At 43.8% G+C, this 279,576-nt stretch overlaps 2 protein-coding genes across 3 annotated transcripts; one reads left to right on the forward strand and one right to left on the reverse strand.

Moving 5' to 3' along the window:
* Nucleotides 1–29,586: 29,586 nt before the first annotated feature.
* On the reverse strand, nucleotides 29,587–193,713 carry TTC7A (tetratricopeptide repeat domain 7A). Of its 2 annotated transcripts, XM_082756289.1 has the most exons (20): nucleotides 193,552–193,713; nucleotides 192,565–192,728; nucleotides 190,653–190,821; nucleotides 175,241–175,371; nucleotides 173,433–173,554; nucleotides 166,722–166,800; nucleotides 163,255–163,415; nucleotides 162,753–162,816; nucleotides 153,019–153,156; nucleotides 152,542–152,625; nucleotides 141,183–141,287; nucleotides 129,951–130,068; nucleotides 123,173–123,230; nucleotides 120,113–120,185; nucleotides 113,625–113,785; nucleotides 85,891–86,007; nucleotides 82,548–82,645; nucleotides 76,681–76,815; nucleotides 65,352–65,554; nucleotides 29,587–34,488 (listed from the first exon to the last, which is right to left on the reverse strand). In XM_082756289.1, the coding sequence occupies exons 1-20, from the start codon at nucleotides 193,700–193,702 to the stop codon at nucleotides 34,267–34,269; spliced, it is 2,553 nt and encodes an 850-aa protein (XP_082612415.1). In that variant the 5' UTR covers nucleotides 193,703–193,713; the 3' UTR covers nucleotides 29,587–34,266. The 2 variants fall into 2 exon arrangements, with proteins under 2 accessions (XP_082612415.1, XP_082612416.1); XM_082756290.1 differs by lacking the exons at nucleotides 190,653–190,821; nucleotides 192,565–192,728; nucleotides 193,552–193,713 and adding an exon at nucleotides 189,867–189,927.
* A 176-nt stretch (nucleotides 193,714–193,889) lies between these two features.
* Nucleotides 193,890–196,740, forward strand: MCFD2 (multiple coagulation factor deficiency 2, ER cargo receptor complex subunit). The gene is made up of 3 exons (XM_082758324.1): nucleotides 193,890–194,132; nucleotides 194,582–194,741; nucleotides 196,057–196,740. The coding sequence occupies exons 1-3, from the start codon at nucleotides 194,005–194,007 to the stop codon at nucleotides 196,186–196,188; spliced, it is 420 nt and encodes a 139-aa protein (XP_082614450.1). The 5' UTR covers nucleotides 193,890–194,004; the 3' UTR covers nucleotides 196,189–196,740.
* Nucleotides 196,741–279,576: the final 82,836 nt, after the last annotated feature.

The raw sequence follows: 279,576 nt of genomic DNA on the forward strand, positions 1-279,576 counted from the left end.
GAGGGCATCCTGAAAAATGGGGCTTCTGCGTCTGCAGGCACATAGCCTGGGCAGATATCACTGTGATTGCAGTACTTTCAGACCAGGACTGTCTAAAGTTCAGCTGTTTTGAAGGCAGGAAAAAAACACTCAGGCTTCTCTGTGCCCTGCCATGTGTACAGGTCCTTCATGTTATGGTAGGTTGTTATACTGCTTGATGGCATTCGTAATGGAAAACAGTTATTTTGAGGCAAAAACTAACAAACCATTGTGAGAGCTGGAACAGTAACAGTAGTGCCTCAACCGACCATGGTTTCTTTTCCAAAATCCAGGCAGTTTGTTTCATTCTGCTGTCCAGAGGCCCTCAGAAACTTACTTCGCTCCAGTATTATGCAAATGAATACTTCCACTAATAAAATGCACATGGATATCTGAAATGCAAAACGTCCATAAATTGCCATGCGTCAGCGGGGGCCTGGGAGCTCTGTGCATGCTCTGAGCCCATGCAAGTAATTCGAATCAGCTTAGCCTGCTAGATCATCACCTCAGCTCACTTCTTGGTTGTGGTGCTGCTTGGAGGCTGCCCCTTTCCACAGCAAAACCAGCTGAACAGAGTGTGTGCCTGCACCTCAGCTGCTAAGTGCAAGCCAAACTAACAGCCCTCACACTGGAGCCCTTGGGGCACCGACTGTGTTCTCCCCTTTGACTTCAGGGCGAGCATGGTAACCACAAATATGGGGTGGTAACTCCTTGGGTTATTGCTGAAAGACCAAAGCTCAGCTATTAATCCCCAACCATCACTGGTAACTTCATCTCAGCTGGTGCCTGATATCCTGTTACCCTCGTAATCCTTTATTTCTATGCCTGTGGCCTTTGTAGTATGTGAGGGCATCAATCTTTTAAGCACAGCTTGTGGAGAACTGGACTGCATAAATTGCCTTTGTAATGGCCACGAGGTTACTGCTGGAAGCCAGCTGACACATGGGCTTTGCAGGATTTTGGCCAAAGTGTCTTAGGAAGACTATGAAAACTCCTCAGCTTGTGCCATTTCACTCCTGAAGGCACTTGTGTGCATACTGAAAAGCAATATAGTTGTTGCTATTGTTAAGCATCCTATAAAAATAGAGAAGATAAACAATTTTTTCTTCCCTTGTAAGGGTTTAGAAGAACTCGGAGCATCTGCCAGATTCAGGAGGAGGTGTATTTTGGTGGTACAGCTATGCTGAGTTCAGATCAAAGATGAGCCAAAATATGACTCTTCCTTCAGCTGAAACAGGAGGGAGTGGATGGAGCGCGTATTGTGACATATTGTGTCTGTGGCACAAAAATGATGCATACAACTCCTTTCTTGCTTAAATTACACTTCCATATAATTTGAAAGGACTTCAAGCCCCTGCAGTACTGAGGCTGAGCCCAGTTGCTTCAGTATCAGCTCTCCTTCACCTGGCTTCTCTGGCTTCTGTAATACAATTCCTGATGTACTGCAAGAGATCAAAATCAAGGCCACTGAAGCTCCATTTTGGCACTTCACTCCCAACCTCCTCTATGTTGTTTACTAAATTGCCAGCTGCCCCTACAAAGGCAGTACCAACCTGTGCAGCCGAGCTGGCTGTGGCTTCTCTACAGTGCTGGGTAAGTTTACAGCCAAAAAAAAAAAAAAAAAAAGGGAAAGAAAAACCCAACACATTGATGTATGTTCACTTGAAGAACACTCAAGTTATTCTACCGCTGGAGTGTTACATAAGATAAAGCAGCTGGTGTCGAAGTTTACCTGCCTGAATTGGAAAGGAAAGTATTAATGCAGCCTCTTCCAGCAGAAATAAAGCCCTGCTGAGCAGCTGGGAGACAGTGCAGTCCCTAGTCAGTGCCATGCTTCACAAAAGGAAGCTTTCTCCTGGCACTGAAGGGGATGTCTGCATGACCTCCTGCAGCAGGGCTCGGGCTTTCTCTGCCCGTGGCCCAGGCAGGTGCAAGCTGCAGGCTGGAGAGGAGCCGGGCAGCCGTGTCGGGGTGGCAGCGAGCCCTGGTTAATGCTGTCGGCCTCCCGGCAGGATTACAAGCTCAGTCTTGGCACCCTGCTGACGAGGATGGCGCTCCTCGTGTCCAGGAGGCTCAGCTCAGCACCGCCAGCCCACACTGTAGCCAGGCGGCCATGCTGCTGCCTGGCCTGAGCATCTCCCTTCCCTTCCCCTGGCCTTTTGTAGGCTGTAATTCTGACTCCTAAGTGCTTTATTTGCCCCCTTTGTTTCACAGGGATCATGGGCGCCTAACTCAGTATTGTGAACAAGGGCGTTTCATTTTGCTTTTAGGTCTGACGTTATCTGGTGTTGCAATACCTGAGCCCCTTTTTGGAGATGGCACTGAATATCCCTGTGTTATTTTGCACCTTCCCCAAAGACCAGAATTTATTTTTTATTTATTTATTTTTTTAATTACATTTTGTTAGGAAGTGTTTATTCAGGGGTCTATGAATCTCTCTGCAGCTGACACTCAAGCCCTTCTGTGCGGCAATTAGTTACAGCGCCACTAAACCTGGCACCTTAATTATGGGGTGCCAGCTCCTGGTTTTCTGTTGTGAAGTGAGCGCAGTCATCGCTGCTTTCTATTTTTGCATGGAAATGATTCACAACGTAGAATGTACTGTACTACAAAGGGGACGGAGGAAAATAGTGCCATGATACATGTGAGGAGACAGAAGCAAGGGCTTGCTCTGATTCACGTGTACTGCCCAGGCAGGCCAAAAATGGCTTTCTTTGCAATTAGATACAAAAAAAAATCTGTAACCTATAAAAGGAAAGCCATTGGTCTAATGGCAAGTGATTCCGGCTGGCTGCTTGAACTCAAGGAAGGCGATAATTCAAAGAGGGGTGAAATGTCCAAACTTACTGGGCGCCTGCTTGTGACTGACTTCATTATCAGGCAGCCCAAGGTGCTGGTTTTTGCTCTTGAACAGCGCATGCATCTGTGCTTCAAAAATCAGTGCAGTCCGAGGAGGGCTGTTCTCTGCTGTTTGTTAATTTTGTTCGACTGTAGCATCGTCATTATCCTGCATGCAGCCCCTGGCCGAGCCCAGGGGCACGTAAAGGCTGGCTGAGCTGCAGCCCTGCTGCTCTGCAGCTCAGGGGCTGCTGCCCACGTATTCCCCCTGGAACACGCTTGGCAGAAAGGAGGCAGTGAGTGGGCTGAGCCCTGGCAGATCGCTCTTCCCCCAGCGCCACTGAGAAGCGAAAACAGCGCTGCTGAGAGCGCCCAGCTGGATGTCCTCTGAAATATGGAAATGTGGGTGGCGCTTCCCTCAGCACGGCTGCATTCCTGGGACCCCCTCACGCCTGCCAGAACCAGGTGCATCTCAAGGACAGTGTGCTCCTTGCAGGGCTCTTCCTGAGCTCTGAGGGTCCGTCGTCTTTGGCTAGGAGAAGTTTGTGGTAGCTGGAGAAGGGGCGCAGTGCAGCTAACGCTGGCGGCTCCCCTCTCATAAATCACAGGCAGAATATTTATTAACACATGCCTCCCAAGAGCCTTTGAGATACTCTTGTGAATGACTCTGGGAAAAAATATACGCAAATGTAAGTAGAGCAGCTGCTCCTGGAAAAGGCAATTCAATGCAGCTCCTAATTCACTATTATTATTATTATTATTTATAAACCCGAATCAGCAGCAATAATGTTTGTGTACATTTTGTCCTTTGCTGGTCAGGAATTCATGCTTAGTTCAGCCATGGTCTTGGCTGTAGTTCTCACAGCACAAAGGCCCTTTTCCCTGCTGGAGCTGAATCTATTTGCCAGTCAACAATCTCAAGGTGTCGTTCATTTCTAGATACTGGGATGGAAATGGAGAATATGAGAATAGGATTTTTATCCTGCAGTGCAGATTATCTGTGCTGTACCTGTCACATCCAGAGCTCTGGAAGGGATGGTATCTTTAAAGAATAAAATAAACATCAATAGACTTCCTCAGTGTTTATTTGAAACTATAGCAAAGGATTGTATTAACACAAATCATCACGGGACAGCCAGTCTCAGTTAAGTAAACGCTAAACTTTTATTTGAAAATCCTCAAGGATCTCATTAGAGCTCTGTGCCAGGTGGCTTGTTGTGGTAGGAGAGCTGTTCCGAGTAAACAGCAACCCCTTAAATGAGTTACAGGTACTGCTGTTATACAACGATTTGCAACAAGTGATCTGTGGCACTCCTTAAAATTGCACTTCCAGCCCTGGAATTTCAGCCCGAATGTGGTGCGCTTTGCTGACAGATGAGGTCTGTTTGGCTGCTGTTTTGGAGAACAGCTTCATGCTTTGTTTATTTTGCTGCCTGATTGTTCTGTGCCAGAAACCTTCTCAGCTGACCTCGCGCTAGCGACTACTTACAAACGGCATCCATATGGAGGCTGCTGACTACGTACCCGAAGTAATCTCGTAAGCAACTGCTCCCCTTCTAAATCTCATCATCACCCTAATGGCACAAAGCGATGCGCTCCTGCGGCCCCACGGCCTGGGGGGGCAGCTTTTCAATTCCATAAATGCGTATCAACATCCTGTGCATGGCTTAAAATATAGCTACGGCCAGGAAAAGGATTTTGCAAAAGCAACGGCTCTCTGTTCTATATTCATTCTGAATTATAAACACAACAATATACACAAGTCCTACTTTCCGGTTGTTATTTTTTTTTTTTTTTTATCCTGGTATTAGCTGTCAGAAGAAAGCTCTGTGCTATTAACAGTCTCATGTCTATTGCTGAATGTCAGCTTCTCCACGTATAACAACGCGTTTCTTGCCACTTTTGTATTTCCAACATTTATTCTATTTATAAAAAAAAAAAAGTCTTCTAACAGTCATGATCCCAATTGCTTGTGACGGTCAGGATTAAGGGCTCCTGTTTGCTTCTGGGGTCCGCACGCTAGGAAATGCCTTTGCTATTAATCATCTTTGCTTAATTAATCACCCCCAAGTCAAATTTGCTAATCTTACACGCGAAGGGCCCAACCTTTTAGTAGCTGTTGCTCAAGGAAGTTGCAACACTTTTGGTTGCAGCTGAGCGAGAAGGCTCGCAGCCCCCCACCAGCAGCTCGGTTATACTTCTCCCCTTCCCTGCTGCTCCTCGCCTGCCTGGCCTGGCCTCTGGAGCTGCGTTATAGCTGCAGGGAGGAGGAGCTGGCACGGCCCAGAGACACACGCTCTCCACCATCGCAGCAGGCTACAGACTTCACCTTGCATTTAGCACCCCTTCCTTTTCCCAACCAGTTGTGGTTGTCATCATTATGAGGCTTCTGTCTCGGGCACTCTCACCTACTGCAAAGCTCTGATGCTTGTTTTTTCTTGCAGTGCTCGGACACCAGTGTTTGTTTTACCACTTCAGTAACATGCTGGCTTGGTTTGGGTTACATCCACAGCTGTCTCCCCATAGCAGCTCAGCTGCTTGCATTCCCCAGCACGCTGGCAGCTTGTGTTTTGCAGGTGTCCTGGTACTTCCCCAAGGGTCCCTGCTAGGGGTGCTGGAAAACCTTTTTACTCTTCCTCAGTTGTTAAAGCAGAAAGTAATTCTCACCTCACACGTCCCAACAATGCTTGTCGGGTTGGTCTTGTCTTTGACAGAAGGGGAAAACATATCAATATTTATAGAACCATTCCCAGGTGGCATAACGACCTCCAGCTGAAAGGATTTGCTCGTATCTTCCTCTGACCAGGATATTCAGGTCAGAGATGCACATAGCAATGTCTGCAAGCACACAAGAGCCACAGCAAACCTTTCTGCTTCTCCGGGACAGATCTGTATCAGACAGTGGCTGTGGGGAGGGGTGTTCAGGTGCTTGTGCCTCGTTTCTTTTTTCTCTTTCAAAGCACACATGGTAGCTATTATTAATCACCTGCAATTGAATCCTTGTCCTGGAAGAATAACAAGCCTCTCAGTGAGGCAGTCGCAGAAGGAGAATGGCAGAATTGGTTATGTCAGGGTGTGCTGGCTGGTTTGTAGGCTGGCACATCCTCTACCTACTACCGCAGCCATCTGAGGTCAAAATTCTTGAAGAGCTAAGAGAAATCTATTAATATCATTCTAAGTACTGGGGAGACAATCTAGGTAAGAAGATCCTCAGGAAGGTATCTTTAGGGAAGCAAAATTGCTTATTTCCTATCCGTTCTATGAAAACTAATAAACCGCTTTTATGGGTAGTCTTTGAATGCTAACAGGCCGCTATCAGCGTGGTTTCTCTGCTGTGCAAGCAGCAGGAACTGTGCGTTCGTGGGATCTGCTGGAGCTGCTCTGTCTCATAGGCCTGGCTTTTCAGAACACATTTCATTCATAAACTCGCTGTCCTTTCTCATCTGCCACCTCTGCCATGCTTTTCCCATGCTGCTCTTTCATTTCAGCTCTTCTCTACCTTGACCATAGTGCTGTACTTAGCTTACCACTCATTTTTATTTCAAACATACCCACTCATCAATCTGATCTCTTAGTCTAAATCACTGGCATGAGGAAAACTGCAACATGAAAGCTAGGCAAAATGCTGCTGAAGTTTAAGAGGGCCAGTAAGCTGCCTTCTTTTGTAATAATTCATTGTAGTTTGTATTTATTATTTGCCATAAGATTTTAAAGCAGGCTTTAGGATACGGGAGTCTAAGCTTCCCATACTAGATGACAGGAGTATTTGATGGCACATTCAGACATCCAAGCTGATGAAGGCTAATCCTTTGTTATACCGCAAAGGAAAGGCATCATACAATTTTTTTGCAGTGCATCTTGTGACATTTTAGATTTAAATGGGGCTTATATGGTTCATGAATTGGCCTTAAATCATCTACATGCTGTCACTAAGCATTCTCTTAACAGCTGTTCTTTCCTTTAGTTAATTACTTATCAAATGTCAGAATGTGATGGCTGAGTGAAACGTCCTGTTATCTGAACAAACCCTAACTTCTCAATCCCTTCCCAGAGACAAACAAAATGAAGTGCTACATGAAAAATCATGAGATGTTCTGACTGCACAAAAGCTTCATTTTTATGCCTGACTAAGCCTGACAATCAAAAATAAGGGAGAGGGAAGGTGAGAATTAATAAATATACATTACCCTGCCTAATGATTATGAAGAGGCTTAGGCTGGACCACAGCTGTTTAAAGACCAAGGCTTTATTTCTGGAGACAAATTGGAGACTAATATGCAGTCCTTTTATGGAAGGCTATATTTCAAAATTAACTAGTGGAAGTTGGATTTGTTGTTATTGTTATTTTGGTTGGTTGTGTGTGTTTGTTTTTTTTTTTTTTTCTCGATATTTCAAAATCCACTTGGTTTGTATAGCAAAATGTACGTTTTCATTCAGGATGGCATTCATAACCTGCATCTTCTGGAGAAGCAGGCTTAGCTGTTATCATTGATCAACATTACCCACGTTTGCTATGGCTAGAAACTATTACTTGCTTTTCATGTGGAGCAGAACTGAGCATTGAATAATCTACTCAAAATCCTAGGCTCCCTCTCATTTCCCAGTAAAAAATCAAGTCTATTAGAAAGAAACATAAATACAAAGAAAATGCATTACATAATATGTTGGGGCTATTTTAATGTCTGTGTTTTTCCTCTCCACAGGGTTGCTATATATATATATATATATTTTTTTTTTTATTTATTTTTATTTTATTTTTTTTTTTTTAAATGGCTGAGATCAACTTCCACATATAACCAGGAGTGCCTTTTCTGGATTGCTTTTGATTGCAAAAAGTCTCATGTTTGGGCTGAAAATGAAGTGGGGATGTGTAGAGGAAAACTTGAGTTATGGAGTAGTTTAATGTGGCGTCCATGATTGCAGACAAGGGATATAGGTAGGACTTTGCTTTCATTTCAAGAGGAACTTTCCTAACCAGCGCTCCTGTTAGTTCTCCTTTCACTCTGAAATAACAGGAGATCCTGAAATGATGCATGAGAGTTTTATACTGGAGCATAACAAGTCTAATAAAATAAAGCCTTTAATGTGACATTGTAAAGGAAAAAAAAAAAAAGGAAAAAAAGGAAAAAAAAAAGTGCCAGAATCTGATATATATACAAAAGTATTTTAGCCCAGCAGTGTGAGCCTATATTTATTCTATATTTTGCATTAATTTGTGTGAATGGTGAGCAGGAATTGGAAAAGCTCGAGAGCTGTTTGTAGCTCTGCTCTGAAAGGTGTGTATCTCATTTGTGCAGCAAAAGCCTGCTGGTTAAAAGGCTACAAAGGAAGGAGCAGCAAAATCTTGCAGAGCCCCACAGCAGCTCTCTGCAGTCAGCAAACAAAGGCCGGAGGAGTACGTTCAAAAAAGGCAGGCAGGCAGTGCTCTGAGGAGCAGGACAGAGCGTGCCAGCGTGTGGTTCCTTACTCGGGGACTCTGGCAATGCACAAAACATGAGGATGATTCCTGTGAGGGAGGTCAGAAGGCAAGAAATATCAAAAGGTCTCTAGCTCTGCCATTCACAACGCCAGGGCAAAGGTTTGTTGTGCACAGTGCTGTGAGCAGCCACGTTTTACTTTGATCTGATATAAAACCATGAAGTTATTTGTCAGTCCTTTGTTATTCTTTTCCTCCAGCCAAACTTCTTTACTTGTTAGAAGGGAAGTATGGCCTGTCATGGGAGGCCAGGGAAGGTGCTTTGTTTTCCAGTATCCTGAGCAAGTGTTTAAAGGGGTAACAAAGGAAATCTTACTCCTTCTTGTTGCTAATTATACCTAAGAAAACAGTTGCATCTGCTTTTTATCGGTAGCGAGTTATTCTGTGCAATCTGAATGCAGCCTAGACAATGATGAAATATTTAGAAATGGCTTGATAGTGATGCACCGGCAGATAATGGAGTTCTCAGCTTCTTGTTTACATTGCAGCATCCATATGTAATGCTCGGTAATGTATTTATTTGCTGTGGCATTGGCATGATTACCTGCATCAGTTAAAATGAGTGTTAATTTATAATCAGCTGTGATTGGAATACTGTTCCAAGGCATTGAATTATTCACAACAAGAAATGTGCCATTAATCAATCCAAGTGACTAAAGGACAGGTTTAAAAAAAAATATTTAGCTGCCTAGAGATGTTAATGATGTATTTAGGCTTTTTTTTTTTTTTTTAAATCACAGCATACTGTGAGCAGCTACATTCCTTTAAAACCCCTGCTTATTCTGAAACTATTACTTAGAAGAAAATTTTTCTTACTTTAAAGTGCTTGCATCAATAAAAGTATGATAAGTAGTATGAAGTGGTATGGAGGGCTCAGAATTATTATTTTTTTTCCAGAGAGCTAATTGGAAATTAGAAAGACTAAGAATTATGAAATAATTATCTCCCTTTAATTCTAAAAATAATAATTTGGCATTTACATGTCAGAATATTTTTCCTGTGTTACATACTATTGGCTGAGCCAAGAAAGTGCTGCATGTGTGCACTGTAAAGCCAGGTTGCTGGAAGCTGAATGCATTAAGTAAAAAAAAAAAAAAAAAACATCTCTTAATCAACATCAATGCCCATTGCTTGGTTGGGGCCATTGTGTAGTTTCTAAGAGCTGTTAGGCATTCTGTTCGTGTAAAAACCCGACTATCACCAAGCAAAGTTTCAGTGCACTAAGATGATTCACATCACAGCTACTGATGCTCAAAATACTGTGAGCTACATGTGTTAAAGAACGCGTTTTAAGGGCATTTACCTAGCCTCCAATGGCCTTTGCTGTTGATGGGCTGCATAAGGTCCGTGAGTCACCCAGGACACGTAATCACTGTGCCTAATAACAGGAGAAAACATCTTCCCCCAGGAGCAGTTGGGTAATGTTGGTTTTAATAGGCCCTTACCAAGCCCATCCTTTTCCAGGATGTGAGGGCTGTGGCTGGTGTCTCTGCCTTGTGAATACCCCAGGTGATTTCACCGTGAATGGAATATGAGGCATTGTGAAACCCCGGCTCCACCAAAGACAGTGGTAAGACACCCGTTGTGCTCCGCCAGGACAAGAGTTCACCTGCAAAGCCCAGCTCTGCCGGATGGGAGATGAGAGGCGTGGGGTCACGACTTGTGTCTGGCCTCGCCAAGCGAACGGGGTGAAGTGTTGGCCAGCCAAGCTGGCATCAGCCTTCAACACTGAGTTTTTGGTCAACGTCTTTGAGTTTTGGGTATTTTGTATTGTCTAATGCACTCCCTCCAGCTTTTATACGCCGTAGGCTGATTCCTGCTTCCAGCCAAGTGTTTCCACAAAGCCGTGGGAGCTCCAATCCCTGCATCAGTTCAGGCAGGACGGGGTTAGGAGAGCAAAGCTCACAGCTGGCAGCCCGCTGCTCGGGGGTGTGCAGGAGCGCCAAGCTCTGCCGGGACTTCTCCGTGTATAGTAAGGGAGGCCGTGTGTGCTGAGGCACTGGGAGGGCTCGCAAAATTTGGCAGAGCAGCCCTGGGCAGGATCGCTTGCAAGAGCGGCCTTGCAGTGCTGAGGCGCAGCTGGTTTTATTCACAGCAGACGTGCACACGGCAGGGCAGCGAGGCAGCAGCCACAAGAGAAACTTGGAGTGCAACAGGCTGAGAAACCTGAAGCTACCGCAGCGTGTGGGCACGTAAATCCCTAGGTAAATTTCACTCCGATTTCACTCCTCGCTGGGGTTGTTCATCCCCCCTGCAGATGAAGCCATCTTATTCAGGTACCCAGCCTGGTTGTAGAAGACTAATATTGGATCCCCAGGCTTGAAAACTTCGACCTCACATTTTATTTAGGATGTTGGATTTTCATGCAAATTTCAGCACAGAGGGAAAAAATGTAACATCTGGTCTGTTTTTATGGCTTCCTCTCTAATCTAAGGTGGCAAATCCATTTAGCTAAGCTGTACAACATCATCACTTCTGCTTAATTATAAATCTGTTGCATATCATTTCGGTTTTCGAAAATGAATACGGATAAACAGACTTACCTCTAATCTATACTGATCTCTATCAAGAGATGAGCAGATGATAAACTTAAACCATCCAGTTCTATTCCAGTGCATTTCCCATCTGTACAGAAATGGAAAAATGTTTACTGTAATTAAGAACAAACACTTCAAGTAAATGATTATGGTAGTAAAAAAAAAAAAAAAGAAAAAGAAAAAAAAAAAAGAAAAAAAAGAAAAAAAGAAAAAGAAAGTAAAGAGCAAAATCACATGTGAGAAAATGTTGCTCCACATTGCCAAGGCCAGCTGACAGCAGGATACAGAGGGTGGGAAATACGCTCGTCAGTTTGAGTAATGGGCTCTGGTCTTCTCTTGGCAAAACACACGAGGTGAGCGTGTTGCTTAATATCTGTGCGCTTCAGTTTTGTCGCCTCTTAAATGGGGATAATAGCTCTCTAAAATGGGTCTGAGAACATTTTAAAGGCAACTGGTTTGTTTTTATCCTGGCACTGTATTAGTCAGAAAAAACAAAGCCACTCATCATCCAGGTCTACCGCTAAATTGGGAATGACACACAGCTAGAGTGCTGGGGGAGCGATGAAAGCGGAGCACACAGCAAGCTCTGAGGAGGGACAACGTGGCAAATGGCACCTAGCATGAGCTGCAGAGGCCAGGAGTGCACCAGCCTTCGCTCCCCATGGCACAGAGCTGTAAATATCACAACGTCTTGAAGTGGTACCTCGAAACTTCTGTCTGCCAGGCAAGCACTGGGTGCAGCCAGGGGACCAGAGCTCCCTGCCAGCTTCACGGAGTCTCGGCTGCAGAGCAGCGTGTGCCTCGGTTGGCACTTGTGGTTCCTGTAATCTGTCACTCCCATCTGCCTAGCTTTGGAGAAAAAAAGGTTTCTATTTCTTCTACTTCCTACTCAGCATCCCTTGCCTGATGCAATTTGTCTTCTACATAAGGTATCTTAAACGCATAAAAAATGGTTAGCACAGATCTATAAGGATATGCATATATCCAGAGATGACAAACCTTGGTGAGAATGGGATTAGGTCTGTTCAGAGAATGGTGAACAGGAAATAGAAATGAGGAGGGAAGCTTTTTTTCAGTTTAGCCAAGCATAAGCATTATAAAGACTTCCTTATCAACTCTTACCTAAATTCTCACAGGTGTCTGTATATTCAAGCTAGCTCTGGGGCCAGCTGGCACACATTGTACACTGAACATCTGAATATCCCTCCTGTTATTTAGAAAACCACAAAATGCAACCCAATGATTTTTTTCTCTGGAGACAAAAATGATCACAGTACATTTATTTCATCCTTGGAGAAGAAAATATATACACATTTTTGTTTTCTTCTTAATTTCCATAGCTGCAGAAGATGATTAGCTTATTTCAGTGCCCTATTGCAATGCCATTCTGTTTTACAATCCTATAAAATTCAAAATAACGTGAAAAATACTTATTTACCTGTATAGATGTAGAAGTGTGATATGTAAGACTTTGCATGTTTAAAACCAAGCAGATTAAAAAGAAATCCAGCATTGCTTATTTGTGCTTGCTTACTTGCATTACTTTTCAGCTTGGATAATACCAATTAGATGACTTGTGATTATTTCAGCTTGAATTTCACTCCAGGCTCCTTCTGCACTACCACAGCTCTTCAGTGGTTGAGTGGTTGTGAATCCTTTGGGGAAAAAGTTTATTTCTTTGTTGGAAGATGGAATTTCTTCTGGAATTTGTTTAAATCGCTGATGCCTGATGATGGATCCCAGTCTTTACCACGGACTCATTAGCATGTTAGTTGTACTGCTATTGTACTAACTGCCTTGGCAACCCCCTGCTCTGGCTTGGAGATCTTTTCAGTGCCAAAGAATTAAATCCTGGCCTCACCGAGAGCCAAGAGTGAGGAAGGCATGAAAGAAAAGTTACAAAATAGTAATTGATACGAGTCTGGCTTTAGTGAATTAGCCACGATGCTGGGGACCCCAGGCTGGTGCCTGGTTCCTTGCAAGGTGACCTCGAGTCCACATGGGGTTGACTCAGCACTAGCTCTATCACAGAATTACAAAATACCAGTTTGTGACTTTTTTTTCAAAGCAGCACTGGTCTGGCTGTGGGGCTGGATGTGAGAGGAGCCGGTCAGCGGGCGATGCAGCCCGGCTGATATGGGGGGATGGGAACCCCCCAGGATCTGTTGGTGCTGTGTGAGCATCACAGCCAAGGGGCACAGCAAGAATGCACTTTCAAACAAATTTACCCTTAGCTGCTGTTGTAGAAAGAAGACTGAGGACAGGGAGACTGTGAAATAAAGAACGAACCGTCTTGCGCCATGTACTCACCTTTCCTGTCCAAATCACCCAGGATGCTGCCCGTCTGAGTAATGTGAAATATCATCTGAGCAATGGTGTCTCAGCAGCCTGAGGTTAGTCACCCGGGGTCAGCTCTGAAAGAAATGATTGCAAAGTCTCAGTTTGGGAAACATTTGCTAAGACTCAGGAAGTTGAGACTTTGGCTGTAGAAAGGAAACGCTTTGGGGGAATGTTAGCTGGGAAGAAACACGGGGCTGCTGGCACGGGGTGCCTTGGGCACTGGTGCAAGCACCCTGGGCATCCACGTAAACCCAGCTGCGGCTGGCACCACTCGGCGATGCTGGTCACAGCTGCCAGACCAGTAGGCTGGCTGTGATGGTTATATCTGAGAGACTCTTTCGATTTGCACAGGTGTGGGAAGTGGGGACGAGATCGATGGACAGACAGGAACTCAACTTCTATTAAGGAAACTCAATTTCATTGTTTTTCAGGAAAGGGAGTCTGAGAAAAAAACACAACAGCCCATGGGAGACGGTGAAAGGGAGCAGATGCAGGCAAATGTGTAGAGCAACCATGGTTCAATGCAGTCTTTTATAACAAGACAGAAACTATGAAATGAAATTCTTGGACATATTTTGCACCTTTCCACCATTCCTCTTTTTGGGTTGACATGCGCGTAAGCAGCAGTGCTATGTGTTTTCAGTGACATGCATGCAGCAGTCTATGAAATGCCTGCAATAATGCCTGCACGAAGTGGTTCACCTCTCGTTTGGAGCTTTCCAGCATTTTTGCAACCCCACTTGTAAAGAAAGCCCTTTTCTAACAGCTCTAATCTGGGAGTTCTCTGTTTGCTCTTCCCTCCTTTCCCTGGTATTTCTTCTTTTCCATTTGTGCAGCCATAAACTGCTGCTAGCTTGGGTCTTGAGCACAGCACCTCCTTCAACACACAAACTATTGTAAGAAATACGAGGGGGAAGGCAACATCTCCTCCATCACCCTGCTGGATTTGCCGTTTACCTCCTCACTGTCTGTCCTACCCAACAGCGTTGGAGGGTCTGTGTGGGCGCAGCGTGGCTGGGTGGGCGCTCTCCCTAGCGGATAGGGGTCAGCAGCTGGTTTTGGGGTCTGGCTGGGGGGACAGCCCTGCCAAGACCTCTGCAATGGCATGGTGAGCTGTAGGGACATGGGAAACAGGACTGCAATGGGAGAAACCACGCTTAGGTAAATGCTAACCAGAAAAGAAGGCTCTAGGAGTAAGGGAGCATCCTTATTGATAGCAGTGAGAGAAGGCCCAAACTCTGGCAGTTTTATTTTCTGGCCCCAGTTCAGGACTGTACATAGGTCAGTGAATAATTTAAATTATTGGCTTCAGTGGGAATACTCGTGCTCTGAGGGCTGTGCATGAGTTAAATATCTTTGGAGCTGGGCTCTGGCAGGAGTGGTTAAGGTTGCTGAAGTGTTTTTCATTTTGTGTTTGCTCCATCCCTGGCACTTACAATTGCTTATAACTTGCTGAAACTTCATGCATTGAGCTGCGCTCTTCCAGATGGTTTCCTTTTGAAAGCAGCTTCATGCATGTGGGTTTGAGGAAAAGCAGTTCAGCCATTTTAAATGAGGAATGGCCTTTATTTCCAAGCTCTGGCTTTAAAGGTTCACAAATGCTTTCACATCCATACAGTTGTTCTCAATTAGAGGCCAGCCTTGTGTGGTGTGAGGACCCTCTATCTTGAGACCCTTAAGACTGAACACTTCATAGGGATGCAGAGTTTACTTGTTGTGTTTTTTTTGCAGTCATTTTATTGAAGTAGTCTTAAAAATACATTAAATGCTATCAGCGTGCTGTATTTCCAGAGTTTCATGTCTCTGCTCCAATGAATGAAATAAATAACTGGGCCTCAATACTACCAAGTGCGACATATTCAAAAGAAATTGTATAAAAATCTTCCTAAAATGAAATATATAAGCTTACAGTGCATTAAATTCACCACTGTTGCTTTTGTTGAAATTTAAGAATGTTACATCCATGTAATTTCTACCACACCTCTGGAAGTGGAAGTGTTAATGGGGTTTTCTTTAAACTCAGAGATCTGAAGCCTAGTGAAGTGTTGCTGGTCTGCGGCTTTGGCTCGTGGGGTCTGGTTTGGGTTGTCTTGTGCTGCTTCCTGCTGCTGGTGGTGGCGTCAGGAGCAGAGAAAGGGGAAGGACGGAGAGAGAAGCGAGAGCAAAGGAGTCTGGGTGCTCGGCACTGTGGGCAGGTCTGGCCCCTCTCAGGTGGAGGTGTGGTAGGAAAATAAGTGTCATAGACGGGGCATGTTTGGTGGCACCACATTTCTGGGAGCAATACGTCAGGAACTGTAAAGCTTGCTGCGGCTGTTTGTAGAAACTTGAAACTTTTTAGTGAGATCAAGGGCAGAAATGTGCTTGTTTTAATTTTGTTCTTCTCTGAGCAATGTCTCAGAAAAGTTTTGCTTTAGTGGAGGAGACTGGTAGGACAGAGTGTGGGTCATCGTCTGCAAAGACCTTCCTGGAGGTGTTTTATTCATAAGGCTCCCAGTGCTCCTCAGGCAAGAAAAGCTTTCCACTAAGTTGTGTGGCTGAGACTCACTCAGGAAACACTGAACTACTTTTGCAAGGCAGTAAGAATCCTGTTCTTTATTTGACAGCAGAATCTGTATGGTGGCTGTGGTGTCCTGCGTGCGGCCGTGGTGTCTGCTGCCCAGCTGCAGTGATGCGTGCCCAGGATGATGCACTGTGCTAGTGAGGGGTCCAGGTGCTGAGAGAGGGGAGATTCCTTCTTGTCTTGGCTGCTGCTTTGCATCCCTCTTCAATGGTACCATTTCCTTACAGTTGTGAGAAGGGAAAAGCTGAAAGAAAAGAAATTTGGAGGCTGTTGTGTCCTCTCAGAAAGAGCTGTCCCAATTCGCATCACCCCTTCAAATTTTTCCCAGCTCCTTTTCCCCAAGAAGCTCCTCTTGGTGATTTCCACCCAGCCAGGAGAGCAGGCGGGTTCCCCCAGCACACCCAAGAGAAAGCCGATGCTGTTGTGTCTTTGTGTCGTGGAGAGATGGGGCAGAAAGAGGGTGGAGAGGACGGGTGGGGCTGTAAAGGCAAATGGAGAAATGCAGGGGCGGGAAAGCCGCCCTGACCACGCTTGATAAATCTCCCTTTGACTGAGGCACATCAAAGCAGAAGGCAGTAATATCTTCTGGCATTTCCTACTTGGGACTATCACCACGGAGCTGGGCCAGCACAGAGCAGACTGGTGCCCTGTATCAAGTGGGACGGGGAAATGTTCCTCTCCCAGGAACGAGCATCTTCGCAGCCTGGGCGTTATCTGTGGCGGTGATATCGGCGCTGGTAATCAGTAACCAGCTAAGGATGTGAGGAGTGGTTTACTGCCCTGAAGCACATTGGGAACCATTTTAGATATTGGAAATAGTGTGGTCTGTTTGTGTGTCAACCAGCTTTGCCCGTGCCCTGCTTGCAGTTTTCACAGCACGATGTTGCTGAAGGGGTGAGGGCAGAGACTTGCTGTGGGGGTTTGCACGCTTCCTGCAGTTCCGTGCAGATATTAAGGAAACACAACTTGTTATTTAGCCCCTGCTTTGTGCTGAGCCCTGTTGCTTATCCATGCACAAACTGCACTCCCATTCCCTGTTAACGAGCCCAGGCACCTTCTACTAAGAACACAAAAAAATGGGAAAAAGTCCCCTGCAGTTTTACAGTGCCTAGCCCAGAGAGAATCCAGTCCCAGAGGAGACTTTGGACTTTCTTGAAGCTTGAATAGTTCTAAAGGTCGCTGCTCCTGTGGGAGCTGGGTGAAACTTGCACCCTAAGGTAGGGGAGAAAGTGGTGGTCATTGCTTCTGTGCTATGAGCACTCGGTACCATGCAGGTTGTGTGACAGCAGGTTTTGTGTCATTCCCTGTACGTAACGGATTGCTTTGTGCCCACCAAATGAGTGGGACAAGGTGTATGTAGAAGAGTCTGATTATACCTATGTGTCTTTCTGGACAGACAAAGTATATGTAACTCCTTAGTTTTGGGATGCACAAAGGTTTTTTTGTCTTTTACTGTACTATGTCAGATCTGAGTTGCTGGTAGGACAGGTGTGCCAGGAGACCATGTCTGTCCATGTCCTTCCAGCACCTGAAGGACCTGGGAGAGCTTTCAGGAGGCATTTGGAAATGTTGTTTGAGGAAAGGAACAACCTCTGAATGCTGCAGCCAACCTCATCCTTTGCTTGCTCGCAGCAGTGTTAGCTACGTGTGGCTTCACTGCGGTCAGAGGTGTGCCCTCCACAGAGTGGAGAGGAGCCCCGAGCACATGCTCCCTGCCTGCAGCTTGTTGGGCTGTCCGACAGATTTCACACTCGTGCCTTTGCTCTCACATCACCTCTGTGGTGAGTGGATCTGTAGTGCCTGAGTTAACGAGGTGCTCTGAGAAAGGGTTACGTTGTCCCCTGCTTCCCAAACGGAAGGAAAAGACTGATCAATAACTCAAGGCAACAACTCGATCCGTGGGGTAACTTTGCAACCAGTTATGCTTCTGCTGGTGTAGCCCTGGGGCTTCCCTTTGAGTAGGTGAGGTGGCTCAGCCATGCCCTCATCTCCCCTTTGAAAACAAACCTAATGATCTGTGACACTGATATCCCCACCTTGTAGTGAAAATGCCTCCTTTGATGGCTTTAAAATAAACAGCTATCTGTATAAAATAGCATTGCTCCATAAAAATCAATAGATCCCAGTGCCTGTGAACTTGGTGCCTTTGACCTCCTTGAGCTGCTGTGTGAGCGAGGCTCCCGCTGTACCAATGTGGCTCTGCCTTTAAGGCAGCAGGGGACGCATGGCTGAGTTTTCTTTATGGTTGCTTTCAAGTATTTATCTGCACGAGGATAATGCGAGAGCTGTTTCCTCTTGTCGTCAGAGATGCAGAAAGGATTTTATTCCCCTGTGCTCCTCGAGCTTGTTGAGCACCAACGAAAGTGGCTTGCTCTTGCTGGTGCAGGACCAGTGCTCCTTCTTCCCTTCTGCCCTAAGCAGGGAGCTATTCAGCCTGCCCAGACTAAGCAGCAAAATATCTGTGTTTTGGAAACTCAGCCAAATCTGTTTTTCTAGGATGTTTCTTGCCAATGCAGCCATTGATGAGAGCCTGTCTTAAGACAGCTTAGACCCCACTGAAACTTCTGTGCCCACAGCTTCCCAAGGGTCTCAGGTGGGTGATTTTAAACCTGGATGTCCTAAAGCTGCTGCAGGTCTTGTGTGCTCCTCATTTTTAAGTTGGCTCTGAGATGCTACCGTTTACAACAGGGCTGCCAATGGCTGACTGCCTTAATGTGTTCTCTGCTCATTACTGCACAGTGCATCAAATTTGCTCCAGTTTGAAGGGATTTTCATCCTTTGCTGTAGCTCTGAGCAGGTTTTATTGCATCTCTGGTGGTACTCTGGACCCCAAGCAACACGCTGCACTGCAGCAGGAGCACCAGTGTGCCTTGCCTTTGCTTTAATGACGGTGCTGCAGGCATGTGGTAACAATAGTAAGGGTCGTGTGGGGTTGCCTGCTGCCTCCTCATGCCCTCAGCACGACAATGTATGCACTCACAACATTGTAAAATGTACTCCAGCAACCCCTGTGAAACCAGGGGGAGAGCTCGGTGCCCAACAACCTGCTTCAGCATCCTAGAAATTTCTTCTCTGCTTCTGAAACATGCGCACGCAGCCGTAATGCTGATGCAGAGGGGACGGGGCATGCACCAAGCAGAGCCAAGTGCAGCCACGGGCAACGACAAGGTGGATTTCATTGCTTCTTCTCGTCTTGTGAAAGAAGCCATGCAAAGGACAGGGCCCATTAGCCCCTGTGAGCGCTCTGCAGGGCAGCCCTGGCTGAGCACTGCTGCCAGCCATGGGGATCAAGGGTGCAACGAGGTGAGAAGGGCCAAAGTGCTCGCTGGTCTTTCCAGGCCCAGTTAGCCTACAGATGTGTGTTACATTTACATTGTGGCTGATCGAGAGGGGGAAATTACAGCCCGGTAGCTGGAAGGGAAAAATTTCCATGCAGCACAACTGAGAGGAATAACCTTGGACTGTCAGATGCAATCGGGTTCAGGTATGATAATGGCGCTAAGCTTTGCCCTATTAACCGCACGATAGAGCAGCTGGGCTGGTAGATCCTGCAATGATATCTGAAGTCGTGTTTAAGATAATGTGGGCTTTTTGTCCAACACAGGGCTCTTCATCAGCCTGAGCATGCCCAGCGGTGTGTGAGGAAACACCCAGGGCCCGCTGGGCCCCGCCTGGGAGGAGCAGTCGCAGCGCCGCAGCGCGCCGAGCCCTGCTGGGTGCTCGTCCCTCGGCAGCCTGCTTGGCATGCAAAGATGCCTTTTCTGCAGTGAAAAGGGTTTGATTCACCCAGGCTGAGATCGCTTTTATTAGCATGGCTAAAACGCCAAGAGCATATACCGCTGATAACCTTCTGTTCAGTCGGATCATCTGCTACATATGTGATCCTAGCAGAGGTGATTTGGAGAGGTGTGTTTATTGCTTTGCACTTTAGCAGATACGGATGTTCCTGGCAGTTTCACAAACACGTCCTTGGTTAAAGTCTGTTGCTAGGCAATCGTTTCAGATAAGGAATACATACAAATCCCTGAATGCTCAATTTTTAGGGCTCTGGGCACTCAGAAGAGGTGTGTAGCAGGGTCCTGCGTTTGTCCAGAGCACTCAAAATGAATTTTAATCTTTGTTGGCCTGGGAACACCACCAAATTGTAAGAATCTGCGGGATATCCCCCTCCTGCATCCAGCCAGCTGCAGAATAGGCAGGTCAGGTGAGCAACCAGCCCCACTCCCTGCCTCAGGGGATAAGGTACAGAAAGGACAGCGCCCGCCCAGGACTGCTCAGGGCAGACTCTTGCACAGGGAGATGACAGGCAGGGATGACTCGCTACCCCTCTGTCTGATTCTGTGCATCTGATCCATGCAGCCCCTGCAGCTAGGGGCCACCTCAGGAGGTCACCTCATGCCTGTCACCCACATGCCTCATGACCACCAGTCACTGACACCCTTGGTAAGCCAAGCAGAGCCTTCCCACGGTGGTTCTGTTGCTTAAATCTCATGGATCACGTCTACAACTTGGGCGGATTTCATCTAAAACCAAACCTGCTTCTGCGTTCCCACCTGCCCCATAGCTTTAGGCCACCCAGTTTTCACTTGTGCAGACCTGAGCAGTTTTCTCCACCTTACAGTCTGTCTTTGGGGCTTCCAAGCAATGCTGCTGGGCAGGGGGCAAGCAGCACTGCTGCTTTCAGCAGCAGGCTCGCAGAAAACCGTCTGGTCATCTCCTCTCCTGGTTTCTCCTCCGTGCACAAGGCCGAAGCTACAAGCTGAGTGAGCTTGGCAGCAGCACTGGCTTTGCGCTGACTTGACACATAGGAAGCAAATAGAGTCATAAAGTATATGTGGCAGCGTGATGCGCACCGAAGTGATTCGGGGGGTAGTGTTTCCAGCGACTGTATTCTTAGTAACGGAGAGCAGCGGCCTGCCCACCTTCACTCCAGCAAGTTACAGCACCCACCAGGGAGCCTGACAGCAGCAGGGCCCAGTCCTGTCCCCACAGGGCCGGGGGCTGTGTGGGCAATGCCACGCGCCCCGACCCCGCTGATGGGGGCCCCACGCTGCAGGCTGCTTCACGGCAGCACGGAGGAAAGCATGCCCGAGAAATGACTGTGCTCCCCCGGGAGTTAGGAGGGACCGGCCCGGCTAAAATGAGAGGAGAAAGTTTTCTACCCGCATAGCTACTAACTCTTTATTTGGAAATACAGGCGCTGTTTGTCTGGCGCTTCTTGGAGCTTTGGCTTAATATTAAAATGACCTCCGCGCAAACCCCGGAGGAGAAGAGAGGAGCTGCAGCTTGCTTTCCATCAGCTCTCGCCTCACAGCAGAGGCTCCAAAACTGGGCCGCAGCTGCCCTCACTGGTGTGGCCCCAGCGGGAGCGGCCGCGTTTCCCTCCATGAGGCCGTAGCCCCGCGGCCTCCTGACCCACCCCGCTCCAGCCCCCTTCCAGCACAGGTTGCTCCGGGCACGGTCCCATGGGGTTTTGGCTGTTTCCAAGTGTGTAACCCCCCCCACAGCCTCTTGGAGAAAGCTGCTCCAGTGCCCGACCACCCCAAGTGAATGAAGTTTGGTTTTTAAAGGGAATTTCTCGTGTTTCGCTGCCGCCACCAGCAGAGCCGTCATCTGAGCCACGCTGGGAGCCCTTCGATCATGGATGTGCCCGGGGAGGGCAGGGCTCCTTCCTTCTCCTGCTGTTCCCTGGGTGCTGTGTTTGTCCCCACAAAGCCAGCTGCAGGCAGCAGGAAGTAGGGCTATCTGCTCGGCTCCCCGTGGGTTTCAACGTCTGCTCGCATACTTACGGGCATGAGAGTTTATATATGCAAAACCTAATTTGAAGCGCGGGCCCATCCACTTAGCGAGTGTTTTACAACCTCTGGTTGCAGGGTTCAGTCCTACCTTTGCACTTTGCTGCCTCTATCAAGATGCCCATGAAGGCACCTCAGTCGTGCCCTGCCTCTTCTCCAAGTTACTTTTTAACCTGATAAGAATACAATTATCATATGTCCTCTAACGCCCAAGAACATAAATGCTTGGGCTGCAAGAGCTTTCCTGTGTGTTCGCCGGGAAGGCTTTGATCATGGCAGTTACTTTTGGTGTACCCAACACCACTCAATACATCCCCAATTTTCCTGTCCCTGTATCAAACACTGCGTGTTAGGGAGCCTAGAATAACAGCTGCTGCCTCTCATGTCAACCGAGAGGAGCACAGGACGCTGAAGTGTCTGGTTTCTCATCACTTACGGGATGGATAAAAGTATCTCTTGTACTGACTAGTGCATCAAATATGAATGATGCAGATAGAGTGGCTGTTTACACACAGTGATCTATTTTAGTTAAATTGAAAACACACACAAGGGAGTGTTTCAGCTTTGTGGATAGAAAACAGTGGAAACCTTTTTTTTGTTTTGTCTTTTCTGCTTGCCAGTGACAACTGGTTCTCAGGGGTTCTCAGCCTGCAGCTGGGAGAGGATGAGCTCTGTTCTTTTAGGACAAAAATCCAGGTATCGATCGCTATCCAGCCAGATCTCATGAAACCGAGGAAGGGGTGCTTGCCTCCCTTTATCATGCTAATTTTACCTTAATACTCCAATCTTTTGTACAGTGTTCACATAAGCATTTACAAAGCTGGTCCCTCTGGAGGATGACAGCAATTGTTTTGCTTAATGTTTAATGGCTTCCTCTCCCTCTGGACTCTGTGGCAGTGCAGCTTGTAATGAACAAGCTCTGGAAGGATATTATAGCCTCACTTCATCTATTAGGACACTTTACATAGAAATGTATTTTGCACCACCATGAATTATACAAACACACAAATTAAAGATACATATGCAATAACTGCACACAGAGAGCATTGTCTGCAGCAAACTCATTAGCAGAATGAATTACTCGGCAGAAAATCACTTAACCTTTGTAGATTTCCTGGTACCATGTGTATTAATGCTGTTGCTTTGCTTTGAGGTAATGTCACTCTGTTATCTAAAAACATGCTCCAGATTTGAAAATTAATGTTACAACGTGGAGGTTTCCTCTGAACACACTAATTATATAGAAAGCAGGACGTGAGTTCTTGTTTGCTTTCCCCTATCTCCTGTGTGCAAAGACTTCTGAAACCAGAACCAAACGATGCAGGGCTAAATTCGTTTTGAGGAGGAAAAGATAAAAATGAAATAAAGGGCTTTGGTTTCCATGGGTAAATGTTGATCACAAGTGGAAAGCTTCACTGCATAATCCTCATCAGGATTTGCCTGCAGGGCTCAGTGGCTAATGTTTTGCTGTGGAAAATATTTCTCTAGCAGCAAAAAGAGATGGGGGAAAATAGCAGAATAACTGCTTTGGTTAGAAAAACAATGCTCAATGTGCACGTGGCTCTGTCAGGAAGGCTGCTAGCAGGAATATGGCAACTGGAGTGATTTTGCAAGTAGTCAAAAACAGGATGCATCAGGAATAGCACACTGAGGGCCGAGGAACCCACATGGAAACGCACTGCTGCAGGAAGCTCTGTGTGTGGGGAGACCTCAGCGGGTAGGTATTTTTGGTTGCAAAGCATCTCTGAAGCTTTGTGTGGGATTTTTGTGAGAATGGCTGTGCAGCTGGCGATTTAAAGAGGTGTTGGTGACCTGACTTCTGACTCGTTCAGAGGCAAGGCAATCTATGGCCCTCCTGTTTGGTGGGAGAAGAAACTGGGTTTTGTTGAAGAAATTGGGTTTTATTGGCCCCAGAAGCTGCAGGTGTCTGTTGGGGTGGGTAACCCACTTGGCAGCATGCTGCTGGCTGTCTTGCATGGGCACCGCGAAACAAAAGCAATGGGGAAAACAAAACAAAACAAAACCAAACAAAAACAAACAGGCTAAATAATAGGTGTTAAGTTTGCAGACTTATTTCAGGGCCATGCTGATGGAAACGAAAGTAGATGGTGATCCTGACAGGGACTAGACCAGATTGTTGTTCCCTGAAGCTGTTGCAGTTACTGTTTCCTGAAGCCGTTGTATGTGGGATTTGTGGGGTCTGATGTTGCTTCTGTGGCACAGAGTTGATTCTACTTTTGTTGGCAAAGCAACGTTGTTGTTTCCAGGTTGGATGCTGTATCACCCTTCTATCTTAGATAGCTGTAATTATAACCCTGCAGAGCATGTTAGTAGAGAGCGAAGGTTATTGATTCCCACTGATACATTCCAGGTGATATTGGTACAAATGGCACGAAACTTTGGCCTCGAGGGGAAAACTTCAGCAGAAGGCTACCTGGAATAATTAAACCAATCATACAAGCTGTGTCATCCTGAAATGAACCAACACGCAATATTAACCTGGCTGAAACTCCAGCCTCCTCATGGAACCAGTGCCCTGAGCTGCCTGAAAAGGCTGGCACCTGGCTCGTGTCGGTCCTGAATCCTGCTCTAGCTGTCAGCATCGCTGAGCTTTGCAACTGGGGAGTAAGTAGGGAAAACTCAGTATTCGCTGCGTCTGCACATCAGCATCACCTGCTGCTTTATCCTCTGTCCTTTACATCTAGATGTTGTGAATTCGGTGTGGTGTACTTGCTGGCAGGGGAAAGGAGCACTGGGTACAGGGGGCATCATGGACACTGGCAGTGAAGTAAGCAGAAGGTCTGGGAGGGGGCAGGGGAGGAACCAAGGTGATGAAGAAAGGACAGTCTGAATCCCCCAAATCTCTGTGCGCTGCTTTTCACTTGCTGCAAGAAAGCAGCTTCTAAGAAACTGCTAATTTAGCGAGGCCGTGGATCAACAGACTTCAGCCTCCTATGAATTATGTGAGTGCTCTTATTTATTGCTGGAGGTTATAACAGGTTAACTCTGCGTATCGGGATCATGAGATTTCTCAAGAGCAATATAAACTGCTTCACATATGGGCTGAGCAACTGAACTGTAGAGTCTGTAAAGGCTCCTGATCCAAAAGCTGTAATTTGCAGAGACAAATGAAGCAAGGTTATTTATTCCTGGTGGAGGCTTACAAGAACATACATTGTACCTACTTAGATTTATTTATTTTTTTTTTTCTATAAGAGGAATGGGAGAAGAAGATGATACTAAAGTAGATTAGCAGCATGTCATCCTTCCTATAAGAAAGAAAAAAACAACAAAACACAAATTTTCGAATTGCTCTCCTGGTGAAACCAGATCAGCTCTGATTTTTGAAACAGAGGCCACTGTCCCAGAGTTAGAGCACACTGCTTTGTAAGTTGAAGCTAAAACATAACTGTGTATCTTACCAGCATTATTGTAACTATACTCCTCAACTATAACAGCAGAATTCGAGATTTGGGCAAAAGCGCTTGCCAGCTACTGAGCAACTCTTTGTGTTTCAGTTTTTGCACAGTGAAGTTGCAGAACCCACTGTATGTTAATGAATATTTCTGTTTGCGTTGTAGGTTGGCAACAGTGCTTTTCCTTCACGTGGGATGATTGGACGCACGGCTGCTTAGTTAGCATTTTAGTTTTCCTTGCATAGTTATCAACACGAGTGAAAATATTCATATGCGGATTTGAGAAAGTGGAGCCACTGTCATATCAGTTGCTCAAATGTTCAGAGAGGTGTAAGTTGAAGACATTTTTCAGCTGTGTAAAAGAGCTTTTATTCCCAATTTCCATATTGAATGGTAAGTCCTATAAGATGAATCCTCTTTTGTAAACCACGTATGCTCCTCGTTTTTACAGATGCTTGGGTTTTCTGTTTTTATTTTTCATAACGCTCTTCCACATGCACACTTTCCCATCTCCCACCTCACCCTCCCAAATGCAATCATCTCTCTGCATGATTGACCTAAGTGATCACCATGGTTTCCAAGTCAATTCAGGTCCCTGAAGAGGACTTTTAATTAAGAAGCTCTAATAAGATCTAGGAGAAAACTTGTAAGTCACTGGTCTTCAGGCTGAGAGCTACAGATCCCGGGGGTGTCTGTGGCCAACCAGCAAGGCACCCTAAGCATGTCCTTTCCAGGAAGGTCGTATCCTACACGGAAATCTGCATACGTACATTTACAGATCTAGACATCTACTGGAAGATTCCTAGGGATCACAAAAAGTGGAAAAAGTCTTAAATAGGCTGCTTTTGAGAAATGGTAGTCACTGAGAAAGCAGTGAGGCGAGGGCTGGGCTGCACAGCAGTGGCTCTTTGTGTCCAGGCACGTGTTCGAGCCAGCCAGGCTTAAATCACCATCGCCTGAATTGCAGATGAGTACATGGATGAGATTTCCAAAAGCACTTGATATTGGTCTGTATTTACGTGGCGGGAACAACCCCACCTTGTGTGCATGGGCACGTATGAAGCAGTATGTGCTGATGTTTACTCAGCATCTCATTACCCTCCATAAAACAACCTGTGCTGGCTGATGTGGTGCTTGGTAATGCCATGCAGAAGCACTCCAGGATGCTTTCGCACTGGGAGCTCCAGCACTGGTCACAAAGGAGAACAAGAAGTGAGACTGGAGAACATTTTGGACCTTTTTCAAGTCTGGTATTTGCTGAAAAGCAAAGTTCCAGAAAACTGGAGGTGCATAAAAACTTGAGATAACTTTGGTGAATTGTTCTTGGCCGGAAGACAAAATGGAAAATTTAAATGTTCTGTGTAGATTGTTTTAGGACTAAACATCTTGAATTTCTCTTTCAAAATGCTCTCCCTTCTGGCAATTCTCTCAAAACTTCTGGTCATATAAATCCGAGTTATTGAAGATACTGCTTGAGGACTCCTGTCAGAACAATATTTTTTTAATTGGAATTTTTTTTAAGCTCTATTTAGTTGAAAATCTCCAAAGTTTTCCTTTGGAATGAAGCTCGAAACAAATTATTGTCTTTCAGCTTATTACTACTCGCTTAGCTGTCTGAACAAAAAGTGCTATGCGAGTTCCCAAGAGGGGATGATGGGAAGTTCAAAAAGAGAAGAAATTGTCAAATAAAAGATTCAGTCGTGGTAAGTGAGCCCCTCGACACGGCAGGGTCCAGGCCGGGACTGCTTGTGCCGAGGTGCCCGTGACTCCTGGCTGCAGCACTCCCCGTGCCTGACGTGTGCTGCCCTGGTGATTCACAGAGCAAGGAGCCTTAAATACCTCACTAATGCAACCTGTGGGCTGAGCCCTCCCTCAGCTCCCCTGCCAAACCCCAAAATCAGCAATTTGACCAGTTTTGCAGAGAGAAGCAGCCCTGGCTTGGCCGGGCTCGCAGCAGACCTCGTTTGTATCCGCTGCAAAGGGGGATGCGGCACCTCCCTGCTGCCCTCTGGAAAACCCTTCGTATCCTCCAAGGAGGAATAAGAGCGGCACTATTGTAACGGGGAAATGAATTGCTTACTTTCTGGATTTGGCAGCTTCCCGTTTCGGAAACCTGAGATACTGACTCCAATTTCTGCTTGCTGCCAGCCCAGGAGGAGGGGATCCGAGACTGCACATCCCCTGAGGCAGCGGTCCATTTGCTAACTGTGCCTGCCGGACAATGCCACTTACACCGGCCACAAAAACACCCCTAACCTGTGCTGCCCAGAAAATCACCACGGCCTTGAACTCCCGTCCTTCTGAAGCAGCTCCCGGCACTGCGCATTCAGACGGCGTACACTGGCCTCTCTCACAGGGCAGCGAAATACAGGACTGCTTGTTACTGATTAATTTATGAACATGCCAGTTTCCAGACCTAATTATGATATTGTGAGCAGCTGCATTATAAAAAAGATGTCTGACTTGCCATACATAATGTAATGGATCTTTTGCTTCAAGGACTCCGCTGCCCTTTGAAAGTCAATGAGGGCGGGACGCGGGCCTGGCATCGCCGCGGGCGTGCTGCGGCAGCGCGGTCCCGGGGCTGTCACGATGCATTTGGCTCCCCGGCCGTGGTGTGGGGTGGGGTGGGGGAAGAATTAAGGTTCAGAGCCACCTGTGCAGCCAGGAGGCTGTCAAGGGGCTGCTCCGCGGTCTGTTTTCACATGTTTCTGTCAGAAGTGCTGGTAAAGTTGGGCTTTGCCTCTGCAAGAGCTTTTTTGTAAGGAAAATGTCCTTTACTTTACAACATAGTGATTCCTCTTCTGCTGCTTCAGGACACGTTACTCTCTATAAAACCAACGTCTGTCCCATCTGCATGGTCAGGCCTGTCTGCCCAGCAGCTGCATCAGCTTTGAATGGGTTCCTAGCTGAGGCTGGCAGCTCGGCAGACTCAGGGGAATGACCTGCAGGGGTTTTCCCTCCGTGATTCAACACTTTCTTACCTTGGAGCACTGAGAAAGCCTTTGGATCTTGCCCTTCAGCCGGTGGACCTGTGGGGCCACTTTTGGCTGGGAGATGCAGCTCTTCGTTTTGGAGACAATGACTGCAGAGGAAATTGGTTTGACAGCCAGAGCTAAGTGAAATGCTTTCGTGGCTGCAGATGGCAACTGCATAAACCGGTGATACCTACTGCTACTTTCTCTAACACCAGTCTTTACAGATCAGTGGGTTATGTGCATTTTTTTGTGACACCTCCTGAGGGATGTGGCTGAAGACAGAGTCAACATTGCTGCTTTCCTGGCTCCACGAAAACCTGACAGCCAGAGACAGGAGTGCAAGACAGCATCTGGGCTGCGGGGACGCTTCCCATTTCTTCCCTCACCGCTCACGGGACTGCTAAACATCCAGGCTTCACACCAGGCAGGAATTTGGCACAGATATTGGAGTGAGTTCTTCCCCATTCAGCAGCAGAAAGACAGAAGCAGAGATGTGATTAGGTTATTAAAAGATATTCTTAAAAGATACTCTTTCAAGAGTACCATGTTAAATTACTACCGAAGTGCAACTGCCTTCTCCAACATGGGAAGGAGTCCACGCACATGGGAGTGCCCAAACCACCTGGAGCAAATCTGAGGGGGAAAATGCTTATTTCTTCCCATTTAAACAAAGGGAATATCAAGCACCTTTGTGATGCAGCAAGGCTAACTTGCCATGCACTCTAGTGAAGTTGAAATTGAAGAGGAGTGGCCAAGCCTATTTTCTTTTCGAGTTGCCCCTAAGTGGGAACTGAACAACCCAATTCTTCAGGTCCAGTTTGGGTTCGTCCCCCTGCCCCCACGGACACCCCAGCCATAGGTTTGCTTCCTTTCTCCATATGCGAAAGAGGGGAAAAAGCCAGAGCTGGTGTTTTTTTGCTTCCATTTCCAGCTTTTAAGGCTTTGCTGTAACCATTGAAGGACGTAGCTTAGAGGAACCCTGTCCTGCTCGAGCTGTGCTGAATGCAGGCATAACCCGAGCAGCCAGTTAGGAAGAACTGCTCTTCAAAAACCCTTCCCTTAATCTGAGCATGACACTAACGGTCTGGCTTTTTTTAAGGCCCTTTTGAAGCTCGCCCAGAAGATTAACATGTAAATGCAAAGAATGCTCTGGAAGCTCTTGAATGGAGATAGCTATTTCCAAATGGCCACGGGATTAAACTGAAAACAAAAAAAAAAAAAACAACAAAAAAAGACGTGATTAATGGCATCGTGGCCAAAATAAGGTGAGTCCCTAAACAAGATGACTTAGTATTTGCATATGACCTTGATGTTAGTTTCTCACACTACCTTTGTTTATTTTTACTGGAAGAAGCACAAGAAAAGCACGATGCTCGCTTAAATCTGCATGAACCCAAACATCTGAAGCTACGCTGCTCCTTTTTCCTGGCTCTCTTCCTCTCTGAGGGCACGCTGCTTGCATGCTCACTCCCGTTTTTCCCATGAACTACAGGGTGTAGGCCCAAATGCCCTTTGCAACTGGTAACTTGCTAGGCACACTAGGTTCCCGTTAGTTAGTTGTTTCATAATGCCTCAAGTATCTGTGGCATGAATATATTAAAAGCACTGAAAATGGCAGGAAATAACTATGCATGAGGAGCATTTTTTTTTTTCTTCCACAGGGTCAATTTTATTCATCTGCTGAAAACATCTCCCAACGAGAAGAAATGTTAAGTTACATGGAAAAACGACCGCAACAACCGCATTAACAGTGTCTGGGCGGCACTGCCGAGTGTGAAACGCGCCCCGGTGCCGAAGCTGGAGGTGCCTCTCCGTGCAGCGTGGCGGAGAGGCTCCTCCTTGCACCAGCACGCTCTGCTCTGCAGCGGTGTGGTGCCGTGGTCCCTTTCGGTGGTGTTAGCTACAGACTGGCACTTGTTTCTGCGGGGAGAACGAGCTGGGTCTCTTAAGACCCAGCGGCCAGGCCGGGGGAAGAGCTGGGAAGGGTGGGAGCAACGCCCAGGGCACCCAGCTGGCACTGCAGCTGTCCCTCTGGGCACGGAGCAGCTCTCCTCTGCCACACACAGGGCCTGTGGAGGGGAGAGGAGTCCCAGCCACACACACTCCTTGAATGACTGCCGAACGTGCCTGTAACACAGAGCAGTCCCAGGCAATTACCGCTGCGCCGAGACTGCTCTGGGGAGCCTTGCTTTCCTGGGCCGAATTGCAACTCTCGAATCTCAGTGGGTTTGGCTGAAAAAAGATCACGGCACTGATCTGTTTTCACTGACGGCTGTTTCCCGCTCCGTTGTCATTAAAGTGAAATATAAAGGAGCCAAACTCTGGCTTCACTGAGACTGGTAAAAAATGGGGCTTCGGGGGGATAACTGCAGTTCACACCGCAGCAGCCAGTGCTGTGCCTACCTTGGTTCTCAGCCAGTGAATTTTAAAGCAAACACCCTCCAGGACTGTTCTCCATTTGGATTTATTAGTCATTACCAAGAAAAGATAATTAGCACTTCTGAAACATTGTGATAATCAGTAGCATGAACTGTTACCAATAGAAACGGCTGGGCTGGGGTGCTGGTGCAGCGCAGGAACACGGCAGCTCTGCTCTGGGCACAGCGCCCCGCCTGTCCTCTGGACGGAGCGAGGACTCCGGTGGGCACAGCCTCAGCTGGAGGAAATGCTCATAAATACCAGCACGCTCATAAATACCAGCATCCGCGGAGGGGACGCCAGTTTACACGGGCTAAGGCAAGGAGTGGGGTCACCCCTTGGCTGCTGGGCTTCTCTGTTCACCGGCAGGCCGACTGACTGTTGGTACCACGTGCAAACCTGGCTGGTTAAAGGCAATGGCAAATATTGCTCTTTCACTGTGCAGCAGAAAAATAAGAGCTAGGTAGTTTCCTTTTGCTGTTTTTTATCTTTTCCCTGCTGACTCAAAGGAAAATAACCCTGTGGTGGAATGAAGGGAACCGGGCCGCACCTCGATCCTTCAGACAATGATGCTATTTTTTCCCCTTTTCTTTCTAAATTGATGAGAAAACTGTTGGACTCAAGTCAGCACTAAGACTCCAGAATCAGTACTTCCCTTATTATTCCCCAAACTTCCATTACTTATAATCATCTGTAATATTCATACGAGGGATGGGATATAAATCTCATGTGCTTAGTCTAAAACCCTAAGCATTAAGCATGCCGGGCTTCCTGCTATGCAAAGGAGTATTACTTAATCAGCTCAGAGGAGTGGGTCTATTAGATTTATCAGTGTTGGTATCTAAATAAATACTAGAATGCATAGGCATGTTTGTAGTCTTTGTTTTTGTTTATCTGTACCTGAAAGTAAAAAATCCATGCTTAAGAACAAGTGCGGATGGAGGATCTACCCCCGAAATACTTGCAAGTCTGTAAACACCACCTCTTTCCTGCCCTGTGCAGAGCATTTTAGGGCAGTATAACCTCAGTCTCTAAACCTCAAAGTATTAGGAAGAAAACACAGAAATGTACCGGCAACCTTACAGAAATGCACTGTTCCAGTGAACGTGCTTTGTGCCCAGCAAATCCTGGGGCTGAGTCCAAATCCATCGCTGAGGCAGAGCTGTGTCTGCAGCTGATGTCGGGGCTGTGGTGTGGAGATGCCTCACCTGTGTAACCCCTCTTGATGCTGACAGAAGCTGCATCTTCTGGCAGCAGAGCACCTCAGGGCTGCGATTCCAGTGCCAGTGCCACCCCCAGGGGCACAAAGCAGCTGCAGGGCCAGCACCTGGCTGGCTGATGCACACAAAGCACCCGCGCACCTCTGCACCTCTCCTGGGTGCAGTGGAGGGTGCTGTGGAGGTCCCGGTGCCACCGAGATGAAGCTCCCTCCCTCGATGTGCTGGTGGCAGCTCAGGAGCTACGCACACAGAAGTAACGAGGTCTGCGAGCAGCTGCTTGTCTGCTGTTACTGACCTCTTAGCACAGAGATTGCCAGAACAGTCACAGGAACTGAGGCACAGCTTGGACTCGAAGAGCTGTCTGGTTCACGGGGGTTACCATGGCAGTGCCCTGCAGACAGATGCTGCAGAGGAAGGCGGAGATGTCAGACCACAGGGACTCTTCTGTGTCTTAGACAGAAGGCTCGCTCCCATCCTGGGAACTGGTGGAAGGTAATCCCAATCTCTATGTGTCTGCCTGTTGTCAGATTGCTTCTAACAGTGGAACTGGCTTTAAAACACCTGGCTAACAATTTACAGACCATATCAACACTAATTTCCCTCCTCCCCATCCCCATTTCCCACCGGCAGCACAGAGCCGACCTCAGAGCACCCCACAGAGCAATGCGGCTCTCTGCTGAGACTTTCTGTCTCCACGAAAGTCATTTCATTCTGGTACTACTCTTTCCTCTGCTGCTGGTGCTACCGCAAACAAGTGCTGTGGCTGGGTAACACTGTCTTGGTGGAAACCTGCCTCTGGCCTGAGGAGCCTCGGCTGGGGCCTGTGTACCACGGAGAAGCTGGAGACCTGATGGGCTGAGCGCTTTCTGCGCTGCTTTCCCTCCCAGCACCTGGGTGAGCAGAGGAATATGCTGGGCTCTTGCACCAGTCTGGTGTCACCCCAAAAATCGGCTTGGGCGTGCAACAGGCTGCTTGGAGAGCTTGGTGTAGCCTGCTGCCTGGGCATGGGTGCCTCCAGAGGAGGCCAAGGCAGGAGCAAAAGCACAGGCATGGCCCAGGAGGTCTCTGCTAGCCTGCAGGTCTCCAACCAAGTGTAAACAATGCTGACTTCAAGACTGCTCCAGTGCCTCAGGGTCTTGCAGGAATAACCCCGACTTATTTACTGCCTGAGGATGTTAGGATTTCTGGAAGGAGCTAGCTGCAGACTGCAATACTGGGCACAGCCATTGTACACTGTGTGTTTCAGTGCAAACCCGCTTGTGGAGCAGGCACAAGCCTTCTTTGGTCAGGAACAGGCACGTGGCCCCAACTTTATGTGTAGGAAAGTGCCCACGGCTCATTTTTGCATCCCCTTTGCCTTGGGAGCGCCATGGCCGGGGCTGGCAGCTGGTTACAGCTCCAGCTGGCTGCAGGGGCCGCGGGCAGGTCATGCAGAGCCGGGTGAGGATTGGCTTAGCATGGGGTCCGGCAGCTGCCTCCCCGCCCCGGCCAGCCAGCGGGAGGGCAGGGGATTAGGAGCTCTTTGGACGGCTGCGGGGATCACGCTCGTATCTGATGTGATGCACAACATGCGCCTGCTTCGCTGCAGGCACAGCCCCTACCTCTGATGTGAGATGTCTGCAGAAAATCCCAGGATTTGGTTTTCAAAGAAAAGCGATTCTTATACATGTGTGCTGCCTTCAGCGCGCCTCCCCTTAGCAGAATGCTGCTGTCTTTTAGGCCACGACAGGACAGGCACGAACAGGTTTGGTGCCGGGAACAGCACCGCAGTCAAGCACAGAGCTCAGTCACTATCTGCTGGTAATCGCTTCGTTCCTCACTGGAAGTGAGGGAATGGGTGATTAACGAGAATGAAGCTCAGAGTTCATAATTAGCTACTTCAAGAAAGGCCTTTCAGTAATATGTAACTGGAGATACATAGATGCTTTTAATGCTAGGCCAAGTGTGAACTGATTGGGTCTTTGGTCTTTCTGCTTTTGTGAATCACACTACAATAGCAGCTTAAAAATAAAAAGTATTTTTAATTTAAACTGGTCTAGGCAAATGCCACACTAAATATAGTGTGTATATGCAGTATATAAGAGCAAGGCTAAGAAAAAGGATTATTAGAATAGCTGAAATTATTTTGTAAATGGCATATACTGCATATCTATACAGTATAATTGTCATTCCTATCCTGTCAGATCTGTGTGGAGGCAGCTAGGTGCTTAAATACAACTTGGTACATTAGCTGGGGCATTTACTCCTGTTTAGAGCTGGTCTGGGCTTTAACTCAGGGTTTGGGGGTTTTATCTTTGGATTTGGGGTTTTCATCCTTAATAAAAGCTGAAAGGTGCAAGTGCTTTGAACTAGATTTGAAATAGATTGTACTCCAGCACAATCTGTTCTACAGACAGTCACCTTGAACCAACACTTTGAAATAAGTCTTTCTATTAACTTGAACAGGGGGTTAACCAGGCATCTGTGAAGAAAAAAGGCATTCTCTTTCTCTGCCTGTTGCTAATTCCTCTACAGTTAGACTCGTCTCAGCTAAGCATGTAGACCTGAGCCCCATCCTGGAATTATTTTGCCCAATTCCAGGTTACAATGGCACTTTTGTGTTAAATCCAGTTTCTTTGCTGTATGTCTTTTTGTCTGTCTGTTGGTGGCTGTCCATGGAATGAAGAAGCCTCAGAGCTCCCTGGGTATGACAGTGAAGGGGATGACAGGACTGCTGGATTCGAGGTCCAGAGCGGTGAGGAAGCATTCGATGGCTGCTTCATTTTTCCCCTGAGCTTGCAGGACCTCCCCGAGGCTGTTCCAGGCCTGGTGGCTGGTGTTCTGGATCTGGATGGCGTCTCTGAGGACCTTCTGGGCCAGCTCCCTCCGCCCAAGCCTGTTGAGCACCAGGCCCTGCCAACAAACAAGGGAGGAGCAGTTAGCGGGGGCACCAGGCGGCAGAAAAAGGCGAGCCCAAGCTCCCAGCAGGCTGGGCAGACCTGAGCGTGCAGGCGCAGTAGCCTTATGCAGGGGATCCCTCCTCCCTGCTTCTGGAGAAGAGGAGTGATCAGCCTTTAATCTCTGCTTTTTCTGGTTGCGATCCTTTTGATTCTGTAATTTAAAACAACAGCTGTGAAGATTAAGCAGACCGAGTAGCTGAATTAACACCTGCATGTCTGCAAAACCCAGCTGAGGCTGAGGCGAAGTCCCTCAGCTCCAACATCCTCACCATATAGAAAGAAATGCCTTTCCTCTTGACAAACGGACTAGAGGGATGAGGCCCCTTTCCAGGGCCACGCTGGTCATAACAGCATTGGGGCCCCTCTGTCTGCTGTACAGCCTAAGGCAGTGTGGGGGAGAAGGATAGAGGAACCTTGTTAAAAAGCTGTCCTTAGGGTAAGAAAAGACACAAGTGGGTGTAACCATCTGGAAGGAACAGGAGGGGGAGGATGAAAGAAGCGCTAGGAAGAACATGTTTTCCTATAGGGCTGGCGTAGATGCCTCTGAACCCACAAAGCATCTAATGAGCCGGGCTCCCTTTTAATTATACAGCCCCCAACCTCGCTGAGCCCAGGTGGTCACGCTGGCTTTGGATACCACAGCGTATTAGTGGCATTTTCTTGCTTCCTCCTCACGGTGCTCACACCAGGATGAAGGCCTCGCCAGCTCCATCCAGATGTGGCCTGTGGGAGACGCTGCCAACACCTCCACGTTGCCTGCCAAGCGCTCAGTATGCTCGTATGCTGCTGCACCAAACCTCAGAGATGCCACCACCACTATGAGGTGGCCTCTCTGTGAGGACGAGCTTAAAGGCCTCGTCCTACAGCGTGAGGGATGGCCCGTGCTACCTTGCCAAAGCAACCACCACGGTGCAAGCAGCAGATGCCTCAAAATTTGTAAGGGTTATGCTCTTAGGGTCAAGTTCATACAAAGCAAGAGCTCACATCTAAGTTGTCCCTGTCTTCTGCAGAAAAAACAACAGTCCTTCCCCATGTTGGGTGAGGGACTGCGGTATATAGATGAGCTCCTGCCATCGATTCCTCAGCCAAGGAGTTCAGCGATTCAAAGGTTTCCACATCAGAACAGCCCCAGTGATGGAATTCAGTTTTACAGCGTCATGTGTAATAGCAGCCCAGTAATGAAATGCCATGGATTGGAAATATTTTACTAAGAAAATACCACAATTTGATTTGGTGGACATGTGGAAATGTTGTAAAGGGAGAGGACTGCCTGGCTTCATGCGTTTCCTGATAGGAGACAGTACGTGGAAGCAGTTGTATAGATGAAGGGAAGCATTACTTCTGCCTTCAGTGGGTCTAGTTGCCTTCAGCTGATATCAAAAGATGTAAGAAACCCAAAAACTCTTGCAACTAGAACCCAAATTAAATTTCTAATGAAAAAACGTTGATACTTTTGGAATTGATGAAGATTGTTCGTCTTGTTTTGTTTGCTCTTCCAAAAATACCAAGAGATGCAGGGTACATCAGCATGAGTAACGCATGCGAGACAGTGATATTACAAATACTGACAGAAAACCACTACTTCGCCAGAGAGAGGAATTAAGAAGCACACATTTAGTCAAATATAGGCAGTACCGTGTAAACTTTCGCTGCCTCTTGCACGTAACTTTGACCTGAATGGTCAACTGAGTATCAAATCTCATCATTCAGAGGTTCAGTGGGGATGTTTTTCCTTTAGGTTCCTCTCTCTGCTGGAAAATGGCAGGGCCCCAGGGCCGAATCCCCTTGCGAACAGACACAGGTGGAACAGAGGTGGTCTGGTGGGACAGCCCGGTTCCCTGGAGGTAGCTGCCTGGAAACGGCCGCCAGCACGTACTGACAGACTGGAAGGAATTTGTGCAATTATAATTTGAGTCACCCGCTTGACAAGGATAATGAGGTTCAGAAAGGGCAAGTAGCATGGCCATAGCAAGTCTGCTGCAGAGCCAAGAATAGATGACAGCGATCTCGGCTCGTGTTTGTCCTCGACCACAAAACCACTCTTCCTAAAAACTCTTCCTGTTGTGCTGACCCAGCGGAGCCACTTCTGCTCCCTGCTGGCCGGGGACCCAGCACCACCCTTGCCCTGCCACAGCCACCCCGTGCTCCCGGAGGGCCGCTGGCCCCAAGCGAGGCGCACCGGCCAGCGAGCCCGTGCAGCTGCTGCCTGTCATCCCTCTCCAAGCCGGAGGGGAATTCCCTTCCCGGCTGACATCTCGTGCCTTTCAACAATGTTGAAGTGAAATCCACCTCCTCGTAAAACCCTGGAGGCACTTGTGCGGCACAGAGCCCTGGTGTGCCCCAGCACCCTCGGCTGTGGTCAAGGAGCAGGGGCTGGTGTGGCTCCTTCCCTCTGTGGCTCCCCGGGTAAAGGAGCTCAATATCCACCCCCTCGCTGACACACTACTGGTTGTGCCAAAGGCTGCCCAGGTCCATGCCCTTGCCAGGTGTGCCCTCAGTCCTCCTCCCATCTTGTTCCCACCACAGACAGCCCCACGGCTGCCTTCTTGCCTCCATTTCCATTTGGGGTGGGCAACAGAAGCCGGGCATCAGGCCTCAGCCCAAGAAGCCAGGCTGTGGCCACCCAGCCCAGCCCACAAATGTTCCCAAACCCCAGGACTTCGATCCACTCCTTCGCCCACAGTAAGCCAACAGCAGATGGTGTCAGTCCTTCCAGTAAGGCCAAGCTGAACCGGCAGAAATATGCTGCTAGGTGTTTAAAGGGCAGGCTGAACATCATTAATTCTGGTTGCAGGAGAGTTTCTTCATTTGGGTTTCCTCTCTCCCCTTCCCTCCCTGCTGCTCCTTGCGAGCCACCAGCATTTTCTGAGAGCTGGAGGCTGCACAATCCCCAAGCCTCACTAACATGCAGCACTGAGCACTTCAGTTTTTTGTTTCCCTGAGGTATTTGCACTTGAGAGCTTCTCTTTGCTACTGAATTTCTCATTTCCCCATGGAGTCTGGCTTGCTATAAACAATGCCTGCATGTTGTTGCTATGTAGGTCCAGCTGGAATCTGCCTACAGTGCAAAAGAAAAAAATTATATATAAATTCAGAAAGCCACCCACTGACAGGCAATTTGCATTTTTATCTGGAAGATATTTTTTTAAAAGATTTTTCTAATGAAAGTTCAGTTCCTGAGTTTCTATGGAAACTCATCTGCTTGGTGTGCATGCATAATTTCATAAAGTCAGATCTCAGGAAGACGAGCAATTAGTATAAATACAAGCAGGAAAATGATTAAGGGTTTCATCCTCTTATTCTTGCAAAGGGAGGGTGGGGCTGGGCTTTGTTGTTTTGCTTTGGTTTGTATTTGCGTTTTTGCCAAATTAGCACAGAAACCAGTGCACAAGGTGGCCTGGCTCCTCTGCCACCTCCTGGCTAGCACTGGCACTTCTATTTTTGCCCAGTTATTTTCCTCCCAAAGATGGGGGTGGCCTCTAAGCAGGTTCTTCTCCATCAGTTTTGGTGGTACCCATGTCAGGGCAATAAGGACTGGCTTCTTTTTGACTCAAGCATAATATAAATAGTAAAAAAAAAAAAAAAAAAAAAAACACAAAGAAACAAACAAAACACCCAACCCCAAAGGTGTGTGGGAATCATTTTGCTTTGGAGCTCCCGTTAGGCAGCATGTCAGTAGGGCTTGCACCAGTCCCCTGCTAACCAGACGTAGCATTTCATGTGCTAAGTGCATTAATGTATCTGTACCGAGCTTGGATTGCAATTCACACAGTGATGTGATACTCAGCAATTGAGTGAGGCTGTTCTTGTTTTAGAACAGGAGACCCATGTTTCACTTTAAATGAGCAAAAAAAAAAGAGTTGTTTTCAATTTCTATTAATAAAGGAAGCGAGCAAAACCTCCCCCTTGAAGTCCTAATTCAGGAGGTCTTGGAATTCCTGAGCTGTGCCTTTATTTCTCTAGAGTTTGAAGAAACCTCCTTAAAAGCTGTTAGCTCATAAAACTCCCATAAAATAGTTCAGAAAAGACATTATGGAAGTCTACAAAATAAACCTCAAGCACAAGGAGGAATTTATTTTTAGTAAAGAAAGTCAAAACTTCCTTTGCAAATGTTTAGCTTGAACACCTGATGAGCAGCAGGGAGTTCTCTTGAGTCTTGGCATCCCTGCCTCCTTCCACTAAGGTGGCACAGATTTATTTGTTCTTTCCTTTCTGGCAAAAGATGTTCAGAAAAATATTTTATTTCATTCCAAGAAGGCTGCTTTTTGTTTTCTTGGCACGGTCATCTTCTGGGAGATCTGTACAGGTAGAGTAGCCTCTATTTTTTACATAGAGGTTTTCATAATTACTTTGCACACATTTTTCTTTTTCTTTTTTTTTTTTTTTCTTTTTCATGAGACTCTGACTCCAAAGTGGGGTGGTTTTTGCCACTTTTCCCAACTGAGCAGGGAATTTTGGCCCATTATTGTCAAAAAGAAGCTACCTGAATAAATTAGGGGTTGACCTAATTAGACCTGTTGCTGGGTACTGCTACTGCACTAGCTAATTGATTTCCAGGTAAATGGGGTATCCTTCCTCTCTACTCCAGCCTGCTATATGGCCATGTCACCAGCAGTTACGAGGAGGGTAATTAGCAGCTGGCAGCACACTGGCATACTGGAGCAAAGTGCGCATTCACGAGTGTGCCTATTCAGCAGAAGCCTGCAAAAAGCCTTTCAAGACACATTTGGCACTTGGTGAGAACGATCTCATGTACAGGGAAAATCTGCACTGCTACATACACTTCTGTAATTATTTAGCAATCGGAGTAAGTTGCAAGCAAAATCTGTTGCATAAACCATGATATATCAGAGTCCTTTCGGAAAATGGCATGAAAGATGAAGCCTGAAAATCTTAGGTCCCCCAGAATAAAGGCAGACCTGTAACTATCTGATGCCTCTGTGATTCTCCCCCCTGCATCCACGACCCTTGCATTTCTGAGGAAGCAGGAGTTTTTCTTAACCGTGAGCAGTAGGGTGAGTTTCTCTTGTGCTGTCACTTAGTCATGCAGAAGCTGTCAGTGTGCAGGGTAGCTAATCATCCATTCTGCTGATTCAGTGCAGGCTGTGGCAAATCTGCGCTATAAATCTGAGCTTTATTCTCTGAAAATTCACTGCAGGAATACCCGGAACGGGGGGAGCAGTCAGGGTTGCTCACCGAATGCACTGAATTAGAGACCATGTCTTAATTTGCTGCCATAATGAAGGGTGACAGGGATGCAGTTTTGGAGGAAAAATCCTTTCTTCCAGCACTTCTGCTGCCTCTTTAGTCGAGTGCAGCTTTTCCTTCGCTGCCTTCCCTCTCTCCAACTCCTGCGCTGAAGCTGCAGCATCCCCTGTCAGTCAGTGACGCCGAAGCGCCGCGTTTGACACAGCAAAGATGGGATGGAGGGAGGTGGGGAAGGCAGGCAGGCAGGGTCACAGCAAAATGCAGCATGTGGAAAGGGAAAAGAAGGAATGGCACCGGAGAGGGGGACTGCCCTGTGCTGGAAAAAGCAGACACCAGAGTTTCCATCTCGATTTGCAGCACTCCTGCAGTGCCCGTGGGCGAACCTCAGCAGGTTGGACCCTGAGGTTTCAGCTCTGCTACCTGAAGCACCAAAGGCAGCCGAGCAGCTCTGCTGCCTGAGCTTCCCTTCAGCCTTTTTGTGCGCTCTGAAGGGGCGTGGGCTAAGAGAAAAGATGAGACTGCAGGAGGCAGCGGGACAGACAGCCCAGCTGAGCGTCAGGACAGCGAGGTCTGTAGCCCACCACGGACCTGGGCACACCTCACCAGCCCCACAGAGGTAGCACTACCCTTTGACAGGGAAATGTCCCCTGGAAGGGAAGGAGAAGCAAAAGAAAGGCAAGCCCCCACCCCCATGCCTGCTCTACCTATTTCGGTTCATCAAATGTTAGCAGGGATTTTTGTGCCGCGTTCAGAGCTTAATGGTGATAAAACATTTATTGACATAAAAAGCAAACCCTAAGGCAGCGTTTCAAACCAGGAGGCTCTGATCTCTTCACAGGGAGGCTCACAGAAGCCTAGGGAGAATGAAGAGAGCAATGTTTTTCTGCCTTGTTGGACTGGCGTCACTTAAGCTTCATTCAAAGCAAAATCGCTCGCCGCATCTGAATATTCTCCAGATAATTCCTCCTTTGCAGAGACCTATGTGGAGATGAGGCAGCAAGCAGCGAAACCTAGCAAGCAAGGATGCCTCAGCCACATGCTTGAGATGAACAAAGTGCCGTGTTTGTTTCACACACTCTTTTCCTGGGGAAGGTGAGATTTCTCCAAGCCCTGATCTTAGCAGTTGTCATAGTAATGCTGCAGCAGAGCGCACAGCAGTTTCTAGCAGGACTCCAGGACTCAACCTCACCGTGCTGTCCGCACAAACACGTACAGAAGGTCCAAATCCAATAACTGATAGTAATTTATAACACAGAATGTATAATTTAAGGTGTGCGAGTACTTCACAACATGCAAACAGAGCCTGGTCAGCCTCGGCACTGAGAGGAAAGTGCAGTGCATGACCAGCACACTGACGAGCACCATGCCCACTGTCAGGTACCAGGCTAGAGCACCTGTCCAGAAATCGGTTGCTCTGTGCTTTGTTGGCTGCTAATGCATCTCATGCTGAATAATCTGCTGCTGTTCAGAGATGAGCCACAGCATGGATGGGATCCAAGGTCGAGCTTATGGAGGCAGAAGTCCCAGGTTTGACGTTCTCAGGCTACGGCGCAGGGAGAACTCACCTCCCCTGTGCTCAGGGTGTGCACACTTACTTCTAGCGAATATTTTCAAGAAATTAGGGCAGCATTTAAGCATCCCTTGCCCCAGGGGGGGAGCAACTCTCTGCCTCTATTTTACAGCAACCAAGTGCCTGTATTCTGTCACATGTAGCAAGACGTTGCTGCATACAGCTGGGGAATGTCCAGCCTTCAGACCTGTACACCTGATTGATGTGAGTGCCTGCAGCGTGCTGTGGCTGATGAACAGGGGGTTTCTGGCTGCTTAGGTTTCCTCCGGTGCCAATGCTGGATCTTGCCCCAGTCTTTAAAGCACTGGCTTGCATGAAAGCAGGGACTGGCGTGCACGTTTCATACGCAAGTTATCTGTGCCTCTCTGGACAGAACAAATCTTGTCCGAACGTATGAGTCACGAGCAGGTTCCCCTACACAGAAGGTTCAGCTCTGCTGAGGGTCTCTGTGCAGTTCAGTCCCCAGAAGGGTTCTCCTGAACTTACCACCAGAGCAGGCACCTTGGCTGTCTCATCCCCGTGCTAAGCCACTGAGCTGCTGGGGAACAGAGGGGGAGCTCTGAGGAACGTGCTGCTGTGTGCCAGCCTGTGCCTCCCTCTGCTGTGCCTCCACCCCACCAGCTGCACGTCCACGTACCGCCTCGACATAAGATGTCTCAGGAGAGCTGTGATGTTTTCGTGTTTCCCATTTGTCTGGCACGAAGGGACTTCTGCTTCCTTCTCGCCTGTGGTCAGCTCAGTGTATTGGGACAGTTTGCTCAAAACCTGGAATTCTTGCCAGTTCCTGCCCCAGCTTTGTGCAGCTGTGCCTTAGGTACCAGGAGGCAACGCATTCTGTTACTGTGCCACAGGCTACTTTACGAACTGCAGTACTACAGTCTCTCTCACTGCTCTGTCTTCAGTGTGATAACAGGCGGCTAAAACGCTCCGAATTTAAACTAATTATAACTGGTTTCCTTGTCTGTGAAGAAGTATCTGAAGGTTGCAGTATAATTCCATCCCTTCTCCCTTCTGACGATTCCCTGAGCACCTTCCAAAATATCATTTATGAGTTCATCTGTAGACAAGCAGACTTGACTACTACAATTTCTAGGCTTTAATTTGATCTCAGAGCAAAGCACCACGTGAGGACAATACTGATTAGCAGAGCTGCATGGGATCTAGAGGGCTGTGGATGGCAAACCACAACTAAAGCTAATAATCTTCTGGAAGATCAGGTTGGAGCTCAGTGGAGAGGCATCTGCTGCAGAGTTGGCTGCAGGAAGAGATCAGCCCAAGGACAGTGTCTGTAGGCCTGGATACAAGGCTCGTTCTCCAGAGGTGAACGAAGTACTCCGGGAACTCGAGGGGTTTAAGAAATATTCAGGTTCTTCTTTTGTAAAGGATTGCGCAGATTTTAGAGAAGGGATCAGAAAAGAACTGGCAAGTTTTGTCTTTCAGGAATTTATTTTGGTTTCCAAAGTTACGCAAACAGAGCCTGAATAATGTGGTAATGAGCACCTTAGGGACGTGGAGAATAACTTACCACAACAAAGGAGCACAAGTGATTGGCACGGATACAGATACAGATTCCCTGGAAACCAGGATAATCCACTTCTGGGAAGCAGAACACCAGCTCTCCTGCTAATGGACCTTCCCTGACATCTCTCTGCTCACACTGCGGATCAGTTTTGCTCCTTCCAAGCACGAGGGAAATGCGCAGTTCCCCCAGGAGAGGAAACGGCTACTCAAAGCGTCTAAGTGATGGCTTGGGCTTCAGAGAGTCTCTTATCACTTTGTTTGTGATGGCTCCACTATTGTTTGTGATGGCTCCACTATCTCCTCTGGATGGATGGAGGAAGGAAGCCTGGCAACTGCAGAGGAAGAGAGCAGGCAACAAACCTGCAAAACAATTCTGTCCAGCGCTGCTGGGGACTTGCTGCACAGCCAGGATTTGCTCCGATGGCTCAGCTACCGAAGCTGCCAGCAAACGAGTGGATTTGCAGGGAGGGCAGCAGTGGGGGAGGAAGGTTTCTTCTGCGGCAAACAGAAAGGAGGAGGACAAAGCGTTTCCAATTCCTTGGCCACTGAGTGATTTGACACACAAACTTTTTAATGTGAGCATCCAAAATGCTCATTTCTCCTGTGCAAGCCAGGGAGACCAGAGGCAGAGACAAGCTCTCTCCCTCAAGCTCAGCTGCTTCAACACAAAAATTTGAGTTAAGACGCCGCTCTAAGGATTGCTTTTCCCCAAGGAGAGCTTAGAGCAGTTATTTTGGGCTATCTGGAGCACAGGAACATTCCTGGGATTCTGCAAGAAGCCTCAGAGTTGGGAAAACAGAATCTGCTAATCAGCCGTGGCTTGGAAGGAGGCTACTGACCATCTCCGACAGCCAGGAGCTGTTGCTTTACCCTTGCCCTGCTTGGTGGAGCTACGAGAAGTGCGTGCCGGGCGGGCATCGTACCCACGGGCAGAGCTCCTCTCGGGGCCAGATCAGAAGTGCTTCTGGCCTGCTCCTGCTCCCTCCTCCCAGCCCAGGGACTCTCAGCTCACCTCTCTGGGACTCGCAGAGCGCCCCTGCTGCTGGGTAGGATGAGGATGGGCAGGAGGCAGCTGTCCCAGCACTCTCAGCACGCCTGGGGATGCTTCCCGGGACCACGGATCTGCGTGCCACGAGCGTGCCAGCGCCCGGTGGGGAATTCCAGCGGGGAGCAGCGGCCCACGGGAGACCCCGCGCTGAGGGTCCTCCAGCAAGTGTTGCACGGCCGACGTGCCATTTCTGGGAGGAGGTGTAACGAGCTATGTCACCCCGCAGAGCAGGCTGAAAATAGGATTGCACTCACTGTGCCATGTGGCTCGGCGGTATGTCAGGACATGTATTTTTAGGAAATTCCTCCTTTGGGCAGAAAGGGTGAAGTGCTTAGCCCGGTTTGCAGGCTGCTGGCCTTGCCCAGCTCCTTCAGGCTGAGTATGGGAGGACATTAGCCACTGGCTGGTCAGTGGATGCCCTCGCTGCTTGGATACACTGCTGCTCCTCGTCTGCTCTTCATCAGGGTGGTTGTGGAAGGGTAAAGGACAGCTGGTCTGCTGCTGCTTTGCTTTTGTTTCACTGCAAGCACGCGCTCTCAAGCATTTTTTAGAGAGGGAACTGCCCTCCAACAGAGCAAGGATGGAGAAAAAAGTAAGGCAGATCAACGTCTCGGGATGAGTATGGTCTCTGAGGAGCACGAGTAAAAATGCAGCTTGCAAAATGAGTGTGTGAGGTGAATGGGGAGCTGAGAGACAAGAGCTCAGGCAGAGAGAGGGAAAGGCAGGCAGTAGGGGATTTACACAAGTTTCTGGAGAGGTAAAAAAAGTAGCCTGACTTGGTAAGGTACTTTTTGGATGCACAATAGTGAAAAAATGCTGCACATCTCCATGTCCAGCCCACTCCATGTGCACAGAAGACACTGTGACTGGTCTGACCACAGGAGAAGGACGAGGTAAGACAGCACTGCCATCAGAACCAAATTCATCTCCCTGACAGACGCTTGCAGGCTTCCTGTTCTCCCCAGAACACCATTCGGATCAGGCAGTGTGTGCTCAGCTCCAGCATCTGGGTTGTGATTTTTTGGCAGCTGCACAGAATCTCTGCCATCAAGTCCCACCTGCCAGCCTCATGTCTGCTCCCACAGACCTTTGCCTGTTAGCAAATGTTTCAGACTCGCACTGCCAGCCACAGCAGCACCGTTCTGCTGTCCTACCTCGGGGCAAAAAGCCCTCACGCAAGGACTCCTAGCTCCAGCAGGCTGCACGATGGGAAGGCTAGAGGACAGGCTTCTGGATCACAGGCAGAGAAATTCATTTAGGTCACAGTTTGCACTGCACTCGTTTCAATACCAACGTAAAGCAGATATTTCCCCCCTGCATTAACTGCATAACACCACTATCTTGTCTGCGACGTTTTAAGAAGCTCGGAGACATGCTCCATGCTACAGCTGTGCAATACGAGAATTTGTGAACTTGGTTCACCATAATGTGGCCTTGGGGGGTTTTGCTCTGTCATTCTCCCCTCCTTTACAAACCTCTCCTTTCCCTTCTCTTGCGTGTCATCCAGTCCCAGAAGACCAATGCCACTGACGTGCATAGCCATACTGTGTATCGCTTCACTGTTGAAACAGTTCAGTAGTAAACAAAATGCTGAAATACGGCATGTTCATCTAGCCTGGCTAAGAGACCTATCCACAGAAAAAATAAAAAAGTGCAATTTTTAATTCTGTACTGGCAGAAAGGACTTAAACTTTCACATAAATTAGCTGCTATAATCGTTCACAATCTGATCTTTCCCATTGTGAACCTAGGCAACGATGATGTGCTTTTGGTGCAAAGGACAATGTCTCTTGGAAATGCTCTAAGCTACTTTATTACAGTATCTCTAGAATTGCTAACAAGAGACAATCAGTGCTTTTTGATGTGGGCATCTGTCAGCACAGAAACAACCGCTAATTGTCATGTAATAACCACACCAGACACTTCTATAGCAGTCATCTTTCTGGAAGTCAAGCATGAAAAAAATGTTACTCATCCAAGCCACAAGCATATTTTGTCCAGATCTCACTGTACTTCCGTAACTGTTTAGAAGACTGAAGTGATACAGTGCTCTTTTATAGACGGAAACTTGAGCTCACACTATTTAACTGAAATATAAGTGTAATAGTTTTTGTTGGAACATGATGAAAGCATCTAGCTTTATACTCTAATATTTGCATTTTAGTTTTATAAGCACTGGAGGTATACTGAGAAAAGATGCTGTTGTTCTTACGCAGCTACTTGTGCATGTGCCTTGTGCAGAAGTAGCCCAGCAGCAGAACTACCTTCACCACCTGGAGAAGTCCTCACTCCTACAGGAGCACCACAGGAGCTGCCACTTGGCAGGTACGTGGCCACGCATGAACTCTGAAAGATGCTGAAGGAGTACAACAGTATTGACTAAACCACGTGTGGCGAGGAATAGCTAATTCTATTTTTATTAAAGGGCTGACTCTAGACAGCCTACTACCTATAGAAACCTTGAACAGGATTTCCTACAGTGTCTGTGCACCTCCTTTGTAGGCATGGGTTCACCAGCGCATCACATAAATGGAGAGAATGGAGAAAATGGCTGCAACCTCTCAAGAACTAACAGGTGATTAGTAACCTGAATCAGATTTGAATTGACCGAACGTTTCTGTAGTGTATCTTTTCTTTAGATTGAACCACAGCTGCCTGCACTACAGACGAGTTATTTTACATTGCCCCATGGTTGCATCATTTGGCAGTACTCTAATGATAGCCATTGTATTTAGAGGGGGGAAGAATGAATTTTCTTGAGAACCACTCAAGTACAAATATTGGTTCATCAGGAAAGAGGGTAAAATCAATCCCTCATCATTTCAGCAGAACAGTGGAAAAACTCAAAAAGCTAAATATAACGAACTGGGTAGCTCCTGCAATCACACAGAGATGTACACGTAAGAGACATTTCAATGCTGCTCACAGACCGAAGCAAAAGAACCACCCAGCCACAAACACTGTGAGGTCTTTTCAAGCTGTATGGAGTGGAGGGGATATTTAGACAGCAGTTGATCTACCTTCGATGAGCCAGCCTGTGCATGTGTCTGAGATGCACAGGGAGGCAGCAAGGTGGCAAGGAGCTGCCATGCAGTGGCACAGCACCAGGCCAAGCACCCGTATGCCTGGGGAGTGCTGGAGCCAGAGCGAGGGAGGGGCATCACTAGTCATAATTGTGTCAAAGCCCCAGCAAAACACATGCTCCAGCAGCAGCCCCTGATAGGGATGATGTACTTGTGAAACATTTACATTTTCAGCAGGATGTTTCTAATTAAGCTCAATTGGCTTGCTCACCTGCTGGGAATCGCTGCTCTGCACCTCATCTTCCTCTCCTACTTGAGCACAAAGAGGATGCAACTGCCTAGGCTACCGTGTAGCACTGTGTGCATTGACAGTAATTGAGAAAATGGATGGCAACAGCCGTGTTTTGTGCTTGCTGCTCTTCTAGGAAGTAGGAAGATCCTTCTTTTCTCTTTTCTCTCTCTTTTTTATGTTACTGGGTTGCTTTTTTTTTTTTTTTGAGAGCATGACACTACTCAGGTTTTACAATCCTTTTGAGAGGGTGGGGGATTGGCAGGGCTTTGTGTATTTTCTTGACTGTAGGGCTTCATGATGGATAGTGGTAATAAACCCCTCAAAACTGAGGGAAGTACCTGTATGGACCTTAACTACGCTCAGATCGATGAGGAAAGGATGCTATTGAAGCACGCTACGGTTCGTAGTGCAAGGCACAACAACAGCTGTCTTTAAAAACCTTTAAGAAAGGGTTTTATTGATACTGTGTAATTTTGTCTGAGGTATTTATGGTTTTGCCAGAAAAGACTGAGGCAGCCAAACATTCAGAGAAAGCTGCTGAACTTTTGTGGACTGCCAGCAGAGCTTCTGGCTCCTGACTGCTGTCCTAGGCTCTCTTGCTACCTCTGCAGCGACCCAGCACTTGCCTCAAAGGGACACTGGACTGTATCGGCCTTGTTGTACTGCGGCGATGTCCCACTGTGAAATGAGAAAAATGCATTTACTGGGCCATGATAACGCTGTTTGGAGCGGCCCAGGGCAGGCGCCGGGGTAACGCGCCTCACAGCAGCACTCCCAGGGAATACGGCCCTGAATGCACGGCAGTCAATGAGATTTATAATTACTGGGTGTTATAACCTCACTCAGTCAGGCAGGAAGGATGCAAGAGACCTCAGATGAGGGAAACAATAGATTCGCAGCTACATGAATACTCGTAAATACTAACTGAAATCTGGGTGGCAGGAGGTGCTGTCGCCCACCGCGTTGTCCTGCGTGACACAACGAACGCACGGCCTGCTCTTAAACCCACTCCTCGGGCAGCAGCAGGGCAAGGGGAGCACAAAACTGAGACTCCAGCCACCCTCCCTCTGGAAAGGCGACCTAAAATCCACGCCATATCACCGAAATCTTGCGATAGCGTTGAGCCGGCCTTGGCTGGAGGCCAGGCCCAGCTGTCGCTGCACGGATGCTGCCCGCCCTCCGCCCCGGCTCTGAGCAGAGCCGAGCTGCCTTTCCACACCTGCACCCATGTAAATTGCCTCAGCGTGGAGGTGTCGGTGCTTGCAGGGTGACAAAACAAACCTATGGATGCCTTATCAACAGCGAGCTCCACGCAGAATAGGTTTTATTTTCAGAAAAGCCCTGAGGAAAAGAAAAAAGTATCAAAATCTCCCGGTACAGTTTATCTGATGCTTTGTTTCTGAATGTCCTTGATGCAAAACAGCATGCTATCATCTCTAAAGATTAAAAACAATCCCTTCTTATTGCTCTGCTGGGTATTTTCAAAGAAATTCATGCGCAGATGAAAACAAATAAACACAATGCCCAATGGCTCTGTGGAGATCCCAGGCCTCTGGTTTCAGGTAGTCTGGAGACGATTTCAAAGGAACAAAGATCTCCTAAATCCTTGTCTAGAGCTGCAGCGAGGACACGCTGGCAAAACTTCAGTAGCTTTAATGGGGTGAGGCTGGTTGAGGATTTTGCACATCTCCATTTTGTGGTTTTTAGGGTATAGCTTTAACTGTCTAGAGTTTATTGTGTGCGATACTGGATTTGTATTTGTTTCCGTACTGGAACTTCAAGTGAAATAACACGCTTATTCAGGCTTGGTTTAAAGGAGAATTCAGGGTGGCTAGGTTGGTTTTCATGATGTTAAGACCTGTTTTTTTTTTTCCTGGTGGACTAAGGTATGGGTGGAGAATGCCCTTCCTATCGTGGGTGTAGGATTAGGGTCCAAAATGACACAATTAAATGCAGTATAAAGCAAGCAAGCCTCCGGCACTGCTGAAGGAGCAGTTCAGCTCGCTTCAGTTAACATGTCTTTTGCTTTCAGCCACTGGCCCAGCAGGAGAATGAGATCCCTTCCCCAGCCTCCACTCTGCTCCCAGCTTTTGCTGCTGGGTGGCCACAGGAGCTATGTGACACTGAGGGGCTGGACACTTAGGAGAAGTCTGAAAACCAGCTTTTTTTTTCATTTTCTTCATTCCTGCATTGGCACTAGGCTGAAAACACTCTGCAAAGGTATACTTGAGGGTTTGGTTTGGTTTTGAAAGGCTGGGCAAACTCGTTCACAAGGTCACTGGCAAGCCAAAATAACTCCAGACAGCTCTAGCACAAGATGCCTGTGCCAAACACATGATGCGAATATTGATTTGGGTTGGTGGTGGTAGGGAGGATAACAGGGACAACGTCGAATACATAAACAGGCTCTGTTGCTCATAAACAGACTCATGATGCAGTATATCAAAATGCATACGAAGGAAGCCACAGCAGGTCATGCTCAGATTGAGCTACTGCACAGTTTCAATACTCTGGCTACTTTTTAACCAGCAATGTGCCAGAATCATTTTTTGCCACTTGCAGCTGTCTAAGGAGAGGAAAAAAATGGGAAAACAAGGTGACAATACTGTTACTAAGATAAATTTGTAGTAGAAAAGGCTGAAGATTGCAGGCTAGTGGGGTAGCAGATCCTAAAGCGAAAGCCAACAGGCATCAGCTTTTAACACAGCCCCTGCAGCTTGCACTGGCTGCCTTTCAGAAAAGAGTTGCTTGTTCCACACACACCAACTTGAATTTTGCAGGCACTTTTGTAAGATAAAAAGCATTCCATTAAAAAAAAAAAAAAAAATCTTTTATTTTCAAATTAACTTTACCCCTGCTATTGCACTGCCCGTCTGCTTTGCTGCAGTGGAAGCTTGTTTGCCCTGAAGTCTACCTGCCAGCTGGGTGTTCAAACTGCCTGCAAGTTTTTGAAGCAGTACCTAACAACCTCTCCCAGGGCCTCCCCTTGCGTTTGTTGAGGGGTTACACTTCCACACCTACACCACTGGTTTGCTAGCTCACTTCTTTGAGAACAAATCCTATCTAACATCTAAAGCCTGAGTACAGCTTTTTCTCACTTGCCCCAAGCACTGGAATGTGCTGCCATAGAAACCTAGGCCATCATAATTCCTTTTAATTTTAAAGATTTCTGAAAATTATTCACAGTATACGCTTCCTAGATAAAGACGTCCCTCATTAAAAATTTACTGAAATTATCACCGTCTCTCTTAACCAGACGTTCTGTAACAGAAAATTTTTTCCTCATCTCCATGGGCTTGAATTTCCCTCTCATTTTCTCCAGCCTTAAAGAGATTCCTGAAATGAGGATGTAGCCATTTTGGCCTCAATAAATCCTTGCTGGATGCAGGTCTGTAGCCTACACACATTATATGTTATCCTGCTGTTTTTGTTTTTTTTTTGGGCTGGATTTTGATCCCTTTCCTGCCTCAAATATTTTGATACTTTGGGCGCCTGCACCCAGCCTGTCTTGAAAGCTGGACAGTACTGAAGAGAAATGCTCAAACGAAACTTAAACGGACTGGAAACTCTCCCCCTATTCATCATCATCCCCGTGCTATTTGAGCGAGTCTCTTCTAAAGGGAGCTCTCTTCTAATGCGAGATGCAGAGGAGCAGTCCCTCTGGTTCTTCTCAAGCTGTGACAGGCTCTATGACCACTGAGATGGAAAAAGTTTGCAAGTCATCTAGTTCAAAGCACGCAAAAATAGCAGGGCTGTGCTTTCAACGAGGCTGCTCTTCTGTTCCAGTTTGATGCCAGCTTGTGAGAGCAAATTGAGTAGTGCAAGACAATCAAGATTTAATCCATTTACAGAATTTCATTTGCGTGAATTTTGATTTGAAAGGGTTTGTGCTACATGCATACGTCATGACTTGTCATAGCTGCCTGCACTGACACCACATTATGTGAACATTCTTATTCCAGAGACTGGCTACATTGATAAAATCACTTAGTACAGCTGACCAAGCTAAAAATACATATATATTTTAAAAGGGCTGTCTTTTGGCTCAAGGATCCTGCATACATGCCATTTTTACTTTGCAATGCTGCTGCTTCCAATGCTATTTTATAGCTGCTAGTTTGGGAAAGCCGATTTTAAACAATGGGTTACTTCCCAACAGTTTCCTTTGATTGTTCTTCATTCACTATTCAGAGTAAGAGATTAGTTAAAAATGCTGGATGTTTCCAGGCTGTCTGATCTGCTGTGTCAGCCAACAAATAATACATAACAGCGTATTTCTCAGAGCTGAGCTCTTCTAACCGATGGAGACTATGGTGATATCCAGAGAAAAATAATTTAAAATGGCAGATATTTGAAATTAACGGATATCATATTTGCACAGTCATTTATTATTAGTGACAAGCAGTTTTGAGCTTTCAACATTGCTTGCCTGACCTATTTGCAGTATTCTAGGAACAACAGCAAGGAATCCTAAAATGAGAGTGCCTGCTCCTTCTGATGTCTGGAAATCTCCAGGGCTTGTGGGTTTTATCACTCTCTTTGTACATTTACTTACGTTTCTTGCTCTCAAGGCAAGACACTTTTCAGGCAAACAGGATACTAAACGGTCTATGAACCTGGTGCCAAAGATACTGCAGGCAATTTTGCTCTTAATACGCATGAAATACGTGCAAAATCTCTTACTTTCACTGAAGCCCAAAGGAGACCCTGGTATCTGCTTGTACCTGCAGAAGCCTGTCCCATACTATCCTTATATGCATAAACTCAATTCAGAGAAGACTGAAATGATGTGGGGTCTGGCTGTATGTTAAGCCTATGTGATCTCTTTCAATGTCAAGCTTCGAGCCTCGTGATGCAGTATGGGATCATATATGATTTTGGGACTGCTTTTCTATGCCATGCGTTTAATTTGACCTAGCTTCATTTGCCTGTATTAGTCACTCCTGTGCTCTGCTGAGCTGAAAGTGACAGCCACAAAGAGAAAATACCACTGCCTGCCAATCTGGCACAAGAATTACTGTAACTGAAAGTTCAGAAATTCTGGAGGTTTGGTTTAGATGCAAGAGAGTAATACTGTTCTCTTATTAAAAACCATACAGTCACACGTTAGTGCCAAACCTGTTCACCATCATCATCTGCTTTGGGAAACCGCACAGGGGAATATTTACATAAGGATGAAGCTAACCTTTCTCCTCCTTGTTTAAAAAAATAATAATCACAATCTCAGCGCTGCTTGAGAATTTATTTGAAATGCAATTCATCGTTCATCCTTCGCTACCAATTAGGCCTGGCCTGCTTGGTATGTTTTGCGTGGATGTGCTGAACAAGTGCTATATTTCAGCCGCACACTGCCTCTTTAGTGCTGGTTCGTGTCATGTTCAATGCAGGTGTTTGGGCCTGCGGTACACAGATTGGCTTGACAGGTTGTGGAGAAGAAGGGGGAGCTGTTGCTTGTAATACAAGGAGAAACCAAAACCACAAGGCTAAGTTTGCAACGGCATCTGATGAGCTAATAAGCGGAGCAGTGGATTTTCATGATCCCCAGGCACACCAGAGGCGAGGCACGGGTAGTGGCTCCCCAGAGGATTTTCATTTCAGGTATCCCGCACTGCCCTCACTGGGCCTCCCGCCCCGCCAGCCTCAGCATCACCACCTGCTAACAAACTACGCTCCTCCTGCCCCTGCCTGGCTCATTCTGCACACAAAGTCCTCTGGAGAATGTGGCTCTCCCTTTTCTTATTCCACTTGAGCCTGGGGCACAGCCCACTTGGCAAATGGTGCTGGGGACCCAACCCCTCTGCAAAGCATCAGAGCCCCAAGCAGAAGAGGCGGCCCAAGGGAAGCAGGAGATGCTTGTTCCTGCTAAGGTTTCATAACCAAATCGTGGCCTGCTAACACCAGCTGGTGCCCTGTTTCTGGTAGCTGAGATACATCATTTACATGTATGTGTGTACACATACACGTGCATGCACCTCCCTGCTGCAGCTCACAGGATGCCAGACCTGTGTGTCTGCACCAAGGGCACTGTGGGCTACTGAAAAAAAAAAAAGATGTTGAAACCAAAATCTCAGAATAACTCAGAGATGGCGGCTCTGTGTTTTGTTTAAGCATTGACCAAACGGAGTGAGGATTTGCATTTGGTGAACAGTGACATCTTGCACCTGGGATGGAATAAACCCCATGCAACTGTGCAGGCTGGATGCCAGCTGGGGAGAAAGTTGCTCTGCAGAAAAGCCCTCGAGGAACACAAGCCAGCAGGGCACCCAAGCGGTGCTGAAGGCTAATGGCATCCTGGGCTGCATTAGGTAATGCATCACAGCAGACTGAAGTAATTATTTCCTTCCCTGTGGCATTTGTGAGATTGGATCAGAAGTGCTGCCTCCAGTTTTGGGCTCCCCAGTACCAGAAAGATGATGACAAACTGGTGAAGGGCAAGTGGAGGCCACTGAGACGGTGGGGGGGCATACTACTATGAAAAGTCAGAGACAGGGGCATTCATTCAGCCTTTTCCTCTCCAGGCTAAGGAGGGACCCGACTGCCATCTTCAGCTACCCAATGGGTAACTGGAAAAAAGATGGGACTGGGCTTTTCTCAGTTGCAATGGGCAGCAAGGGAAATTCTGATTGAACAGATATTGTGAAAAAAATCTTTATAAGCAGTGGTGCAGCACCAAAACATGGACCTGGGGAGTGGTGAAATATCCACCCTTGGAAATACTCAAAGCTCAGCTGGACACAGCCCTGAGCAACGTGCTCTATATCTGAAGCTGGCCCCGTGGTGAGCAGGAGGGGGGATGAGCTGACCTAGGAAGGCAAGGTCCTTTCTCACCTGAATTCTGTGATCCTAATGTGCCTCACGACATGTGCGCCAAGATCCGAGGAGCTCTTCACATCTCATCACTGGTGTCAGGTATCATTAACACTTTCATCAGCTGGAACGCTGCCGAGCTGACTCAAACACTGAACGCCTTGTCTAAACACAATTATAAAGGCACATGGCACTTTCTGTGTATCTCAATTAGCCTTGTGCCATGCGTGATGACATTCAAAATTAGCTGACTTGGAGGCCTGTTCCCTACTCAATTCAGAGTTTTTACTGAACTTGCCTGTCTGCTGTGAAGCCTACTGAGGCTTACAATGGGAGGCCCTCCCTCAGAGGCACATTAACCATCGTTAGGATTTTAGCAGAATCAAAGCAACGCTCACACAGTACAACCCTAATGAATCAAATCCTAAAAGATGAATGCCTTTTAGGAGCACACATCACAGAGAGCTCCACAGACCTCTCTCTTCTTTCATTGTTCTGCTCTTAGGACATAAGGGGAGCAGCAGGTAATGACATCTCTCCCACACTGGCATCTATTGCTGTAGTGCGAAGTGCAGGCTCCTATCACCCCTGTAATCCTGTTTGGGAAGCTCTGCCGCAGCATTTACGTTCTTATCTTTGTTTAGTCAATGCTGGCAAAAAAAGCGTCAACAAATAATCTCCACTGTACAGCTTGGCACTACTGAGATGCTGCCATTTGTGTTCCCGCTGATTTTTATTCGCAGCCTCTAATGCTGGAGACAATCTTAGAAAGCAGATACAGCCCGGTAAGTGATGCAACTGGCAAATGGATGTTTTTACGAGCCTACTCTTTGTGTTACAATGAATGCTGAACAGGCCAACACAAGCAATGAGAGAATCAGGCTAAATATGAAAACATCAATGCAGTAATTTCTCTGGAACTATTCAGGGTGATTTCTCCTCATTTCCTGCCTTAGACCTTGCATTAGGAGACACTCAACAGCCTCATGTGACTGATTTGGAGGTATGTGGTCTATACAAGCAGACACCCATCTTGATTACGTGGTCCCCTGACGCTCAGGGAAGGACAGCGACAGACTCTTCCACCAGGCACTGCAGAGCAGGAGCCCAACAAAAGGGGCTCCTTGGAGCAGTCCCTCTTCTCTGGGAACCAGGTGGGGAGAGTGACGGGCACATCTGCCTAAGCTAAAGGCAATGTGCATGTTCACCTACTGCTCAAAAGGAGTTAAAATAGAGCTGCCGCCCCAGACTCGCAGAAGGAAGGAGGGAGAATAAAAGCCCATTGTTTTGTTTATTCCTTACAAAGCTGATGGCTATTAAGCAAAGCATGACAGAGAAATTACTACCCACCCAACTTCCAAAAATACTAGGAACGAGAGCCGACTTGAAGCGAACATTATATTCGACAATGCCAGTGAGCTGCATGACTCCAGAGAGCAACCGCAAGCCCGAGCTGCTCGAGCCTGTTTCTGATTATGCAGCTGGGATGCTGCGCCCAGCGACTGTCTCCAGCCCATGCCCTTCCTGCCGGAGGAAAGGCTCAGCTAACTGCAGCAGTCATAAATCTCCCCACCGAAAGGTGATTAACTCGAAACCCCCTGTTGTTCTGTCAGGAAGCCATAGAAGGGCCGCAAATCCAGTCAGTCACATCTTGCAGATATGTATCTGAGGAGAATACATGGCAATTGCTGATATATGGAAACTGCTGCACTGTGTCTTCGGACAGCTTATGCAAGTATCACTTTCCAAATTAACATTCTTGCCATCTGATTCTCATTAGGCTCACTCAACTGTTCCGTTCATCTTCCATTTTCCTCCCAAGGGATTAACATTGATTTTTTATCTTGCGCACACACAGGAAGGTCACGATGATTCCTACGGGGTGGACTCATTCAATAAGGAACTACGCTATTAAACCCGACTTGACGTTATTGTCAATAGAGCTGAGCTGCCACAATGCTGGCTATTTTTTAAGAGAATTTCAGTGCAACTCTCCTGATTCCAGCGACATCCATCACACCACCCCGTGATACACACAAGTCACTTGACAACTCATTAAAATATATATAAGAAATGGAGGTCAGCCCTACTAACATTCAAACTGCACATCTAATTTAAAAAATAATACAACTCAATATAATTACAAAATGCTTCTGGGAATAGAGTATCTTCGACAGAAAAAGGAGACGGGAAGAAAGGACTGCAGGTGGGCCTGCAAGGCATTTTAGCTGGACGCTGAGTTTCAGGTCATGCAGGAGGAGAGCATGATTATTGTCACTAGTGGTCTGGGCATCCAGCCTGCGCACAAAAGAGGCAAGAACTGTTTTGGGTTAAAGTCCTATTTTCAGTGACTTTGGGGGCTGCTCCCTTCCTCCCGAGAGCCCTCTCCTAAACCCATCGCACTCCAGTGTAACGGGGTGAGGTGGTTCCTCCCACATCTCCTGCTGCTGGAAGGCTGCTCCAGAACCTCTCTGCTAGGATGGCTCTGATTTAACCCTCTTAAATCTCCAGCACCAACATACAGCAGGTAAATACAAGCATCACCCTTCACTCAATGCAGCTTTTCTCTCTCCACGTTTACTATTTGTTTCCACATGTAGCTGCAGACAGCAAATGTATCCCTTCCCAGACTTTGTTTTGCTACCCTGACAAGTCAGACTCTTCTAGTCTCTCCCTTCCCCGACCATCGTACACGTTAATTCCCCCACCTCTTTTTCCAGCCAGGGCTTCTCTCTTCAGCATTTTGGCAAAAATATAGGCAAAAGTCACAGGAGCAATATGACACAGCAGCTCGTTGATAGTCTGGAGCTTTACAGCAGCACAAGGAAGAGAAGAAAAATGCAAGAGGAGTCTTCTCAACACATAAAAAATGTCACAAACAGGAAACCTATACTAAGTCCCTGCCTAAGGAGTCGTATTTTCCAAACTGCTGAGGAGTTCCTCCTGATTTCTTGGGTCCTGGATGGTTTGAGTGTTTTCAGATCCTCTTTCAACACCACTGGAAAAAGCTTCTGACCTAAGTGCACTTTCAGATTCTTTGTAGTGAATTTTGCTTTTCTTGGATGAAACAGCAAATAAATAGCATTGAAAGAGCCGTCTGGTGCAAATCAGGGCTGGGCTCATCTGCAGAAATCTACGAGGCAGAGAAGGATGGAAAAGAAGAAACAATCTGTTGTGGCTTTGTGGCCAGCAAACAATGGCTGAGAAAAGTGATTTTGTCTGTGATCTATGCTTTACCTTAGTGTTTCAAAGTAAGCAGCTCCACGCTTTTTGCAGCCTCTTCTACACCCTTACATATTCTTCCCCTCCCCTTTCCTCTTACACACCTATGTGTCACCATTCACTTGTTCCCACATGCACTGGAGAACTACAGTGCTGAACAGAAAGAAGATTGTGAGAAAACTTGCTAACAGCATCCCCACCTCCCCTAGTATTTCTAGGGAATACTTATGGGGCGGGCTAAACTGCTTGAATGTTTTGTACTGGCAGAGTGGTCCAAAAATACCCTGCTGGAGAGTAGGTCTTAGCAAACAGTTTCTTAATGCATCCTTCCAGTGTTTTCTCGTACACTCCATATTAGGTAGACCTAAGAGAGTCCCAGACTGTAGCTCTCCAAGCTGCATCACCGAAGACGTCACTGGTCTTCCTTTGGGTTGCTAGAATCTCCCGTTGACTGTCACTATTACTTACTTAATTAAAAAGAAGAAGAAAAAAAAAGGCACTTTGTTCAAGGTTGCTCCATTTTTGGAAAGACTTGTAACGACTGTCTACTCTAATGCTTTTTCTACCTTTAGGTCTGTCATCTCTCTCCTTAAAAATCCAAAACGCGTCTCACCAGGGGAAACTGCAGAACTGTGCTGGCACAACGATGTTCTGCTTGCACTGAGTCTGCAGAGCAGAAGGATACACTCACTGTCAGAGCAGAAAGGAAGCACCCTCCCTCCCTCCCCCCGCAAAAAGCTATTTTTTGCAGGCGTTGTCATATCTTATCCCCAGGAAGAGAAGAGGGCTGTGCTAGAAAGTCTTCAGATTCACATTTGCTCCTGTTTACTCTGTCCTTCAGAGCACGGCTATAACAATTCATCAATACAACGGAGGGGAACTCACAACCTACAGGCAAGGCAGACTCCTCTAATGAAAACAAATCCTTGGGAGAGGAAGAAGTAGTTCACAGATCTGCCTTCTAAATCCCACTCCCACTGCAATAATGTTTTCATCACTACTTACATTTAGGGACATGAGGGTACTCAGAGCAGTAAAGCGCATCGTTTGGGCTGAACAGTCGCAGCACTGTGCCCAAAACAATTTGTGGTCTAAAAGCCCAAGTGAATAGAGCACCACAGGATTCAAGACGCATAATTAGAAAAAATAAGATCTTGTGCTTACAGAGCGCTTGTCATCTGAAAGTATGCACAGATATTAATTAAACTCCGCTAACCCCAGATGAAGTGGATTAGTAGTTTCATCCCTGTTTTACGGAGGTTTAGAGGGAAGCATGACACACAGCCACAGCTGACACTGCGGCGGGGCTGGAGCTGGCCGTGCAGGGGATGTGAGTGCCAGGGCTCCACCTCCTCCCCAGCCCTGCTCCGTGAATTGCCTTCAATGGGAAATGAAGGAGTTGCACTTCTCTGCTGTCTGGAAGAGGAAGGACCCACCCTGCCGCGTAACGGTAGCAAGGACCCAGCCTGAAGAGTTTTGATAGAAAAACATGACACACATAAGCAAGAAACACATTTAAAGTTAAGAAAAATGTCGCGATGTACTTACAGCTTGGAAATGCATTGCTCAAGAACATAAAATGAGTCCACGGATTGAAAGATTTAACAAAAAAATAATGTAACTAGGAAAGCTTCAACATTTTTGTATCTCAAAGAACAGTTTGACATTAATTTTGCAGTCATTATCTGCTGAAATTCAAGTTCTTATGACAGCAATTTCTCACAGATTCCCTCTGAATATTTGTAAATGCAGAAGCTGTGATAATGAAAACTCTTCTCAGAATTTATCACGAAAGTAGTACACCTGTCCACTTAATTGAAATTACCTGGGCTCTAACTCTGCTTATCATCTGTGCCAGAACAAAAGCAGGGTGGCATCAAATGCAGCTGGAAAGAACTGTCTCCAGAACACATTAAATGGGTCATTCATTCTGTCTCTAGACGCAATTATCCACCTAATTACAATTAGGACAAATGCAGAGTTTCCTAACTGCAGAGGGATGCGTTTTAATTGTGATGTTCAATTCTCTGTACACAAATACAAAAAACCTGAGCAAGAAATGTCACTAGAAAATGGGAACAGACCATGACATACTTATCTGCAAAACAGCAAACAAACTGGATAAACTGCGGACATAAAGCAGCTCCTTAGATGATAAGTAAATGCATTAATGTGAAAACTATGCTCTTTTGTTCCCACATTTAAGCACAGAAAGCATTTTAACTTCAGCTTTCAAGGTAAAAATGCTTTTAATTAGTGTCCTGGCTACCTTATGAGACATAGACCTTGGTATGATAAAGCTATGATAATTTAGCCTTGCCGAGAATCCTCCTCATGATTTATATGATTACTTCATGCCAGCATGAAACGAATCCCCAAGGAAGTAACGCATGTCATCCTTAAAAATATTAAGCAATCAAGCCATGTTTTTATTATGTGAATGGATGCCTTTGAAAACAAGGATGCATGCACCATACTGTGAGGTAAAATGAAATAAATGAACAGAAATAATTCATTTCCATGTTCTAATCAGTGCAAACTGTAGTCTTCAAATTATCCCGATGCTACCAAATGTGAGTCTGGAGACAATAGGTTGACTCGTCTACTAAAATGAACATGAAATTGCATCCTAAGTACACAATGAAGGCCAAATTAAACAGTCCAAGTCTCTTTGTAAAGATTTTTTTTTTTATTCTGCTCTTGCATCCAACTGAACAATTAAGAAGAGTAGAAGACTTAAACAAAGCACTGGATAATTTTTAGAAGGCTCAAATCTAACCAAAAGCAAGGTACTTATCTTATACAAAAGGACCATAATCTACACAAAAACTTGTTCTTAGTCAAACTCTTCAGGTTCTAGCATTACCAGCAGAGAGAAATTCGTGTTCCATCAGCTAAAAGGATGTCTCTGGCAAGCAGAATGAAAAATATATATCAAAGACTAGAACTGTGTGCTTGCTGTATTCAGACTGGGACGCCACTTCTGCAAGGACCCAAGATAACACTGTTACACTGCTCATTGCTATCATAAATCACAATCCATTCATTAGAGCTTCTGACCTTTCAGAAAAAAAAGCCTAACCCCTACAGGCACAAGAAGATGGAAAAAGAGCTGTGGTAACGAGACAGGGGTAATACAAAACATTTGGAATAGAGCATTGTATTTGTATAGGTAGTAATTTACATGAGAAGACCACCATAGAACAGCAAGGTGTTTTTTTAAACACTGATACTATAGCACTGTGTTTGAAGCTAAGCTAAATATTAAACCTAACCACATCATTTCCTTCAGGTTGCTCTTCTTAAAAAGAAGCATAAAAAGCTCAGAGAGAGGCAACAGCAATAACGGAAGTAATGAGATTGGTTCTATGTTAGTTACCTATCAAATCATTAATGGGAAGGGGGATGAATAACAAACAGCAGTGTGCTATGTCTTCCAAAAGAAGAACAGGGAACATGAAATGCACCTACGATGAGCAGCACTGGGAACATTCGGAATTTATATACGAAGCTATACAGCACAAAGCAGACCTGTGAGTTGCCTTGCTGAAGGATATGGTGAATCTGAAAGCTAACCCAGGCTCCAGAGAAGACAAGTTCAAGAAGGAGAAATGCACTGTGACTTACTAAACAAGTAAAACCTACATCCACCTCAGCAAGTCCCAAGTCATAACGTCAGGAAGTATACGCACTTGCCTTGCTCTCATTCTTTCCAAGGAGCTTCCTTTTGGCTGCTGTTGAAGAGGTGAGTTAGATGGACCTTTGGTCTGACCCAGTACAGCAATGTCACTATTACGTTTAGTATGTCCTTTGAGGACTTCTCCCTCGGACATACTTAAAACCCAGCTAGACGTGGTGCTGGCTGTGGACTGGAGGACCTCCAGAGGTCCCTTCCAACCTCAACAATTCCACAACACTGTTAGGTGGCTGGTATCTCCCCAAACTCCGTTCGCTATAGAACCTTCTCCAGAAGGAAACCTGGCCTGCCTGAGGAAAGGCCAAAATCTACATTCATCTCAGGAAACGAAGGTCCCAGAGCAGCCTACTGTCAATCTGTCAGCCTGTCTTAGCTGACCTGCATTCAGGTGAGTGGGAAGCATGTATTTCCAACTTCAGCTGGAAGGCAGTTTATGACTGTATAGCCCTTCTGTGTGGCTGCCAATCTTAAATTTCATGGTATAGTTGGAAGTCTCCTCAAGAACAAGCAGAACTCATGATTAGCACAACTGGTGTTACCTGAAAAGTCATGTTCTGTTTGACTTGACCGGGCAGAAAATTAAAATGTTCACTAGATTATATTTTCCACCTATTAATGTGGTCATAATAGAACACCAGAATACATTATAAAGACTGCTTTCCAGTTTAACCTTGACAAAAATTCACCAAATGAAAAACAGTATCTATTAAAAACCAATATATATTTCACTTTATTTCCCTATCAAGCATAGGGGTCAGGCAGTGAAGACAGCTGTATGGTGTTCTGATAACAACCTTATCATCCTTGCCCCAGCCTTCAAGAGAATTGAGGAATCATTACTATCTTTCACTGCAATCTATAAGACTCAAGTACGAGTCAAGAAAATTCCTTTTTTTCTTCGTTTCAGGGGTATTTTTTGTTGTTTTCATTAAATTTGACATAGTGATGGAGATGAGGGTGCCCATTTCCTTCCCTTTTAAATACGTGACTTTCTTCTTCCCTTAACTAAAACACGTCTTTGCAAGGAAGGCCCCAGGAAGAGCTTTATTTGGACAAGAATGGGACTGCTTTATCAAAGGGAGGGAAGATTGAAGTGTGTGAGACAGAACGAGGAAAAATGTGGAAAAAAAGAGCCCAGCAAGTCTTACTTCCTACAGAGAACTGCGGTCCTGTAGCATGTGCAGTTTCTAAGGGTCTAAGCAGTGAGCTTTATACAGAAAGCACACACATTTGACAGCTATTGTAAACACCCTCCAGCCACAGTAAAACACATCTGTTTTCAGCTGTGCAGAGGAAGAGCTCGTGTTTACTATGGTGGTGACCCTTCCCTGTGTAAAACTTATTGACACCCGCTGGACATGTTCATTGCTAGGTCCGTGCCCTTCATTTGGAGCCAGTAATGCTCCTCAAGTTGGAGCTTTCCAAATATAGCCCTGACAGCCTAGTTCTGAGAGCCCTGGGGAAGAGCCTTGACTACTTTGCTAATTGATGCTGCTACACCAGGGAGAGCCAGCACTGTCTACAGCAGAGTTTTCCCTTAAAGTGGACTAGGTCAGTTGGATGGTAATTGCACGAAGTCAGACAGTAGTTCTCATTACCAGACCCTCGTTCCCTAAATTATTACACGCCCACAACAGCGTTATTACAGAGGGAAAACTAAGTGCTCATATTTTGCGGGAGACCAGCACTGAAACCGCATGTGTGAATTTAATGTCTTGCATAGTTTCAAGATACTTGGAGCTAGCTGATAATCTAGTTTGGCTTCTTGCATAACACAAGATGTGTATTTCCATCAAGTAGGGGACAGAACAAACTGTGCTCAAGAACCTGTACTTTTATTAACAGTATGGCTAGCATTTTGATAATGCATACGAATCAGAAAGGATCCAGTCTCCTTTTGATGGCCTCAAAGAGATGCAGAATTTACCACTTGCTACACCGTGGCTTCAATTACCTAAACCCAGCCTAAGTTCTCCATGGGGACACCGTCTCATTCAGTACACAAGACAAATTCACTTCGCTAGCAGCCACTCAATATTTTATTTTTGCCCTTTCTATTTGATGCATAGCCATAAAAGCCTTGTTTACTGCACATTATTCAAGCTCTATTCTGAAGGCAGAATGATTAATTTCTTTACAGGCTTTTCTGTAGTGCTCATCAGATGCTTTGAACTTGCTATGTGCAATTTCCTAGCTTTTGGAAAAGCACAGAAAGGAATGCCATTATGTGGCATCCTAGAGCTACTGCCATGCTTCACATCAGCAGGGATAGACCAGACCTTTGCTATCTTAGCTAGCAGGTGTAAACCATTGGCTGCACGCCGAGCCAAGCTAAAGGAGATGAGGCACACACTTAAGCAAGTGATTTTCACTGATATTTGCCTGCACCAGAATGGAAAGATTTGGGATTTTAAGGAGATCAAAGGCTATGCAGTAGAAGTACTCTCACAGGTTCATGTTTCTATGTGCCTCTCATAACACCAACCCCTTCTAATCCATCCTTTCCAACATGCCCACCCTTTTAACTATACATCTCTGCCTCATTTATTAACCCAGTATCACTCTTCTCGCCAGTCCAGCCATAAACAGTGTTACTACCTCATTGTATCTAATTTGCTATCTTTATTTCTATTATTCTCTTTTGAGTACATTTTTTCATTAACTTGCTCACAGAATCAGTTGCTGTCCCCTGAAATCCTCATCTCACTGACTTCTCTGCCTCTTCCTTGATTTTACTCCTTGAGGCTTACAGGGGATTGAGGGGAATGAGCATTCACAGACTCTTTAGAGGTTTCAGAAATACATATCTAATAAGCATATACAGGATGTGGTTCTTGAGACTGTAACTTGGACAACCTCAGGGATTTTCTTAGGGATGGTAAAAAGCACATTAATATGTTATAAAAGCCATTCATTCCTGACAAAACCTGGGGACATTAAAGCACTATAAAGAAGGTGTCACGGAAACCTCTAAAGTATTTTCTCTAGCCTCATTTTCAGAAACAGTTAAGCCATGTTGGGTGACATTTTCCAAAGTAAACTGGGCCAGAGCAGATGTGCATCTCAGAAAATGTTATTCCAAATGACTACAGTTTCAGAAAATTGCAAACAAGTGAAATGGGAAGACACAGTATGTGGCTTTGCTCATAAAATAAGACAAAAATGAAAGCTATTTGTATCATGTTGGCATCTAACTTGATGGCTGCTTTGATACTGGTGACTTGTCTGAAGTCATGATACCATCTGAACAAAGCACATCTTCCTATCTTCACAGATTTTGTAAAGGCTGGATCACACCAAAGCAGTATTATTGCCCCATTAAGCATACAAGTCTGGTATATGCATAGCTGTTTTTTTGCTCAACTCCTGACATATGCATGAGCTATTCATCTGCTGGCTGTGCACTGAACTTTCATTATTACAACTCTCTCGTCTCTTGCCTGTAGGTTCTATGATTTGGTCTCAATCATCACTTCACTGTACATTTGTCCTCTTGTGCGTTGATACCCTGTCAGTTTTAGGGCCGCCTGCAATCCTAATCAGGCCCAGATTTATGCTAGGGAATACAGATCTGCTAGCAAAGACTTAAGGCAGTCACTGGGATATAGAATTCCTGTAAAAATTAAACTATTCAAGAAAGTCTTCTAAAAATCCCAGAGAGACCCAGTAAGGGCTATGATTAATAAGATACGTCATTGAAGAAGTATGATAAGAAGTTCTGATTTCATAAGAGAAGTGGGTTTTGGGCCTCCACAAAGCTCCTTGTGTAAAAATAATAAATAATAATAAAAAATGATAACAACAATTTGAAAGCTATCGGCCCTGAGTCTATAAAAAGGTTTGTTCTGGGGACGGTGCAATAGAAAGAATATTTGCCACAAAGGAATGTTATAAAAACAAAACAAACAAACAGAAACCACACAGAAATAAACAAATGTGGAGTCACTGTCCCTACAAAAAGGTTGGAGTTAAGTAGCGGCTTAAGACTATAGTTTTATCAGAAACTCATAGTTTGTCTTCGTTTGATTAGACACGAGATTTCAATGCAAGACTTGCAAACACTGTATTTATCTATATTCTATAGATACTTAGTTCAAATCTTCCAAACATCAGTGCGCTGCTTATTTAAAATGCATAACAGTTAGTAGGAAAAGCAGCAAAGACAATAAAGCAGAGAACTGACTTCCAAAACTATCAAGCATTTGTCAATTAAAATATTTACTTTTGACACAAGTCCTAATTAGTTAAAAACATTCAATCCAGTCTTAAAATAGAGGTTCGAGCTACCCAATTTATTCTTGGAACAGTCACTTGCTTGTAGGATTAGGAAGACAATGGCATCCAGAGCAAGCACGAACCCTCTCCCCTCTTATTACAGTTAATCAGCAACATAAATACTATAATGGAGCTGAGCCCCTGCAAACTCACCAGGCTGTGCATAATTTCGACTCCAGCTGGATTCACTGTGAGTGCCTCATCATACAATTGCTTAGCCTCCTCCAAATTGCCTTTCATCTCTGCAAGCCTCCCACGCATGTACAGTACAGCATGAGATGTGGGGAAAAGAGTAGCTGCCTCCTGGATACAAAAGCCGGCTTCTTTGAGATGGTGTTGTTCCATGAAGAGTTCAGCTGAAAAAAAAAGCACAAAAACACCCTACCATTAGCTGAAATAATTCAGGTACCTTTCTTCACACTAATTGCATATCATCTCCCCTAAACATTAAAACACGAGGCCGTGATCCTGCACAGTGCTTACTACTGTGGTTAACGTTTACTACCAGAAGCAAGTCATTGAATGGATATTCTGCTACATTAAAGGCTCTGTACAGACATAGATGGACCTCTTCAGGTGTTGACACAGGATAGCCTTAAGGATATACCAGAGTGCTTCCTCAATCAGGATGTAAACACGTACTCTACTGAGCCCTAAGGAAGCAGGGCTGGTAGCCACTTGGAGCCATTGTATGTGTTTCCAAATAATCTGGGAAAAAAAGAACAGAATAAGCCATCACTGTCTACCGATTAGTTTAAACATGTCAGAGTAATAGGATACATCTGACCAAGCTGGACATTAAATAACTTCTTTAAGAGAGTATTTCCATATTTTAAAAAATGATTAAAAGTGTTTTTCTCTGCTTACTTGTCTAGTTTATGAGATAGCTGTCTCTTAAGTTTTCGGAGTCTCCATTAAAATCAAAGGCTTATATCACAGAGACTTATTTATATTTTGTATTCACAAATTTATCTCCTCACACATACTCTACAGAAAAAGAAAACAGAGCTCTTGGAAGAGACTGCTCAGTCATCTGCTTCCTTCAACTCTCAGCAACCATCCCAGTGGTTTTCTTACAAAGAAAAAAAAAAAGTAGCAGGCATACTGATGTGCTTGACTGTCAATTTGTTTATCACATCATTTTTCACGCTAAACAAATTTCATAACGCATCTCATTGTTTAACATTTCTCAGTATTTATTATGCATTAAATCCTGGGAGAAGGCTTCAGAAGTGATGCTCAATTTTCACTGACACACATAACTGAAAAGGGAAATTGTATATATATATGTGTATACATGTATGTAGATAAAATAACTGTCTGCACAGCAGCCAGTGCTGTTAGGTTCTTAACCTGTTTGTGTTCTACACATTATCACTGCAAAAGCTCAGTGTTTGTCTCCATTTATTTTTATTTAAACTGATGTGGCAATGCAGCAAATATTGACAGTTCAATAGCCCAATTCAAAATGACAAGTTCAGGCTCCGGAGCCAGATAAACAATTCTGAATTTAGACCCAGTCTCGAGCGCCCTGACTTTTAAAGGTAGCGAAGTGTTCTCAGGAAGTCTCTGTGAGGGGGGGAAATCAGCCTGAAAAATTAGGCCTCTCGTATAGCTTTGAAACTCTGCCAGCCTCAAAATGCCAGGAGGGCCAGATGACTCTGGGGACTTGGCATGCCAACACGGAGCTTTCTGGGTGAGAGGGGAGCAGGAGAGCATCTCAGCGGCTGTCCTGCCATGCCATGGGAAGGCTCCTCCTTGGCCCATCCGACGTGAGACTGGGCCCACAGACAGCTCTTCTCTGGCACACGAAGGATGACTGTGCACTGACACGGCATCGTGGCCTTCCAGATCTGAAGTGCTCCTTCTGGAAGGAGGGTGAGACATCATCGATAATAAGCTCGGCTATTTCTTAGCCATGCCTGGTTGGTGCTACAGATAAATGTCATTCTCTACGGCTGCCAACTCGAGCAAAACAGTTCCTCAGTAAGAGCTATACCCTTTAAAAATGACTCATATACATTTCTGTCTGCTTAATCTTTACAAAATCTCAGCGTGCCTCCTTTCCCTCGACTCCAAGAGGGTGCAGCCATCTAATAACAGAAAGCAAGGCCGTGCAACTTGACAAGCTGAGTATGTGCACAGCCTTATTCCAAAGTTTGTGGGAGGACAGCATTTTTCTTGTGCTTCCCAGGGAACAGAGCATTTTTCCTGCCAAGTGCTGCGCAGCAGCTGATGTTGTGCATGTGGTAGCGATGAGGATGGGGATGTGCAAAGTGACGATTCACAGCCTGAGGACGCTTTGGTTTGCAAAGTTAGCACAACCCTAGCAGCACAAAAAGAAGGGGCGAAATCCCGGCGCTATTTGAAGTCAGCAGAAGTTCTGGATACTGCTGTATTAAAAACTAATAGCAACTAACAGCACAACGTGACCTGTTTCATTTCAAAAAAACCATCAGGAGCAAGGGGGTTTAGATGTGAAATCATGCACAGCCTGTGATTCAATGCATAGAAAATGGAGAGTACTTATTCTTTCTTTCAACGGTGCCTGTAAATCTTCTTCAGTAATAACAATTATTTAGAGGAAGTGCAGCAACACAGAATCTAAATAAGATCTACAAATTGTATTTTATGGTACGGTAATGTAGCATATTAAAGCTCAGTCCATTTCTTTGCAGGCTCAATAGTCAATAAAAAATGATTTAATGGTGTGGGAGGCCTAATTTGCATAAAAAGAGAATGAGAGAGGTGCCTTTGGGTTACAGGAGGGAAGGAGTGCACCCACCCAGCTAAAAATAGACATTTAGGGAAATCATTTAAGCCTGCATTAAAATGGGTTTTCTGTAAACTCATTTTTTACTTCTATTGCATACTCATTTTATTTACAGATGAACAAGATACACTTACGTAACGTGGAATAAAAACCAAGCTAGAGGCAGAAATCAAAGCCAAAAACCAAGGATTCATTAAATTTATCATGGTAATACTCCCACCTCCTCAACAGTACTGAAAGTACTGAAATGCCTGCCTCTGCATTACCTGGGTTAGCAGTTTCCGTTGGATTATTTAGGATCTCTCCTGGCATCACCTAATCATGCTGTACAGAAAAACCTGGCCAAGTTAGCAGCCCTCACAAGGAAGTTCTGTCACAGAGCCGTGGCACCCAGTGCCACTCCAAAGCAGACAGCAACTCCTCCAGGTGAATCAGGTACACAGCAGCATCTGTGATTCCCACTCTGTGAAAGGCTTGGTGCTTCAGGAAAACCATTTATGAACCTCCAGCTGGTGGACTACATCGTTCTTGGTGCTGGCATTCTCTGCAGCTTTGAATCCCAAGGCAATGTTTGCAGGCTTCCTTGCCATCTCTTGCTTAACACCATCTTTGTAAAAGCTTAAACGAGTTCCCATTCTGTTTTGAGCTAAGTATTACCAACAACTCTCTGAATGCTACACAGCTGAGAGATGATCATCCTGGACATACTACTTCCTCTATTAGCCTCTCTGGAGCAATGCTAGAAACTGAGTGCAGGTGATCAGGGAATATTTGATCATTTTTGCTTACACACATGGGCTAAGACAGATAACACTGCATGGATGTGCAGACACAGGATGCATCGTGAGCTGTCTCCTTTCCTTTTCTACTTGAACCTTGAGCCTACACCCACTGAGACCAAGAGCAGCTGTCCAACTGATTCCAAGGTCCAGCCTGGCTTGATTCATTTCTTTCCCAGATCCACCTTACGCTTCCATTTGTGCTCTCTCAGTACTGTCCACCCTTCTCTGCCATTCTTCCAAACAAGAAGAGTCTTCTCTTGTGGCTTCAGCCTCTTTTGTCTTGATTTGCAACTACACTTCCAACTGATACACCAGTCTTAATGCTGGTCCCAGTCCCTGCAAGCAGCCCACATCTCCACTCAGATGTATAATTAGCTCCTAACATGAGCTTCTAGTTCTTCCAGCTGTTTCTGCTAGCATTTTGGGCTCATCTACAGTGAAGATCCTTAATCAAGTGAGAATTGCCAGAAGCATATCATCTACTCACTCACCAAAGACCAGTAGCAAATGTACAGAGCAAGAGCACTTCCAGAAGGCTGACAAAAGCTGGGTCTCCTGTAGTCAGGCTCTTTTTTTTTTTTTTTTGTCTCCAGGATAAATTATTTGACAGAGCTCTGTAAAGGAGCCCATCTGAGAAGCAACAAGAGAGTAATCTACTCATGTCTGCATCACAACGCTAGTATAAGGAACAGAGTTGTCTGCCATCACCTTGAACGTCGACTATTCTCTTTTTCTTAAGTATTTCACAGCAGTGTCAAGAGTGATTGCACTTGTCACCACAGAGGCAGCACCAACTGTAATTCTAGCCCCAAAAAATAAATGGATTTGAAATGTCTTTCTGCAACGTGAAGCACCCAAGAGTTAAAATCTCATTCCTTGCAAATCAGCGTTATCCAAGGCGCAGCACTGAACTCCCACAAGCAGGCTGCTGCTCCACATTACTCTGCTCTGTGTCAGCCACATCACCTGCTCTTGCCCACCCCAGAAATGGGACTGTGTGGTGACACAGCCAGCGCCACGTAGCCAGCTGACCAGCAGGACGGCACGCTGGGAGGCAGCCCTTTACACTCAACGAAGGTGAGACTGCCTGAGAGGATGCCTGGAGAGGTGCTTTCTGCTGCACAGATCTCATCTGCTTTCAGAAGCTATTAATACTTGTTACTGCAGCAGCCCTCAGCCAGCTGGAAAGACCCACTCCTCCGAGACAGCTCTCTGATCAGCGAACACAGAGCTATTACCATGACAAAGGGTTCTCCCTCTGTCTTGCCTTTCTGTCAGATGACGTTTAGTCACCCTCCCTTATTATGACACAGCCGTGCATGCAGACGTTTGACAACTCGCCGGCAAATGGGATGGAAGATCGTTCAAGCTGTATCCCAACTGTTATCGCTTCACTTGATGCAAACCTTCGGCACAGAAATGAACAGAACCTGCTACGTGTTCCCGTCCACGTGAGCTCAACCACTTACCCTTCTGAATGAGGCAGTAGATGCATTCTTAAAGGCTGTCTTTGCGAGCAAACTGGTAGCTAGCTGGAGCCCAGGGACCCGCTTTCAATTTCCGAGCTTCGGGTCTCCCAAAGGCTGAAATGGCAACTGAGCTTCTTTATTTACAAATGCAGCAGTAGAGTGAACATCTCTGGAAGTGACACGGAACTACCACAAGCTATCCTCTATACTAAAATGTGCAGTCAAGAAGTTATCTGAAATACAATAAACCCTGGCACGAGATAGCTGGTTCCTTTACGTGAAGCAGGACCCCGCTCACTGGTGACAAAACAGCTCTGCTCCACCTGGGAGAGCTGGCAGGAGTGGCAGACCACTTTTTTTAGGCAATAAGGATGCCCCTGAGAAAGGTGTCATAAAAATGCTTCTTTTCGGAAAGTCAGCTTTTTTTTTTCACCCTCTCTTAGAACAATTATTACTGGCTAAAGTCAAAGAAAGGACTTCTAAGCCTTCATGTTCCAGCTTGGTCAAGCATAAATTCCTATATTCTGTCCCTTGTATAGATAAACACCCTGCTGCTTTTTTCAGGCCCAAGCATGCTCTATTACTTGCCCAAATGGTACCAGCAGCTGAGAAATGCTAGGGGTTGGTACCCTCTGTCATTCTCTGGGCATCACTGGCAGTGCAACAGGTTCCTCTCCATCCGCTGGCTAAGGAGCCAGAGAGTGCTCAGCAAAGAGCACTGCTAGCTGCTGCCTTAGAAGTGCCTGTTCACATTCACGTTTGCACGGCCCAGATTTTGAGAAACGACATGTGCTTTGAAGCCCACCCATGCCAATGGATTATCAGACCACAAAGCTTGACATCCTGCTCCAGCAGTGAGAAATATCCAGAAGCCTCAGGAATGGGGGAAGCAGTCCAAATGCCCAGTCTTGATAGGAAGCCAAGAATGCTTTTGACTTCTTGAATTCATTGTTAATAGTAAATAAATGAAACCAACCTGGATAGTGTAGATGAAAACCTAGAAGCCCCCTGAAGACATCTGATTCAGAAGAAATGGGGAATTTGGCCATCTTTAGGCTGCACCAGAAAAGACAAGGCCAGAGCTTGCTAAATGAAACCAGGAGGCTTAGCAGAACCCCGGCTGGCTTCTTAGCTGCACCAGTAACATTTTAGAGGGGACCAAACCAGCTCAGTTCATCATTTTGACCTCCAGCGTGAAGCATTCCTAATCCCTCCTAGCAAGCAAACGCTGCAGGACAGCCATCATTGCAGTACACCTTTATTCCCCTTGGTAACAGCTCTGGAATAAAACACTTCCTCCTGTTGCCCCTCGCCAGGCTCTGGTTTCTCGCACTGCTCTGTATCACCGTAAAAGCCACAAAAATCAGCAGTGCTTATGGAGCTCAAAAATAATAATAATAAAAAAAAATGCAGTAAATGGGGAGCTCTAAAATTTCAAAACACTTTTTTATTAAAAAAAAATATAATAATAATAAAAATAACACAAGGAAAATAAAACTAGAATTGCTTCAACAACCTGTGTTGCATCACAGGAGAGTATCTGACCCCAGCTATTCTGCAACGTCAGTAAAGATGTCTCCCCAGCCTGATGATAAACACCTTTAATATCAGAGCTAATAATTTGAGGGGGGCTTAGGACTGCTAAAAGCTGAGGGAGGGGTGAGCATTTCATTACGTACGTGCAAACAGTGCAAATGCAAGCTGTGCTGGTGAGCTGCTCCCTTTGCTGTCCCCGGGCTCCATCCCTGCCCGTGTGCGGCTGTGCGGCCGCGGGCCAGCCGGGGCTGCAGATCCCAGCCCACTGGCCCCTGCGACATTTTCTCGTGGAACAAAGCCCATCTCCTCTAACACAGCTTTTTTTTTTTTTTTTTTTTTTTTTTTTTTCCCAGGAATTGGCCCATACTGAATAAAATAAATAAATCACAAGCGTTTTGTGAAGGGAAAAAAAAAAAATGTTCCTGCTGTACATAACTCGGGGGAACAGATGTTTTTCCATTAGCTCACTGTTCCCTGCTACATTGGCTCTCTTTACATTTCTTGTTTAGGGCATGTTCATTACAATATTTTTTCCTAGCTTGTAGCATGTTCCTGAGGCAGCAGGTAGCCCTCTCCAGCCCCACTGTGAATACGTGGATAGTCATTCGAGTGATTTTTCTTTAAATGCTCCTTTAAATTAGCTTTAGGTCTACCTGGTGAGGTTTGCAGCCTGTGCTTAGCAGGCATTTAGCCAATCTTAGATCAAATTACCAGACCTACTTTGCTGTGAGTGGCCATATTTGGTAAAGTATTGGGCCAGTCAAGAAGCTAAATTGTCAGATATAAAGTACTAGTAAAGACAAACAAAGTGGACATTGTAGTTAAAAGTAAAGCTTAAAATAATAGAGCAACAGGAGCTGGAGTATTCAAACTCTTATTAAAACTGGCTTGCAGCATTCTAAAATACTCCACATAAATAGAGCACACAACAGTTATTACTGCCTGGAAACATACTCATGCATACTTCAGATAAGAAACCGCTCATTACCGAAAGAGCTTAAAACTACTTCTTTTCAGTACTGACACACTTTGCTCTCTAGGTCAAACGTGATTTTGTAAAAATGCAGAATGAAAGTAAGTTTTGGTCATAAATTTGAACCATTCCAAATATATTTTCCTTAGCCAAACATCATGATTGTGTTTTCTAAACAGAATGGAGGACTACTGGCATGATTCTGAAAAGAAAAAAGGGAGCAGGAACAGCTTCTAGGTCAGACATCTCTCTTGGTAGGAGAAGCTGGATAATCACCAGTAATCTCTAGGATTCTCCTTGCACTTCCTTCTGCAAGAAGAGGTAGGAGAAGAATGCCATTAAAGTTCCTTTTCTCCTCCCAAAGTTGACTCAAGTTCTCAGTCACTGGAAAGCAGAACAAAGAGAAAAAATGGACACAGGGATCGCATGAAGACCACACCTCTCCTGGAGCCGTGCACTGCAGCACCCTTCCCCAGCGCTCCTTGCAGCAGGACCCTGACAAACGGCTCTGTCTCAGATTTGGGGCCAAGAAGAATGTTTAGGTCTGTTAATGTAAAAACCCAATGAAATGACTCTCCTCTTAAGAAGCCATTACATTTCAAGAAGATGCAGAGGGCTGGGTTATTTTTAAGAGGGACCAGACAAGCTGTATTCATCACAGCCTTTGCTTGCAGAGCACTTGAATACAGCGTGCCTCCCAGTATTCCCCAAATCATGCCTGCTCCAGGGCAGGGACAACCTCTCTGGTCTTTGGAAACCACAGACCCCTTTCTCTTCCAAAGCTAACTGTGGCTACCTGCGGGGAACAGGAAGATCTGCAAGCCCACTGAAGAAACATGCTAAGTTCCCTGCTGCAGATGACTGTCCTCCCCACTGGGACTACAGAAGGGTGGCCACAGGAGAAAGTGACAATTCAGTTTTATGTAGGTATGTGAAAAAGGATAACGGGACTTATTCTAGAGACCACAGAGATGCATCAAGCAGCTCTTCGGCTGCTGACCAGAAGCTAGAAGAAGTTAGCTTGCCAGATCACCAAGACAAAGTTCACCAGACACTGCTGTACAGAAAACTGAGGAGCAGCAGCCATGTATGCAGCACATGTGGACTTTGCAGCTGCACTTCCAAAGCTGCTCCTTTATTAGCTTTCCTACATAACTGCACTGTTCATAAACCCAGAAGTTACAGCTGAGAAGTCTGTGCCCTCTTAGCGCAAGATAACTATCTTTAGCACAGCACAGAAGACTAAATATTTGGGGAGAGTTCACAGCCTTGCCTTCAGCCACTGTTAATGGAGTGCACGTGTTCTCGTGCACTAATTAAGGGATGCACTAACTAGGAGATGCATTAGGAGCAAGGAACTTGTGCACAAGGCAGGTTAGCCCTGGACTCCTGTTGCAGCTGTGTGTGGAGGGCGATGCTGTAACCATTCCCCCATCTGGCACCACCTGATGACTACCACACACGAACGGTCCCCTTGCAAGCCCACGTGCTGGCTGCCGGAGGGCTGTAAGACCAGCCCCATGTAGCTGTGGGATCACTTGCTTTGCATGCTTCTTTCCAACGTAAGCCCAGAGAGCTCTGCCCGATCAATCAGCTGGCACCATTAAGTTCTCACGCCCTGGGACATGACGAGGCATGGGATCTCTAATGGCTCTAATGGATCCCTGACAGGTTCACAGCCTGTGAACCTTCTACATCCATATCCACACACAGAGACATGGCCCGCTGCGTGCTTCTAGTGCCTGGGAAAGACGGATGCTTTGTTATAAATTTACTGCAGGACAAGGTTTAGAAATTATAATGGATTTATCTAAAGATTTATGAGTCAAGCAAAAAAAAGGTTAAAGTGTTAATAACAATAAAAGCAGCAGTATGTGAGTCTTTTCCCAAAGGCAGACAAACATTTTCCTCCATTAAGAGATAGGAACCTGAGGTATGAAAAAGTTAGGCAACTTGCCAAGAGTCACAGGATGAGTCATTGACTGAAAAAGGACAAGTCCCAGCTAAACCCAACTGAAATCTACAGCACATCGATGCGGCTCTTTCATGAATACGAAGTGACTCTGGGTGCAGGCAATGCTAATCGTCTGTTATTCCACAGCTGTTAACCTGGGGGTGAGCTGGAACCCAAAAGCACGTGACAACCTTGTCCGTTTCTAACCACATATTTCTGTATATTTGGTTATTTATGAAATATCTCTCTTTTGGAAGTTATAAGTTAATAACTACTTCTGCTTTCCCCTCCTTCTAGATAGGAAATTCTGGGACAGAGGGCCAGTGATGTAGGACTATTCAAGTCAATAAGGCCACTACTGAGACCATTAAGCTGCATCCATAACAATAACTGACTTCAGTAATGAAATCACGAAGCAGTCACAATACATATTTTCCGAACATCAATCCTGATTCGAGTCGAGTGAAAAGCAAACATGAAACAAAACAAAGACTAAAAAACAGATAGAATAGGACAGAGAAGTTACAGGTTATAAAAATAATTTCCGCCTAAAAGAATTAACACCTCTGAGAAAAGCACACTGAAAAATAATTGTAGCAATTCACAGCTAGGTCACAGCAAGCAGTAGGTCTTTATTGCTTTTGTCTTTTCACACAGCAGTAAAAATGTAAACTGCCTAGAGCTATCTCTAGGATGATGGACAACAGACACCTGACTTCTCATCACAATAAACTGTGGTTGTTTTTTTTTTTGTTGTTTTCCCAGCAGCTTCCTCTGCAATCTTAAATCAGAAGCATAAACTGCATAAAGCAAAACCCTTCAGGTGATTTTGAAGCCCACAGTACATTAATGAAATTTACATAAGCAAATAAATAAACTCGTGATTAAATTAAAGGATGATGCGTTCCAAAAGGTAACTTCTATACTAGTTAGGCAAATTGTAACAAGTAGAATGTCACAGATTTTGTACCAGAACTGAAGTCAAATTGGTAGAAAATGGCCCACAAAAACAGCTAAAAATATATATTTTCTGAGAAGTAGTGTGAGATTGCCAGATTTTATGTGAGAATTGTCAATTGTACAGATTAGGTAAATGAGAATTTGACAGGTTCTCCTGTGTACAGAACAGAAAATTATCAGCAAGGTTCTAGTGGGCTCTGCTTTTTTTTATTTTCTTTCTTCTTCTTGCAAATAGTAGCAGAGGCATCTAAGAAGCAATCACAGCATTCAAATGTAATTTCAGGTACACAACAGCGTGGACCAATTGTGGAAGAAAAGCTGTTTCTCTTAAGAGCAAAACTGCAGGGTCAGGATTCCTTTTGCCAGTCCCAAATTGCTGGAACGCAAACGGCAGAATGTGCTGTGCAACTTTGCTCCTCAACAAATGCCCTATATAAAAACCTTTCAGGAGTTTGGAGGTTGCCCCCGGGTAGAGTTCTTCTCACTGTTCTCTTTTCCCTTTAAAGAGTGCTCTGCCACACTCTTTGCATGAGTGTCTCAAACTGACATGCAAAACCTACAAGTCACTGGGAGATCCAAGCAGCCAAGGATGAAATGAGTGGAGAATTTTTTCTTGTTTAATAAATTTCACTGGAAACTCAGAAAAACTGGAACACTGTCAGTCTAAATACCATTTCATAGATTCTTTGCCTGTTCATTTTCCGCAAAATGTAAATAATTACTCCTATCAAATAACCTTCCTTAATGATGAACTGCTTACCCTGTTCATTTAAAAACACATTTTAATGATGACTGAAGTTTTCTGTGTTATGGGAAAACAGAGGTGAGCTGAAAAATTGCACTATTCCTATATTTTGTTAGATTTAATCAAGTGGTATTTCAAAAAAACAGGTGGGGTAGATGGGCAGATTTACTGATTGCTTAAGGTGTAGAGACAGCCCTGATCTCAGTTACTCCCTTAATACTTGTATCATCTCATTCACTACTGGGGGGAAAAAGGAATTCCAGGCCGTCTCCGTAAACATCAGGACTTACCAGCTTGAAGCCAGATTTGTTCAAGAGCTGTCCACAGCTGCATAGGTCCTTGCTTCATCGTGCTGCTCTGCATAGTTATTTCAGACATGGCCTGTTCCAGTCTTGATGCAGCAAGGGAAGAGGCTCGCTGTGATCCTGGGGACCAAACAAAGAAGAAGAAGAACACATTTTATACTTGCTTGGGATACTGGTTCATTAGATGGAAGGTCTGATTCTCCACTCTACTGCATCAGTTTTGTGCAGTAAGAGCCACACTGAAGCCTGGTGTGAGCAACTGGAGAAATATGTTTTATAAAAGGTTAATTCATTGAAAAAAGATGAAATTACCCATGTGCTGCAGCTCAAGCAAGTGAATTAAGAGACAGTAATTTTATAAAGGTCTGCTTAGCAGATTCATCAAGGAAGCAACTGTATTTTGCCCGTTGGAAAAGCAGAATTCGACCACCAAACATTTCCTAAGAATACTTATTAGCAGCCTGTTTTATGAGCCCATTGTCACCACGCAATTACAAAACATGGCCTGCTAATGTAAAACCTTCGCGCAGCATCGGCAGCATTCACAGAGCACACAGATTTCACGTGACATCAATGTTGTCCTGTTGGTTCAGAGACAGCACGGTTTTCCATTTAACCTTGGGGAGCAGAGAGCTCAGCGCCTCGACTGTATTAACCTTTAGCATGCGCCGTAACATTTACGCAAGAATAAAGTATTTGGCGCCCACATCTCGGGGAACAAAACATCACATCGAAAGCTGCCCCCAGGAGGCAGGCATGGCCAGAGGCCACATCCTCAAGTGCAGCGTGCAGGGTTACACAGGTGAGCCGGCCTCTCTGAGGGCAACCAAGGGGACCGCAACAAGGCAAGAAGCTACAAAATGAGATTTCAGAGATGGCTTTGTAAAGCTTTAGGAAATAAATATTTTAATATACATAGGTTTAATGGGACTTCAAGGCCAATAAGCTCTTTCTCTAGAGAGCTACTGTGACTGAGGCACTTGTGCTGATTAGCTTTACTCTTCTGCCAACCCTTGCAGGACGACCTTGCAGGCCACAGGATCCAGGGGTTAAAATCCCCCTTTCTCTCACGGCAGCCCCCTGAAGGAGCACCAGAGCCTAGGAACAGGCTCGGAGACGTATGGATGGCTCTGGGCAGGGGAAGAATCAGAAGGGCAGCAAACCTCTCACAGGACTTATGCACTAAGTGTTTTTTCTTCCAAAAGGGATGGCGTGCTTCTCCAGCTGGAGAGCCCGGCCTTCAGCCAGGCACCAGGAGCCCCCTGTCCCCCCCATGCCCCTCTGCAAAGACACCCGTGTGGCCTGGGCACAACACGGTTTTATGTAAACCCGAGGCCAGGCTGCCTGCCCCTGGGGCTGTCCTGCCTAGGGAGAGGCCGCAGCCGCAACCCAAAGCCCGAGACTGCCATGGAAATACTTGTGCCATCATCTCACTGCTAACTGATGGCATTCATTTTCAGTAGCACAACTTCAAAACAGCCCTGCAGTGCTCAGGGCAGGCGCCTCCCCCAGCTCCCTTGGAAAATGCAAATGCGCTCTTCCTAGATGCGGCTTTAAAATTCCTGCGTATTTTCAGAGACACTCCTCATCCGCTGCTCCAAGAGATGACAGTGCAGTAATGCAGCAATTACGGCTTTAACACTACGGCAAAAGCCATTCCGCTTTGTACGGAGGATTTATTACATTTAGCAGTTTATTTAGCATATCAATCTTCAGCCTCTTTCGCTGTTTGGGATTCCTCCCCCTGCCCTGCCCACTCCTGCCTCTCCCTCCCTCCAGTTAGGAGAAATCTCACTGAAACACAGCTCCCAGGCATCCTCAGTCAGACAGGGGTTGTTTAACACAGGAAAAACCATCAGGCACCCATCCCTAGCCCCCCCAAGCACTGGCACTTTCTGCATATTATGAAAATTACCACGTGAATAATTAGCGATGCTGCTTAGGAGCACTTCATAGTCAGAGCAGACCTACACTGGCAAACGCGAAAAAACTGCACGGGCTTTGGGGACTAACCAGATCCTTGAATTTGCGCTCCTGATCCCGTTAGTGGGCTTCGAAAGCAACTTTCAGCATTACATTTCTCTGCCAAGACTGCCCTCTTTCAGGAAGACTTTCCAGAGCTGTCTGTGGCAGTACCTGCATGCAGTGCTGCTCTGCGTGCATCGGGAAGAGGTTTCATTCACATCCCCAGTGCTTGGGGAAATCCTCTTCTCCTGGCAAGTCATTCCAAGGGGACGGTGTCACCGGAAAGCAACTTTGTGCCTTTGGAGACGTTCATGTGCTGCTGAGAGGCTGAAAAGCCACTTAGGATCTGATAAAGCATCCTTCCCTTGCAAAGAAGGCTTTAAAAGAGCACCACTGTGACCTAGTTGCACTCGAGGAAGCACAGGTTGGCTGCTCTGCTCTGTGTTAGTCAGGTAGCTGCCGGGGCAGAAAGCCTGCGATGTGCCATGGATCCTGCCCGCTGCTGTGTGCTTCAACCTGCACGGCCTTGGCAAGGGAACCCGAGTTACTTAGCGATTCACTGCCTCGGGCAGCTAAATGCAAACAGCCTCTGCTGTAAATTGCTAAGTAACTCGGGTTCCCTTTTCATGTAGCAGCCCTTTGATGCTTATTTTCTCTTCCATTCCAGCCTAAGCAAGGCAACAAAGCACCCCAGGCAGCCATCAGCTGATCCTTCCCCACCCCTGCATGGTCGCAGGCACAGACAAGCTCCTTGCTCCCACCACACACATCCAGACAAGGAGTCTCTCTCCATCCCAGCCCAAACCTGGATGCTCACAGAGAAGGTCAGCCTCGCCCTTTTGGACCGAAAGGAGCCCAGCCACAGACCTGAGCCCCAGGAGAGCAAAGCAGTGACCCTGGGGGTGGGCTGAGGGCAGCAGCTTCTTCCAGAAAGGCTACCAGAGCCAGCGTACATCTCCCGAGACGGGAGGTAGGCACGCATCACGCTGACACTGCTGACCTCAGGGTGGAGGGGTGAGCCGACAAAAAGCTGCCAGCGACATTAAAAAATGTCTCTGAATGCCTCATTACAAAGTACCTCTTTCTAAAGGACTGTAGATGTCTATATGCTAAAAAAAAAAAAAATCCACAAAACCTGTCTCACAGAACTTTAATGTCAAGCCTCAAAATACATGCAAATCTTGGCATATGAAGATATCACATCCATTTGTTATTTTAGTGTAGTCTCTTTCTCTTTTTAATAGCTCCACTAGATAGAATGTAAACTTTGCGTTTTACAGTAAAGCCCTCTACACATTTTGGAAAGAAATCATAAAAATAATAAAATGATTTTGTCATGATGAGCTCCACAGACAAACCGTACAAAAAGATATCTAAATAATTTTAAAGTATTGTGCTAGCAGTGTTATAAGACCAAGAAGGACCACGTTTAATATTTTACATCTATGAAAAATCTGCTATCAAAATAGAAATGCAACTCTGTAGATTTACTAGGCTTATAAGAAACACAGAATTCCCTAGCCTAAATCACTTCAGGCAAGAGCATTATAAGATAAGACTAAATCACAAAAAGAATGAAACAGCAAGGCAGCTGACTGATACCAGTGAATTTAGCTAGGAACACTGCTTCAGTTAGGAGAAGATGAAGAAAATAAAAAGGAATTAATCTTCCTGGCAGCAAACCTAAAATTCTAGCGCAGCAAATAATCTCATTGTGGTCTGACTGAGGGAGAGGCTAGCGTCGAACCCAGCCGCAGTAATTCCCCCTTCGCCGTCGAGCCCAGAGGTCGCAGAGCGCCTGTGCGCTACGGTGATGCTCCCTGGGGTCCTCACGATGGAAACTGGACCCAGCTTTGAGCCACAGGCCCTTGCTGGAAACTGCCAGCACCAAGTCATGCGCTAAGGTGGATGGTGTAATTCCAGTACGAGCCACATCCTTTCCTCCACGGCAGGTGTAACCGTGTCAGCATGCAAACCTAGATCCTTGAAACAGAGGAGGCATACGTTTCTTGGCTAAAACCAAACTCCCTTCAGTGTAAATCACTTTGGATGTGTGAAAAGACTGTTTAATACTTGTATTTCACACTAATTTTCTCCTTCTGGCAAGCAGCAGCACAGCATACTGCACTTTCTGCTGAACTACGCTCCACTGCATGCTGGCTGCTGAAACTGGGAGAAGAGCAAGCTGGGACTGGTACCCAACCCAGGTGCTTTTTAGGAAGACTCTAAACAGAGACCAAACGTGTCTGAGCTTTGCTGTGACTCCAGACGAGATGCTGCAGGTCTGTAGCAGAGGAGCAAGCAGAAAGCACAAGAGCTGGAAAAACCTCCAGGATTGTAGAGGAGACAACCCAGGGCATAAAAGCTGATTTTACTGCCCAGCATGAGGTATCATAGAGGGCACTTCTGCAAACCTTCACAAGTACCTCCAAGTGATGACTATCCCAAATGATTTTTCATCACCAGGAAGCTTTTGTATTTGCACCCTTTCCAGACCACTTTTAATATACTAAACAGCACATAGCTATTCATTTAGTATATTCTCTTCATCTATTATGAATTTAGGTTCCCTTTAAATAATCCAAGGACTACAGAATACAGATTCATACAAGCAATAAGAAAAAGGTCCTGTACAAAATAGAGAAACTTCTCTCAACAAAGAGTAATAAAAGGGAAATCGAATAAACAGATTAAGAATTACATAAATATATGCATATAGAATCAGTAAGATTATAATGTCATACATACAGATCCCGAGGGCTTAACAATGTGAACAAAAATAAGAGCAGACATGCTGAATAATGTTTTGATGCCTGAGTGTTTGTATGCTCAAAACCTAACCTTGCAGTGCTTTTTAACCACTGATGGGTGCAAATGGAGGTTAACGAATATAATTCAATACAAGTCACGTATTTAATACATACGAACTTGCCATTGTCTTCAGCTATATGTGCTGAGCATGTGACTTCAGTTTTACCAAGTCTATATGTTCAAGATTAAGACTTGGACAATGATTCGTTCCTTGTCCTGAAGGCATGAGACTTGTTTAAAATGTAATGTTTTTAAAAGTAAGCTTTTATACTGTTATATGCTTTTTTGTTTTTGTTTTCAGTTTCTGAGTCTGTGAAGTTCTTTTTTTTTCCCAAGTGTTCCTCTACATACACAAGGTTAGAAAGTTGTTCCCTAAAACATAAATAAAAAGGCAAGTTTCTCACATAATCATCTGATTTTGAGAGTTAGGGTTTTAAAGGAAACAGCAAGTATCATGAGACTTGTGATAAAATCACAAGTCAGCAGCACTCTCTGAAAGTCTTCTTTCTCCTTTTTGCCAAGATTAGCTTTGATGTCTCAGTTATTTCCATCTGACTATATCCATTACTGAGAGTGTGTATTAACCATTGAATAACGCATCACAAGGTTCACGTACAAATCCCAGACCAAATCACAGTCCGGTCACAACTGACACTAACAGTTTTCCCAGACCATAGTATTAGCTGGCTTGATCTAAAAGGATTAAATTTTGACCAAAAAGGATTAAAGTTTGGAGGAAAAAAAAAAAAAAAAGAGAGGGAAAAGGAAAAGAAGAAAAATAAACTGGACTGAACCAGACAGTTATTTCAGAAGTACGGTGAACTCCCACCTAATACCTTTCAGGCTTGCCTCAGAGTGCTCTGTAGAAGAAAGCAGGAACCCACCTCAGCTTTACACACAGGGAAGCTGAGGTACAGGCAAACCACAGCAGCACGCTCTGCAGCACAGAGAGGCCCCAGAGACAGATCTGAATCTCCTGACCCCCAGCCCAACAACATCTACACAAGACAATAAAACATTCCACTCTCATGAAAGCATGTATTTAGGATGGGAAAGCACAGATCTTGTTTCCTCACCAGAATCAGTATCATGAGCATCCGGGAGCGTGAGATGCAGTCCGTTATGCTTTTTGATCACTGGTGTTTCGGTCACACTACTTCCTTTCTCAGAGCCACTGTAAAGAAACAAAAACATGTTATCTAGCCACCTTTCAGCAGGGAGACAACGTTCTCCATGAAGCAGGCAATAATCTCATCTGACTGTCTCTGAAACTGAAAATTTTAGGTGCTTCTTGAAGGTGCCTTTGTTACACCTCCATCCAGCAGTGGATGACAAACCTGGGCACTCAGAGACACCGTGCCCAGCAAGAGCTCCAGTGTGCATGCCACTATCAGTTTATTTTATCTAAGTGCTGGGGTCTTTGTCAACCACTGGATGAGGAACATGTTGCCAGCTAGGATGCCAGATGATAGAAGGACAACCATTAACACCTTCCTCCTCAATCCCCCCCCCAAAAAAAGAACCAATGTCCCTTGCTTTTTTCTGTAGGATTTATTCACAGGTCTGCTGTGATAATCCTTTTGAAACAGACCAATTACCACCTTCCACACAGGTGCTAATTTCTTCATTTCAGAAAGATTATTATTTCCTCTTCCACCTTTGTTCTGTTTGAACAGAGAAGGAAGATAAAAGCTACCACACAGCACTGCTTTATGAAAGGGAGATTATCTGGTCTGCTCTGCTTCTAGACTTCAGTCCTCACAGCAGAGCTTTTCCAAAGGGAAACTCCAATAAAAATAAAATAAAATAAAATCCCGTGCCTAATGAAAATTACTTGCAGATCTCCTGAGCCTTCCTGTCACCACATAGACTGCCATCCCCCTAGGATCAGATGGTGATGATATCTGCTCTCACCATCCATTAAGGGACAAAATATCCAAAGGAAAAGTGACTGCCCTGGCTACTTCTTCTGGCACACTTCCAAGCTTGCAGCTCAGCCTTTGGATATTATTTCTCTCAGGAAACGAGATGTCACAGAACCATCATTGTGATAGATGCCCAGCCTTCCAGTTCAATCAGCCTTGTGGTACATACCGCATGGGATTCCCTTGAATTTGCATTGATCCAGCAGAAGAATTACCTTGGGACTGCCATTTGTTGTTTTTATAATTATTTTTTAAACATGATTATTCTGTTATCACAAAAAACAACAACAAGAGATAAACTAAGTCTTGTCCTTGCCAGTTAATATTCTTGGACTGAAAGCCACTTAATTCATCACACTGGTAATCGTATTTATGATAGCTAAGTAACCTCTTACTTGGGTTTTGGGATGAAATATTATAGGTTCTCTTAATGGACCCTGACTTCTTGGCCATTTGACTACTTGCCCAAATCTCTGGCCTTGACTCGGCCTCCCTGTTTTACACACTGCTTTCCATACTGCTGTCCCATTTGAAGTTATCGAGTGGTGACAGATACAGAGGAAATACCCATCTCAGTACAACCAGAGGGACAGCCTTTTAACTAGGGAAACAGACTGAAAACCACGAGGACTACATTCTGCAAACAAGCAGCTTCCAACAACTTTAAGCTTTATTCTGAAAAAGGCCTGAAAGTGAACCACACATTGAATACTGCAGTACAAGGCCTTCAACCCAGAGAGCCTTTCCAGGCACCGTTTTGGTGCACGTAGCACGGCCTTTCAGTGCATAGGGACAGCAGCCAGATGATTTCCCTTCCACAGATGGCACTGGAAGGCTGGCAGTGGGACACTGAATGTCACTCCACCACCCCTGTTTGTAAAGGTAGTTGAGACGGTAGATAAAATGCTCACAGAAATTGCTGAAGGAAGCGTTTGACCGTGAGAGGCTGCAGAGGCACCAGCAGTTTGGTTCACCAGGAAGAAGGTGAGAGGGCACTTGAGCAAGACACACGAATACCTGCCTGGGGAGAAAACACTGGGCCCTGAAACGCTCCCTAGTCTAGCAGAGTCACACTAAGTTTGCACAGCTGAGAAACCAAGGTCAGAGAAATGCAACCAACTATAAGTAAAGTGAGATTTAACTCTGTGGGTGATGAGCTATTGATTGAACTAATAGAGAGTTTGGGGTGTAACAGTTCTGAACTTCACAGAAGAACAGGCTTCTCTTTTCCAAGACGCCCTAAAAAAAGTATGCATCCACGTCCCACTGATAAGAAATCCCCTTCAGTTCCTTTTAAAGTCCAGCCTTGAATATTTTACATATTTGTTAGCTGATACTGCTGCAATTTGCTTAAAACAAGGGCCTTCCTGTGCCACTCTACACAGTCTAAAATTGCAGGTATCAAGTTCATTCTTGTTACCTTTCAAGCACTATTTCCTAATAAAAAGTGCTTTCTGAAGTATTTCTTGAGAAAGACAAAAAGTCCCACTGGGAATAGCAGAGAAATACACATTAGAGTTTCTAAAAGCAAAAGCAAAGCTATTTGTTTTGTTCAGGCTTCTATGGCTAAAGCTTATCAAAAACCTCTAAAGCTATCCTATCTTGTTTTTTTAAATGTAACAGCCAAAGCACAGCTTGAGATCCAAATGCAATCCAAATTCTTGAACTATTTATTTCTCTGTCCTCCAACTCAATCTCTTCAGTCTCAAGCTTGCACCCCCCTCCTTGCAACTGTAAGTTGCATCCAGTCCTGTATGTTCAGTGCAGATTTGATCAGCTTCATGAGGACTAATCACGGGTATAAAGATTATTCCTGTGAGAAATACAAGACTGAAGCCTTAGCCAAGGATATTAAAGCCTATGGAAATCAATGATTTCAGCAGGTAAGAGACTATTTCTCTAGCACTGTGCAAACACCTTGATTTTAGTGTTTGGTCTGCTGCTCACTAGCTAAACCAACAAGGAATTACCAAGAATCCCTCAGGAACACTTGTACATAGACATGCACCATTCTGCACATCCAGTTCTGGTGTTTATAAAACCTATGTAAGTGCATGCACAAACAGGGGATCAATAAAACCTTTGACACCTGACATGAGTGTTCCATTAAGCACGCTGTCCTCTCCATCAAACATAGTGTCTATGAACATTACAGGCAGAAGGTAAATATAGTGTTGGGATAACATTCCCAAGATAGTTGTACAGCGGTATCACTACTGGGACAATAACCAAAAGATATGGGAAAAAAGAAAATTCAAGCTGGTTGCTTTCATACTTTCTGAACTTTTATCTTTTGGAGGGGAAGCAGGTGAAGAAGATAACAAAAAAGGGAACATTGTTTAAACTTTTTTTTTTTTTTAAATCATGGATTGAAATATGACTTTTTTAAACAGTACTGTTTGTTACCCTTTTTGCAAAGTAACTGGACAATTAAAAAAGATAACTGTATTCCCATTATAAAATCTGAACTTGTTAGACTGTGAAGAAAACCTACCTGTGCTGTAAAACAGAATATACCATCTGCCACAACTGCAACATATGCCTGCATGTCACCAGAGCCTCCTCAGGTCCTTTATGCATCCATTCCAGTTTTACTTTGGTGAAGAGTAAGCTGCAAGATGAAAAAGAACAACTTCTGCTTTATTGGCACCTCAAATGTGGAGAATCAGTATCACTCTAGCGAGATCCTGGCAGCCAGCAATTTTTTTTTTACTTCCTTTGTATGTCCAGCTCCAAAAGAAAACACCAGAACACAAAACATTTCATTTGGCTCAAGTTTGATTCCCCACAAGGAGATGAGAGGATTAACAATATTCCTCAGCTGCAGTCAAATTTACGTCACAAAGCTGGCAGGACAGTGTTAAAAGCAATGCATTACAAAGCTAACAAGGTGAAATATACAGCGAATCTCATTTTATTGTGGACAGCATTAAAAACAAAATAAAAAGGAATCACCATAATACATAACCCAGATTGCTTTTTTAGTCTGGCATCCTCCTAGAGCAATGGCTTATATAATGAATTTCAGGCAAAATGTGAGAAAAAAAAAAAAAAAAAGAAAGAAACAAACAAACAAACAATACACTTAATATACCCAGACAACTATGTAATGCCCAACAGAAAGGAAATATTTCCTCTTCACCCCAGCTGACATCATCTTATGCCCCCTAGGTAAGACAACTAATAGCCCTTGTACATTTTTTTTTTTCTAGGTAGTATAAGTTTAGCTACTATTCTTATACCTAGAGACTATGTACCTGCACAGACTATGGGAGGTCAGCAGAATTAGGTCAAGCTTAGGTTAGAAGACAGATTCAGTAGTGACACAACCCCCACTTGCTGCTAGTATGGCTTTTAACATCATCCTTCAGGAAACTTCTACCTTTTTTAACTGCCAAGATCATTGATTTTATTTCTTATGTACTAAAGTAGATTTACATCTCAACTTTAAATGTTTTAACAAAGTCCTAGGTCTATATATTTTGATTTTGCTCAATATGGTTAGCAATCCATCCACTAGATGTACATACACACATACAACAGCTGAACGTCGAAAATCTTAAAAGTCAGTACTGTGAATGGGGGCTTGCAGACCCCTGGGGAACCCAAACAACTTCAGGAAGAGACAACAGCAGGTGCAATCTCTTATAAGAGAAGACTTTGCAGCTGAATAAGAGATTCTTCACTTGCAATGATTAGAAATCTGCAGCCAAGTCTCTGTAATTCTTAACTACGCTCGTGTGCTAAAGTAGCAGTCCCATTCTGTATGAATAAATCTTATTTTTTCAGGAGGAAAAAAGCCACCAAAACACAACCCAATCTTATCATCTGCTACAGCAAAGTCTGCTTGTGGACACTGCTGCAGTTTGATCACACAGCTCAGGCTATCAGCTAAATTCCCCAGGTACAAACTTAGGCTAAGAAAGGAAGATCAATATTCACAATCAAGGGAATTTCATTCTGTCCTTTACAATTTTACATCCCTACTCTGTGTTTACCTTTTATGTTCTTGTTACTGGCCTGAGCAAAAAAAATGCTAATTAAAACATCCCCTCTTCTTCAAGTCCCTAAATGAAAGCAAGTGCCCTCGTTATGATTCAGTTACTCACTTTGGGGCTAGATCCATGAACAAATCAAAAATCACATAACTTTAGCAACTAGCTCTGCAGTGGAACACTACCACCAGGTCTTGGAGATGCCAAGCGTGGTTAGCTGTTGTGGTAATTTGCCTCTGGCATAGTGCTGTTCATGTTATTGTGCAATAGTATAGCAAAACCAAAAGGCAAGCAGGAAGAACGTAAGTAGCAAAAGGAATTAAACTATACTGACAAGGGTAGCAAACAATGCAATTAAACATAATTGCATGCTGGAAATAAAATCAGTACATTAGGCTATACATGCTATATGCTGTTTGTATTTCTCAGCTCCTAGTAAGCTTGGCACCAGTAAAAACAAAAATACAGGGAAACCACTGAAGTGAAGTAGGTGACACAGTATCACTCTTATCTTAAGCTTATCGTTTTATTACTGAGATAGCACTCCTGCTACAAATAAATCTAATGGGTCTTGTGTCCTATCAGTGTCTGCACTGAACTCCCAGGGGCACAAATAAAAAATTACGTATGCACAGATCTCACTTTATTGTATTTTCTTAATATCATTCTAGTGTACTTTTGTATGAAGCTTGTAATGTTAAGCAGAGCAGACTCTTAAAGAGATTCAACATATAAAAATAGCCCTGAGATTATCAATACAGTCATTGGTAATTCTGTTAGCCTCTGAAAATGAAAACAGACTGATTTGGGCTAAAGCAAACATATAAATTACTGGTACATAAGCATAGGAAAAGAGAGCCAAAACCCTACAAATCATTCCTGTAATGTGTATCATTTCAGGGACAGGAACAATGGAAAATAACCAGTGCTTACTCTTGATACCGGACTCGAAGCTCCCTCTCAGAGCAGGTTTTCTTTTATCACGTACGTGGACAGTATCAAAAGCTTCTGTTCCCTGCAGTAAGGTCAGGTTACTTGCCACAAGCAAGCATCCCGATCTATCACAGCAACATTAACTGTCAAATTAAAATCTGTATACAGTTGACTTTGCTGAGATAAATTCATTTGTCTGAAGCTCTGAAAATTCAAAATTAGGTTTCACCATTTCAGTAGTATAAATGACAGAAATATCACTGTAATATGCCATGCATTGACAAAATTAGGGGCTGGAATACTGGGAGGCCTGAGACAATTTTCAGCAGAAAGAAAGCTGTTTTCTTTGACTTCAGCAGGCATTCAACATCTGTCTTCATAAAGGCCGATCTCAGCAGGTCTGAAGGTCTGGCCAAAAACTCCTACCTAGCCCTCCTGAGAACTTTTTAATGCCACACGGCTAAATGCTCAGCCTCTAAGGTCTCTTCATACTACCCACAAAGAAAACAGGCTGTTCTTGCTTATCTCTGAGAATTTAATTACTGAGATTTCATTTATTAATCATTGATTAACGAACAGTTAATACTTATTAGCAGAAGGTTTCACGTGTGCATACAGCATATTATCAATGGTTACAAGCACATCTGTGGAAGAAGTTGGGAGACGCTATGTTTAGTAATAACCCATTGACTTTCTGGAAGCTGTAAGAGTATATAAAGATTTATTAAGTAGTTAATTAAGAGTTTTTAAAGCTGCTTTAAAATGGAGTGTTTAGAATTAAATGTAGCCCTTTAGCCATACATTTTCACAGCATCACAATGGGATCTCTGTGCCCTACCATATGACAAGCAATAAATAATACTAACACTATAACAAACAACAACACATTCCACTGACTTCAAGTTTGAGAAACTAAATTAGGAATAATGAGCGTTATGTAGTTGTTTATCTATACATTTAGCCATCCCCTGGCTGCTTTTAACCCTTCCAGTTCACCAGAGCTGGATGGACAATTATGGATGTTAGAACAGAGATACCAAACCTCTGCAACTACTATTTGTACTTGGCGTGTCTTTCACTAAATGGCAGGATGCATGTGCGTGTTTGTTTGTGTGTGTTTACAGCCATCTGCCTGGAGAGAGAAACCAGAGTCCTAGGCAAGGCTCTGAGGACAGCAAAAGCAGTTTATCCAGTGACTGATTTATGGGGTGTTGGAGCAGCATGGCTTCGTGCAGGTGCTGCTGGGCAGCACGGTCCAGCTCACCCTCCCTAGCTCTTAGTATTACACGTGACCCTTTACTATAAAGGAGCACCGATAAATAATCCATGGCAGCTCCCTTGAAAAGCAGGGGAATGCCATGACCTGGATGGGCTGATGGCCCAGGGATGCTCCCTGGGGAACTGGGCAACATGGATTCAACACAGAACTCTTGAATTGCTTTCTTCCCCTCTAAGGTGGGGAATGCCAAGGAAGCTACAGGTGGATACAGGATAGAGACTGATTTAACAGAACTAGGAAGAGGATGGAGAAGACAAGAACAATCAAAGTTTTTTAATGCTTTTGATACATGGAGCTAGTAAATAGACTTCTCAGCCTGGAAAAGAGGCTGGGAGAAGAGATGACAGATTTATAAAGTCAGGAATAGCCTGAAGAAAATCAGGAAATCAAAGCAGTCGGTTGTTTTAATGCAAAAAGTAAGGAATATCCAATAAAGCAATGAAGCCCTGGATTTAAAGAGAGCAAATGAAGTGCATTTTCATGCAAAGCAAAAGTAAAGTGCAAAACCCGTTGCTACAGGATGTTCTGAGAGCAAATATGTAAACAGGTTCAAAAAGGGATTAGATGAATTCATGGATGACAGAGCCATCAGAGGCATTAAACACAGCCTAATGCAACCTCTGGCTCCGAAAGCCTCTGTACCAGTCAGCTGACAGACGCCGGGATGACATCGGAGGGGAAGGATCATCCTCCTGCCACGTTTCTACATGATTTTCCCTGTGCATTCACCAGACACCCTGCTGAAGACAGACAAACCCTTAGTTTGATCAAGAATGGCCATTCTTACATTTTGGGGTGGCCTAAATAAAACTGCAGCCTGCATTCTTTTTATAACCCAGATTGTCTGGTCTTGTTTTATCCGCCGGTACGAGAGGACAGCGTCTCTGGAACTGCAGTTACTTCACAGTGAATTAGCTGTTCAGTTTATCAGCTGCTGAACTTCGGTGGTGAGTCACCTATACAAGCCAATTAGTTCAAGTATACTCTTTCACCATGATCATTATGGTTTCATTAACCTTCCCAAAGCACCTGCTAAAGCCCTTGTCACGTTATCGATAAGAAAAAATTGGCAAGATTGGTGAGCTGCTTTTAATCTCCTGCATTTCTGTTGATAACATCAACATCAAAGTTGCTGTCTTCTCAAATAACTCGGTGCTTCTTGCAGTCTCCTGACATTTAAGGGTACATTCTCTAGTTAAATTAATGCCAGCAGCGCTGACTGCAACCTCCCTTTATAACTTCACGCAGTGCCATATTATCTATCACTTTCCCTACAAAAATAAATTGATCATATTCTTTTACAGACATAGTCTTTTTCTTTTTCTTTCCTTTTCTTTTTTTTTTTTTTAATGGCTCCCTGCCCATCTACCCCCCAATACAAACAAAAAAAAAATAAATAAAAACAAGAACAATAAACCTCAGCTGAGAAAAACAAGGAGGCTCAGAGCTGACATCTCCTTCAGAAGAATGTCCCATTCAGAGCCCAGGTCCTCCACAGCAGTAATTCAGCTAATTATGCTCCATCAACTACAACAGCACTGCACAGGATGAGCACAGCTTTCAGAGGCAGATTCTCACCTATTTACAAGTGTGCACGATGAGGATGATTTTCATGATACAAGGCACCCTGCAGGTTACTGCACATAGGGTAGGAAGGAAACTGCATGGCCACAAAGATCACTTCTCAAGGCAGACATGTCTGTGGCCAGTCCAGTAACCTCATGCACCTGTTTCGGCATTTGGCTCCTTGCTCGTGGTGCAGAGGGTAAATATCATTCAGCATTAATACTGCCCATCCATAAACGGCTCCTGACACTTGGAAGGAGGTCTTGTAACTAATCCTCTTTATCCACTAAACCCAGGCAGGTTGTCACTTAAAGAAAATAGAACAACTAACTAATAGTCTGCTGAAAGAAAAAGCACATTGATTTGCTGGAAAACAAAACACTGAAAGTCTCCTTTGTCTCCATCTTTCTTCAGAAGTGAACTGTATTTAGCCATACTCCCCCAAAATGAGGCACAAAGCCAGGTGATCAGCATTCTTCCTTTCATTTCCTTTCAATTATATCATTCATTTTGAATTCTAGATTTGCATTTTTTTTTTTTGTTAAGAATGTAAGAATCAAGGAGGAACACCAACCTTGCTCCCACCCACCTGCAATCATGCTTGGACTCCACAAACTCACAGCTTGATGCAGCTCACTGGGATTACTTGACCTGCCTGGGGCCATCAGGCCTCAACTGCTTGTTCTTTCCTTTGGCTTTCGTTACCACTAGGAGACACTGGAAGGAGGTTGTCGTCACACAGACACAGCAAGGCTTTACTCAACATTAACTGCTTGTACAGCCAAATTACTACCTTCACACTGAATAGAAAAAGAAGTTAACGCTCTTGCTATGCAGTGTTGACATTAACTTCTCCCCTCAGGACTGTACATTAGGCTTTCCTTTGCAACACTTCATAAGATTTTAAATGGAGGTTTAATATGTGAGTGGGTTTTATCGAATTGTGTTTTCCCTGACAGGGTCCAACTACATGCAGTATTTCCCATTGCACTGGACACTGCATGAGGACCTTTGAAAATTAAGGGACAATTCCCAAGCATCCAAAGGCCAGGAGCTTAGCGGTCTCCCTCCTATTTAATTTCAATCATGAATTAGGTAAGAGTTCATTGTATAGCTTCCCGAGTATGTGGAGTGGTGGCAGTGGGGCCAGTATCACACAGCCTGTGCTGGGGACATGGGAGAGCCACGCTCTGTTTCTTGCCACAGCACGGCCTCTTGGCCAAACCTGGGCAAGTCACTTCAGCCCCCCGTGCTTCTCACTGCAGAGCAGACAACGGGAATGACCTCTGCAAAGCACTGGAAGAGCTGGGTTCCTCCTCATCACCTTCCCCACATGTAATCTCTTCACACTGGTGCTCTTACCTTGAGAGTTATTTATTTGTGGACAGGAAGGCCAGCAGGTTGAGCCCCCCAGTAACTGACCTCACCTTTAAAACATTTCTCATCTCTTGGGCCTGATGCTTCAGAATTTCATCAGACATGCTCCTGGGTAAATCCAGCCCACCCTGACTAAAAGGAAATTAATCTGGAAGGGCAGAACTAAGAAATGACCATGCTGTCACAACCCCTGGAATAACTCTCAATTTGCAGAAACGGAAAAGGAAACCAGGCCTAGGGGCTCTAATTGCCGAGCTGAGATCCTGCCAGACAAGAAAAGAGCAGTAACAGGGCAAAGCTGAAGCACTCATTATAGCGCCAGGACTTCCTATCCCCCAAGACTGCAGAACTGGATGCTTCAGTCACACTTCTAAGCTGCTGTGTTTTTCAGAAAAGCTTCTAGGACAAGCAGTTGAGGCAGCTTGTAGAGGAAAGGATACCAGGACTCTGGCTATTAAAGTAGCACTCAACTTCAACCTCCAAGTCACCTTAATCTGCAACCAAGTACGTGCATTTTGTCTGGGAAGGTAAGTCTGAATCCTGTGTCACACAGCTGAAATAGAGTGAAGTGCCTTCCAATTAACCCAGCATCAAGGTAATAAAAAGTGATAGCATGCACATATTATAGTTGTATAAATTATGCAACAAAATACTGTAAAGCAGACCTCCCCCCGGATTAATAAGATTACATTAACACACTAATGAATTCTTGTACGTTATTGATGCTTGGAGCTAACAGTGAAACTGCATCACACACCCACTGCATTAGTAAATGAGAACCACACAAAACTTGGCTTTGCTATAAAAACCATAGGCTTCGCCTAAAAAAAGGCTTTTGTTTTTTGAAATGCATTCTACAGTGTTGTCAAACAGATCTCACTCTTTCTATCACCTTGTTTTGGGGTAATATGATTTACGCCACTTTGGCGCTGCTCCAGCAAAGCATTTACAAAAGACCTTCAACATGAAGCACATGAACAGACCTGCTGAAATCAACAAGTCCATTATTCTTCTCCTTGAAATGAAGCGTGTGCTTAAGAACCTTGGTAGATCGGGCTCTTTACCAGGAGAAAGATTAGGCGAGTCTCTCGCAGACGACAGAGCACAGATGTGAGTAACGCTAGAAGGGCCGCAGCCTGTCCGCTGGTATTTCGAGCTCACCGTCTGTGTATCTCAGCAGAGGTGAAGATGGAAATCAATCTGCCAAAAGCCAATGAATTACACTACAGGATACTGGCTGTGAGGTGCACATGGACATGTTTCATCCTCCATTCTGGCTGAGGCAACCCACCATATAGTTATGACAGTTCAGAGGCAGTGGTTTTTATGAGAAGGGCTTGTTCAGCGAGTTATGGAGGAGAAGATTTTTGTGCTAGCCTGAAGAAAGACAAAGAAAGCCATGCTAAAAAGTTAAAAGAAGTTACGAAGTGAAACAAGTAGACAAAAGCTCCTTCACTTCAGAGAAAACCCCGGCAGAGCAACCCCGAGTTGTCTAAGTAGACACAAAACCGCTGACTTCACCGAAGAAAATCCCAGAGAAAGAACTGGGTATTTTGCTACCAGTGGGAGTCATATTCATCTGCGTCTGCAAAGCAAAGCCATGATGTAAGTGCAGGCTGCACTAGCACCGGTGCCAGCTGAACAAGAGCAGCAGGAAGACACGGGAGCGTGACCTTTAAGGCAGAGCTGGCAGTCGGCGCACAGGCCCAGGGCTGGCCTTCAGCAGCTCGGTGTGCTGAAGATCGTGCTGCTGTACCTTCACTTGTTCCTTCACTGGTGAGACTCAGCGAAGCTGACAAACCTTGGTTTGTGCTACGCAGCACACCATCCTAAGGAAATGAGAGAACTGCATTCATGGCAGCACTGGGCTGCTTTCTCACCACAGCCTGTTTGTGCAGACTCGCTAAATTGGAGAATTACTTCAGTTCTTCTTCATCCCACACAGAGCTACAACTGCAGGGCCGGGTCTTGTAGCCCTTAAGCTCTGTCAGGTTTGAGACCACGCGGGCTGGCTTTGGTGATGATGGCATTTTTCATCATGTTGTTACCTTCGCGGTATGGCTGTCCATCAGCAGGCTGACCCAGTACCTCAGTATTACTGACCAAAATCAAAACCTAGCAGTGAATAGCTCTGCACGTTTCCAGTCATCCTGAAAGCGGTCACCATGATTTAAATACACGATGGGAACAGTCCAACTGACTGTATTTTTTTATTAAATAAATCCAGCTTCTTTAGTATATGTGCAGACACTCTGACTTAAGTTACGAGTAAAGCCCTTTAAGCTTTTCAGTTTAACTTAAATATTCTTTGTTTTCTTGGCACTAATATAATTAAACATAAAACAGTACTTTAGATTTTCTTCCTAAAAAAAATCCTGACTACATACACCAACCCAAGGATGCTGCCCACTTACAGAATACATTTCCCCAGCTTGTATCCTTCCCTACAACTTCAGTATGAGGTTTTCTTAGGAGAGAGCCGCGCACAGTCCTGCTGAACACAAACATCAGTTCAAAATCTTGCAGGCTGTGTTGTAGAGGTGAAGCTGCTTTTCTCAGCTTTGCTGGAAATGGTAACTTCACTGTGGTACACATGACTCCAGCAGGTGCACATTAAACTGTACAAATAAGCTGAGTCACTGCTCATGAGTAACAAAGAAACACCAGTATTGTCTCCTAACCTGTCAGAAATAGCTAACAAACTGCAGGAAGAACTGCCAACAAAAACTAAAAACCTCAAGTGGAAGGTGAGAAACGCATCCAGGGTTAAAAAGAAAAAATATATATATATAAAAGGAGAATCCATGGAAGATTTAGCCTAAAATCAGATTAACGGATTATTTTTCTACAGTATCTGTTGCACCTTTTCTCTTCCCAATATGACAGCTCTTCCAGATGTGCTGAGGAAAGATGACAATATTACAGACCCCAAGAACTGCATGTATGATGAAGAATATCCTTTGGGAAAACAGGCATAGTTACCACATTTTAAATGTTCACAAATAGCAATATTTGGCCTTCTTACAGTAATAGCCTGAAAACACTCCTCAGTCTAAGACTGTAAACACAATTTAAATATTAGATTGCTTCTTAACACTCAAGCCCCGTCTCACTGATACAGTCCAGTCCAGGTGACAGGCTTAGTGGTTTGGGATTTATTTTTGGACTCTTCACCCACAGATTACTGGGAGGTTTTGTTTTTTTTTGGAGAAATGGTCCAGCACTTAGCAACCACTGACCTTTATATATTTTTAACACCACCGTGCTTTACAGACCTGAGCTCTGTTCCAAAATTTAGAGCAAACAGCTGCAATGAAGCAGGTACAAGGAACCAAACATTCAGGGCCAGACAGTCAGCTGAAGGGAATCAGCTCTGTTCAGCTGAAATGAATGCATTTTCATCTTTCTAAACCTGCTGGGGATTGGGCACTCAAGTTTCAAGTCAGGAAAGCTCAGACAGGCTGCCTTCAGCTCCCTAAAAACAACCATGCATCAGATAAACCCAGAAGTAAAATACAGAGTCAGTGCAATTTGATCGGTTTATACCAGCTGACTTCCTCCTTTATCCCTTTAAATAAACCATAGATTTTCAGAATTCTAGCCTGCAAATTAAAAAAAGAAACAAGCTGCTTGAAAGATTCCCAGTGACTCACCAAAAAAAAAAAAAAAACAAAAAAAAAGAAAGAAAGAAAGAAATGTTCAGTTCCTCCATAAGGATACTGCAACTGAAAAATAGGAAACGAACAGAAGCAGAGACGAATAGCAAGCCCCAGCCTTTCATACGGAAAAAAGCTTTCTACTTTCCCTTTCTCTTTGTGCAGAGAAACCCTGCGTGGAAATGCCTGGCTCCTTCTGCGGGGCTGCAGCGCTGATTGGCGAAGCAGCCCTGCAGCAGATCTGCAAGGTGCCTGGGGTCAGACGCTGCATCTCCAAACCTCATCCAAAAAGGGGGACAGAAAAAGGCTGGACTGAGCTCCTTTGCACTCGGCTCCTGCTGACGAGACATAATGAAATCCCCACATTTATTCTGTTTCATGTATCCTGGTAATTCAGTGCAGAGCTGTCTGCAGAATAAGAGAACAGAGCACGCTGGGATAAATCAGAAGCGTGTATTTATAATCTGCCTTCTGATAAGTTAGCAGCATGTACCAGTGTTTCCTTGAAATAAGTCTGAAGGGGAGGAACAGATGTCAACCTGAAAGTATAACAGCATTGTAACTGCCCTGTGTTTTGCCACTAAGCATTAAAAATGCTTTGCATTTGTGTATGCCTATACTTTCCCTCTTAAATGAGGCCGTCATGCAAGCCAGCTGTAATCCACAGTACACAATTTAATTTCTATTTCCTTTCCTTTCCAACCAATACATCCCAAATATGGGCACAATGTTCCTCCCTGCTCCCTCCACACTGAAGGCATTGTACTTGCGTTATTATGCCCACACTTTTCTTGAAGTGCGTTGCCGAAATACCCAGAGTTACAGTGCAGAGCTCCTTATTCACTCCATGCAACTGAAAGCACTCAGGCTCTCACTGACCTGATTGGCAGCTCTGCCTCAGGAAGGCTTAACAGAGCCTGTCTTTATGTACGTGATATATCCTACCATAATTAACTTCCTCAGGGAATGATATCCAGAGGAACCTCAGTTCAAATACACAGCGTGCACCTGAAACTTGACATTTTGCATCAGATTCCTAGCACCAAGATGCGTCCATAGAGGATGCGACACTTATATTTTTCTTGACTGTAGCTACACGCCATTAACTAAACCCTGTCGTAAAGAGAAGGGCTTAAAAACTGTAGAAACATACAGATAAAAAAACAGCGTTCTTTGTGCTTGAACAGATCTGATTTAATTCATTAGAAATCCAGAAGTTGTTTAAAATTACTGTGTGCCATTTAAAATAAGATGAAGTAATAGCTTCCTTCAGCCTCTGTGGAAAAGATTCAGAGCTGTAATGCTTTTTCAAGTAATTACCCTGTTCATCAGGCTTCAGTACAAGATGACTCCATGCAGAAGAGAAACGGAGAGGCCAGCTACGAGAGCCTCAGTAGCTACATGTACCAAACTGAATGGTGATGAGAGCACTTTGCAGGCATTTGTCAAGTCACAGGGCTAAATTAGGCTAAATTTAGAGCTGCATGTGAAAGTATCAAGTCCATCTACCACATAAAAGGGTCTTGGGGGTGGCGGTGGGTAGGGATGGTGACTGGGTGAGGCAGCTCCTCAAACCGGCAGCACTGAATTAGTGCTCTCTCTCCTGTGTCCTGTGGTTCTGACTCAGCCGCGACCTGCTCTGTGAGGCTGCCCAGGGAAATGAGCTAGAAGAGGAGGGGAAGTCAGGGAGTGACACGAAGCTGGCACAGCTTACTGCTACCCTGCCTCAGGAGGCACAGAAGAGCATGTCACTTGTGCAGTTCCAGGACAGCACAGCTACATCCTCGCTCAGGAGAACTGTAGCATTTGCTACCCGGTGCTCAACAAAGTCCTGTGTCAGCTTGCCCAGACAATTCTGAGCAGAATCAGCAGCATAAATCCCAACATGCTAACTGTACAGAATTGTGAATTAAGTCATTGAGATCAATTCCTGTACAGAGTATTCAGGAGAACAGACAAATTTCTCAGGTATCTTTTTCTGGAGGCCCTGCAGAAATCAGTAAAAGCACAGACACATGAACTTCAGGCACTTTTAGCATGAACGAGACACGGAATGAATGAATTCAGAGAAACATCAGCTCTGTTGGAAGCTGACAGGTTCCTTAATGCATCAGATTTGTGATTGCTTATAGCACGGCTGAATTTTTTCCTGTGTGTTTTTCTCCCACTTTGTTCCTTACCTATAATGAAGTTCTACAGTAGCTGCATTTGACAGATCTGATACAGACACAGGCCTTCCCATTAATTTTTCCTCAGTCTGCTTCTGCTCTTGCTCTCTGCCAAGCTCACAGCTTTGTTTGTCAGGTCTCTTCACATATAAACTTATTTTTCAGGTAATACCTGCCATCCAGCCTTACTGCAGGGTTTTTAGTGATTCTAGTTACCCTAAAGCTCCTCTGCTGAAAATTGTAAATAATTTAATGCACTTAATTCACTCAAATCTGGTGAAGTCTGCTTCAGTAAACCTTGCAGATTCGTGTATTTCAGACCGCCATCTGTTCTGAGCGTGGTTTGCTGTTTCCAATGGATACAAATTCTGATCTTTATATTCAGGATTACAGCCAATGGTCAACTGAAGCCTCAAGTACAAAAACATCACCTTTGCAAAGCCACTGCATGGCAACCATCAGAGCGCATAAATTTCCAAGCCCATAAAAGCTATCATCTAGACACTGCTTCGGTTGTAAAACTTAATCTACTTGGTTTGCTTCGTAATGCAGTTATGTGGAAGTTATCCCAGGAAAGACTACCCTGGGAAATGGATTAAACCACTGAAAGGTTTCTCCAAGCTGTGGGTTCTCCCTTGTTAAATGAGCTCCTTGCACTGATGGGGTTGCCTGGCATGGCTTGGTACAGCTCTGCACCACTGTGAAACGCTGTGCCCTGACTTCAGATACCATGCTTCACTGCTGCTGTGGCAGCACCTGCAGCAGCAGACAGAAGAGGTTTTGTTCAGACATACTAACTCCTCCCCGTCTAAGCTGAGTAACTGCAAAATTCCCCTATCTAACTGAAGAAAAACATAGCCAGGGCACTGGATTCATTCCTTCTGCTCCTCTCCCATGGGTTGCCATGCCTCAGGACACATCCATGTGACGATTTTTTCTTTTGATGCCATAAATAAAAGTGGAACTGCAATTTACTTTGCCAGATGAGTCATTCTGTGGTTTATTACTGCTGCTCAGGAAGAAGGTCTAAATTAGAGGACTGAAAGAAATACTATCACCACTCTATGGTGCGTCTCCATTTGGGTCCTCAGCCGCTTTTTCTGATGTTTTGGTTTGCAGACATGTCCCAAAGCACCTAAGACTACTTTTTAATCAGCATGGTGGGCTGGGAGAAGGAGGAAGAGACAACCTTAGAAGCCACGATTGCAGCTTTATATGCAAGGGACTGACGTACTGCTGGCTGCTGCATCACAATCTGTTTTGAACACTACTGGGATCCTGCAGGGAATTGTGATCTACAGTTTTAGGAGGTCTTGTTCCAGAGAATCCAGGGAATGAACCTGCCCAATTCACAAGCATTAACTTGTGGACCACACATCAAGAGCATAGTTATGCAGGAAACACCACCGAGAAAATGCTGTGCTCTTACAGCTGCTACAGAACAACACAAGGTTAAAGACTCTTGGGAAAACACCACATGCTGATATGATGTAAAATGAAGCCTGAAACTTACTGCCTGCATTAACTCATCCTATTATTAATTTATTAAAACAGAAAGGAAGGCAAAAGTTCAGGTTATCATTAATAATCCCAACCAGAACAGTGCAGCAAAGATGGAAAGCCCAGCCAGTTCTACTAATTTTAGAAGCTTTCTATTATAGGATTTAGTGCTGTAGCTGATGTAGGGGGAGTAAAAAAAAAAATCCAACCATCAAATGAAAGAGATGGATTCAGTAATATCTGGCCAGCTTTCCTTAATACATTGAACTAAATTGCTTTTATTTAGGTATTTAAGATTATGTTTGTCCCCTTAAGATTCATCCTTTTTAATACCCATCCCAACCCTTGTTAGGGCCATTAATTCATTTTAAATTAATTTTAAACCCCAAGCTTTAATTAACCAAAGATATTAAAGAGCTTAAGTCACATTTTTACGTGAACACAGGTGTTAAATCCTACAATACAGTAAAACTTCAGCTCTGGCCTTTATGTTCTGCCTCTACAACTATCTCACCAACTTCAGTGGGCACATTCTTCCTTACTTCCCACCTTAACCTGATGTGTGCTGTTGTTATTCCCTTACAAACTGCTGTTCTGCTCTGCCTCAGTCACAGCAGCATTTAACTGGTGGATAAAGTGATTACAAAACGTATGATGCATCACAGGGATGCTGGGAAGTTCAAAGAGAACATCACTGCAAGGAGACTGGGTCTGGGGCTGATACGGTTTATTATGGTAATGTACCATCTAGGAAACAGGCTTTTGCAAAAGAACAGCTGTTTCCTTCCTGTTTACTGGTTGACAAGCCGCGTCTTACTACCCAGAAAAGGTGCATCAGCAGATTTTCTGCTTTGCAGGATCAGCCTCAGAAAACCGTATAAATGCTTCAGGAAGATTTTCTACCTTCTCACAAATCCAAGTAGCAGACTGTGCTTTTCTTCACCTCTTTTCCTCCATTTGCTTGTCCAGTGCTCTAAATACTCTGCCACTGAATGACCAGACTATTATTTGGAGCAAGAAGCTGTTGCTTGAAAGAGGAAATGCATGGGAGAATCCTCTCCAGCTTTAATAATGTATTTAGTTTTATTGGAGGATCATATACTGAATGTGTCTCTTACCCATTTGAAAAGAAAATTTCTGAACTTTAGGAAAGACAACTATTCACAGACAAGATAGCAAAGGGTCAGTGACCTCCTTAATAAACCAAAAAGGCGTTAGTTTTAACTTGGAATAAGGATGCTTGCACACAGACTGTCCAAGTACTGCTACAGCTTTGAGGCATCAGGGCCAGAGCCCAGTGCTGTGATTTCAGCTTGCTTCAGCAAATGCCATTCTTCCTCTAAAAATGTCCGCCTGCTCCTCACATAACACTGGCTTGGCAATAGAAAACCTTTCAACCCAAGTTTTATGAGACCTTTTTATTTATGGAATAATAATTCTTTCTGCCATTATATAACCCGGCGGTCACTTTTTGGCTATGATTTCTGAAAAAAAAAAAAAAAAAAAAAAAAAAAAAAAAAAAAAAAAAAAAAAAAGACTACAGGAGGTCTGATACCCTGTTTTGCAAGGGAGGATGATATCTCCAGGCCCATCTGTGACACCAGTCTTTTACTGCACCTCCAGCACGTGCAAATTCAGGTAGCTGTGCTCATCATCCCTTGCAGCATCCCTCATTACCTTCCTTACTCATTTTGCTATTGCCTGTCACCCATGCAAATGAGCACGTAAGAGACAGAAACAAACACCATGTATTTATATACTCTTCATCAAACCCCACAAATTGCCCACTGCCCAAGTGATATCTAGCTCTTTATGGATTTGCATCCTCTGTGTCCATCCCCACCTGGAGCCACGAGTCCGCAGGCAGGTCCCCACTGCATGTGGGCTTGCTGTCCTGCTGCCAAGCTGGGCAGGGGAAAGCTTGGCCCTGCCTGTGCCTTCCTCACCTGGGTGCCCCTGTGCAGCCACCTGCTTCAGGGAAGCTTGCAGAAAGTTAATTGTTGGTGGGACTTCAACCACTTCACCAGGACTTGTTTCAGATCAGCCTGTATTTTCAGAAGCGTTCAAGATATAAAAAGCCCAATTGCGTGATCCTTGCTTCTTTAGGAAAGCAGGTTAAAAAAGAAACAATAGGATTAGATCATTTCACTCTGAAGGCAAAAAACAGAGCAAATCCCTCCACGGATCTAAGGCCAAAAAAATCCCACATCAAAAGTAAACAAAAATTTCTAAAAATCTTTGAAAATACAGTAGTGGCTATTAAAATAGCATTCCACACAAAACTGATAAATAAGCATATTTCAGGGGCTGGATCAGAGACCGATGCCCTGCCTGTTGGAAATATTCCTTCAATAGCTAGAAACTTTGTTTTGTTTCTATAGTTACTCTCAGTACAAGTGGCCCTGACTAAGGCCGGAGGTATTTGTTATATAAAACCTCCCCGCAACTGCAGCCTTAAACCTCAGAAAGCACCGGTCCTGCCTGCAATCTCTATTCAAAGACTAAACTCAACATGCTGTAATGCTGATTAGTGTGCACGCTGGAGAAGCGGTTTAATGGCGCTATTTGAGTGCTGCAAGCACCACCAGCATTGTTCACAAGCAGCTCCTGAAGCCGCCGGCAGGGCCAGAAGGAATTTAGAGGGACTCTGCGCAGAACAAGACATGCAGCGACTTCCTCCCCAGACAATGATGTTGTTAGCAGCAGCTGTCATCTACAAGAGAAACTGGCAAGCCAGTTTAATAAAATTTGTTGAGTGGCCTTTGAATTTAATGGAAAAAAATGCATGTCCCCAGTTCAGAGAGCACCGCGTAGAAAAGGCCTGTCCTGCAGCACTGTGATGTTTGTGTTTTGTGTTTTTTTTTTTTTCTTAATTTTTATCAGCTTACTTTGAGAAAGTTTAACTTCAGTAAGAAAAATATATGCTCTCTCTCCCTTGGCCTTTAATGTATTCTAGTTTTCTTTTTCTTCAAGGCAATATTTTCAAACTGCTATTATACATAATATAGGAAAGGTGGCTTACAAGATCCCAGCAGAAAGAGGGATGACAGGACCTCACTTTTTGAGTTAGTTGGCTGATGCTCCTCCTCAAGTACTACGTTCCAGGCCATCTGTACCATTCTCAGCTGTAATTTTTCCCCTACTTGGGTAGGGTAAAACAGCTTTACCATGGCGCCTTTCCTTCTCCTCGGCTTGAAATCTAGACACTGTACTTTTTCTTAAAAGGCCAAGAGTCCAAACAGAACTGCTTGCAAGCAACGATAAGCACGTACAAGTGCTGAGGTCAGAAAATACAGCCCTGTTTGTACACTTGTTTTCCTGCAGTAAGCATCTCTTCAGGTTGTGGCCAAGTCAATGACTAGTCATTTTTCTACTGCAGTGCTGACACAGGGCTATTTAGTTAACTTCTGCAATGACAGATGTAGCCATATATGCTCCAGAGCTGAAGCTTTAAGCCATTCAAAAGCTATGAAAGGCTGGGAAGGTATCTTTCTCTCATCTTTTCTTTCCTCCCTCAGTGCTGACACGCTGTACTATTCTTAGCATGCAGAAATCAGTGGTGTTAATTTCAGAGTTCACACATCAGAGGAAGCACTTAGAATTTATTCATTCATTCGTGAGAACCTGTACATGGTTTTGTCCTTAATGGTACAGCAGCATGCCTTTTTTCATTGTTGTTATGGCATTATTTGCAACCAGCCTTACAGCTTACTACAGCCTCATAAGTGCTGAAGAGCACATCTGCCCTACCCGGTAAGAAACACAATTTCCTTAAGGTGTTGTTTGGATACAGAACTGCTCCACCGCTTCTTCCCTGTACTAACAGTAGTCAGAGTGACACATAAAACCATGATTTCTGCCTCTCCCATGTCTTGCAACTAATCCCAGACTAATGACCTAGTCTATGTAGGCAAATAATGAGTACCTGCTGGAATACATAATTTGTGAATACTGTTTCCAGCTTTTCCTGGCATTGCAGCTTTACATTATACCACAGCTTTACCGTGCTAGACAAAAATAAAAATAAAAATCAAATTATTGTTCAGCTACGACGTTGTTTACATCGAGAATTCCCAGACTGACAATACATATGACTGCACCTTGTAAAATGAGACACCAGCTCTGCCATGTGCAGAGACCAATTACATGGTATGAGAAGCGGATATTGCCATATCTAAATCATCATTTTTGCTATCAAATGTTTGCAGATCTAGGTGGAAAAATGAGCAAAGTCCAAATTAATACTCCTTGTACGACCAATGACAGCACACATTGCAAGGATTAGGTAAGTTTCCAGTTCTGAGCTTGTAAGGCGTCTGAAGCTTCTTTTAAGACACTAGAATTATCTGCATACTTTTCAATATCGTTGTTACAGCTAATTAGCCAAACAAAGTACCCCCAAATGCAGCTTATTTTAGCTACCATCCTTCACAGTATCATCCTAGGGCTAAACTAATAAACAAGCATTGCAGAAGCTTAACGTGTTTGTTTCTAAAACCCCAGAAAAATCTAACTAAAGGGTAAGTCAAGCTTGCTTTGCTCTCTTCTTTTCTATAGCCATTCAATCCTTTATGAAACAATGAAGGTTTGATTCAGATGTGGCTTTTGTCTGCAATTTTTTAATTATTGTAAGAAATGTAAATGGGCTTTGCTCAAAAGCAGCTTAGATATGTGGGACAAAATATGGCTAGCAAACCCAAGGAATACACAGTGCCTGGGATAACAGAGAGAAGAGAAACATCACCAAAGACCAAAGGCTTTCAGATGCAAATTTTCCTGCACTGCAAAACCACAGATGGTGCACACCAAACGCACAGAGGTGGCTGTCATTACCCTACAGGATCTCCCTTCTTCTTCCCACAGGTCTTCTGCACAGGACTGTGCCTCCAGTGTGCAAACTCTTGACATCTGTAGGTGACCAGGACAGTATCAGGCAATTGCTGGTTGCTACTGAAAAGGACGCAGCATAACCCCAGCTAGCTGGTAGAGGAGGCTTCAACCCCATCACACTTGGGATTCTCTTTCTGTGGGCTCCTTGCCACTCTGCATTAAGTACAGCAAATATCTCCTTCTTTGGAGTTAAAGTGGAAAATCATCCACTGTGAAGGCTCCAAAGGGTGCATATATTGACACCACCCCCCTTTTTTCCCCTCAAGTGGACTTAAAAATAAAAGCTTTTTCCAGTTGGCATTTCCAAACTGACGATGTGCAGCCTCTTGATTAAGATGTGACATTGTTTATACCGCTGGCAACTCAGGGTATTCCAAGCACTTCCATCTGCTTTAGCATGAGAGGAACAAACAGGAAAACGTACCGTCCAGGTCAGAAGAATTTTTTTCTGATTGGAAAATAATTCAGCGTTTGTATCCTGACGCTTCCATGTTACTACACATGAAAGAACCCTAAATCACATGTGCACTTCAGTTGGGGGAAAACAACCCCACACTTCTCCAAGCAACAAGTTCCCATTACTAGAGTGCACAGCTCTGAATGAGCCTTTCCACACAAGAAAGCCACAACTTAGGAAAATAGAGGACATCTGGCCGCTCTCCCTCACAGGAACCCCTTTCTGGAGGTGTGGAAAGAATACAGATTAAAGCCATCCCGCAATGATTAAAAATCCCCCAGATGTGAGATCAGCACAGCTGGTTGGCAGTGGTATGAACCACTCCAAGCAAACGTTGTCCTCATGCCACTCAGCAGCGGTTTCCTGAGGTGGTTTTGTTTTGTTTTAAACACATTGGGCAGAATCACAGACTATCCCAAGTTGGAAGGGACCCACAAAGATCACTGAGTCCAACTCCTGACTCCATGCAGGACCACCCAAAAATGAAGCCATATGTCTGAGAGAATCATCCAAATGCATCTTGAGCTCCAGCAGGCTCGGTGCTGTGACCACTTCCCTGGGGAGCCTGTCCCAGTGCCCGAGCACCCTCTGGGTGCAGACCCTTCCCCTAACCCCCAGCCTGACCCTCCCCTGTCCCAGCTCCATGCTGTCCCCTTGGGTCCTGTCGCTGTCCCCAGAGAGCAGAGCTCAGCGCCTGCCCCTCCGCTCCCCTCCTGAGGGAGCTGCAGGCTGCCATGAGGCCTCCCCTCAGCCTGCTCTGCTCGGGGCTGAACAAACTGAAGGGCCTCAGCCATCTTGCCCTCTAACTCCTTCACCACTTTGTAGCCCTGCTTTGGAGGCTCTCTAATACTTTTATGTCCTTTTTATCATGAGGCACCCCAAACTATATACGGTACTACTCAAGGTGAGGTGGCACCAGCACGGTTTAGAGCAGGAGTTTTTGCAAGGATCTTTAAGCCCTGGGCACTGCCCTGCACATTAGTACGTATTTGGTTTGCTCTGGCCAGGGGAATCTCCCAGCTTTTTACTCTTCCACCTGCTACCTAGCTCTAGTTACCATTGACTGCTTTTTCCATCTAGTTCACAGGCACTGCCAACGCCTAGCCGAAGAGCTGCTACACAGCTCAGAGTAGCCTACGGGCTCCACAAGGCTCAAGGTTGCAACTGCAAGCAGCTGGGCAGCCAGCCCAAAGTCGTCCATGTCCCCACAGTGGCTCTGCCAGCAGTGCCCCGAGGAGCTGGGCTGCAGCTCCCTGCGAGGAGCAGCCCTGGCAGTGCTGACATCCCTCTAGCAATTGGTGCTCCTCTGCACACAGCAGCTATTCTTTGAGCGTCTTGCAGCTGGTGCACACCTCTCCTGCAGCATAATTTGGCAGGGAGCACCCTTCTTGCTGTCTGGGGCACCTGGCACATGCACCTGGGGGTGGACAGATGCTGCATCCTCCTCTCTTCCATTGCCATTTCTGTTACCCCATGTCACAGTGAATCTCTAAGCACTTCCACTGCAATCATCCAGGGAAGGCTGGAAGAGGCTCACTAGTCTTTAAATATAATCCCAGAATGTGTATCCTATTCCTTTTGCATCATGTTATGTCATTCCTATTTTTCTCTTTTTCCCACTTAAACTGAAATTTATTAAGCCAAACAAAAGATTTTTTCCTATCTGTTCCCCAATGCAAACATCTAATTTTTGAAGAAGTGGAGAAAACGACTGGTTGGCTGAACTCCCGTGGTAGGAGTCAGAGCTTCCTCTTTTACTTAGTCACACCGCTCTCTTGCCTGCTTGTGGAAGGACCAACTGGCTGTCTCTCCTATTTGTTATACATACTGCAGCAGCACGCTATGTTCTCAGCTGGGTTCAGAGCCCCACTGCTCTACCAAGAGCTGAAAGACAGTGACCTGGTCCTGAGAAAATGCAAAAGCTACCAAACAACTTCAAATCATCACAAGTGCTTGGATGGTAGACACAAATGGCCAGATTCCTGGGGAAAAAAGATGCCCAGGAGTCCTTTCACTACGAATTTTAGTGCTCCTTATCTTCATTTGAGGTGCTTGTTATTAGCCTCCTGCCACTTCTCCAGCTGATAGAGACATATGGAGTAGAGGTCACTACATTCATTTCTTAGCCTGTTACGATTTCCAGCAGTTTATATTTCTGGGAGGAAATATATAGGAGGAATATATAGGAATTCTGCCAATGAGAGTGGACACTTAGCTCTGTATCCTCGTGTTTGCTGCTCCCCCTAAAATACACTCTTAAGACAAACTTAATGCTGAACTACATATGTAACAGAAAACTTTGAGTGAAGGTAAAAATGAATAAAGCATTCACAAATTACTCACATTATCTGTTTTGTGTTGCAAAATGTTAACATATTGAGGAATATGTCTGGACATTTTATTTTTAAAGGCACATTGGTAATGCAGAACTTCTACATTAGTCTCTCTCAATTATATCTCCATTCATCATTCCCTTTCCCTTACTAACAGAGACTAAAATATTAAGTATCATGAATATTGACTAATATCAAATAATATGACTGTCTACTTACATACTGGGTTCTGCAGGCATTAATGACAACGGCAACAGAAGCAGACTTACCACTTAAACAGCAATTATTTTCAGTGTTTCTGAGAGTGAGAAGCAAAGGCCTCCCTTTCTCTCAAAAGGCAAAAAACACATTTGTGGCTGAAAAATGACTATGCCTAGTTTCTGTTCCCTGGTGAGATCTTTGGAAAGTCCAAATACTTTCCCTTCCTTCTTCTTTTCAAATGAAATAGTAATAATAATAATAAAAACATTTTGTGCTTTTCTCCTTAGATAAATACAGCTAGGACCTTAGAGTAGAAACCACTCAGATCTGAAATTTCCAGCTGGGTAGGAAAAAAAGCCTTTAATTGAGTGATCAGAGCATGATACTCATCTGTAAGAAAACATGACCTGGCCACGCTGCAAACTTCTTGGAAAGTGACTTACTACACTGAAGAGCAATTTGCTAAGTATAACACTTAATATATTAAGTATAGGCCTTTATGCATTTGAGGACCTGAGTTTTTCAGCAATGATTATCAACATTCATTCTCAGTGAATGCTAATAAAGCTGATGCTCTTTTTTTCTGAAAAATAAATTCCCTACCCCAAAGCGAGGAACTTTATCAACCTTTCATTTTCAAAGCCTTCAGAAAAAAAACAGGACTGCCTGTTAAGGAAAAAAAAAAAAAAAAAAAAAAAAAAAAGAAAGAAAACAGAAACACCAAAACCCACCCATCTCTTCCTCTATAACTCTAGTGATTGGCCTCTGGGAGCCTCAGGAAACACTTTCAGATTGTCAGGTCTGTACGTTTGACAACATATTTTCCACAGCCTTTACCTTCACCTTTACCAGATGTACAAAGATGAAAGACAGCCAAGTGAGGGCATCTTGTTTCCTCCTTCATGGATATAAAACAGCATTGAAAGAGTTACATTCAGGAGAGTTCTCATTGTTTTCCAGCAGAAACTGATGCCTAATGCTGCTGGTAAATAGTTTCATCTTTTGCAGCCTGGCAGCAGGAAAGGCTGCCCAGAGTTGGGCTTCTCACACAGATGCCACCATCCTCCCTTGGTTCTCTGTTTGATTTCCAGGCAGTAAGCACGCCTCAGGTGATCTCCATTAACTGGATCTGCCTCTGGAGTTCATGAAAGTGCCTAGCAGAAGCACAGTTATCCCAAGCACCGAGTCACCTCCTCGCCCACGCATGCAAGCACTATGGCCAAATTCCACCCAACAGTGTTTCTGGTGGCAACCTGAGTCACTGCTGCCCAGTCAATACACACGTGTTATTTTCCAATATATTCTGGCATTCAACATAGACAGACAGGGCTCCTAAACACTTCCTTTGAATATAAAACAGAACACCCTGCAGCTGTTCCAAAGAAAATGACACTTAGCAGGGAAAAAAAGAGTGTGGGAGGGGGACTAACTCACTGATAAAGCAGGATGTACAACGACTGAAGTGAGCCAGCAGGAACCAAAAAGCATCCATTCCTCCAGCCAGGTAGGAAAGCAACAGCGAGAAGTTAATTGCAAATAGAGGGATATAGAATTGACATTTTGATCCGTCACAAAGCACCCATGCTGAGTGGTCAGAACATATTCTGTTAAGGCTTGACCCTTCAAATAAACACAAAGAAATGTTAAGATCAAAAAGGAAGTTAGCCAGTTATTACTCTCGCAAAGTGGTTTAAAGGTCTCCTTTTCTTCCTGCTTATCTGTAGTCACTAAGCCTTAAACATAATGTCAAAACCAACATCATGTCAAAAAACTGCCCGAACACATATACACAGCAGGAACCTACAGGAAAACCCACAACGTCTGAGCTTGAAATTTAAACCACAAAGTTACTGACATTTCCTTATGGTATCTCCTGCTTTTACACACAAAAAAAAATGCTCTTAAGTACAGGACCTTGTGGGTGTTATCTCAAATCATCCAGGGCAAAACATAAACAGAAACCAATCCCCCCAAAAGCCAAAATTGTGAAAAAAAATCCAAAACAGTAAAAAATGATATATCTATTTCTATAATTCTTTTTTTTTTTTTCTTAACCTTTAAGTGCCTACGTTATCATGAATAGGAGTCGGAAGACTAGATTAAAGATTTCCCTTCATATATTTGTCATAGAAATACTCAATATTGTTACCAGTTCCCTGGAGTATAGTCATGATTATTTCAATCACTCGTGGTCTTTTTTTTTTTTTTTTTTTTAATTTTATGGAAAAAATAATGGATCGTAACATGCCAAAAGCAACCGTTCACGGTTAGTACAGCAAAATAAAAACAATTCCAAACAAGCCTTCTAACTTCACATAATACTTTTTTTTGTTTAAGTGACTCATAGATGCCTAGTATGTTTTGTATTATTGTACCGCAGCTCGGCCCCACCATCCCAAGTACATACTCCCATTTTTTATTACTCTGTATTGTTGTTCAAGGCATAATAGAGAGAGAAAAACATTTGTGGGTCACTCTCACCAGCCATGGTGTGAACACATCACTACAAGACATCAACTTACAGAAGCTCCACCCTTCAGAGTTCTGAATATCTTATTTATAAGAGTTGCATAACGTGATCAGATGCTACAGCCAAAATATTAATTTATTGTTGCTTTAGATCCCCAGGCCTTGTACCCTTGAGGAGTTCAGAATACAATACAATATTCTGAGAATTTTAACAAGCTGTTTTTATCACCAGGACTGCTCACAAGATGTACCAGGCTTCATTGCCTCTTGCATAATGATGAGCTGGAGTCATATAAACATTGCCGATCTGATTCTCTAAGGCCACACTTCTAAAGCTAAGTGAGGCCACCACCACTTCCACGAGAATAGTGGTAAAACCTTTCTGCAGTATAGACCTAAGCGGGGGCGACAACTATCCTGACAAAAAATTGTAGTACAGACTAGGCATAACACAAAGGTTTGCACACCAGTGATTTAGGGAAAATTGACTCCTCATTCCCCACGAAGATTAAAGGCAAAAAAGACAGTTCTAATTTTTGCCTGTCAACGATATGTACTACCCCAACACTGCCCATGAAGATGTTGCCCAAAACAAGCATAGATTGTTTATTTTCAATATACAATAGCCCCACAAGTAATAGAAAAACTGGACATGACACTTTGATTGTGCATTTTGAGATCCTGATCATACTTTTATTTTATTTATTTTTTTTAATAAGTGAGCAGCAGTACCTGATATCACTGTACCGATGTCACTGGAAAATGCTATTGCTTATACACCATGCAATAGCTCTGCTCACAGCAAGTCTGAACCAGTAATCTTGCCAGAAGATTACTTCATGTCCTTAATGAAATTAATGCAGTAGTGATGGAAAAACAAAAAGCTTTCTGCTGCACCACCATTGAGAAGACTACAGAACAAGCAATTCTCCATGCAAAATTTACCTCCTTTTTATTGATGGTCTCCAAGATACATGTACAGTATTTCTTGGACTTCTGAGTTTTTTTGCGCTAGCTTTACAGTAAGTACTTTGTAGTACCTCAGTAAAACAAAAGCATCTACATATGACAGCGACACTGCTGCTCTCAGACCACAGTAACACAACCCACCTGCCTCTTTGTTCATCTTTATGTGTAGAACAGCAGTGCTTCCCGAAAGGTTGGGTTATTTCTCTTTACAACTAGTTTTGAAACTCTGCAAGCAACACAGTAGTGACTTATAGCTTGGGAAGAGAACGAATATTAGATGAATATTTATTTAAAAGTGTTATGATTCCTGCCCGAGTTGCTGTACTGCTACAAAGATGTGATCATTTAATAAAACATTCACTGTCACACTGGGCAGTGATCAGAAATTGCTGTACGTTATGCTGTAACATCGTATTGTTCTAATTTAACAGGGGGCCATCCAGAAGAGAAAAAATAAACTGGCAAATAACAGGATAGGTTTTGTTAACAAGTCTGTGTTTAAACACTTCATTCAAGAAAGGGCACTTCTGGATACGTTTGGGTCAGTCTTACGGGGCTCTCACCAAAGGATGTTGCATGTTAGCTGAGCAATGCAGTGATTTTTTCCAATTGTTTGAACCACTCTAACCACCTATGTGACACCCTGAGTAATTATTTCTTTAAAATATACTATGAAAGAACTTAATACAAAAATAAAAAAGCAGGAGCAAACTCATTTTAGTTATATACGGCAAGAGACCAAAGAAAGAGTATATGTTTGCAGTTTGGGCTAGCTAAGGCCTTAATTTTTTTTTAGTTCCTTCTTTTGTTTAGGATATACATCCAGGTAACACTTCATTTATTTTATTTTTTTTTTCCCCATCTATAGTGCCCTGAGGTCCCTTAAGGCAGCTTTCATCTTCTTTTCTTGATACATGCCATCAAACTATGCTTCCAAAAAGAGTTGTCATTAGTAAGGGAACCCTCAAGGCACCAGATTATGCAGCTGCCTAGTTCGTATCAACAAGAACTGGGAAAAATATTCAACCACTTTTAAACATAGCTTTGAAAGCATGCAGTTGAGCTTGTCTATACTATTTTCTTGGAGTCTTCTGTAGTCATTTCATGCAGTAGTAAAATTTACTACAATTTTCCTTCAAGGCAATAACAAGTAGAGCTTTGTAATAAGCTTTGTAATAGCATCAGGTCTCTCTCCCTTCAAAGAAGTTTTATAAAGCAGTAAAATCCTCCTATCATAAGCTGCACTTTAGACCTCTAGAAAGTCTGGAATGGTTTTAATATTTAGTCAGAACTGTAGACGTGTCTATTATTCTCCTTCCCACCCCCGCCTGGCCATTGGATTCTTAGTCTTCATTTTCTTTATAAATGCCTTTTTCCCCCCTCTCTCTTTTCTTGCAGCTCTGATATTCTTCCTCCATTCTCTTACTTATCAATTATTTGCTGGTGGGTTTAGAGGAAGACCCATACAGAAACAGGCTAGTTAGATCAGCAGCACAAGTAGCCAGCCCCTACTCCCGCATATCTCTGTACCTGTAAAGAACCCCATTGCCAGCTGTGTTACGTACCACAGCTCACTCAACACACAAAGACAGGTTCTTTCAAGAGTACACACTCTAGCAGGTCTGTGTCAAGGATGAACCTGTGGTTCATCAAACCATTACCAATATTAATTACTTCTCCCAGAAGCCATTTCCTGGCGAGTTATTTCCATACATGAAGACTGGCACTGAGAAGCAGAGAAGGCATTATTTCCTGCTTTGGGGAAATCAGATTGCCAGACATCACAAAGAAACTCACTCAACAGTCCCCAAGCTGACTGTGAACACCATATGTTTTCTTTGTTCTGACAGTGCCCCCTAAAACACACATTATCAGCAAGTGCTGGAAGAAAGGTCCTGGACTTGATGCACCAGTTTGTTGATCTGACCCAGTAAATACTCTGTTCCTCACATCACAGGTTTCTTCTTCCTTATCCACCTCTGTCTTAGCTATCTTTGAGTGTTGGTAGTGTAAAAAGTGGAAAATTCCAGCTCCAAGAAGTCTATGATGGTTAAAACCCGGTCTTAGAGAGCCATACCATCCTTTCAGCTATATGGTGTTACAGTTTGAGATATTCAAATGATCTTCTTCCCCAGCTGTGCTATTGCAGCAAATTGTGTCATAGATGAGAATCAAAAGAATGGTCAATACACAATTTGTTTCTCTTTATCCAGGAATTTTATCGAATTATATAACCATTCCTGAGACAGATAGCATCACAGTTGCATTACATATTTTAGCTTTACAGTACCCCTACGTGCAGAATAACACACCAGTAGCATACCTGATCTAAGAGGCTTCTGAGATATGTGTAACTGAGAACAGCAGAGCCAGTGAGCAGATCATTCCCGATGGGATGCATCACACCACATAAGAGAATGTGTAATAACTCTTACCTAAAGCTTTCTGGGTATTCAACAATAGCCATGTTGATAACATCCAGCGCATGCTGATAGTGCTTCTGAGCTGAAAATAAGAGGGCCAGTAGATGCAGAGAATTCATGTCATCTTTGCACAGCTGCAATGCTTCCTGAAGATGTTCTATAGCATCAGAAATCTGGGAGGAGATGGGGTAGAAATAAAAATAAAACACATTTCTCCTTCAGTCCTGCATTACATCTCATTCCCAAAAGTAAGAACAAATATAGTCATTAGGGATTCTGAAGAAATCTTACTCAGCCATCTGATAAGAAAGACTTCTATCCGAACAGTCTGCCAAAATTAACAGGCTGCGTTGCTTGAAGAAACTCACTCGTTCTAAAGAAAAGAGTCTGCAGCATTACTAAATTGCTGTCTATAAACAGGAGCAGTAGTCCTGATCCAATCAATCCCCTCTTCCTTTGGCATGACGTTTCTATGCTGTAAGCAGATCCACTTGACAGGCCTGACTCTCAACTCCATTTTCTACGATGGGCAGCTGCCTCTTCACCTGGGTGAGAGCATTACAGATCTTTGCTGCATTTTGTCTCTTGCACAGACTGTACAGGGCCTTTCATGATCAAGAACAAAAAAATAAGTATGAGTGCTCAAGGGTAAAAGAGGCAAGATCCCAACTGCTGTCAGAAAAAGAAATACCTTTCCTAGCAGTTAAGTGAAGCGCAGGCCTGACACCCAGAGCAGCAGCATGTTAATTAAAATCAAGTGCCACTTGGCAGAAAACTTAACTTCTATAAAGAATACAGGTATATCATGTGTTCTTTATGATCCAGTAACTTATTCTAAGCTATTTATTCAAAGGAGAAGTTCCTTGTAGGTTTTCTTAAGATCCTCTAGTGTTTGAAATTACTGTTATTTAAATTACTCCAGTTCTTTGTTTGGCCCTGGAAGCCTCCAACAAACAAAACAGAAAAACGTATAGTTTTCTTTTCCTCTTTTCTTCCCCTTAAGAGATGAAGAATGCCATTTCTTCTTTCCTACTGTGAGAACTTCCCACCTCTCAAAGCTCTGCAGAGGTTCTCCTGCCCCAGTGTACCACCAGCGTGGAATTCCCACTGCTTCCAAAGATCCCTGGGGAAGGCAGGTTGCACGTAACAGAGCAGCAATTACACTGCCTGCAGTTACAATACAGTTTGTTGGCCATCTAGATCCCAGACACGCTTCTGGGAGCACAGTCCATATTCTACTCAACAGACAACTTCATTCTAATGCCCAGATGACTTTTCATTCTTATAGTGTATAAAACAAGCCGAAGTACTTAACTACACTATTACTTGCACGGTGACTCCATGCAAGCCTGGAGAGAAGTGATTGACCGATCCACAGATGTAACCCCCAACTGGCACCTGGCCCACTGCTTCAAAACTGCTGAGTGTCCTGGCCTAGGTTCAGATATATGACTGAGTTCCCAGCTTTAATGAATTACTGCTCGTCAGTGCAGCTACTTTAATGAGCTACATGTGTTGTTAGAGCCTACTGTAAAGGTAAACGTATTGGCCAAAATCACTAACGTTCCCTCAGCAGCTTCCAAGAACACTTTTTCATTACCATGTAAAAACAATACCAACAACAAGACTACTTGGAAACACAACAACAGACATGAGGATGCTGTAGGCTCCAATCTGCCAGCCTATGAAGTACTTCAGGAGGTATACCAAAGATGTAAAAATTCAGCTTGCTAAAGCAAAACTGCTATCAAAATCATTACCTTCAGGACTAAAAACACTTCTCAGTTTTTCCATTTCTCTACCTCAGACCGGCAAAAGTAGTTATTACTAAATTCCAAGTTTGGGGAAAAACAAAATCATTAGACAAAAACAAATTTATAAACCAGACCAGAGGGGGCCTTGAGCAACCTGCTTCTTTCCAGGTGACCCTGCTTTGAGCAGGGACTGAATTGGATGGTCTCCAGAGGTCCTTTCCAAATGCAATTATTCTGATTCTACTCAGTAATTCAGAGTTTGTGAAGATTATCCTAATTTGCCAGCATGAACCAGATAAAGAGTAATACTTGCAACTATCACCTCTGTTGAGGGACCTTAGAAATTGTAAGAATACTTGACCTTACTTGCATGTGAATGTGCAAACTCAGTTACACAAAGCAGCAAAAAAGTTAGCTGCGGTTTCTCCTACAAACCTGTGCTTCCTGAACAGGCAGCCATGTATGGTTGAAATGGATGTAATCTAAAATAATTTTCCCCTGTTCTTTATCATAGGTCATGCAACAGCTACATCTCATTTCAGTGCTGGGAGACAACTCCTTCCTGTAGTACCATCCATCACAGGCAGTGGCTGGTTATGGAAGTTAACATACGCCCCTACACCTGATTGCTTAAATTCAGCCCAAAAAGATTCTTTAATACTGTAACACCATTAGTAGCCTACACAGTTTTCCTGCTGTGTAATTAGAAACAGTGGACGAAATATAGGGAAGAAAAAATACCCTTTGACATTTTCAGGAGACTCTTCCTCTACAGGAAGCATTACACAAAACAACCTGCAACGGACCAGATGCAACAAAATTCTAACTGAATTTAGAGAATAACAAAAGCAAGATATTTGGCAGCAGGCAGCGCAAACAGAGATCATCAATCCATTGGCAGATGCCACAGCTTATTTATTTACGTAACTATGTAATACGAGAAAGATGGAAGCTGGCAGTGCAGGTGGCACGCTGAAACTTCAGGACTGTATCAGAGGCAGGCTGCCAGCTTAAATTCCCTACAAGTGCTGCGCCTTAAAGTAATCTTATTTCAGCTGGACCGCAAGTCCGAGTGGGGCCTGCAATTAGACGATGCTCCCCTTCTCTGATTCATCTTTCTGTTAATAAATATACCACACCTGTTTTGAATGGCACGTGGGTATATTCAGATCGCACCGATCAGGAAGCAATGATACTGCAGAAATAGCACCTTGCAGCACTACCGAAATAATCCCACAATGTGGATTGTCTGGGCTGTCTCTTATAATAGGATTTATTTAGGTAATGCTACACGCTTCCTTAAAAGCAATGCTGGGATGTTACAATTCCAGGTATAAAAAAGAAAACAGTATGGGCGTTAAACATAATTCACAATGGTAGAATGCACTTGCATTCTTAGAGCGGTAACTCGAACAGGATCTCATAAGCATTCGATCCAGATGAGTTTTCAGGCCTTATATTTTCAAATCAGTTGAGAGTTGCAGTTAATTAACCATTACGACTATTCCTTCTGTCTGTCATTATAGCATGGGGATTACGGAAAGGAGAAAGCTTCATTGACTGGCAACAACCTCCATTCAAAACAAACTTGCTACAGTCCACCAAGCTTCAGCAAAGCAACCACAGACAAAACGGTGAGTTAGGTTATTATTTAATTCTTACTACAAGTTGCTTTTCATCACCAGAAAAACCTAGGCCAGGACCTCAACAGAAAAGCTACATGCTGCTCTACAGCAGAGGAAGCCCTTGTTGGTCTGGGAGCAACAGAGAACAGAGCTAACCCCATTTGTAGCGCTGAATGGAAACAGAGCTCCTCTCCTGGGGCAAAGTAAAGACAACACTCTCACCTCCCTGAAACCAGAATAAAAACCACAGAGAAAACAGCTGAAATGTTTTCTCTGGTGTTCATAACCAATGATTCTTATTTTTACATCCAGACACTCTGGAAGGCAGTCCATGTTTTCTGGATATTGCCACTTGAAACTTCAGGTCTGTTGGCAGCCCACAGATGAAATTGATAAGTGAGACCTCTAATTCTCAGCTGCTGGCCCCTGGCTGTCTTTGCCTTCCTATTTTCATGCAAAGAAAGGTCAAATCAAATATTAAAATGGTACGAAAACCCATATGTTGTTTTTATGTGTCCAATAATGATTTACATGGCATTCGAGGTCAAAAACACCAACACTGCCCAAAATGAGAATGGAACCGGCACTTAAAATTAACAAGTACTGAATCTCCAGAGTCATTTCCATAGAAACTGGCCTGCTAAAAAACAAGGCAAGGCATTAAAATCAGTGAGCTTGAAAATGCTCGAGCTACCTTGTTTGTGCTGATCCAAATGCTGTTACCACAGAAACAGGAGGAGCAGTCAAACCAGCAGCCGGGAGCTGCTTTGTCCATCAGTGTGGCCAGCCCCAGCGGCCCTGCAGGTGGAGAGAACCACCACACCACGTGCTGACCCCAGCCTGATGGCACTGCCTCTCCAGGGAAAACCAGACTGAGACACTCCTCACAAAAGGGGGAGTTTACTCTGTTTTGATGAAAAGCCCGCCTTAAAATGCCACGGGGCTGACCTCAACCCTGTGAGAGCTGCTGCTGTCCACCAGTGATGCCGGTGGTCTTTAAGACAGTCACACGCACAAACACCACGCATAACATCTTTCATTTTGGTTGATGATGGCCTTCAGGCTGCCAGCTCTGTGAAGGGCTTTTTATAATCATTCCCCGTCTTGTCACGTCCTCATCACGTGTCAGAGGGAAGCTCATGCTTTTCCATTTCCCCTCTCCTGTGCCTGGCGCTGACAGAGACCAGTGCTATCGGAAACATTTCACAGAGTCTTCCAAAGAAGATAAATTGCTCAAACTCTGGCACCCTACCGGTCAAGCTGTCTCTTGCATTGTTCCACGAAAACATTCCCTTATCGATGCAAGCTGATACCTAGATGTTTCAGTGTTGGGTAAGGTACCCCACATTTATTGACCTTGACTATGGTAACAAAAAGGTCTATTGCTGAGAATAACGTTTGGGTATTATCTTATAACCTACTGTGTGTGGTACTGCAGCATAGGCTGATGAAAGCCCTATGACATTTAATAGTTAATGCAATCTATCAAAAAAAAAAAAAAGGTATCATTTATCTTTCAGTTAATCAGAATGAGAACATATTAGATACTTTAAATAATTAAGCATATTAAAAATGCATTACCAAATGTTTATCATTAAGTAAACTGGCAAAAGAAGAGTAGGATATTTTACAGCAGTCTAAAAATAAAGATGTCTCAGGTATCTTCTCCCTCTCCAAGCATGCGTTAAAGATTTATATCTCACTGGATGGAGAAGAGCAGGAGCAGCATAGCAGGGCTCAGGCTGACACTACATAACGCACTTAGATCACACATCTAGGGTAGCAGGGGCGACTGGCAAAATATCAAAGATGAAAATATACAAGAGAAGTAGACAAAAGGAAGTGAACATGAGGACAAGAGACTGAATGGGAAGAATAGGAGGGTAAGGGGATGATGAAATGATGCACACAAAACAGAAGCATAAAGATGGGCTATGACTGGAGAAAAAGAAAGGATAATGAGTTAAAATGCAGTACACCAGCAACAGTGAAGACAAGAAAGAAAAATTACCACACAAATCTTTTTACTTTGAATATTTGAATCTTTATTTTCGACAGCAGTTGAAAAGCTGTAATGCTTTTACTCATGGCAAGGGGCAAAAGGGGCAGCAAATCAGACAACCTCCCTAAGAGGCAGAAGCTGTGGGAGAAAGAGGGGTGGCTGGATATTTTTTAATCAAAGACCCTGAGCAAACTGCATCATAAAGCAGCCAGTAGGCTGATGACAAAGTTAAATAAGCCATTTTAATTATCCTTTCTTATTGCAGGCTTCCTCACAACACACTGCTCTCATTATGAAAGGGTTACAAAAGTGACATTATCGAGAGTGTGCTCCCTTGGAACAATTAGTTTAACCTAATGAACACACAGCTCTCCTAATTAGCTCAAGAAAGTAAGAAGGATCCAACTGTTTGACTCCGTGGCATAGACTAAGGAGAGAAAACTGCAGCAAGCAGAAAGCCTGCCAAAGAAGGAAAAGATGATGAAATTTCAAATTTAGCTATAGAAGCATTTAATAACGAGGGACTGCTCTAATAAAGTCCTTGGCTTTTAAGAAGAAGGGACAGAGAAATAAGACAGCGCAGTGTATTTTCTGATCAGTTTGATTTTTATGAGCTAACACCCGCAGCAGTGTTCAAACGCCAACTAATCCCACTCGCTGCAGAGCTCCAGCACCCGTCAAAGCCTAACGCCGAACGTGCCCAAGTAAGGAATAAACCAGTCCCCAGCGCTGAGAATGTGAGATCTGGTGTGATACAGAACCAGGCAGTAACAAGAGAGCCTCTGGAGCAGCCTGCAGCAGGGCACAGGGACACGGCATGATACCCAGGGAATGAGAATAAATACCTCTCACCCGCCCTACCCGGACAAAGTTGCTTGGAGCAGGAACAGCACTGCTCAGAGTTAGGGCTGAAAGCACACCCTAGGGAACGGCATTCCCCAGGGCTACATGTGCTATGGAATTACTGATTCAAAAATAAAGTCTTAAACGTGTTCTGATTGATATTGGCTATAACGTAGGCAGGAAGGGACCCTGTTTAGCATCGTTTAATCTTGTTCAATTTTACTGCCCTTCTCCCACCCTGCTAATGCCTCAGTGGTTGGCAATTATTGCACGTACCTGTCTGACGAGAGCCAGCTGCAGTGACAAGTAGAGGATGATTTGGTGATCTTCCGGGCCTAACTCACGTGCTCTTCAAGGACGACCACACGACACAAAAAGAAGCGAGTGTTAGATTGTACTTTCCAGAACTCCTTTGCCACAAGTCACAGACACAGAGCTAAGCCCAGTCCTGTCCTACATAGTTCAACAAGTAATGGGAGAGCACACTTGAGACTTGACAAAAAGCATGCTGATGCCCACCTGGATAAGGCAGGCTCACAGGAATAAATGTGAGAAACACAACTGTCAGGAACTTAAATGCTCAGTCATTAAACATCATTTAATGTTTTGGAACTTAGGTATCTGATGGACCAAATTAGCTCTTACTTTGTGACACAAACTATTTAAGCGTTATTTTAAGTAATTTGGGTGAGGGGAGATAATTGTCCAACTTGTTCCAATACTGACACTTTAAACACAATAGAGGGTTGGGTTAGCATTGTTTCTGCTATATTGTGACTATGAGCATGTGGAGGACTAAAGACCAGGAGCCTGTGATGTCAGCTAATGTCCAAACACACCAAACACCCTCCACCCTACAGCTCCTAGTCTAATTGCTGACAGCGGACTCCTGATTTGGAAAGGGAAGACACTGCAGGAGGACTAAGGATTTGATGGCAGGAGCTGAGCCTGGATGAGAACCAAAGCCCTTGCTTCTCAAGCTAGGGCTTCTCCTGGTAAACCAGTTTGGACCTCTCAGACACCATCTTCTAGTCCACGCCAGGCAGAGGGGCACGCTGCACAGACTGCTTGGCTACTGAGGACTGCAGCAACTCCAGCACCCAGCGTGGACGTCCTTCACACGAGCAAGGCTGGGAGCAGGAATGGACAGCCAGGGCAGCTGGCATGAAACTGCAGCCTGCAGAGAAGCCCTTAAACAGGGCAACGTGCAGACAAGTTTTGAGGACCTAAACTAGGAGCAGCATTGGTCGCAGGCCCGTGCCATGTGGGCAGCCCAGCTCAGGACCAGTGGATCCACAGGGAGTTGCAGATGCATGGAGCTTGCTCCTGGCTCTGTCATACCGCAAAGCCATCACACAATGGGGAGGTGGGAGAGAGAAAGGACGCTCACAGCAGGCTGACATTGCCGACCTATTTCGCAGGCTGTGATCCTGGATGACAGGGAAGGTGGTCAAAGTCTTTATGAGGGAGAACTGACAGGCTGACAAGGCTGGAGGTTAGAAACCCTGCCAAAACTATTCATTTGCTAATTACAATCAAGCAAATAAGTCACAGAATTACTTCAGGAAACAAATCACAGACCATTTTAATGGTGGACACCTCCCAAATACCATCTTGGCCTGTGAGCAAGAACCTGTTGGAATTGACTTTTGTAACTAATGGCTCTAGAACTAATTAATTTAGCATGGACCAAATGTGCCTTACAACTCTGCAAGTCAAGATAGCACTCAGGGATTCTAAAGCAATGTCAAATACATCACAGGTGCAATTAGCACAGGCAAGTCACTTCTCTCCAGTTTTTTAAAAATTTTAAATACAAGTCCGTAAGGTAGAATCCAGCTTTGCCCCAAACTGTTGGAGTAGGGTGAGCCACCTCTTTTGCAAGCAGCACCTGTGAAACCTTCAATATTCTCTCCAACAATACATAACAGGAAAGTTCACATGGGTGTATGGGAGAAGAGATTAATGATGCTTTTGGAAAGAGACAGTCATTACGTTACTGTTCTGCTTCCTCAAAAGGTATTAGAAAAATACTTGATCCAAGCCTCCAGCTCAAAAGGCCACTCATAAGGATGGCTACAGGCCAAACCACAGCCTAAGAAATCCTAGATCTACTTTAAAAAGAGGTGGAAAACAAGGCGGGGGAAAATAAAAGGAAACCAAACCCAGGCATAGAGATACTAGTAGCTACTGTCACAACACCCCTGCTGGCTGAAGTTTGAATACCTCATTTCTGGCTAGAACCTTGTCTGCTTCCTAGCTAGAGCTAAGATACCATGAAAACAAGCCACAGCCAGTGGGAAAGGTCAAAGGATAAAAATAAATGTAGTTTAAAAGCACTGCAGTACTGCAATTGCAGAAAAATTGGGCAGTAGTGAAGGTATTACACTGGAGTCTGTGAACTGGTGTGACTTTAAGTATACTCCTGATCTAAATAATGTCAGTATAAATGTCTTTTTAAATACACATTTTTAAATCATTCAGATCCCCATGGGGTAAATATCCACAATTTCATTTGTGGTTTCAGCTTGACAAAAGTAAGTTTCCACTACCAGTTGCTCCTGCAACCACTGCAAAAGCAGTGCAGGAGAAACATGCAGGGCTCCCCCTTGCTCAGCATCAGAAAACCAGCGAGGATCCAGTACCACGTTCAACCTGACAAAAAGGGTTTTTAACCTCACGCTACCAAAGGAGTTTTACTGGAGGAAGCAGTAGTTGCAGAGGAGTTTAATTCACAGGAACTTTCAGCGTGTAGCTACTGACTGAATGAGACACCCTGCGAAATACAGTGGGGAGTAACAGGAGAGTGCTGACTACTTTGTATTGCTCACTCTGTAGCTCTTTTCATACAACAGCTTGTGCAAACATTCATTAGGATTGCAATCATCTGCTCCCATGGGTAGGCACGCTGATGCCAGGTGACCCCCAGCAGCCTGCACCTCGGTGGTGAAGGTATTCTCCCACCAAGAGGGATTCTTTTGTTTAGGCCTACTTCACACAGGAACAGAAACAAAGCCAGCCTTCCATGTTCTCCTGCTGGCACCACATAATGAAGCTGCATCTCCCACCACTGTAGACCTCACTACAGCTAACTGGGACTAAGTTTATTTCTTTTAATGGCAGAACAAATACTCTCAACCTTCATATTTAACTAAATAATCAACACATTTTGCCATCACAGGAATGGTTTTGACAGACCATTGCTGAAATCTACTGAACTATTTTCAACATTTCAGACAGCATAGCCTTGCACACACACACACAAAATAAAAATAATTTATTTTGGATTCATCCAAAGAACTACATAATGCAAGAATCAGCAAGATTCCTACTCACCTCTCCAAAGTCTGAAGTGCTTTCTTGTTGAATTCATCCTGAGTGCTCTTCAGAGTAGCTGTAGGACAATATACAATGTGATTTAAGAGCTGAATTCAATGTTTCAGATTCAATTAGAAATGTGCAGAGTATTTCAAACCAGGAGCATAAAAACTGTAGAAACCTGGTGGTGTCTATGGTCATGGATGGAAAACATACCATTTTTTTTTTTAAAGAACAGTACAAAAACAGTATTTTAACTCAAATTCTCAATTTTATTTTTAAATAAAATTCTTCCAACTCTGCTGTCTGAAACCCTGAAGCATTTTTGTTAACATATGCCACTGAAGGGGTCTCGGAGGAGAAGGGGACATATGCGAACGACATACAGTGAGTGTGCCAGGCCGGTGTATACACTGAAGGCCTTAACTAGCAGCATTTCCAACTTTGTAGGTACAGACCGTCACCACCACCATCCTCACGTAGGTGGGTGTTGCAGGTAGAACAGGGAACACCAGGAGCCAGATCTACAGCTCCATGACAAATTCCTTGGTAACACAACAAACTTTTAGGTTATTTCAGGTATGGCATTAGCCACTCACTAATGCCCTACTCGGTGCCTCTAATTGACTGACTAAGGATCCTACCCACTAGGCTCACTTCTCAGTGTGTGAATTAATTCCAGTTTCAATGAGAAGAATCATCAAGTTCTTGTTATGCCAGGGTATCATAAGATATCATTACCATCAAGAACAGAGGGAATAGAGGAAGAGCATAGAGAAACAGGACTCTTCATTGCAGAATATCTGGCAAGCTAGCAATAAAAGTTCAGAAGTATACTGGCTGACTTGCTCCAGTTCTTAGTTTCCAGATTTTACATTGCAGAAGCTTCTTGTTCTACCTGTCTTGAACTTGAGAGCTTCTGATCAACAACACAAAGAAGCAATGAGTAGTTAATCCACCAAACATCCACCTATGACTATATTTCACTTCATATATCAAGTTAGTCTAAGCTACAGAATAGAAACATTGCAAAGTAGCATATATTTAGCAAAAAAAAAAAAAAAAAAAAAAAAAGATAAAATTCAAGTATTCTTGTAAGTTAAGAGGAAAGAAAGAGTTTAATTCTTCTAAAAGTTGTACAGATGTAATCACTTTAGATTCTGCAGCACACTAGTTAGTGAAACATTGCAAATAATGTACATGTATTTTGTGTAAGCAGTTATAGTCACCAGACCTTTTTTTTTTTTTTTTTTTATTCCTAACTCTTTCCAATAGCTCTTCAAAACACCCTCTTCATTTGGGAAGAACAGCAGTCTTCATGATTTCCCAAATCATAAAGATCAAAAATTGCTTATGCTGTAAGATCTGCTCTACACAGTAAAAACCGAACAAAAAAATTGCAGTTTAAAGAATGAATTTGAAGACATGCATTTTCATGCAAAATGCTACATTTATAAAAAGTAGAAACACTTCACTCTCAATAGCCTTAAATTCAATATTTGGGTCTACTGCCAAATACTGAAAAGTAACAGAGCTGGAGAGCTTACATAAATAAATAAATAAATTAATTAATTAATATTGACATTCACATAAAAATGCTTGTGGAGACACTGGAAAGGATTTGATTATAGCTATAAACATTCACCCAGAAAAAATACCAGATTCTGTTTCTTATGGAAACTGCAAGATTCCCTATGTAAGTAACAGCAGTTCTGGAGATGCCACGCAATGACGAAGACGTAAAGACATTTGCCTCAAAAATAAATGCAAAATGGAGAAGCTAGAAGAACTTCCAGGTTCAGTCTAGTAAGATTTTTTGACTGATGACTGATCAACTTGCAGTCAGAAAGTAAGAGCACAAAACATGTTGTGGAAATGAAGTGATTATTCTGCAACACCACTCAGCTTTGACTCTGCACTGCTAGGAAGCAACACACGAGTCCCACCTCCCACAGCACGAGCTGCATATTCAGTTGTAGCTACATTGGAAATCTGGTTGTTTGTCTCTAGATTTCTGCCTGCTTTTGATAAACAAAGTTTGAGTTTTGCCATTTGTACAAAAAGGGTCTTTACACTTTGAAGAGACAAATGAGGAAAAAAAACCATGAAGAACGATTTGGGGTGGGATACAAGAGAATGCAAGCTGAGGAGACAACTGAGCAAGTTCACTGAAGTATGACTTTATTTTAACTAGAAACATAAATTGAGCTCAAAATGTGACGCTCAGGCTCTGGTGCAGCATTCCACCACAGTCTTCGTGACTGATCCCGAGCACCAACACCATGTACAGAACGATGGAAGAAGTTAAGAGGTATCTCATGGACAGTAATGGTTAAGTTACTCCCTCTCTTTTACAATGGAAAAAATCCACATTTCTGCACAAAATCTATGGCTGCAAGAGAGGCTGTGCCATTGTTTGGTACCTCAGCACTGCAAAATTTTTAAACCAAAGTGCAGAAAAAATGAGAGCAGAATTTGGAAGGTCAAATTTGAAGGACCCTGTACCCTTGTACATCTAACGCAGCAACTGCTGAGTGCATTTTTAGCACATTTAAGTTAGTTTTACATACATTTTATAATAGCTACGTGCTAAGAAGGTGAGCAAAACTTCCAAGTAAATTTGTACTGAAGGGCAGACAGGAGCCATAAGTTTAAACATTTCATAGCCTGGAAACATGTTTACTGCAATCTTTTAGGTTCTTTCCACTGCTCCTCCCCCAAGTATTGCTAGGTCTCCATCATAGATAATATTTATATGCTTGATGAATAAATACAGTGATGATATGACTCAGTGTTTAATATTTGTGCCTCAAATTTACAAAATCTGTGCAAGTTCCTCCTACTCCCATGCCCCCCTCATGCATCTTCTTTCCATCTCCCTACCATGAATTACTTTTTTCGTAGATAGTGAGAAGTCATCATCTCTGCAACCTGCTTAGATCACCAAGAAGCTCTCACTTCAGCCAGAGAAAAGCTTGCACTAAGGGGACAGAATTAGATGACTGTAACTAGACCTCTAAAGCTGTGCTCCTTTCTCTAGGGCTGATGGCATGAACAGATTTTCAGCATCTACTCAACTTTACCCACTATGAGCATGGCTACTACAGTTCTACTAACAAAAAGGTGGTATGATAATTATCATTTAGATCAAAGTAATAGCAGAGCAAAGCATGGTCTGACCAAAGTAAGGGAGAGAACACCAGGGAGCCTAAGTTTCTATAACAGACATTCCTGTAACACACACACCTTTTCAAATGTTACCCTAGGAGCCCAGGATTCATTCTCAGAAGCACTGTGGATTTTAAAGGAGTTTTAGCCTTACCAAAAGTCAACAGGATTTTCAACAGTTTGGTACCCAAATGAAAATAAAATACAAGCTCTAAAGTCACATTTGAAAACGGATGAAGGTAAACTCTGTGTTAGTGAGAAGATGCAGCACAGTAGGTATGAATGCATAGAGGGAAACAATGCTGAGGATCAGCATGAACACTGCAAACATGGGGACAGGGGTCTAGTCCCAGTCTTGTCCCTTGGGCTGAACCCCCATGAGCAGCTGCAACATAATGACGTTTATTTTTGTAGCACAGTTCTATGAGAAAAGGATCCAGTTTGTGTTCTCCAAAACTGGTCTGTCACGTGAATCACAATGTTAAGAAGTGGGGATGATCGAGATTTGAACTTCAAAAATACATTTCTGATCTGAGCTAAAACACCTACATACATACAGCCTTTTGCACACACCACTGGGTTTCCAAACCGTTTCCCTAAGTTAAGACAACTAATTCTGCAAGTTAAACGGTTTTAGCACCCAGAATTATAATTAATGACTGTATGTGCTGATAGTTATCTCCGGACGCAAAAATGATGGGCTTATTCACTAATGGACAATATTTAACTTTTTGTTTTAACATTGACTGGTAATGTCAGTATGCTGATTATTTATACAATCCACAAGGACTGCTAGGAAAAGTTTCCATTTCAGTCTCTGATTTGTGGCCTTATACCGAAATCCTAAATGAAAACAGAGATGCAGAACACTCTCCTTCTCAACTCAGTATAGAGAGTGAGGGTCTGTTAACCTACAAATATTTAAAAATGAGACATGAAGTGGTGGTGTTAGATAGAGCAGCACTTGTATTTTAGAGTGCATTCTCAACTTGTCTTTCCTCTAGCCTGTGGTAAATTCATCTCACATTTCCTTGCCTTCAACGAATTCTTCATGAGACCTAGGGGAAGCAAAGTTGACACTACAGCTTATGTCAAAACAAACTATAAGAAGCAAGAAAAAGGTTTGCTGTTGAAATTGCCTCATTGGGAACACATTTGGGACACAAAAAATTTAGATAGATGGACTTGCTGTATGAACAAGAGACTTCTGCTTTTAAGAGTGAGGCAAAAGTGGTGGTGACTTCCTCTGAGGACACATCTTTCAGCAACTTCATTGAGCCTTCTTTCAAGAAAGATGCAATTAGATACTGAGAACTTGGCAGCTACATACTGCTATGCAGCACATGTTTCAGGAAATCTTACTTCATCCAGGAGTAAATCTAATAGTTGCAAATTGACTATCAAATACTCCCACAAGTACTTTGTATTATCATCCAGTGGCGTTCGCTCTTCTCATTTCTGCAGAAAGCGCTCGATAAAGAGTAGTCACATAAGAAAGGCCTCAGTACAACTCCTCAGTGCCTTTGTCACACAATATAATATTTACTAAAATGACAAATTAAGGAGAAAAAGCCTAACCTTGGTTAGAAGGCATCTTGATAGACTGCTGTAAGCTTTATAAGGCAATTAGTTAAATGTTTCTGAAACAGCTGTCATTTAAAAGGCTGATTTGCTGAAAATCAGCTTAAGTAGAAAGTTATGGAAATCATACATAGACACAGATGTTTGCATGTCTGCACATGTCACTATGAACTGGTATAAACACAATGATAAATGACTGACACTATGAAGCAGGATTAATAGCAGGGTTGCTATCTTCCCTTCAACACGTTGTATTCTTGCTTCCACACTGAGATAAGCTTTTTATTAACAACACTAGTTAAAAATGTCTCATTAGTCCAAATTCGATGTTTTCTAGTAAAATGCTGTTCTATATTTGTGATCTTCGTAAGTAGGCGTTTGAAGGATGTGATCCATTTTATTAAAACATTTCACCTGAAGATGAAAATACAGTCTTCAGGGTTTCCTTGTGGACTGTGTGAGTGGCCCTGTTGACTTATGGGCTAGAGATATGAGGAAGAGAAGGCAGATATTCCATTGGTTCACAGCAAAATCAGATACTAATCTGGACAAAATTCCAAGGCAACTGTTATGAAGACTGTTTATTTAATATTAAAAAGGACCCTTACTATGTCTTCTGAACTAATCTCTTGAATGCTCAAGGAAGACATCTCTTTGAGAAGAAAAAAAAAGTTTCCAACTCATGTTTTGGTGCACCAAAGTATTTTTAGAGCACAACACATGCCTCTACAACTCCATTCTTTAGAAACTTTCTACTTTCCATAGAGGATAATAAATAGATTGTAATGGGGTTAGCACACAAACCCTTCTATCTCTGAAAATAGTCTCTGGGATCTTGTATAGCTTCAGGGACAGATTAAACAAAATCTAGGCAAAATGCCCTAAGGAATTAGGCTGTTAAGCAGAGCTCAATGTTTAACGATCTTAAAAAAAAAAAAAAAAAAAAAACTGTCTAGGAAGGACATACGTTTCTTGATATGAACTTATTAAGGGAATCTACTCAGAATCAGAGAAATAGAGAACTGAAAGGAGCAACACTGCACGTTGCCCTCCATGCTGGAAAGCAGTTCTCACACCACCTGATCAGATGTGCCTGAAAAAATACACTGACTTGCACTGCTGAAATATACAAGCTGCTTCCTCAAACACATGCCTAACAAAATTTTGGTGCAATCTGCAAGACCATAGTACTTCCATGATACCATACAGGCTGTCACTGTTGCTTTGTTTCAGCCTCATTTGCTGGAAGAAGTTTGTTACTCCAGAACACATCTGACAGAAAAGCCATTGCTGGCATGTGGTGTGGACTGCTGATTTGATTAGGAAACAAACTAGCTCAGCCATTATTCAAAGAAATCATGTTAGGAGGCTTTTACCTTTGGTAGAAGTCATAGAAGAAGCAAAGCTGTACCCAGCTGTGAGCATGAAGAAGGTCAAATCTAGATCTCTTCTAAACACCAGGATTTTCAACCCTTCAAACTACTAAGCACCGATTCTGCAGAAGCACACTGTCTAATCACACAAAACCCAAGCAGTCAACATGAAAAAATTGAATTCTTACATTGTATCTAGTCAACATCCATAAGTACCAATGAGAAAGATATTTTTATCTTGTTTACTTCTAAGCAGAGAAAGAAACTGCATCACAGAGAGGTTGAATATCTGCGGGGAATCAGTATCACGCCAGGAACTGAAGTCAGGCATTTCTGCCTCCAGTTCTTGGATTATATTTCTTTATGTGATTTCTGAGTGGGTGACAAAAATATGAAAATAGATCAAAAGTTCAACTTTTTGTTATGCAAATAAGTGAAAGAAATGTATCGCAAAAATCCAAATAAAGCACACCAAGAATCATTGACTACAGTCAGATTAGCATCTTCTAGGTAATGATGATTTTCCTCCTTTACCTAAAAACTTGATTTTTGTTACTACACAAGAAAAGTTCTCTGAGCAAGAGAACAGTCCCAATTTGTCTTGCAATTTTCTATGACCAGCCATCACTAAAAGCACAGGTTCTAATAAGTTTCCCACAGACAGGATAACTCACCATCAGTAGCTTGAAGACTGTATGAAAGACCCAGTGCCAGGTAACCCTTTGCTAGGGACTCTCCAGCATCTTCACCCAGGTCTATCACCATTTTAGCAAATCTTTCTCCTTCTTCCAGCTGCAAAAGATGACAGGTTGACAATTATATGCATTTCTGCTATACCTGCTTCATAAGGCTATCCCCTTACACGTATATCAGTTAGAGATCTGACAGCCACTCATAACAAGGCCTTCAGAGACCACAGTAAGAGCTCATAGAAAGGAGAACATAGAAGGCCACATTATCAGACCTTGATACAAATTCCCAGTTTTCTGAAAAGTTCTAGTCTTGTTTTAAGCATCCACTGTAAACTATTTTCAGTCATTTTAACCTTAACGAAGGAGAGTATCTTACTTCTGTTTCCCTCCAGAGAAATCACACAATCAAATACCAATGGACTAACCCCTTACATACCATCCTGGCAGTACATTGAGAGGTCTAACAGATATTTTCCTTTAAATAAAGGCTATCTAGGTTTGCCGTACAATGCTTTTAAATCCTAGCAAAATTTTACTTCTTTTTAAAACTTTACAAAACATGCAAGTTCTTCACTGTAAGCTGAGTTCAGCTATCACTTGCAGTTCTGCCACCACAATGAGGCATCAAATTCAGGACCCAAATTTAATCTGAAAGGCTGTACTACCTTACCAGCTGGTGCTGCATGCACTAGCTACATTTGGTATCATTTTGCAAAGACACAGTTCCCTTAGAGATGCATTTTAGAATCACAGAATCCTAGTATGGTTTGGGTTGGAAGGGACCTTAAAGCCCATCTAATTCCGCTCCCTTGCCATGGGCAGGGACACCTCCCACCAGCCCAGGCTGCCCAAAGCCCCATCCAGCCTGGCCTTGAAAGCTTCCAGGGATGGGGCATCCATAGCTCCTCTGGGCAGCCTGTGCCAGGGCCTCACCGCCCTCATTTTATACTACAGATTCTAATGGGAAGAGAAGCATTTGTGAATGTTGTGGCATTTGTGTCTTGGCATCAACCTCCAAAACGGTGTCTTCTATTGCAGTACAGAGTGCTCCCCTCAACCTTCCTTTCCAACTGACGAGGCAGACCTAAGTCTAATAAAAATATAAAGATTCTTTAAAATCAGAGTGAATGAGAATTTTTAACCAAAAATAATTCAAGTCTTTTATGGCAGAGCAATGTTCCTCATTTCTAACCTTAAACTCTCGTTAACATCACTCACCCTTCATGCAGAAAAAGACTAAGAACTGTAGACTGTACGTATCTGAAAAGATCAAGGTTAGAGAGGTACGGGTAAAAGCTCTAAGTAAGGCTTGAAAGATACAGAGCCTACAAGAACATCTCGTGTGCGTACAAGACAGTCTGCAGATCCTGTCAGCCATGATCAGCGTGACCTTTAATCAATAACCAGACTGCTACCAAAAAAATCCTACTTTTAGAAACTTCTGTGACAAGACAACCAACTTTCTGGGATGGAATTATTCTGTCTGGAGAAAATCTTTCTTTTTTTTTTTTTTGTTTGGAATCCAACTGTTTTAGGTACAAGTACTGCAGTTGTAACTGAAATGCAGTCTCTTAAGACTCAGCTTTGTCAGGCTACAGCACCTCACAGTTCTTTAACATCTAAAAGGCGTCACCTGTAAGGAAACCAAAAAAACGGAACAGCAGACCAGAAAATTTCCTTGTGCAGCACTGTGTTCATACATTATTTATGAACAAAATCTACTTGATATACTAGCCTGTCAAGGGGGCTCCTTGTTACACCCCTTGCAGGCATTCAGGTGATGACATTAACTAATAGCTACATAAACAGACAAGTTGGTATTTATTAGATGATATCAAACATAAGGAGGTCTTCACTGTTAATGTAAGTATGAAGAAAGGCTGAAAAGTCTGAGAGTGACGAAGCTCCACTGCTTGGGTCTTTTCCTCGCTTGTGCATCTCCCTGAGGCCACGGCACTTCAGATTAGATGTAGTCCAATAGTCTTCAAATTTCTGAAGCTTCAGACCAGCGAGCCCAATGACCAACATGTATTTTGTCAATCCTTCACTGAAATTTGGAAGCATTACAGTACTGCTGATTGCTTAGTCAACTATGAGTCTGGAAACTACTAACTGAAATAGGGGAACCCCCCTCACAGGCATACTTGGGGCGACCAAGAAAATTGCATAGATGGATTTAATGGCAAAACCCAAAGTCTTTTGGTAACATTGGAAATAGTTCTGCTACCTTCAGTGATGCTCAAATGAGACCCTTTAAACTCCCAATCACATCAGGAAGACTGAAGTTTGTTCCAAGAGACTTAATCCTCTAAGCTGCCCTACAGACTTCCCTGCCACATACTGATGCATGTTCTGGACCACTGCCTAGGACAATGGAAGAAGAAAATGTCCCGTGACTCAGCATGGAAGAAAAAAATAATGCACAAAAAACCTTCACATGAAACAATAACTGAATTCTTCAGCTCTCAGGAACTTTTATGTAAAGCATGAAATCTCTGCAGCCAGAAATTTAATTATGCACCTCTTTTGCCATCATAAACAGTAATATTCCCACTCTTTCTTCATTGTTTCTCCTCTTCTCCCCACATACACTTTCGTCCAAGAAGTCTCCATTAGACGAAGAAAAGAACTATACAAGGAATTCTAATGACTAGTGAACAAGGGTAGGAGTGGGCAGAGCGTATGAAAAAAGAGATTAAATGAAAGGTTTGGAGTTGAAATGCAGACATTTAAAATTGGAGAGATTTTGCTCCATTGTTTCTCTGAATGGTCACCTGATGGTGTTTCCAGTCCCTGACTGATGGCCTACGCTGCATAAATCAGCAGCACACCATTCAGCTTTCTTGCCTGCCAGTTACCCAGGGCCACCTGTGAGTGCCAGATTAATCTATTGTATGAATAATTAAAAACGCGACTTTCCAGAACGGCTGAAGGAGCACTCCTAGCACAACCATTCTGGTAAAACTAACGCTGACGGCGCTTTGACCAGCCACAAAGACTTTCATGAGTGCAAACCTGGGGCAGCCGAAGGCTGCTTTGAAAACGAGTGGCCTCGCAAAGCCCAGCACAGCTCAGCAGCTGGTTCTGTTTGAGAACATTTACTCTTCCTCCTTGCAGCACTCAGCCACGTCCCCTGCCAGCCCTGCTGTGACTGCCATCTGCCCCCTCTCCTCCAATTTGCCTACTCTTCAATCATTCTGGGCAGGCGTGAAAAGCAAAACCTTCGGCTCACATCAGCCAGCCACTGTGCTGACTGCCCCGTACCGGCCTGTGTTCGGGGAGAGAAATCCTCCCCTGCTCAGTGAGGGCCCAGGAGCCAGCCTGAGCTGTGATCTGCCAGCGCAGCTGTGCCCATGGGGGTCCTAAAGCATAGGAGGTGCCTCCACTTTGCTGTAGCAATAGGAAAGGGAAGGTTTAAGGCCCCCAAACAAGGCCTCGGTCCCCAGGAGGCCCACCAGGCAGGCTGTCACACGTTATGGAGCAGAAGCTACTGTCCCTTTCCCCTCTCACCACATGGTGCCAGGCATGCAAGTCTCACCCCATGGGGCTCCCAGAAGCTGCAAAGCCCAAGGGACGCAGAAGTGAGCTAAGCTGTGGAAGGTATACGAGGAAGAGATAGCCATGCCTACACTGGATGCACGGCCAGGAGCCCAGACTCAACACGGGGGAACCTAAATGGTTCGTTTGCTTCAAAGGAGGAAGCCAACTATGGAAAAAAAAGATTTCTTTGAGCTGGTAACAGCTGGAATTCAGTTTCTTTAGAATCATTACTTGTTATTCTCTCAGAAGCAAGCAAAAACAGTCTCCAAGGAGGTGCACCTCCAATCGGGCCCTTGCTGTTATATTCTTCCACATACTTCTCCCTGCAGCCTTTTGCTCAAGAAGCAATTCAGGGAGAGTTCTCTACCTTTTGAGATCTCCATGGAAGAGAGCCCAGGAAGCAGGGTTTGGGGAAAAACAACCTGAAAGCAACTTCTTGTAATCCGAACTGAAGCCGTATAAACCTGTCAGGAGGCACTTGGAAGCACTTGTTGGGCAACCCCTCCTTGACACCAGAAAGGAAAACGCCCATGGCACCTGGAGAGAAACAGGCTGCCAAACCATGAGCAGGCACTGGTAAGACCGTAATATTGTGGGACTGTAATATTGTGTGTTTTGTTTTTTTTTTTTCTTACCCCCTTCTCACCCCCTCCATCTTCTTTGATGAAAAAGGAGCATTTGTTAGCTGCACAACCCTGAGGGATGTTCTCCCTGAAACACAGAGTGGCTGTTCCCTACCCCTGGTATCTGAGCACAGGTTTGGGTGAGCGCTCGAGCCAAGCCCGGGGGCACACTGACAAGGGAGTGGGAAACAGCAGGTGCAGGCCCCTGGCCTGTCGCCACCACCCAGCTTGTTTTTAGAAGAGCTCCAGCCCTACCCCACTGGATCAACACCCTCCAGGACCTCACATGAGTGCTGCAGCTCCCACCAGCATGGATTTAGAACAAGTGAGGACAAGCAAGTTGATGTCGTACAGCAGCACGGAAATGGCACCTTACTGCACTGAAAGGGGGAGCACAAGGGAGGAGGCAGGAAACACGTCAATGACACTGGCCTAGGATGGCAGACAAGGTTGGTGAAACTGGGGAGTCTGGACACCAGCAAGGCTGAGAAATGCCCATGAACATAAGAGATCCAAACCCTATGGGAAGGGGATCTACACAAAGTTGCAAATGATATTAACTCGGTGGACTGGCTTCTTATTTTTGTTATAGTGGGCTGTAGGTATGGAGACTAATACAAAGAAGAGGGAAAAAAAAATCAATAAATAATGGGAAAATGAGGAAAAAGAGGCACAATGCATATGAAGGGAGTGTCCATTAAGGTGCAGTGTAACAGAGAGGCCTTTGTCCCACAGCTGCTTACAGCATAAAACATAAATCATGTTACACATGTCAGGAAATAAAAATTACAATGCTTTCTATTGTTGGTCTGTTCTGCATTATCTGTGTCACCAGTGCTAAGCCTGACAATTTATTCAGCATGTAAGTTCAGGCCTCTGCTCTTAGTAACATTTGGGCTTTTCCTGCACTGCATCAAAAATGGTTTGTTCACACGGAAAATGTATAGGAAGCGAAATTCTTGGTCACCTTTGACATCTGAAATCCTTGGGATTGCCCCGGTAACACTAGCCGTGATGCCAGCAAGAATCTGTTTCAGAAGATGGAGGAAATCTCTAGCAGCTTCTTACAGTTCCCTGCTTCCTCAGTAGCCTCTGGCTCACAGCAATGTCAGTCCTTCGGAGAGCCTGCTTAGCAGGTGGAATAACTCGGATAATGGGACTAGATTTGATCTCTCAATGTTATTCATACCACAGTATAACCTAAGCACTGCCACACAACTCCAGGGCTCCTAGGTGACTGGGTACAAGCACATGCACATCATTTATCATCTGTAGTGACAGGGTCAACAACAGACAGAAGGAGAGAGAAGCGCTCTTGGATTAAGTGGTCTGTGAAAGTAATGAATGATAAGCCGTTACCTCAGAAGTATGCAGCTCTAAATCTTCATCCTGCCAACCTCCCCCCCCATCACGTATTGACCTCATGGGACATCTTACACTCTTTAAGACTCCGTGCATGGTCTGGCCTGGCCTGACCCTGCTCTCTTCTCCCTTTACCCTGACTGATAGTATGATCTCCACCTCCCCACACTAGGATCTGTAAGTCAAACCGAGTGAAGGAAGTGGTTGTGAGGTACAGCACTACCTTGCAGTGCAATTTTTGCCATGGGATGAAGTCCCTCCTGAAGTTCATACTAGCTGATAACAGACATCACGTGACAGCACACAAGTTTACCACTACAGTCTTATTTCTGTGGTATGAATTGTGCGTCACTAAAAATAGTAAAAATATGCCTCATGTCTTCTTACTCTTGGACCAGAGTCCTTGAAGATTCGAGCCTATCCTAGGACTATAATTCATCTGTCTCCATGTGTATTTACCAAGTTCTCAATGTGCCTCCATTGAAATCAGTGGAGTAAAAGACACAAGAAAGCATCCTAGTAACCTCCAAGGCCTTTAAGTAAGGCTCATAAAATGAAGAACATCAGCATTTGACACTTGTCTTTAAGCAGATGTTGTAAAAACACCAAAACCAGAACATCTGCCAAAACAGGGTCTTAGGGGAGCTAGATTAACAGTGAAATTACCACCACTGTACTATTAAAATAACTATTAAAAGGAGGAAACTGCAGCAAGTCTTTTAATAGGTGGCACTCTGAATTGGCAGTGGACCAAGACAGGACAACTGCAGCATGGACATTCCCCTCTAAGCTACATCAACTTTCCTATGAAAATTTAAAATGACAATGAACTTCAGTAGTTCAAAATTTCATAGCGGTTTCTGGAAAGCTAAAGGACAGCTGGCAAAACAAAAAATGGCCTTTGTGTTCCCTGGCTATAATCATTCCCATGTAAGTTCATTAAACTTTTGTGCTGAAACCCTGGCAAAGCAGAATGCCAGCCAGCATGGTGCCTCAAAAGTGATTTTGGGCTCACTACAAAGACCTTTAAAACACACCAGTGTAATGTGCTAAATACAATAAAAAAAGTTCCAACTTTGTTGAAAATTATGTGTCATGAGTTTTGTTAAGTATGGGTCTAACCGCATCTTGGCCAGACAAGCATGGTCTGTACAGGTACACTGTGCTGGAGCTTCTCTAGTCCTCTAAGACAAGCTGGCATAAGCTTTGGAACTAATGATGTTTGGATTTGCTGTTCAGTCTGCCTTTTTTTTCTTTTTCTCTACAATTTGCGAAAAATGGTAATTCTGAAAACAGCAACCAAAATATTCCTTACTTCACTCAGCTGCTCAATGCAGGCCAAAGCCTGGAAGCTAGTGGCCGAGCGGGCAGAGCACCTGCTGGTGTAGGCCAGCATGGTGCCAGTAATATGGCCGTGGAGCAGGCCCTATTTACATCAGCTAATAATCTGGCCATACTGTCACAACAGAAGCGGAGGACATTCAGCTATTTTCCACATCAGGCTCTGCTACGTATTGATTTGCATGGCCCAGTATGAACACACACACACACACGTTTCTGCTTTGATTTGTTTTGCACTGAGAGATTATTTCCTAGATGTGATCTGGGCACTCTCAACATTGTAAATCACTGTGGTACAATGCTATTAGTTTTTTTCTGGTTCTTTATGTGTGCGGAGATACCATGTACAGAGACGGCAAAATGAGTTAAATGACCATTAGATTAATCAGGAAAGAAACTGCTCTGTGTTCCTCATGACATTCTGCAATTATCCAGCAGCAGAAACGATGTTAGTGGTTTCTTTTATTGCTAGTAACTGAAATAAGACTAAACTACTGCTTGTCCATGGACTATAAACAATCTGAATACACTACTGCACCAAAAGAACATAATAGGCAGATCCAGGACATATCAATATATTAAGTAGCTGTTTCATGTGTATAAACAGCGATCTGATTTCATCCTTTTCCTGCCTACCTAGCAATCAAGTACACAAATATAAAACAATTAATTTTTCAGTTGGAAAGTATATGTTCTGAAAAGCAAGATGCATTTGAGTATTTGTAACTGTTAATATTTGTCCATTAGACTGTTCCAGTGCCATGCCTACCCTTCTTTCTATTTATACTGGCATTGATCAACTTGTTCACTTCCAGTTTAAATGATTCAATTCTGTTTTGATTGCCATGTAATTTAAATGCAAATAATTACTGCAAAGATGACATTTAGAAAACCAGCTCTGCTAAGCAGGAAGGTCTTTATTAGGCAGAGGAGTTTGCCAGTAATATCAGAAGCATCCCTTTAACTGCAAAATGTGGAAACCTATCATTTCAGTTCTTTTAAAAGATACTCAGCTTTCTCTCTGACTCCCCTTAATTAAAACTATTCTGTGGGATCACTAAGGTTTGGTATCAGGGTATAGCATAGGCCACTGAGTGAAAGGAAGAGGGGAGGAGAATATTATTTGTTTTTAGTTCATATGGCTATGCTCTAGATACCCACAGGCTATACTCTAGATTACCATCTTGTGAAATTATGTTTGTATTTCAGACTGCAACCTGGTTCTGATGCAAAAACACCGAGAAGTGTTTCACGTAATCACAATGAAAAAGCAGCAGTGACAGGGGAAAAAAACAAAACAAACAAACAAACAAACAAACAAAAAAAACAACTCTGAAATAGTTAAAAACCAGCTCACTTCTCCCTTCTTTCTTCTGCTATTAGGGTTAGACTGTTGCTTTTACACTTTTGTCACATATGAGAAATCTAGAGATACCAAACTGCCTGAGGATGGAGATGTGATTGTTGCAGTCTCACCTTTCCTCAATGCCCTTATAGCAAAGTATTCTTTATGTGTCAGCTGTGAATCCAAAGAAATGTTGAGAGGCAACAATGAGGAGGACAAATTCTGCCTTTGCTCATTCCCTGCCATAGCAGCATCTTCAGTTTGGGCTCATAACTGGACATCCAACTCCTCTTTCCTCACAGCTGGCAGATTTCAATGGCACCACTTGAAATTTAGTCTTCACTAGTGAGAGCTGCATGAACACCAGGGTAACACACGAAAGAGAAGGAGCCTGACATTTCTATTCTTGCATTACAGAAACCTGGTCCTTTCACCTCAACAAACACCCGTTACCCAGTGTCTGGTAGAGTGTCTTCCCTAAAAGGCACTGCTCCTGTTAAACAGATCATCCTAGGGATCTTGATTCTAGCACAGAGCCTTACAAGGTGCATTCATTCCCCTTCTCAAAACAGGGTTAAACAACTGAACCTCAGAAACTATTTTTAAGTTCTGAGTATCTCCAGGTATGGAGACTCCACAATCTCTCTGAGCAACCTGTTTCACTGTCTGGGCACCCTCACAGTAAAAATAAGTAAATAAAAAAAAAAAAAAAAAAGCATAGATCAAATTTCCTGTAGTCCAAACACTCATCCTGTCACTTGGTACCACTAAGAAGAATCTATCATCTTTACTCTCTCTCCCCTCATCACGTATTATATACTTTGATAAATAAGATCCTCCAGAGCCCCATTCTCAAGGTGGAACACTCCCACTCTCTCAGTTTCTCCTTACATCTCAAGTGCTCCAGTCCCTTTGTGAGAAGTCATTTTTGTGGCCTTTCACTGGACTCCAGCATGTCTTTGTGCATCCTGTACTGGGGATCCCAGAACTGGACTTCAGATGCAGTCTCACCAGGGCTCGGTAAAAGGGAGGATCACTTCCTTCAACCTGCCAGCAGTATTGTCTTCCTAATGCAGCCCAAGATGCTGGTGGTCTTCATCACAAAGGCACACTGCTGATTCATGTTCTGCCTGTCTAGCAGAACCCCCAAGTCACAGAATGGTTGAGGTTGGAAGGGACTTCTGGAGATCATCCAAGCCAACTCGCCTGCCAAGCAGGGTTACCCAGAGCATATCACACAGGATGGCATCCAGGCAGGTTTTGAATATCTCCAGGGAAGGAGATTCCACAGCCTTTCTGGGCAACCTCTGGTCCTTTTCTGCAAAGCCACTTTCCAGTTAGTTGGCACGCCAGTACGTGATTATTCCTCCCCAAGTGCAGGACTTTGCATTTCCTTTTGTTGAACTTATTAAGAAGTGTTGGCCCACTTCTCCAGCTGATTTGGTCCATATGAACGGGGACCAGACTCAACTACAGGTGAACTTTGGCTTTCCTAGCACTTGTTGGCTTTCCTTCCCACCTTGTTGGATCTGTGTTCACAGAGCAGGAAGGCAGAAGAGTAGAATAATCACTTGTAGTACAGAGATGCCAAGTTCATCTCCCATATTAAAGTTGTCTCCTAAGTAAAACCTACTCTGATCTCAGAAAGATTTCCCTTAAATTTCATGTCTGTTCTGCTGGCTTTTTTTCCTCCTGACAAGCACTGAGACAGCAGAATTGCTAGAGGAAGATGTCAGGCTGCAGGTCCCCTAGTATGGCTCTACAGGAATGCACGAATTTAGCCCATGAAGCAACTCTAACTTCAGAGGCTATACAGAGGAAAAAAAATCAATATAATTACTTTTTTAGGCTAATAACAGCTTGATTTTGCTCTGAAAACCTCAGACATGTTAATGAGTCTTCAGCACAGCTGTAATGTCCAGCTTACATACTGTTTTAAAATCTCCAAGAATCAGAAGAAAAATGCATTTGCTTTACTGTGAATGTTGTTTTACATCGTGAATATTTTATGTCACTGAATAACATTCAGCCCTCAAAATTTACATACTGAGCTAAGGATAAAAGAGAGCTAAATTGCTCTGTAAGTTAGGTATCAAGGATTCCCTCAAGGCCCTCAGACCTGAAAGATTTTTTCCTCAAACAAGATGCTTTCTAGTTTTTGCTGACTCACATGAGTTCAACCATTACAGTTTGAGCAGTATAGTTCATTCAAAAACATATATAACCAGGTGCCCTCACGGAGGCCCTGAACTGACACAACTCAATTAAGTTCAGCTCACTATCAATTTTTACCAGAAAGGGATTGTAGAGGCCTGGGGAAGAGGTAGAACATCTTGTCACCAAAACCCGAGCAGGTTCTTCTGGTATTTTCTTTCATGCTTTCCTTTCTTGTAGCTTTGTTTTACTGGTATTAGCAATTATAATCCTTCACTGACTGTAGGGACACCTCGTGGTGAGGATAGGTGAAAACAGCAGGCTGCCATTCAATTAATTAAACCAAGCAGTAAAAGACTGACAGATGTTTCTTCTCCTTGGGATAATCAGAATTTCACAGGCACAGACTTCCACTCCCACTCCGCTTCTGAATGGGGCATACATTAACACATCCAGAACAGAAAACACTGACACAGGAACTTCAAGAACAAAAGATTGAGTCATCCAGCAGACCTCAAATATCTAGCAATCTAAGGGCCAGACCAACTTATTAACTTTTGTCTTTCAGAGGCTACCAGGGTGGCAGATTCAACTCTGGATACTCACTTGAAAAGGCAGTCCCCAGAACAACCATTATGTTTGTTTCCCCTCCTCCTTTTTATAACAGGCCAGCAAAGCTCATTTCAGTGACTTACTGCAGTATTTCTTTTTGGGATTTTTATTTTCTTTTAAATGTGCACGCATATGTGATTTTAAACAGGGATTTCCTTTCTCACTGCAACTACCCTATGGTACTGTCACTGCAGCATTGAATACATTACGTAATAAAAATTGCATCAGCTTGCTTACCCAGTGCAGTGACCCAATGCAGACCTTGGCAGCCAGAAGAGGAACGGTGGGATCTGCTGGTCGCAGTTTAGCACACTCTTTGAGCACTGATACAGCATATGCTGACTGGAGAGAGGAAGGGGAGACAGAGCAGGAAAGGAAAAAAAAAAAAAGGCTGATTAGACAATGCTGTTAAGAGCCCAAGCAAGGTATTTCAGTGAAATGTACAAAACAGTGATATGAAATTACAAAAAAAAAAAATCATGTCAGCAACAAGTTAGCAACTTTACTCCCACCTCCACACACACAGACACACATGTGCACACAAACACATGCTTCCCACGCTCAGAAGAAGTATGCTGAAGAACTGTCCCTGGCTGTGCACTTTACAAGAAACAGTCTTCTTCAGCTATCAACACGCTGGTTATTTTAACTCTGCCCTTCCAACTCACAGCAACTCTGCCATATAGTTCCCCTTGCATGCAGCCATCTTCCAGTAAGCCAGAGGAGATCACAAAGAGGTTATCCTTTTGTACGTTACATTTTAGACCAACTAAAAAATCCTGTCAGACAGAGGTTTGTGTAGCTAAAGTGATCTGTTCTGTAGGCTGTTTTTTGTCTTCTCCAGGTCCGAATGTACAAGAACCGAAGTGGGATCCCACCATGCAAATGGTGGGGCAGGCAGCTGCAGAGCTGCGCACGCGCTGTGCAGAGGGTGGTCTGAGAAGCATGTGGCAGACAGAAAGCCCACAGAGCTCTTCCTGGTGTAAGGTTACCATTAATAAATGGTGTTCATTAAGCTCAGCCGTTACATGGCCTTTTGGATATTCCACATGCTCTACAAACACTGCTTTTTACAGCAGTGCCATTCATGGCGGCTGCATTTCAGCAGTTTAATGGGGAATGAGGAATGCTCTGGTGTGAGATGCTGGTGACAAGGAAGGCTTGGGCAGCCCTGCCAGTTTCCTAGCCCACCCTAACCCACCTGAACCAGTTTCTTTGAAGCTTCCAACTCTCCTCATACACGACCCAGAGCCCCTCAAAGCCCCACTTCTCCCAGCCGAGAGGCACACAGGCCTCTCACTCGTATGCACCCCCAGCAGCATGTTGCGCAGCCACGACCTCTCTATATCCCAGGAGGGCAGTAAACACACTGATACAAGCTCACAGAGCCTAACTAACAACCATCCCTATCAGGTCCTGGCCCACGAGGGCCCTCCTCACTGCAGCTCCTGTGAGCACACACTAACACCACGCAGCTGGCAGCCCCACAGGACGGTTTCACACTCCCACAGGCCATCAGCACTTCCCCTCCCTCCCGCCGCAGCAGGCTGCCTGAGCCTGCCTCCTCCTCTCTCCGCAGAGCTGAAGGTCCAGTTCTTGCTAGAGGATTCAAAGCCTGGAGAAAAATGGGCTTGGAAGGCAGCCTGGAAAAAGGGGAAAAAGCAATGCACAGCAGCCCTGCACATGACAAGGCAAAGATGAGCTTTTTAAGAGAACACACAGGCTCTGCAGCAGCACAAGGCAAAGCTTCCTGCTTGAAAACCTTGAGTACCTGCTATGTAACCTAAATAACACAGCCTAAAAAAGAGCAACAGCTTGCCCTACATTCTCCAGACTGCTCCCACCAATGCGGAGCATCAGATATCATCAATACAAGTAATGAAATTTTGCTCTGTTACAATTCCAAACACATCATTCAGCTGCTGGTCCGAAGCCAGGAAGATGCCTGTCTGGGAACAGAGATGGGAGCTTAACCTGTACCTCGCCCCGCTCAGAAATAAAGGCTTGGGTAATTCCATCCTGAAGCAGAGCAAGAAACGCATCACTGCGCTCTGCTGTTACTAGATGACTCGCATCCCTCTGAATGAACCTTCTTGACACCTATTTGTTTAGAACAAGTAATGTCTCAGGTTTTAATGGCTTCTTTTTCCTCCTTTACAGAAGGCTGCCTGTGCTGCAGGGAGCTGGTATTCCCAGTGCCACCACTCAATGTGCTTTAAGCGCTAGCATAAGCATGTAGGTGTCCTAACCTGGCACATCATCTTCCTGCCCTCTGTTCTGGCCCACACGTGTTGCAGACTAGAGAAACCCAAGCAGTACCAGAGGACCACATGCACTTTACCAGGCAGCGTATATGCAGCTGAACACCTCCAGCCCTTGTTATCCTAGCATACAAAAGTAAAATGAAAAGGCCAGGCATATACAAGACCACCTTCTGTCCTGTGTCACTGCTTTGAGAAGATGTGGACAGATCGATGGGGGGGGATTCTGTTCCCCACAGGAGGGAGCAGGAGGCACCTGGGGCTGCTGCAGCACTGCTGGCGATCACAGCTGGTGCGAGTACAGGTCAGAGCAGCGAGACGCCTGCTCAAAGTTGGGCCGCAGCCACGAGACTGTTGGGGGGCAAGGACAAAGCAGCCACTACTGAATGCAGCACAGCAGAGAAACCCACCTTGTGGCCATGCCCAAATTCCTCTCCTTCGTAGAGCCACTTGACTGCATGTGCTGAGGAGCTTCTGAACACTAATTGACCAAGTCAAAGCTATACCTTCCATGCTGCTCTCAAAACATCTACGAAGTTACGTTACTTTAGGCAAGTTTATAAAGTTTGCAATTAAACGTGTACAGCAGAAATGGTTTTAGAAACATGGCAACATGAAGCCTTCCTCCCCAGCTGCATTTTTAAAATTCAAGAGATCTATAAAATCGCACCTTGAAAACTTTACTCAGCAGAAATTATATATAGATGAAAATGGTGGCCAAGGAATGACTACAGGAAGAATAACATCTCACTCCCACTGTTACTTGGTTTAGGGGACACTGGTGAGAAATATACATACCAAGGTGTAACACAGATATTCATTACAGGCATTAATTGGCAGGGAACAAACATCACCCACCCTGTATTGAATACAGATGTCATTGGTTTGTAAAAATATTTAATATGAAACAGTGTTTGTGTAACACTGAAATAATCTGATAATTAAAATGCACATATTCTTTCACTTAGCGTGGGTGGACCAGGCAGCCAAGTGCATTGTTTGTGAGACTCACTGCAAGGCAATAATAATTAGATTTATTGGTGAGGCATGATTTGAGAAGAGCAGAGCTTGAACTCCAAGTGACTGCATGCTTCCTGCTCATAATTTGGAGTTTCAGTACAGCTCACATCAAATCTCAGGCCAGGGTTTAAGTTCTTTCTGTTTAGATCTCTAATTGTTGGATTATAACAACTGCACTAGAACCAGTTCTCAAGGATTTCAGAAAACAAAACAAAACAATTTGCCTCTGGGCCTCATTTGGACTCTCTCTGGGAAAAAAGGCTTGTGAGTCTCCCTAAAACAGAGGAACTCATTGAAAAGACATAGCTTAAAGAAACGGCAAGCTTGCCAACAGCTGCCTCGTGGGGGGTTCCAGCTTTTTTAAATGGGAGATCTGAGTTCTCAGCCTTAGGATCCTCATCAGATTTAAGGAGATTCATGACAATTCTCCTTTTTGTTATGACAAGCAAGGCATAGAACTCAAATCAGGATACAGAGTGAAAACACAGCCTTAAGGGACAAAACACATACAAAAAAAAAGTGTAAAGGACTACAGAACCTCTCTTACCTGAATTGGACATCTCCATCTTTCACACAACAGCTTTGTTATTTTTGCAGTGGGGACAGGTGAAGCACGTGGCACTACTGTTGCATGTTTAAGTCCAATATTTAACGAATCTGTTCTCTGTTAATTTTTTTTTCACCTAATCTACTTGCATACACTATTTTCCTTCTGCTGAGTTCACAAGTGTGCTCTGTAATAATTTCTGAAAAGAAAATGAGTAAAGACAGGTGCTGGGAAGCAGTGAGCAACACTCACAAAAGGCTGCTTTCAGGACAGGCTGAAAGGGCTCTGTGTGCTGCACTCAATACACGGGCGGCACCTCTCAACCTGCAGTGAGGAATTGTAAGGAAGCTACTGGGAAGAAAGATGGAGAAGACACCTCTCCCTAAGTAGTTAAAGTTGTCATGGTTTTGAATCCTGTAAAACAAAGAAAAACTTCTAACCAAATACTAACCACAGCTCTCCTTCCCCATTTGCTAACTACACAATGAATGACACAAGCATATTCCTGAACAACATTTGCACATGACCGGTATACATGTAGAATGAGGAACAGGTCACTGTTAGTTTTCTTTCTTAACTTTTCCAAAAAGACTCGAGAGATGAGAGATTTTGCACCATTAGTGCATTTACCTAAATGGATGGCAAAATCTCGAGTGCACTCCAATACTATTTATCATTCTTTCCTCTCCTACCACAGCGAAGCAAGGAAAGGAGGATGGCAGAGAATTCATTTCACACTTAGAAGATAAAGAGACCATAAATGTAAGTAAAAGGAAGAATTTCTAGACAGCAAATTGTGCCAAGCAGACCTGACACACCATACACAGTTGCTCTTCTCTTGCATAGGTTCCAAAAACCTTTCTACTTTTTTTTGCTTTCAGCCAGAGGGAAAACGTTCCTCAAGGTGGTGGTCTTGGTAGACAGCCTCCCTCCCAATTCACCTGGCAGTCCAGTACAGACAAATCCCCCCAAGTAGCATTGCCTGTCTTCAAGCATCATCCTGCCTGATCTTAAAAGCTGCACCATCTCAAAGGGATTGTGTCTGTGCGTGTGGCAGGAATCTTTCAACACACACGAATAAGTATTCCTGGTATCCTGGGATTCACAGCCATTTAGCTGTAAGTGACCTTGAACCAGCAAGGGAAGATGACATTAGAGGGAGCCAGCAATTGAGAAGTCAGGAATTAGCTGTTCACTGAATTTCTACATTTCTGTGAATCCCTCAGCATGGATATTATTCTCTTAAGACATTCACTTCTCTCAACATAGGGACTGCTGCTCCCCTTTTCTTTTACCCTGTGCTTAGCAAATCAGAGCACTGCAGTAAGGCAGCTTCAAACACTCACTTTTAGGAGTACCTCTTACATTCTGGGATTTAAAAGCATGACTTTGCCCATGCTAATGTGACAAACACCACCCTTCACACTTTCTGTCAAGAAAAGAGAGTTAAGCCTGAAGGCAGCTCTACAGCCCACCCAGGTATTCTGCTCCTCAGGCAGGAAGCTTTCCATTTTTAGCACCATCTACAGCACACACACGCCCTTCTCATCTCCCTTTTGCACCAAAAGAAACCAAACTACGGAATAACCCCTAGCTGGCTGACCTTTGTAACAGGATCTTTACCCAATTACTGTTCAATATTTTAACTTTCATTCCCCAGCAATGCTATTTAAGGAGCCAGCCGAGGCCTCTGCTGCTCCCAAGGTTCCTGCCTGCAATGCAAAAAGAAATGTTCCTTTTTTTTTTTTTTTTTAAATGCCAGTTGCTTAGCAACCAGCCTAAGCTTTTGCAAGGAAACCAACAGAAGGAACAGCCTAAATCATAAAATTCGTCTGCTGTTGCTGCAGAATTATGTATCGAATGTATTTATAACTTTCCTCCTAACCTTCTGGAAAGCTGTATATCGGCATTACAGGCATGGCTGAGTCAAACTTGAAGCTCCTTGAAGCTATTACAGACATCTGCTTTTGCTGCACTGTTTTAAATAAGTGGCAGCATTCCTTTTTTGGGTGCAACACAGATAGGAGCAGCTCAGACATTAGCCTGACATTATTTGGCTATGACCAGTGCGTATCAGCAACTTGCAAAAGGCTTGAAAATCAAAGTGCACGTCTGTCTAAGGCTGGTTTCAAAACCCTAAAAATGCTGCCAGCACCAGCCCTGGGCAGGGCTGCATTATCTCCACTGCTGAGCAGCCAAGGGGAACGCAGTGACACTGCACGATTGGCTCTGCGAGAGCTGCAGCCTGCTCCCTCAGAAAAGCAGCTGAATGACAGATGCCATGGAGGATGCGATTATTTCCCTTTGTATAGCACCAGACACCTCCTGAAGTGTTACGTTATTAAGAAAATCACTCAGGTAGACAAGTGTGACTCTTTCTTCCTCTTTGCCTTGAAGATGAACAAACACAGGAAGGCTGAAAGGAGACAGGAGCATTTTGTGTAGCTGAAAGCAGATTTATCTGCCTGGCTTTGCAAGGTACCACCCTTGGAGAATAAATCCCCCTACGGCCAGCCGTTCTTATTTATACAGTAACATTGGCCACTGTCCCTGGGGTGTCCTCAGCACAGGCTAGCAGGGGCTGGGCAGGACCAGCATTTGCTGTCCTAAAGGCAAGCACTGTGCTGACGGTGTTCTGCAAACCCTGGGTGAGGGTGGCTGGACAGCTGAGCACCGGGCACCCCAGGAACACATCACCTCCATCAGCAACCCCAGCACAAGGCCTGCTGAGCACAGCCCTTGCCTCCAGGTAACTGCTTCCAGCTCCAGTCTCTTCCCACTGCCCGTTCACCTGCTCCAGACCCCTTCCCTTACGCACATCTTGCTGCTCCTCATCCCCTTAATGAGCACAGGGGTGAGGGGTAAGGGCAGATTACCTCCTCAGCTGGCCAGAGACTGTATGACTCCTCGCCCCTCTAGTCAGGAAATACAAGCAACCCAACAGCTTTTAACACAGTAAAAAAAAATAGAGCAGAAATATTAAATTTGAGCACAAAAATGATTTTATGTACTGAATACACTCATAACAACAGCTATCCACTGGACATGAGCAATGTGAGACTGCTGCAGGCTGACTGGCTCTGTTGGTGAGCCCCAAACCTGCAGGCCAAGTACCCTCATCGTTCACAATTCCACAGCCATCTCTGGCAAATCCTCCCTCACCACCCTCAGGAAAACAGCACCTCGCTGTCATTAAATACAAATCTCATCTCCTTGGATTGTTAGTTGGAAGAGCCATATAAGCATTGCTTTACACGTGCCTGTACAAGGCCCACTGTTTATCAGTTTATATTACCCTTTGGCCGTATCTCAGGTAAAAAGACACTCGAGACGCAGATCCTGTTGACCTAAGCCAGAGTCCAACCCCATGCACTTCTGAGTCTCTAATCCCAAAGAGCTCTGGTGATGCTTTGAGGCCCCCAGGCTGGGCCCGACATGGGGCAGTTAAGTGTTCAAGGGGACAGGGATCTGAAAAAGGGAGCATGTAACTGATCCAACTGGTCTGAGGCCAGGGAAATGCCTGCAAGTACACGCAGACCCTATTTCACATCCCTCGTGCCTGCAATACATCACCTAGACACTGTGATCATTTTGCTTCCACCTGCAGGTACCTCGGCAGAGCTGCCCCAGCCTGCAGGACCGCTGCGTGCTGGTCTTCTCCACCACTTCCAGTGCAAACTGCTCAGCTGAAAAGCAGCAGCAGCAGAGGTGGTCTGCCCCAACCAGCCATCCTTCACACAGTCTCCTACATCATAAATAAAGATCTGCTCCTTTCCCTCCCTCTAATCCTGCTCAATACAGGTCACTTCTACTTTTCCAAAGTCTTGAGACCAGCAGATGCAACCTACTGCACTCATTTCGGCCTGGCAGCAGGGCAGTGGCTCATCCCATAGCCCGAGGACGCTGCCAGATGGCATCCGGCTCGCACACCACTGCCACTCAGGCTCCAGCCTGTCTGTGCATGGCAGACAGGGAGCTGCCGTGCCCGCTCAGCCTCTGGCTGTCGTACTACCAAATGGTGAAGGTGATGACCAGCAGAAACAACTCAAAGCATCTGCGCGGCGTTCAGCATCCAGTTTTCTAGTACCAGTGCAGAAGAACAGGTGTTCTGCATCAGGCCAACGTAAACTTCTCCTGCCTATCCAGAATGACACACGGTGACACAGGACATCTCCCACTACTCTCTTCCTACAGCAGGCATGTCTTAATGCCACTGTCTATGCTTTCCCAGCATTTCACCTAAATTTCTTCTAAAATTGTCTACAAAGTCTTTCACATTTTAGGATGGACTTCAACCATTTAAATAAACACCCTCCCTTCATTCAGAAAACAAACAATTCAGTACACATGCATCCCCAAGAATAGGTTAAAAACCAAACAAACAAAAAACAACAACCAGACCATACCATCTTCTTGGCATCTTGCGTGATGAGAGCACAAGTTAAATTGCTGTCACTCCATTACTTCTGGTGTTTTAAGTGGATAGAAGAATAGGAAGGTCACACTTCTCTGAGCTTTCTCATTCACTGTTTTATGAATCCCTAAGGCCCTGCTTGCCCTAAGGACTTTCTGAAGCAGTGTGCCTATTTTTGCTAAGACACATCCGTTTAAAAATAATGTGTAAACTCAAGCATACACACAGTAATGAGCCTAGCTGGTTGACTTGACATTCAGAGTGATCACTTGAGAAAAATGACAGCCACCATTTGGCAATTTTTTGGCTGGCAGAGGAAGAAAATAGTTTATGTTAAATTCTGACTTAATCCGAAAGAGATCAATATACAAAATAAAAGCAACACTAATCAAATGCAACACAGAACAGAGGACAAGATAGGCTTTTACAGCACTTTAAGAAGGTCAGAGTTTGCCATTCCTAAAAATATTTTAAAATAACAAGACCAAGTTTCTAGCATTTACAGGTTGATAGAGTGTTCCTGTCATACCCAAGATTTATGAGCATGATTTGCTGTACTGCAGAAGAAGTAACACCGCAGGATGCAAGATTTCGTTACCAAGAAATGAGATCAGGAATTGGCTGCAACTGAGACAGGTGAAAACAGATCTTCTACCTATAAAAGCTCAAGCGTGCTCTGCAATCTGCAGTCTAGACAAACCACACTCTTTTCTCATCAGTTCCTCCTGCTGCACTGGAGCACTTCCATTTAAACGAACGCTGTCCTGCTATCAGTATAAAAATGTATGCCACATCTCCCATTAGCGAGATGACGCATTGCAGAGTGTATGACAGGAATCCTCAGGGAATACTTTGGGATTAGAAGTGAAATGCTGCACAGATGGGATTGTTGGGTAAGGGAATCCTCACTGCCCCATATAAGGCACAGAACATTTAGAGCTTTGACAAAAACAGACGAGATCAGGCCATTTTACCTTCTAAATATTTCAAATACATGACATACTTGAAGATCTTAAAAGTTGGGACAGTTGTAGAGATACAGATATTCATGTTGCTCATTTTTAAGTACCAAATATACAGTAACCTCTAGGGGAAGCTGAAGAGATACATATACACTTAAGGAGGACAGATTTCTCATGCAAATTGTTAGAAGGTAAAGATGGTGCCCTATTTCTCTCTTCCATTCTAACTTAAGATCGAACCCCAGTTACTCTGGATACACTGCCAACCATCAGCAGCTAATCTGCTGGGAAGCAGTTCTAGATTTTACCAGGGTTACATCATGATTTGCTGTCAAGTAACAGGTTACACAACCTGTAAAGCCACTAAACCTTCCGGACAAGTGAAATGAATTTATGGGAAGCTACTGTACCTCCCATCGCTGCCTATGTAGTCATTGTTGCCCTGAATATCAAGAGATCAGGTATCCGGAGGATTTGCAAAGGCAGGGAGGGCAGCTACGTGCTAACTCCAGCTGAATGCCAAGGGGAGCTGGGCCCGATTTTTAAAGCCCTCACCTGACATAGGCCAGCGTGAGGTATTAGCACCAAGGCAACAGGCTCACTGTTCAAGTATTCTTCCAGCTGCTTCGGGTTTCCCTATACATAACTGAGAGTCCAGCCATTGTTTTCATATCTGGAATTGGATTTTGAAATGCTTGTACTGAACTCCTACAGGAATCTGTCAGCCTCCCTCCCATTAGACATTTCCCTCCAGCCCCCCACTGTTCTTTTACCTAATATACTTTATCAGAGTTTTGATGTCTCCTTCTGCTTATAACAGACCGAGCTGATTTATGAGATAACTGTGGAGTCCCAGTACAGACTCAGAGCTTGCTGGGTCCCACCAAGTCCAGCTCCAGTGCCTTACAACGTGGTCGTGGCTGACTGGTATTTGTCCGTGGTGTTCCACAGATCCCCAGTGACGCAAGCTCTACACGAATCTCCACAGGCAGTCCTTTTTCCAGCATACTGATATCCTTTTTTTTTTTTCCTTTTTTTTTTTTTCGCCTCCTAATTGGAAACATAAACTTGGGTTGCTGCAACTGGAAGACATTATGTCTTGTCCTACCCACCACAGACAAGAGGAAACCCTTCTTCTTTGCAACAGCTCTTGAACATTTCTTTCTCTTCAAACCCCATTCCCAACCTTTATGGGAACTTTTTTTTTTTTTTTTTTGCTGGTCTTTCCAGAGTCCTATTTACTATGCTTAAATATAAGTGGCACCATCTTACATATAAGGGCACCGTAGCCCTTAGCCATCCTTGATGATCTTTACTAGACTCTATTGTTGGTCTGCTATTCTCTTAACATATAGCACCCAAAAACAGTCTTCTGTATAAGGCTTTGTGCTCATAAAAATAAAGGAACACCTTCAGACATCATCTGAGCTTTACTGCCACTTACACACCACAGGAGGACAACTTCTTTACAAAAGCTTAACACTGCTTATTCATCTCGAGCTTTCACCCCAAAGCCAGTTTCCAGTTCAAGTTATAGCCATAAAAGGCCAATAGTGGTCATCATTTAACTGATGATAAATGGTTGGTGATCTCTGTCTAATTTTACTCGGACCCCCTACACTCCATGGTCACAGAATATAGGACCATGCTGTAGGCAGTCTGCTACAGCTTTAATCTGCTCACAGCTCCTAAAAGATGTAGGTGGGGATCCCCACCATGAACAAGCTAAATTTATCATCTACTTTTCCTGCGGGAAGTCTCCTCTTTTAAGCCTAATAAAGAAAAGCTCAGCTATCTTTTGCAACTAGACTTCAGGCATCTCAGTGGTCTACTGAGAACTTTCACAAATACTGTATTAATTTTAAAAAATGGTGTTAAAACACAACCGCATGCATTCACATATCCTTTGTTTTTCTACATTATCTGCTGTACCAAGATTAAAGCACTTCAAAAATACAAATCTTCACAAGCTGTCTATGAAAAAGCACAAACATTTCCTAGGATCAGATGGAGAATCACAGCTTAGAGAGAGGTTAAGTCAACTGCCCAAAGACACAGAATTGCTGACAGTTTGAGACATCAGTATCTTTCTTATGCTACACATATTTATGTTGAATCTGTATAGTATGGACAGCTATATAACACTTTTCAATCCACAGCCATACACAAAGTATGTTTTCTCCTTAATAATGAAGAGCAAGCACTACATGGGAAGATAAGTACACAATACCTCATCACGAAGAACAATCAAATGTGAGCACTGTCCTTCACATAAGTTATTTGGTGGGACCTACCACCACAAAACACGTCTGCACACACTGAAAATGGTAAGCGAGACACATTCTGCCAGAGGAAAGTGTGCCCTTTCAGAGTCCTTTAGTTTGAACTTTACCTTTCCACAAGCCACCATGGACAGGGCAAGCTGGTACCAAAGGTGAAATTCATCAAATGCAAACTTCATGGCTCTCTCCAAGCACTGCAAAATAAACATTGGAAGAAATGTCAGGAATTGTTTTTGATATCCTTTGTCAATACTGCTGTTTGGCATGGCTCAGTAAGCAAATTAGGGCAGACGCCTTGTTGTGGAGCAAGTATGTTTTTTTTTTAAATGACAATTTTCTTCCTCTTAGTTAATGGGGCCTGCTACCATACGATACCACTTTAAATTAGGGCTGCTTTGTTCAAGAGCCTACATATGAATCAGCTTAAAGTCTCAAACAGTTCTGACCCGTGCTGCCACAGGCCTGTAGCTGTTTCTACTAATTGCCAGCTAGTGTGCTTCACCTCCCTGACCAACAGTCAACAGTTACTGAAAGGCAGGTTTTGTTTGCACATTTCAGATGGAAGTCGAGCCAGAAGGCAGAGGTACCTCAGAAAGCATGACATACTGCCCTCTTCTGCCCAGTGTGATGCTGAGAAGGTCGTAGACTGCAGAAGCATCCCGGAGGCTGACAGCCCGGTCATCCTGCTGGTCAGGGGCACGGCTGATCACTGCGTCCCGGTTTGCCTGGGGACAGACACAAACATAGCATCAGACCTCAGCAGAGCAATGAAACAAAACAAAACAACACAACTCCTCCATAGGAAGCTCTACCCATCACCCATGGTACATTGTTTACAATCGTCTCAAGATTTTATTTATTTTGTTTTTGTTGTTTTGTTTTTTAAATTAAAAATATTCCCAGATCAGCAAGGTGTTTCCATACAGAAGTAGACTTTTTTTTTTTTATCCACAGAAAGCAAACTCAAGAAGACAGCTGTACGTACAGAACAGACCTGCTGGGAATACTTCATCTGGATTTTTTTTCAGAATCAGAACATTAGGAAACTGACCTAACAGATCAGATTCCCCAAGACGTCAAAATACAAACTATCCTTAATCCATGTTCTTTATTACTTCAATTAGCTGCAACTGTGATAAAATACCAACCATGGAAGCAGCTGTCCTCTGTGCCTGCAACTGTTTTCTTCTCAATACCATGCGTTTCTCTTGTTCTTTTCTGCTACTCACTTTTTATTTTTTAATTTGAGCAGGTTGCCTGAGTAATCATATTTGCCATCAATTTAATGCAATTAGAAGCCTGGGCAATGCAATACCAAATAATTATTTGGAAAATATCTTATTTTGTAAGTATTAATTTTGCATAATCTATCAGTTCATTGCTCAGCTTAGATACATTTAAAAGAAACATTACTTTTGACAGAAAATGATCAGTCTAGCAGCTTGCTAGGATGTTGCAAAATACCACATCCCACAGACTGAGATCTACCTCAAGATCCCAGCCTCTGTTTTCTGAGGACAAAGAGGGAAATCTTGAACCCAGAATGAAAAGAAAATTCCCTCTGGTTTCTGAACATGACTGCCTAACCTCTGAGAAAGGCAATACTGTATGCTGCTGAGCACAGTGGCATACACTGAGCACAGATACCCTGCCCTGGGCTCCTCAGCTGGACGAGGTGCAATGTAGGACATTCAGGTCTGACATCTAAGAGATCAGAAAAATTAGGAGACTGCAAACAGTTTCACCTGGGGCAAAAACAAACAAGATGTTTCCTCTCTAAAGCAGGGAGGCTACGAAATTTTTTTTATAATACTCACTACTATAATCTTACATCTATTTCTTTTTAATTGCAGGGAGCTTTTTTTTCCTAAAAAGGTTAAACACTGGAATTAAGTGTAATAAAAATTTCCAGAATATGCAGCTCCTACAGCCCACGCATATTTCAGGATGATTAAGCTGCAACTGTTTCATCATGATATTATCTGTGCAATACCCAGTTCCAAGCATTCTTCATCACAGCTGAGACAGCAAACACAATTACTGCCAACCAACCCAATCACAACCAAGAGCTAATGGCAAACACAGCTAAAGGCAAGCTGACAGGGCAGACTCAGTCTAGTGTTTGGATTGCGTACAAAAATTTACACCACCTCTTGTAGCAAGGGAAGTGGTTTCTTTTTTTTATGTAAATACAGAAGACATAATTTGTGATTTAAAAAGATAGCCCAGAACAATACATTGTATCAGAGAATAAGGGTGAGAAAATAAGAAATTCCTGCAAGCAGAGCACAGAAGCATGGCTTATCTGTCTTTATTAGCAAAACAAAGTAAATATAAATGGGAAAGAAAATGTTCAAGTTCTGTTTGGATTTAACCCAAAACTACTTCAAAAGAAAAACAAAATTGCTGTAAAAAAGAAAAAAAAAAAAAAAAAAGAACATATACAGTATGATTCTGAGATTACTATTTAAAAAAGGAAGTTAAAGCAGATCCAGAATGATCCTTACTGCCAGGTGAATCCTCCTAGATATATACAGTAGCAATAGCACATTTTTCCATGAGTTATATTAATTGTTTGTAGAAAATAGCTAATGAGATATCACCTGCATGCTCTGTAGTCTGATCAGCCTCCCATTACAGCCACCTATAGCCTGATGCTTTTTTTGGGTATCCATCTAGCACTGAGCTATGGCTTTTAAATTGCTGCATTAACACAGAGAAAATTAATCAGAACTAGAGAGTGCCCATTAACATCTCCTAACAGATGTTGGTACTAGATGCAACAACATGCCCAAATTCTGCAATAAACAGGAACGAGACATTACATGTGAGAACTGCAGTCACACTGAACACGTTGTACGTATCGCACTTCACCTAGGCAGAGAGCAGTTACAAACAACATATGCACAGGCATAACTAATATTCCTTCCAAGGTCATAAACTTGCTTATTTAGCTCAATCCTTTAAATCTCAAAGCCACGGAAGGTCTTTGCAATCCATCACTCTCTGCTTCCACACATGAAAGTTGCCACTGAGCAAATACATCAAGTCACTTCTACCCCGACAGCGTGGTTTATGGTTATGTAATTACTGGCCCTATTTCCAATTGCTAATGCCAGTCGCTGAAAAATCAAGGAGCCCTCATATTGCTACAGAGCCATAAAAAAAAAAAAAAAAAGACAAGATGATGCAAATCTCATAACAAACACTAGTAGCAAGAACACAGAGTGTGTCTCATACAGCACTGCAAATCATCATCCCAAGGCTCAAGGTACCAGTTACTTCTGCAGTGTTACATACAGGAGGGCAGAAGAGGGAAATGTGGATCACTTACTTGAAATCCCCTCGGGGAAACCAGAATGTTTCTAGGGACTCTCAAAAGGAAGAATACTGTGATCCAGATCACCATTAGCCAGGTTTTCTTTGTTTACCTTTGTGTACACTTCAGTGGGGCAATGAGAAATCCTGACAGTCCCAGGTAAGTACACAGGCAAAACAGCTGCAGAGCTGGTGCAATGCTGCATATACTGATTTTGTCTGTACCAACTTACCGAAAGGTACAGACAGACTTCAGTGACCATTTGAGTCTGCATGCATTCTAAGCCACTATCTGAACATTATTCCAACACCTGTGTTTCTAATCTTTTAAGCCATTAGTTTTCCTGAATGAAACTGGAAAAAGGCCTATTCGTAGAAGGTTTGCAGAAGGCTGACCAAACAGCTGCACCTAGGCAGCAATTCCTGCTTTGTCCCATTGCATTACTTCCTCCTCCCCTATAAGCAGCATCAAAACTGCTACAAATACGCTTCCAGCACCCCCAGTATGAGTCTTCCTTTTAAGCTGTTCCCATTGTAACACAGACATGCCTCACTGCACACAAGTGGGATGGAGAGAGACGGTGAGTCACGCCATCAGAAGAAGAGACCCTCTGTTCAAGGCTGTCGTGTAGGATGGAGAAGGTCACTCCTGCTACCAACAGGAGTTAGTGTAATTTGCATTATTGCACGGAGGAAAACATACAGTCAAACCCTCTTTATTTGGGCTATTTCTCAGTTACAGGGCAACCCAAAGATGCATCGCATTTGCATATTTTGGGATGTGTTACAGACGCAAGCATCTCTGCAGGCAGGTGGCTCAGACATGACACCAGCCCTATTTTGGGACATAAACACATTCTGGAGTCAGCGCAGCCTGAGCAGCACGCAGGCCCACGAGCACCTTCAGCCCTTCCTCCTGGCACAATGCCCACAGGCTGCGTGCACCCCAAAGGCTCCAGCACAGACTGGTGCCCACGAGCTGCCCCAGTGCTGAAGCTTGCTGATCTCTGTGCCAGGTTTTATGTACGTGAACAGTTTACCTAACAATCCCGCTGAGCAACAGGCTCTTTCTTCGTGTCCACATGCACAATATACTCACCTGCAGCTGAGATAAGCCCCCTAGCCACAGAGGATGTGCTGTACCTCGCTGACACTGCTATGCCTCTCACATGCTAACTACAACTCATTTATGCTGTGTTTAGTACATGGAGCTGCAGAAAGGAAAAGAGCCACAGCAAATCCAAAGAGCCATTACTTCAGCAGATATTACGCACACAGTTACACTGCAGAAAATTAAATTTTACCACAACACAGAGATGTTCTTCTTAATAAAAGTCAAGCAATCATATGAATGACAATGGAGCATATTCCACATAGCAGCCCCTTCTCACTGCAATTAGCTATAAAGTATCCTTTAATTGCTCACTTTGAAACATGGCTCCCCCTGCTTTGTTTCAAAGAAGAAAAAGAAAGCAATTAAAATCTTTAATGAGTGCCTGCTGCCTGCGCCCTAATTCATGGGCATTCTAATGTTCAACTTGTGTCTTTTGAAAGGAGACATAATTGCCAGATCCACTGCAACCCAGCTATACAGAACAGCAGCATGTTTTACAGTGTACTGTAATAATGTAATTGGTGTGATTCAATACTAACATTAAGAGAGAAAAACAAATGCTATGTGTGGAAGATCGACAACAAGCCTTGGAAATCGTGCAATTGATGCCTCTACTGCTGAGAGGTGGGAAATACTTAGCCCACATCCTTGGGTCTCCGTTCTCTGCCATGGCACAGATCCTTTCACATCAAGAGGCTACTGAATTTCCACCTGAGGTGCTATCTCCACACAGCATGTGAAGGCTCTCCTCACCAACGTACACATAGAAAGTATTCAAGGTCGACCACAAGGCCGCTGTGAAAACAGGAAGCAGGTGGAACAAGGAGGAAATACCATACACCAACTCCTCCCAGGCCTGCTCTTACAGAAATACCACAACCTGCTCCATTTAAGAGCAGAAGCACAGAGAATGAAAACGCAGTGCCTGTATGAGTTGTCAGGCATCTGTCTCGTTTCTGGAAGGCAATAGCTCCCAGGGCCTAATCTAGATGTCTGGCAAAATAGCCCATGGATACAAAGGGGCTGGAAGGCTGAACTTCTCTTACCCAAAGCACAAATGCAGCAGAGTAAAGACTTCAGTCTGTGTCAGCAGCAATTTCACTCAGGATGAGTAAGCAACTCCTTTTCTACAAGTATCAAGGAGGCACAACAGTATCATAAGCACAAAGCAAGCCAGCCAGTCACATCCCCAAAACAAATCTGTGCCTGTCTGACCTACTGAGGAGGTCTGGCTCACAAGTGAATGTTCTACATACTGCTCTTGGTCCTCTCTTCCCTCAATGTGAACGCTTTCTTCTAAGCAAAATGTGGCTTCTCACAATTAGAAAGATGCCCATTACAAAAAGCCAAAGAATTACAGTCCAAAGAAGCAACAACTCTTGGCTATTTTCCACTACACCACACAGGCAGTTTGCAAAGCGTATCAGAGACTCAAATCATCCTTGGACAGCCAACAACATACGAATACTCTACTCAATTTTTCCTTTTGGTCTGGCATTTAGTTATAAAATATGACTGTCATCTCCTTCACCAGGTGTATTTCAATACCTACTCTTGTAGCAGACCTAATTCTGGAAATACCACTGAAAGCAAGACAGACATGACTCCTGGCCAAAACAGCCCCGCTTCCCTATCCAGAAGGAAAGGAGGAGAAAAAGTAGATGGGAAAAAGTAATGCAACAAAGGCAGCTTTATGTATGGGTACTGTCTTGGGTACCAAAGTCACGTATCTGCTATCAATAATCTGCATTTAGAGTTATCTTCCAAGAATTTACATCCTCCCTGCAAATAAGACTGTCTACTGCAAAGCAAAAGAAGAAAAAGCTGGCTAGCCCATCTTCTGGGGCTTGCAGTTGAACTGTTCATTCACAAGGAAATTCACAGGGGCGGTATATTTCCCACTAGAAACATCCTGCAATTTATCTTCACAGGTCCCAAATGCACACACAGCTTTGCCTTGCAGACCAGTGATTTGGCAGGAACCAACAGAACAGGCAATCCTGTCCCCAGCTGTCTCCTTAGGCTGCCTTAGTCCCCTAGCCCTCAAAGAAACACTCGTGACAGTCGTCCAGCTGTGTCATTCAAAAAAAAAAAAACACACCGTAAAAGCAACAAGAGTTTCTGCTCTTTCACCAACCCATTTGTTGGCCAGGATTACTGTATAAAGCTAGGAACTGCAGAGTTAATGTGTTTTAATTATTTCTGTGTTTAAAAATAAACAGGCTAAGTCTTATTCCCTCACAGGCATGCTCAAAGCCACAAGTTTTTACTCTCACCAGTAAAAAGATCAGGGCCAGTCCCAGTATCTTACTTCCCCCCTCACCATCTGTTCTGCGCTCTCAGGCTCTGCAAGGTCAAATCGCCTTTAGGGATTCAAGTCAGAGATAAGATGGGGATGACATTTCTAATCTTTGTTACACAGGCACAGAATTTATTAGTTTTGGACACAAGGAGCTTCATTTCCACTAGTACTGGAGTGACCACGGAATCACCAAGGTGACCCATGCTACCTGGGACGTTTGCTGGACCACAGCGAGGGATCCTGGCTGGTGTAAGAGCCAGCATTCCCAAGGGCTGAGCTAAAGATTTTAGGCTATGTTTTAGACCTTGGATTCAAAAACGGAAAGCTTATAAGTGCAAATAAAGAACTTTCACTTCAAAAGTATACACCACAGGTCATAGAAAGTTTCCAATCCTTGCCCTGAGAAACTTCTGGCTGATTTTAAGGGGCAGCAGAGTCAACTCAGCAAATATTCATGGGAGCAGTTATTAAAACAAACAAATCTGCAGTTCAGGATTAGTGCTGCCAAACCTCCCCCGCCTACTCGCAGCCACACAACAGGCCCAGAGCCTCTGACAGCAGAAGCAGTGCCACGGTGCAGAGAAAGCACACGCAGCAAGCCTCCGCATACTCGGCTTGCCCCAAAGATGGTGCTGTTGGTCTTGATGAGTTAAATATAGACAGAAGCAGGACTAGCCATTTAAAAATAGGCTGGCCCATCTTTCCAGTGCTCAACAGGAACACATCTTTCTACTGCAGCCTGAGCTTGCGAAGGCTGGCACAAGCTGGCCTCCTCCCGGGTGAGAGGGAGAACATTTTTCTCTTCTTATGACCAGCCTGTCCATCCTGCAACTCAGGCTGTGTGTATGGAAGGAGAATTTCACCCCAAAACCTCCAAACCCCCTGAAGAAGACAGCCCTAACTGTGGTAATCTTCAGGCTGCCTGATTTGTTTCACTACACTCCTCCACGAGAGCTCCACAGCCAGCCATGGGAGCTAAATAACAACTGGCACCACAGGCGAGAGCTTGCCAAACCCCAGAGCCAGAGTGCTCTTCATTGCCTGCAGAGATGCCTTGGCTTAGGGAGACAGGTTCCCATTTTCAACAAGGACAGAACAAATACAAGAGGCAACTCAGGAGAGGGCCGTAAGGAAACGAGCTGTTACTCTAAGTGTTAATATACCCACAGAAGCATTTCCAAAGCTATGACAAAGTCTACCATGCTGCTTGGTTTTTATATACTTAGGCTCCAAAGCAGAGTGAAATACTGAAGGAATGCTTAATTACCAATTTAGAAGATATTCCCATTCCGTTCCACCAGAACATGCAAAGCTGCTACCTTCAAAAGCAAAAGAAATGGGATAAGAAAAGCACAGACAGCATCTGGAGGCAGAACCCTGCGCCACTGGGAGTCAGAGGAAGTTTGCTGGGATGTAGGATGAGGCTCGCAACAACTTACATGTGGTTTCTTTTTTCCCCTTAGCCCCTGCAGGTAGGAGTCCTGTAGCACTAGTAACTTTTTTCTGGGGAGTCACACAGATCCTTGTGAGGTAGGCGTTAGCTACACCTTATGAAGGTGAGACAAGCAGAAGAACAGAATGCATTTCAGCTGGTGCAGCAAACTGCCTAGCAATGATTTACTCCCTCCTTGTATGACTAGGAGAATTAAAAGGTGTTCAAGATGTGTATTGCTAAAAAAAAAACACAACAACTTACCATGCCCTGTATCTCCTTCAGCCAATTTCTCACATATTTATGGTTCTCTGATATCTACACTCTTGCCCAGAACATGTCTTTATGTCCCCTCTTTGTGCTGACAATTCTCCTGTTCCCAAATCCTCCCCCCCCCACCACCAGTTTTGTCCCATGTCAGCTCATTTTGGAATGGCTAAAGTCAGAAACAGGCAGGTGGAGCAGCTGTTTGGTTTTACAGTCCTGCAAAAGAATTAGAGCAGCAAGGTTGCTATTTTTTCTCTTTAAAAATCAGACAGGGAAAGTACTGTTCTGGTGAGTTTTGCTCTGACAGAGCAGTCAAAGTGTCAGATTCTGGATAGCTCCAAACAAGTCAACTTAACCGTAGCTGAGGGGTAGTTAAGTGGTTCTTAATCAGAGTAATGAAGATACTCCCAACCCAGCCAATATCTGGGATCACCAACCATGTTGCTTGCTGGCCTACAGAAACATATCACTATTACTTGCCACCAACACTCTCTCCAAGAAGGAACATGTGTTATCCAGCCAGCGTCACATCATGAGGGAGACTGCAACTGCAAATCTGCTTTTTGTTAACTTATGTTCCACAGGGCTCAGCAAATTTTAAAAAACAGCAAAACAACCCACACATCTCCAAATGAACAGCAAACCCGTACATGAGAAGACTCACTGGCTTACAACAAACAGCTGTAATAGATCTCTCGTTGTATCAAAAATTAAGCAAAATTTCCTCTTCCTAATACTACAGCAGCAGAACCGCAGGTAAATATTTATGCCCTGCAAACAGATATAAGAATCAGATTGCTCCTTCTGTTCTCTCACTCAGAAAGCACGTTCCTGTCACTGCTAAGTGTATTTCTATACACAGCTGTACTTCTATATACTTGTCCTGTAGTTTTGTTAAAACAGTAAACAAATGGCAAGCCTACTGCTAACGTGAGAGGAAAGCAAAGGCTCAGGTGCTCCATTCCCCCAAAAATGGAGTCTGTTATGGTTCCTGCAGAACTCCACTACAGGACCTCTGCTTATTTAAGTACTTTACGCACAGCAGATCAAAATGCCTTGCACCTACCTCCAGACAGTTCCTCTATATAAGAGACAGCACTCAAACACACACATACTTAGTTAATATTGAAGTCAGCCCAGCAGTCCAGCTCCTATCAGTATCATTTTCACACTGCTTCATCCACAACAGTTACAGGAGCAGTTTGCCATTTTACATGCTCCTGGATAAAATGGTAGCTTTCATTCCCCTCAGCAGAACAAGACTACAGTGTTCAAGGTCCCGTAAGGCCTTTTCAGCTGGGGTCAGCCCCAGAGAAGGCTGGAGCAGTCAGTACTCCCGCTGCTCCAGATCCCTCCTCACACATGGATCAGCCCAGACAAGCCACACTGACACAAATTCTTCTGATACATCTGCATTCATCACACTACAAGTCCCTGCTCCAGGAGGCTCCACTTCTAATTACAAAAGGGCCTTGAAAACACAATACAGATATACTGCAGAGATTTAAATTAGAAATCACCAAGAAGTCTTTAGTGTTATATTGCTCACGTAATATTTTAAGTCATTTCAGTATTTTGCAGTGGTTCTACCTCCTAACTTTTGCCTCATATTCTAAAAGCAAACAATATTATGATGGTGTGTTCAGAATTTTGCAAGAAAGCGGAGACTTGAGCTAGCAGGTATTTCCTTTTAACGACTCCCCAAATCCTTCACTGAAGTTCCACCTAATAAAAGTGGTGTCACCAAGAGAAAGAAATAGCATTTCCTGTTCATGAGAAGAATCTTTGCTTATGTAGGGAAGATTTTGTAAGCAAAACCAACCAGAGGACTCGACATAGAAATACTCCTTTTTTTGCTATTAATATTACAAACTCATTTTTGGCTTACCATGGATTCACTGATTAAGAGGAGAAGAAGAGCTTCTTCTACGTTGTCCCGAGGGCAGTAAACGCTGAAAGACAGAACACAATTTTCTGAGGAAGGTCAAGAATTATCCCATCCGCCTCTTTCTCATTTCACAAGAAGAGCAGTAACTTGAAACATCTCATACATAATTCATTTGCTAGGTAATACCTGCTTTTTCAGGTTCACACAATTAAAAGCTCTGAAACATATCCTAGATGAGCTATTCTGAACTATAAATAGATTATTTCTATTTCATAGCAAAGACAGCTATTTGGTTGGATTTTCTTCCTTCCTGGAGGGAAAAAACATCAAAACACTCAAGGTTTAATGCTTTACTCTTCCCAGCAGGCCTTTTGATGAGAAGTCAAAACCAAGAACACACAAAACTAGCACATCAATCAGTGACATAATTAGCAGTACTGAAGAGCATTCAAACACTCTCCTTCCTTCTGTCAATAACCCAAAATAAAAAAAGAACGCTTACTTCTCTTCTGTGTATAGCTCGGGCTTCCGACAAAGAAGATTGCTAACGTAAGACTGATCTTCCTTGTTCATGAACTCAGGAAGAGGATCAGATAAAGGGCTCCAGTAACAGTCTTCGCTTAAGGAGTGGAGAAGTACTTGGGCTAGCTGCTTGGCTGCGGTCTAGAGATCAGAGAACAGTACAGAGAAAGATGCATCAGTGAAGCCTTCTCAAACACACGCAGACACACAAAATATCCCTTCCTATGTCTCACCTTGGGAAGCAGACATACTGATACAAATATACATTACAGTACCTCTTTTCAGAGTAGCTAAAGCTGCTGCTACAAAGTCTGCCACAGTGGCTGTTGCTTCTCTCCTCCAAAAAGCCCACCCTTCTGCATTGACATGGTCTTGCTGCAATGCAATAGTTAAAAAACAGCCTGACAGGAAGGGACACATTAGTGAATGAAACCAGCTGACTGCCACCTGGACTTTTGAGACAATCTCACAAGTGTTTCTATTTCAGAGTATGATGACACTCCACTGCTTTCTCAGCCTCAAAACTTTGGATGCAGGTCACAGCCCAGAGATGACTTCTGCCTCAGGTTTAAAAGCACAACCCTGTAGCTGTTAATGTGTCTCCAACCACAGCTTTTTACAACTTCTTCTCTGTATTACTTCTGTGTTTTGTTGTGTGTTTTTTTTTTTTTGTTGTTGTTGTTGTTGTTGCTATAATAATAATAGAGGAAAGAGAGAAGAGGGTTAGAACTTCATGTTGAGACAACAACATCGCTTGCCCTTTCTGACCATTGAGCGCCCTTAAGTACTCGCTTTCCAGTTCCTATCCATAGCTGGCAAGCTGGGCCCAAAAGACACCAAGCTAAGTTGATTTTGCAAAGCTATCCTTGGCATTTGTCTCAGTTTAAACTCACATAATAAATCTCTAGCTTTTTGCATTGTAAACAGAGCAACATGCAAACAAGCAGAGGGAAATCAAAGCAGGGGCTATCTGCTGGGAATTCTCAGCAGCGCACTACTCTATGCTGCAAAACAAACATAGCACAGCACAGAAGCAGAATGAAACTTCAGCCCCTCTGTCCTAAATGCCTGCAAATATTTTTGAACTTCTCTGACTACTGCATATGGATTTTATGTGCGATTCATGCGTTATGATAAGGTACGAGGCTGCCAAGAGGCACTCTCTTAAACACCAGGGTAGGTACGATTGATGAACTGAACCACTACGACACTCGAGGTGTGACATCTGTGGGACCACACAAATCACACTGAGGTTTAAGAAAATTCAGGTCATCGGATGCAGAAAAACAACCTCTTTTAATACAAGATTCTGTATTGTCACCTACCTGAGCACACACAAAGTCACTGAGTTAGCCTAAAATGCAGCCACACTAGCGTGTGTGTGCTCTCTCTGTTTCTTCAGCACCAGAAAGGGAGGTTTCATAGCTACACCTAGCAAACAGCAAGCTGATTTGAATGTATGGCAATGCCTCAAAGAAATATTGTCACATACAACCCCCTGGAAACCCCAAGACCTTCCCTGCGCTTCTACTGACAAGTTACAGAAAGCCTTCTGTATCTAATGATGCTTTCCTATGCTTTTTATAGCAACTAACCATGAGCAAAATGGCCTAGGGCACCGTGACATTAGCCAGTATCATTTTACCATCTCGGTGTGTAATTATTTAGTCAGTTTTACCCTAAGGAGCCAACTCTCCTATATTTTTTTCCTACAGCTTTAGAGGGGAGGGAAGAATATTATGCCAGCAACAGAAAGATCTTTACTGTTTCACACAAAAGTAGGAGTACAGTTTGTGATAAGCCTTTCAAAAAGCAAGAACCAAACACTTGCAATGCCTTCGATTTTAACATACAGTACAGTAGCTGTGTAAATTAGCTTCACTCTTGTTTTGAATAAGACCAAACAAACCAGAACAGGCCAAGACCGTGATTTATGTTATTACTGCCTTTGGCTAAAAAAAGCATCATTATGCTTGGAGAACACTGCGATCCCACAAATTAGGAAGAAGAAAATTGTGTGTTTCACTTTCATGCTTGAAAAACTTGTTTAATTAAGCACGTTCCTCCCTTTGCCCTCTTGACAGCTCTTTAAAAATAAAGAAAATGAAAACACAACTTCCAGTAAAAGAGAAGTCCCAGGAAAAACTACTGGATGAACACCTTCAAGTTTCCCCTTAGGAGTAAACCCCCCAGGGGTGTTGGATAGCTCTCCCCAGCTGCGTAGGGACAGGAGCATTCAAGTGCCACATTCTGCCATGGTATAGGAACAGCAGATGGTTACACTCATTTCAGCAGAACAATAAAACAGATGAGCAAGAAAATCCCCTGAGTCCTGATCTCAATCTGGGAAAGGATATGACCATTTGAGTGTGACAATTATTTAAGTCACCTCTTCTAATTCCCTGCACGTTATTCCACATGCATGTGTATTCTCCACTAGGCATAGGTGATCCCTGGACAACAAGAAGATTCATTTCAAGAACAGAAGTTCCAAAACATATAAATGTGAGAAACCTAGGCAAAAAATTTACCCAGGTTGCCCCTTCTGCTCATGCTTTCATTGTATTTCTACATTTGCATATGAAATAGAGACACAGATCAGTCCATCCATTGGAACCCAGCACTCTCCATCTTCAAAACGCTAAGCAAAACCATGTCCACCTCTTCTTCAAACTTCTCTGGAATTACACAAAACACAAAGATAGCTAAACTTGTTTCATATTTAGTTCAGATCCATGTCAACACTTTTCAGGCTGCAGAGTTTTCATTCATGTTCTCAAGACTACTCTTCTCCTTGATGTTGATCTTGTCGCATCCTGAGTAACCTCAGGACAAGATCTCTTCAAGTGGAGGTAAGGAAGGACCATCTAAGTTAAACTACACAGTTAAAGAGACACAAATAAGTTTCCCCATGATTTCTTTACCAGAGGCACTCAGAACGGGAAGCAGAATGCAAATACAAAAGAAAAATCACTCTGTGCTACACTGTATTGAAAAGAGTTTTACATGAATACTGAAGCACTTGAACCTAAAAAAAGCCGCGTTTGTTGCAAGCACCAGAAGTACTTTATGTTGCTACATGCAAAAGTGAAGAGGTACATATGGACACATTGAAAAGCAAGCAAGAAAGCAAGGCATTATCACCTGGGATAGCACTATCAAACTCCATACATCTCCATTTATACCAGAGTTAGATAATGCACTGAAAAAAAAATAGATAAAAGTATCCCATATGCCCAGAGCTGAAGGCTCAGAGGTTTCAACTGGATAGCTCTCTGAATTAAGTGCATCACTAGACACGTCGCTTCCAGAAGTATTAAAAAAACAAACACAACAACAAGCAATCAACCGAGGAAAAATTTGTCCAAACGCCATGGTTAAGGAACAGAGAGAAATCCATCACAGCAGATGACCCCCACCTTCCCAGCTCCCACTCATTCCCCTTACCATTTTGAAGGTCTGAGTAGCTTTCGTTTCCACAGTCCGTAGTATTTCTCGCAGACTCCTCATTCCTTTCACAATATTGCTAAGGGGAGAGCAGGAAAAATAAAAAAAATCATAAAAAAAGCAAAAGAAAACGAGCACATTAGACAGGAAATATTTTCATGGTGCACCAAAGCTGGGCAACAGACTTGGCATTCGAGCAAGCCAACAAAACCACCACTGAGAGCAGAAGCGAGACGAGTCACTCCGAGGCAGACAGGACAATGGCACCGAGAGAGGCAGCGACTGTAGCATGCCTACTCCAGATGGCTTCCTAGGAGAAGATCACATTCACATTTGAGGAACAGAGGGGACATTTGGAAGCTTTTCATAGTTCATATTTATAAAGCAGATGCTTCTTCTTAAAAGCATCCACATCTCCTCTTCGTACACACAGACTGCACTGGTTTGAATTATAGCGAGCTGATGGGGTGCTTTTACGTGACGATTCCTTTTAGGTGGTGCTTAAATGCCTGGGGTCTGATGGTCCAAACACATGATGAAATTACAGTGGTTGAAACAGTTTACAGTTGGGCACCTAAAGTTGCAGGAACTGTCTGCAAGCACAGCTTAACCTACAATGAAAGTGGGTTAGGCTGAAAGAAATAAATCACATTCTGTGTACGCGATGAGCAATTAAAGCAGTCTAGTTGCCAAACGGTATCTTAACCCTGTGTCTGAGCACTACAAGAGATGGAGAGGAGTGGTTATACACTAGACATACTAGTTAGCACACTGGCAGCTTGTAAGGGTCTTCCAGGTTAAGAGCAAAGCCCTAACACCACAGTAACTCCAGAATAGTCTAGCTCACTTCCATCAAAGGGTGGAAGGTACCCGAAGAATTACAAGTCACGATGCAGGTGTACAGTCTTTATTCCAACCAAGACTCATCTCAAAACTCTAAACTTGGAGTAGAGAATTCTCATCATTACCTGACTGGTGGTAACCTACAGACAAGCATCCAAGTATGGCAAGATAAAAACACTGGTGATCCGCTCCTCTAGAGAAAGCCTGATGCTGTCTTTTTTTTTTTTCCCCTTGCACTTTCTCCTAGGTAAAGGATGCACTCATAATTTATCCAGGAAAAAAATATTGAGGGAAATTTTGTAAGCTGGACTTTAACACTTCAGCAAGCGCTTCACTTACATGGCCTGGTGCATTTTTGTGGGTCTAGAAAAGAATATACACACAGGTATGCAGTTCTGGACCTTAAGCTGAGGAAAGCAATTAGGCACATGGTGGTATTTACACACATGAGCAGTCACACCAAAGCCAACAGAACTATTCACAGACTGTTTAGTGCCAAATACTCCAAAACAAGCAATTCCTCCAGCTGCACAAAGAGCATCTGCCCACTGTCTCCCCTCAGTTACTTAATGAGTGCCAGCACGTCCTGTACTTCCTTGGGCTCCCCAAGAGGCTGGGTAGAAGAGTTGTGCTGTACAACAGCTCCACAACATTTTCAGAAATGCACGTTCCGATTTCTTGTTATGATAACAGTATTTTTTTTTCTCCAAGTGACAATGGATCCATTCACTAGCAACAGAAAGATCAGTGGCTATTTGCAAAGCCAGTTAATGCCACATTTGGCATATACTTAGAAACAAAACAACAAAAAACAAACAAACAAACAAAAAAAAACCTAGAGAATGTACTAAAAAAGACCATTTTATTCCCAGGACACTGGAGAACCATTTCAGTTTTGCTTTTTAGACAAGGCCATAAACCAAGTCAACACTTCATAGGAGAACCACTGTGCTCCAGAAGGACGGGGAGAGGAAAAGGAAGGATTATGAACCACTGAGGTGAAGGGAAGAATCAATAGCAAGCTGCTGCCCTTCTGCAAGTAGTCAGGGTTGAACATGAACCACAGGCCAAACACCTAGACCACCTTCAGCAGAAGGCAGCAGTGCCCAGCAGGCAGGCAGGAGGAGCACCCAGTGCCTCCCTGACAGGCTCTTGTGTGCTCAGGCTCTCCCAGAGGGCACTCGCTGCAGGCCCTGAGCTCTTAAGTCGGAAACATGCGAAGCATCTGACAGCAATACCAGTTCCACAGGACCGAGGATTTGCTTTGGCAGCCCGTATGTTTTGAACGTTATTGAACATTATTGAGCTGTCACAGGAGACAGTACACCTGCCAGCAGCTGGCAAACACACCCCGCTGCAGGAGTTTGCCTTTCCACTCAGTGCTCCAAGGCACTGGAAGGCCAAAGAGCACACACACACTTCATTTTGAGCGTATGAATGCTACTCATGATTACAATGGACTTACTGTTCCACATTAACAGATGCCCTTCACATATTAAACATGCATGCACTTGATGAGGTTTCTGAAAATAGAACCTGAAGAAAGCAAAAATAAAAGCAGGTCTTTGAACAGAAATAAGCGTGTGTTGATAAGCAGATGAGGATATAAACACAAAACCCTTGGCAATCCATGGTGAATCTGTTTGATCTTGTCTAGATCAGGAATTAAGCAATTCTGAGCCCCCCCAAGATTGGGACAGAAGACTACTTGGAAATCCAAGGTACTGGTGGCTCAAGTCAGGCAGAAGCAAACATTAGGTCATGGAAATTACATGAGCTGAAAGACCCCATAGGCCCCTACTGCACTGCTGAGATGCCAGAGAAAGAAGTGAGGAGGAACAGGAAGAAAAAAGCACGTGGTCATTAAATGAACTGCCTTGGTTTTAACCACAAAGGTAGCAACAGAAGTATTTTAAAAGCCATGATGAAATGTGGTTTAGGATTCAATTACATTTAATTTAATATAGAGGAACAGAAAATCATGAGTACGAACTGTGACAGACAGCATCTTGAGTGGCTCAGTCCAGCTTGGCATGAAAATACTTTTTTTTTTTCCACGGGTACCCCCCTTATAAAGGGTAATTGATTACCAAACTACTAATTAGTCACACCACATTTATGTCATATTGTTTGACTACTACTACACAAAATTTTAAGATAAGACCATTAAGAAATACACTGTTTTCTGTGCAAATTGATGGGAAAGAAATACAGATACTAAGCCAAAGCGGACCCAAAAGTAAGCATCAGAAGATCGTGTTCTCATCCCCATTCATTAACTGTAAAAACCTAGGCACTAACAGGTGGAAGAGATCATCTTCGGATGACCGCATGGCAATTTGCAGAGCCAACTCTCTGGGGGAAAGCACACAAACAGCAGCAACACCGTTGCCTCTGCACAGCTCCTTTTGCATCTCTCACAGGTTTCTAAAAATTCATACTCTCTCCTTCAACAGCGGTTCATGCAGAGGCATAAAAAGCACCCACAGACAACAACCCTGGATTCTTATGAAAGATGCAAGACGAGTAACTACAAAGAACACAACATTTTCCCAGTGGCACCCTAGCAAGTAGGACCAAAGAAAAGACCACCAAAACAACAATAAAAGCTTAGCATTTATCTAGTTTCATCCAGTAGACAGGAAGACTCAAAATTAATAACTACCTTTACTAGGTGCTAGACTGGGAGGACTGAGGAGGGGATGAAGGGCAAGCAAGCCCATATAAATTCCTCAGAAAAGATTAGTATTCTGGCAGAGACTGTCCTACCTTTCTAGATTAGATTCCACTGTAAAAATAACACATACATGAAGTTCCTCTTTCAAAGTGCCTTTCAACAGAAGCCTATAAAATTTCAAAAAGGGAACTGAGAGCGCTAAAAAAATATGACAGGAGGAAGGAAGAAAAGAACTGTGTAAGCTTGCCCTCGTAGGCAATTTCATCAGGGTTTTCCAAAGTAATTCAGGTCCCTGACTTGAAGGCTCATAAGGAAATCAGATTTTTACTGAGTGTTTAATGCTTATTTTTTCAGAAAATCTTTTTCTTCAGAAGTGTCTAGAGCTGCCAAAACCAACAGCATCTTCTGGAAAGCCCTGACATTTTTATTTATTTTGCCTTTGCTACTCCACACAAACTTCAAATGTCATTAAAAGAGCAGCACAGAAATAACCATCATCCCGCACAGGTGAAGCCTATTTGCTCTAAGCAAATAAGAGCATTTAGACCAAGCCCCTACAGCACTATAAAATAATAATACCCATTCAATACGAAATAAGGCAGTCAAGGATGAGCCTAACCTTCACAGAGAAGTCACTCAGAAAATCAGAAGCAAACGCTAACATGAAAGGCAACAGGCTGCATCCTCCAGTACAACGTCTGCCTGCCTATCTTCTGTATCCACAGCACCAACACCGGACAAACAGAAGAAAGCTTCCTCAGGATGCAGAAGGGCAAACTGCAGAAGTGTGCTTTCAGCAATGCAGTGTTGTTTAAGTAAATATCTCTTAACAGCATCAGGGGCTGGCACAGCTGCAGGACTTGCTGGTCCTTACAGCACGCACCTTTGCTTTGTAGGGGTGCGCATGAGCGAAGGAGGTGCCTTCTTTCCACCACCACACACTACAAGAGGGAAGGGCATCCCTGATCATACTCCAGGGTGTTGGCAGCAGGAACAAACACAAGCTGGACAACACCTCTCCCATCTCTCAGCTCACCTGCCCAAGGAGACGTCAGCCCTCCTAAAGGAAATAAAGTATTTGCTATTCATTCTCTACACAAGGGCCACTGGGAAAGGACCTCCTTTCCTAGGACCTATCCCCCATCAGCCTGGGAGATCAAAGGCCTATTTCCTACCTGGACAAGCTGAAACCAACAACGTTTCTTTGAGCCTTGGGTGGAGAGATTCATTATATACAGGAAAAACCTTCTCCCCTCACCCAACCCCCCTTTCTTAATACATCCCAATGCTGCTTATGCCCTCTCGTGGCAGAAAATGCACACTAACACAAGCAGAAGGTACAGAAACAAGCTGGGGATTCCTGTTTGTCTTATTTTCCCATTGGCCCTTTAATTTCACTGGATCTTGCTTCTGATTTGCACTGACGAAGTGCAAAGCAAATGGAGCTTTGTTCCTGCCACAGTCAAGCCAGCTCTGAGGCTGTTCTTCCATCAGGAGACAGCCACAGAGAACATTTTGCTGCTTGTGCAGCAATTCAGCTTATAATCAAAGCAGTGCTTGATTCACGCACGTATTTTATTTCCAAATTGTTTTCTAGTAGTTTTTTTTTTTTCTTTTTTAAAAGGCTATCATTAAAATAACGTGGGGAGGGAGCAAGTGGGGCTCCCAGTAACAGCTGAAACAACCCACTAGATATACTGAACTGATGAATACTGAATTTAAAATGCTGCTGAATAAAAGGAACATGAGTGAGTTTGTTATTCAAAAGGTGCCTAGAGGACATCAGTGCCATACGTTCTAAATGAGATTTTATTTTATTACATAGTTAATGAGCTTACTGGCAAGTCCTGAGCTTTTGTTTCACCACCAGACCAGTAAAGGGCGAATAAAGCCTACTCTTCGTGCTACAGCTGGACAACTACCACTTCACATGGTAAAACCACCTACCTCTCCCAGATTACTGAGATGATGCTGAGACTATGCCTCATACTTATAACCTCATACTTCTTTACACATAAACTCGTACCCAGTTGACTACACGGATCATTCCATGATATCTGGGCTTGTGAATAAAGCCTTTGGGTTAAAGAAGGCTTACCTGAAGGCACCTACCATGGACGTGCTTGCAAGTACAACTTCACTGTACGTGCAGGTTTTTAACCCTGACTTCACATGAAACAATGTAGAACACCAAGGATACTCATAGTATAGGATACTCATATCACAGCTGCATTTAAATAGTTATTAGGGGAAAAAATGTAAGAAAAACCTGAACAGAAACTGTCCTTCCTCAAACAGAGGCAAGAGGTATCTTTTTTTTTTTTTTTTTTTTTTTGCTATTTACCTCCCTAGTTTTCTTTCTTTTCCTTCTCCTCATATTTTTTATTTTCCCCTTCCTTCTCCATTTCACTCTAAAGGAAGAGTGAAGAAAAGGAGATAAAATATCTTTAGGAGCAAAGGTAAAAAAAAAAACCAACCAACCAAGATGAAATACTTTGAAAAGGTGGTTTGCTTAAGGAAGTTTACAGAACTCTGACCAGTGATACTACACAGAGCAGTGAGAAATTCAGTATGTGATTCCTTAAAAACAAATGCGATAATATGCTACAAACACAGGAGCAGGGAAGGAAGAACCCTTACAAGTATTGTTTACAAGTGGTGAACAGATTGTCCCCACATGGCAATCCTTCCACCAACTAAATGGAGTTTGAAGATACTGCCTGTTTTAGGGGTCACCATGCCCTCATCTACAGCTTCTGAGGGTGGGCACTCTCTAGTAAAACCACACAGAACTGGGGTTTTGATCAGGACATTAAGACCTTAAAAAAATAAATAAAAGAAACAACCCTTAAGACTTGACTGAGCTCTAAACCAGGTCTTGTGGCTGAGCATTTAAAAAGAACTCAGCAGTATTTAAATTCCACTCACTCTCTATGGTCAGACTCCCCTCATCTCCACAGGGAGCAAAGCTGAGTCAATACAACAAAACTGTTCTACTCCACCCTACTTGTGGGTCCGGAAAACTGAGAATTAGGATAGGGTGTGGGAAAGGGAGAGCACGAAGAAAACCTGAAGCGAGCCAGCAGCAGAAAAAAAAGTCACAACAGAACATATGAAGAAAGAAGCTTTCATCTGTTCTGAGACAAAACATGCAGTACTATCTATTTTTATGAACATCTGCATCCACCTACCCCTTCTTTAAATGAGTCACGTAGGCACTCTGTAGAGCTGCTTCCAGGAAGTAGGACAGTTCAAACTCAGAGTATGTCATGTTGCTGCCCTTTATACTCCTTGAATGTGTGCTGTTTAAGGTCTGCAAGAAAAAGAAACCAGTGGGATTACAGACAACTCTTTGAACGAGCCATTTCCTCATAAGCCAGAGATATTGCCAGTAACAAAATGTTAGCTTCAACCTTCAGATTCCTCCTCAGAGGACTTGAAATCTTACCTTCATCAGCTATTCAAAAAACCTTCCAAAGTCAACCTTAAAATGAACTATACAGTGACTTCCATGAAACATCCTGTGTGCAATGCAAGTTTTGAAGCACCACCCCTTACTACTTTACACCTTCAATAAAGCGAAAAGCTACACATTAATATCGAGGGCTTCAGAAATACTACTCCAACCACACAGATCCAGCATCTTGCACAGAAATATAAACACAATGTTTAAGTGAGTATATCCAGCTTAACATAATGTAAATATTTGTAAGAGTTAGTAAACTCTAAGGAGTATCAATGGAAGAATCTTAGTCTTTGCTCTTTTAGCCTTACCAAACCTCTCTTGCTTTGGCTTCCTTAGAAACTGTCTCTTCCAGTAGGGCTAACAAACAGCTTTCATTGCTGTAAGCTGCACTGTGTAAACTCTCCAAAACAGGAATGAAAAGGACCTATGGACTTTGAGTACATGAATCCTGCATCCCTCTGAGTCCAGAAGATGAATGAATTGCTATTCAAACTCTTTCTCTTCCTGGCATACATAAATTGTCAGTAAAAACATTTACAGTGCCCAGTACTGGCAGGAACTGGTCCTTCTGCAAGGAGAGGGCAGTACTTAATTTTAAATAAAAAGACAAGTAGCTTTTTCCTTACAAAAAACAGACCAAATAAATTGTTATCTGGCTTTCTTCATGGATTTTTGTGTGTGTCCCAAGCTTATTTTTCTTGTTTTAATGCAATTTAAAATAAGATCTGGAACAAACACACCGTTGCTACTGAGAAGAGCAGAAATATCAGGTCAGAGAGTAAAAGGCAGTTAAGTTACAGAACAATAGGCAACATTCATTGCCTCAGTGATGCTCGTGTCAAACATAATGTGTGGCAGAAGACAGGGTGTGAAAACTTACGGTGTGCCCCGGCTAAATGCAAGTAGGCAAAGTAGCAGATACAGAGATCTCTAAGCATGTGCCCAGTAAATCAGTGGCATGGATTACAGCTCAGTGCAGAGCTCACAGTACCCAGCATCCTAGCCAGCCACTGACTAAGCAGTTAATTGATACTGATCCAGGTTCCTCCAGTTTCACCTGGAAAAGGCGAAGCACGAGCAATTAAACTGCTATCGTCGACCCAAAAGGTTACTTTGAGCTCATGAGGGATCTCGATATCCAATGCTGTGTATCACTTACATGGCAGATACGTAAAACATCTCGGGTTCCTTCATGGTGGCACCTGCTATGCAAAGCCTGTCATCCCTCCTTAGTAAGAGCTAAACTTGAGATAAAGACTCGAGCATATCTGAAGTATTCAAAGCTTTACCGCAGGCAAAACTGGTTTCCACACGTCATGCTCAAAAGAAACTGGCAGAGACCAGATAAACAGCTGTTTTGCAACTGCTTATACTGAAAAACTCAGCCCACAGAAATGCTAAGGCACTTCATTCTTTTGGGCTTGTTCTCATGTTCCTCGTCTATCACTTGACCTTTCCGCCACCAGTTCTGCTGTCAAAATCCCTCGATGTCCCACCCAGGTCACCAGGTAACACCCTGAGCACACTTCTTACCTTTTCAAGCTCCTGCAAGTACACTTGGGCAACGACACACGCAGTCTCGAAACAAGCCATGACCTCCTCCTCCCTCTCACACAGGCGAGCGCGTGAGGCGATTGAGTTGGTCGAGCGCTCCAGCGACAGACCTGCAAAATAGCAGCACCTTCCTGAACCGCAGCCCCCAACAGCAGCAGAGTCATGCTATACTTTCGTTTACCAGCTGACAGGAAGGCTTTTCCATACATAGGCTTCTCCCTAGTTTTAGGGACTTTTAGGAAAAGACCCAAGGAAAATAAAATTCCTACACATGCAAGGCGTTTTTTGTCATGCTGCTCTAAACTATGGTACCACTGCATGCTTCTACAGTGCCTTTCAAAGATTTTATGAAGAAAGGACATACAGTCCCCCTGGCAGGGACAAGCAAGCAGAGAAATTATGGCCTGTATTTCCAAAAATGGCTATAGATTTTGGGTGCTTCAACACAAGTGCTATTTCAGAAACACCCTGGCACTGGATTTGAGGGTTTCTAAGTGTCCACTATTCCAAGTGAAGCCTTCAATGGCAGCAGTTTTGAGGAACAAACTTGGAAAAAGATAAAACGGAGTTGGAAAATCTGAAGCCTCTTGTGGAAAGTCTAAGCACATGCAAATTACACGTGGACACACAGCAAGCTCTTGACAAGACATAAGAGACTCTTCAACTACACGATCACCCTCCTTTCCAAAGAAAAAAGTAATTGTTTTTTGTACTACTCAAACTCTTCCTTGTGTCACCAACCAACCCCTCTCATAAATATACAGCACGTTAATTGGAGACCCACAGCTACTGCCCCTACAGCAGAACTCTTTATTATTTGATCCTTGTCTAGCATCCTACTACTATATCCTTTATATATCTAGGTCTACTTTAAAAGGCTGCTTATCTGCACACTTTTTACTCTGATCCACGTAGATTCTTATATTCTTATGCCACAGCACATCTCCACAACACATCACTGTTTGGCAGCTTAGGCCTTCTACACCAAAGCAACTGCAGGGATGCCTAGTAGCCCACACAAGTCGTAAACTGTTCAATACACATTTCCCAGTAAGTTTTATGTATAACACTCCCTAATAATAATGAAAAACTTGTAACGCAAACTCCTGGCCTTCCTGACACAAATCCATGGAGGTATGAAAGACGAGCTGCCTGCCAGGCTCTCCAGAGAAGCAATTTGGACCATTGCAGCATGCAGCAAAGGCCTCTGCCCCACATGAGGAGCTACAACACGTACACCAGGAACCACACACTCTCCTTGTCTCACACAATCCTCGGCACCTCAGTACAGCTCGCTTTGGGAGTCTTGTGGCAAACCGCTGTGAGGAGGCCATGGGGACTACCCCGCGGTGAACGCTGTGGTAGGAGCACTCGAGCTGTGGAGCCTGAGGTTCCTAGGCAGCCTCAGCGTTGTTTACTTCCCACATTCAGAGTTTCTGTTTTGTCCCCTTGGTAACTGTAGTATGAGTTTCCTTATCTCATGCTTTGCAATTGAGCCAGACGTGAGCAGTCAGTTCAGCGGGTGCAGAAGAGAAGATATCCCACAGATCTAAGTTCAGGAGGTGGCTCCCCACTGTCCTCTCCCAATTCAGGGGTGCACAGCCCACTCCAGAAGGAGCTGTCTAGTGGAAACACTCATCTGTACCTTGCACCATTGAAAATCCTGACCAGACCAGAGCAGGGGAAGTAGATTTACAGAATCACAGAACAGTTTGGGTTAGAAGAGTCCTTAAAGATCACCTAATTCCAACCTCCTGCCATGGGCAGAGACACCTCCCACCAGCCCAGGCTGCCCAAAGCCCCATCCAGCCTGGCCTTGAGCACCTCCAGGCATGGGGCATCCACAGCTTCTCTCATTCACCACCTGTTACAGTGCCTCACCACCCTCACAGTAAAAAAATTCCTTCCTTATATCTAATCTAAATCTACTTTTTAAATCTACTTCAAACTGACAGTGTTTGGGGGACAATAATTATTTTGCTGTTCTTCACTAGCACCCATTCTGTGGTGTCTCTTTTCTACAGACATCCATCTTGTGTTAGAGAAGCAGCATCCCATAGATTTTGTCTTCCAGTCCATTTCTGAAGTCTGTGGCTTTTTATCATGGGGTTCCCCCACCCCGTATTTCAAAGCTCCTACTTCCTTACCCTGTCACTATGTAATGAAGGGGAAAAGAGGAAATTAACTCTCTATACAAAAAGAGAAAACATTCAGCAGAGAAAACATTACATCAACTTATTCTTCTCAGATCCATCTCAGTTTTATCTACCTCTGAATACCCAGCCATTCCCCTTAACAGAAAATAAATTAAAAAAAAAAAAAAGCAGTGTTGCATTTCAGAGGCACTGTCCCATGAAGCACAAATTAGGGATGAGGACCCTGGAAGAAGCCCAGTACAACCCACTGACATTCATGCAGCATCTAATCAGGCTGCAAGAGCCATCCTAGCACAGCCTGCATGGGGGCGGTTATCGTGGGAGATGTCACACAGAGAGAACAGGCTGATAAAAGCCATTTACATGCATGCTACAGCCCACTGCAAGGAGCTACTATCTCTAAGCTCTGATGTGGGGGAGGAAAACAAGCAGCCTCTGCCAGCACCGAGTACTGACAACAAACATGCCATCCATGCAGGCAGAAAAACAGAGGTGGGGCCGATCAGAGACAGGGTAATAAAATTCCTTGCCACAGTAAATAGAGACCAATATATGATGCATTAAAAGGAGACAGTATGCTACATTGCACACATTTTTCCACTTATAAAGGGCAAGAGGGAAAACTGACCCACATGATGCGAAATTAGTCATAGTGCTTTCTGCTCATACCGTCTGTGCTGACCTGATGCCACCAGCATGCAAGATCCTCTACGGAACCTGAACAAGGCTGTTCGTCCCTACCACAGAAACACGAGAAGAAAAATCAGAGCAAGCAGGCTGCAAATCCAGCAGATAAAATGAAGAACAGAAGAATGAGAGCTCCCTAAACCTGCAGCCACCGGTTCAGTTCCCACAGTGCAAAGCCCCAACAACCGCAGGTTTCCTCGAGTTGCAGCTGCGTGTGGACAGCACTACTTACAAGCCCTCCAGCCCTGAGGGCATAAATCCCACCAACTCTGCTCTGCTCCTCAGCTATCAGCACAGAAAGACCTTTGCAGCATAACATACATTTTTAATTCAACTCAGTTCCCAAAAAGCTTCAGAAAAATCACAGAGCGCATGGTACCGCCACATGGGATTTAGTAAGAAAGCGTGGCTCTTACTCAGAATTAACTTCCAAGTAAAGTATAAAGTTATATGCTTTCTTGGTAGCTGGTTAAGGTAAACAGATGTAGGTATTTTGTAAAAACAGTTATGTTAAGACAGTAACAACTTAGAACTTACCTATGCTAAGATTTTTACTAATTTTTTTTTTTTTTACTAATCAAGGGCCCCAATTTAAACACACACACATGCTTACATATGGAAGATACAGCTTTCAAATGGGGTATGCCTCAGGCTGAATATTTAAAGAGAGACTTGCTTCCAAATCATCTTTTATAAAAGAAAAAACTCTTCCCACCCACTTCAGAGGCAGTAGCTTTCCATGTATAGAAACACATTTTTTCCTTCCTGAATAAAGAAAAGGCTCCCATCCACTTCTAGTTTCCCCAAAAATTCATCTCTGGCTCTTGATCTCTCTAATCTTTGCTTCTTATTTTCCCTTCTAAAGCTAATTTGCATTTATGTCAGTAAAACACACACCATAAGGCTTGTAAGAGGTGTCACGGACTGAACAAATTTCTTCCTAGAGTTGAAGTGCGCTGCTTTTCACGGAAACCTGAAAGGGGACATTCTGTGAAGGCTTATTTCCACTTTCATCTCACCCAGTCCTTGCCAAGGGAAGAAAGCATATCATGTGGCTGCAGTGCTCTGAAACATTATTACCAGAACTGGAAAAATACATGTGCAAGTGGACTTGAGAGCTTCGATTCTCAGAGACAGAGATCACAGGAAAATTCAAGTTGGAAGGGGTCTTGGGAGGACTGTAGTCCAACTTCTTGCTCAAAGCAGGGTCAGCTCAGGCTCATCAGGGTTTTATCCAGTCTGGTTTTGAAAGCCTCAGTGCACAGATGGTGACTGCACAACTGCTAGTGAGAAGAGAAGGCTAAAGCAGCTTGCTTCTTTTCTTCCAATTCATGAACTAGTTCCCCAAATAGCAGCAGTGCTCCAGCTCAGTAGGAAGGACATACCAATCCACTCACGGGTTCTTATTTTCCTTTTCACGCAGACCTCCATGCATTTGGATGAGTTAACACAGCTGGGAAACAGAGTGTTTACTGGTAGAAGAACTCAGGGTCAGCAGCAGCACACTACTTTAAACCCCTTTTGCCAAGCGCTAGCCTGTGGCTGCTAAAGCCCTGCAGCCCAGCAGCAGGGGCAGTTTAATGAAGGAATTAAAGAAAGACCACAGTGCACAGAGCACGAAGCCTACCTGTTGTTACCCCTGTGTCAAACACAGCTACAGGAACTCAAAGCAAAAAAGAGCTTAGGGTGGAAGTTACAGCCCTGCCAACAGCACCAGTCCCAGCCTGCAAGGCAAGGACCTGTGCTCATATGCCCTGCAGAAAGGCTACCCTGGCCAGAAGCCAGCGTGCCATCAAGCTGAGGACATGCAAAGGTGTTACAACAGGACCACAAATAATTTGTCTTGAGGTAAGGTGGTGGGCAAGCACATCACGAGGCACTCAGCCTGCTGCAGTCTGGATTAGCTTGACCTAGGGCAAGACCCAGTGGTGTGTGTTATTTCTACCACAGTTCACAGCAGCTTCAATAATTCACATCATGGGTCTTGATGCTCCTCTCCTCAGCAACTGGGTTACAAATGTTCTCCGAGGTGGCCAAGCTCTAGCTGACTGTTAAAGTGAGGAAAAAACTTCTTGACTGGATTACCTGTGAAGCCAGAAGGTGGCAAGCATGTCTGAGATGCCACCTCAGTTCCCATACCCTTGCTCAGTTCCACATAGGCTGTGCGCACCTCGCTGCATCAGCCACCTGAACCCAAGGGTGCTGACTCTGCTGATACATCAAAAGGTGCTGCCCAGCATCTGGTGGCTCTTCACGGCAGATCTTTGAACCCGGACTTCAACCTACAACAAGGCAGTCTCCAGCCCTTTTGCTCACACACTCCTAATAGCAAGGAATTTTATTGAGCACACAGCCCCAACATACATATTTTTAAATTATATACACGCTGCTGTACATAGTACATTATAAAACACAAAAATACAAACCGGAAGAATGAAAAAGAAAAGTTACACTGCTCAGTTTCATGAACTGTACAAAACTTTGTTCTCACTAGAGAAATATTAATTTTTAGGAAGAATAATATGCTTGATTATGGTTACTTTTGAAAACAAATCTTGATTTAATGCAGATACATTGACAGGAAGGTCTGGTTCTAGGGTAAGATTATCTTAATACCTGGCTTTAATGGCTGTCAGTGCTAGCAAAGATATGTAGATCCAAAGAGAAGTGTGTCATTAGCTGCACCTACTCAATTTGTATTTATTTTTGTAATTCTCTAGTATATTTACATCTTCCTTGGTGTCAGCCAGTTGTTCTTACAAACAGATTTATTAAGAAATGGGTTCCAAACCCAGTGAAACGTATTTGGACAGACTACAAACAGGTAACAAACTGTATACATGAGAGTTGTAGGTGACTTTCTGCACACACAAAAAAAAAAAAAAAAAACACACCGACTTGGAAACGTTTCCAAACATCTGTTCTAAAACCAGATGCCATTACTTCTTCAGTTGTTAAAACATCATCTTTAGCTTGAAGGGACAGACAAAACGTGTTGTTTCCATTTTAAAAATACCTGCAAGGTAGCATAAAACTGACAGATGCTTATCATAATAGAAAAGATCTGCAAATTTCTAACATTTATCTTTGCAAAAACAAGCGTATAAATCATCTTTAACTTCAACAACTCCTAAGCACTTTGCCACGAGACCACCAGTGAGCTTCTGTGTGACACAAAAGATGTTCAGGGTCAGTCCCCACCGCTTCTTTAAGTATTAGAGAGATTCTACTGTTTAAAGGTCTTGTGTTTAAAGGAAATAAGCCACACTGATACAGTCCTGTATTAGTCCGCACATTTCTTGGCCTCACTTCTTTTCAGCAACAGCTTACTTACAAACAGTGATGAATGAATTTCATGTGATGCTACTTCTGTAACCTAACACTAGAATTCCTTTTTATTTTTATTACCAAAGCAGCTACTACATTAGTGATTAAACTTGCACAGCTTTTTAACAAACATTTTTATTAAGTAATTTAGTTTTTAGTATACTTCACTACTGAACCAGAATCTAACAAATACATTAAGCTGTGCCATGTTGGAAACATCTGTACTTTCACCAAACTGCATAGCAAGTTTCCCACATCATGTTGTTTGTTCTAATACTTGTTTCTTCGCATCTTCAGTGTCTATGTGTCTCCCAACACTATGTGCTGACAAAGGAACACGTTTTAGTTTGTCACCGTATTGTCTTCCATGTATTATTTTAGCTGTTTACCACGGTGGGAAGAACAAATGCTTCCCCAAGGGTATGTGATTTCATCTTTTGCTATTGAGGAAGAAAGCTCAAAAGAGGCTTCTACAAATTTATCATGAAGTTCAGTGAAATGTTTGAGGTATTGAACTGAGTATTGCTGGACTTCAAACATCACTGATGAGATCTGATTATAAGGTAAAAGCAGCGATTGTCTAATGTGGCTAATGAAGAGCTCTTATTAGGAGAAGTGTCAGCTCTGCCATTGTTTTTAAGAGATAGAAGTCAAAAATAAGAAGTCTAGCATTTTCCTCCTATACCCCAACAGATCATTTTGTGTATGACATGTCATCCATGACATGCACATCCCACCTCACAGACCACTGCTGTAACACACGAGTTGTCCTGGTACCAGAGGCCACCTCCATTCTGTGATGCATCCGATGGCAGTGAGGGAGGTGTCTCTGTTGGGGTGATGCTCTGAGACACAGCAAAGAGGTGAGAGCAGCATTCTCTCACAGCCTCAAAGGACTTGGTCAACACCATCCACATACTCCCATGGCATGCCATGAGAATTACATTTTTTCCCTGGTCACAGGGAGCAGCCACTGAACTAGACTAGCCCACTTTCATGAGTGCTTTGGGAGCAGGACAGAGAAAATAGGAGGGTAAGCAGATGGAAACCCTCCCAGAGCCACTGCTACACAGCACACTGCACGGAGCGGTGCACAGCCACAGAGAAAAGCTTGCCAGTGACCACAGCACTTTATGGTGGGACGTAAAGCATCAGCCTCAGCTGCTGTGACCGCTCAGTGACTCCCAAAGCAAGTGTCAGTAACACCCAGTGTGCACACAGCAGGCACACACTGCCTGCTACACAGCACAGCAGGAGAATGGCATCAGAGCCAGCTGACAGCTACCTGTGGCTCAGCCACCTCGGAGCACACTTGCACTCCTCGGGAAAGCACACTGCAGCTATTCCTGCACCTCCTGATGCTGCTGCCCCCCTGGCTTTAGAGAGCTAAGTCACAGCGCAGCAGGGAGGTGGGGTTTTGTGCACGCACGTGCAGCCAGCACAAGCTCATCACATGCTTGTGTGGGAAGAAGGGAGTGGAAGAATAACGTGATAAAACCTTAGAAACCACAGACAGCAAGTCACATTAATGAAACCCAGGAGGGTGTTTATCTTTTTCTTCTTTCCAAAGTGGAGTTATCCACATCTGGTTGCCTATAGGTATCTCCTTCCTCAGAAGCCCAAAACCATGCTGCATTTGTGCACAGCAGATTGTACAAAACTACTGCCAAAGCACAGAAGACCTCAGCTAGCCTGTCTGACAGCAGAGAAGAGCTGATAGGGCACGGCTGTGAAACCAGCTTCCCTGGCCACCACAGGCAGCCTACACACAGCGAGAAGGCCAGGGCCAGGGCTGGGCCAGGCACACCGCTCACAGCAGAGCTAGGAAGCAGGGGCACACAACTTCCCAGCACACAGCAGCTTTAACACCACTGCTCTGACAGGCTAAGAGCAGCTCAACTCCCCCCTCAACACCCAAATAGGATGTAGCAGTACTCGGCCCTTTTATTTAGACAGCAGCATCTACAAACAGGAGCTTTTGCCCATCAGACAGCTACTCCGGTGGCAGCACAAGCAAACAGCATGCTTCCTGGCTGGCTGGTGTGATTGCAAACAGCAGCGCTTTGAAGATATACAAGGTATAGAACAAAGTCTCTCTCCCTCTGATGTGAATTAGCATTTAAAAGCTGCAGTTTTTGTCAAGCAAAAGTGAAAACAAGTTCTGTCAACAAAGCGTCTTACTTGCAGGGAGGCGGTTTTCAATGCCAGAGTGTACCATAGGTTCTTGTGGCTGGGAGGCAATTTTCCCAGTGGCCAGGCACAAAAACTCACTACATTATTTAAGCTCTGTGTCGAATAGCCCATCTCCCCACAGATCCTAATGCCCAGAGATGAGTACCACCCATTTTTAGTCATCGGATGACTCCACCATAGAGGAATGTGTCCTGCCTGCCCCCCACCCCCTTTTTTCCCCCTTTTGAAAGGATGACAAAGCAAACAAATTATTTTTCCTCCACAGCAATCCTACTTTGTTGCAGCAGCTGCAAATACTGACCAAAGTAACATTAGTAGCAGCTGCCAATAGAAGAGCAAGCAGTTAAGGAATAGGAGCAGACTACTGCATGCCCCTATTTCATCTCAAAAGCAACATACAGGTTAACAGAGCTGCGTGCTGCCACCTGTCATCCTCACAAGGCCCATTACTACCTAAGCATCATATGCCTGTACTAAAAAAGCAAAAGAAAATTGAGTTAGTTTTTCCCCAACTTTAACCCCAATCTGTGCTTCTCTCTTCTTAACTTTGCACCCAGTATAATTTTGGCTCTTCAACAAGCTTTCCTAAAGACTATGAGCAAGGACCAGCGGTGGTATCTTCAGGAGAGCCTTGACCCCGAGCACTACCAGGAATTCAAATGCATCAGCCAACACTGTCATTTGCAAGGTTGCCATCAATGGTTTTACATCAATACTGCACTAATGGGGGAGAGGTAGTGAGGGAATTCCAGCTCTCAGGATTCTCCTTGCCCCTTACAACCTACCACCCACTTCTGCTGTATGGTGCATCCCAGCAAGCTGTCCCCATGTCAGCCAGAAGCAGCAATGCAGGCAGAATGCACGCTCATGTGTGGGGCAGTGCTGGAAGGAGAGAGGAAGAGCTGCATTCCCTCTTTTTGCCACTGGCAGGACTGGAAGCCTTCCTAACAGTCAAGAGGCTACTGAGCAATAATACAGAAATGGATTATCTTTATCCTGACATGTGCAATTACAGCATGATTTTTACTTTCCTCTATTAGTGCCCAGAAAGGACATAAAGAATTATTTATTTGAACATGGAAAAAATGTCATCAGCCTTCCAATAATCCCCTTCCTACATCTGTCTCACTTGACAAGACAAGGCATTTCCTTACATAGTAAAAAGAGAGCATGTGGGGATCTACAGCAAAGCTTTTCTTAGAGGACTTCAAGAACACTTAAGATCAGTCTATGAAAAGATCCCCAGGAACAAGAATATGCATAACCATAAGGTTTTGGTGTTGTTTGTGTTTGATTTTTTTTTTTCTCCCCATCCAGCAGTCAGGATATTCTAAACGTTAGTCTAGGAAAGGAAAAGTACACCTTGCAAAACTGTATGTCCTCTAAAAGCAGGCTCAAAAAGCATACATATGGCCTGAAACATGCTTTTAAATCATGACCTGGATTAAACATGCTTCTAACAATGAAATTAAAAGTGTAAATTCACTTTTACCAAGTGAATTTTTTTTACCAAAATACCAAGTGAAATTCATTTAACTGAAAATGTTTTAATTTTTTTAAACAGAGCAAAAAAGTGGATTTATCAGAACTTCGCTTTGCAATAAAACAATTTTAATTCTATTTATACTAATTAACAAAAAATGCAGCTGAATACAAATCTCACCTAGAAGATCAGTCATCCTGTAGAAAACAGTATTAGAAAATGATGAATGACACACAAGCAAATGTCAAAATTAGAGACTTCATTGAACTGTATGAACAAATGGACAAAGTATCTTATGACTAGCTAGGAAACAAACAATTTAATTGCCAGGCTTATGTCTACTGAATGCAATTTAGTGAATGTTTTTAATAGTTCTGCAAACCAACAAAAATACCTTAAAAAATAAATTACGATGCACAAGCACCAAGGAAGTTTAATGTAGATGATTTTCAAAAAGCTGAAGCATAAGTTGACTGATTTAAAATCATAATTAGAATCAAGTGTTTAAATCAGCTGAGCAAGAGATCTTTTGGGAAATAATGAACAGAAAGATGGATTAGTTTTTCCTGTTTATTATTGTGCAATACCACCATTTTCCATCCACAATACTATTATAACCTCCAAGACATCACTTCCAGTATTACAAATCCAAGATAGATGGGGATAAAGCAGAACAGTATCCTTCTAAGCAATACTGAGCTCCTCACAGAGGTTTGAAAAGATACAACCCTAACAGAAAAACGCGAGACCAGCAGTTTCTCCTCAAAGTGAATAAATAGAAAACCCCAAAAAACACAGTGAGCTGAACCAGAACCCTAGACGTACACACTTGGTTGCTCAGCATTGTGAAGCTCAGGAAAAATTCTCACATGTTGGATTCACAGTTCTGCTTTCAGCAGTATCACAGCTCTTTGAATGGTGCTTGGCTTGAAGTTCACTTCACAACGCAGCAGAGTTAGCATGGTGACCTTACAGGTCTTCAGAAGTACCACATTTACAGCTCTTAAACATCTTCAAATTACTAAAGCGGGCTAAAGAACAACATAAAGGATGCATCAAGCCACTAAGAAAAAAAAAAAAAAAAAAAGCTTAGCTGCCTTGCACATGTGACTTGTGGTTAGACTTGTTAAAACAAAACGCAAACTATGATCAAGGCTTCTCACAGTCACAATATCAGCTAATGGCCTCTTCGACATGTTTTTTCCTGAGCTCTAAAAAGGCTGAGCTTACACCGCAGCCTTTTGATAGAACTGATCTCTCTTATAAAGCTTCAAAAAAACCCTAACCTTCAGAAACAAGTTTACCAGGGATTCATCTCGCCCATCTTTGGACACCCACAACCTGTTACTCCACAGCCCCCTTGCAGTCAGCAGAGCAGAGGCAGCACCGTATGAGGCCACACGCTCCAGCCCTATCAGACAGGGGCAGTGGGACTACCAAAGCCCCACTCTCCATGAAAGCAGCTAGAAGCCCTTTGCAGTCCTGTGCTGCTGCTGATTTGACCGGGGCTCTGCTGGATGCAGGGGCTCCCCTCCGTGGGGCTGACTCATCCCGCAGCAGCTCTGGCACCACACGCCCTGACGAGCTGAAGGCGCTGCCAGCCCTGACAGAGCCGGGCCCGCAGGCCACGTCAGCCCTCCCTGGGCCAGCATGACTCAGGCTGGCAGTGGCCTTCTGCTACATCAGCCCTCTGCACGCTCCCACACAGCACAGCAAGAAGGGCCGTGCACCAAACGGCTCCGTAACGGAGGAAACTCCTCTGACCTACCTGCGTACCACCTCCTGTCTTCATACTGAGTACTTGGGCAGTAAGAGAGAACCAAGCACAACTCCGTTAAGGCTAACCCAAAAGGTTTTAAAAAGTAACAAAACCACCACAAGAATGTTGTTCACATTATCTTTTCTGCATATATATACACACACACACAATTTTATCTTTCTGTATTTATATAGGCATAGAAGAGCTTACACTGGTTGTAACGCTACAGAAAAGGACTGAGCCAAGAGACAAGTTATCCATGGGAGATCTTCCTTCCTTGCTTTCTTCAGTTTTGGCCCTGACTCACAATGACTGAACACAACTTGCTTCGGTACTCTATGCCTCAAACTTCGCATCCGTATGAGTAGCTTAAGCTTTATGTATTTCATTGGCATTCACATGACATTATTTCAATCACACTTTAAACAGCCAAATACCAGAGGCAGCAATATCACCAGAACAAGTACACCATTTGCATTTCTGCAGGGATTGGTGAGGTCAGCTGGGGAGTGGAAACCCCCAAAACACCAAGCAAAGATAGGTACCTGTAACCTATCTTTGTAACATGATGGAAATACATTTGGTTCTGAACATCATAACTACAAAACCTCATTTATTTACAGAGCGAATCTATATCCTGGGAGTTTAGATGAGCTGAAGTCCTGGCTGCTGATGCACTTTGCTTTGCAAAGAGTTAAGTTATGTCCAACCCTACTATACCAGAAAGATTTATTCACTGGGAGCAGCCAGGGGTCTCTGCAGAGTGTGTGCAGTAAGTGCAGCAGAGGCCAAGTGGCAGTTACGTGTGCTGTTCAGTAGCTCTGCTCATTTCAGATGGACAATGCCAGGTAACAAAGCCACAATGTGTCCCAAGTGAATATGCAAGCAAGTTTTATTACTCAATACTGTTTCCTGCAGTGGACAGAAAGACAAAATGAACTGTTTGCATCAGAGAGCCAAGCATAAGTTTTTAAGGAGGAATTGACCTCATGGAGAATGGGGAGAAAGGACGGAGACATGCACAGCCAAGCCACCTATCAAATAACCACAGAGGTTAACCACTGCTAAGAATCAAACTGTTGTTAGTACTTCGCTCACTGTCCACAGGAGTATGACATGATGCTCTTCTCCCCACAATGTGGGGATTTAGAAACAGGATAAGCAGGAGCAGTCAGCTGAGACATTGGAAGAATCTCACCCTCACCACCATTTCTCCTGTAACTTGCCAGCTGCTCAAGCTCTAGTATTTATAAAGAAAAATTTTAGTGTTTACTGCCTGACAGTTACTTCGGTAAAACACTACTGAGCAAGAAAAGCAAGAAAACTTTTTCCCCATTTGACTTCTATACTCCAATCACAAGGCTACAAATCCATATTACTTCTTGCCATAATATCATCTATCACATGCTAGGGGCCTTCAGAGGAGCCCCCACAGCTCAATGCCCAGCCACCAGCATCACAGAATTCAAAAGGCACTCTAGCCCACTTTCCATTTCTACCACATTCCCTGCCTGCACAGCTCCTCCCAATGTACCCCATCTCCTTCTCATTACTGTTTAGTTTGTTTCCAACAGTAAAATGGTAACACAAACGCCTTTGATTTGGCTTTCTTTCTGCCATGACCCTTCCTGCATGATCCTGAACACCTGCATGGCCATTCTGAATATATGCACAACCCAACAGCACTAGCTACACAAAATCAAGCTTGTTTCAGGTTTGTACTTGAACTGATATAAAGTTCTAGCGTGTTACTGAGTGAACATGGGCATTCTGACCACCTCCTTGTATTACTGAACATCTGAGTAAGAAATTAAGCACAGAGAACTGATGTTCCTGGAATAAAGACGGAACACAGACAGGCTTTTCTGGATTGCTGTATAAACAATCCATGAAGAAATGTTTCGAGTGATGTTCGAGAGTGTCTTTATAGAAGGCTTGTTTGTATAAGCTAACAGTAATTCAATCAGAAGCATTAATGCAGTACAGATCAAGAAAATCTACACAGATACCAAGAGGAAAAAAAAAAAAAGAAAGAAATCAAGAGAGTCTTTATACTAATAACTAAGTTTTAAGTAATTTAAATCCACGCTCTGTTACTTATCTTGCAGAGGTAGCCTGGGCAGACACATTTTGAAGTGAAGATTTAAATCTACACTGCTATTTCCTCATCCAAACTTCTAACATTTAAAGGCTTATTTCTGTAAAAGTGAGAGGTTGCACATATAAAAAAAAAAAAAAAAAAGAGACAAACTGATCCTAGCAGCAAGTGTTCTCTCCAAACTCAGTTGGAGAAGCTCCACTCTGACGGACTTTTCTGACGCAAGCTTTGTTAGAATACCAAGTGACTTTGTATATCCTTCATATCTCGGTTAATCTGAAAATAATCATCACTGAGGATAAAAGCTGTGGAACAGGAATAGCAGAGGTAACTCTGCAATGGCTGAGACTACTTACGGTTTACATGCACAGAGGCAAAAGAACACTTATATTCCATGCTAAGCTATATTAAAAAAAAAAAATAAGGTCTGATTCTGTGAGGCAAACACCTCCGCCCCCTGTATCTTCATACGGAGGTGAGATAGCTGCCATGGAAGAAGTCTTACAAGTGCAGTGTTATTTCACCAGCATTCACACATACCTTATATTCATGCCCCACCTAGGACCAATTCCCAGCAAGGTTAAGACTCTTGAATACACCGTTAGTCTCAAAAAACACACACAAAAACACCTGCAATAAATGCTTACTCCTCTGCACATGCAAACATTAGTACAAGTTACAAGTAAATTAGTCCTACACCACAAAAGCTCATTAATGCAGCAGATTCAACCAGAGCCATAGGAAACAAAACCAAAGCAAGCAAAGCAGCAAAAACAGGTTTAAAAAAAAAAAAAAAGCAGAATGACTGTGTGAGATCATGAAACACCCAAATTATCATCAGTAATACTAGCAGCCCAGTCAAACAGTATTTGGGGTTGATTTGGTATCACTCTTTTACATACCATTTGAAGGTATCTGATCATCACAGAGTTCTCATTCACCTAATTAGCTGGTGGACATGCTGAAAAGAGTAGAAAGCAGTAGATAGGTAGCAGTACTTGAGCAACATTTATAAAGGAACTGAAAGCAAATGAAGGAGAAGATTACTGATCTTTTTCCCCCCACCAAGTCAGTAACTGATTAGGGTCTTCCTTTCCCCCACTCAAAACTGAAATGCAATTCCACTACCCTTAGAAGCAATTTCCATTAGGATCTCTCAGCGCAACATTTGTAGAATTAAAGGGGGGAGGAGACTCCTGTTTGTACCTTAGGTCTGATACAACATGACATGCATTGCAAAAATACACAACCTGCTTTGAAAGCGTATATTGTGGTAGTCCAGAGTTTAAAACTTGGGAACTCCATCCATGCTCATTTCACAGAAATCAGATAAAATTACAAGTGGACGAACTCTAATAGAAAGTACAGGCCCCAATTCAGAGCGATTGATTTAGATTTTCCCAAAATGTATACGCAAGCACAGGTGCATTGCTGACTTACAGCCAAGAGTTAGCACACGACTTCCAGCATCAACCTTTCTTTTACAAGTCAGCCAAGTTTAAAAATCATGGACCAAGACTGCACGACGCCTTTAATTTTAAACTGTACAGATCATACCCAGTAGGACTTTAGAAAGTCAACAAAAAGTCAACAACGCTGCCAATCTGATCTTATCGAGCCACTTGGAGAAATACCTTCAACTTTCTACCTACACAGCATACTTCAAATATATATATGTGATTCTTTACCTTTAATAACGAAGGCTTCAGTCACCAAACGCAGCATGTACAGGGGTTCATCTTTTGTAGAGATGTCATCGATCCCTGCTTTTGCATACATGCTGATGGCATCTCTGTAGGATCCCTCTACATAATGAAGCTTCCCTAGGATCAGCATAGCTTCTACCATATACTTGGGCTGAAACAGAAGTGAGGGGAAAAGAGCGTTTACACAGTAAAATACCAAAGGGCACAAGTGAGGTACTTCAGCGCAAATTAAGAAGATTCAAAATGTTTTGTTCTTAACCTTGTCAGCTACACAGGTTGGAGAAGTAAGGATTTAAGCATCTAGAGATCTTAGCACTGTGCTTATGAGAGCAGCAAGCCACAAAGGTCAAGGAATTACTTTGGAGCTCAGTTTGGCAACACACAGCTTACAAGTCACCTCTTCCCTTGCCACTGACCTATTCTATTGATTCACCAGCCATGGGTATCACTAAAGCCTGTCACTATCATAACTAGACACACACACCAAGGAAATCCCCTGCTTTTAAGCTGTATAGAAAACATTTTTCAGTCATTCAGTTACCGGTCCCCTCTGCTCTGTACATTTAATTAAAAAAAAACAAAAAAAAAAACAAAAAAACAAACAAACAAAAAAAAAAAACAGGAAAGTTCCCAAGTTTTCTTAAGTTCTCAAAACATTTTCAGGCAAAAGTAGAGGCAGAAGGCATGCCTGCCACTTCTAGAATTTGTTTAGTCCTTAAGGAGTATTGAAAATGTGTATACAAATGCGTGCAAAAAACCCTACACTCATTAAAAGACAAACATTTGGGCCCTTTCTAATGTTTCAGAAAGCAGAAAAGGTTCCTAATCCTTCACCCTCATTTTTTAAACACATTCAGTCAACACAGGTTCATGAATAGCCTGGAAGTAACCAACATGAGTAGCCAAATCACCGCTACAAAGAAACAGTAATGGCAATTCACTAAACCAAACCTAACACCTAGACCTGGAAACAAACAAACAAACCAAAAAAAAAAAACAAACAAGAACAGTGTTTTTGGCTGTTACTGGGGTTAAACTATAAAGAAAAAGGGTTGAATGAATCCTCCTTCCTACCCCATCTTTTTATTTAAATACACTGACTTTTGAGAAGATACAAACAAGGAACTGCCCCACATTAAAAAAAAAAAAGCTGAACATGGGCTCTGTTGCAAGTAACATGATCAAAGTATAACATCCACTTGCAAGCTTGTTACCCTGTAAGTTTCAGGACCAGACCCAGTACAAGCCTAGAACTTCAGACTTGTAATTTGGAGTCCTATTAAAGCTACACTGTCCAAGGTCAACAGTAACCATTGAGGCAGTGTCTTGAAACTCTCCTAAAGCCCTCTGCAGCTTAGCTAATGGGCAGCTATGAACCACGCACTCAGAACATGAAACAAAACTGAGACTAAGTTGGCATAACTTATCTGTCACTGACTGAAAGCAATGCAAGGCAGTAACCTTGGACTTGCACTATGACCTCAATGGCCCAGCAGCAGCGTGAAGCACATTTTACCTCTGTCCTGGTGTTGACCAGGTGCAATTCCCTCAGCCCCAGAGCGGCAGGAGGTTCCTCAGCTGGGCAAGCCCTGCAGCACCATTAGAAGGCCCTGCACCACAGCTGCAGGAGCTCCTACATACTCAGCCCACGTCTTTGTAATTAAAAAGAAGGATATATTTGTAATACCTAACCTGTTTGGATGTGAAAAAGCAATTTCCCAACAGAAGACACTGCAGAGGGGCATTAAATTACCAGGACATTAGTAATACCTATAAACACAGCCCTGTACACAGAGAGACGTGATAAGGCAATGTCACCACCTTGTATCAGGCTAACAACCACGTGAAAAAAAGCATCAGGTTATCAGCAGTTACAGTGACAGAGCCCACTTACCCGCAGCTTTCCTCTGCTTAAGACGTTGGTCAGGTACCGCTTAGCCTCACTCAGTTTGGGCTCATTCTTCTCTGTCAGGGGGATGGAGTCCTTCAGTTTGGCAAAGTTTTCCTGCAAGCATTCTTCCAGCAGGGTTTCGGCAAGCAGCATGCTCCCATAGTCCTCTGAAAGCATATCCCACCCAAGCAGAAACATCACTGAGCATTTCTGAATGCTATTATCAGCGCTGCTTTATTTAAGTAGCATTACATTAACATCTCAATGGGATTAAGAGAAAACTCATCATCTGTGAGACACATAAATAGTAACTCCGAGGGGTGAGAGTAACTAGCGGAGGAAAAAAGGAAGTTGTGTTAACTCGGGGATATCGGGAACGTTGTTAGCTATGAAAAATAAAGTGAGGTTTCCTTTTAATTAAAAGGATTTTTGCCAGATGGGATTGTTTCATTTTGACAGCACAGCTCAGCCTTGTGTTGTCACTAGCGTAACAATTAAGAGTTGGAAAGCGGGCTTTGGGATGAAAAAGCGTCAGATTTATCAAGCATTTGAGCACATGCTTAAGATTTATAAGTGTACGTGAATACAAGTTTGCTGCAGATTTGGTACAAGGCATGAAGTCAGCTTACTGCAGAACAGCAACCGCACCAGCAGCTTAAACATTTCGCTTTAAAGAAACGTCCTCTGGGAACCGTAAGACGTACGTCCTGTTAGAAGACCCCACCGGCCAGCCACGCTGCGGCTGCAGGTTGCGTTCATTGCGGAGGAGCACCTCACACCGCTGAGGGCGCGCTGAGCGTCCCAGGGTAAGCGCATCTCCGCACACCCCCCGGCACACCCTGCCTGCCCCACAGCCCTCGGCGCCGGCCCCCTCGCCCCGCGGGCACCCACGCGGGCAGCGCCCGCGCAGGACGCGCCCCGCGGCTCCCCCAACCGCCGCTCCGCACAACCGGCACCCGGGGGGGGCTCCCCCTTCCTTCACCCCCTCACCGGCTTCCTCGGCGCCCGCCGCCGCCTTGCGCGGGGCCCTGCCGTGCGGCAGCAGCTGGTGGCGCAGCAGCAGCTGGAGCTGCTCCCAGTGCCGCTCGGCCCGGCAGCGCTCCAGCTCCCCCGACAGCTTCGCGTGCCACAGCGCCGCCATCTTAGCGCCCCGCCGAGGGCGGCGCCGCGGCGAGACCGCCCCGGCACAAGCCCCGCCCGCCGAGGGCGAGGCCACGCCCCCCTCCCCCGCCGCACCTGCAAGGTGCAGCCGCGGGGCGGGGCGCTGAGGGGAGGGGAGGGGCGGGGAGCGGGCGGGGCGGGGCGGGCGCATGCGCAGTGGGCTGAGGTCAGGGCCCCGCTGCACCTGGGGGCCGGGGCCGCCATCGCGCGGCGGTTGAACGGCCGGGCGCTGCTCGTCGCTCCGCGCTCCGTTTGTTTTTTCCTCTCCGCAGGAGGCTCGCCATGGCCCCGAGGGGTGCGGCAGCGGCTCTGCTGTGCTGCTGCCTGGCCGCCTGCCTCCTGGGCGCCCCGGCGGAGGAGAGCCAGCCCGCGGGTATCCGCCTGGACAAGAGCCTGGTGCAGGACAAGGAGTACGTGTGGGGCAGCCCGGGGCCGAGGCGGCAGGTGCCGGTCCTGCGAGGGGCTGGGGAGCCGTCAGCACTGCTCGCACCAGCGGTTCCTTAGCTCCCTAGTTGAGGCGTGAGGGTAAACGCGCTTCCTGCAGTCCCTTCGCGTTGGGGAACAGCCCAAAGGAGGCTCTGAGGGCTGCTTGGGGTGTTTTGATAAGCAGCTCGGTAGGCCAGGAGAAAGAGGAACAGCTACCTGAGACACTAGAGGCCACTGCAGCACCTGTAAGGACCAACCGCTGTGCCTGCCTCGTTTCAATGTAAAACTGTCAGCTGTCCTGCTTGCCCAGGGTGCTTTTAGAGACATGGTGCTTCCTGGGCACTTGGCTGCTTGAGCAAAGACTGATGTCAACAGAGAATTAAATATTAACTAACTGGCTTGTCACTTGTTGTTTGTTGTGTATTTTTCTTAGCCACATCATGGAACATTTGGAAGGTGTTATCGAAAAACCAGAATCTGAGATGTCTCCGCAAGAGCTGCAGCTTCATTACTTCAAAATGCATGATTATGATGGCAATAATTTGCTAGATGGGCTAGAGCTCGCTACCGCTATATCACATGTCCACAAAGAGGTAGGTGGTATATTGTAATGGCTTGTGCATTTGCAAGCAGTTCTGACTTTCTTAAATCAGCATTGTCACAACACACCTTCAGTTACAGTAGAACAGTTTTATGTGAAAACAAGACTGTTCCCCCTTTGGCTTGATTTATAAACGTACTAACTTTATCATAGTTTTTTCATGTCACATCACAGTTTTAAGGAGGCTCCCCTGTAGTTTAAGCTTGACTGTGAGTGAAGACTGCAAATAATTTGACAAAGGAGATAAGAAGGGATGAGGAGAGGAGAAAGGGAAATTGTCCATAATGGAATTAGATTGATGTGTGATTATAGAAGTAGCACGTGACACAATGCTGCTGCAGGTTCTAAGCCAACTGTTTTCAGGCCCAAACTACCACTACCATGGATACACCAAACGTAAGAGACCTCTTGCACAAACTCAGCTGAGAAGAACCAGTCATGGTCTGCCTTTGTTTTCTTTACCATTTCTAAACGTATTTTCCTCCCAGCTACAAATGTTTAAGAACAAAAGCAAGTATGATCCTTAGGAAGACAACGCTTACAGAAAATCATGTACTGACCTTTCAGAAATTACAACTCAAAATAGCATAATTTAATATATACCTCGGGGGGGGGGGGGGGGGGGGGGACAAACAAAAAAAACTTGTCAAGAACACAATAATGGCTTGCTGTTTCTTGTGCAAGGGCACTTCTTCTCATTCCCCTTTGTTCCTAAGAGGTGATACTAAGAATTTTACTATCTTTAAGCTACAACAATGTATTGAACGGGCTGTTTTTTTTAATTTCTCACTGTTCCTGCCAATTCCATATGTTACAAGTTCATATGTTACAAACATATGAAACATGTTACAAACATGTACATGTTACAAACATATGAAACATGTTATATGAAATATGTTACAAAACATATGTTACAAACTCCATAAGTTACAAAGGATGATGTTTCTATACAGTATAGAAACTGTATGTCTGTGCAACATAAAGATTCAAATTAAGAATATGCCTACTAGGTTAGTCTATTGTTGTACATTGTGCTATTTAGCTTTTAGATCTCTTGGCTAAGAATATAAACTGGATATAATGGATACAAAGCGCTTGTTTTGAAGTACAGAGAACTTGGACTTAATAGCTTGCACCTGGTAAAAGTTCCATGTATTGGAATAAATGATTATATAAAACTTAGAACCACCTTAAACATCAAACATGAACTGCTTAACAAAAATTAGTTGTCAGTAATCTGTCACATGTGCTACTAGATGGGAAACACTGCTAAACTTTTTTTTTTGTTGTTGTTGTTTTTTTTGTAGGAAGGTGGTGAGCATACCCAGGCAATGAAAGAAGAAGAGCTAATTAGTCTAATAGATGATGTCTTGCGAGATGATGATAAGAATAATGATGGGTACATTGACTATGCAGAATTTGCAAAATCACTGGAATAAGGTGTTGCAGGGGGCTTGTTTCTCCCAGCTAAATGGAAATGTGACCTGGTATAATGTGATTTATTACTCCTGTTGATCTTTGTGCTGCAGTGTTAGTGAGGAGAGGTGTACCAGTTGCAGCTGAATTTCCTTGAAAAGTGTACCTGTTAAGGGGCTGGCTAATGCAGACTGATAGCTGTGTTTGACTAAATGGTTGAATCTTGAAGCACAGAAGCATCATCAGTATTCTCAAATTCCAATTTTTGACTATTGGGTTAAATAGTACTTGTTTGCTTACATCTTAAAATTATTTTTTCTTACATCTTAAAATTATAAAATACCTAGAAAGCAAGAAAAGATAACTGCGTGTGTCAAGGAGATGACCGTATATCAAGGAGGAATTTCCTTACCTTCCCACTAATTTCAAAGGAAACTTGCATACAAGTACAGGTGCTTAAAACAGCAATTGTAGAGGAAAAGTGTTTGAAAGTGACTCGTGTTGGAGGTCCCCATGACACCATGTGGGCTTTTAACACTATGTTGCAAGAAATTGATTATTTTTAAATAGATGTATATCCTAGTATACCCTCAAATGTTATATATAAATATGTATACGCGATTTTCAATTTATTCTCATCCTTCACAAATTTACTTTTTATATTGCATTTTACTAAATTTTTCTCTACCTTCCCTGGTCTCTTCTTACAAAAATGAAAGTATTTTATTACATGTATAATGTTGTATTAATGCTGCGTAACATTTACTAGAGTAGCTTCTGCTATCTCGTTTTGAAGGTCATGTTAACAGTAAACCAATTTAATATAAAAGTTTCAGTTCAATTTGATTCTTACAGTATTAGCCAGCAGGATAATCTGTGAGCAAGTAATGCTGCCTTGTTGAAGTTCAAGTTCATTTTCCTTGATGCTTAAATTATGGTGTTAATTTCAGGAGGTAGTTCATAACTAACAGTTTGAAGATACTTGAATGTATGTGGATAAACATGGTTCTAGGAATGTCTTGAGTCAATAATTGGTAAGTCAAGCAGTGTAAGGATATGAAACAAGTGGTGTACTGCTGCTTTGTTGGTATTTGCTAACTATAAAGCATAGCAGAAATCTTAAATTGCATTCAATCATTACCCATGAATAGAGAATCTAAATGTTAGCATTTCTCTAAAATGTATAAAGAGCTATTTTCTGTACAAAATTATTCTTATACAAAGAAACACATTTGTAAAAGAAATTACTTCCTTTGTTTAAATGTTTGAGCAACAAATGAATGAGTGTTGGACTTTTTTTTTCTTAGAATAACCACTTATTTGGATGCATTTGTAGCCAGGGTTGTGCTGGTTGTGCAAGCAATAAAAATAATTTGGGGTTCTAGCACTTTGGAGCTGGACATGCAAGGTGGGAAGTCTCTGTTGGCTTTTTTAAGGCCATCTCTGTTGCTAGCAGCTATACTAAAAACAAAGTTCTTTTTTTACAGCACAATTAATTTGGAGTGAATGTTGAATCTGAAGGAAGTACAGAACATGTTTATGGGTAGGAAGGGAGGGGGGACAAGAGGAGATGAAGATTATCATCTTTGGACACTTAAAGGAGGTTGCTCATAGACCTAGCAACTCTTACATGCTTGTACCATAAGCTCCTGTTCTTAAAAATCATTGTTTACTTATCAAGTACAGTGGTCTTAGATGGAGCTATAAATCCTTAAGCTTAGTACCACAACCACCTGTGTGGCACATAGTTATACAAATAACATAATTTATATGCATATTTCACTTCTATTAACAGCAATCTTATGTGGCAAGTTACATACACAATGGAAGCTTGATATCAGAAACAATTACGATAAACATAGGTAATGTGAACAACATTTCTTACTAAATAATTTTATTTTAAGGTGTCATAAGCATATATCGAATTGAGAAACTACTTACCAAAAATGGAGAGCAAAGATAGTTTTCTTCATGATGTCTGAAGAAAGAACAATACTCCTGCTTTCCTAGAAAGACGGAACAGTTCTAGAGATGCTATCTAAGCTAAAACCCTGCAACACTATGTCTTTACTCAGCCTCCTAAAACAAATACACACATTTAATTAAGTGCACTTGAAGATAAATGGTTTAACAGCTGTCTAGGGAGATTTCTCTGTTAATAAGTAGGAAAGTGCAAAATTGCTGAGGCAGAGGGTGAGTCAGAGTTCTTGAGAAATAAAAAGAATTTGTGTGCTAGTTGTAGCTTGTGCATTACCTGAAACGTACAAGTCATATATACAGGTAGTATATTCCATTTCATATGTGTATATAGATACAACACAGAAAGTAAGGCCTTTACAACAGGAGTGCTCACCAACTAAAAAGCTGAGTAAGCTGTTGAAGAACAGTACTATCTCCCTTTCACATCTCAGTAACAGATAATAAAGCCAGAGGGGTGTATGATTTGTTGAAGGTTAACAACATCCCTGTCAGAAACAGAAAACTAGGAGAAGCCTGTGTATCATCTTCACCTCTTCCTAGTCTGTGATCTCAGGGAACTAGAATTAGTTTTCCCCATGGGGGAACACAGCTGGCTTTGCATTACTGTATGCTATATTTATAGTTGAGATAAAGTATCTAGATTGTCCGCTTTGACCTTACAAAATGCTGCCTAATCTAGCAGGTAAAGAGAATACTTAAACTGGTTCTTGAGCCGCTCATAAACTGAGCTGTTGGTTGTTAGTCCATCTAGAGACCACAGTTTGAATACAAAGGAGAAAAATCTTAACTGCTTATCCAGTACGTGCCAGAATATTAAAGACAGAAATGCCTACAGCAACAGTTTTGTTTGCAAACTCACACAAACTTTAGTACCTTCTTTTGGTTAGTCATCCATAACCTCAGAAAGTCTTGGATTCATTACAAAGTGATTACGGATTTACAAATCCTGATCTCATCTAAACCCAGACATGAGTACAGACTGGGTGGAGAACTCGGTGAGAGCAGAGCAGCCCTGCAGAAAAGGGCTGCTGGGAGTTTCAGTGGACAAAAGGCTTGACACGAGCCAGCAGTGCGCTTGCAGCCCAGAAGGCCAACTGCATCCTGGGCTGCACCACCAGAGGAGTGGGCAGCAGGTCAAGGCAGGGATTGTCTCCCCTCTGCTCTGCCCTTGTGAGGCCCCAGCTGGAGTGCTGCATCCAGCTCCGGGGCCTCCAGCACAAGGAGGACATGGGTCTGTTAGAGAGGGTCATGAAGTTGATCAAGGGGCTGGAGCACCTCTCCTAGGAAGAAAGGCTGAGAGAGCTGGGGCTGTTCAGCCTAGGAAGAGAGGGCTCTGGGGTGACCTCGTTGCAGCCTTTCAATATTTAGTGCTTATAAAAAAGATGGAGAGCAACTTTTTGCTCAGGCAGACAATGACAGGACAAGGAGGAATGGTTTTAAACTAAAAGAGAGGATTTAGATTAGAGGTTAGGAGGGAATTCTTCGCTCAGAGGGTGGTGAGGCATGTACAGGCTGCCCAGAGAAGCTGTGGATGCCCCATCCCTGGAGGTGTTCAAGGCCAGGTTGGATGAGGCCCTGGGCAACCTGATCTAGTGGGTGGCATCCCTGCCTGTGACGGAGGGGTTGGAACTAAGTGCTCTTTAAGGTCACTTCCAACCCAAGCCATTCTATGGATCTACTTATATATATAGTATATATATATCTACAGATATATATATAAATAGAACCACAGAATAATATTTGTATATACATGTACACACTAACAATTCACAAGCACAGTAATCCAGGACTCATGTCATCACCAATACAGCCACTAGATAGCGTATCGACACCGCACATTGGCTCCCTACTTACTCCAGCATGTAAATTGGAGAGATTGGGATGTGGATTTCACCGTAACACCAACCCCTACCCCAATTACAGGCACGGCCTGCTCCTCTGCCTTCCAGCAGCACGCTGCCAGTATGATGCTCACACTTTTATTACTTTGCAACTGTCATAAAAATTGATCATAGCCGGGACTGGGTACTGGTAATTCATTTTCATTGTTTAGGGAGTCAAATCTACTTGAGGTGACAGTAAAACAACTCGCATTGCAATATTGTCAGTTAATAAATAAATAAGTAAATAAATAAATAACCAGAAGGCTTTCTAATGTGAGCACCAGGCCTGGCCTGACTTCTTGACCATCACTAGCTGACCTGTGAGAGGGTCCATCGAGGTTTCAACCAACGCTGAAGGAGGTCATGGGGTTTTAGCAGAACCTGGAATCTTACTGGTTTTGCATTTGATGCTAGTAGAAACTGGTGTTGTTTCAAGGCATGGTTCCAATGTGGTCTGTCACATACTTCCACTTAAGATAAAGTTCACTGCTTTCTTCTCTGTCTCCCCCGTGACAGTGTCACTGTCTGCTTACTGCACCATGAAACAGTTGCGTAACATTCAAAGTTTTCAGCCAGCAAATTAGAGCGAGGATCATTGCATATCTTGGTCTGCATTATATATCCTCACAAAGAATTTGTGTGCTAAATGTTTCATCAGCACAGATAACTGTGTTGAGTGAGATTTGTCACAAGGGCAGTTATTACTGCTGCACAGAATGTTTAAGTTACTTTTTTCTTCCTGTTCTTCATGCTAAATTCTGAACTGCATACTAAATTTTAAGAGCTAATATGTATTAAAATTGTCACTACCTTCCACAGCAGAGCAGCAGTTTTGCAGCTAGGTAGGGGGCAGTGTAACATGACTCAAAGCATACTGCCAAATATGACATCTTTTAAGAGAAATCAGTACTGCAGTGAACATAGTGTCAACTTCTGCCACTTAATCCAACTCAATGACTGACAGCACTAGGTTTCAAGAAGGCAGATATCAATAAACTCAGAGAGTGCGTAAGGGAGGTCTCATACGAGGAAAATCTAGGGGAAACACAAATTATGGAGAGCTGTCAGTTCCTTCAAGAAATGCTAATAAGAAACCAAGCGCACACTATACCAGTTTGGAGGAAAGTAATGAAATTCAGTGCAAGTCAGCCAATTCGTAACATTTTAATTGACCGCAAGCATGAGGGAGATAAATCTGTAAAGTGGAAACTAGGTCAGCTGTTTGAGAACCCAGCACAATACACCATTCATAGGTTCGTGTGTGTGCGTCTGCACAGGCAGTAAAGACAAGGCACAAAAGATGCAACTAGCAAAACATATCAAAATAGAAATTTCACGAGTAAGGTTGTAAGGAAAAAAGGAAAGTTTGTTTGGACCACAGCTCAAAGACAGGGGATGCTATCAGCAGAGGATGTTAAGGAAGCCAAAGAGTTTAATGTATTTTTTCCCCCTTTTACTGAAAAGGTCAACAGCAAGCAGACAGTGCAATGAGTACCAGGAATAAAGTGGTAAAATCTCAGCCTGAAATATGAGAAACCTGCTTAGAAAATAACCAGATAAATTAGATGTTTTCGTATTGCCTGGGCTTAATCAACTTCATTCTAGGAGTCTTAAAGGAAGGGTAAAGTAATGGTTATAGATGTCATATAGCTATTTTATTTTATTTTATTTTATTTTAATTTCATTTTGTTTCATTTTATTTTATTTCATTTCATTTTCATTTCATTTTATTTATTTTTTTGCAAGGCCTTTAGCACTATTTCCTCATAAACAGCTGTGTTCAAAATTGAAATTCTGCCGGAAGGGGCAGGAGATCAAGTCTGGTAGGGCAGTTGTATCCACAACAAAATTGAATCAAAGCCTATCAAAATATATGTGTTCTGCAAGGTATTCTGTGGGGCTTGGTCCCATCTCAAGTTTTATCTGATGTTTTCATTGAAGGCATAGAAGATGGATGTGTGGAGAAGTTTAATAGAAGTGTGATTATTAAACTTGCAGGGAGCCAGGAAGGACTACAGATATTATGGATGACAGAATCAGGTTTTTAAATGATCTTGATACATTTAGAGAAGTCATCTAAAATGGATGTTTTTTCATGCCTAAGCAGAAATACTCATCTATCCAGTTAACAATTCACAAGAGAATGAATGTATTGACTATGGTGGAATGCAAGTTGAACATGAGCAGCAAAGCCATGTTTTTACATAAAACACCGACATTGCATTGGGATGTCCAAAGAGTCTTTACAACAACTGAAAGAGTCCTTGTGGTCTAATCCCCACTGTTAATGACTCACCCAGAAGATGGTGTTCTGTTCTGTGTGCTGCGCTCCAAGAGAGATGTGAACTAGCTATCAAGAGGCCAGAGGAGACCAACAAAAATGGACCAGAAGTCCAGAAAACGCCAGAAAAAAAAAAATCAAGAACCATTTTTTATTTGTTTGATTGGTTGGTTGGCTTTTGCCTAAAGAAGTGACATTTGAAAAGAAAGAAGGTGAGTAGTCTTCAGCTAAAAAGAGTAGCGTCAGTCAGTTCTTCAGTCCCGGAGAACTACCGGGGAGGACAGACCTGCTGCACTGAGTTCCCGTGCTGTGTGCCAGAGCAGTCTGAAACCAGGAATCTCCTGCTCAGTCCTTCCAGTGTACACCCACTGCCACAGAGGCGAAGTACAAACCCCTACCAAGTTTCTACTGAGCACGTTCAAAGTGGGATTGCCAAGAGCTAGAAGCGAACAGTTTGACCCAGAAATGGAGGGGTAAAGCTTATCCCTGGCTCCAAGATAATGTTTCACTTCGGATTCAAGTCCTAGCTCCAAAGCACAAAGATATCAAGGCTGCTTCTTCAAAAAGGAAAAAAATAATAAAGAAAAATAATTTTTAAAAGACTATTAAGAGTTTTAAAATGACAAAGTTAATTCCTAGCTCAGTTTTCAGCAAATAATAAACTAGTTTTGTTGGTGCTGGGAATATAGTGTAAGAACATCCACAGTTAGTTAAAGCAAAAGTCCATCTAGCCCAACAGATTGTCTCAAATAGTGGCAAAGAACAGATGCTGATGGAATAATACGGAGAAAGTATTATTATGGATAAATGGATATACATGTATATATGGATGCTGTAGTGATCCCAGAGAACAACATGAATGCAGTGGTGTAGCACAGCTGTACTGTTTCTAGACATCACATGCTTCTTATCTAATGGGAGGCTTTCAAAATTGTCTAATGGTTCTGTTCACCTCTGGCTGTGGTCACACTTCAAGAACCACCGTTAAAAATTACACAATTTTGAGAAAGCAAAAGCACATATTTTGAAATAAATCCTCTTTAAGAAGAGCAACATTACGCCTCAGAACTTATTTTGTCATAAAACAGAAATAAGTCACACAAAAAAATATTGACTTAAGTGTCATCATCTGTGGCTCGCAGCCACTGGAGACTGACATATTGGCACAAATCATGACAGGTATGATTTCTTGATCCAGGAAAGAGAACTGAGATGAGTAGAATGACATTTGAATGCTGGTCCCTTGGGGAGATATTTTCAGGGACTTTGCAGAAGTGACTGTAAAACCGTGCTATCAGCCTCAGCGTGGATTGGAGTAGGAGTCAGGAAACACGCGGGTGAGGATTTTAGACAGCAGCACACGTGTATAGGACTGGTCTAGGAGAAGGAATGCATATGTTTAAGATACATGCAGAGTTGTTTAGAAACCTTACATATGCCATCATAAATTTATGAACATGTTGGCACTGACTAGCAAAGTAAAGATCTCCAAAGAACACATAACACATATACATACACCGAGGCAGAAACCACTTTCAGTAACCAAATAATTCTGTCACCAGACAGCCTAAAACTACTCAAAGACACCATTTCTAGCCAAGACCAACAGATTTTAAATATTTTTTTGAATCTAGGCAAATGAATTTTCAGGATATGACAAGCCAAAAAGTCTTTAGGAAAATCTCCAAGCAGATGATCTCATTTTTATCCATCATATCTCTTAAACACCTTGACCAGTTTCCTTCAGCTCTTCCAAAAAATCTGTCCCAGAATAAGATTATGCCTGTGAAGTTGTAGGTGTATAGGGCTAATTTTGGCAGAGAGAGAAATCGGAATAAAATCAAGTTTACAATGGAAACTTAAGGACATCTGCAGTTCACTGAATACTGTTCGGTGTGATCTATCTAATGCAAAATCTTTCCATTGTAGCAAAAAAAAATAAAGCGCTTTTATTATCGACAAGGGAAAAGGCTATTTCCCCCATATGAAGTTCTACCTCTGAGATGAAAAGTCCTGGCAGGTCACACAAATATTTTTGCTTCCTCCCACTAAAATGTTTATAGGATCCAGATTCATTTCCTAAGGTCTGGCTTGAGGATTTCTGCAGAGCATTACACCATGTTGGCAGTGCAGAATTATGACTATTTCTGACTGCAGATGTGTCTCTACCACAGTCCTTATTAAAACTGCAGCACGGCATTGACATACCCAACTAGCTTGAAATTAGCCTGATCAGGTACTGCAAACATCACACCAACACCCCTGCAGAACACAGCACAACTGCAAAACCCACTATAAAAGCTGAGTACAGTAAACAGATATATTTTGCAGGCCATTCTGAACACCGTGTTCCTGGAATAACGTTACTCACTGAACACAAGCTAGCTAGTTTAATGGTGATTTAGGTATGTCTAAGCAAGCTCTAAATCATCTGAAGGCCCTCTAGCATGACTAGTTAAACGAGAACATCCTGGGTGCTTGTAAAGTCTGTCTCTAGATTGTTCCTAGCCAATAGCTCCTACAATTCATGTTGATGCGCAGTTTGGGAAAACAGCACATGCACACAGTTTTTACTGAGATCTGGAAATTTTCTGGCTTGCGTGATGGTTAAGGGAAAACTCCTCTTGGGAGTTTAACGCAAGCCTTCACAGACTCCTGTGGCATTTGGAGGTCTTTTCGTTTTAAAGCTCCCTCCAATAAAAATATCCGTAGGAAAAGGGAGAGGGCTATGCAGGCTGCAGATCAGACAGGACATTTCCTCCAGCATGCAGCTGAGCTGCCTTCTATGGAAACTACTCCCAGAAACAGCACTTCATCCTCAAAATTACTTTGTGTCCGCTAAACCCCATGCCGCTCCCGACCTGCACCAATGCCACTCGTTAGCAAACAGCTTTCCAACACAAGCACCTCTTGATCTTGCAGGGGGGGAAATGGTCTCAATGGACCAGAGGAAAGTCTTCCTAAAAGCCAAACTCACTCATCTCCAGAGTTAGCAACTTCAGACTGGTGCTCAGACCAGCATGGAGATCTGAAAACCTGGTCCTGATACCATCTGACAGGGAATGTTGGTCAGGAACACAACGAATGGACAACAGTGGAGAAGCTAAAGGGTAAACTAAGGAGAGCTATAAGCAGTCATACCTACCCAAACCCAAGATGTGCTCCACCACAAGCCATTAGATGCCACCCTCCCAAATTCTGCTCCCTGTTAGTGTAATCTCAGTCTGTTTAAACAACTTCTATCAACAACATGAGCTTCAATACAGGACCAAGTATACTGGGAGACCAAAGTACAGCCTCACGACATTTGGGAAAAGGTTAAAACTGTCAAGAATATCTACCAAGTTGAGAGCCCTGGACATGGAACCCCTTGTACCTGCACTGTTTAGCTGCAACTCCATCTTCTGCTTGAGCACTGACCACTGGGGAGCATCTAACTCCAGATGCTTTTCCTGCTCTCTCAAGAAAGGAGAAAGGTACAGTTAGTCTCTGAAAATTTGTATTTAAGTGACTTTTTCACTGATACATGAGCTTAGAAATGCCATGAATATCCATTTAGGTCCTTCCACACACAAAAATTCAGTGTGTGGTGACATATGGCAAGGGAAATTTCAGCTCAAGGAGTTGAAGCCTGGCAAAATTATAAACAATCAGAAATGAGGCCTTCTAATGGAAACTGTTAGACAGCCTTAGCTATTGGGCCACTGTCATCTTCACAGCCAGAGAGTGATTTAATCTGTCAGTTATGTGAGCACTAGGAGTGATGAATAGGTCTTTGTATTCATTCACAGCAAGTATGTTCCCAGAATGACATATGATGTGGAGGGTTTTTTGCCTCAAAGTCCACTGGATCTTTAAAGAGTCAGGAGTCTGCTCAACACTGCTTTCCAAAGCAGCACTACAAAGGACACCATCCACATTCAGAAAGATGGATTCCCAAAGTGACTGAATTGCGTCCCTCCTCCCCAGCTTCACTTGCCCGTTGTTACACAGGCAACTTATGAGACCTGTGACAACAAAGGAGCCCAGTTTTGCCCTGACATCCCTGACAGTCATACTTCTTATAATCAGGGTGGCACAGGAACACAAACACAGCTTATCCATGGCTGCCAGCACAAGATAGCACAGCCACAGGGCTCCTCCGCAGAGCAAAGCCACTCAGACCTACCAGGGCCACGCTGGCAGCCCACACTTTTGGGACAACTCCACTCCCAAGGGTGCCCTGCTGTGCTGGCAGCACAGGGAGCAGAGCAGGGATACAGGGCTGCCCAAGCAAGGTGACTTCTTTGCAGAAACACTTCTCCACACTATCAGTGAGCACAATTTTCTAACACCGTTTATTGCTGCAGCAGCAGAAGAAGATGGGAAGAGGGCCAGACACTAGTGTTATATTTTTACCTGGTATAACTAAGAACCAAATATTCTCTATCATATGTTCAAGACAAATCTTTTAATAAAGCTGGTTACAGCTCTGCCAAGGTCTGGTGGATGCAGTAGACCACCCTCCCCCTGGCAGGTTCCTGGGCTGGAAACTGGCTGGCTTTAATCCCCTGTGGAACAGAGGCACAGGGTGGGAAAGAGTGAGGTTTGACATCTAGTCAAGGTCATTTATTAACTTGGCTTTCCTAATACTAGGGAAGCCAGTGGCAACTAGTCCTAAGCCAAACAGCTTTTTCATTGCCATAGATACAAAAGATAATGCACGCTGATTCAAGCAAAATGAGATGATTGTAAGGCTTCCAAGGATACTTCCAAATGCCAGCCAAAAACTCTGTGAAAAGTCTCAACTGGAGATAGATTACTACATGCTACCTCCCCAACAACCTCTCCTCTCAGAACAGGTACAACTTCTAAATTCATCTGTTTTGCAACTCACACGAAGAAAATGGAGTCTAAAACTGGCCATACCTTGACATGTCCCATTTCATTTTGGCACCACTTTCAAGGACAATTTCTACCATTCAGATGAATACGGCCTATTTTCTCTTATTCTCGTGATCAGTAATTTATTAGCTCATAATCCCAGTATGGACGAAGTGCTCAGACTTCAGTCAGAACTTAAACAGCATGAATGATGTTTTTCCTCTCTCTTTTCATTTCCTGAGCTGTTCTGAAACATACATATTCTTGACTTTCAAGGGTGAGCTGATCCTGAAAGGAGATACAGCAGGGAACAGATTTGTGTGGGTGACTGTGATGGTGGTAAAGGATTTGGAAGGGATAGGGCACAGCTGACTCCACCAGGTTTGTGTTCGAGAAGTGAGATTTTATGGCCATAGCACAAAGGTACCACTCCTCCCTGCGCTGCTGGTGTCCCTGGTGTCCTACACCAGCAGAGTGAGGTGCCACAGGCAGAGAAAGTAAGGAAATCTTTCCCTCTCCCCTTTACTTATAGGTCACGGGTAGGTTTCTGGGGAACACCATTCCTCCATCCCTGGTGAGCATCTGGGCCCAGGGCTCTGTCCATCTCTACTCTGAAGTATCATGAAAGGTTTGAACAGTGTTGCTCATCACTATCCAAAAGCACACCATTCAGCCAGGCGCAGGACTGTCATAGATGGTTCTTTTTATATTATCCAGCCACTGTCCAAGAAACTGTTGAGGTGCTAGAAAGCCACAGACTACAAGTAGGCTCTTAAATCCATCCCTGTTCAATGAAGTGACAGGAATGAACTGATCAGAGCTAAGTGCATACTTAAGTGCTTCACTGAAGGGCATAAACCTTGAACTGAGGCAGTTGTCCGAGGACAGCAGATAAGGAGTGGGGGAACATTCACCTACAGGCAGTATTCTGAAGGCACAGGATGGGGTTTGCTGTCCAACATGAGTGAAGCCAGCTGCATTTGGGAACTAGCAGTCCTAGAGAAGCTAGACTGGAACTATTCACAGGGGTCACATTTGCCATTTAAATAGTGCAGAGAAAGATCACACAGTACGGTACCTGTGAAGATGCAAGTCACTTCAAGTGGTTAATAGGTTCATTGAACAACGATCAACCCAGATAATTAGAGAGAAAGTACCAGCTTCTCAGTGTATTCTCTCCTTTTGATAGACAGCTCCCAGAAGTCAGGCATGATTTTCATAAGGCGAGATAATAAGCTGTCAGTTGTACGAAGCCTAGAGTGAACCACACAGAAAAATCAACACAGTCTGAAAACAAGAAACATGTCAAAATGCAAAAACAGTTTCTTTCTTTAAAAATAAAATGGGAGTGTGATTTGAACAAGCAAGCTTTGGCTTACAAGTACTATTCTAGTCATCAACAAAATAGGGAAAAAATGATAGGAAACATTCTGAAATTAACTCTTGCTATGAATTTGCCCAGTGTCATCACTTGCTTTCCATACTGTGATTTCATCCACACACAGCTCCTCTTCCTAGTAGACATCAACTTAAAGAGGAGAAGAAAGAGAAAGGGAGATCACAGGATGATGAGAGGGGAGGAAACCACAGAGGAACAGTACATAATGCTTGTGTATGTTACATCCCATATACCATACACGTTTTGACTCTTAATCAATATGTTTAGTTACTTGCATACTTACATAAGTGACAGAGAAGACTTAGACTGTCATCAGGTTGTGTGAGCGCAGGACGTCATCTCAAACAGCACACACATGAGAAAGCTCATGTAGCCCATGGCCACTGCCAGGGCACCGGGTAGGCCACGGGGACAAGGATGGGCCAAGGCTGGGCCAGGCTGTGGGGAGCTGGATCCCAGCCCTGCTGGATCCCAGTCCTTGTTGGGGCAGGGGCTGACGGCCCCAGGGCTGAGGTGGGCTCCTGGGTGGGTGGGTGAGCCCCACTGAGTAGACAGCAACATCAGGGGCTGGTAGGGCTTTTGGGGTGCTGTCACTCATAGCCCAAAGGCCAACATGAAGAGACACATTGCGTAGAGGCAGAGGTAAGCTGTGCTACCTCCGGCTGTTCTGGGGCAAATCCATCCGTGCTGGTGCAGGGAGGATGTAAACTACCCTGATCCACATGATGCAGTTGTCTCAAGCAGGGAGCCTTTGTTACCCATGAAGAACCCCAGCACCTCCACTCCTAGCAATGGAACAGTTTATGCACAACAGCCTCAACCTGAGTTGGGCGCTGTCCTCATCCTCCACTGCTTCACTCCCACCTCACTCTGGGGCTGCCTGTGACAGGGAAAGGAAAAGGTTGGACAACTGAGGCTATAGCTGCCTTCTCAGCAAAGCATTTGCCTCAGAGAGGACCAGAAATGTGGGTTTATTCAGGTGGAATACTCTGCATGAGGCCTTTATGTTATACTTTTTTTTCAGCAGTGAGAGTCAAGAAATTGTCAGCAAGTGACAGTTTGGGTTGCTGGGCTTTATTGGTTTTTATTTTTCTCCCCTCAGTGATTTGTGCCAACTGTTACTTCATGCATATGGAATACACAACTTCTAGCCTTTCCTCACTGGTGTGAAGTAAGAGTTTGGCACATGTTGAAAACAACAAGCAGAAATTAACTTGCTCTCTCCCATCTTTAATGTCAATAACCGCCAGTAATTATTTGGAGTATTAAACACAGTCATCTTGCCGTCACCTTAATTCTTCACATTAAAAAGGGATTATATAACAAATTAGCCTGATTTAGTCTATCTTCAAGGGACTTACCCAGTGGTTCGCTCTTCTTTATTAAATTAGCAGTCGAAGAAGCTTTTGGCTTGCAGACATGTTATGAAATCCTGCCCAAGTTCAGACCACCGGTGTTAACAATTGCTCAAGTGCTTACTGCTCTGGAACCACCTCCTCAGTATTTGCAGGGCCTGAACTCCAGCTGACCCACAGCACAGGGAAAACACGCTGGTAGACACTTGTAATCTGATCGTCTGACATTTGCCTTCCAGTTTAGAACAACTGATCCCCAGTTCACCGGGGTCATGGAGTCTCTCGACTCTTTCCTGTGCTTGTTTAAATATAACCCAGCATTCAGATTTGGGTATGTGACAACGAGGTCTCTGCTAATTCTCTCTCTCGTGATGACTTAGTGGGAAGGAACAGTTGCCGAGCACAGCTAGGTGCCTTTCCACCGGCTGTGAGGGAACATCTCTGTTGCTTTCAGTGCTGAGGATGTCTGCTTGCCAGAAGGGTAAGTTGCAAACACACGGAGCATCTTATTCCTCCTCGGCTGACTGTATGCCAGAGAACTAACACTTCTTTCATACAGAATTATACAGAATGAAGTCTGCTGATAGCTAGTCATGTGAAGGCCTGACGCAATGCCCACTGAAGCCAAAGGCTGTTTTTCTTCTGCCTTTATAGGCTTTGGATCATCGCCTTACTCAAAACACTAAACCTGTGAGAATTTCAAGCTTTATAGTCAAAATCCATTATTTTCTGTATTCTTTGCTTCTAGCTGTAACAAGTCCATGTCACCACCATAATGCTAAATTTGATGGTAAGCAGACCTGTGAATCAGTACAGAAAACCATTTACTCCTGTTTTTTTTCCCTTCTCTTTCTTTGTCTTCTGCCTTGAGGGTACAAAACCAACTGTTCCAAACAGACCCCTCTCATATTTATCGGAATAGCAATCCATGCCTGTCCTCGCTGTGTCTGAAGTACTCACCTGAAGAAGTCCTAAAGGACTGATTGCTGATGACAGCCTTGAGTGCTGCCCACCCTTGGGGATTTCACAGTGCAGACATGCACTTGTGGGTACTTCATGTAGGACTATATTTGGTGGTTAGGTGACCACAGCTTTTGGCAACCACTGTTGGAAGCGATGGACAGGCCAGAGATGGAGGTCCCTGTGCTCAGTATACTAACAATCCACTTCCCATTCAGTAGACAAAACAATCTGAAGAAGAAAATACAACCTCTTGTTTTCAGAGTTACTGGTACTTACAACTACTGATTGCAAAAAATAAACGTTCTAGTTGAATCTGGCTTATACTACTGGGAACAGTTCTTAACTGGCAAGTTTGAAAAGGACCACAGTTGCTTTAAAAACCCTCCTTAGTGTTGATTTCCATTATTTTCTTATTTAGGCTTTTTTTTTTTTTTTTTTTTTTTTGCACATGCAGTTACCTCATGACCTGTTAACCCACATTGCTTTGGGAAAGCTTAGTTAGGGAAAATAAAGTCACTTTTTCTTCCAGTAGTACCAGTTCCCTCATGATCTGCCTACCACAGTTGTAAAAGTATTGACTTTATCCACCTGCCCAAATGATCAGTGATATTCAACTGACATTGGTGTTTCCCTTTAAAAAGTCTTTATGAGGGGTGTTTTTTGGATGTGTTTTGTGTGTTTTGTTTCTTTTTTTTTTTTTTTAATTTTTATGAAAACCCGATTCTGTCAAATGCTTTGTTATATTCCTAACAACCTCTGACTTCAGAACAGCTGAACATTCTCATGGGAGGAACATATTGTACTATGCCTCAATATTCATCACTCAAAGTAATTAAAGTCACCCAAAGAGAAATTAATTGGTCCTACAATTGCATAAAATTATTGAACAATTAAGTAATAATTCATCTGAAGTTGTTCATAGTAAGAAAAGCTATGTGCAAGCACGCAATCTAAGATGGAAACTCAATGTACTTGCCTAAGGAGTGATGGTTTACAGAAGATAGGCTGGAAAAATCAAAAAGCCAACCCAACCCTCAAGTGACAAACCACACGGAGATCAATAGCAGTTCATGCTGCCTTTGGGGATCTTCACACCCAGAAATGGAAGAATTTGCAGTAATTGTCCTTCCAACCACGCTATTATGTGCAGTGTGGAAACAGCTTCTTTCAAAACCTTTCAAACAAAAAAATATAATCTCTACCCGCTCAGAGTGAGTATTGAAAATAAACAGGATATCTTATAGAAATGGACAGGATTAAAGAATCTACTTATATTGGAAAGGATTTTGAAAGATAATAAACTGACGATTCTATATTTTAATAGTGTATTTTTTTCCCCTAATTTTTACAGTTTCAGGATTTTACAATGCTGTTTTAAACATCTCCAATTCTGCAGACTGGTTTAACGTGACCTATATGTAAAACGTCCCACTGGTGATGTGAAGCACATGCTCCCCTGTGCCAACATGCACAGCTTTAGTTCAAAGTGCAGCAGCTTGTACTTTTCTGTCTAGTACTTTTGCTTTGGTCCCTGTTGTCAGGCAGTATTATAGTACTGAAATGTAATATTGCAAATATATTTAAAATGTCTTCTGTTCTATAAAATGCGCTAGCCCTGCAAAGTGAAATTCTGTTGGAATCCTGATAATGGGGCAAAATAACCAGACGTTGGCAGTATTTGTAGGATATTTGTGACTTTCATTTTTAGTCCAGCAGCATGGACAGGGTGGAATTACTTTGGCAAGCCCACATACTCACCAAAAAACTTCAGCCCCCCGGTACAGTCATATGGGATTCAAAACATCGCAAAATACTTCTGACCTCTCTGAGCAGTGATCACCCCTAGTCATGGCATTCTTCAAACTGGAAAAACAAAGAGCAACTTGAGATTTTTTTATTTCTTATTTTTTCTTACATAACAAAAGACAAACAAAACAAAAACATTTCGAAGGGAGAGACTGAGCCAAGAAGCTACGCATTAATATGTCTCCTCAGAGAGATTTCCCACTCCTCCTCTCCCCCCCAAAAAAACCCCAACCACAATCAAACTATGCGTATTTATCCACTTGAATTTCTTTTCTGCTATGTTTTGCCTTAAAAAGCTACAGAGGAAGGGAAAGAGAGGAAAGAAAAAAGGAATAGGAGACAAAAAAGGAAGAGGAAAATCTCATCCTAAAGCTTTGAGGGACATACATGTATTATTCAGTGAGGAATGTATTCAAAGAAGCTTTGTGGTGTTCCTCACATTAATCCTATTGGCAAATAGTGGGATTTGTGTTGCAGAGCTCCTAAGCTTTCTACAGGATTGCTACAAAACACAAGCAATGGCAGTACTAAGAATAGAACAACTCTAGAAGTGCAGAGGAATGAAACTTAAGGGACTGATTATCAGTTTTAAGAGTAACATATTCGGGAAGAAGACAAAGTCAGTGAAAAAGAAGGCAGTGAAAAACGGAAGTACAAAACACCTCCAAAGCCATCAAATGCTAAAAGATTCATTCAAAAGTGTCTCTTCCACAGTAAAATATTCCTGTTGCCTAACTTCATTGACAGCACCATTTCCACAGGGACTGGAATCTGATCTAACATCTAATTTACAGAAGCTTATGACATTTCTTTACTGTAACAGCTCACAAACAATAACGTATTATGGATTTTACATGGGTATTTTATTTTCCCGCAGAAGTCAATAAAGTCGTGCCAGCAGAAATCTTGGCTTTACATTCACATAAAATATTTTATCTCAAAGAGCAATAGAAACCCTAATCAGACTGCATCAGTCTATATTGTTACAAACTGCAATTAATCTGCTCAGACTGAAAAACCATACCAGTTTTTGACTGAAAGGCATGTCATTAAGTTTCTGAGTTGTTTACATGTAATGCAACATGACAGGAATTTGTGCAGAGATGAGAGAAAATGAGCTATTTGAAATTAACTGTTTGGAATCCTGTCTATAGCTGTTTGCAGTCTGCAGTGAATTGGCAGGGCTGATTACAAGGATTTGTGTGGGTTTTGTGAGAGGGTTTCTCATACTGAGTCGTTCTTTAAGAAATGCTTGGTAAAAACTCACTGCGCCTTTGGGTGTTCAGGTCTAGGAAGAGAGGAAGTATGCACTAACACCCTTGGTTTATAGCAAGAGTAAGTAGTAAATCTAAAATAAGGAAATATATGGAATATATAAACCAGGAGATCACACAAATAACATGATTTGTACCTTATATGTGAAGCGTGGCACTTACCTCCCCCAGTTCCCATACAACAGGACGCTGAGGCAGCTGATGAAGCCTGCAGAATGGTTTGGCAAAGAGCAGCAGTTAGGCACAATGGAACCACACGTGTGACCACTGGAGACGCTGTGCAGAAAGGTAGGAAGGAGAAGATTAGACAAATACAGAGGAAGATCTGAAAACTTGCCTGTACAGTGGCTCGTTGGTGTTAGTTTGGATGTAGAGAGTCAAGGTAAGCACAGGACCCAGGCTCTGTGCTCAGGCCTGGGCTGAATTAATGCAGATATATCCCACTTGGGCAAGCTCCCGCAGTGGTGCAGTGTTTTACCTCCTTACCCTGGTAGGTTAGTTCAGTAGGGAGGCAGGCAAGAAGTCTTCGCTCTCCAAAATACAGGAACGATTAGATTTCCATGCAATTATGCTTGAAAACATGAACCATGACAGTTCAGAAAGCAGGAAGCAATTTGAAAGATCCAAGTATTTATTTATCTGTTTGTTTTAAACCTCATACTTGGCACCTTGGCAACCTTCTGATCTGGGGCAGAATTTTGTGAACAAGGTTTTTGAATGTAAGAAATAAGGTTTGGGCCAAAAATGAGTGATCTTGCATGCCAATTTAGGATACCTCAAATAAATAGCATCAGGGATCAGGGGACAGGTACACAGCATTTTCTGTCACTTTATAACGTTTCAAACTTATTGCTTGAAATATTGAGGACCCCTAGATCACCACACACTTTGGAAGTCTTGATTTAAAACCTTTTCTGTGTCAGAAAAGAACCTTCTTCTTCCAGAGGAGAACCTCCCCATCATCTGGGAAAGTACGTTTGATGAGGAGGAAAATTAATTAGACTAAATAGCAACTTGAAAAATTGAATTACTTCTCAAAGAATTAATATGCTTATGGAAAACCGGCTGAAAGTTAGGGCTTCGAATCAAATTTTTTTTTTTTTTTTTTAAGAGGAAGAAATTAAATTGCTGGTGTTAAAAAGACAAGTCTTGAGATAGATGTTGTCATTTCTTCCACTGGGGAAGAGCTGGTGCTGGTCCCTGATGAGAGCAGTTACCCTTGGTGGGTCCCAGTCCAGTGGAAAATTTTGTGACCGCTGCTGGGCACACAAAGATGCTGCGGTTGGGCAGACAAGGATGCCGCTGCCTCCCCTAGCACCCTGACTACCTTTCACACAGGTGCTGTGCTGACCCCCAGCTGCTGGTGGCCTGTGCCTGGTCTCTTCCCGTCTCACCATATATCCAAAATGGCCGAAATCCAATAGCTTCTGAAAATATATCCTCTAAAATAGCGCTTCCTTAAAAAAAAAATCAACAGAAAACAAACTTGGACCAAACATAATGCTATGAAAAGCCTTCTCTCTAAATAGTTCCTCTGACGAATACAGTAATGGAAAGAAACAGAGAACATTGAAGCAAATCTATCCCATGTTAATTATGTTGCTTTTTCCCTTGGGAGACAGTGTTGGATATATGGCAGAACACAAACTGCTGAAAAATAAAATGTGCTGCAGAACTGGAATCTCATTAGTCTCTGCTTAATGTTTAGCCTTTCACTTGCAAGCTGGGAGAGATGGCAGTTCGTGTAGGAAACACCGTGCCTCTGCCAGGCTGTGCACAACAGGGGTAATCAAACAGTCTGCAAGCACTGCACACACATGCACTTGTTCATGCCAAGACCAAAAAAAAAGTGTTTTGGGGGCACAAACATACAAGCAGCTGCTGCAGCGATTTGAGGTGCTGTTGTTACTACCTCCAAGCCTCTTTCTAAGTTATCAAGTCATACAGTGATTCACAGAATCACAGAAAGGACAAATAAAACCTCATGAAATGCTGTATTTAGAGTACAACTGAGATATGGACTTTTGTCCAAATCGAGGTACGTTTGCCCCCACTGCTAGTGGCACTTGCCCAAATAGCTAATGAGACATCTACTTCTTATTTTTTAGTTATAGGAAGCTGTTATATGTATGTTTTATGGCTAACAAAACACCTCTACAACTAAACTTAACACTTGAAGCTGCTGCTCTCAATTTTGAAACGCTGTGTAACACACCAGAGTCCCAGTCACAACACAGTATGAACAGTGGGCATCAGTGACTATGTTCCCATATAAAGCTGATGAAATACCAGAGCTGACCCTTATTTTGCACTCCAGCAGAGAATATTGATGTAAACAGCAATCCAGCAGCTCATCCACTACAGCCTAGAGCCTACCATTGCAATGAAGAACCAACAGACAACGTTGTGCCCAGCTCTTCCCTCAAGAGCAGGCTGCAGCCCAGAGCAGTCACTTTGATCCACCCGGCTGCCATCTGCTTGAAGTTTTCCCTTGCATGCCAAGGTTCAGCTAGGGAACGGGAGATTTGAGAGTCTGGGTCAGAGCTTGTCTGGAAAAGCAGTTTTCAAGGGAACTAATCTCCGACTCTGGTCCAAAGCATCATGAAAGTGTCAAAGGGATCAGGTACCAGTACTGGGCAGGATAAATATACCAGCATTTATTAGTGATATGAGTCAGCAAATCATTCCTTGCCTTGAAGAGTCAACAAGTTTGCAGCTTTCAGACTCCGTGTAAAATTTAACGTACAGTCATGAAATGCACTGAATTCTTCAGTGACTCCAGTCATGAGTCAGAGACTCACACTGCCCCATCCTCAAGCACGATAGCCATGGTCCTTTCATCACCAGCTGTAGGATCTGGCTCAGAATCACAGAATAACCCATGCTGGAAGGGACCTCTGCAGGTTATCTGGGGACAACCACTTGCCTGCTTAGGTCACATTTGTTCAGGGCCTCATCCAGTCAAGATTTGGGGCTCTCCAAGGTTAAAGAACCTACAAACTCTCTGGGCAGCTGTTCCACTGCTGCACTACCCTCAGAATGAGAAAAAAAAAATAATCCTAATAACTAAGAGTTTTTATCATTGCGACCTGTTCTTGCTGGCTCTTGTCCTGTCACTGTGCTCCTCTCAGAAGAATCTGGCTCCACCTTTATACATGGGCTCGTTCCTCTTGCTGCCTATTTCCCCTCCAAATACCCTCACATTCTCCATCCTCAGACAAACTAATCCATCTCCCAAAGAACTAAGTCAGGATGACCAAGTTCATCCTTGCTACCATCCTCCTTCATGATTTGCAGTCTTCCCTCATTGTAGCCACACTCACTTCACCACCTTGATCACAGAAGTGTTTAAGTTCACCCCTGAAACAGCCTTCACTTTTTTTTTTTTTTTTTTAATCAAGACAGGCAATCAGCAGTGGACAGGACAGTGCCCTACAACTGGACAAGCTTTCCTGGAGTCAACACAAGTGACGAGGCATTTGGGTAACAGGATCCAAAGTTCCTCAAGCCAGAAAGTTCAGGCCAAACTCAATTAAGCCTTCAGCAGAAGAGGGCATATTTTCCTCTTCATATTCTTTCCTCCAGACATTTCAAATTCCCTTTTTTGTCTCTTGCTCTTTCTGTAATCTGTTCCTCAGCCTGTGTTTCCTAGGCAGCTCAAGCTGGTGGGAGTCATTTCTGCGATGCCAGTGTTCCTTTCATGAGCCTGCCTTAGCTCAAGACAAAGAGTGTGAGCCTATTTGAGACTGAAATGCTATTCTGCACCACGTTGGATCAACAAGGTACAAATATTCTCTTGTTTTCTTGTCTTTCAGCATAGCACAAGAGTCCTACCCATTTCATCCTGTTACAAAAAGCATACATGCAGGGAAGCAAAAGCATGCCCGGCACTATCAAAATGAAAGAGCATTCTCACTTACTGCTTATTGACACTCCAGTCACGATCAGTTTTTGATATGTGCAATGAGGAATTCATATATATCAGGAAAATCTTTATATGACAAAGTTAGTAGGTTGAAGTTTGTATGTCCTGAGGTTAAAAAAAAAAAACAAACTACTGCAGTAACCTACTCTGAGACCAAAGCATCACACAGGACATGTTCAGGCCTAGTGCAGACCCCAGAACAGCGTGAGATAAAAAATACCTAAAGTGCTGCTGCAGATCACTATGTCATAAGCATGTTCCATGTTTCTGAGCCACTAAGACTATGTCCACTTTTCCTATCAAATTTTAAACAGTGACTTTAGATTTTTTAAACATATTTTCAGTGTCTGAACCTAGAATTTTCCACACTTGGGTTTTCAGAACAGTCCTAACCCATATTTTGATCCCGGAATGGAAAAGTTTATTCACTTTCTTTCCTTTCATTACTTAAATAGTTGAGATATATTTTTCTTTCTTTGTCATTCCTTGCAGTTGATGGCAGTAATCAATCAGCTTATTATTATTGGAAATAATTTTGGCTATAAGCCAAACCCTACATTACAGCCTTGAGGATGTTTGCATGCAGCATAAGATCTGGAAAGCATTCGTGTGGCTTAGCAGGATTTCCACACGGCTCCAGAGAGCAGATATTATGGAAACTCTGCAACCTTATGAACATAGCATGTTCTCCTTCTTTTTTTGGCATTTCAAACCTGTGAGGCTTCATGATCAAAGCCTTAGCACACCCCAAATAATAAAGGAATCACCAGACACTCTACCTTGACGTCAGGCTCCTGTTTCCCACGTAATTTTTGGCTGATGACTGGGGTGGAGACACAGGGGTAAAGCAACACTTGATGAGCATTGCAGAATTCTAGACTGAAGTTTTTCATACTTCAGTGAAGTCCAAGGCCATTTATGTGCTTTGCTGAACACGCTAACTTCAGAGACGTTAGACTGGGAAGTACATGGAAACCAGCAGGACCCAAAGCATCAGCTCACAATAACCAACCACTGAGAAGCTCACAAAGGATTGGGGCTCACAGACTGTGTCTAGCACCTGCTAGAGTGTTCCCAGGGTTGCAGTGAAGATGAAGATCTCCAGCACTTGATGGCCAGATCTTCTCAGCCTCAGCTCAGGCTTAGTTCAGTCTGAGCCCGAGCAGGGAATGCCAGAACCCATTGGCAAGGCCCAAGATCTGTGCAAGGTAAGATCTGAGTAATTCTTTCTGCCAGACATTGTCACCACAAGACCAAGGAGAATAGCTGGAAACTGTACAAAGTACCAGGACCTCGTCATGCCTCGTGGTAAGCCTGCTCTGGGAGGACCCTATGCAGTAGGCTCACCCACCTATTTCTTCAAAGAATATCCACCAGTCAGCATGAAGTTACTGGTAAGGATCCTATCGTTGAGAAACACAGACAGACGGCCACTCAGCCTCGCGGCACCCTGGGTGAACTTCACAGAGCAATGTGAACAAGCTATTGAGTCCGTGCTCTATGACGGGCACAATGCCCAGAAAGATTTGTGATTTTCTGCTCCAGCTCCGCTTTACAGCCAGGTAGTTTTCTTCCTCCTGTTACTCCTACTGGTTGTAGATTGCCATTGCTTTGACAATTAGAAAGTTTTTCTAATTGCCAATGTAAACGTATTCTGTTTGGTTTAATGCCCTTTGCTTAAAATGGTCTTTTTCCCCTTCAGATATTAGCCTTCTAATGTTCTCCTAAAGAGTGTCTGACCTTGAGCTGGGCAGCTAGCCTCATTCTTCTCACTCTGCTGGAGACAGACTAGGAATACCCCCATTTTCCCATGTTTTCCTTGATCCCTGATATTGATTCTGGCTCTGACTGCTGTCCTCCCCAGAGGAGGCATCCCTCCAGGAAAAAGAGATTCAAAGGAAAAGGTCACAGTGTTAGCAAAGGCCATGGTCTTCCTGCCCACCGACCCCATTAGGCTGAGATGCTCATAACAGTGCTGTGATGTTGCCCCTGTGACACTTCTCCCCCTCACTGGGGAGCACTGTTTCTCCTTGGATTCTTTCTTCTTTCCTAAAAGGAAGATGCATCACTAATTGTTGTGACATATTCAGGGAAAATTATTATTATTCCTTTTGTATGAAACAGATCAATATACCACAGACTTGTAGCAACCAGATTAGAAAGTAATAGAACAAACTTAGGAAGATGAAGAGGAAAAACCCCCAGATTATAAATGAAACAAGCCCTGCCTCCAACCTTATATTTAAGCCAACAAATATATTAAAACATGTTTTTAACTGCTAAGTATTGGCAAGCATAGCCAATCCTAGAGCAATCACACAGCAATAAAATAGCAGCCATAAAAAACAGATTGGATACTATGAGATAAACTGCAGCACATCAATTTACACAATTAATAACTGCCAGAATAATTGCAATTCATTTAGGAGTTGGAATCAAATCATAAATCAGTCCCAGCAATGTGTTAAATAACAAATACCAATTTTAATACAGAATTGCTGAGTATGGCATTAGTAATTGTAAGGAGTGTTGTAAATACAGATGCTTATCCCCTAGTGTTGCTCACAGTATTATTTACACATTTTGCACTAACATTTTGTCCCCACTGGTGTCACACACAACAGTATTTATTCCCAAAGTGCTGTATTATTACTTTTGGATTTCCATGTACCTACTTTGCCTATTGTTCAATGGACTACGGCCATATCTTTTGCCCAGCAGTCATGCTTAGCAGCCCTTCTTTGATTCATGTCAGAAAAACAAGGATTTTCTAGGCTGCAGCAATGAGTTTCTGTGATGGTAGAACTGTTCCCAAATACCACTGATTATTATAACCACAAAGCAAAACACATGATTCCTGTTTGTAAACTATTATTACAGGGCCTTAATACGTGTAGCTGTAAAGCTCGACCTTGATTAAAGGTTTAATTTGCAGTGCAATATGTTGTGCTCACAGCTTGTTCCAGAAGAGAGGGAGCAAGTTGCATCCAAGACAGACATGCAGTTGCTGACTGCCTGTGATGGCTCGTTTCTCATGAGCAGGCGTGGTAAGGGTGAGGCAAAGGGGCATACCTGTCTCCCTCTATTCTTCCTCTATTCTTCTGTTCTTGCTTTTCGCAAGTCCGGCATAATGGCACCCTATCTTCTTCATATCTTGGTACTCAATGTAGAAGCCTTCCTGCTTCTCTGTCCCCTTGGATATGACTCTGCAGAATAATCCAGAAATCAAATTTGTCATCACGTTCACTTTGAGAGGAAAAGCACCTCCTTCCTACCTCTTCTCCTACGTAACCCTCATGCAGAACAAGGCTGAGGTTTAGTGGAATTGTTGTGCCTCTGCATTTGAGATAATTGTGCTTCAGAAAGTCCCATAACACATGCAATATTCATGCACTGTGGGAGATTTTCTTAAGCTTCACTGAGCTTTGGATCAAGCTTCATATCACCTTAAACTTCCCACAGTCTCAGCCTGCATCATTACTGGCCTCTCTACAAGCCTGCAAGGGACCCAGCAGCCCCCCCCCAGCAGGATTTCAATTAGCTCCATCTCCATCTTAATTCACCAGTTGATCTAATGATGTTTTGAGTGAGGCCTGTTCCACATTTGCTCATCAATACTACATCTCAGCCTTTCTATATTTATCTTCCCTGGGATTACAGGGAGGACAGAAGGAGACTGTAAATAGTTTGCACCATTCTTCTTGCCTTATCAAGGGCTTCTGGTATGGAAAAGAGTGCTGGTTGTTTTGAAACCAAATTGCAAAACAAGCGCACTTACCAACAGCTACACCATGTTTCAATACAGTATAATATATAATATAATAAATATAATATGGCTGAAATATGTTTCACTTATATGTGTTTATCTGATTCATAATTGTAAGATTCTTGTCCATGGCAAAGCAGGAAGCATATTTCTCTAACAATTTCCTGATGAAAGTAGGTAGGTACATCTTCAGAGCACACCTACAAAGAGAAAAACTTTATGCACGCCACACAACAGATCTGTATTTCAGGTGAAATCCATAGGGTGCAGCTGAGGGCTTGAAACACTTACTCCACCTCCCTTTCCTTTGGCATCATTCTAGATTATGCTATCTTGTTATTTTGCCTTTATATGATACAATTTTTAAGCGCTTATTTGGACAGCTATCAAGTATCCTTAAAGACTCCCACAGATGGAGAAGCAGATGCACTGTAACCATCTGGGGCCAGAACTATGATTAACTTTCAAGTTAATGTGCCTGTAAGAATGGACTGCGTATTAGAAATGTTTCTTCCATTTCAACCAGGAAAAACAAAACAAGGTTTAAAAGTAGCCTCTAGATTTGGGTGCCTACCATGAGATTATTTTTTTTTCAGTCTTTTTCATGCAAAATCAGCAACACGCCTGAAATGCTGGAAGCTGGTGGTCTCCTGTCCTTAAGCCAAGAGAGATCCTCCCTCTTCTGCGCTGGTGACTTGAGTTGCATTTACGACTCCTACAGAAATGCCTCAAAGGAATTGTGTCCAGAATCACACTGGCCTTTCATAATGCTATAACATACCTTCCTAGCAGGAAGAGGAATGGCTATTTTTGGTACCACTAACCTGCAGTTTTCATTTTCATTAATTTTATCTGCTGTTTCTGTTTATGAAAGCATGAAACCAAAACAGGCAGCTCAGCCAGTTGGAAAGATTGGGATGGGTGATTGTTCCTCATCTGCCCATGAACTTCTTCAGATGTTTTCACCACACCATATTCTATGATTCTATGATATGAATGCCTATAGGATGATTATCTAGATCTGCAAGCATTACTGATCCCATAAGCCAACAACTCTCTGACCCCAAGAAAATACGATTTCTTCTTTGCTGGGCAGAGAGCCTCTCTTACAGTAGCACCCTACATCCCCTTTTACCCTAGAACACACTACCAGCTTACACCTCACACACATCCCTCTGGGCCTACAGGCACGCTACTTACTTCCACCATCAGCAACCATATCTATTTTAGCTTTAGCATTAAAGGAATCTCCTTATCTCCTTACCCTGCCTGATTATTGTGTTTGGTTATATTATGGATTTCTGGTTTATGCCAGATGAACATAAGCTTCACAAATGGGTGGTGAAGAGTCTATAAATGAAATTATAGGTTGGGCAAAGTCAAAGATAGACTGGCCCAAAGAAGAAAAACTTTCGTAAGTGACTTCATATACAGCTGGTCATGCTTAGCTTGGGAATAGCCTCCGTGCTTCAAGAAATGTGAGAGACTGTATCTGATGTATCCCCTTCCAATTGCTCTGAACTCTGTCCTTTCTCCCTTGAGCCCAGTTTCAGTCAGAAACGTGCCAACTTGGACTGAGTGCAATAGTAGGTCAGGAGAGGGTGTGAAGAAACAATGCAACAACACAAATGGCCCGATCATGGGGCTAACAGGGGAAACGAGGACTGTACAGGCCAGGCCAGATGAGATGTTGGTGGACATATGCCCCTGGCAGCTAAGGCTGCCCCACCTTGGCGCAAACAGCAGGGCTGAAGGTGGGACATTGCTGCCTCATGTTGCATCAAAGGACAAAGAGATGTGAGAGCATGTTGCACCTTTGCCTCAAAAGCCCATGCAAACCTTTGGAGGGAATTTGGTTCAGCACTTTCAGAGCCCACGTGCTATGTAAATGGTAGCAGGTATCTACAAAGCTGAAAATAAGCTGGTATTTTTCATACTCTTGTATGCCCAAAGCTCCAACAAGAAGCACATCTGCTGTGGGGATGAAAGGACCCCTTTTAGCCACACGGGTGCCATGCACACAGTGAGGGTCACAGGATGAGGTGGCTGTGTCAGCTACAACAAGCCTCAGCCAGCCACATACTTATGCCTCTTACCGGCATCAGGAGCACAACATCCTAAGGCAAGCTTCCCAAAACTTTGAAGATACTTAGACTAAGGAAGAGGGGATGACAGTTTGTTTGGGCTGTCTCTGATATGAATTTGGATGAAGAACTTCAGGTAACACCAAGCACACCAGCTTGTACAAGCATAACTTCTTTTATAGAGATTCCTGCAAAAAATCAGAGGATGTAAAGCATCGTTATTACTTAGAGATAGCATTTTCAGACAAAAAATATCACAATGCTTTGTTATCTTTAACTAATTAACCTGAATTATTCCTGTGAAGTAGAAAGGCAACGTGGATATGGCTCACTTCACCCCAGCCCTGAAGTGTAGTCATCACCAGCGTGCAGAACGTCAGCTGCATCATAGCACGCAGAGATCTCACTCCCAACAATGAAGTGAAGACTATCATCTCTAGTTAAATTTCACGAGGAGCCTGGGAGGTCAGGAAGCTGTGTGCATAAACTCAGACTGGACCTGGCAAGGCTAAGATCTGCTTACAAGACAGCTGTCACTCTGTCACAACAACATTTCTCAGGACTGCTGGCGGTCAGGGCAGCAAGGCAGGTCAGAGTCCACGCATTGCAAGAGCTTTGGTTTCTCAGTCAACAGCTGGATCAGCCTGGAAATAGATCTCAAGGAAAAATCCTCAGCACCCTGCCAGGCTGCTGACAGCCCACATGGGATGGAGCAGTGCCTGTTTGCATCATGCTCCCTCCCCGCCAGCACAGCCACACACGCTCTCAGGGTAGGAGCTCTCTCTGCTAAGTTCTTCCCTATTTAGGGCAGGATTTAAGCTTGCACTCACCTGGAAGTAAGGGCACGCTTGTTCCAATGCTTCCCCATCTCTGGTCAACAAGTTCTGCAACAGCAACAGACACAAAAGGGATTAATGAAATCAGCAGTGCCTCACATGATTGCGAACAATTCTGTATCAACAGCCAGCAGGTGAGGAAATGCAGCAATAAAATTCTTCTGCCTATGCAAAGCCAGCATACAACAACTCCTGCCTGAAGAAGAGAACATATGAACTGAATCCATTCATTTTCATGAAAGGAAGGCAGAAGGGAAAGTGTTAATTATTCTTTGTGGGATGAATGAAATGCACTGTACAATTAGCACCTTCTGTGCTCCCGCCTAATGACAGGCTTAACTTAAGAGAATTCTCCATACTGTCCTACGTATCACCTTTCCTTTGACATTATCTTCCTTTTCTTGGCTCTCCACATAGAATTTTAATGAGATCTTAATTGTTTTTCCATCAGCTGCAAGGATTTCAAACCCAAGTCATATGCTGGTTGTCATTTTGCAGAAGGTGGTACGGGGAGCTGTAGAGATGTTCTCTTGCTAAAAAGGAGCAGGAGGCAGCCCCCACACCTCCCACTGCATCCCGGGGAAGGGCTGTCTCTGTATTTCCAGTGCAGGCCTAGAGACTACAGCTTGGTGTTTTTTCACTTGCACAAGGAAGACTGGAAAAATCTGTCACGCACGTGACCGTCACCACCTCCCTGAGACTCCGCTGGCTGCAAGGAGGCTCGAGGTTGGTTTCTGTGCCTGCCTTGCTAGGCTGGCTGAGCAGCACGCAGCCAGGGGGCTCCTTGTGCTGAATGAGCTGTACATCAGCCTCCTTTCTGTCTTTCACCATCTACTAGTCACTTGCACACTCTCTTCCTTCATCATTCAAGTCATTTTTGGTGAGGCAACATATTTCAAGCATAGATATACTTACTTCTCTTGAACCTTTTCAAGGGCACTTCTGGAGCTGTCGCAGGCTCCCTGAAGCATCAAGGGAAATTGCAAGCATGACTGGAAGGAGCTCACCATCTGTCCTGACCCCAGGGGGTGACAGGGCACCCATGGTGCAGCACTAGTAAGCAGAGAGATGCTACACATCAGGATTACCCTTTATGGTCGTTGGACCACGTTAATTTATTGCAGAGTGGTTAGTCCAGAGCTTGCTACCAAGGTGTTTCAGCAGATCGTGCTGCCTGTGGGAGCCTGGCACTAGGTGCGAATGCAGAGGCAGAAGACAGCTGGACGAGGAGCAGCAGCGCTGTCCCCTGAGCACCAAGGCTTGCCTGAGGCTGGCAGGGCACATCCAGACACAGAAAGGGACAACAGTCTGGGGGTTATGTCAGCCAACAGCAGCATTTTAGAGATTTGGAAGCTGAAGCACGTATTGCTGGCCCACAGGGCATGGAATCAGTGGAAAATACAACTCGCTGAGGTTTTAGAGAAAACTGGTTTCAGGGCTAGGAAAAAAACCTCCGCTTCCCACTCTGAGTCCTGTGGTTCTCAACTGGACAGTGCTGCACAGACTAGCCAGTTGTGTTTAACTAACGCTTAGATATTTTTGTCATTTGTCCATGCACTTAATGTTTATTAAAATATTTCTAACAGCCTTTTTCCTGCTCCATTTCAGTGCATGGAGCATACAGTGACAGCTTCCACGTAGCTGTCTCCCAGAATCACATCTTCTGCCCTCCCAAAATATCTCTCTCCCTGATGGGAAGGAGTATGGAGGTAATAGCATCTTTTATGACATAGCTGCTGCGTGACAACTATGTGGTTTCCATCTACACCTTACTCTCGTTACAGACATTCACTTTTTGACAGCTAGATTCTTCCCTGTTGGGCTTCAGTGCCAATCCAAATCTCAACGAAGTATAAGAAAACAAATTAATTAGTAGTCACTGGAGAGTCTGAACATTGCCCGGAGATATACATTGAGAACTAAATAAGAGAAGCCTCTAATGCTTATTAAGGATTTGAGCTTGCCTGGTTTTTATTTGCAAAGACATGCCTCCTGCGACCAGGGACTGTGGGCGGCTCTGCAACTGGAAACCCGGTCAGGGCTCAGTAATGAGAAGGGCCAGGCTTCCCACATTAATATCCGAGGGTACAAGCAGTGAAATCCCTGTAGGGACAGACTGCGACCCGTTCTGCCATCCTTAGAGCATCACAGCCATTCATACAAGAATGTTGGTTTTGTCCACAAATAGGAAGGCATCAAATAAACTGATGGAGCCTGGGAAACTTGCCTTGCTCCTTCTTTCTTGGGCTATATTTCATTAGCCATGACAAATATTTAAATTAAAGCAAACACTGCAGATGTGAGTGGATTTTTAATTCAGTGACAAGACACACTGCCTTCAGGACCTCTTTCATGTCCATTATAAATAGAAAACCATAGCACTACAAAACTAAAATCAGTGCTGACAGTCCAGCTCTTGCCTTCTTTCAGGAACTTGCCAAAATGTGCAAAAATTTAAACATTCAGAGAGATAACACACTGCTCACTCAGTGCACCTCATCTGTAATTTACAGATTGTTATTGCTAGCAACATTTGAATACTCCTTACTTGCTTAAGAATGTGTCCCATTGCCTAAAGCTTTCGGCAGATCATCCAATTTCCTAACAAGCCAGTAATGTGCTATTGAGTGCTGCCACTGGAGCAGAACAAACTAGGTTCCCGTTGTATCCTAAGTGTGGGGCTGCTCAGTCTGGAGCTGAAATGTAAAGGTCCGTGCAGGGTTGATGCATTTGTCATTCCTTATGTATCCAGGTGAACTCCTCTTTCAAAGCATAACCATACTTCTGAGTGTGGGAGATGGACACTTTCCTCCCTCCTTCTGCTAGGAAAAATGTGATACTTGACATACAAAGCAAAAGCCCAAATATTTCAATTTGGAAATTCCTCTGAAAGTCTTATGACAATTGTGGTTTGGGTCCCTCATGCTCCCCATTCCCCTTTGCTCACCTGCCTCCCTCTCCGAGCTGCGTTTTCTGGTCCTGTGTACCTGACAGCCAGAGGAAAGGACGTTCAATTTTGTCTACACCAAAAATCTTTCAACAGCCTTCTGAAAGCAAAAGCCTTTCACAAACAACCCCAAATTACACTGAAAAATAGTCTCACTTGAAAAGTAAGCAAACAAACAAAAATCCATAAAAGTCCCTGAACAAGCCCTATCTTGTGAAAGAATGACCCTGCATGATTAAGCAGCGATATCCCCAGGGACTGGACAGCTTCCCAAGGGATTAAAAGCCCTTTCAACATAATTCCCTTGGTGACCAAAACCAAAATGTGAACCTAGCTCTTTGGAAGTGAAACTCTAGCCCGTTCACCCCGGTGACCCCACAGCGAGGCACCGCGTGAAGTGCTTGGATTTCCAGCCGACAACTTTCTCCGTCCCTTGGCAGAGAGCTGCGGCGCTGGGGGTGGCTGCGCAGAGGAACCTGCAGGGTCCCAGCCCGGCTGCCTGCTTTCCTCCTCCCGGGAGGTCATTTGTGAAGCTCATTACCAAATGGAGCACGTAGCTGCAGACGTGGTTCGTGGGGGTATTCTTCTACGTGCACACAAAACGTGCAGGGCTCGCAGGGTGTGCGTGTGCCTGCACTGGCTGTAGGAAAGGCTGCATGGGGTCAGCTTGGGAAAGCGCCTCAGATCCTCAACTTCAAAGGCAGGGAGAAAATCTCCAGCAGATCTGGGACTTTGAAAAGCTGCTAGACCCACCCAAAACAAGGCAAAGAAAGAACATCTTGAGACCCTGAGCATCGTACATTTTTTCCATTATTTCTAAAAATGATAACATGCCTTTGCCTGTGCTGCAGAAACCTCTGAGACAGATCTGTCCTCAGGTCAGAGGAAGTGGTGACATAGCAGCGAAAAATGTCAGCTTTCCATTCAGTTCACATCTGTGCGGTTCCCACTGCTAAGGCCAAGATTTTTATTTTTTTTTTTTTTTTTTGAGCCTTTAATTTTAATCATGCATGCAGAAAATGAAAACTATGTAGCACACTCCCAGCAAGCCAGAGCGACAGACGCCGTGTCTCCTCGCTCCTACCACTGGTCTTCGGGGCCACACCACTCCTGCCTGTTCAAGAGCACGGCTTTACTGGCAGGGTACACAACTTGACAAGTAACAAGTACGACATGGCGAAGGAATTTTCTTCTGTCTCTCTTTTCTTCTTTTTAGTTGTACTGAATGTATATAAACAAATTATATTTCTGACCTTGCCAGCAGATGAGCTTTTCCATCTGGGAATAATATTCCGTTTAAACCAAGGGGTTGGAAACCCTTTGCAAGAGACATGCAAACCTAGCATGGACACAGCATTCTCATATGTATTGTAAAGAGAGAGAGAGAAAAGAGAGAGAAAGACCAAGGAACCTACAAGGGCTTTTCCATCTCTAGCTGCTTTAGGCTTTCTTGGAGAGAAACCAGTTGCCTTCTCCCTGAATTGATGAAAGCCTGGCTTCTTCACCCTGGCATAGCTTGGTGCTGGGAGAAATTGGAGGGGCAAAGCAACTCAGAACAAGCACTGGTTCCTCCTCCCCCTTACTTTGAGGAAGATGCTTCCACCACGAGGAGATGTGGGGAAGATGTGTCCCCTCCCTGCCTCAGGAAATAGATGCTTCACCACCATTTCAACGTACCAACAGAACTGCCCACCCAGGCAGAACACACCGTACCTTTCAGATGCTCCCCGAACTAGTCATCTTCCTTGGATTTTACTTTTTGGCTTTGGAATGACACCATCAACTACAGGCAAAGCCACTTTTTTTTTTTTTTTTTTTCCTATTCTTGCTGGAGGAGTCCTTACTTCAGTGCACCCCCATCACAAACCCTTCATAAACCCTGTGGTGTAAACCCCTGAAAATCGTTCTCTGTTGTTTCGTAACGATGACATAAAACCAGGGCACAGCACAATTGGTAAGAAACCACAGGTGTTAAGCCTCCCAAGGTAACCACCTGTATGACTTGTGGCAAGATCCCACAGATAACACTCACAAACCCACTGCAGAGCCCCTCTGCATCTGTAGGGGTGCAGTAGCCCCACAGTCAGGCATGGGCCACCTTGGGCTGTCCACAGAAAGGGGAAAAAAGGAGGTTACAAGCCAAGATGTCTGTCTAGCTGGCTGTCTTTCTTTCTCTTCCTTTCTTTTCTCTCCAAGATCCACAGACTAAATAATCTCATCTTGTTGGAATTACCTTGATAATGAATAATCTATGCTGCTCTTGCTTCGTAGGATATTGTTCCCTTGCACAGCACACACATCTATTAAACAATTTTTTGTTGAGATAAACTTCCAGCAAAGTTCAGAAAAAAAAAAAAAAATCATGTCAGGGCCAATCAGTGCCCTGGGGACAGGGGGAAGGGGTGTGCATTTTTTCCCCAGCTAAGTACTTTGTATAAATTCAGCAAAAAAAAATTCACTTCACTTTCAGTCAATATACAAGTTCTTTGTATGTTTTTGTTTTTGGGGGGGAGGGGGGGGAGGAGGACTGAAATTGCTTAATTTCACTGAATCAATCCATCTTCTGCCAGTCAACAAGAGCTTTCAGCTCAGACAAAGACTGAAATAAAGCATACCAAATAAAACCCATGGACATATAATTGTCATTTCCCAAAAGCTTCTTTCAGTCCCAGCTTCTCAGAAAACTAACCAAGCATTAAAGCTGCTGCCTCTCAGGGAAACCAATTATAACTCAAAAAAAAAAAAAAAAAAAAAAAAAAAAGAGAGAGAGAGAGAGGGAAAAAAAACCAACCCACACATCTAACTGAAAATATGAAGGATAATTATGTCATTAAAACTAACAACATTTCAGATGGCAAAAGAATCACAAGGCAAGAATGGATGTGTTGGACACCATCAGGCTCCCATCAGATTATTCACAATAAAACTGCAGCCGTCACCAGAAGAACCTAATCCATGTGTGCTTCCACTGATCGGGCTCAGATGTGTGCGCTCATATTCTTTAGCCCCAGCAGAGCCAAAAGTGTCAGCAGTTCATTGTTTGTCTGGACCAAATCGACTCTTCGAGCTCCTTAATGACCCATGCTGAGCGCCATCCCAGCAAGGACGAGCTCTCGCAGCGCCGCAGAGAAGGCTCCTCCTCACGCCGGACGAGGAGCTGCTCACAAAGCCCCTGTTTGACCAGCACAGCTCCATCGCAGCGGTGTGGGCACAGCAGAACAATCGCCCTTTTCAGAAAAACGAAGCCCTGGAAGGGACGGAGAGCAATGGGTGCTGCGAGGACCGCCAGGCAGCGGGAGGTCGGTATGTTTTCTGGCCATAACGTGTCCTGAACCACAGCAGCCATCTCCGTCAGCACAATTGCACAGCCCCACAGGAATCACGGGAGCATCTTTTCTGAGTAACTTTAATCATTCCCTGTTCTAACCTTGCCAACAAAGGACTTGATAAAGCAAGTTGCTCTGCGAGCAGCTGCACTAACAGAACTCAGTTTCCTGCGGATCGCTGCTCTGCCCCTTGCACTACCACTGATGTTAGCCCCGCTTTCTTCCCACCATCTCCTCCCTGCTTCAGCTTCGGGTTCACTTCGCACCCCTCAGCCCTCACCGCCACATTCCCAGTTTTCCTGAGGTTTGCTCCTCCTTCAGACTGGTTTCCCAGGGACGTGGCTCTCAGCACTCAATACCTGCTAGATCCCTCCCTTGCTGTCATCACCTCTTCACTGCAGTGGTCCCACTTCCTTCTATTTCCCATCCGACACCCCACAGCTCCCCTCCCGTCCCTGACACGTCTCCAGTGACATCTCCCACAAAATCTCCACTTGTCTAAAGCCACTCACAACGACGGGGCAGATGGTTTCTGTACGCCGACTACTCGGGGCAAGCAGAAAGGGCAGTGGCTGAGCGATCACAGCTTTACCTCGAGGGGACGTTAATCGAGCCTTTGGGAAATTTCCAGCAGCCCTCATGAAATTCATAAAAATCGCGATGTCTCTGAGACGCTTCCCTGCCTTGCCAGATTGGCTAAAATTTGCTGACAGTTTGGAAGTTACAGGGAGGAGCGGGGGGAGGACCGACAGATGGACAGACAGCCACGGAGACCGTATAAGCCTCATTTCCCTAGAAAAGCAGCCTAAAAATAGAAGAACACAGGGGCTGGCGGGCTCAATTAACACAAGCAGTCAAGGTTTTTGACTGCCAGGGCTGGCCCGTGAATCTGATTACTGGCCTTGCTGCTGCACAAGAGGTTCAGGTCCCCCTTCTGCATCATGGCTGCAGGAGCCCGCAGCCTCTCACTTCCTAGACTCATTAAATTCACTCGGAGTGGCAACTAATTGGGCTTCAAAACCCTCGGTGGGTGTCAGAGCATCTCCTGTGGCTGAGGGCCACTCAGCCCAGGGGGAAGCTAGGATGTCTGCCCGAATGCTGCCTTGGGTTTCTCACACCCCAGCCTCGGGTCAGATGCAGCTTCCCTCAGTAACACAGCACACGGCCTCTCAGGCACTGCCGCGGGAGGGATCTGTCCATGCCAAGTGGAATTTACCCAGTGGAAAAAGCCAGCACAAAGTGCCATCTGAAATTCGCCACAAAATGTCCCTGCTAAGCGGTGACCAAGCCTTGTTTGTGCATGGGCCTGGATTTAATTCCATATAAATATCAGAGGTGCTCATCCTGCGGACTCCTGACACATCTCCCACCCACAGACCTAGCAATTTTCGGGTGAACCATTATTAACCTCTCTGGCTCTGCGATGGCAGCAGGGCAGCGGAAAGACCGCACGGAGAAGTGCGGCAGTGTGCAAGGACAGCAGAAACTGAAATCACTATATTTCATTTCAAAGTGCTTAATCTTCTGCCCGACGAAATTAATGTCACAGAAAAAGATGATCTGAGATAGCAAACTGCTGGGAGAGCTCAAATCTTTTTTTGATCTGCTGCACTGCTCCAGGCAGGCTTTTTTTTTCCAGGCCATGCCGTGCAATCACACTGGGGCGTTCGTGAACTTTTGGTGACCCTAAAATTGCCCTATTTAATTGTTTTGCAGACTCAACCACCTTACAAGGGCCTGAGCCTTCCCCAGGGGTCTGGGCAGACCTCAGAGCCCTACAGAGGCTGTGAGACTCACCCTTGCAGCCCCTCTGGTGGGGTTAGTGCCCTGCCAGGTGCCCCAGAAGCCAGGAGCCACCTCCTGCTCTCCTTCCCCAGCACCTCCAAGCAGCCCCAGTGCTCCAAGTGCCTGCTCGCACCCCTCCGAGCAGCTCCTCAAAGCTTCCTCCCTGCTGCTGCTCCTGCAGAACATTACCTACGGGGAAGGAAGGGGCAGATGTCAAGCTCAGACCAGCAGCCAAGAGCCCAGATTTCTCCTGCTGCTGTTATGGTTGCTTCAGCTTTTCTGTAGCTGTTAGTGTCACTGACTGCTGCGCCTTGTCACCTTGGGAGCTGCTGCCGGTGTTAGCAGGGGCTCGTGGGGCAGAGATGAGCAATGGCACGGGGAACAGACCAGTGGCCACGTCAGAGACAGGGGGCTGGTGGGGAACTGAGCCCGCATAAGATAGGAGAGAAATTCAGGTTCTTGCAGAGATCTCTGCGGTGATAAATAAATCCCGCCTCAGCAAAACTGCCTTCTGCTGTGGGTATTTCAATGGCACAATAGCTTGGGAAAGGATTTTTGCTTTTCTCTTCTCCTTTGATATTTTTCCCACCAACTCGATATAAAACTTCATTACGATAAACGAATTGATGCAGGCAGGAAGAAAACACAAGCACCTTAGCTTCTTGTGAGATCTGCCTGGGGGATGAGACGAAGGGAAACCAGGAGCTAAACTTAGCTAGGGAAAAGGAAACAGGCTATAAAAACTCTTGTCAGGTGCAGAGGAACCTCTTGGGAGCTCCAAGGGTTTTGTCTTTCTAAAAGGAGAAGCGCGAGCAATTAGAAAAATGGTCACAACATTATCTGTTCTCAGGGAAACAGATGAATCCTCAGCTTTCCAGGTGGCGGAGAGCTGTGAAGACGACAGCTGCACTTTTTTAGAAGTTGAGTTTGGGTAGTTATGCACCGGGGAAAGCTGCTTTCTTCTGACCCCATGAGTATACCACAAGCACTCATTTTTCGTGGGCATCAATGACAAGAATCTCAATACCTCCTCCTCCTTAGCATGCTCCCTGGGCCAGAAATAGTGGGGACAGCCATTCAGGAACATCGTGGGGACAGCAGGCAAGTCTGTGTAGTAGCAGCTGGGAATTTCTGGTCGTTCAGAAGGAACCCAAGTCTACCTGGAAGGCACCCAGATGCAGTGAAGGAAAGCAAGATGTGTCGGCAGGCTAGCAGGGAGCCGGTGCTCCCAAGGGTGTCCCACCCCAAAAGCACCCTGACAAAATTCCCTAATGACTCAAGAGCCAGAAAATGCCCCAGCTGGGTGAAAAGCCAAGGGAGAAGAGGGCATGGGGGAAGGAGACATTTCTGCAGCACGCAAGTGCACACTGGATGAACATTTCACCAGAAACCTCACTACATCTCCTCTTGCTGAATGCTCAGATCAGCCCCACAGGAAAGGCTGAGGAAATTTTCATCTTCGGAGAGAGCCAGGAACAGGAGTTCCAGAAAAACCAGGCCAGAAGCAGTTCCCTCATAAATAGCAATAATATCAGAAAGTCTCCCGCACCTCAAAGAGAAACCAGTGGGCCAAGGATCTGGCTGCTGGGCTGCACCGGTCCAGGGGATTGCAGCTCAGGATATGAATCATGGAAGCAAGGCAGTCACATCCTGCCATGCGAGCGCTGTTTGTTTTTCCTGCTCCTTCAGCCCTGGGCCTCTGTGCCATGCCTGCCACCGAGGCTGCCAGCTGCGGGGGCTGCAAGGTGGATGCCTGTCAGCAGGAACGGGGCCACGCTCACCAGCTCGCTTCTCTGTGACTCCTGAGGTGGCACTGTGGTCAGAGAGCAGCCAGCAACCTGCAGGACAGAAACCTCTCCAGCTGCTGGCTGCTTTTCTGGAGAAGAGAGGGCAAAGCATGGGGATGCACTGCTCCCATTTGGGAAGCTCTCCGTGGCCACCAGCCTTACCTCCAGGTGAATGGTTGGCCAAAACCTGCCGCTGAAGAAAACCAAGCTCCCAACCAAAGACTGAATGAGGAAGTCCTGGCTAGCTTCAGCACCTCAGGAACTTTACTAGTGCCTTCCTCGGGACGGAGCTTTCCTCACAGGGCTGCACTAACACCTTCCCAACCACTGCAGCTTTGCAGGGAGCCAGCAGACCCACCACGGGTGAGGCTGATTTTCCAATGAGTGCCCTTATTAACTGCGACACCGCAGCTCGGCCAGGCAACACAGCTGTGCAAAGGTCACCTTGAAAGGAATTGTACAGAAGATCCCAGCTATAAGATGCAATTAAAAATATATTACTTTAAATAACTCCCAAGGCTGTGTCCTCACTGCTGCAGGAAGGCAGGCATTTAGGACTCTCGCTTCTTTGTCAAGATCTTAAAAAATCCTATTAATGCTTAAAAAGCTCTCCTTTGTGAAATCAGCCATTTAGAGCAGAAAGGTAGCGGGAAGTGCACAAGCAGGAAAGCTCCATCAAAAGCAAGCCTTAGGTTAATTGGCACACACAGCAGAGACTGGATAAGGCCCAGGTTTCTGTAAGGAGACAACGGTGCAAGGTCTCCACTCCCAGACACATTAAGGCCCAGCCTCCCCACCATGCACAGAACTTCCCCTGAGCTCAGCAGGGCTGAGCCCAGAGCACGCACCCCTTGCAAAGCCCTTCTGCTGTCTTCAGTGAGAGTTTTCTAGCCCGGTCTGCACTGCATCAAAAAATCTCAACGAATTGTGTCAGATCACCTGCAAGTCACTGGCATGGCTGGCCCAGGGTGGTGTGAGACACTGCCACTCCCCAGGCACTGAGCACCGGCCCAGCCATTACCAAATTCAGGGTCACGACCCCGTGTGGGTTGCAGGAATTGTGAGAATACTTACAAGGCTGAGTAAAATTCGTTTTCATCCAATATCTATGTTAGTGCTGCAAATCCACAGAGCTATCCGCCCACACCAGGAAACTTCAGCTCCCCATCCCACTGCAGCAGTGTTCCCTCCTCTCCTAGGGTCCTCTTGTTGCTCTTTAAGCAAGATGCAGAGGCAGGCAGAGCAACGCAGCACTTCCAGTATCTATTTCTCTAAAAGTGTGTTGCTATAAAAAAACTCCCCAAAGTTACTCCAGATTCACATCCGTGTTTCATCTCAGCAAGTGGTTTACCTAAGCAAAGTGAGTGAATACGAGAAAATTTGGCTCCCCTGGTACTGTTATCATAGTTGAAGAATTTGGAAAAATATTACCCACATAAACGGCTTTAGAGGTAAAACAATCTCCCGTGAACAAACTACACGGGGCATAGATGTCACTAAAAACAAACATATAACTTCCCTACCAAGGAGCTGCAGAACTCCCCTATGAAGCAGCTATCGAGGGCCATATGACAGCAATCTCCTTGCATACCAGCAATATGCTCTGCTAAGGAGAAGGTAAAACAAACACTACATAAAGGATTAACATCTCCCTGCAGGAATGTATTGACTCAGCCAGAAATTCTTGATGTACCAGGCCTGTTAGGAAAACACTCTTTTTTTTTAAAAAAAAAAAAAAAAAAAAAAAAAAATCTACCCTGATACAGCTTAACATTAAATAATCCCAAAGCTTGTAGGTCTGCCTCTTACTCTCAGGTTTGCCTTGGTAAAGTCTCAGCATTCAGTTTGCTCAGTAGAGGTGGACAGTACAGAGAAAAGAGAAAATGGAAAACCAATAGATAAAACAGGGATGAAAAAGATATTTATGCCAGAGGGCTCTCTTGTTCCCTAGGAATATGGGAACAGAAGCACTCCAGGAACAGCAACAACAAGACCCCATATCCTTCTTGGTTTTGCTGAGCATTTCAAAAACTTGTCTTGAACAGCAGCTCTAAATTTTTCTAATAAAATCTAACCCCAAAGTGTTCACCTACTTTTCTATGTCAATTATATGGCTGGATGCTAGTTAGTTCTTCTCACAGAAGGATCTCCCTGCAAGAGAAGTAAGCGTGATTATACTCGTTTCATGGATAACCCAAACCATCAGGATGTTTCCGTGTGATCCTGCTAAAAATAGCTGAAATAGTTCACAGCAAATTATAAATCTTAGACAGTTTCCTCTGTGCTCGTCATTTTAAATCACTTCAAGCATGTAAATAATTGACATTGATTCAGAGAAGGGCTGACTGCTACAGTGGAAGAAAGGCTCGTGCTACTCAAACAGGCGAGAACCACCCTCACCAGTAGCACCAGCTCCAAGTGAGACACTCAGTGCCTCACCTGCCACAGACACAGATTCAACACGAGTTTAGGATGAGTACATGGGGCTCAATGTGTACACAAGGTCCAGGAACAACTCTACTGTCTCTCTGGGGTTTAAAACTCACTCACGAGGGGGCAAGACAGATGTGGGACCATGGCCTCTTCTAGAAGATGTAGAAAAGAGCCCTACCCAGATTTCCCTGGAGACAACAAGCTGCTGCATACCAAGCCAGGACAGGCAAGAGGTTAATGGTACTAACTGGTCCAAAAAGGAAAATACTGAACATACAAATCAAAGACCAGTGACAGCTTTGGAAATCAGCTAGTCCATTGCATCCTGCCAGCCTGAAAATCTGCATCTCCTCAAACCCAGAACTGTCAAAGCCACTAGAGAAAAACTAAGGAGAGCAAAATATTGACTTCAAGCCCTTCATGCTCATAAATCAGAGTTTTCATTTTCCAAGCTGCAACAGTTTTCTTGCTTATGTGAGTGCAGGAAGTATTTCCCCACCAGTTGGTTCATACCAGCAATCATTCTGGTGGCCATACAAAGTACCCTTGTTGTATAACATTCCTTTGGAGGAAAAAAAATATCTTAATTCAAACAGTCATCTTCCCCTTCATTTCATTTCATTCTGGTCTTCACACATAAAATGAACAGCTGACAATGAACTGTTTAAAATCTAGGATCGCACGAACACCGGTGTAAATCTCAGGCCCGAAGGCTGAAGCATTTCTCCAGCAAAGGCCTCCTGGGCGTCTGTTACTGGTTTGAACTTCAACCCGCGGCACAAGGATGACAGCATTACCAATGGAGGCTTGGACAAAATCTATCTGTGAGGAAGCACAGATGTAATTCTGCTGATGTAAACAGATCTTTATGTATTAATGGCAAATTTAATCCATGATACTGATTACATTCCCCTTGGAGGTCCAGATAAACATCTGGTATAAATCAGTCTGGTTCTTTTGACTTCACTAGGATTACAACGCTCAAAGCCAGTTAAAGATCTCACCCAGTGTCTAAGGAATATTTACAGATTTTCACTTAAACCTGGCAAATACTATCAGCTTTAAGTTTCCAACCAAAGGCAGAAGGGATCAGAATGTGTTCAGTCAGAATAAAAATGATTTTTTTAAACAACGCAAAAAAGGAAAAGCAGACATTATTTCAGTGCAACCAGCCTGAAACATTTAGTTCAAAGTAAAAGGGTTAGAATTACAAATGCTTTTAAGTCTCCTTAAAAAAAAAAAAAAGGCAAATCTTTATGCTTAACAGTACTGTGTCAAAACAGAAAGGTAAAGTTTTGTTTTGAAAACACTGAAATGAGTTATTCCATTTTTCATTTGGGAACAACAAAGTAAACTTACTTTCTTTTTTTCTTTTTTTTTTTTTTTTTTTAAAGAACAAGAGGGCCTGTTCTGCTCTATGCAGAAATATTTTTTGAAAAAAAAAAATTTTTTTGCAGTTCTTCAAAAACTCACCTTTTTTCAGGCAACCTACGAACTGGGGAGAGTGGAAGCACATTCTTTCAAACAGGAGCATTTTTGGGGATAACGATAACAGCAGGAAGAGAACTTCACAATCCTGCTCATCTCCGTTGCTCTCCCTTCTGAGGTTGTCTGGTACCTTTGATCATTTGGTAGCAATAGTCTTGTAGCAAGCTAATGTTAGCAAATCTGGTAACTCAGAGAGAACCTGGTTTCCCCCACAGCTGAGCTGTGTTTAGTAGAGACACAAAAGAGCCCCTATCACACCTGCAATTACATACGAGTGTCTGCGCTCACCTGGAGGTGTGGGTCCAGCAAGCACCCAAACACTGAATTCTTAGGGTTCAGCAGCATCAGGAACAGACCTGTGAGCTAAAGGCTCAGAAAGGGTCCTGCTTTCTCCTCTCCCTTGTACCACTGCCAGCATGGCACATCACGCCCATGCTGCCTTAATCCCCATGTGTCTCTCAGGCCACAGACAGATGCTTCTGCTCAAAACCAGCTCCTGCCTGCTGCCTATCCCTCCTCTTCCCTGCTCCTTGCCCCACCAGCTAATCCCCAAAGAACAGCATATCCCTGTACATCATGCTTAAAGCATTTTGTCAATACATAAGAGTAACAACTGCAGGTATTTAAAATGTGGTGCAATCTAGATAAAGCAACCTCTCACCTTCTAGAGACCGCCATGCATTCTCTCGTAGAGTTGTGAGCTCTTGGCGTTATGGAAAATGTTTCCAGTGCCCAGGTGACTATTGGCTGCTCCTTGGTATTGCTTGACAAAGTTTTCAACATCTAAAAAAATAACATTTCTTTTGGTGTTTGCTAGATGCTCTAGTGGCAAGCAGGAGGAGCATACTTGTACCAGTAGCTATGTGCAGACCCTGGACATGTATGGCCCTTAAAACCAGTTGAGTGCAGCAGAGATACAACCCCTAAATTCAGCAGTAGCAGGCTGGCATTGCCTATTTCTTTTTAAAAGCAGACTTTTTTACCTCCTCACAGCTGGTGCTTGCGTGGTATCAGCCATCTGGAAGTTGAGCTTCTTTCTAGGAACCTCATTTCACTAGATACATTTTCATCTGCTCTTCAGAGAGAGAAAGCAAGCAGAAACCAAGAGTGAAGCCTGCTGCAGGATCCTCTGAACACTGCTTTGCACTTTACTGCAACCCTCTCTTGCCTACATTTGTTGCCAGGTGTTTATATTCTTCATAACAGATTGATTTGCCATTGACTTTCCAGAGCTGCTTTCAGACAAGGAACTCTAATTTGAAGTGACTTGTGCAGGCCTGATCCTTAGAAGTGCTGAGCATGGCCGCAGTCAGCTCTCCTGTAAGAACAAGACCATCATTTTTAATCTGTGAGGAGGGCAAAACCAAAAGCAACAGCCATTTGACCCCAAGAGATTGTTATTTCAGTAAAGAAAACAAGTAAATCTTGGCATCGGCTTTGGGGCATAAAAGAAACATTTAATCATTTCTTAAACACATTGCACATTAAACTAAATGCGAATCACCCAATCCAAGGAGAACAGATTTCTGTTAGCTGGACAGTCAGGACAGCCTTTTTTTTTTTTTTTTTTTAAATCAACAAACTTCAGAGAATGACTCAGCTGTGACCCAAGCTATTTTATGATTATTTTCCAACACAAAGAGATATTCTAAGTCCCAAATGTGGGGACTGGAAGGGAAAGGAAAAATTACAAAGCTTTTGGAGAGTACTAGAACAAAAGAGCTGAGAGGGTTATCACCCTCCAAAGCTTTCAGATAGATAAACAGTCTTCAAAAGCAATATAGATCAGCTGTTCTGGCTCCATAAAATATTCCTGGGCTGGGAGCATCAGTTTTATGACCCAGTGTTCAGACATGGGTGGCCATTCCATCAGAGTGCAAAGGTGACCTGGCAAATGCCTGCATGACTGAGGAACAACATCCTCCAGTACACGCGGTCACTGCGAGCCTCACACATCAGATGCCAAAGGGCCGCAGAATCGATCCTTTTCCAAGAGGTTGGAGCAATGGAAATCACTGCTTTGCTGTTGTTTCTGCACAGATCCCATGTCTGTAGTATGTCTGGTCTTTTTTCACCGCAGTCTTACACTTTGCTTCTCCTGTGAAGATTGCCTTGTATGTTCTCTTACCACCCTCTTTCCACACATTTATGCAAAGGGAGGCAAATGACATTTACTTGCGGTTTGCATAATCTCATCTGTATTTATAGCCACAGGAATTTTGATGCAAATCTTTCCTTTTCCTTCTCCCTTTTCCTTTCCCTTTCCCAGTACAAAGACCCTTCAAGGAAAAGAGTTCCACAGAAAATCTGAAAATTCATAATAGTGACTCACATTTATTATGCCCCATCCAGACTTATATAAGGCTGAGTCACTCATTAGCTAAACCTTTGCAAAGAAAGAAGAAAATTTGATTTTTTTTTCAACATTTGTTCAGGTCTCAGTTTTCTCAGTTACAGCAATGCAGGTTATAGCTTCACCAGAATCATCCTGATTTAATTCTCTGTGACTTCTCTCTCTCTCTCTTTTTTTTTTTTTTTTTTTTTTTTTACTTAATTGGAAATTGCTAACCTGTAAGACCCACAACAGAAGGGCTCTGCCCAGAGGCAGCAGTGATCTGGTTTGGCTTTTGGGCTGTTACCTGGTACGATTTTAGGTGAAACTGATTCTCTTGCAACACCTTCTTCCATTTCACATGCTCTGGACATTTCATATTTATTTTCCAAAGCCCCCGCAACGCATATGTCATGGAGATATATTCGTCTCCCTGTGCATGTAAGTTGTGTTGTTTGAGAGTTTATTGCTAGTTTGGACCTCTGACTTGCCCTGCCTCGTATATAGCCATCACCCCATTAGCTGCCTTGCCTGCCCGATTTGGGGAAACACAGTGGGTTTGTGCATCTGCTGGTTTGCTCTGAACCTGAACAAGCCTCTCGAGGGCTGCCATTCCAGCAACGCTTCTTTCCAAACCTTTCCTGCCACGCTCTATGAATGCAACACATTTCACCTTTGTTTTTCATCAGCCCTTTTTGTGGCCAATCATTTAATGTGGAATTCGAGGAAATTATAATCTTCATGGTACCCTTAATATTTTTTTTCACCTTTAGGTACAAATCACACATTTTCTTGTCATGCTGCACGTCGTAGTGCCCTAGGTTTCATTGTCAAAGCTTGTTTATGATGTCGGTGGGTATTGTCTAAATGGCAAAACAAACAGATTTACCAGATTTTCCCAAGAAGAAGGTTTAGGAACCCATGCGGCTTCAACAACCGATGGAAAGATGATCAAGAAAAATAACCTGCTCTGGACTTCTTAATTATATAGGAATAACCAGTGCAATGTCTTTGTCCAGTGGGACAACAAAGTGAGCATTTAAAGATGTGCTGGTTGGGTGACTGGCAATTAAATCACATGCAGAGCAGTGAAATGTAATTTCTATCTTGCAAGGATTTTGTGCTTGTGTTTGGATGTGTATGCCCCATCACTGCTCAGTAGACAGCAGCATAACCCTGTGCAAGCTTCAGTGTGTTGCAGCTGCCAACGCACTTCACATCTGTTTGGAGGGGAAGGTCTCCAGGGTTAGGCAGAGAGTTCAAGCCCCACGCTTAGTTTGAAACTCATCCTGCAGCTGGCTCCCACACCTCTGAGATTCCTATCACGGTGTCCCTGAACAAAAAGCTGTCCCAAAGTGGCAAATCACTGTCACATCTGCTCTCTATCAAAAGCCAGTCAGCAATTACATACACCTAACTCATTTAGACACTTGCATCAAGTAGCTACATTGATACAAACAGACAGGCACCAAATATTTGGCTCTAAATGAGGAGATGCTTCAGGCAGAAATGCTCACAGTGAGGCCATGATTTCAGAGAGATGTTTAGCCAGGATGGGACAGCAGTCCCATCCTGCCCTTACCTGCCCTTTTGCTGGTGTCAGCTCAAGCATTTGTGCAGCCTCATGGTCCACAGGGTGAAAGAAATGACCCAGTGAAAGACAGCCTGTCATCAGCAAAAAATAAAGGTAAGTCTCAGCACAGAGAGATGGCCTAACCCCCACCAGCATGTCCACGGCCACCATGGAGGAGGTGGCAAAGCCCCCAGAGAGTCAGGAGACCACCAGCCAGAGGGCACACCAAGATGAGATCTCCGAGGTCCAAGCACACGTGCATGTTTTTTCCACCTAAATTGCAGTTGGACTTGATGATCTTTGTGGGTCCCTTCCATCTGAATTATTCCATTCTCACGTAAATACCTCTGACTGTTTTGCCTAGTGAGTACATTGTAAATAAATAATTGGGATTGCATTTTACCTTAACCTAACTGAAGTATCAGTGACTCACAGTAACTTGCATACGTTTCTTGTCCAAAGGGTGCAGGGGAAGTGCAGTGAATCTGCACACCAGAGCTCTAGGTCACCATCAGCAGTGCCCAAGCCTTGCAGGGCATTTTCCAGAGCACCCAGAGGGTAAAGAAGCATACCACAAATAAGTTGCATAAGACAGTGTGAGAAATGGCACTGGGGGCCAGAAGAAAAAGAAATGTTTGCCACCTACCCCAGAAAACATGACTTGACAATTTCTTACACAGAGGCAAGCCGCAGGAACAGGGATTTCAGCCTCTTAGCATCAACACATTGAGTTGAGCTGAAAACAGGAATAATATGCCAAACGTTTATTCTGAAAATGAAAATTGATCTGCTCACAGCCAGTTCTGCACTTTGCTTTTCTGTTGACACAAAAGGGTCAATATTTGCTATTCTCTGGCTCCTATGGGCTTGCCACCAATACATATTTGCATGGAGCTCAGCACTACCCAGGTTTCTTGACAGTAAGCCAGAAGGGCACAAATGTACTCAGAGGTTTTATAAATGACTAGGAAATCCCTCTCCAAAGTACTAATTCTCTCAGACAAGTGTTTTGAAGTACTCACCTCATTTAGGTACAGTGTAAATATGACTTTCAAGAAAAAAAATGCCCTGTTTTAGCTGTAGATCAGCTTGAGTGTCAAAATGAACTTCTGAGTAGATCTTCCTGCACCACATTCTGCCAAGCAGCGTTAGTGTTGCGGGCCAAGATCAATTGAATAAATGTGAATCGCATCTACCTCATTGAATCCTGTTATCATTATTACTTCCCAGCTCATTTTTCCTTCCCAGCACAAGGCTTTCTGAGCACAGGAGTTCACTGAGCTCCTGGTAACTTGCCATGCACACTGACAGAGCTGGCATTTATCAGGCTTTGTTAGAGGGACGTTGAAGCTTCCGTGCTTGCAGTCCCTGTTCGCACACGCTACCTCTGTGTGATGTTAGCGTGTCATTGAGCAGTCCAGCTTCTTGAAAGCTGCACCAGCAGCCTCTTTGGTTCGTTTTTTCCATTTATGAAATATATAGTTTTAAAAGGTTGTATTATCACAGGTTCTTGTTGTTAGCAGCACTTCTAATTCCACTGAGATCGCATTTGTTTGGGATGTGGCTGCCCATCATGGAGTTTGCTAATTCTTTTATTTTCTTCTAGTAGTATTAATGAGCTAATGGCTCACCTTCATGTTTTTGGTGCCTTTGCATTAGCATACTTTGGAATGAACTACATAGTTCAAAAAAAAAAAAAAAAGTGCTAAAGAGACTTAAATTAGTCATAAAAGGGATTACACATTCAAAATAAAATTATTCTTTCATTTGTCTCCTTAGGAGCTTCTTTGACAACATCTGAAGACAAGGCAACGCCTCCCACTAACTTGTGACACGTTGACTTTCATTTTTAGGCACCAAATATTGGAGAATGAACACTCAAAACTACTGTGTCCGCCTGCTCAGCTTCCCTGTTCACATCTACAGACGAGTGAAGTGTGGGCAAGGACAATAACTATTAATATAGCTGATTTTATACAAGGATTAACTAATTCTCAAGTGAGTAAAACCTGACTCCAAAGAGGAACTGTTCCCAAATTTTCATGCATATGTTAAATGAGGAATGAGCAACACAGGTAGGGAGAGAAAAGGGCTCTTCTCTTTGTCCCCAGTTCTGCCCCTCATTAAAGCAGTATTTCTGAGGATGCTCACAGTGCAAGTCCCTGCCCAATCCAGCATTTTGGGGATGCGCTGGCAGCTTCTGTGCTCCTCTCACTGGCGGAGGCCTGGACCACTGGCAGCATGGAGTGCAGCTCTGAGTTCAGCCAGGGGAAGCTGTCATAAGTATGGCAAAGAACAAGCTGGTTTTAGCCTAATAGGCACTATCAGAGCCTAAGGTATCCAGAACAACATTTTTTTTAAATCTTTTTCAAGCAACAGAGTACTTATGAAATATCAAAGTGCATCTCCAACCCACTGAGCAAGCCTACCTCAGTATATACCCTTCCAACAAGAACAGCATTTATTCTGAGAACTGGAAATTTCTTTTAGACTTTTACCCTTCATAGACTGCCATGATTTTAAGTTTCTCTTTTCATCACGAACTTGACTTTCTCATTAAGCCACTCATATACTTGAAGTATCTGTCAGGGACACTGGGTGAAGTAATGCTGATGACTACATGTTCCCAGTAATCAATACCTAGCATGTATGTGATTTTACAAAGACAGGAAAAAAAAAAAAAAAAAAAAAAAAAAAAAGAGAGAGAGAGAGAGAGAAAGAAACACTACTATAATTAGGGCCATAAGTTTTGGGGGAATTTGCCCATGCTCTGTGGTAGGTTAACCAGTTTCAGGTTGAAGAACTTCAAGAAAGCAGTCTACATCCAGCCTGACATTTTTATGACATGTTTAACTGAGGAGCTTATAATTAACTTCCGAGGCACATTGTTCATTTCAGGAATGACTGGCCATCTCTCCCACCCATCCCTGCCTTTGCCCACTTTACAGCCTGTGACTGGAAAAGCTGAAGTTATAACAAACCTTCTGCTGGAAAGGCAGATGACTAAATTGGACTTAAGGGGAGAAATTTAATACAATACTGTTAACTCTGACAGTCATTTTGTAACACCAAAGCTGGAAAACAGTGCTCTCAGCTCTCTGATGTTCAGATTTCTCCCTCTGTAAAATGGGATTAATAGTACTTACCTATTCCACAGACATGTTGAGACAATTTGTCTACCACAATTTGAAGTCCTCATCTGAGAGATGCTTCAACAAAGCAGATTATTATTAAAATCACAGTCCTTTTGGAAAAGCAGTTAAAAATAATACTTTGTATGTTCAAGTGCATGCTCTAGTCTTTTTTCCACTGCTGGTCTTCATTGTATATTTGTTGTGTATTTTAAGAATGGCATGGCTGCAAACAAATAACATCTGCCTGAGAAGTTTTCTTTCAAACAATACCAAAAAAAATGGGCAGATGAAATGGAGGGAGCTCTTTGCCATCTCTTGGGTCTTTCCTTTCTCACCAGGTACAAGGCTAGAAAACAATAAAGTGGAGCACCATAAATGACAAAAATCTGCATGCCATTGTCTCATTTGATGCTTACTGCAGAGAACATGCATTTTACGGTTTTCAGTCATCATCTTTGCATGAGTAATGATCCATTTTGTTGCTAAAGATCTCTACTGGTGGCAAATTAATATGTGTGGATTCATTAAGCATGTTTTCCCTTGAATGTGTGATTGTTTCGCTTCCCCCTCCTCAGAATACAAACAAATGCTGCTGTGCCTCACCGCGGTGTGAATCAGTAGGATCTTCCAGTTTTGCAGGCACAACCAGAAAACAAAAAATGACACATTTTTCACACAAGTTAAAAATATCTCAAAACAAACCTCTTTGTCACACAGGGCTGGATTCTGATCTTAGAAAATGCATGAAATAGGAGTAGATCCATGGAAGAGAAAGAAATTATTCTGTAGTTCCCCTAGAACTGAGGATTTTGGTCCTCTGAAGATGTGAAATATGTACAAGTTCCCTCAGCTTCCATCTTCTCCCTGCACTACCCCACCAACAGCCCGGGTCCCAGGAGCTCCTGCTTCTTACTTTTCCAAACCACATTTGGCATCTTTTCACCTCACTTTCCCTGGCCACACAAACACACTTAGTTAGGGAGAGTCTACTTGATGTTATACAACTGCAAGATGTCTGTCCTTCAAAGGAAATTATGTAGGTATATTTGAACAACAATTAAACAACATTTCATATTTGAAATGTCTTTCAAATAACCTTACGCTATAAGCCAAAGAAACCGCTCCCAAGCAATTGCAAGTTCCTGTGTGGCTGACATGGATTTTACCTTTTCAAGTGGAAAGGCACACCAGGCCAATGAGCTGATAACACATGGTCAAGCATAGTTTTGAATTTCCTCATAAATCTGGCATCATAAATTTGGTATTTGTGTAAACAAAAGGGAAGAAAAAGAAAAAAGGATAAACATTCCTATAAATCTTAGAGTACTTACCCTGAAGATCAGAACAGTTCCTTGAGTAAATATGTAATTAGAAAGTGTTACAAAGTGCATTTAATTTACTTCAGAGATGAGAGTAACTCCGCTGGAGCCTTTCTGGTCCTTCAACTGCATAAACACCTACAATTAGATTTATTTTACTTTATTTTTTACTAGACAAGACATGCTATGAATCCACTGGAAAAGAGCAATCCCAGTGCTAGCTATATATTCATTTAATGCTTATGTAGCATTTCATTAATATTTTGAAATTATTGGATTTCAGACCTTGTTATGAAGAAAAGACAAATGACATCTCCCCATCAGAACCAACCTGAGACATCAAGCTTCTTAAACCGCGTTATTCCCCCATCCTCCATTTCTTAGAATATCTGAACAGCCACTGAACCGATACATTTAAAATTACTAGGGAAAAATGATTTCTCGGCTGTCACTTTGCCAAGTTTCACTATGAAATGTGTTTTTGTATCTCCATTATGAAACTCTGCAAGTAGGGAGCAAAGACCGAGCAGCACTGGGAGGGATACTGAGCTGCAGTCACAGCGAAGCAAAGCAGCCCACTGTGGATCATTCATCCAAGCCTGCACCCATCCATGTGCGAGCTGAAATACCAGGCGAGGAGCACTGAGGAGGCTTTTGTGGCTGACCGGAGCATCCGTGTGTGTCTGCCTGGGCTTTGCAGCTCCAGCAAACACCTTGAACAGCAGCAATTGCAATTTTGTGATAGTGCTCAATGGCATAGCCATTTTCTTTCACACTAAATATGATCTGAGGTAAGGTGCTGAAGAGCCGGCAACTATAACATTGAGTGAGTCTCAAGTCATATGCGTGGTTTTACCAACGTCACCATCACTTGCTTTTTCCTGATTCCACATATGCATTAGTAAAAAGTAAAGCATTTTACTATGAAAACCATCTTGACACTGCTGGATCTCAGATCTTTTTATGGACATACGACAAACGACATCTCCCCATCAGTAGCCAGAAAGGCCACTGTTTGCCTCAACTCTGTTATTTTTAACTTTAAAGTTCAAAAACCAGTTTGCTGTCTTTGAATCCGATTGACGTGTTACAATGAAATGCACAAGCAGTTATGAAAAACTTACCATTTCTTGCTATATATCATTGCTTCATTACTTCTAGATGTTGAACTTGGATCGACTTGGTGGCATGAACAGATTTTCCAACAGGTAATCGACTTCAAGAGAACGCCTGGAATAATTTTCGCTGGCTGTTACACTGAAAATGAGTCTCCTTCCATTAATTAATCACTTTGGGGGAAATGTTTCTTTCTGAATAAACTCATTATTTTTAAACACATGACATTTGGCTGTATAAATAAGCTCTATAACTGCAATTTAAAACGTGTGCTTACTGTAGGCATGGTATGCCATGGATAGCAGAGCCTCCTCTGCATTTTCTGGAATGACTTCATCTTCTGATTACAAAGAAAAGGAGGCAGGGAAATTAACTGACTTGTGATTTCACCCACTTATTATCAGGATTTAATACTTGCGTGACTTTTGAATCTAAAGATGCCCACAAGGGGACATCAACTGTGTACCCAGAGAGACTGAAGCATACTCACAGAAAGCAAAAGCACATCTAAAGATGACAGAACCCAACCAAACCCAAACCAAGATGCAACAAATTAGTCTTTGCTAACACAGAGATACTCCCTCAGGCTCCACTGCACCAGTTCAGTGACAGTCATTCAAAACTTGCTTCATTTTAAGATGGTTTTCACACGATGAGGCTTGGGCAGATGTTCTCTTCCAAATCTGGTTTTACCATCTGAGGATATTACTACCCACATTGCTAACGAAAGGTTACAATCTCCCAGCTAATTTTATCTCAAGTGTATTGAGATTTCTCATCAGCAGAGCTGGGTGGAAGTCTGCCTCCAATACAGAAGCCGAGTTAACAACACCAATTAACAAAAATAATAATAATCTTGCTAGCAAAAATGCAGAGTGCCTAGTAACAATTTCTGGCTGCAAGTCTAAAAAAGCCAAAGAAAATAATTTTCCTTGCAATGAATTACTAGATGTGCAACTGCTTGACTAGGGGAATGGAGTTAGTCCTGGTACTCATTGCCACAAAATGCTGTGGTTTGCAAAAAGTTTACGTTGATTTCAGGAGATGAAATATGTTGATAAAGGGTAGGGCCATTGTTTGCTGGACCACGATGGTCTGGATGCTGAGGTTAAAGCCTCTGACAATCAGAAGGATGTATACCACCTTCTGTAAGAATTTGCTGCTAGCCATAGATACCATAGGGCATCTGCCTGACCCAGAAGGGCCGTTTTTATCCTGACAGAGTTGCTCTGCTTTAGTTTTTCAGAAGTACCTGTAAGGGAACAGTGGCTTCAAACTCAGTCTGGACCACTTGACTTTTGTCTTTTCTCTGCCTGCTTTTTCCTAGCATTCATACAAAGGAGGACTTCACACCACAACAGCCCCCAGCCCATCCAGGCTGAATTCAACTCAAAGTACTCTCCTCCAAAAACCCATCCCTGCCACTTCCACCAGAGGAGGCACGCCAGCAGTGACAGAAGTACTAGCATTTCACTGGAAGCATCAGAAGCCAGACTTTCCATGCCAGGTATGCTAGCCCACACTGGACAGTAGTTCACACAGGTGGGTACAAATCCAGCCCCTTTAGGGACAGGCAGAGCTCTTGACCTATTGGCTGCATGGGTCATTAAGATATTAAAAAGAGAAAAACAAACCAAGATAAAAAAAAAAAAAAAAAAAAAAAAAAAAAAAAAAAAACAATCTTTGCTTCTCCAAGTATTAACATGATGCTCCAGAGTGTGCAATTGGAGCAAACACTCTGATAATGATGGTTTTTAAGGGTCCCAACTAAAAGAAGCATTTTTCTAGCCACACCACTCAAGCATCTCCCTCACTTGGTCTTGCCCTGGCCCCAGGCCAGCAGCAACAAGGGAGCAGGAGCCGTCCTGCCTGGCAGCCCCGGCAGCCTGCGCCCTCGGCTCCCACCAGCCCGTTGAGCAACGCGGACAGGAAGGGAGCTGCAGCTGCAGCTTTGGCTGCACTTCACTCAGAAGGTATGCAGCCACGACTCCAAAACGCCGAGCGCTTTACTGACCTTCTTAAAGCACTAGCTAAAACAGGAGGAAAAAAAAATAAATAAAAAATAAACTAAAATTTGTTAAATTCATTTAAACTTTTTTTTTTTTTTCAGTCATTTGGGAAGCTCCAGTCTGCATGATGACTACAAAGCAATGCATCCGACAGACTTGCCACATAATTTGAATGTGTCTGCGCAAGATGAAAATTCAAACCTTCCCTACTTAAGCTATCAATCAAAGTGAAGCTAAAATTACAGCTTAACAAGCAGGTATACATGTTTTAGTTAGCAAATGAGGCAAGCAGGGCACAGTATTTTTAGATGCAGTTATGAGGAAAAGGGTGAAAAATAGAAGGAGGAAGGAAGGAAAAATTGTGTCTCTTAGCTTGGCTCAGGCTTCTGAAGTTTCAGCTAACATTGGCGATGTTTGGGTATGATGCTTCTCCTAATGGCATTCAAGAAGTCTCTCGGACTATTGGTGTGCATGTAATTATACTGCAATTTTAAAATATATATATATGAGCTAGAAAAGAGTGATTGAAACCCCCCCAAAATTTACAAATTACTTATGAGCTGCTTTATTAGGTGAGCCCAGAGGGTCAGGATGATCATAAAACACTGCTTTTCAAGCAGATGCTCACCAAAATCCAACGCACATCAAGTTGATGTGCCTTCCAGCTGAACCCACAGAGAACTTTGGGATTACTAAATCTGTATCAACATTGAGCTGCTTTTCTCTCTCAAACTATGGAAACGATTTGCCCAAACATAGCCATCATTCATCTCCCCTAACACCACACAATAACATGCCAGTCGCAGCGCTGCTGATCTGACTCTAGTCTGGGTTGTTGGACCCGCAGCCAGCCAAGTTTCCATTCCCTGCATTGTATCAGCGAAACTGCTTCCCGTAACGCTGGGTGATGGAAGGGGACATCTAATTTATCTTGCAGGTGCGCTGAACTCGTTGCCGAGCATATTAATGAGAGTGACAAATAGGCTACGGCCTACCACAAAAGCTTTGTGGGTCTGGAACCACTTGCATGCTTGCAAGAGAGCTCACAGCAAAGCACCTGTGTGCTCACTGATGGAAGCCACAGCTCCAGCAGAGGCATTGCTGCTGCTGCTCACATCTTTCCCCAAGGCTGATGGACAAAAGTGCTCACCCCCACAGATATAACCCTGCCCATGATGTGACTACATGTACTTGTGCTTGTCCTACCTCTGCTGCATACCTGTAGGCGCTGCCTACTTCTGCTCCAGAGCAGAACAGTCGGAGGAGGCATCTTTTGCTTTGCTGCCAGCATCTCAGAGAGTTTTTCGGGTACCCAGGAAGCAAGTAGGTCCTCATTCCCCAGGCTTCGTGGCCTTGTGTTCCTCCTTGTTCCCCTCTGGTTCCCAAGGTGGGGGCTGTGGTGGGTGCTCCCATGGGGCTCACGGTCCCTGGTCAGCTCTGGGGCAGCCTCGGGACCCTCGCCCTGCCTTGCCTTGGCCCAGCAGTACCTACACAGCTCCTGTTGCTCAGCTGTGGTCCTCTCAGCTGCCTCACAAGGTTCAGTCACTGCCTTCTGGAGGCCCAGATCTTCAGAGACAGAAGATACGAGGCCTCATCTTCGGGGTCAGGATCATCAGTTTTGGCTACAGCATTCCTGGAAACACTCATAAGTAGACCTTCCAGGTATGTCCTGGATGTTAATTTGGGGCTTAATTCAGAAACAAAAGGAATTTTCCCTAGCTTTATTACGTGCAAACACACACAAACACAAGCGCAGTCACAATTGCATTAGGAATAAATGAGTTCATCCTGGCACCCCTTGCAATGAAGAAAACCACAACGGAGGATGCCAGAACTCTGCCCTGTCTTCATCTTTTGACACATTTTGCTCCTGATTCCCAATCTTCTGCCTTGGCTAAAGCATATCCACCCATGGCAGCATTGAATTCAGGTCACAGAAGCTGGAGGTTTTTGCTAGAATTTGATTTAAACTGGAGCTGTCCTGGTAAACTGCTTATCAGAAATAACATAAGACTGTCTTCTCAAAAAAATGTTGCAAAAACCTGTTTGCAAAAGACAGAAAGTCAGCCGTGAAAAGCTAGCTGTTTTTCATAGCAGAACAGTTTATTTGCTAATGTCTAGTGGAAATGGAAGAAAAAAACCTCAAGGGTGCTGGTTGATTCATTTTCAAAATAATCAGCCAAAGTTTGAAGCAAAGGCTAGCTGGTTTCATGATACCAGAATCTGCTGAATGCTATTCTTGTTGGTTGGATGAATATGGGGAGTGGGGTTCTCTGTTTCTTTTCACATGTCTTTCTCCAAAAGGAATCATTTCATCCTAAATGGCAGCTAGTAACCCGCTGAAGAGGGAAAATAGACCAGCTGGTAGTGAAGAGTCAACTGTCTGGCCCCAGCTGGGGACTGAAACAAGAAGCCTTTTTGTATTACTCTTTAGCCCATCCTGGGGTGTGACTCATTAGTGTCTTCATGTCTCATCGAGATGTTTTGGTCAGTCTTTTAATTTTAAGAACAGTCTGATCTGTTTTTCCTTTTCTTTCGGGGTGCATGCTGTGTTTTCTTGCAGCTTCTACACTCTCCTGTCTGCTGGAGCCGCTTCAGGTTCAAGACTGCAATTAGGAGGAAGAAAGGTTGCTGAGCCAAACAAAAGACCTGTGGTGAGCTTTTGTCCTCCACCAGCAATTAGCTCAAAGTTAAAGCAGAAGTTGGAACCTCTGAGCTGCTGCAGTCCCACAGGTGTGAGCAGGCTGAGCAGGGCACAAGGACCTCACTCAGGAGGGCCTGGGCTGGTGCCCTGAGCTCAGGACAGGGCCTGCACAGGATGGAAACACAGGGAGGCTGAATCTCTGCTTCAACAAGAAATTTTGCTGAAGTGCAGTGCGTGCAGGAGAGTCAGGGACAAGCTAAGGCAGCTGTGCTTATTGATTTTGACAGGTTTTTCTTTTGCTCAGGAGATTTCAGCCGCAGCTGGCAAATCTCCTGGAAAAAAACAACTTGTCCAGTGGGTGCTAGTAAAAACAGGTCCTCTCCCCAACCAAAGCACCTCAGCAAGCAAACAGCACGGACGAGACAGGAAAGTCTGAGAATAAAGTCAGAGGTAGGAGTGCTGGGGAATGGAAAAGTAGAACCTGAGAGCAGAGTAAACTACCTGAAATAAAGTCAAAGACATCCATTATGCAAGTCTTGATCTATCCAAGCATCCCATTTTAAATCATTCTTTATTCTCTGAAACCTAGTGTGTTTGTAGCCTGGATGACAACTCCAGTTGCAATTCTCACAGCTTCATGAGCCTGTTTTCCTGGGTTGCCTTTCTCTTTTGGGAAGCAGAATGAGTATAAGCAAGATCTGGGCAAGAAGAGGAATGAGGAGGGGAAAGCAAGGAGTAGATTTCTGATAGCTTGGAAAGAAGACGCGATGGACAGACAAAAGAAAGCTTCAGTGTGGAAGAAAAGTGAAGGCAGAGCATGAGCAGGCTGTTGGCCACAACAAGAGTACCTCGAGGTGTACACACACAAGCCTTACTGGTGTTGGTTGGGGCCCAGGCAGCTGAGAGCCATGCTGGTGAACATACATTTGACTGAAATTTTGGAAGTGGATGAGCCCAGGGCACACCAGAGCCAAAGGGAAACATTTCTCATAGAGGGCCTGTGCTGATGCAAAGACCAATGCGGAGGCTGCCTTGGGATTTTCTGGGTGAACTGAGCCCTCGTGGTTGCAGGGAAATTCTGTAGCTAAGTCATTCCAACCACAAACTTTAATATTAATTGTGTGTGTGCATTTCCTCTACCATGTTTATCAGCCTGGAAAATTAAGAGATGAGGAAAACAAGTAATGCCATGCCATGCTCCACTGGCTCTTCCCACTTAGCATGTCACCAAAGCCAGCTGCAATGAATTCAGAAAAGAAAATTTGGGCAGCTGCTATTTCCACTGCAACCATGCTCATTTGTGCCCGCTAAAAATACCACCTCTGATACCACAAGAGCAGTTTACTTGAACTCATTGGAGTCAGAAAGAGGTCTGTCCCTCAGGAAACAAGACTACCACAGAAAAGGTTGTTTGGAGAGATTTTTTTTTCTTTCTTTGCCTTTCTGTCCTAGCTGTATTTTTATGTGCACTCCAGAATAAGCACTGCTGTAACCAGTTTCTTTCATACCATAGACCCTGGTACTCAGCACTCCTGCTCTCTGCCCTCCTTTCATTGTATTCCTTTTGCCAAGCTGTAACCACTTTTTCTGAATCGACCTCGATGACTCTGTCCAGCCTGAAGATTTGTGAATATTTTGAGCAAAACTGTTGGTCTGTTTCCAAAGCAGAAGCTGTTGTTTGAGATTTTGCCCATAACATCCTTGCATGAGCAACTCTGAACCACATGCTCTGGAGCACAGACCTGATATGTGTTACTGTGGTGGCCTTTGTATTTAAAGACTAAAACTTCCCACAGAAATTTCCCCGAAATGCGAGTATTTGGGAGGGGGGAAGAAAAAGAAACCATACAGCCAAAACCCTCCTCTAATAGTTCGCACGCACTCAATAGAAGTTTATAGCACAAATCCATCTCCCCAGACTTCATCTGTGTTCAGCAAGTTCCCACTTCCTCTGATACTCTGGTGAAGAAACAGAGAAGATCCTGAGAGGTCTGCAGCCAACGGGCAGACAGAAGGAAAGAAAAGACACCCTAGGAAGCAAGGATAAACTCTTGAATCTACCTACACACGCTGCAGAAATGCACTAGACATACACCAGCTTTTACAAGCACACATAAATGCTGTTAATTACTTCATACTGTAATTGTGACACTGGTTGTAACTCTGTCCAGTTCCACACTGTACGTCCAGCAGTACAGGAGTTAAACAGACAGGGACTGAGAACAGGGATCAATTGTTGAGATTCAAGACAAGAGGATACAGAGGGGTATTTGTGTGCCTGCGATCTGGACTTGGAAAGAGTATCGGGAAGAAAACAAAAGAAATCATAATGAATTGTGGCACTTCAGGCTTTTCAAACGTGGTGCAAACATTAACTGACAGGATTATCTTGAAGGCAAATTCCAGACAACAGTGTAGGTAAAGAAATGAGCTCAGAGAAATATGCAGCCGGGAAAAGGAGAAAGGAATTTGCTCTGGAAAGAGACTGTTGGCCATGAACAGTAAACCAGCCCTGGCACATGCCTTAGAACAGATACTTCTGGGGATCTGTGGAGGAGTTCAGCACACAGATGGGAGCTTATGGGAGCAATAGGTCAGGCTCCTTTGCCAGCCAGTAGGACAAGAAGGTTTTGGCATCATTAATACCGGATTAACATATTTATTCACAAACACACACAGCTGCAGAAGGAAAGTTCTGACCCTGGGGTGCTGATGCATCACTGTCCTCAGCTCCCCTTCACCAGTGGGCTCCTGGTGCTTTTTCCCACAGTAAATCTCTTTCTCCTCCCCTATCTCTGAACTAGCAATTTCCTAACTCTTAGATTAACAGCACTTCAGTGGAGTGCGAACAATGGGTTTGCACACTACATCATCCAAAGAGGCACGTGCAAGTCAGAAGAAAGAAGGAACAGTACTCACAGGCTGATAATTTCAACACCAACAGGAAGGGCAGAGTCACCTGTTAAAACAATATATTTGGAGCTGAACTCAGTAAGAATTTCTACTTCAGTTTATTCTTGCTACTTCTATAGTTTCACAGGTAAAAGTATACTTTGTGTAGAGGTACCTGCAAGAAGTACTTTGCTTTCGTGCCCATTTTGTAATGGCTATGAAAGAAGGCAGGGTGATGGAGAACAGTTTGGTAGGAACTGGGGGTTTATACAGAGCATAATAGAGAGAGCTGTGCAGTAACTGATCAGTCAGCTTGACAGCTGTCCTGGAAATGTAGAATGGGGGAAAGATTTATTTCAGGTTGGCCTAAACTTATTTTCAGTTTTTCCTGCCAAAAGGAAAAAAAAAATCAAAAATTCTGAAAAACATGAGAAATTCAGTCAGGAATAGAAGCCTGGAGCTGCGCTCCAAACTGTGACTGCTGAGCAGAGCTGCCATGCTGTCAGCTTTTGGCTTCTTGCCTAATGGTCATAAGAAAGAATTTATATGGAAAACCGTCGCTAATACAAATCATATTTTAAACTTTTGATCAGCAATTAAATTTTGACTTCTCAAGAACTGACAACTAATTCACGCTCTGTACCAACAAGCTTGGTGTTATTAAAAACATTCCAGGCCAACAATACCAGTAATGTCACCAGCATGGTTTCTGTCGTGCCAAGAGCTATATTAAAAAGAAACCCATGCATAGCAAGGAACAAGAAACATATGTAGGTGATTTAGACACACACAATTGTTTGGGGGAAGTTTGTTTTCTTTTGTGATGTCTTCAATTATGAGTCCATGGGAAATCAGTGCAAGTATCGAAATTATCATAATGAAACATTTAATTTCCTAGCTGGTCTGCGCAGCAATCATGACAGCAAGATGCTGCCACGTCCAACCTCTGTGAAGAAACCAAGTGGCGAGCAGTCATGGCATAGCTCATCAGGCTGCAACCTTTTCTTCTGAGGCTAAATCCCGGTAGAGACAAGTGACTTGGCTGTTATGATCACTTATATGAAAGAACTTAAGATTAAAATGAGATATGATTTTGCTTTACTAATTGCAGTGACTTCTACTGGACTTCTCACTTCAAGATTGAATCTGCATTAAATGCATTACTGAATGAAGTCCCAGAATACTGCTATGTGACAGACATAGCAATCCTTCTCACTTCTGAAGTTGGGACACACAAAGAAGAAAAAACAAGCTCTACAACTAATTTGTTTCAACTTCTGAGGCTGATGGGCTGCTTCCAAGGGCTTCAACAGAAGATAAGCACATTGTGTGATTTTGGACAATTTTGTGAGTAAACAAGATGCAAACCTATGTGCTGCAGTGACAAGGCCTGGCTTTGGTGCTCCTCATCCTGTCAAGCGTGTGGGGCAACACAGCAGATGCTGGGAGCCCAGGCTCTGCTCGTAAGGAAGCTGCAGGCCGCCATGAGGCCTCCACTCAGTCTCTTCTCTGGGCTAAACAACCCAAGTGACTTCATCCACTCCTCGTACTTCTTGCCCTCCAGACCCTTCACCATCTTCACAGCCCTCTTTGGGATGCTAATAGTTTGATGTCCTTCTTATATTGTGACACCCAAAAATGTACAAAGTACTCGAGGTGAGGCCTCAACCATGCTTCACCTCAGCAGCAAGCGTGGAGAGGCCCTTCAGGGGAGGAGGGCTCTGCCTGAGGTCCTGGGGACACAGGAGGCAGCACAGGACAGAAGAGAGCAGGAGGTGTCAAGGAACCTGCTAAATGCTGAAGAAAGCAAATGTAAACAACGAAGAGCAGAGGCTTTATAAAGAGCCACGTAATGGGACAGATATGCCGATTTTGGTAATAGTGACAAATAAACCCTGGAAAGGATGATGATAGGTGTTAAAGAATAATCTGCAATCTATCTCTCTTCCCTTCCGCTGGACATAGTCTAAAGTTCAAGATTTAAGCACTTGCTTAATGTTAAGATCACGAATAAGTTAACTTAGCAGAAATGCTGAAGCAGCACACAGCAAATCAAAGGAATAATGCATATTGTATATAGGTGACCGTGGGTAAGACTCAAAGGAAGTAAGATCACTTAAGTTAACTGGAGGAAAGCAAAGTCTCAGGTGTTGCTGGGGAGATAAGAGGGGAAGGGCACAGAAATCAGAACAACACAGGCCAACACAGAGGGCAATTATTATAAGGGTTGGAAAAATAAAGTACAGGAAACTTGTTCCAGTACCCTTCCCCTGTGCTTCCTGCTGCCGCTGATGATGCTGATGGCACGCTTCATAGCTAACTGTATGCTTCTGCTGAGCTGCAGGGCCTGAACTGCCATCTGAAAAATTTCCAGCAGAATGTGAAGATGCCGGAGGACATCTCTTAATAAATAAATAATTCATTAACTTTGACTAATGCAACCAGATAGGTGGTGCAGCAAGCCCTTTGTTTACAATTAATATGACATGGCACCTGTTTAAACGACTTACATCAGGGTTCATATCCCCATATATTGCTAAACCAATTGCACTCTACTGTAACTCTTAGGGCCAAATTTTACACACCACGTAAAGTGAAGAGCAGGGGAAAAAATCTGCCTTGTTCCCATAAGCAATTGCAAATTTGCATTATCTCCAAAAGATGTACCTGTTTGTGGCTGGAGGGGCACAGCCTGAAGCCCAGGTTACAAAATGGGGCTTTCAGTAACCAGTAGCACTGAGAATGTGCATGTGCTGCTTTCACAGAGTAAGAAAAAGAACTTTTGTGAATGTTGACACTTACTGTTATTTTGATCTCTTTAGATCCTTCTTGTTCCTGAGCTGACCTGTTCACTCAGGATTTACCTGTTGGCCAGTTAAGCAAAAGCCAAAGAGCAAACCATGATCCTTTTCTGCAAAAGAGAAAATAAATTCTCAGTTAGTCTGATGCAACAGAAGTAGTGGGATTCAGTGCAGAGGTATGCAGCTAATACCCCATACCCAACCATTGCTGAAATTTCTGCAGCTGAAGTATGTCATTCACATTTTTAAAAAGAGGAGGAAAGCATAAATTTATCATATCCAGTATCCACTTAAATACACGGCACACAAACTTCACAAGCAATAACTTTATAGTTCTTCCCTGTCTACTACTTGCTTATCTAGAATTAAAAATATCTTTCTCATGTACATCTCTGTGTCTGTGCTCCTTTTGCACTTCACAAGAACAAAAAGGATCTGTCCAGTTTGCTGTGCATTGTGTATGACAGGTGTTTGAAGGGAAAGCCAAAATGATCTTATATGTGCCTGTTCTTCCAAGAGCACCTATACTGTGTCAACCTCAGGTGGTGGTGAGTTTTATGTTCTGCCAAGCCACAGATGGACAGAGCACACCTGCAGTCTTCAATGGTTTTACTTCTTGAATATCTTAGGACAGCTTTGGTTCACCCATGCCTGGTGCTTATGTCTAGGAAAACGGCCCCAAGCATGGTGACACACATCAGCTCACCAGCCTTGCCTCTTCAACCCAGACAAACACCCAACAGGGTACCAAGCCAGAAACATTTGGTCCCCGGGTTTGCGCGGTGGTGGAAGAATTATTCAGGTAGACCTTCTCAAATGCCAGAGCTGTAAAGCAAAGCCATAACGGACTCAGGGAGCTGCTTTATCAGTTTAATAGCAGGGACCATGGGCTTGCTTTCACCTCAGTAAGAAGTGATGAGCCCTCAGGCATTTGCTTAATATCCTATCAACCATCCTGGCAGGTAGCAACTGATTAGTGCCAATCTAAAAGCAGCTCGTGCAATACTATATCTCACAGCTATATTCACTCTGGACTTCTGATGTATTTTATTAAGTATTCCTTAGAGTCACTTACAATTTTCCTGCATGAGCTGTAAGGTCAAAGTAAAAACTAATATCCAGAATCCTAATGAGTTTCCTTTCCACATTTTTATTTTAATGGTGAGTTTGAAAAGGTCAAAGCAAGGCAGAATTTTAGGAAATAATTGTTTAAAGTAGTCTCTGGATTATTGTGTTTCATTCATATAAGATGATTATGCAAGATGCTAGATTTTTATTTGATCTCCACATCAATATTTTCATCTGATTATCTTCCATCCAGCTGCTATGCATGTTATATATACACTTTATATATACACTTTATTCCAACAAATATTCTTCCATCATTGTGAGACCATTTTAAGGTCACTTTTATTGATGTTCAAAGCTGAAGCCTGTAAATCGATGTCCCAGAAAAAGATCCAAATCACATTCTCTGTGACAGGATGTCAATTACTTTAGGTCTTCAAATACTCAATATTTGTGCTAGGATTTTGAATACATCCTTGAATATAGGGTTCACTGCACAATACATTTCACTGACTTTGTGAGCAGTTACTCCTAAAGCCAGGCAGAAAGCTGAGTGCAGTATCTAAGCTCTGTTTCGCAGAAATGTAAAGCCCCTTTTTACTCTTGGATTTGAATGGATGAATTCTACCTCTAGCACAGCTTGGCATGTCTTTGGGTGTCCCCAGATTAAGGGGTTTTGTTCTGTACTAAAAATGATGCAGCCTACTTTTCTCTTCAGGACTCATCACTGCAGTATTGGACAGACTATTTACTTTGATGATTTTCTTTCACAAAGTTCCCAGGCAGTGGAAAGCAAAACAACAGAATCAAGCCAATGAAAGCATAACTCCATTCATCTTTAGCCAAATAGCCGCTAGACCCAAACTACTAAGGAATGCCCAGTCAGTGATCCCCTGGTACTGCGGAAAGGAAGTCATTAAATGAGGGTCATTAAGTGGATCAAAAACAGCATACGGAGAAGGGAATGGAGTCAGTCATCATTTTATCGAAATGTTCTTATGCTTGTCTCTAGGGCTTCTAAGAGATACCTATCTTGCTGCTACTGAAGACCATACAGAAGATGCCATTATGAAAAATTTTGTAAGAAGAAACCTGAAAAATCTCTTCTCATTGCTTGTCTCCGGCAGGAAATGTCTGAACTCCAGTAAAATCCATAAGAAAGAAGCATTTGTGCATTGCATCAGATCCATCAGCTGTATATTGCTCTAGTCAGGATAGCCTGCTGTTGCCTCTAATCTGTCACTATGTTCAATTTATCCAGCAAGGGGTCACTTTGGCTCATTTCCTTGGTTTTAATCATCTTTGCTTTAGTTTCATCAAATAGAGAACGTGATAGGTACATAGATGCTGAGCAACATGACTGACCTGTAACTCCAAAAGACTCAGGCCTTCTGATAATGCTCTTTTTATTTAGCTTTGCTCATTTAAAGATGCAGCCACCTGAGAAGAAGCCCCTGAGTTTCATTATTGTGTATCCTTGCAGATGGCACAGCCTTTGCTGTTATCCAGTCCTAAGTAGGAATCCATACAAAGCACTGCTACAAGGAGCACAGTTTTCCCCCGTACCTGCAAGACCTCACCAGATTGGTGACCCCAGCTGGCTGCAGCACCAGACTTGGAAGGGGAAGCTGGTTCTCAGGCCTGGGACAACGCTGCCTGGTGAAGACACCTCCTTATGACCCAGAGGCCAGGCACAATACCAGGTGTCCACTGGGAAGTCCATGTCTCACCCTACATGATGAGGTTCTCCTAGTTCACTGCCTGTAACGTTTTCTACTGAGATGTCTGTCTTAAAAGCCTCTCTTCTCTTTGTCCCTGCCATGGGGATAGATTTTAGAACCACTTTGGGCCAAATTTCAGAAAATAAGTCCTATAATGGCACCAGCTACTTAAGCTGGGGAAAAAAACGTCCCTGTGGTTATACACAGCTTCCTGAACTCCCCTGGACTGTGGCTGGGAGGAATTGCACAGATGCTCATTTGTTGCTAAGTGTCATCTCCTCACCTGCAATTATAAGCCATTTTTAGCAGTTTTCTTTACAGAGACAAATAAGGAACTCAAAAAAAAAAAAAAAAAAAAATCACTCCACTTACCTGTGCTGTTTAGAGCTTCCCTAAATCTGTCCACCCTTGTGGGGGAGGTAAGCCATGAGATACTTTGGCACGCACTCAGAGATTTCATAAGGTGAGAATGTGGATAAGATAAGTAAGTGCCAGTTCTCAAATAGATCCGAGCAAGACCAGACACTTTGCTGCTGCAAACTGAGGTAGAGCCAGCGATTTCAGTCAGTAGCACTCAGCCAACAGACACGGGGTAAATGCATTGCCACTGGTGTCCAGTCCATGAATCATGTGCTACTATCCCCCAGGCCTGCACTGAGCTGAAAATAGATATAACAATATGGAGGAAGCAATATGGGAAGAGAGGCAGAAAAATATGACACGTAATTGCTTGCATTATATCGCATACATTCATGTTGACTTCAAGGTCACTTAGTGAAGCGTTGGCTGGGTAGGTCTCTGGCCCCAGCAACAGTCCTCCCTCAATATTAAGCACAATGCTGAGCCCATTACACCACAGAGTCTTGCATCTATATTTAATCTACCACCTCATCCCAGGTCAAAGTGACCCGTAACAGACATTAAAAATAATTCTACGATTAAAACGTACATGTATATGCTGCTCCATAGCCTGCCTCCCAGTTCATGCACTGCCCCTTCTGTCAGCCGTAAGCTCGGTTCCCAGCCCTTGCTCATGAGTCCCATGTGCCTACATTTTTCAGCATACCATGCACATTAATTTTACAAGATCTCTGCATAGGTCCGAAAGTCAGTCTACGTTGAATCACTTACATTAACAGGTCCAACAGCACATGCAACTCAACTTTTTTGTAAGCTTGCAAATGCGTTTCTGTGTCTGTTTGCCCTTTTACCCTCTTCATTTAGCTAGTTATGTGCAATTAAATTAACGAGTGAGACCTCCTGAGTCCCAATGCTGCAATTTTGACTGAAGAGCCAGGCTACACTGACTTCATCGGCTTGCTCTGTTGTCTGGCCTTGAAGGTCTGCTCATCTGCTCCAGGAATCTGGCCTGCAACCTTGACACTTTCCTCCTTACCATGTTCACTTATATGATCCATAAAATCACAAATGTGAAAAAAAAAAAAAAAAAAAAAAAAAAAAATGTTGTTTTAAGAGCTTTGAAGTAGCTGAAATGTATTTACAAGCAGCAAACAGTTTTTGCAGGAAGAATAAAAAAAAAAAAAAAAAAAAAAAAAACAACAAGAAAATCGGACAGACATTTGGCAATCTTATGTCAAGTAACCAGGCACTGGTGCATTGTGTACAAAGAATACCCACCTGAGCTGAATTTCATTTATTGGTGAGCTTTGTTTTTACTAAAGAGGAAAGAGGGAATCTGAGAAAGAGTTAAGAATTTCCTCTCGTCTGATTACTGCTGACCTTCCATTAGTCACTGAAAACAAAATGGCTTGTAATGGGATCTTGTGGTTTCTATCGCTCTACAAAAGCCACTTTTACGAGGTCGCAGCTTGATGACTCTGATGAGTCACACCTCATGAAAAAAAATGCATGAATTTGTGAGCAGTAAGTTCTGGCGGTCAGGGGATGTGAATGGTCCCCCCGGGTCCCCTTTGCAGGGAACCACTGCCAAGGGCTGGCGAGCAGGATCTCTGCTGGTCTCAAGGGCAGTCCACAGCTGCTGGGGATGCTGGACTGCTCACAGGGGGGTGAGAGGCTCACGCACTCTGTGTTGGGGAGCACAACTGGAGCCATATATGCAAAAGGGTGAGGAGGAACAGAGGCTGCTTCTCAGCACGTGATTTATTTGCAATTGACCACATCAGATAGCACAGCAACCATTGTAAAATTGTTTTCCTGCATCTTACTACAGCTTACTGTGGCATCCAAAGTTAATTTTTCTAATGCCCAGACAGAAATAAAATAGACAAAAAAAAAACATACACATCTTGCTGCCACCAGCACCATCAAAACCACCTCTGAACCACATGCTACCTATAGGTTTGGGGTAAGCAGTACCATGTATATTGAATTTATTGCATGCATCAAGTAGAATAACCACAAGTAAACATTATCACATAAAGTAGAGTCTGGTATCCATACCTAGCATACATATCAGTTGTTTTTTACATAAAGAAATGTATTTCTCCACTACTCTTTAACATATTAAACAGGTGTGGTGTTTTTTTTTTAGGGGGAACTCAATACATGAACACCTCAAAGATCAACCTGCAAGAAGCCTTGAGCTATTTAACTCTTAAGGAGAGCTCCAAATACTTTTATAAGTGTCAGTCTTGAATTCAACTGATGCCTGCTAGTGACAGAAGAATCAAACCAAAGGCTGGTATACAGTCATGCTGGTACACACTCATGCAAAGTAAGCAGTAGAAGAGTTGCTTAAAGCATTAATGATAATTATCATACATTTAGTATAAGATTGGTTAATGGATCATTCACAAATGGACCTTCCATTTTTTAATACACATTTGTTCTTCACAAGTATTTTTCTGAAAAGCTTTATAAAAACGGAAACAACAATAACAACAACAACAAAAATCCTTCAGACTACTTTTGTTCTGAACTCTACTTTAGAATTAAAAGTTAAGAGCCATGACGTGGTGACTCACCTGTTGTATGGTGTCTGCTCTGTGAAGTGATCATTAGGAAACTAGAAGATCAGAGCTGCAGAACTGTTTGGTTGGAAGAGACCTCTGGAGGTCACCTGGTCCAACCCTCCTGTTCATCTCCTTCTAGATGGTGAAGCATGATTTTCCCTTCATCCTTCTTCCTTGGCTTAGATCTTCCCTCTGGCCTCAGAGGCTTGGGACTCCTGGAGGGTAATTTTACCAGTATAGACTAAGGAGGGAAGGCACTAAGTACCATTGCCTTTTCCATGTCATTTGTCACTAGTTCCCCTGCCCCATTCAGCAGTGGGACCATGCTTTCCCTTCTCACCCTTACGCCGTTTCTGTGCTTGCAGAAACCTTTCTTGTTGCCCTGCACATCTCTCACCAGATTCAATTAGGCCTCAGCTTTCTGAAACCTCAACTCTGCAAGTTCAGACATCATCTCTACAGTACTCCTGGGTGACCTCCCCCTGCTTCCACCTCACTTGCTTCCTTTGTATGTCTGAATGCACCTCAGCACTGCTTGCACATCCATACAGGCCTCCTGCCACCTACACTTGATTTTCTGCTTTTTGGGATGGATTTGGGGAGCCAGCTTTCCTGGATCCCTCTTCTAACCATGGCCATAATCCATGGGAATCTTCCAAGCAGATCCCTGAAGAGGTTAAAATCTGCTCTTCTGAAATCCAGAGTTGTGGTCCTACTTTTTGCCCTTCTCCCACCTTTTAAGATCCTGAACTCCACCATCCTATGATCACGGCAGCCAAGGCTGCCTCCAACTTTGATATCTCCAACCAGTTCTTCCTTGTTTGTAGCATCAGGTCCCTGTTCACTGTTTGCTCTTCAATCACTTGATTTGTACAATATCACTTTTGCTCTACACCTTGTGCAGTAACGCTGCCCTGTGCTGATGAGTACCTCCCTGTGAACATTGGTTTGAGTTTGCAGCACTGACAGTAAAAGCTGTTCTCACTAGGTACAAATGCCAGGAAGCCACATGCTACATCACTTTGTTTCCTGACAGTACCTATATAACTCATAAAATTAGATTTTTGGCACATATCAACACCATTGAACTGACAGGATATTCTATCATCACTGTTTAAAACGTGATGTTTAGTCAAAAGTATGCCCAGTATATCATCATAACACGCACACATACACAAACGAATATTCCCTTTAAAGTTCCTTTTTTTAAATATCTATCTAAGCTTGGCAAAATACTAAAATCAGCATGCTCAAGCCCTCTGCCTAATGGAAGGTTAATTCTCATAAAATCGAGATGAATGTTTGCAAATACCATTTTACAGCCCTCATTCATCTCTACAGTGAGAGACTGAATACTCTTTAACATATCAGCTCTGCAACACTATCAACAGAAAGCAAGGATTTTGGCTGCCCGAACCAAAATAGCTAACAGAGCCTTAGTTTCCAAGGATGGGTACTTAAAACTCTTTGAATACGAGACTTTTTTAAAGGCGTCTGAACTTGGCTTCCCAAAAAACAAAGGCAATGAAAATCACTAAATAGCTTTGAAAAGCAGCCTGTAACTTCAGTGTTGCCTGATTTTTAACTGTTGAAAATTGGAACCTCAATGTTATACTAACACATGTTTTTACATTTTCCCTAGAAACAGATGGAATAATGTTGCTCATGCTATGCCAACACCATGTTGTTACAGAGTCTTTATTAAAATTGCTTCAAGGCAAAAAGCTGTATGCACAAAGGCAAGGGGTGGGGAAAGTTGGCAACTCATTAAGATTTTCAGACTTGAGTTGTTTAACACTCAGCCAGCACCGTGCATCATAAATAAATATCCATAACTTCACAAGACGTGGGGAGGCTGTGGGCATTGCTGGTTGCTGGGTGAATTGAGCCTGGGAGACCCTTGCCATGCAGAAGGCAGCCAAGACAGACAACAAATAAAAAGGAAGAAAATTAAAAGGGAGAGCATGTACAAAATGAAGAGAAACTTGACACATTAAATTAGAAGCATGAGAGAAATGAGATTTAAAGGAAATAATAGGATTGAGAAATTAACATCATTTTTTCCTTAAGTCCAGGGGGAAAAAAAAAATCCTTCCTTATCTTCCTCAGAGATTAATCCCAGTTCTGACAAACTTCACATATAGAAGATAGGCATCTGTGTGTGTATACATATATAAATATGTCGTGAATATGTGCTTCTAAAACATGATCCAAAGCCACTGAATTAGATGGAACAATTCCCATTTGGCTTTAGTGGATTTTGGACCAGGTCCTCAAAATTTTCAGTTTTGAAAAAAGAAAGGGACAATCAAATGCCAGATTAATTCTTGTTCTGAAAAATCAAAGTTGAGTTACCAACAACAACAAAAAGCAACAAACAGCTTTTAATCTTCCAACCATGTAAATGCCTTCAATTAGCTAACATTGATTTCCCTTTGCCTGTACTGAGAATTTTTATGTCCCAAAATGAAGCAGTAAAAACACTTCCATGATAACCATAAAAATCACTGGAGGGAAAATAAAGTTTTCTGTTTCATTACCTTTTCTGTGTGGTAATCAATTACAAAGGAAGAGCAGTGCAGGTTCAATTAAGTAACTAAATAAAAAGGAATTAAAAGCCACAGGGGATCTTTATTTTACTTATGTTAAAGTGGGGTCCGACTCCAGGCCTCATTGACTTGGTTGTAGTATATAATGGGGTTTAATTTCTGTGAACCGGTCTGTCAGCATTAGCTGATCATAATTAGGAAAATGGGGTTAGAGAAAACAGAGCTACTGAAAATAGCTTTTCCCAAGTGTAGCTTTCCCTCCAAATGGGATTATCCTGAGCACTCAGCACATTGCAATATATAAATGAACCGTTTGGCAAAACAAAGGTGCCTCCTTTGAAACATGGGACACAATTCAGGAAAACACTGGGTGCTCTGTCCCAGTTCAGCAAGTGTGTGAGTGCATGCTTACCTTTAAATGCTTGCTTAGGTCTTCCATTGACTCGAGGATTAGCATGTGCTGAAAAAAGCCCTCGGTGTCTTGCAGAACAGCAAGTTCCTATTAAGTGGCGAGAGATTCATTTAAAAAGGAAATATGATTATTTTTTTTAGAACTCAAAAAAATAGCTGTGGATTTGGTTTTGGGTTTCTTATTTTGAAATCTTGGCTCTTACTTTAGTCAAACAATTATCATGACTTTATTATAGGCAGTTAGCTTCACGTGGGCAAAAATAAGACTCCTGGAGACATACACAATATAAGACCTGTTCAGATAGATGAATGGAAAATTTAAGAGGGACTGGCACGTAGGGGATGCTTTGCCAATGAATAGTGTGGCTCTCGGATTCATGTTTACACAGATGCCAGTGCATACACACCTGCAGAAATAATCACAGGAAAAATGGGGATTCCACTGACACCCACAGCAAAAGCCTGAGAGCCTGCAATGAAGCCATGGTTTCATCCATGACCTGTACATACATTGGCTGGGACTTACCACCTCTAACTCCAGCCACTGGTTCCAGGCTACACCAGCCATGTGTGTGTGTGTTTATGGGGAGTACCTGGAGAAGGAGCCACTCCACCAACCATGGTGGGGTGGGCTGTCCCTCTGGCAGCACGTGCCAAACCAAAGGCACCAAAATGCCTCTTGGTTTCCCCTCGGATCTCAAACATCTCTATCCCTCTGCAGTTCATCACCAATCCCTTCAGCGGGGCTCCATGCTCCTGCAGCCAGGCCTTGCTCCCTGCACATCCACCAGCTGAGGAAGGCCCGAGGGCAGGAAAGCACCAGCATCCCTCTTAGGCAGCTGGCAGTCCACCAAGCATTCCACCTAGCCATTTAAAGCCAGAGGGAGGCACGTCCCATCATGTTTCAGAAGGAGCAGGCACACCTTACGTCTCACCAAGAGCTGCCCCTCCAAAGGGCACGGATTTAAAAGCACTCTCACAAATCTGCTTGCAGAAAGATAACTCAGTGTTTCTCATAAATCAGGCCACTTGATTTAACTGCCAAGATATTCAACAAAATTCTTTTTTAGGCTGCTCATTTTTCATTGCTTCAGGCTACGTTTAACCAAATAATCTTACCATAAATCTGGGCTCCCACTGCCATTCATTATGAAGTGAGCCTTGTTTAGAAGTTCTTAGAATCGGTACATTCCTCCTGAATGACAATCCTCAAACGTCTTTCATTTCAAAAGGAGCAAAATGGAAATCGGTTCTTCTCCAAGTTTACCAGAAGGGCAGCCAAGCGCTGATGTTATACAGTAAGATCTCAAACTGGGAACTAGGCAGCTATTTTAATCAGTGGACTTATTTCACGTCTGTCAAGGACAGTATATTTAGAACTGGACAAGCTGTTTCTTCACTGCACCCATAATCTTAAAAAAATGACCCAAGCACAACATTTCTCAGATGGGTTCTTTTGCACTTTGGCAAACCCCCATGAAAGAGCATTTAGATAACACTCCAGCTATCAGCAGGGCCAGGATTTAAAAAGTGCAAAGAAGCATCCCCAAAGCGTAGAGCCGGAGCCGTTGTTGCTGTTTAACCAATCATAGCTATTTAATCAAGTCTTCTGGGCACCGTCAGATCATTTGAGTGAATCACTCAGGTCAAGGCACGAAAATAAAACAAGTTCCTTTATCACCTCTTATCTGCCCAGAGTAGAGCGTATGTGAAAGTGATGTAAGTGATGACCTCTGTGAAACTGAAACAGCAAACGGCGGAGGAAAGATCTCCTGCTGCACTGAAGCAGAGCTTTTCTAAGGTACCACTTCCCAGCCAACCCATGCAGCAGTGCAGTCAACTGCCGGTGTTTCCAGGAGAGCCTAGCACCCTGTTTGGGCATCAAAACCAGCAGCAGGATTGTGGAAAGAAGTTGGCTCCAAGCTAGCCGCCCTTACCGCAGCACAAAGATGAGATTTGAAAACAGGAGCCTCAGTGAAGGCCTGCAGTTCTAGCAGTGACAATAAGGAAAGCCCTCCCATAGCTCACTGCTTGGCCAGAAACACTAAACAACTGGAGTTAGCCACCAGAAACAAACTGCTGGTATAGCACTTGATTGCAAGAAGTTTTCTTTTTAATCATTTTTTTTGGTATAATAAGGCAGTTCAAAGATGAAGGCATCACTGGGGCACATGTTCCAACCATGTCAACCTGTGTAAGCCCCCGATCAGCCTCACCCAGCCTGTCATACACCTTGCATCACCAGCAGGAGCAGTGGGCTACAGAAAAAGAAGTTGCCTTAGCTATGGTCACCACAGGTCACCATGGCCCATGCACTGCATTCAGCTCACCTGCTGCAGCTTGGACCACAATGCAGGCTTCGAAAGTCAAGGTAAAAAGGCGGGTACTTACCACTGTATCTTCTTTGTCCCCTCAGCAGTAGGTGGGGAGCTTGGATTTGGGACCTCCTGCAGTCAAAATGCAGTCTCAGAGCCCTTTGGACTTGCATCCTGTTGATGGCAAGGCAGTGAGATGCAAGGGCCATGCTCTGCATCCATGTCAGCAGACTGTCTGTCCTTTAGGGGACTTCTCAGCATGCCTTTACAAGTATATGAGTAACAAGAAAACACTGGAAGAAAAAAAACACTAAGTTGTGAGTTTGGGTCTCTGATATGCTAGTGAACGAAGCACTTAGCAAGGCTGAAATGAAATTACCTGTTGCCCACACAGCACCACAGACTGGGGACTGCTCCAGACTCTCTCCCCACAGCCCTTCAGGGTGCCCCACACCAGCCATAGCACAGGGACCACCATGGAGGGACCCCCAAATAGACAGAAAATTCAGGAGAACTCAAAAGAAAAACCAACCAACTGTGCCTCCTGCTCTCATCACAAGCTACCATATGCTCTTTTCAGAATCTTGTGAGAGATTTTTCTTTATCACCAGTGCCATACCCCACAGTGCTTTTTGCCCTCCTTGCCTGCATGAGTCACAGCTCTGTAATAACAGGCACTGCTCACCAGGGCCAGACCCTCTCTGTACAAAAGCCCAGCAGAGTGACGCCACATTTTACTGCTGTTGTAAACTGCAGCTTCAAGGTCAAGAGCCGAGGTCCAAACCCATTCCTCCTACACCCACCAAACCTGAAGTTGTTTTAAAAACAGTATTTCACTGGAAAAAAAAAAAAAAAAAAAAAAAAAAAAAAAAAAAAAAAAAGCTATAACACTGATAAGACTTGCAAGCTAGCAGAATACCATTTCCTCCATTAATGCCTGTAGAGTTCTAGCATTCTTGCCATAATTTGCATGCAGATGTACCGTAGGTACTGAGAAAGAGATCGGAGACTCAGAAGAAGCAGGAAATGACCACTTTCTAGGGTACAGAGTCAGCTTGTTTTGTACAAACCGTCTGGCTTACTAAAACAGACTTGTCTTAGACTTGCCAGCCAAGCGATATGAGCTACTGATGTACGTCTGGAAAATATTTATGATAAAAATTATGGTTGCAGGAAGAATAGCAAGTAAGTAGCTGATCCAGCTGGCATGCAAATTGGGCACAATGTTTATCAGCACAAATATGTTCATCAGCACTACCACCTAGTCCTTCTGGAGAGCAGCAGGTACTCGGAGATCTTTATGACCCTTGAGTTTCCTACAGCCCCCGATCATAAATATTATTCTCATCTTATGTAACACAGGAGAAGGTGTTTGACCATCTGTTGTACAGCTTGACACAGCAGCATCAGGGCTCTTGCCCTGACCCACGCTGAGGTGGAAAATGGGGCACTTGAAGCCTTTGACTTCAACTGGTAGGTATCAGACAGACTCACTGTGCATCCAGACCAACTTATGTGTCCTTAGGAAACCAGGCTAGTAGCAGCCTGGTAAGGATCCATAGTCTTGCCTGGCTATTAAATAAGATAATCTAGGAATCACTATATTGGAGCACACCTTAATGCTGCTGAAGGAGGAGAAACCAGCTCCCAGCCATCCAGCCCATATTACTGGGTAAAAGTTGAAGACAACACCTGGTGAGATCTAAAAAAAACAGGATCTGCTTCAACATTTGACCTCTCCAGGAGTGTCCTGAGACCCACTCTGCCAGTGAAACCCAGCAGAGCACAGTGCACTTCCAGGGCATCTGTGCTCTCTTGCTAGCCTAGGAGACCCCAGCCACACTAGTTTTTCATTGTAGGTTTTCCAGCTCCGTGGTGATCCTACATTACACTGTTTTAAAAGGGCCAGATCACCATGTGTCATATCACCGAAAACTACAAATTGTCTCTAAATATATAAATGCCGTGCTCAATTTCTTGATGGGCAAGGTCTGTCATTGTGACCTGGTTCCTTGCAACCCCCCAACCCCATTTCTGTAATATAAGAGAAAGAAAAGCTCCCTATCTGATTTCATACAAACCTTACTTCTTTGTTTCAGCACAGCTTGGACAGCTTCGGGATCCAAGACCGGCTTTGTGCCCATCCTGCTCAGGCTTTCTAGAAATGACTTTGTTCCAACGTGGGTCATTCAGACTGTGGGATAACTGGAAATTTCAGTGTTTATTAGTTTTCATTTTCAGCACTGAGTGCATTTTCAATGTTGACTCACAGAAGTGATTTTTAAAGGAATAATTGCTTCCAGATGTCATGCATATTTTGCTCTGAAGGAATACTGCAATCTTTGTTAAGGTTACAGAGCTAGAAAGACTGTTTTCCCCTATCTGAGTGGCTCTTTTGAGAGGAATTGGAAACCCTCCTTGCTCCATGTAGAACCTACAAATGTAGGTAGGAGTTAGGACTAAGACCTCTGACATAGACACTTATTTGGTATGACACACTCTGTAAAGAAGAAACATGGAGCATGCACCCACAATACAACTTTTGGTTTGCTCTATAGTGAGAATATTGTGTTGGGGTGTTTTAGTACAGCCCATGAAAGGCATCGAAAATAGGTCTTCCTAGAAGACCTAGATCTCTGATTTTAAAGGAACACCCTCATACTAGATGCAAACACACTTCTGCTAATGCCAAGTCCTCCTCAACTTCAGTGTGAAAAGAATGGGAAAGGATAGAAATCCTCAAAAAGGAGGCAAAGGGAAAAAAATCTGCCACTGGAGACATGCTCAGTTTTCATTGGTTTCAATTCCACTTTTTCTTTAGAGAGCTTATTTCTGGTCTCTTTCTCTCTCACTATTAAAGCATATGCACACATACCAGGGTAAGGGAAAGAATGCACATAAAATAATTCAAAGATAAGGTCAGAGCACAGAAATACAGTTTTATCCCTGCTGGGAATCTGTAGTTAAATTATCCAAACACTGAGAGCATGCTCTAAGTTATCCCTGAGCACTTTCATAGCAGCATTTGGGGGTGATGTGCTTACAAGAACAGTGCTGCTGTACTATGCATTACTTAATGAAGGCTCCTGATTCCGTTATCCTAAATTTCCAGTTCCAGAAGGCATTATGTCTATAAACATAACTGCTTGTTGAAAGACAGATGTGTTCTACCCACCTGGCACAAAATAAGCGTGAGGAGGATTTCATGCAAGGCCCATTAAGCTGGAGGAAGGATGGAAGGAGATCACCTGCTCCAGAACACGTTGAAAAGGCCTCATTTGGACACAGGCACAGAGCAGCTGAAACACTCATACAGAGAGGAAAATGACAGATGAAGACAGAATATTTGCAGTTTCTTGTTTGTGAGGTCCTGCAGGTTTGTTTCAAAAGAAAATTGTAGGGTAACCAACTAAAGTTGTTGCAAATTACTGGAAAATGCTAATCAGCAGTAGGTAAGTGACACCTTTGAGGAAAAAAACATTTTATAACTTGATAGCAGAGAATTTTAATAAGATTTAAATGCTCCATTTCAACCTTTCTGCAATGGAACAATCCTTTTTCTATCTTGAGAACATTTAAAAAACATTCTGTGAAATACAGTAAAATCCACTACGTATCGTTAGATCAGCAAGATTTATGAAGCTTTTTGTTTTTTTCCATCCTGTATCAAGAAAAAAAATGAAATTGCAAACCTTCCCACAAAACGAAAAATTAAATGATCTCACTGCTTTACAACTAAGAGTGGGCGGTGTTGAAAACTACTGTCCTAATAACACAGGACAAGACTGACGGCACTAAAAAAAGGGCTAGAAAAAATACAGCTAGAAATAAACTGTCCTCTGCATCAGAACGCTCCATAATAGGTAGGAAAATATGTCTCTTTTCCTACAGAAATAGATTATATGGAACACGATCATTTTGTATACAACACCTACTTCAGAAAGGCCCAAGAAGCTGTAATACTCAAAATTAGAATACAAAACCAAACTTGTGTCCATGTTCAGCTAAACTCTGAATTTCATTCTACTACTACTAGTAAGTACACGTTAAAATGTTTTGAAGAATAGAATGGAACACAGGTTTAATATAAACGGTTAACTGGTAAGCCCTGAAAACATCCACGAAAATTTAAGTCTGTGTGTAAAGATCTCTTGAGCAGGGCTGATTTTCTGAACCAAATTAATTGTAGTCAAAGCTGTAACACATACAAAAAACTGAAGTCCCCCCAAAACTTAGCATATCGTTGTGAGCAGGCAGCAACCACGAGATCTGCACCCCTAAGCACACTTGGTATTTTGCCCTCTGAGCTCTAAATAACTAAATTATTAATGTGAGAGAGATTATAAGTTAAGCTTTCAACCAGTTGATTATATCAAAGAATTACTACAGATGGTGATGGAGCCATCTATCATCACAAACTGCCTGATGGGTCTCATGACATTCTCCTATGTTCAGCTCTTCATATCTTCACCAAGACACAGATAACTTTCTTAAACCACATCTGAAGCCCTTAGGTATCTCTTTACAATCTGCTGAGACCTCAGCAATCACCAAAATGAGGTTCCAAAACGTAATGTTTTGCCCAGGTTGAAGGAGTCCCCTGTCTCACCTGTTTTGTTGAAAAGTTCTATTGCCTCCAAAGCACTAAGTCTCAGCACTGTAACCTGGTAGAGGCTACCACAGTGAGGAATGTACTTTCTGGCGTCCCCACAAACTCTCCCAAACTTGATCAGGCCATGAATCTGACAAAAAATAATTACACTTCACACATATCCAACAGGCCCTTAGGTCAAAGTGCAGGGCTAGAGCCTCTGAAGTCCAGCTACACCAACATGCTGCACAGCTCCTCTCTCTGTAGGGCACAGCCACAGACTACCCTGTAATGCACTGAGTTTATGCAGGACATAATTTAATCTGATTCTTTTCATCCCTATATTCCCTAACACTTGAGTGCTCAACTTCATGATCTTCAAGTTCATTAAATTTGACTTGGACATCGTATGAAGTACATCAAGCCACCCACCGAGCCTTCACACAAAAGTATTAGAAAAAAATCACCAGGCTACCAAAGCACTCCTTTAAATATCTTCATTTTAACTGAAAGCAGCATAAATAGCCTCAAAGAGAACTTTGAAGAAATAGGAGTTTCCAAAGGAGCTAGACATTAGGACAGCCTGTGTTGACCATAGCTCATCTCGTGTAAGAGGTACTTGCTCCACGCTGGAGATGTGCATAGGTCCTGCAAACACAAGCGGTGCCGGGAGAGCCTGGGCTGTGGCTCAGTACTGGGGAAACGTGCTGCTTTTGCACTTTCTAAATACTACTCTTTACTCGTTATTTGAAGCTGCACTAACAGGCATTTCTGCAGCAGCTGGCAGAGGTACTGCGTAAAGACCCAATTCAAACTAATGGTTAGGTTCATTTTAGAAATGTGTCTTCACTTTAAAATAGGACCAAGTCTTGACAGCGCCAAAGTCTTGCAACATGACTAATTTCAAATGGCAGAAATCCTATGAGATCTGATATTTTGCAAGATTTCCCATCTACATGCCTTCCAGCTTGAGAAGCAATTCAGAACCACAGCTATAGGCACGCATCCAGCTACAAAGATATGACATGGACTAATCTCTATTTTAAACCCTTCTTCTCCTCCATTTGGTAGCTCCATTATGAAACGTACTTTTTTGGCTTTGAAGCTTCTGACTCTACCACTGTGTGTTTGGAGTTGGTTTCTCTTGGTTCAGCTGGGAATTAAATACTTTATGACCTTACCTGGCAATTAGCTTTCCTTGCTCATCTAGTTTCCCTGAAGAGCAAGGGATTAGCAGGGCTGGCAGCTGGTAGAGAGGAGAGGTCACTCCCGCTGGTGGAAAAATCCCTCTGGGGCCTCCCTCTCTCCAGCTGTGACCTTCAGAGTCCTATTCTTACCGTACCAGATCTCAGAAACGCTCTAAACTTGCACTTGCTAAGACTTCTGTGGTTTGAGCACTGCAAGACGACCAGATTGAACCATTAACGTCGCCAGCACTCAAACACCTTTTAAAATGAACAACATATTCCAGATCAAGACTGATGAATATCTTAAAATATCCTTTGATACAGTATAATAGCAGCTTGTTTAAACAGAGTTAGTTTGGTGTGGAGATTAGATCTTTTTTTATACGATGCTGGACACAACAGGACTTCAAAATCCGTGTAAACCTCTAAGCTCTTCTGCATCCAGTAGATTAAATTGCAGATGATTGTAACAGTCCCAAGGATGTGTCAATGATTCAGTGCACCATGCTCTGAGCAAACAAGCCTGGGGCATGATACATTCCAGTGGTCTGACAACATCCCCAAGCCGTGCAGTGAGCAGCCACACCGTTCATTTCCTGAGGACGTGGTCTCTGACCGCTGCAAGATCCTTCACAGATTCCCCTCCATGTAGGGACCACTCCTCCCAGCACCTCTCATGACAGATGATTGAGAGACCAAGAGGGAGCCCTGGTTTTTGTGCAACGTGATCTTTTGTACACTGAACTACCAGCACTGCCTAGTAAGTTTGGCTTCCCTGAGCTATTTGGCAGCCCCTCCAAAACCTGCATCAGGGAGAAAAGCTCCCAACACCGTGCAGCTGCCAAAATCAGTGTCCAACCAGTGGTGGTCCCACAGCCTTGACCCCCAAGCAGCACCTGTCACAATGAGAGGCAGTGGGTGGGAAGCAGGTCTATGACCCCACGAGAGAAGGCTTCATCACCAGATCAGCCAACAGGATAAGCATCAGCCTTATTTCTGATATTTCCTTGGATTTTGTGTCTTGGAACTTGCCACTGAACCTACTCAATGTGCTAGTCTGCACATGCAATTTGTAAGACTATTTGCAGTTTCTTGCTGCTGGAGAACGAACACGATGTATTTGTGTCCTGGTGCACATACATAATTAAAGACAGCAGAAGCACTTTTGACCAACGGCTGCTGCAGCCTGTCCTAGGGCTGATTTCCAACCCTTCCCAGGACAGTTGCACAAGCTGTTAACATAAAAAAAAAAAAAAATACCTCTGCTGATTTGTGTTTCGTAAGATGCCAGCTGCCACTGGGGCAGCACACATGTGGTCCAACACAGGGGGCAGAGACCCAGTGCCAACCTGTCTGGAGGACCAGGTCTGCTGGGTGCCAGCGCCCACACCAGTGGCTCAGGAAGGCAGAATGATGTGGACACTCACTGCTCTGTCCCCAGGGAGGAAGCAGGAGGCACAACGGAGAGGATCCCAAGCTGCAAGCCGCAGGGGCGATGAGGAAGGCCCAGCAAGGCCAGGCTGGAGGTGACCCCGCAAGGCCAATGGCCTTGGCCACCTCCGCCTGCAGAGGACATGGATGGGCTGGCTGCTGCTGTCCTCCCCAAACCACCTTTGTTAGTGAGCGCTCTGCACCTTCCCCTCCCCAGTATCGCAGCATGTGACAGCAGGAGAATTGATTGGCACCTGAGGGAAACACTTGGCCCTGCTCCAAGGGGTGAGTCTCAGTGAGATGGTTGTTAGAGAGAGCCAGCGGTGGCAGCCCAGCATCAAACAGTCCTGTCCCCCCCCCCCCCCCCAACCAACATTGCACTTTTCCTCCTCTTGTTTTCCTGTCCTCTATATCAATCCATTACTTCCATCTGCTTCAAACCAAATGTGCCAAATAAAAATGGAGATTTTCTTCTTCTTCTTTTTTTTTTTTTTTTTTTCTAGAGCAAATTAGGCAGCTGGAGGTTACATCTCTTTTGAAAATTGACAACCCATTACCAGGCATAATGCAAAGCAGTTGGCTGCACACACAGTCATGCAATGTTTTGCTAGGCTGATGCAGCAAAATCAAGGAACTTGTGCCTTGTGCCCAGCTGCAAATGCCGGCAAGGCTCCAGAACGCCACCAATTTTACAACGGCTGTCACACCAGAGGAGCTTATCCTCCCAGACAGTGGAAGTGCACAATTAGGTCACATTAAGCACTGAGAAAATACCACAGCGGTTCCACACGACAACTGAAAGCGAGCAACAATGGGAAACAGCTCCTGGCTGGCAGGAGCACTCTGGGCATCGGTACATATTTTCTGTTAAGCACTTGCACGTGAAGGATGTGGGTGCAGGATGGGAGCAATCACCCAGGCAGAGGAAGGCATGATGCTTTCCCACCAGGCAGTGAAGCAAGACAGCCAAGCACAGCGCCTGGGTAGCTTCATCCCCAGCGAGTCGCTGCTACCCTGGCATGCACAGAAGTAGAGGAGCCAGATCCCTGCCCCTCACTGCTCATTTTGATACATCCTCTGGTTCCTCCAGGAGGGCTTACTTCAGGGTCAGAATGAACACACCGAGGAGCAATGCTCACAGCTGGGGCTTCAGTCTTAGGTAGGGTTCTTCTGTCCATACAGCACCAAGCACAGTAACTGGAGCTCCCAGTCCTACCACAGGAGGAAGAGCATTTGAAGTCTCTTTATCGTTGCACCTACTTGCTACAAAGCCTGTCTTTGGCCAGAGGTGGAATAGCAAGGAGAACACAGCCCATTCTGCTCACAGAAAGCCTCTTGTGTCCTATCAGCATCACCTAATTACGCTTGGTTGATTTCAGCTTTGGAAAGCTGAAATGAAAGGTGGTCATTGTGTTGGCTCTTAGTGTAGTCACAGGTAACAGGCAGCCTCTTGCACAATGTTTGGTGCTCACCACAAAGCTATCATGCTGAAAAGTTTCTACTCCACTGCCACACCAGTGCTAGTTATTAGAAACATAAATAGAAGGGTTTTGTGCAGGACCTCAAAAACAGGGCAACTCTGTGTGGAGGGAGAGCGCAAGGAAAAACTACAGACACCTTCAACACTGTGGAAAATGCTGGCCTGTGTATTTAACTCCTGCGCACCAAAAAAGTTACTTGTGGGGGTTGCAGATTAGAAAAGCATGTTTAATTTTGCCTGGGATCAAACACATCACCATTCTGCAGCAGCAAGCAACACACCTCTGAGATGTCAACACGAGCAGCGCAGCTCTCTCCGCACCTGAACTAACGACACGATTCTTGAAGAAACGGGAAAACGGAAACTTTTCACCACGTTATTTCCAGTGGAAATACTAGTTGTTGTGATCAACGCTCCTGTTGCAACATCGCCTGAATGGGTGTGTCTTCACAGAGCATCCCTTGTGTCTTCACGGAGCATCTCAGCTCCGCTCGCACACCTCCGGGCCAGCAGATGAAAAGCCTGCAGCGCACCCCAAGAGAAGGCAGCGGACATGCGGTCGCGGAGCGGAGCGGAGCCGGCGAAGGGGTGGCGGCGGGGCCGGGCAGCCGCGGGAGGCGCCGCGGGGCCGGGCTGGCAGCGCCGCCGCGCTCCCTCTGGCGGCCGCGCCGCGCTTATTCCGGCAGGGAGCCCGAGACCCACCCATCCCTCCCAACCTTGGGCTGGGAGAGGCTGGAGACAATGAAGAGCGAGTATCTGACACCTGCTAGCATCAGAGGAAGAGCGTTGAGTGTTGTTGCACGGCTACATTCACTTCTCCTTACCGTGACTCATTTCTAACTCACCATGCCGTCGTTTAGCCTCAGCCTGCTTTGCGTTTCCTGCAGTAATTTGATTTGCATGCTCTGGGTTTCTGATCAGATCCCATCCGCTGCAAGCGCTGTGTTGTCTTAGCACCACACCATAAGTAAAGACTGGAAAGCCTCCAGCCAACAGACACCCAAGAAAAAAAAATAAAGGTTTCTTTGTTGTTCATGCAGTTTTCTCGAGCTGCTTGAACAAAAGTTATTGGTGGCTATTTTTTAAATGAAAGAAGTAGTGAGAAAATAACTTTGTGGCATATTGGGCTAGCAGATTGTTCAGACATTGTACAGTGACAATAAAGCCTTTAGGATTCGTTGACTGACATATATAATGAATGTAGCTGTCAAACTTTTGTGCAGCAATTTTATTTTGCATTGACAAGCTATTTCACTGGGCAGGGTTTTGCATAAGAAGAATAATTCACGTTGTTGTGTTGCTACTATTTACAGAGCACAGAGGACAGTGGAATCATTACAATATAAATATTAATATTCAAATTTCTTTTGGAATACATAATTTTGTATGCAACGTATACTACGCATACATCTTGGTACAGGGAAAGAGGCATTGTTCTGCAGAGAGAAGGGGGGCCTGGAGCTGCTGGGGTTTGTTGTTCATTCACTGATTCATTATGTGGCCTTTGAAAAGGCACTTAGTCATTCTGCAGTTTAATTTTTCTCTCTGTAGAAAGGGGAACAATGCATCAACACAAACTGTTCCATGGTTTTTGCACTCACTGTTATCTGTTGGAGTTGTTGAAGTCACAGAGACAGCTCAGGGTCAAGGGGCTTGTCTGAGCAGTCCTCATGCACAGGAAGCCCAGAGGCAGGGAACAGCTCTGCTCTTCTGAAATGTCCTCT

The sequence above is a fragment of the Aythya marila genome (assembly GCF_965140915.1).
Source record: "Aythya marila genome assembly, chromosome: 3".
NCBI classification, from domain to species: Eukaryota; Metazoa; Chordata; class Aves; order Anseriformes; family Anatidae; genus Aythya; species Aythya marila.

Excerpts from the sequence above, each read along its gene's own strand:
- MCFD2 (XM_082758324.1), top strand. The coding sequence starts at position 194,005 with ATGGCCCCGAGGGGTGCGGCAGCGGCTCTGCTGTGCTGCTGCCTGGCC. Across the intron at positions 194,133-194,581 it reads AGCCTGGTGCAGGACAAGGA|CCACATCATGGAACATTTGG; the intron begins GTACGTGTGGGG and ends TATTTTTCTTAG. Across the intron at positions 194,742-196,056 it reads TATCACATGTCCACAAAGAG|GAAGGTGGTGAGCATACCCA; the intron begins GTAGGTGGTATA and ends TTTTTTTTGTAG.
- TTC7A (XM_082756289.1), bottom strand. The coding sequence starts at position 193,702 with ATGGCGGCGCTGTGGCACGCGAAGCTGTCGGGGGAGCTGGAGCGCTGC. Across the intron at positions 123,231-129,950 it reads CAGTCTTCAAGCTACTGATG|CTACTCTGAAGAGCACTCAG; the intron begins GTGAGTTATCCT and ends ATTGTCCTACAG. Across the intron at positions 120,186-123,172 it reads GCACTTCAGACTTTGGAGAG|AGCACGTGAGTTAGGCCCGG; the intron begins GTGAGTAGGAAT and ends TCGTCCTTGAAG.